At 39.7% G+C, this 288,358-nt stretch overlaps 2 protein-coding genes and 1 pseudogene across 4 annotated transcripts; all 3 read right to left on the bottom strand.

The window, feature by feature from the left end:
- Window positions 1-41,071: 41,071 nt before the first annotated feature.
- mdfic (MyoD family inhibitor domain containing) lies at window positions 41,072-73,682 on the bottom strand. The gene is made up of 6 exons (XM_020920034.2): window positions 73,398-73,682; window positions 72,949-73,109; window positions 70,000-70,104; window positions 49,835-50,035; window positions 48,952-49,134; window positions 41,072-44,263 (listed from the first exon to the last, which is right to left on the bottom strand). Exons 2-6 carry the CDS (start codon window positions 73,040-73,042, stop codon window positions 44,013-44,015), a joined length of 834 nt encoding a protein of 277 aa, XP_020775693.1. The 5' UTR covers window positions 73,043-73,109; window positions 73,398-73,682; the 3' UTR covers window positions 41,072-44,012.
- A 46,805-nt stretch (window positions 73,683-120,487) lies between these two features.
- Window positions 120,488-236,103, bottom strand: foxp2 (forkhead box P2). 3 transcript variants are annotated; one of them, XM_020920025.2, is made up of 19 exons: window positions 235,983-236,103; window positions 225,828-225,892; window positions 224,787-224,857; window positions 190,335-190,521; window positions 166,841-166,930; window positions 154,512-154,649; window positions 152,806-152,895; window positions 150,525-150,705; window positions 148,650-148,926; window positions 146,545-146,649; window positions 139,718-139,805; window positions 138,015-138,098; window positions 133,879-134,089; window positions 132,660-132,763; window positions 132,402-132,503; window positions 129,273-129,394; window positions 128,696-128,765; window positions 126,240-126,538; window positions 120,488-121,646 (listed from the first exon to the last, which is right to left on the bottom strand). In XM_020920025.2, the coding sequence occupies exons 4-19, from the start codon at window positions 190,509-190,511 to the stop codon at window positions 121,490-121,492; spliced, it is 2,295 nt and encodes a 764-aa protein (XP_020775684.1). In that variant the 5' UTR covers window positions 190,512-190,521; window positions 224,787-224,857; window positions 225,828-225,892; window positions 235,983-236,103; the 3' UTR covers window positions 120,488-121,489. The 3 variants fall into 3 exon arrangements, with proteins under 3 accessions (XP_020775684.1, XP_055009372.1, XP_055009371.1); XM_055153397.1 differs by having other exon boundaries at window positions 132,660-132,736; XM_055153396.1 differs by lacking the exon at window positions 190,335-190,521.
- Window positions 236,104-258,133: 22,030 nt separating this feature from the next.
- LOC110155852 (Bardet-Biedl syndrome 5 protein homolog) lies at window positions 258,134-263,065 on the bottom strand (annotated as a pseudogene).
- Window positions 263,066-288,358: the final 25,293 nt, after the last annotated feature.

The raw sequence follows: 288,358 nt of genomic DNA, 5'->3' as shown, positions 1-288,358 counted from the left end.
ATTAAAGATTGAAAGAGATTTCAAATTCATTGTGCTTTGTCCTTTACTCATGACACTTTTTTTCCTAACATTTTTATTATTTTTACGTTTTTATTGTTAAACTAACAATAAGAAATAATAATTGAGTTATCTTCTACCAACCGTGTAAACTGATTGCAAAAGATAAAAACATTGCATTTTACAGTATGCTTTTCCAATACTAGTTTTAGTATTTACTTATTTTAAAATTATCTTTGTTTTATGAATTAAAAAACTAAATATCAAAAGCTGTAGATGTCTGAAGCAATTTGTTTTTGTATGAAAGTATTAATCCTCTAAGTTATGATTTACTTTTGACCTTGTAGCAGACAGAGGCTCTGCTGACTCTCCCCACACCCCTCCCCGCGTCTGATTAGAACCTGAAAATCTGATCTTCTGTATCCAGCTGTAACAAAGTGTGCTGAAAAGTTGGACGCTGAGTGATCGGCTAAAATCAGTGGAATCTGAGCTCCTTGTATCTCCACTTAATCTCCTCTTGTTAGAAGCACCCGTGGGACCCTTGGGTGACATTTTGGGGAGGTAAAAATCTTACTATGATGGTCTAGCAGCATCCTTTCATGCTCTGTCCAACACAGTTCATATGGACATGCTTGACTTAAAACCACCTTGTTAACAAAACGAAAAGAAAAAAAAGTTAGCTAAAAAAAAAAAAAGAAACTACGAGCATGTAATTTTTCAAACACTTTCTTTACCATAATAGATGTCACTTTCCTCTGATGTAAGCTCAAGTAGTGGGAGAAGCAGCTGTACGTGGGGTTTGACTCCTTTTTGCATTTTTTGAACACATCATTCAGCAGCAGGATCTGTGTTGTTCCACATCAAACGCCTGAAACATTCTTAGGCGTCACCTGCAGAGCCCCGCGCCGAAGGGATGAAGCGAAATATCTTCAAATCACTTGTCCAAGGCATTTCCCCCCATTAAGGCAGCCTCCACGCGGGCTTGAAGGCGGTACAGGGGCCTCTTCAGATAAGCTTTCCCCAACTCTCCTTGTGTCTCAGCCCGGAGATCACAGGCACGCCGAACCTTCTATCACAAAACTCCCTGACGATGGCATCCCATTAAAAACAAACCAGAACAAGCTAGGTCTTGGCGCGGTTAAATTGTTAGATTGCTGTTGTAAAAGAAAAAGGACCTAATGTGAAGCCATTATAGTGCACAGACGCATTTGTAGCAGAAGTGCTGATGCCACAAAAGGAGCTAGTGTCAGCGAATAGGCTACTGTTCCACATTGTTCATTTCAAACAAAGCTGAATATGTTTAACAGTTTTAAACTTCATTTTCATTCTGTGCGTTTCTTTTTCACATTAACAAAAAGAGCAAATTATAGTTTATCATATTCCCATTTAGGGTCACAGCAATAACATTTTAGGCATATTGATGAGCATAAAGTTTGGTGCAGTTTTAAGACAAATACCTTCACATACACAACCTACTTACCCAAGTTCAGCAGTAGCACAAAAAGTATTTAAAGTACTGAAGTTTGAGATCCCCTGTTTACAGAATCATGCACATTTTTTTTTTTTTAACTTAACAACAGAACTACAATTTGTATTGATGTAAATAAATAAATATATTACAGGACATCCTCCAACATGCATAGGCTTAGGTGTGATTGAATTAATGATAAATAATGTTATGCTCTTACTACATTTACAGTCTGAGTTAGATTTGTTGCATTTGTTTACATGCAGTGAAGACTTTTATACTAATAGGTACATGTGAATAAAATATTATATGTATGTATTTAACTATAATTTAAATTTTAATATTTTTTAAGTAAATGAACAAATCCAGCTGAATGTATGTTGATTCCTTTAACTTATATTTTAGGCAAGTTACAGATAAGTAAAATACACACTTTTATTTTCATCCAAACACAGAAATCAGTGGAATTGTAGACCAGTTGTGTGTGTATGCAGGACTCCCAAACAGAGCGTATATGGTACAGTGCATCTTGTGTGTGTTTGTGTGTATGTGTGTATGTGTGTATGTGTGAGAGTTGTAATCTCAGCAGCAGATCATGTTTTCCAGTCCTCAGATGAGGCAAAGCAGCTTTGGCAGCAGGCCGTTTCATCTCTGGCACTGGGGCCCAAAACAAAGAGAAAATGATTGATTGGATGATGAATTATTTAGAGGTGGAGGGCTGAGGAACCAACCAGCCTTAGTGGGGAGAACGAGCCCGTGAGTGGTTGAGAGACTAGTGCAGCCGGGGAGAGAGGGACTTTTCAGCGCTCTGTCTCTGCGTAGAAGATGGGAATCCGAGTAAAAACTTGGCCCTAATTGTACTAATGCATGTCACCGCAAATTTGCCCAAATAAAATATTGATACGGACGGCGTGACAGGGCTGCGCAGTGCACAGGGCTGATTGGAGCCGAGAGGTGTTTGCTCAGGGATCTATAGGACGTTTGAACCTACAAGTAACACTACACCGGAGCAGCACAGACAGGGGCACCTGCCATCTGCTGCTCTGCTCTGCGCTCCTGTCTCTGCAGCCTGCAAATACAGAAACACAGGTAAACTGTTTATCTGTAAATAACTAAAATGCCATTATGAAGACAGTGTATAAAGCTTGCAAAAATGTCTGTGAGTTTATAGGTTATGCTTAATGTGACCACAGGGGGCGCTGCTGTGATATGTGAGAGACAGCGGTAGAGAACAGGAGACAGGGAGGGAGAGGAGAGGAAGGGAAGGAGGCGGGAGGAGGATGCAATGAGGCAAGGCTACAGGGATGAACGCAAAGCCACTCGCTGCCTCCACTTTTTCAATATCCCCTCCTCATGAAATTTCATTTGGATTGTAAATGTTCCGTAATTTACCATCATAAATGTGTAATGGGCCCCTGAATCCAATGACATTGTGCTGGCTAATCAACTCATTTGAAAATGAATATAGATCTATTAAAGAGAACTGAGCATTTCCCTTTTGTTAGCACTGGCATGCTGTCAAACACGGGGACTGTTCCTAAAAGAGGCTTTGGGACCCTCTTGGGGAGACGTAATCTAATCAGATGTTTTGATCTTTAATGGAGATGATGAGCTAGATTAGAGCCTGCTCCAAACTCTCATTTGTTTTGTCATTACAAAATCTGACAAGTAACCGACTTAAGAGAAAGAGGCTCATTTAAAACCCCATCCACATAATAAGAGCTCTGATACAGTTAATGACACTTCATTTCAGATGGGAAAATACAGAGAAATTAAAATTTTAAACACTTTCGGGCTGAAGCGGAGGAGCTCCTCAAAATCCCAGCAAACACACAGCGCAGTCACAGCAGGATTACAACTGCTTATCTTCGAAAGACAGAGCTGCAGGCGCTACCTAAACACAAGCAACTTTTATACAACTGCACACTGACAGTGAGAATACTGAAAGGAGATATGAAAAAAATATATATTATTCCGAAAGTTTGTGGTGGTCTCTGGATACAAACCACATTGTTCCCTGCAAACACAGTGACTGAATTATAAAGTTTTACAAATGTGTACTTTACTGGCAATTATGAAGTTTGTGGCTTAGATGGTAGAACCTCATTTGATGGTGTGGAAGAAAATGGTGCACCACATCTATGTTTATCTGCCAATCTAGCCATGGGTTTCAGAATGACGACAAATTAGGACCACTGCCATATTAAATAACAACTAAAAATGAAATATTATATCTTTTAAATGGTGATACATCTTCAAAATGTTGCCTACAAACAGGAAGCTGAAACCTGTGCATAGTTGCTATAGTACACATCCCTCAATATTATAAGTTTGTGATTGAAAAACTCTCATTAGAGAAACTAGATATTCAAGAAACACAATTGACTGAGACTGTAAAACAATGGCTTTATTCAATGATTTACCAAAAAAAAAACAATATAATATGCTGTTTATGTACTCTAACTTACACATCGAGGCTTAGCTCTACACTGCAAAACTACAATCTAGCCGAGGTACGACTACTTGAAATAAGAAAGATTTATCATGATTTGGCTGGATTCAACTTGAAGTAAGATTATCTTAGCCAGGCTGGCTCCATGTAGTGCCTCAGCTCAGTTTCATTACTCTCCAGTAACTAGGTCAGGAATCAGAATACACTAGACCAGGGGTGGGCAAACTTTTTGACTTGAGGGCCACAAAGGGTTCTAAAATTTGATGGAAGGGCCGAACCAAGAGCAGATGGATGGAGTTTTTTGGCAATCCACCTCATAAGAGAAAAAATAACATGGGATATGTAGAAACTATGTCCCATGTTATTAAAATATCCCATAATTGAAAATCATTACAAAGCTCAACAACAAAATATATGTCTTTCAAGTCCCACGGTATTTATTATTTATTGAAATGAGTTTGAAAAACACTGAAAATTATTATTATTATTATTGTTCTTGAAGGTCGGCGGGCCGGATTAAGAAGATTAAAGGGCCGCATATGGCCCCCGGGCCGTAGTTTGCCCACCCCTGCCCTAGACGGTTTGCAACAACCCCGGAAGTTGTAGACCGCACACCGGCCAATCAGCGAAGAGCTGTGAGGATATGACGTCAAACTCAAGCCCTGGGTCCCTTTTGTGGTAGAGCACAACAGTAAACAAAGTCCAGATGGATGTAGACGAAGCCATACATGTTGGCAACTATTCGTGAGATCGAGGATTTAAAGCCGGAACAAAGAGAATGTTTAGTGAATTTTATCAAGGGGAAAGACGTTATTGTCCTTCTTCCTACAGGATTTGGTGTGCATTACATACATCACGACCAAATAGCAGTGACTGGTTAAATTTAAAAAAAGTACCTGCCTACCATCGAGTGAACAAATCCTAATGCTGCGAGGTCAGATGGTTTCCACGAAGTGAAACTACCTGATGAATCAGGCTAAGATTGGAACAAGACTTGGTGTGTCTTAACATATGAAAATACATCTTGCTACACTTAAGAAGCACTATATCCTACACTTATTAACACTTAAAATAAGAAACAAAATCTAATACACACACTTATTCCATTGGTAGATCATTTTACTTGTCGAGTTGAATCTACTTAAATAACGTAAAATTTTCTATTTTAACTTTCCCAGACAATGATTTTTGCAGTGCAGTAGTTAAAGCAAACACAGGAATAAAAGATTTTCTACTACTAATAATCAATCATTTTATTCTATTTCATTTCTAGTATTTCGTAACAAATCTAAGTGTTTGCCCAGTCCCACCAGTAACCTTGTCATTGACGCACGGCCTCCATCTTTATGAGAGTTCCTTGCCAACTTTCTATCTCCACGTCCTCTCCCTCCCTCCACGCTTCCTCTCTTTTCCCATTGCCCTTTCCTACTCGAGATGCAGCAATCAAGCAAAACGCCGCCATTTGTGGTTTCTGATGACAGCGGGGGGTATATTGTGCACGGGCCTGATCTCTCGGTTAGCCTCTATGTGTGTCTTTAGGCTAGTGCCCTGTTCTAAGGTCATTGTAATTAAGTCTTGGCTCACAGTGGTCAGCCTTGCCTCTGAGCTCCAAATGTCTTTCTCTGACATCCCCACAACTCCTTCCCAAAACCATTCGCTTCCAAGATCCGCCAGAAAGACTCATCCAGCTCTCAATATTAGGCCCCGTGTGTGAATATTGATTTATCTGTGCACAGCAATGGGTTTTGAATGAGTTAGATTCCTCCAACTTCCTGACTGATTACTTTGTGGAAATAGAATATTAGACTGTCAGAGATGGCAGCAGATAGACGGCGCAGTGCTCGACCTAACACTTAAGATGGCTAATCTGGGGCCCTAAACTTGCGCTGACTTCAATTACAAGGCTCCATAGTAAGGAATGGAAGATTGATGAACTATTTAAAGTGCATTTGGATATCTTTTAGTCCCTTCCGTATCTTCTTTCCTTTGGGCCTTTACATTTTGGAGTTGGCACTGCCTCTCAATGTGAAGTAATTGGCATATTTTGTTGGAATAAGTTTTAAACTGAGGTATCTTTCTATTTATCTGGGGTTTAGACCACCACAGATAGCACACTGCCTTATATTAATCATATTTTACTTCATTTTCAATTTGTTCTATAATGTCTTGTCTGCAAAACGCCCAGTGACCAATCCTGTGTTAAGCTACTACTTGAGCTGAAAAACATTTGACTGGACTGAATCAATGAAAATGTTGGTGCCAATCTGTGCCAATGGCCCTCTGACCCATGCCATACTCACTGAACTTCACAGTACAGAAGTTTGCATAATTTTGAGGAGACCCAGACAGTTTTAATATAAATAATATATGATGATGGTTATATTACAATTATAATATCTGAAGAACAAATAAATAAAATAACTGAGCATTCAGAGTCATACAAACAAGTCTTCGACAATGACTCAGTGGCAGTGTGAATTGGCTAAAACCAAAGTAGAACAATTTCCTCATCAGAAACATACCTGGAGTTGTGTTTTGTTTCATTCACACATGTTTAACACACACATTCTGCATATTTAGGCGAACTCTGTTCCTTGTGATTTCATGTTGTAATACAGAAAGTGGTCCACTGTGTTTTTAGACTCCATACACCACTGGAATAATTTAGATGATTTCAGCCCTGGATTTGCCAGTCTCTGCTGAACAAAAGGCAAAAGGTAGCTGTTAACTTAGGCCCCATCCACACGAGTACTTATTCAAATCGTTTTTGTTGCGGATGCCGTATTCGTCCACACTAATCCAATGGAAAACCATGAAGTAATTCACCGCCAATATGCTAAGAGGCTAGAATATATGTCCATTCATATATCAATATACATATGCATATGACATCATATACAGTATATGCATATGACCTGCAGACTTATACTCTCGGAAAAGTTTAATATGAACCATCTCTAACGCGACAGGAGCACTGAACAGACTCACCATCAGCAGAACACCCCTCTGTCACAAAAAGAACACTCATATTCCACTGAATCGTGTCCTTTAGTCCGACAGAAGCTGAACTGCATCAGCAGCACAATAGCGAGCTGTTTTTGTGCACTTCTGTAAAATGTAAACAAATATGTGCAAAGCTATGTGGATAGAGAAGGCTTGCAAACACAGAAACGACATGTCTGTACTCAAATCAATTTTCGATACGGTCATACGGTGATATGATGATTCGTTTCAGTGTAAACATAGCCTTAAAAACTATAGATTATGACATCACAAGGTGGAACAGAGCATTCTGAGCTTTTAGATCTAGACAGACTAATAATAAATTCACACAACTCTCGGTATGTTTTGGAGGAGGTAACAAATTTATAACATGACTTACAGCTCACAAGAGTCAATTTTTCTGTAAAACAGGACCTTGAAATACCCACCCTATCAATTCAGCCAACATCAGTCTGGTATCTGATGATTATTTCAGTAAACATCTTAAGGAAAAGTTGATCTGCTCACAAGTGTCTCTCCCACTAGGTACCATGGTCCACATGTTTGGACTTTGCCACCAAGTGTTCACTCTCTTTTTCCACCGTCTTTCACTTCTTGTTGCTTTGACAAATAAACATACTCCGTTTTCTTTGCCCTACCCGCCAACCTGCGCACTGAACCCAAATATTTCCTTTTAAATCTCCAACTTTTCACCCAGCTGAGTGAAGTGCCTTAGCCTGTGTGTCAGCCTGACGGTGGCATGTCTCTGCTCTTTTGTTGTGCTGCTGAAAATGCTCATTATGAGAGTTCAAATTCAGCAGTTTTTGGTCATTTGAAGCTTGTGGCACAGTGTGATTGCAAGTATACTTTTTAAACAAGTGAAAATATTTTTGCAGAATATTGTGGCATGAATCTCCATCATATCCAAATACATCCACTCCAAACAGTCAACATTTTAACAAAATATTTTTTAAGTAGTAGTAGTGGTGGACCAATCTATACCACAATATCATGAAATCGATACTGACTGTGGTGTCATAAAACTATTGATTCTCAAAGAAAATATTCCTTTTTTTCCTCAATATTTTGGTTTAGATATTGAGTTATCTGCAAATAATTTTAAATATTAGACAAGTGGAGTGGGGTGGACTGGAGCTGAAGACAATACAAAAAGTTCAAAATCTTTACAGTACAAGAGTTTCAATGAATTTAAATACTAAACCCAATTGGATCAATATCCCAACACAAAGAATACATAGAATTATTTGGTGCCTAATCAAAACTAGAAAAAAAAAATGTTGGTGTAGTCCATCACTTCCAATTATTATAAAAAAAAAAAAAAAACTCTACACACAATAGATTGAAACATGCATTTTTCCACGATTTTTCTGTTCATGCTACAAAAAGCACAGTGTTTCATTACATTCAAATTGAATTATAATTAAACAAACCGCAGCCTATTGTGGTTCATAGTATCAAACAGGTTTTAACATTTGAATCTTGATCTTTGTGACTCCCCTTACATAACATGGAGGTTTGGAACAGTTCCCCCTTCTCCCTCAAACCTCCCTCTCTCATCTGACACAGGCTGCATTCTAACCACTGTGGTGTACTGTGGCGTATCTTTGAACAACCAAACAACTCCACTGAAGAGCCAGTAGTCCTTTAAGCACTTTATCCTCTGAGCTTCATTGGGCAATAGACAGAAGAACAGAAAAACAAGACAAAAATGGTAATGAACTCTCTGACATTCAACATTCGGTTACCAGAAAAGATGTATAAAATATTTTAGGATGCTAGACGTAACTTTACAACAACACAAGAATTTGAATGTTCCCTTTGGAGACACTGGGGACTCTGCATCTCTTGTTTAGAACGTATTAACCGCCAATGACATCGCCGGTTCTCTTTGTATCGCTGGAGTTTTCTTGTTGTCAGGGAAAGTGTCCTAAGGCAATAACATCAGAACTCCTCCTCCTCCTCCTCCTCTACCTCCTACATCTCCTCTTCTCGCCAAGATATGCCACAGACTCATTTTCCATCAGCAAAGCATGAAATCAAGAGCGAATACTGCACAACAAGCATTCATAAGAGAGGACACTTTCACACTTCGCCTACGATTAAATACAAACACCAACACAAGCAGAGAGGCTACGAGTTCAGGGGAAGGAAGGATTCAAGTGGTCCCCGAGCAGGCCAATCAAACATTTAGATTCTCAAGAGCAACAAAGTGCTTCCTACGAAAGTCTTGACTGGTTTGTTGTTGATACAAAGTGGAGTTTGATTTCTCGTCGTGCATTCGTTTAGCCAAATCTGATTATATTAAATTCTCTTTAGTGGTTGGGGGGTGGAATCGCATTGCCAACCTGAGGGTTAGTGGGTTTGACCGCTTTATCAAAGATGTTTATGTTGAAAGCGGATTCGAAGATTCGAACTGCAAATCTTTGGCTATGTATGCCTTGAGTGAATGGTCGTCTGAATGTATAGAATCGGCTCACAATATAAAACATGCACAATAGCTTAATCCTCCATCTTGGTACTCCTAACCAAGAAGACTGTGCTTGTTGCCCCAATGGCATTGAAGTTTGAGTCAAATGCCGAGGACAAATCTCCCTTCTGAAACAGTACCTTAACCGTGACTGACTGTTCTCAAAGATGCTGAGGTTGGCATGAAAAACTATTAACATTTTTCAGCAAGAGGCAATTTGTATCAATTAGCAATTGGCATTGGTTAGGTTAGGGCAGTCCTTCTCAAATCTTCTCAAATAGTGAGGTGCGATGCTGGGGGGAGATGTTTTTTTTTTTTTTTTTTTTTTTTGCCGTGATAGAATAAAATGTAATTGCACATCCACTACAGTAGTTGGCAGTGACGCTCTCATTGTCAGAGTGTGCACAGGGAGTATTAGCGTCATAGTGTCGGTCTTTTTGCACCAGGCATACGCACACACAGCATAGTGCAGTGAACGAACTGTATGTACAGCGTATATAGCGCTTGGCTTCACTGTGACTACAGTAGGAAGCGAGAAATGACCACTGTGTTTACTATGTCTAAAAATGTTGGCAGTGGACAGCATGAAGTCAAATAAATTACACTGATAAGCTGCTTGAGTTTTTTCAGTGAAAACGTGCTGAATATTGCAACAATCATCCCGCTTTGTGAACGCTTCTTCAGTAAACCAGCGAGCACTGTTAGCATCATATAAGGTGGCACACTAAATAGCAGAGGAGCTGATACTACCTACAGCATTAGACATGGTTTCTGTCACTCTGGATGACGCAAGTGCCCCGAACTATAACATGGACATCACCTTTAAAAACGAGGAGGACACAGGAGCAGACCACTTCATGACGCAGGTGAGCACAGCACGAAATACAGACAGTCACATACTGCGTGTGTCCCGGGAGTCGCTTTGGAGACGCGACTAAACTGTTTGCTCTCGTATGTAGGCTACTGAAAGCGAGGGTGCGATTTGTCCACACTTGGCGGTGGTTCTGTTGAGTGAGGGGTGGGGGTGTGTGAAATGTTTTCTTCTTCCTGGGGGGGAGGGGGGTGACAGAAAAAAATTGAGAAGCACTGGTTTAACGTGTGGTTCCTTTCAGGGACAGTCCTCTTCACTTTCCAGGCTTGAGATGGACTCATGGGCTGTTTTCACTCTTCACACATACCTACTGGGATTAAACTGGGACTAAACCTGGAACTAAACCCAGACTACTACTATACTACAATATTAGGATGAAAACATGACTAAACTAGGACCAAATAAAGTCTGAATACAGCTACAGATAAAGAACAAGACTGAACTTAACCTTGCCTTGGCTTTGATCCCTTGTGGTTGTTGCAGTAACCTTTAGTTGCATTAGTTTATCATACTAACATTTGGCTCTTTTGAACTTCTGAACTACTTTCACTGAGACTAATTTCCGTAATTAATTGCACTAAAATAATCCTTGATGTTTTCCGTGTTTTGAGAGGAAACTTTAAACAGATGCGATCATGTTCCAGGACAAGGAAAAATAATAAGGCCAACCATTGAACTAAGAGTAAACTATGAGCAGCCAGCAGCCTCAGCTCAACTCGGCTCTGTAGCCCAGTTTCCCCACAACTGAAAAATAAGGCGGTTAGTTTTTAGGACACTGACAAACACTACAGAGAGGCGGAAAGCTCTTCTCTGCAGCACACAAACACAGAAGAGAAAGATCGCACACAACTGACTGACAACGATGCCCTGCAATATAGATGACAAGAACAAAGGCTCCCATAACAAACTCCAGTCATATTGAGACCATTTCCTTTTCAATAATGAATCGCCATCAGCATCGGGCGTCAATACAGCAGCAGCCTCTCGCTCTGTGTGTGTATGTGTGTGTGTGGCAGAATACAAAAACAGATCCATGCTCAACGAGAACAAAACTTCTATATTTAATCTGCACTGAGAACAAGCAGGCATGGAAAGTCAAAAACAAAACGCTAGGATGGAACGGCAAGGTTTTCTGTGGCATGCAAATCACATCCCCACCACACAGCAGCGCACAGCTTATCCCCACATCTAAGTGATTGACAGGATTTTTAAAATGTGTAGATTATAAATATTTATAATTGACTTAATATTGACTATATTCTCTATGTTTGGTTAGACTTATAGAGGGAGAGAGTAGAAGAGAAAAAAAAGGGTTTAATTTTTGCACAATACTAGATTCGGGTTCATCTCAGCTTCCCACAAATAACTCTCCCCACTACCCATAATGCATCTGTGTGATTTTTCAGTCAGTGTTTTTCACTCGCAAAAATAATGAATAGTGCTTTTTGGGGGGGTTTGGCAAGTTGATCCAGTGACTTTTTGGAGCTAGGTCGGTACGGTCAGAGAGAAGTCACAGCTCAGTTACACAAGGTGGCAGTTGGAACATGGACCGGATCTGCCCAAGTTTCCTCCATAAATGTACCACAAGTGAGGCCAATCATGGTCTGGACCCAGGCCCAGTCTGAGGAAGCAGCTTTACAGTGGTGCTGCAGGGCGAGCCATGTCCATTCATTCATTCAACTTATGTAATGAATAGTCTGGGCTGGGCGATGTGACAAAAAATACATCAAATTTGACTCCTGAAATTGATGCAAAAAGACAACAATTTTCTATCATTAAAATTACAATAAAATGTCTTTCAATACTTCATGAACACAAACAATACAAATTTAATAATTGTCATCAGCACAGAAAAAACAACTAATCACGTGGTTTTCTTGACAAAGGAATGGCTGTGGACCTCTTGATAAAGAAAGACCCCAAAAATATGAATGACAAAACAACTAAATCAATTAAAAATGTTGATTGCACAGACCAATAGTGGTCTGTGTTTTTGGAATAGGCCATTGGTTGGTTATCCTGTCAGTGTCTTTGAATGAACTTACTACTTGTAAGTGCAACTAAAAGCATTTGGAACATTCTCCATATTTGGATTTGACCAGATAAAACCAAGACATGAAAAGCAGAAGTTTCCAGTGTGGTTAGTAGTGCTTTTGATCATTCCTCCAGCCACAACACAAAAATGATTAGAAATGGAAAAGAATCCAGTAATAGTCGGCCTAACTCATAATTTCTAGCTCTCATAAACACATGTATATAAATAAACTATACACACACATAATATGTCTGTGTACAGTTACATAAATATCAATTTTTCTTTTATAAAGATGGACTGGCGTGGGTAGTGTGGTGTTTTAGTTTTAGTTTTAGTTTTTCCTCGAATGAAGCAAAAAAGAGGGAGCCACTGTCTGTGTGAATGTTCATGTATGTTAGCTTACATACAGTGAACACATTGCTAGTATTCACATGCAAGCATTTTTGGGGTGGTGCAGTTTTGGAACAGGTTTTTCAGACTGACCAGTAAAGTAGGGTGGACAAACAATGTGTTTTCATCCCTAATGCAATCTTTAAAGATAATGTGAAATACTGCTTTAAACTTGCAAACATTGAAAAAAAAAAAAAAAAAAAAAAGCAAAAAGCTTGCATACATGTGGCTGCTAACAGGGCAAAAGTTGATATAATTTTCAGATCTACATCAGAGTTGAGAATACGAACTGCATGTTGTATCACTTCAGGTAAAAGTTGTGAAGGCATCATGACTTGGTGTAGTTGCAGAAGACTCAATGGGCCATGAGGAGACCAGCATCTGACCGAGGAGGTGCAGCGTGGACTTGAGCTCTATGAAATTGAAATGGCTTTAGCCTTTGATTGAATTGCACAATGTGGGTCCAGTCTTATAGGCCGGTCTTCTCCGCCTGTGTCTCTGCCCATGTACCACATCAAACAGGCCATCTGCAGTCAAAAGGCCAGACAACTCACAGCCCTGCTCTCACCAGACACTGCCCTCTGCCTCATCCATTTTACCCTTTGATTTCATCACTCGAAAGTCCCACTGAAAACTTTTATTTGGCAGTGGATAAGTTGGCACCACTTTATCATAACTACACCTTAATTAGATTATGGTATTAAAGAGCGTGTACCCAATTTTTCTGTACGCATTTGAGCAAAATTTCTATGGCCCCTTTTCAATAATGAATCGGCATCAGCAATGGGCACTACATCGAATTCTAGAAACTGAAAACCACCAAGATATTGAGGTAAAAAAAAAAATCATCGTTGTGTTCTGTGTGCAGTTAACTTTAAAGTCAGGAAGTGTGTGTTAGCATGCTAGCTGTTTCCATGACTGCAAAACTCTGCTCTGGCCTCAGAAAGTTGTGAAGAGCACCTAAAAACTTAAATAAACTTAAATAATTAGGATGCTCAGAATGTATAAAGTAAACAAAAAGAATAATGACCTAATGGACCTTTGTGAAAACTCAGGTACAATGTAATACTTACTAGGCCTGAATCCTTCTTAATAAACTATTTGCTAATTATGAAATACGTCTTTGTCTGCGCTCTATTAAGACTATAAAGCGTAGTTAGTATTACTAATAAGTTCCAGCGCTCCAAAAACTAAGATGATGAAAGTACAGAGGATTAAAAGTGCGCCACTAAACAAGGCTTCATTTTTCTGTCGCAATAATGCAAAAAAGTGCCACCAATCCCGTGGAGTATTAGGATTTAAAGTGAGCATGAAACACCGAGCCTTCAAGCAGATTAAATTTCAAATCAAGCCGGCCATGTAAATGATGTGGTGACAGGGGGCCTGGTACAATTAGCATGCCAGGCTAGTGTTAAAGCAATTAGGCTAAACAGACGGCCAGAGCACAGGGCTAAGCGTAGCAGCAGAGGAAGGCTGTGTATTTCCATATTGTTCTTGAGGACATCGATGTGTGTCTGTGTTGACTCTGTGTCTGTGCATGTACAGTTTGTTTGAGCTCCTCCCGCTCTCTACTTGTTTGTGGATTTCTCCCTGGGAATCAAAGGTTAATGGGAAATAGAGTTTGTTTACAGATAGCCAATTCAGCCTTTTTCGGGGAGAGCGAATGGGGGAATTCTGAACAAATGGATCCTGCTACAAAAAAGATAGCAGAAGTGGTCTCAGGTTGCACGGGGAAACCGCAAAAACATTTAGCGGTAAACAAGCCTAGAGCGCAACGCACTTTAAGTCTCTCAGGTGAAGCCATCAGCAGCAGTTCGTACACCCGTGGTACAAGGACCACCTGGAGACCACCAATCACACTCAGGATCACAGAATTACCCATGACATGCCAGGCACAAGTGGCATTTAGAGCTGACGCCTCCCTGTGGGACCGGAGCTGTACGCAGTTAGGTTTTATTCAAACAGTGACAAAAAGCAGCTCACGTGTGGTTATGTACAGCTGGGGCTTATGGGATGGAAAACAAGGCAGCCATAGTCGTAAACACAAGGGGAACACTTTAATTGCTTGCTACTGCGTAAATCAGGGTTTTCCCAAAGTTTCTGTCTCGTAAATGTTTCTTGCGATGAGAATAAACAACTGAATCTTTACGGTGTACAATATGTCAGAAAATAAAATGTGTTATGTAATATCGTTGTTTGGTGAAGGATACAGGTCTATTACAGATACATATTTAGCTCTTAGGCAGTTTCTATTTCTTCTTTTAAAGGTACATTGTGTGACTTTTCTAGTGGACGGTCTGCTGCCTATCTGTCTCCATAGATGAAAGCAGGTGGCGTGTTTACAAGTCAGATCTGTGGAGAAGCGAGACTACAAGGTAAAAATGCATGTTTCGTCACTACAGTTTGGAGCATTGAAGGGACAGTCTGGAATTTTGGACATAGGACCTCATTTCTTAGTTAGTCAGAGTGTTGGAGACACTTTTTTAAACATTCCATCCAGTCCTTGTATTTGCAGAGGTCGCTGGTGCTAGGCTACTGCATGTAAATGGCTATAGTTAGTCTGCCACTAAAAACAGTCTTACCCACTCCACAAAACACCCAAAGCAAATCTATTATTACGCCAGACTATTGATGTAAATATAAGTATTGATAGAATAATTTTAGAAGTAAAACCAACCTTGCATTTGAAGGTTTTATATCTGAGTGAGTTGTACTTCCTGATAGAAAGCTTGACAGCGGTGGACAGATATCACCTTCCACCAATCTTACTGGCAAAGTAAAATTCCCACAGCATGTGACGATTCATGCAATGCAAGGTTAGTTTATTTCAAACATTATTCCATCAACACAGACATTTACATCGACAGTCTGACGTAATAATAGATTTGCTTCGGGTGCTTTGTGGAGTGGGTAAGACAGGCTAACTGTGGCCATTAAAATGCACTGGCCTAGCACCAGCGACCTCTGCAAATACAAGGACTGAATGGAATATTTTTAAAAGTGTCTCCACATCTCCAACCATGTCCAAAATTCCTGACTGTCCCTTTAAAACACCAGCAATTGAATAAATGCTAGCTTGTAATGCCATATTGTGGAATATTCCAGAAAAGGCAGCACTATGGAAGCATAAAAGTTGTAGACCCCTGCACCAGAACTGACACATAGTGCACCTTTAATAGACTGTAGATACAGATTATTTGCATATGCAGATTAAATTAAGACTGTGTGGAAAAAAGATAAATTGATTAATGGTTCGCCGATGTATCAGATAATTAAATAAAATATAGTCTTCAAATCTATACATCTTCCAAGCTCAAACTCTAATAGATAATAGATAAGACATTCTGGTTTGAACTGCGTGGGGAAAGGAAAGCTGTGTTTATGATAAACTGTGACCACGATGTCACACTGTCGGCCCGTTTACTGTGACAGGGACATTGTTTGCGATGTGGTTTAAATAAATATGTGTTTTGTTGTTGCATTTGTGTGTGACCTGATAACACAGAGGCACAGTTGCTAGGATACAGCTTATTAACAAAGGTGTCCGCTAATTACAAGATAACATGAGGTAAATAAGTCACGCCACAGTCAGTGTCATTTAAAAGATGTGTGTTTGTCATATTATTTACCAAGAGAACATTTTGTCTTCAACTTTGGTGGAGGAAAAAGAACGAAATAGTGGTGGCCAAACATAAAGCATATCCAATACTCAATATCGTGTGGGGTTTTCCTTGTCTGCAGAAGTCAAAATCTATTCATGTTTTTTCCAATTTTCTTTTGTGGCCGCGCTTTTGAGGATTTTTACCATTCAAAAGAAATATATTATTTTGAATATATTGTTTTGAATCGTTAGTTGCCATGGCATCAGTCACAACTCATCACTGTGAAGCCTATGAATAAGAAGTCGTCCAAGTAAATAACAAAGAGTTACTGTATGTAAGGCCTGATATTGCAGCTCATCAACATTTCCTGGGTGTGTGACGCTAACTGTAGGCATGTTCTGTCTGAGGTTTGTTAGACGTTAATCTGAGTCTTATTTTAACACAATCTGACCCGAAAGACCTGATTTAGCTGGAACTACAACAGATGAGCTGATTTGTGTTGTTAAATAATTCTCTCACACATAAAATTACAGGTCGCAAGTCACACCGTCACAGTCGTCTAGGACCTGATCCAGATTTATACCCCCTCACGAGCTCTGAGGTCCAAGGGCCAGTTCCAGCTTGTGGTGCCTGAAACGAGACTTTAAACCAGGAGGGACAGGACCTTCTCTGGTGACCCCAAACCCTCGAACACTCTGCCCCTCCACGTCCAAACAGCCCCCACAGTGGAGTGTTTTAAGTCTTGTCTTAAGACCCACTTTTATGCTCTGGCTTTTAACACCACGTGAGTTGTGTGGTCCTCTGTGTCTTTTATTTATTCATTTTATTTTATTTATCTATCATTGTTATCTATTTTATTTTTTAGCACTCCTTTTATGCTTTTATTTTATTATTTTTGTTCATTGATTTTGTTATTATTCTATTTATTGATTCTAGTATCTCTTTCTTCATGGTTGGAACATAATTCTGCTGATTTTGGAAACGGTCTTGTTTATAAAATGTGCTATACAAATAAAGTTGGTTTGGATTGGATTGTCTCTTTCTCATTCTTGTTGAATATCAAACACCTAAACAGAACCATGAACACTTGTACTGACCACAAGGTCCTGAAAATGTGCTGTTTAAATCCATACTTATTTGTCGCTATTTGCTAGAGTGTGCATTGTCTCTCCATAGTAACTGGTGAATATTTCTCCAATGCAAATACATGTAGAACACCCCCACCGCAATGTTACTGCAAAGTACCAATATGGGAGACAATATATAATATAACAGAAATAAACTGGAATAAAATACAATTAATTGCTTGTGTATTTGGCCACTACCCACAGTTCATTGCACCTACCAATCTCTTTCCCATAACACTGGGACCACATGATTAATATGCTGCACACCACGGCTGCTCGACGAATAACCCTAAAGGAGACATTTTCTTTTAAATTCCCTAATACAAGTCCATTAAGTCAAATTTTATTTAATGGAAATTCCAGGGGTTGTAGGCGACTAATTAGTTCATCATATGTAGTACAATCTATCAGAGAGTGGAGCACCATATGCTCACACTGGCCTGTGGGGCTGGGGAGAATTATTTCACGACGTCCAAGCAAAGCAGGTGAACAAATTACAGACAAAAGAAAAAAATCATGACTGTTTTCATTAGAGGGAAAAATAAAGTTTTACTGGAAGAAAACATATTTAAAACATTTGTCAATTTGGGAGTATTTGGGGTCAATATATTTTTAATGGGCCTGTAGAACGCTATTTTCTGATCTATGTTATAATGTTGTTTCCTCATCAAAAACATACTAGGAGTTGTGTTTTGTTTCATTCACACGTTTTAACACACAAACCCTGCATATTTAGGCTGAGTTCTTCTCTCAAACTGAAAACACTCTGTTCCACCTTGTGATTTCATGTCCATAGATTTTCTTTAGAATCATTTGGATGATTTCAGCCCTGGAATTGCCTATTTCTATTCCTGAACAAAAGTTAAAAGGTAGCTGTTCACATGAAAACTACCGCTTTATAACATCACAAGGTGGAACAGAACATTTTAAGCTTTGGACATGAAGACACACTAATAATAAAGGGTTACTCAAAAGTGTGAATGAAATGAAACACAACTTTAGGTCTGTTTTTGAGGAGGTAACAACATCCCTCCATGGCTAAAAGCTCACAAGAGTCAAATTTGCATAATGCACGACCTTTAAAGGTGCACTACGCAACTTTTCTGGTAGCTGTTTTGACTGCTAATTGTCTCCATGGAAATTGTAGCAAAGGAGAAATTAAATTCAGCTGGACAAAGGTTATTTGGTCGAATACGTTTCGCAACTCACCCAAGCTGCTTCTTCGGTTCTGATCAGAATGCTGGTGGACACTTCCTTCTGTCTGCAGGGAGGAGCTAACTACAATGAAACTACTCTCAAACTAACACACCTACTTGTTTACAGTTTCTTTTCTCCTACTGAAATGCACTGAGTGTGGGATCATAATAGCATAACCATTCAGGGCCATAATTTCTGGACCTGAACTGGCTGTCTCTATTGTTCTTTTGTTTGTTTTGATTTAGGTTCGAGGATGGAGTTATAAATAGGAGACTGGAGATTATTGTTAACTTGGAATGTCGCACAGCAAGTTTTATCTATCCATTGAACAATATGCACTCTTATATAAGTGCAGCAAGTGACAAGATGTGGCCAAGAGTGGTATCCTGGTTACACAAAGCCTCGAGACAAAACAATGGTTAATGATTTCCATAAGGCCTGAGATGTTCTTCCAGATGGCAGTAGTCGGGAAGTGTCAACCCTATAACCACATTAGCCTTGTTCTCACTAAGCACTAAAGACACGCCAATATGTTAACTTGTTTACTAGAAGCATATATTAGACTATGCTGTGATCAATAACAATAAACCAAACATGAAATTAAGAGTGAAAAACAAGTGTGTGACATGTGTACAGTCAAATATTTGTTACTCTTGCAATTAAATGTGTTTTCAAGCAAGGAGTTTAAAAAGATTATCCAATTATAAAATGGTAAGTAAGAATTGTAAAGTGTCATAGAGCATCTTAAAATAGAACAGAATCAATTAAAACTATAGTAAATAAACCATAACATTACAATGACATCTATTCATTTCCTGAAGACTTATCCTAACCTTAACCATAATTGTACACTTGCATAACTTTATCCAAAACTCTAACTTAAAGGTCTCTTATTAATCAAAATTGACTCTTGTGAGCTTTAAGTTATGTTAGAATGTTGTTATTTAATCAAAAACATATCTGGAGTTGTGTTTTGTTTCATTCACATATGTTTGAGTAATCATGCATTACTGGGCTGTCTACATCTGTAAATCTCAAAATGCTCTGTTGCACGTTGTGATGCCATGGAGCTGTCTTTGAAGCCTTTTTTCAATACTGCCCTACAAAGGCAAAAGACCTTAACTCGCCAGAGTGTGAAACTGAGAAAAATGACTTCAAAGTTTCTGTTTTATCCAGACAAAACTATAATAGGTAGGGCTCTCAAAATTTGACAACCAGTTGCTATAATGAAGAAATATTTGTATGTGAAAATTATTGAGCTTATAGAATTTAGAATTGACCCTTGACCTTTATTTGTCAGTTCCTGTACTCTTTCTGTGCCTTTGTATCATGAGCCAAAAATAAGGAGTCGTGCAAAGGCAAAAGGCAGGAACAGACATGATCATTATTTGCTTGATTTTCACAAGATTTCCATCCATTATAAGAACACCTCACCAAGGTCTAGTCATCACGGTGTTTGCTTGAAATGATATAGAAGACCATCCGGCCCCGGATAAGTGGAAGAAAATGGATGGATGGATATAGAAGACCTGTGGATTTCCTGTTTAGAGCTGATCAGGATCATGCAGCAACACTTACACAGTGAAACAATTTGACAGACAAGTTACTTTGCAGTATAGTGTGAAGAATCCCTCAGTCGTCCAGGTAGAATCCATGAGGAGAAATATTCAGTTTGTCGACTGGACAAAAGTTAGTTTGGTTGAAGATGTTTTGCAGCTCATCCAAGCTGCTTCTTCAGTTCTGATGTTAGAATGCTGGTGGACACTTCCTTATATCTGCAAGGAGGAGCAAACTAACTGAAACTAACACACCTACTTGTTTATAGTTTATGTTAGTTCGTTAGGCCTATTGACCTGTGCAGGGTGTGGGGTCTAATTAGCGTAACAATTAATGCAAACTGCAAAACGTCTTCAACCAAACTAACTTTTGTCCAGTCAACAAACTGAATTTTTCTCCTCTTTGCAGTATAGTATGTACAGTATGAATAAATACACCAAATACTTTCACATTAAAGATAATTTAAGTGTAATTGAATACAAAGGTATATTTATTTAATGTGTTAAGTCTCTGTGCTAAAGCCACAACAAAAAGAAGTAGGCGAGAGGTTGAATTTTAAAAGACTAAATCACAAAAAACAAAACAAACAAAAAAACATACACTGTTTCTGCCTTTTGTTTTTGCACAACTCCTTATTTTTGGCACATGATACAAAGGCAGAGTACAGGAACTGACAAATAAGGATCAAAGGTCAATTTTGAGCTCAATATTTTTCGTGATATTTATTCCCATGATGAAGGAGGTCTCAAAATGATATGAACTCATTTTTGAACAAACATGATATTACTGCGTTCTGTCTTTGTTGGGCAGAATAGCTCAGTAGACATTGACAATTCCAGGTCTTAAATTATCCAAATGATTCCAGTGAAAGACAGTGGAGTACTTTGTGTATTATCGCAGGACATCTCAAGGTGGAACAGAATGTTTTCCATTTGATATATTTGTGACAAAAAGAGAAGAATAAACATTACAACAGATCAGAAAATAGTGTAATATAGACCCATTTAGTCTCCTCAATGTGATGAATACATGTCAAATTAGACTTAGAAAAACTTTATTGATCCACAATGGAAATTATTTGGACATATAGTGCATATCATCTTGTGCACAGGATGAAATCTATAGCTTTCAGATTATTACTAACAAAAATCAGTATTAACTTTTGCTTTGGTCTACTTCATCAAAGTCTTATGCATTAAATTATATTCCTATAGCAAAATGTCCTCTAGACTATTTACAATCACAATGCTTTTAACATTAACATTTTGACCCAAATACAGAACAAAGAACAGTTAATTTCACCCAAACACGAACAAAAAAACTTCAAGGCAACATTTAGCTAAACTTGCAACGACTTTGAGACTTTGTTAGAATCAGTCAAAAGATCCGTGTAGAGTCAAAGAGGGTTAGACAGTGCGTGTTTGCTTTCACCTGTCAGCTGCAGACATTCCCTAATTTCCTGACTATCATGAACAAGGCTGTGGCTCCGAAACAAAGGCCCCGCTAACAAAGCTTCCCATGGAGGATTGACTACGGACTCCACTGCTATTTACATACAGATGCACTGGAAGGAATTTGCATAATGTTTTTTTGTAGCTGGGTGCTCAGGGGAACGGCATTGTAACATATTGGTGCCTAATGAACTCTGAAAAAAATTGATTTTCCACAGAGTAAATTAAGAAATGCATTATAGCTGTTAAAGCAATCTTGGGGGAAATGGAAGCCTTCCTTTGCTAAACTATGCTTGATAAGTCATAAATTACATGTTACACTTATTTGCTTTAATTCATGCTAATTTTGCCCAATTAATGTATGACTGTTGTTCAGAAGCTACCCACTGGAGATTTCATTATTTATCAGGAATTCTGCTGTGCGTGTTGCGGTACAATATGGTATACACACATTCAATGGTTGGTGTTATATTACATTAGTGTGTTCCTGTATGGTTTTTGGATTGGAGTGGGTCTAGTACAGTTAAATCCCCGGTCTATGGGGACTTTTTAAAACTGCCTTGATTGTCTGACGCCTTCCAGTCTTTTACATTAAAGAGAAACTATGAAACTTTGCAATTTTTTTCACCAGTTGATCAAGTTTCTCTTTTTCTGACAATTTGGTTTCACTCTTGTGTAACTCCTTGCTTGAGGTGGCATTGTCAGATTATATATTATGCAAAATTGACTCTTATAAGCTTTAAGTTATGTTGAAATGAGCAATCCTGGTTTATTACTCTGTCTGCATTCCCAGGATTCAAAATGTTCTGTTCGACCTTGTTATCTCATGTAGTGGCAGTTTTCAAGTTAATAATTATAGCTTTTACCTTTTTTTCAGCAGAGATTGGTAATTCCAGAATTGAAATCATTCAAAGCACAGTAGCGCATTTCCTGTATTACCACATGGTGTCACAATTGGTGGAACACATTTGGGCCCCATCCACACTAGTAAGTATTCGAGTTTTTTTAATTGGGGATGCAGTGTTTGTCCGCACTAATATGATGGAAAACAGGTCCAGAGACGCAACGATCTGGTGCTCCCAGCTCCCATGAATTCATCTGAGTATAGATCTGATCCAGCACTGTGTGGACGCCTGAAAAATATGGTGATATGCGCCGCGAAGTAATTCACCGCCAAAATGCTAAGAGGCTAGAATATATGTTCATTGATGTATACGGTCTATGCGTTTGACCTGTAGATGTATATTCTCTGAAAAGTTTAACATGAACCATCTCCAACACAACAGAAGCACAGAACAGACTCACCATCAGCAGAACACCCCTCTGTCACAGAAAAAAACACATATATTCCACTGAGTCATTAGTCCGACAGAAGCTGAACCGCATCAGCGCACAATCGTGAGCTGTTTTTTGAGCACTCAGTTTATGGCAAATTAGCCATGTGGTTTTAAGTTTTGTTTCTGTATAATGTAAACACATATGTGCAAAGTGTAGATAGGGAAGACTTACGGACACAGAAACGACGTGTCTGGACGCAAATCGTTTCCGATATGGTGATATGGTGATAAGGTGATTTGTTTCAGTGACACGTAACCTTGTTTTGAGTTGAGAAAAGAGCTCAGCCTAAATATGCAGCTAAAACAAAGTGAAACAAAGTACAGCTCCAAGTATGCTTTGTTACATAAAAGAAACAGAAAAGGCCCTTTACAACAATAACAAGTCAGGTACTGTGCCTTTAAATCTCTCTCTCCCCCCCCCCCCCCCTCTCTCTCTCCCCCCCCCCCCCCCCACACACACACACACATACACAGTTGAAGTATCTGTGGCCTCCTTCCTTCCTCTCCCTCCCCGTACACTGTTAACTGTGAGGGTGACTCATTGTTTACAGGCCTCTCACTCTGCTCCTATCTCACAGAGCTGACTGCACTTTTCCATTGACTCACAGCTCCACATGAGGGACATGACTCCAGACCGGGGCCCTTCTACTGGGCACTGGCTTTGTCTTCACCGATATGTGGCTCTGTGGCTCTGGTCTACACTTACCAAACCTGGTCAATTCTGTATAGTTATAGAGGCCTGTTATTTCCAACTGACGTCAAGAATCAAAACAAAACCTGTTAAAGCATATGTTAAAGTCGTCCAGCTAACGTAATCCTCACCAAGTCTAGCTCAAGATCTGGAGATGGGTCCCTGGGCACAGCCACTTTCCCCTATACTTGAACGAACTGTCATTAAAGATGGGTCAAATGCAGAGTACACATTTTCCTACAGGTACAATAAAGGCTAAAACCTTAAAGTTGAATTATGTAACTTTTCAGCTCAGAGTCTATCACCTGTTTGGTTCTATGGATATGTCATTGCTCTGCTTGTAAATGTTTTTCAATTACAAGTGGTTTTATGGCTCAAAAATACCAAGAAAAACAGACATTCTGATTGAGTTGGGGTTGCCTCTCTGCAGATCTGACCTGTAACTTGGACTGGTTTGGTTTCCATGAAGATAGAAGATATGAAGAAAGGTTTAATGCCAGACAGTGAAATAATCCAGACAAAGCAATGACATCTCCATGGAGAAAAGCATTTGACCGACACTTCACTAAAAAAGTAGCCAGGCTGGCGCTTACTAATGCCTCCACTCAATTTAATTTCTCTCCAGTGACTAGGTCAGGAATCAGAATACACTAGATGGTTTGCAAGAACCCCAGAAGTTGAAGACTGCGCACCGGCCAATCAGCAAAGAGTTGTGAAGCCGGCAATTACTTGGACACCGCTGAGCCTTCGGGTGCATTACATATGTCACAACCAAATAGCAGTGGTTAATTAAAAAAAGGACCTACCGAACGAATCCTAATGCGAGGTCAGATGGTTCCCAGAAAAGTTACACAACCGACGCAACCAAAATCCCCCCTCTGAAACCTCAGTACCCATTGTTGTTTGTTGTTAAACCATAGGTGCAATGTGTACACAGTCTGTAACATACACCCTTCTGTCCTCTGGAGGGAACAGCAGCATCTTGTAAAACCCCTGCTAGTACAAACTTTATGCGAGGACAGTTTTTTCCACATAACTTTCTCCCATGCAATAGTTTCTGAATATATTTTATAGACCATATGCATATTCTAAAACATACAGACTCCAGATTGTGGCCATGAGCGACGCTATATTCTAACTACTTTATATAGAAAGGTTGAGTGTCTTGTCCAAACAAACGGCAGTGAGATGGGATTGAACCGCCAACCTTTCAATTAACGGGAAACGTCTTTGCCACTGAGCCACCACAACTGCTATGGACACTTTATCATATTGTTATATTATACAACTACTTATACTTGCAGTACTTCTGTAGACAGAATAGTTTAACACGTAGAATGTTAAATATAAAGGTTAGGCTTAAACATGTTAATTAAATAGAGTGCTACCTTTGGGCAAGTATAAAATCAGCTTTATTTAAACTCATGTATATCAGCTTTGACTATACAGCTATCTAATCAACACAACAGTTGTATAGTGAAGAAACAGTGAGTCAAATCTGAATATGAATTATCCAGCATTATTGCCACTTTGTTTCCTTGAAGAAGTCCCCGTCTCCCTGCTCTCACATCTGACGCACCCTTTAAGTATCTGCACTCATCACTCCAATATTAAAAAGCTTAACTGCCAATGGTTTTCAAGTAAATTAGAGAAAACAAAATCTCTCCGATTAGTCAATTAAGTGGCACATTAGCCCGGGACTTAATTAAAAGATAGCAGGGCATACAGTCTTTAAGGATATAGCGAGGCGGTAGAAGTGTTTAACCAGCAGATTGAACAAATGGCACTTATTAAAAACTTGACTGGGAGTCACTTGACACCTGGCATATCCCTGCACCTTCAGCTACATAAACACTGTGTCAGCTCCCTGGGTTCCTGCTATGCAAATCTCAGGGCTGAGCCAAAGAGAGACAGCACATGCACTCCTCTGTAAAGCGGCTTAGTGCCCAAAGCGTTGGGAAACATAGCATCTCCTATCTCTTACCAGCGCAACAACATCACTCCACTCAAGGCATTATCAATGTTTTTCAGGCAAAAGAGAAATTAAAGTCTTCTAAAGAAAGTTGCGGCAAGGACTTTATATGCTGTGTTTTTACTGTTGAGGGCAAAGGTTGTGGGTGAAAATAGATTAATTGTCCCAGCTACAGGCTATGTATATACTGTAAATGGGCATAGCTACTGCCACGTTCCAAACAGGAAGTGTTCATGGTGGCGCTTCTGGCTCCATCAACTCCAACTCCAATTGACTTTACATTGGAAAAACTGTCACCTCTCTCACTGTGACTGCTGCAGTCAGCCTTGTCATTTTGGTCTTAAAATGTTTGTATTAACCCGCTCTACATGATCCTGGTGGTTTTATTTCGCTATTTTGTATGTAAAAAAATTCCTATGGATCTGGCTCCAAATTCGCCCCTAAAACTGCTGGCATCGTGAGCTTCATTTAACTGGAGCCGAATGTTATGGGTGACGTCACGCTCTCTTAGTCCACCTTTTAAATAATCTGTGGTCCCAACAAGAAGAAATAGATATGGAAGATGATTTAGAAAAAATTAAATCTGATCTAGAGGAATGTTGTTTAGAACAAAGAGGATTTGTTCTACAACCATTTGTCTGGTGTGCTGAATTTAAAAGAGGAAATATGCAAACTTCATTTTGAGCTTACAACTATGGGTTGACAAAATAAGCATATTCAGTGTTGTATTTTGATTGATTCATGCATGTTTGAATAATCCTGTATTGTCCAACATTTGAGGTCCAACCTTTTGAAGTATGAAGAAATTGTCAGTTTTCCACTTGCAAATATTCCAAAAAGTTTAGACTCCTGTGCTTCAGGCTCCTGTGGCTCAGAGAATAGACTTTAAGGCAGGTGTTTGTGTACAAGTCTCTCTGTGGCCGAGCACCAAAGTACATCTCTGACATGTTAGTGCCATATGAACCATCTTGCACTCTGAGAACCTCAGGGACCAGTCTCCTGCTGGTGCCCAGAGTCAGGACTAAACATGGGGAGTCAGCATTTCAGATTCATGCAACTAAAACCTGCAGCAGTTTTCCTGAACATGTGAGTCAGGGCCCTACTTTAACAATGTTTAAATCCAAGCTCAAAATTGTTCTGTTTAGCTGTACATATGACTGAAATGCTCTTCTACTCTTTTACTGTTAATTTTACAATGGTTATGTATGTTTTGATTTATTTGTATTGTGAAATTAAGTCAGTGGTCCCATGAAATCAAAGAGCAGCCAGTTGAGGACAAAAACAAAAATGATGTATACATTTCAAATGAATAGCATCACAAAAACTCCACCCCTCTATCTCCTCACCAGTCCTACTTTTCAATGGCACAGGTATCATTTCCATCCAACATTATTCAAGCAAAGACTTAACTTACAAAAGAAAGTTAACGATAACTTCCAGAGTTGGTTTGACTTGCAAGAAAACGTGTTATTTTTGCACACACTTGTATTTGCACAGCGCTGTATGTGTGTGCAAGCATAATGTCAACCAGTCCTTGAACGGCATCCTTAATTAAACCCTTTGTTCTTCCAAATTGACAAAAAAGCCCAGGCAAGTGAGCAAAAAGGCAGTTATTGTGTCAGAGCGTCAGAGTGAAGAACGTGGTACACTAAAAACATCACAGTTCACCGCTCCTGTTGGCATCCCAGCGTCACTCTCTATCCGGAACAATGCCACAGCCGACAGTTCGCACCCAAGAATTATCACGCTAAACTGAATTATTTCTGCCACGTGCTAATTTATTAACAACCTGTGCATGCTCTAATGTATCCGCCATTTGCATATACATTTTTAACCTGCAGCTCGATCGTCTTGCATATTCTTTCGGGGGGCTGGGAATATTTCAAACCACCTTTTGTTGCGGCGTGTTTGAATTTTGAAGAATGGGGTTGAAAAAAAAGAGGAGGAATACGCATAAATCTCACACGTCCGCAGGGCACGTATTCTTTAAGGGCAGATCGTGCACTTCATCACCTTGTAACATATGAGATGTGGCGCGATGTGCAGCCTCCTCCTCCTCTTCCTCACTTGTTCTGTGCCGTGCGCCGAGCTCAAAGAGGCGCCTCACTTCAAATACTGCAGTGCTGGCTTGTTTAGAAGGCACCAGAGCATATACATTCACTATTAATAAGGGCCACTGAGTTATTCATTAGTGTTGCATGTGGCTTAAACAATAATGGTAATATTATTTTGACAAGAGAACGCTCAGAAAGTAGATAGTGTTCTCCTAGAGCTTCTCCTCTGATATGAAAATCTTGAGAGATGATTTTCACCTTGCTGTTGCATTGCTTTTTACCACTGATCGCCTATGAGCTACTGGAGTAAGGTTTAAAGCAGGGGTCACCAAACTTTTTTCTCTGGGGCCCACATTATCGCTCCTGACTGTGATGGGGGGCCAGGGTAAGGTAGGCCCTATAACAGAATTGTATGACCCTGACAATGCAGATTATATTCTTTGAAAACCGCCACACTTTCTTTACATATCAGACAAACTGCACAGGCCTTACACTGAACAAAAGAGTAATCGGTCATTCACTGTTCTTTGAAAATTCTGCACTCTCTTTCAACTTTTCGTACTTTAACACTCGCCATTTTGGTGTACTTAATGCAGGCGCAGAGTACTGTCACTGTTTGATCTTGAGCATGTCAGGTAACGAAAATTCAACGGCAAATGTAAATACATCATAGAATTATTTAATTATAGATATAAATACTTCATGTAAATATCATTTTTTTAATTGAAAAAATCAACAAAACACAAGATGCAGATGTGTTATTATTTTCCAAAAAGTATTTTAAAAAAATTAGGCCATGACAACTTTAGAAGATTGCCTCAAAGGGCCAGTTCAAGTGGTGGGGGCAGAGGGGCCGGTCAGAGGGGTGTGGCAGGCCAAAGTCGATCCGCAGGCCTTAGTTTGGTGACGCCTGTTTTAAAGTGTGAGGTGAAATTTGTTGGACACTGGACTAAGATGGTTGTCAAACTCTCCAAATTGCTGTTGGGTTACATTTTACTATTGATGGTGTGTGAGCTTCTGAAGCAAAGTTTAAAGTGTGAGGTGAAATATGTTGGACACTGGGCTGAGATGATTGTCAACTTCTCTGCTGGCTTCTTCTAGTGGTGATCTTTTCAGAAATGAGGTAGTATTCTCCTATAGTTTCTCTTTTTATATGCAAATCTTGAGAGATGATTTTCACATTGCTGTTGGGTTACCTTCTAGTTTTGCCTGATAGTCTGTGAGTTTTTTTGTGCAAGGTTAAGCTGTGTGGAGAAATTTGTTTTACACTGGGGTGAGAATAGTTGTCAAATTCTCTGCTGGCTTCTTCTAGTGGTGATCTTTTCAGAAATTCTGTAGAGTTCGCCTATAGTTTCTCTTCTTATATGGAAATCTTGAGAGACGATTTTCACATTGCTGTTGGGTTACTTTTTACCACTGATGGTGTGTGAGCTTCTGGAGCAAGGTTTAAAGAGTGACGTGAAATTTGTTGGACACCGGGCTGAGATGGTTGTCAAACTCTCATGCTTGTTTTATTTATTTATTTGTTCATTTTCTGTCCAGTGCTGTTTTACTTAATCCATGTGTGTAGTGAATATAAAAGCACACAATGTTCCCTCTATGTAAATACTTCACATTCACATGTTTTGTTTGTTGTCATTTTTTTGAAGTGGGGTCTAGATAAAATCTGATAAATCTGATAAAATAAACCAGCAGATTTATAGAATATGATTTGAGAAGCATAGGCAACAAGAGAGAAACTACAAACAAATAAGAAACAAAGAAAAAAATAAAAATACTACGGGTGATGATGTGATGTGATTCAGTGTTACTCAAACTGTGCAAGATTTTGTGCCGTTTGAGTATTTAGAGGGAAGTCTATTCAACTGTGTCCTCCTTTGAGTGAATAATTATTTGGAACTACTCATGGTTTAGTCCAAATTGATTCCATATACAGTCCTGTTTGGATCTGTAGGGACTTGGAAACCTAAATATTATCTTATCTTGCTCTTGATGTAAATACTTAAAAACAAATAAGTTGGGAAAAATATGCACTTCCAGTCAAAAGTTTGGACACACCCTCTAATGCTGTGATTAAAAAAAAAAAAAAAATGCTTTCTTCTTTCTACATTTTAGTTACTTAAGCCATCACACATCGAAAATATGCAGCAAAATAACTCAAATACAGATATACATTTTTAAATTTTATATTTAAATCCTCAAAATAGCCACCCTTTGCTTTGCCAACAGCGTAGCACACCCTTGGCGTTCTCTCAATGAACTCCCTGATGACATCTCCTGAAATGGTTTTCAGTTCACAGCTCTGCAGGGTCAAGAATTGACAAAAGTGCAAACCAAGGTTCAATCTAAAAAAAATTTTGAGTTATTTATTTTTTGTTTAGTTTAGTTTATAGTTTATTTTTTGTTTCTTGCTTTCCATATGTGTTTTGATGTATTCAGTGAGCTTCTACAATGTAAATAATATATGAAATAAACAAAGAAAAATGTATTTAAAAGTACGTCCAAAGTTTTGACTGGTAGCGTAAATTTTTCTGATAACATTTTTTAGAAGTCTCACTGTGCACATATTAACAAGAGATCTCTGAAATAACAAGCACTGCAAACAGTTTTAAATGAACAAAAATTTTCCACTGAACACATCCTCAAAAATCTCCTCTCGCATCACAAAATAAACCAATAACATCGCTTGTATGTGCTAATCACATGTGTGAAGCAGCGCCGCCATCACACTGTCAACCCTGGCTTACTCACATGTTAATTTACACTTTACAAACTTCCGTCTTCTTCCTGATCAGGATGCAAGCAGATGTTGCCGATGCACACCTGTTAACTTTCTCCACTTATCTAATTCCCAACGGCGTATGTGAACAAAACAATATCATGATGCTCTAATCTGCGCTGCTTTGTCTGCGTGCAAGCATGCAAACAGCCATTCAAAAAGACGTGTTTATCAGTAGCGCATGAAATAATTACGGCAACCTGACATGGAAATAAACACTTTGTAATAGACTTAGAAGTGGAGCTATGTTGCCGTGAGACAGGACTCGGAGTGAAAACAGCTTTGGTAAGCAGACCTAACAAGCAGTTATATCAATGATTGTTTATGGGTAAAGGAAAAAGACAAACTGCGGCTTTTTTCTTGAGTTGAAAAGGAAAAAAAGAAAGGTTTGTGGTTCGTTGTTTGATCTCGTGTTGTTGTGGACTGGTGTGTTTGTGTGTGTACGACGCAGGCTGTCACTCATGTTAACTCAACGTGAAGAAGCAGAGCCAAGCGGAAAGTTAAGTCTCTGAGATTTGCCACTGAGGCCGGGGTTATTAAGACCTTGTGTGCTGCTTGGACTTTTTGGGGGGCAAATGGATCAACATTTTGACTGTGGTTTAGCTGGAAGGAATAAGAAACACACACTGCAGTCAAATGTAGATACAGTAGCAGAGAATATATCAAGGAATGACAATGGTTATGCTGTAAAATGTTTGTCGCCACACACTGCTCATTTTACAAGTAGTCTGTTTCTTTGTTTTTCCTTTCTCGTCACTGAATGTTTTGCAATTTTCCCAGGTTCTGTTACCAGTTCATTTTGCATGTTCTGCCTCTGAGGAGTCCCTTGGATTCCTCTACGAACCCAAAACATTCAGGATCCTCCAAGTAGGTTATCCTGACCTTGATCTAGACATTCAATCTGAAAATAAAACCAAAAATAAGGAAACAAAAAAACATTTTTTTTTTTCCATTATTTGTCTCCAAAACCAAAATGAAAAAACGGATAGTGATTTGTTTTTTTGGGTTTTTTCGATTTTGTGTTGTGAATAATGGGGGGGAAAAAAAAAAAAACTGATAATGATCGTTTCCCGTTTCCGTGACTTAAACTGTGATGCCGGACTTTTGCGCCGTATATGGACTGAACCAGGACTAAAACAGGACTGAATGAGGAGTGTTGAGATGGGCTTGCGTAGACTGTCGGGTGATCAGAAATGAGATCAGGAACAGACCAGGACCAGACCGGGACTGAGACTGGGACCAGACCAGAACTGAGACCAGGGCCAGACCAGGACTGAGACGGGTCTGAGACCGGGACTGAGACAGGGGCAAAACTGGGACCAGACCAGGAACTGAGACCGGGACCAGACCAGAACTGAGAACCGGTTTAGAACTGGTTTAGTCCTGTTTTATTCCTGGTTCAATCCTGGTTCAGTCCGTATGCAGCTCAAAAGTCCGGCATCACAGTTTAAGTCATGGAAACGGGAAACAGTCATTATCCGTTTTTCCATTATTTATTCAAACACAAAATGTAAAACTGAAAAAACAAATCATTATTTTATTTATTTATTGTCATTTTGATTTTGGACACAAATAATAAAGAAAATTGTTGTTTTTTCGTTTTCTTATTTTTGGTTTTATTTTGAAAAAACAAATGAATGATACACGCATTAATCTAGAAAGGTACACTTAACCTTGCCCCCAGTGTCTATTCATACACTAGTGTATGGACGTGTGTGTGAATGGGTGAGTGGTTGCTTGATATAAAGCACTTTGAGTGGAAAAGCTTGAAGGTGGAAAAGTGATATATAAAAGTGTCACCATTTACCATGACCATTTATAGAGATAAAAAAAGTCTATAAACATACTTCAACAAACAAACATGTATTGTAAAGGGTCATTGTCTTCATGTCTTTTTTTAAATGTTAAAAGTATCAACTGACTTTTCGTTAGACAGAAGAGTTTGTTTCGTCATATGATGGTGCTGCTAACATGTATTTTCCCAGACAGTTGGGGAACATGTGCAGACGTAGCGGCCTCTCGCTATCCCAGTCGTTGTCTACGCTCGGGATAGAGAGAAACATAATTTTTATTCCTTTGTATGTCTAGTATATGCGAAGAAATTGACATTAACGCTAACTCTGAACATTATGTATCCTAGTGTGTGACAAGGTGTGTGCTCCCTCGTCTCTATTCATTCTCCTTGGACCTTGTTTGCAGATCTCGATGAGGCCAAATGATGCAAAAGTTCTTACAATCAAGCAACTCATTTCTTACCGTGCTCAACATAAACACTAATACCAGCAACAGCGTGCCTCCCAAACACGCTGTCAGTCAAAGCCCATATCTAAACGACCGGAGGGCAAAAGAGACCTTGTTCATTTAACCAACCTTAAGAACAAATAATCAAAAGTCCTGTTCTGGAGGCTCCAACGCTCCCATCAGCCTATGACATGCAACAATGGTGACATCTCATTTATAACTCTACAAGCAAATAAACAGGCATCCCTGGCCTCACGTCTGCCTTAATCTGCCTCTCCCATGCTCCGCTGCCTCCAGTACACTATACAGCGAAACAGAGAAAAGTTGAAAGCGCATAAGTTAGATCTGATGTCTTATTTACTTGTCTGGGGTGATGTTTCTGACAAGGAGAGCATAAAAAAACAACAACATGCACTGGTGTAGAGGATTATTCACTAACATGCACATTTTAGGGATTCGCCACATCTGAGCTGGGGGGATCTGAGCGACACAGCGGGAGTTTTGGGCCCAGCAACAACAAAAAAAACAAAAAAAAAATGAACGATTTGAAAACAACTGTCTTTTCTTTCATTCACATCAGGTACAGTCACATTCTCCCAGGCACACGTCGTCAACAGCATCTTCTCTGGGAAACTTTGAACCCTGCCTTCTGCCCCTTTACGGAGGGGGAAGTGAGCTAAAGAGCTAAGTGTATCTTGCCATCGCTGTGGTGACGCCTCAAGGTAACAATGAGATTAGAGACAGTCAGAGGCCCGTGTACCACAGCAAAGCTTTAGCAAAAGGGGGTCTTTAAATATTTAAGGTGTGAGCACGATCACACGTTGTTACCCAAAGACGAAACCAGAACAAAGAATACAAATCTTTCACTTGGAAATAATTTACATTTTATTGCGCAGTGTTGAAATTTTGGGGACTTTTTTTTTTACATTTTCTGAGAGGCCAATCGCAATTTTACCATCTTCTCTGCATCTTGTCACACTTAATGCAATTTTCATGGACTGCGACATCGGGCAGCTCATCAATTATTTGTGAAATAATAAGTAAACAAATAAAATGCAGAATAAGGAGTCATGCATCCACAGCCGCTTGTCAAAGTCAATTATGCTCCACAGGTAATGACCCTATTTGCATTGTAAACCAGGCCGTGTGTGCGAGGGCTAATGGGGCCACTAGCTCTGCAGATTAATTGGAAGTGACATGGGCTGAACTCCAGCACTGCTCCTCCGTAAGATCAGCTCATCTAATTTTAATGTGGACTCGTGAGTCTAAACAAGGAGGTCATGTCTCCTCAAACTTTGACACAAGTGGAGAGCTGGAGTGTTGGATAAAGAGCACTGCGTTCAAGAGGGAACAGGCACTTGAGGTTAACTTTTTAACTTTGTGATTCTTTGTTCTGTATGTTCTCTTCAATAAAATAGATGCTTCAAACCAGAGTTTCAGAGTTGGCAAATCCTCCAGCTGGTAGTCCTGGAAAAGATACAGAGTTAAAGGTGCAACTTTTCAGGTAGAGCATCTGCCACCTAATGGTCTCCAATGGTCTCCTTTGCCTGGAATCTTCCATAGTGTGCCACATCTTAAGCCAAGTGAATTGCAGCTATTTTTATTGCTCAAAAATACGTTGAAAACATGCATTCTCATTGTCAGCAAAGTCGCCTCTCCCCTCATGTGACCTGTAATGTGGCCTTCTTTGTGGCCTTTGTGATCTCAGAAGCTCAGCAAGGCCGGGCCTGGTTAGTACTTGAATGGAGACCACTTGGAAAATCAGGTGCCACAGTGGGGCGCTGCTTACAAAAACTGTCATTGTGTCCTTAGGCAAGACACTTCACCCACATTGCCTAGTATGAAAGTGGTTTCAATAGTAGCTTAACACCACATGGGTATGGAGTTAATGAATAATGCTCTGTAAAGCGTCTTTGTGACATTTGTCTGTTAAAAGCGCTATATAAATAAAACTTACTACTAAATAAACTTACTTCTAGCGTCACCTGCTTGCCTATTTGGAAATTTATATATTTAAACATCTCCATGGAAACAAGCAGTTGGCAGACCCTCCACAAGGAAAGTTACACAATGCACCTTTAAGTGGATTTGGAGAATGGGTTAACGCCAGACAACTTTTCCTGACAGACCAATACTAAAGATTGTTCTAGAGATGTACCAATAACAGAAACAGACTCAGATCTGTTTTTTTTATTTTTGTATTTTTAAATTGTTTTCCACATGGTCCAACCGGTCTCCTGTTTGGGCCTATAAATTGATGTAATCAGATAATTTACTGGCTGCTTTTGGCAACAATGACTCAGACTCATACAAAGTTGTTCTGTGATTACTTGAATAATAAATAACAGTTCCATGACATATTTGTATAATTGTTGTTATAGTGTAATTGCATTTTAATGAAATACATTTTGCTTTCCGCTCTATTGATTGATATTACTTATCACCACATATTTAGAACCAAATTATCAATATTGGAAGTGATGAAAAAGTTGAATTGTTCATTGCTTGTTATGATTCACTATTTTGGACACACTTTGCTTTTTAATTAGCAGAATAATAATGTCTGTTTATACTAATATTGAACATATAATACATTTAATTCAAAAAGTATTTCCCCTCCATAAAACGTATTCAGGGTGTAACGTTTTTTCCTAAAATGGTCTTAAAATGATTGAATTATTAAGACATTGCGCATCAGCTTGGCCATGCTACACTTGACACCCTTTCAAATATCCACGTGTTTTTCCATTAATAAACATATGCACAATAATTACAATATGATACAGAATTTCTATATTGATTTTACAGACATTTGGACATACTTTCATTTTATTTCTTTTTTCTTTTTAAATTTTTTTTAAACTTTTTTTCTAACTATTGTATTCTACATTGTGGTAACTTAACTATAGCCAGGCTGGTGCCACCTAGTGCTTCCGCTCAATTTCATTTCTCTCCAGCGACTAGGTCAGGAATCAAAACACAATAGATGGTTCGCAAAAACCCAAGAAGTGCAAGTTCAGGCACCAGTCAATCAGAGAAGAGTCATATGTTCAGTGTTGACAACAATTCCTGAGATTTAAAGCCGGAAAAAAGAGAATGTTTGGTGAATTTTATCAAGGGGAAAAACGTTATTGTCGTTCTCCCTACAGGATTTGGGAAAAGCTTAATATACCAGTTAGCCCCTTTAGCGATGCATTACATACGTCATGACCAAATAGCAGCAATTGGTTAAATGATAAAAAGTACCCGCCTATCATCAAGCGAATGAAATCTAAGGCTGCGAGGTCAGACGGTTTGTACGAAGTGAAACAAAGTAAAACCGGCTGATGAATCAGGCTAACTTAACCATGCTACACCTGAAAACTGAGAATGTCCAAGTAGTGGACCAAACAGAAAGGCAAAAACAAAAAAGAGATAATTTAACAAATGGTAGGTGAATCATGAACAAAAAAAAAAAAAAAAAAAATCCAGGCCAAACTGAGGTAAGGTAAATCAAACTGAACAGAACAAAACTAACCAGACAAAAGAACAGGGGGAGGACCAATTACACTAAATAATTAAACTACTAACTTAATCAAAGTAACAAGAAGGCAATTCATTGTAATACAGAAAATAATAAGTGATAATAAAATGACCTTAAAAAAACTAGACAAACAAACTTATTAAAACAAACTAAATAGTGCTCCCCCCTTGTTGATTCATTGATGGTCTCTCCCAAGGGTCCTCCATCCAGCACTCAAAAAAAAAAAAAAAAAAAAAAAAGTGTAAGTAAATAATTCAGACTTATATTAACTAAAATCTGTGCACCCAAATTAGAATATAAGTCTAAATAAAGGAATTAAATTATGTGTGATGTAATTAACTTAATGTAAATGAAATTAAATGAAATAATAGTGTCACTGTGGAGTGGTGGCAGAGGTATCCACCACAGTCCATGTGTTTTTCTATTATTAAACATATGCACAATAATTACAATATGTTATTTGACTTAAACATTAATTATGCAGACATCTGGACATAGTTTCTTTTATATTTCTGACTATTCTATTCTGAGACTTGTTGCGCTGGACCGGACTACATGGGCTACATTAAACCCCCGAGCAGAACCATGTTGACAATCCAATCTGGCACATGTCATAATGATGGCAATTACGTGTATGATTCATAACACTATTCTAAACATATGAAATGTATCAAAGTGAATCACCCCCATGCTAACAGCCTGCTAATGATGGCTATTACACACTGTATGGGTGGGTGCATGGGTGGAGTGGGGGGCTTGTTCTGCCTTATTTTCTGCTGTTGATCAAAAGCTGCATTGATGTTACATGTATGAAATAAACAGATGGTGAATAAAAGCGCGTTGCACATTACAGGCACCCCTCTTGTCCTGTTTAATTAGTCGTATTATGGCCACTAAATACACAACAAGCACAACTGTGAGCAGGAGGGGACAGAAGCACAGGCAATAATGTGGCCATCTGCTTTTTCATATAAACCATTTCATTTCTGCTTCAAAGACTGAAACTGTGCAGGAAGAAAGGGAGGAGAGAAAGAGAATACGACTATGTGGTAAGTAAACAAGGTAATTATATCTAATTACAATTAAAAAGCTGTGGCCTCAAACATGTATATTTACTGTTGAGGGTTCATCTGACGCACACTAATGAGAGAGATGTCAGTGATTTGCTTTTTCTAGTTTTATCAGACAAATAATGGATTAGAAGAAAATAGTAAGTTGAAAATTAGAAGAAAAAGCTAATTCAACTTTAATAGTAATTATGTTTAACTTTTTCTCCATATGATTCACTGTTTTGTTCTTTTTTTAATCTTTCCCATACTATTTGTTTATTACAATAATTATTACAATTTATTATTGTTTTAATACTTGTTCTGTAAAGCGTATTTGAGAGTCCTGAAAAGTGCTATATGACTACAATGTATTATTATTATATTATTCATTAAACATGGTTAGAAAAATTACGTTCATTAATTATCAGTATTATTGCAAACTAAATTAGTATTTAGTGTTCTGGTCTCACTTAACAGAAAAGTTGTAATGACCTGTTTCATGCAATCCTTTTTTTTTTTTTTTTTAAATCAAAATGATTCTAGTTTCTTAACTGATAGGAAAAGGTTAAACTGTTTTCTTTAACCTTTGTCAGTATTGATACCTCCTCAAATGAGCTCAGATATCTTCATTATTGTCTAAATCAGTGGTCATCAAACTAAGGCCCGCGGGCCACCTCCGACCCACCACGCCCTTTTAATCGCCCCCAGCCCCTCTGGCCCCCACCACTTGAACTGGCCCTATGAGGCCATCCTCAAAAGTTGTCATGGCCTATTTTTTTAAATGACTTTTTGGAAAATAATAACACGTCTGCATCTTTGTTAATTTTTTTTTTAGTTAAAAACATTATATTTATATGAAGTATTTATATTTAAATAATTATATGACATATTTACATTTGCTGCCAAATTTGCCATTAAATTTTCGTCACCTGACAAGTGTGAGATCAAACAGTCAATGCATGTGCAGAGTTCTGCATTTTTCAAAGAATATAATCTGTGTCATCACTATGAAACCCATCCACAAAGAGTATACCAGCTTGCGAGGGCAAACGAGAGAAGACAGGACTCGGCAGATGAAAAGCGGACTGGCTGCTCAACGGCATGTGTTCGGCCTACCTGCCCCCGGCCCCCCACCACACTCAGGAGCAATAATGTGGCCCCCAGAGAAAAAAGTTTGGTGATCCCTGGTCTAAATGTTTGCTGATGTAATGATGCGCTGCAGTCTGGGCCTGGATTCCCTCGAAAGAGAGATGAGTAATCTCAGTGGGACTTTCCTGCTTGAGTAACAGTTTTATAAAGAATTATATTACGTACTTTAAATTATTTTTATTTATTGCTGCATTACCAAGAAAGATTACTAGTACTTCATAAATTAGCAATTCTTTCTATCTTTACTGTCTTTGCCAATTACATCATAGCGCCATTTTAAAATTGAGAAGAGAATTGCTTACTACTGAAAACTTAAAAATGTCTTTTCTTTTACATCTATTCATGACACACACACATTACAAAACTTGATGGCAGTTCTTTCAACCTCTGCTTCTAACTCTAAAAAGTCTTTCTGCTCAGAAAAGCTGCAGTGACAAGTCTGACCAGTGGAGCCTCAACCCACTCTCATGTATTAAATATGGTAAAGACAAATGACCTTGAGATCACAGGAGCACCAAACAGAAACAATGAGTCCGCCCTAATAGAGACATTACAATCCGGCGCACAGTGACTGATCAGAGGGGGTCTGATTGGACGAGTGGAGAGGTGGGCGACATTGTGAAAAGGTCACTGCACACTCTACCTGAACATTTTAATATTCCCAACTCTCCTCCGCGCACATGTTGAAGGAATAAAGTGAAAAGTATAAGAAAAAAAAAAAAAAAGTTCCAACTCCTCAGTGATTACAGACTTTCGGGGACGGGTGATATTTTCCCAAACGCATTAGTGAAATAAGATGGTAATTTCCAGCGGCCAGGGTGTATCCAGGCAGAAAATGATAAAAGGAAGTAAAGATAGGTGCGGGAGGGGTGAGGGTGGTGTTGGGGGGGTGAGCGGTGATGGGTGGGGGGTGTACGGGGGTTAATTGAGGGGTTAACGGGGGGTGGTGTAGGCTGAAGGTCAGACTGCTGTTCCGAGCGGCAGGGGGTCCTTCGCAGCAGAGGTCTGGGCTGGTGTCTAGATAATGGTGCAGCCAGGTGAACAGCAGGGCATATAGACTGTAGACCATAGACCAGAGGGAGCAGAGGGGCCAGGACAGGGGAGGTGTGTTTTTCAGTGTATTTATATAACCAGGATGTGTACAGGGCAGCGGAGGTGAAGCAAAGGAAAGACGTGTACAGATATGCAAGAGATTGTGAGTGTGAGATTGTGAAGGTGTGGTTAGGGCATTTGTTCACTAACCAGACCTGAACTGCACTTGGATAGGGCTGGGCGATTTTTCCCTTATATCGACTGATCTCAATATTTGATTTTATCGTAATGTCATAAAATAACATTCAATATTGATTTCTTGAACAGAAACATTAAGGGGTAGCCAGGCTGGCGCCACCTAGTGCCTCCGCTCAATTTCATTTCTCTCTAGCGATTAGGTCATAAATCAGAATACACTTGACAGACTGCAAAAACCTCTGAAGTGCCAAGAGCCAAACATTCTGTGTTGTCAACGATTCCTGAGATCGAGGATTTAAAGATGTAACAAAGAGAATGTTTGGTGAATTTTATCAATGGGGAAGACATTGTTGCCCTTCTCCCTAAGGGATTTGGGAAAAGCTTAATATATAAGTTAGCCCCGTTAACGGCGCATTACACACGTCACAACCAAATAGCAGTGATTGGTTGAGTAAAAAAAAGTACCCACCTACCATCGAGCGAACAAATTCTAGTGATGAGAGGTCAGACGGTTTCTACGAACTGAAACCGGCTGATGAATCAGGCTACATTAGGAGTGGGACAAGACACAGTTTCCTCAAGACAAGACATGAGTTTTGGAATAATTTATAATAAAATTATTGTGCGATCCCATTTGCAGTTTTGTCCTAACATTTCCTAATTTAATATTTTTGTTGCAGTAGACCTTCTTTTGGGAACCATACCTCCACAAGAGTTGTCATTTTCCTAACTCTTTTTGTCTAACCCAGATGAATCTAAATCTAAATCTAAATCTAAATGGAAACAAATGCCACAAAAGCATTTTCCTCATGTGCGCATAATATCGTGGCAGTTTTATCTCATGAAATCTTGTCCCATTTCTATAAACAAGTCCTATTTGTTTACAGTTTGTGTGTTACCTAGGTGTAACACTGTGAAACTGTGTCTGAGTCATATTTTGCATAATCGTTGTGGCCCTTTTTTTTTTTTTTTTTTGCTATGGATCATACCTGGACCACAGAGGGATTACATACAGGCTTTTAATTTGATATTTAAAGAATTTACAGAGCTGCATTTCTTCCTCCAAGGTCTGAACTCTGCTGCCAACCACATGCTTTACTGACAGAGGATTAAAAAAAAAAAAAAAAAAAAAACTCGATTGATGATTGGAAATGACTGAATCGCGACTTCAGATAACACCGTCTTTATTGCACAGCCCTTCACTCAGACCTGCGCAGGCATAAAATGAGAATATTTATTTAATTGATGTACATTTACTTATAGTTTTCAACTTGAGCCAGAGAAGTATATACCAGGAATTTGGGGTCTTAGATGACTATTACAACCAATAATCAATCACTCTGACCTTGAAAATGCACTTCTAGCAACTTCTTGTCAGATATAAATTGTTTCATAAAATATACGTGAATATGTATATAAGAAAAAACACTTCTGTTCTTCAAAATTCATTTATTTGGATTTTTTATTGCATGTAATGTACACATTTTTTTACACTTTTTTTTTTTTTTTTTTAATCTAGAAAGAATGAGTCTCTGAATAACATTATAATAACCGGGTCACTGTAGAATTATTGTAGTATTATTGTTTTTTGGATAAAGTCTTCACATTATCTGTTTGAACCATTACAACCAGTGAAACAGCGGTTAACTAATCAGAAAATGAGTTTTGTTCAGAAAATGTTCAGCACATCATGATTGGAGCCTATTCCCTAACCTTATCTCCTAAACCTACAGTAAAAGTCTAATTCTTAGCCAAGAGTGTATATGACGTGTGACAGTAGATGTGTTAATAACGGGAGTTTAGACAATCAGCTAATGAGGCCAGTATTAAAAATAAACTTATGCACATAAAAAAAAAGAGGATCACAAGAACAGGAACTGACCCATGTGACTCTCTGATTCCTCTGAATTGACTCATGGTCAGATCCACTTATGAAGCAACTAACCATAATGTTTTGATTCCCAACACGCCATCAGTTACAGAGTGCAGTCCAGCAAGTCACAAGTATAGATACAAATGCATTAAGTACTCAATAATACTGCAAAACTGTTGTAAAAATATTTGTGTTGTTTTTTTTCCAGTTTGAGAACTGATTTATAGCAAGAGATGAATCCGTCATGTTTTGAGTGCAGTTTTGATTTAAAGATGCACTGTGTAACTTTTTGACTGAGGGTCCATCACCTACTTGTCTCTATGGAGATGTCATTGCTCTGCCTGGAATGTTCCACAGTATGACATTAAACAGTTCTACCTTACATTTATTAAATTACAGGTAGTTTAATAGCTCAAACATACCTATAAATACAGGCATTCTGACTGTGAGTGGGGATCCCTTTCCACAGATCTGACCTGTAACTTGGCCTGGTTTGGTCTTCATGAAGATAGAAATGCTTAATATTATACTGTGAAACATTCCAGACAAAGCAATATCATCATGGAGAAAAGCATCTGATGGGCTTTCCACCAGAAAAGTTACACAATGCACCTTTAAATATCATGGTTTGTAAGAGACTAGCCTGATACTTCCTAGTGTAAGTACACATATTGTACATTATCAACTCATTCCACCTCCTATTTTTTACTGCTAAAAACTGTGTAAAACAATCCTAAAATAAACAAATATTCCAAAATCCTATAAAAGACTGCAACGAAAGTATTCAAGAAAAAAGTGAGATCTTTCTACTTTGCCCTGATTGACATTTCACAAGTTTGTTCTACAGTGCTATAACAGATTGTGTAAGATAATCTCTATTCTATTGTATATGATTTCATCTAAGTATCACATACAGAGCTCAGAAACAAGTATTAGACCACCAGTCATAAAAAGTTTTTTGATCATAGTATTACGTTTAAACTAGGGGTGTAATGATATCCAAGTCTGACGATACGATATCATCATGGAAAGAACCTCAGGCTACGATATTTATTGCGATATCGTGGGTAAGCTCACGATATGGTGGGAAGGCTCACGATTAGGGATGTAACAAAATCCAAATCTCGATATTTTCACGATATACATCTCACAGTACGATATTTATTGTGATATTTTGCAGAGCTAACAAAACTATTAATAAAATCCAAGGAACTAAGACTCAAAAGTGTTTAGAACTGTTATTTCTTCATGTAGTCTGCACTGAAATGGAGCAAAGGATCATGGTCTATGCAGTCCCTTCTGTCTTTTTTTTAGCTATTGCTGCACCCTAACTCTTAATTTAAGCAAAGAGACTTGTAATTCGATATATTGTGAGGGTCAATATTTCAATTATTTGTTACACCCCTAGTTTAAACGTATTTTAATTTTGAGATTTTGTTTTTAAAATGTTAAGAGCAAGTTCCTGCTTTATGACAGGTGGTTTAAAAACTCCCCAAGCCCTATAAAACTACAGTGTTGTAAAGTCATCTTCAAGTGAAAGAAGATCCATTAAAGTGAAAAGGACGAGTAGGCTATGTTAAGTGTACATATCAGACCTACAAATATAAAACAAAAACTATTACAATATAGTTAGATTTCCTGTTAAACATAGCTATTTAAAAGTAATACTTTTTCACAAAATAAACTGAAAACATGCTTCTCTATTGTTTTCTCTCTCTTCTGTCTGCATAATCTTCAGTCTTACGCCCAAAGGCAGACCTCATCATATACTTTCGTCCTGAAGGTTTAAGAATAATGCACCACTACTTCAGAAAAAAAACACTAAACACATGGTAGGTGTTTGTTTTCCCATTGCCAGTACAGCATACTGATATCGGGTCACATACTGTACATCTCCCCAATGTATCATCATCAATATATTGTGTTTGTGTGTTTGGTTTTAGTAGCATTTAACTTAATGAGGCTTTGGGTGTGTAGGAGGTCAGTAGAGTTCAAATTATTATTAGGCCTGTCACTATAATGAATATACTGATTTATGGTTCACTGTTGAGACTCAGTATTTACAGCATGTATCTTTTCTTTGCACTTTTTTGTAGTGTGATTAGATCAGAGCTGTAGAATAAGTAACTTCAATAACTCATTACAAAAACTAACAAAGTATTAAAGTGATCCATTCTGCCATTCATGTACTACAACTCTAGCTTTTTATCATATTGTTCATTAAAAAGGAATACTGGGATCTGTATGAAGTCCTTTCCATATTAACATTTATCGCAACATTTTGTTCAAATATATGTCTTCAGTGTGTGTTATCATGACAAGCCAAGTTATTACGGGAAATGTGTAGTAGTTTTGTAGATTTCGAGTCCATCTGGTGTATTTGAGAAGCACAGAATCGTTAGTCCATCTTCAATTTTCCAGTCACTTTTGATTAAGCCTCTTCACTGTTTTATAAGTGACCAGAGTCCTCACTGTCCCATCTCTCTCCTCTCAGAGTCTATGTGGGGAAGCAGATTCCACAGCACTCCATGCAGATCTCCAGGCAGTCGGAGGACTCGCAGCAGGCGTCCATGATGCCACAGTCCATGTCACAGGGGCAGTTACAGTCGTCGCCCAGCTCGTCGCCATGGCAGCAGCAGCAGCACGCCTCTGAAGTGCACGTGCCACAGGAGGCCTGGGCCACCACCATGTTACACAGGGTCAGGAACTCACAGAAGAGACAGGCCAGGATGCAGTGCACGCAGCAGTCTGCACAGAGAGAAGCAAAAACATAACACTTTGAAGACTGAAAAATATTAATATTACAACTGATGTTCTTTTTTGTTGTTGTTTTACATTGACATACTATCCTATTTACTAGACCTTTTTTACTCTATTTTAAATGATCTGTAGAAACGATCCTATTTTTAAGTCATTCTAAAACCTATGGATAATTTAACAAATATAAATGCCTTTGTTGGTTTACTGCCCTTGTGGTCCACATGATCTTTTTTGTGTTATGACAGACAATTATTTGACATTATTTGATTTTTACATTTGCATAACAATCAGCTATTCAAATATAGTATACCTTTAACACAAATTACTTGGTACATCTTTAGATTTACTTAATTAATTACTGCCTAATAAATACCTGACCCCTAACACCTAAACTTAACCTTAATTAAGAAGTTACTTTTGTGTAATACTATTTGGATTACTCGTTTTGACTTCTACTCAGGGGATAATTTTAACAATATTAACAATACGGTGAGAGTTGGCTAAAATTTAGAACATTTTTGGCAGCTCAACTCTGAGCACATCACAATATAATTATGTACAAAAAGTGCAGTTGTGTTGAGTGAAGGCAGGGGGTTAAGAGAAATCAGAGAAATTCAAAGAACTGATTCTGGTCCTGTTGCAGTGATTAGCGCCATGTTAAATAATTGTGACATTATCATGCAAACTGCCTGCATGATCACACTAAAATGATTAGCACAGTCCAAGAGTGTCTCTGCCAAATACAGGCTTAATGCTTACCAGGCTCACACCACTCATTAACATCTGACCTCCCCACTCCTCATCTACGGGGCATGCCACTGAATTTTTATATGCTTTGTCAAAACAGTTTTACTAAAAGTGATTTTTTTTTCTTCAATAGAGCATCCACTAACCTCATAGTCGGTGGTTCAAACCCTGATATTTACAAAATATATTGCTGTAATGTTTTGGGGAAAGACACTTCACCCAACTGATAGTGTGAGTGCTTGAGGAGTGAATAGTTGAAATATTACCAAGAGTTTGCATTGAGAAATGTTCAACACACTGATGAGAACTGGAAGTTTTCATGATAGTTAAGATTCCAGTAGTATTAATTTCAACATTTGAAAACCATTTCATTTTGAGCTGTTTTGTTTACATGTTTTAGACAAGTAATAAATATATCAAAGCCATATCAGTTGATACTAAATTCCCCTTTCTCAGAGCCAACCCATCTCCCCGAACCTCCCCGAAGTTCCCTGCTCTGGTCTGTGCGTTAAAGACATGGTGTGGACGGATGCAGAAAAATAGCATTACAAACAGGGAGCATTTGCATAACTTTCATCAGCCCATCTGGAGCTGTCAGAGCACTGTTACTGATTGGGTTAGAGGGAAAGTGAAGGAGGCGAGCTGGAGAACGGCGCGTTAAAGCAGTGCAGAGGACCGCTGGATGCTCATGTTTGATTAATCAAAGTGGAGCACATTTTTTTCCTGCTTTTTCAATGCTCAGGGCTGCGGCGCTGACCAGAAGCACCCACTGCCTGTGATACAAACAAGATAGATAGGGAACATGAAACGAGCCAGTGTGTGCGTATCAGGGAGCTGCCTCAAGTTTGAATGCATCTTATTATCCTTATCGGAGGCCGTAACACTGCAGTGATGGGGTATGCATTACAATTAATCTAACTTTCTCAACATCTCGCTTGAACTCACAGGCAGATCACACTACAGCTGATTTAGGAGTTGTTTCAAGATGGCGAATAAGTTGTAAGAAAACTTCACTCTCTTTCTGCTATGTACCGCCATCTGAACGTCTACAAAATGCCAATGGGAATAATGAACAGTGCCCGGGCAGCTCTGAGCACAAAACCTCAAAGTTCAGAATAACAAAGTTTGAGGGCCCAGAGGGCATAGCCATGGCAGCATTCACAATGTTACAGTCGACTGCCAACACCATCTAAACACAGTACATAGGCATTAAACAGCGGCCGACCGGCTCTGCTATTCACTTGGATGTATAATTCAACACCAGTGATTACTGTGGATCTTAGAAAAGCCGCAGAGGAGGAGGGGAGTGGGGGGGCAGTACACTGTACACAAGAGAGCTGGACACAAGGCACATCTGCACAAAACAGAGGAAGATGGACAGACGGACAGAAGGAGAGACAGAGTGAATCCAAGCAGCAGACAGCACAGCGGCTGACACTGCTGCTGTTTAATGTCAGCGTCACTATGAAGTCCACGAGATCCAGGGCCAAAAACAGTCCGGCGCCTCGTAGGAAATAGTTTGAGACATCTGGAAAGCTAACATCAAAAAAAGAGAGCAGCATGACACAAAACAAGCTGGATGGGCCTCAGAGCAGCAAGCTGTGCAAAACAGTTCAACTCACAAAGAGCAGAGAAAGTGCAAGACAGCCAGACATCAACACACAGAGAGATTGATCAGGCAAAGCCTTGGTGGCCAAGGAAGTGGTCAGGGTGCATACAGAGCCTGGTCAGCGGACTGCAGTGAGGTCCACTACATGCACTGTCAGAGCGCCGCATAATCAGTGAGAGAGAGAAACTCCAGCCAGAACTCACTCAGTTCATTATTAGAGAAGGCTAATTGTGCACGTGTATTTGCTCTATAGTTTACACCACGGATAAATGTGATTACACACAATTAAAACAAAGCAGCCTGGTGTTATCACAGCCCGACTCTAGTGCCAGCATCCTGTGCCAAGAAACACAGAGATCTGCCCAATCCCCTGAGCTAACCCCTGCTAGCTTATGCCTTTTATTTCCAGTGTTCAGGGGCTGTTTAGGAGGCTAATTTCACAGGCAAACAGATTATGTTAATCCGTGTAAACATTCAAACACAACAGCTTGGCTGTTTTCCGGAGGGAAATAAACAGTTGAGAGTGAACATATTGATTTGGAGAGGTGCTGTCTGCAAATAGGAAGACAAAAGCCATAATGAGACAGACTTGTTTAGCAGTTGTTTTTGCACTCTCGCTCTTCTGTTCTTTATAAATTAAGATGTTCAAAACAACGTGTCTGGAATATTAGCGTAACCACTCTGTTTGCGTATTGCTCGACTTATGCATATTTCAAGTCGAACAAAGATTTATGTATAGCAATGCAGTACATCAACTTTTAAGAGCAAGCAAAAGCGAGTGCCTTCTTCTCTGAAACATCTCACAGAACCACCCCATCACAAAACACACATATGTAGAAAGAACAACAGATCACAGGCATCTCCTCAAACACAGATGCGGAGGCCGCGTTAATGATAGCCAGGGTGGTGCTGACGGGATGGAGGGGCCCACAGAGGTGTGAGGGCCACTCAGGGGCCCAACAGGACTTTTAATAGGCCCCCTGTGCTCTCTGAACTCGTTAGATGGTCACACCTATCTCCCCAATGCACAGAGCCCAGCCAACCACCTTCATTACTGGACTCACCTCGGCCTTGCACCTGACAAAGTGACGGCCTCCCTGCATTGCAAACGCTCCATTTGACTTGTTGTTAAGGCAAATAAAAGCCCCAGGAGCTGCCAGAGTTGTCATTGGTCTGACAGGAGTGATAAATATGAGAGGTCATGCTCCATCGTCATTAAAAGGTGAGAGAAGGTAGACCTGTATTATCAATATGCTACAAATTAAACACATATATATTGTATAAAGGGCTAACCTATGGCTCCTAAACTCCATTTGAATTTCAAAGCTTCATGGAAAGTGTCTGACTATAATAAGCCCTCTACGCAGATGTCAGTGGAGGTTAGTTTTGTGACTAACAGTCGAGTGGTGTGGAGGGGGCTGTGGTAGAGCAGTGGCAGAGTTTGGGTTTTATCTTCAATGAGTTTTTGTGTTTTAAATCAATTTGCAAACTTTTTTTTCTCCATTGTAAAATGTATTAGCATGCTGAGAACCAAACTTAATTATGTGTTGCATCATAAAATTCATTTATGAGGTTTATGCTTCAGCTGTGTTTAATTATTGTTATTTTAGTAGAATAGACTGGTTTTGTCTCATTTGTTACTGACTGTCTTTTCAGCACAAAATTTTATGGGCCACACTTTGGGCACTGGTTTAAAGCTACCATCTGTGAGTTTACTTGATTTTTTTCACTAGTTAGCAGATGTTAAACCTGTTCCTATTTCGCCTCACCTGTGGACTGTGGTCTTCTGTCAGGCCACTCCATTGAACATCAGTAACATAGATATCCTCTAGAGATGAAGTATAATGCTTTTGAGTTGTTTGTCTTTTAAATCCTCAATATTTTTTTAATTCATGTATTTATTTTTATTATATATAGATATTTTCATTTCATTCATTTTCATTTTTCATTCATTTTACTTTATGGTACTTCAGTTAAAAAAATAAATCAATTGAAATGTTATTGCTTTTTCGGGAATGTTTCATAGTATGGTACTGAACATTTCTGTCTTCTTGGAAACCAAACAAGACCAAGTTACAGATCTGTGGAGAGGTGACCCTGCTCCGTCAGAATGCCTGTTTTTCTTTATATTTTTTAGCTATAGACCATCTGTAATTGAATAAGTAATTTGTAAGCTGTTTATACTATGGAACATTCCACGCAGACATATCCATAGAAACAAGCAGGTGACGGACCCTCCACTAGAAACGTTACACAATGCACCTTTAAACACAGAACACAGAAACTCTGAAAAAGATAACACCATAGTGCCCTGGTGTACCTTCAGGCAGAGGAGGCTTGTGCGAGCTGCTTGAACTGGCTTTACTGCGGCGGCTGCTGTCACTGTTCACCGACAGACTGGACCGGAGCTTCTTGTGCATCTTGTGGGACACAGAGGCAGAGGAGGGGCGAGGCTGCTCCGTCATGGTGGATGAGTGAACCATCGCTGTACGACCTCCTGACCCTGGACATGGGACAATATGGACATTTTGTGTCATGATTATCAAGCCAAAATAATTGCATTAAACGATAACATCACAATAAGTTGCAATTCTTGACAAATAAAGAAATGCTTACCAATTTGGTAAAAGGTTTATAATTTAGACTATGTGAAATTCATAAATTTTATAAACATTTTTGTATAAATGCTACTTATTGCATCTACTGATCAAAAAAGCATTGGTTAAATTGATGTCTATGGTTACTTCTACATGTTTATGTCAATACTACAAGCATAAAGTAGAGACTGTGGTAACTATTTTTCTCATCTTATAATGGGAAACACTGAGAACTACACTTTTTATAGTATAAATAGTGGAAGTCATGCATATGTAGCCTTTTCTGCACAGTCTAGTGGTTTTGTGGCATATATATATATTGGTTGGTATTATCATGACTATCAAACATGTAAAGAAGGTTTCATCTGTGGTCTTCTGGACTTTTTTTTGCCATCAAATCGTCTTGAAACCATTTTGATCAAGATGTTTTGAGATGTCAAGACATCTTGATCACAAAAAAACAGTCCAGATGACCACAGATGAAACCTTCACTCTCTTCCTACATTGAATCACTCCTGGATGATTACAGCGCCTCATTGTATACAAAATGAGCAAATCAATATTATGAAACAGTGTTATTGTACATGTATAATATCTCATGCCTACCTGCCACTGTGCCATTTCGATTGATGTTGGCCCCACACGTGCACATGCGCCCACCCCCTGTCCCATTCTGTCCAGAGTGAATTCCATTGCCGTTACTCAGGGTGGTGGAGTCGACGCTGTTTTGGCGAAACTCTTTTTGGTCCTGGGTCTCATCTTTCTGAGCAGCTTCTGTCGACGGCTGGCGTTCAGATTGAGGCTGAGCTGCAAAAGAAACATGAATAATAAAATGATTTACTTTTTAGACTCAAATTCTAAACTTTGTCTGGAATCTCTATGCAACTCCACATATTAGTCAGTGCAGCTGTTATCTGTTCTTACAAAGTGAACCTGAAAACAAAATTCTCAGCATATCCGTTCTCGCAATCTCTCGTCATGAATATCGATTATTTGGCATTTCAATCGGGAACAACTAAAAGAAGAAAAAATATGACCGCCTTATGTGAACGAAACACAAAAGCCAGCCCCGTAGGCAGCCGTCACATTTGTGGAAGTACGACGCAGGTGAGTTAAGAACCAGGAAAGCGAGATTAATGCGGAGAATAGAGAAGAGGATCCTGTGATAGTGTGCATATACAAAACCCTGCTGTCTCCTAGCGTAATGATCTACTCCTGTGTTGAAGCTTCGGAGATGGCCTGAACTAGTCTTTTTGACAGCCACAGACACTGGGAGACAGCAGCGACCTGTCTGATAAGGAAGAAGTGAGTGAGGAAAGGAGGTGGCATTTCTCTGCACATTCAGCTCTACTGGGACTCCTCAGCATTACCTTCACTCCAGATCACAGCCCTGGATCCTGCACGCGCCGCCACAGCAAGAGCAACTTCACATTTGAATTATTCATTCTTTTTAAAGTCTGACTCTGTTAACTGTTCCCATTCGGCTTTCCATACTTTGGCGATATACGTTAAACAGATGGGAAGACTTGATAAATGAACCAAGGAGTTACAGAGGAATGTCAGGGTTTTACGAAGGCGATTTGTAAGAACAAAGAAAGGTGTGTTCACATCTAAAAGATACCTCAGCAATCACACTAGCCTTGGTTTGGAACTGGTGTGATCTTGGTTTAGTACAAATGTAGACTCAGTTTAATTCTGTTCTAGTTCCGGTTTACGTAGCCCTGGTCTAGTGCAGGTTTAGTTTAGGTACAGATGTATGTGCAAGTGTGAACACAGCCACTACGGGGCAACAATAGCTATTAGACTGAAATATCATGATATTGTATCGTCAAAGTTCTCACAACAATATTGTGGACCTTCACAATATATCAAATTACAAGTCTCTTTGCTTAAATTAAGAGTTAGATGCAGCAATAGCTAAAAAAAGACAGAGGGAACTACATGGACCATGATCCTTTGCTCCATTTCAGTGTAGACTACATGAAGAAATAACAGTTCTAAGCACTTTTAAGTCTTCGTTTTTTGGTTTAAGTCTCGTCAAGGCATTTTAAGAGGAAAAAGTAGCATATTAACAGTTTTATTAGCCTTCACAAAATATCGCAATAAATATACCGTGAGATGCATATTGTGAAAACATCGTACCAAGAGATTTGGATATTGTTACATCCCTAATCGGGAGCCTCCACATCATATCATCGTGAACTTTCCCATGATATTGCAATAAATATTGTACTCTGAGGTTCATACCGTGACAGTATTGTATCGTGACACTTGGATATCGTTACACCCCTAGTAGCTATGTTGGTAAAGTGTTTGCCCATTGATCCGAAGGTTGGCAGTTTGAATACCGCACTCAACATAAACATAATTGGTAGTTCAGATCTGCAGATTTTTGGTGTGATTCTGTTTGTATGCACTTTTGTGTGAATAGGTGAATAGGTTTCTTGATATAAAGTACTTTGAGTGCCTGCTTTGAAAGAAGCTGGAGAAAGTGCAGTACTAGGAGCAGCAAAGATAGAGGGTGAGAGAGTCCGACCACCCATGGAGGGTAAGAAACAGATATAGAGATATAGTATATAAACTTTCGATCTTTTCTCGCAAATTGAAATAGTCCTGAATTCCACCCCTATATCTAAACAGTATCTGGATCAAATTAAGCTATACTACACATATATATTTGTTATTGGCTTATTGTTATTAATTTTTCAATCCAAATAAAGAGACCTCAGTTTGTCTCAGTTTATCTAACACATGACCAAGGGGGCAGTTAGCTGAATGCCTCTCCTCACTCTTAAACACCATTTCACCCTGCATCCTGTCCTTTCTAAAAACCTACGAAACCAATATATTTTAAAAAGAGAAAAACATATCTTTTGTGTAGCAGCAATCTGGGTTTCCACCACCAAGAAAATTGGATTTGCTTAATTTTATTTTGTCCGATCAAGAACAAATTTAAAAAGCTAATATTGGACTGATGTAGGAACAGGCCTTTCTCAGCACATCACCCTGGGAGAGGCCAGACGTGGACCAGGATCTAAAACAAAGCAATTAAACAGGCAGCAGCCCTCACAACTCCTCATTCACTCTTCTGCATGCGGCTTCAATAAACAAATATAGACTTAAGGGATCAGAGCACCATGCCATTTGAATTAGACAACCAGCTACCTCCAGATCGAATTCATTATGCTGAGATTTAAAAGCAGACTGGATTAAGCTTTAAAAACAAAACCCTTGCCATGACAGTGTGCTGAGAGACTGACAAGGAGATCCATAAACTATAACATCCAGAATTTTCCTCTTCATAAACAGGGATGCACGATTTGGGAAAAATATCAAATTGTGTGTTTTTTTTTTGTTTTTGTTTTTCTGACAAGCACTGTGCTTCAATTTAAATGTCCATGAGAATTGACAAAAAGCCTGAAATAAGAATGGAAAAACTCATACTATGAATTTAGTTGGATTTCATGAAGTCCCATGACAAATGGCATTGCACAACATCGTTCTGTATGTGCTTATGAACTATGTCTACATAATTTGACTGCTATATATTGGAATATATTGGAAAATCATATTGTTTGCTCATTGTATTGCCCTAAAACATAAAAAAATACCTATATTATATAATCAAAGAAGGCCTAATATAGGTATCAAGTGACTCCAAATTGTATGAGAGAGATAGAAAACAGTATTAGTATAAAACTTAAAACTTTGGGGGGGGGAGTACTGTGTGGTCTGATAGAAATCTATGGGGAACACTGCATCACCTAACCTATTGTGATATATTTACTTTTCACCCTGTTTTATCCAGTTAAGAGCATTATACAACATCTGTGCCTTCCTTTTGGCACAGCCCTGACCACACACACACTCAAACTGTTAGAATAGTGCTCCAAAAGGCCAGAGTCTACTGAAAGGCATAATTACAGTGAAAGTGTAGTCTTCAATAGAACAGCATAAATAGTTATTAGGAAACCGCTACTTAGACAGAGGACAGAGGCCGTGACGCGGACGTGTGACAGGTCCCTGGATGGATGGGCCGAGCAGTTGCAGACTTATTTTTATCCTGATGAACGCGTTGACAAAGACGAATCATCACAATGGGGTAATATTCATAATCATTGATCATAATAATGGCGATACTGTCAGGGATGGCAATGACAGACGTGTAGAGCCACCAGCAGACAAATGAAGAAATAATGAGAAAAGCTGAATTAAGTCGCTCCTCATAAAACTCTCACTTTTACTGTATAATCAATTGACTGGAGTGTGCTAAATAGAAACTGCACAATGCCAGCTGTAATTTACAAGAACATGCATTGTGTACTACCTTTCTCAGCACCGTTTTAGTATTGCGTACTAGAAATATCAAGATGATTCAGATAATTGTGATTCATATTCAAGTCACAGTGTAAGAACTGAAAAATACTAATTATGAGGATTCAGTATGTACTCCCAAAAAGCAAATTTGGATTTCATAATTTTTGTCATACTGTATACTTTCCACTGTTTGAGTATCTAACTTCAACTGCTGGTTGAATCAACAATTTCATGAAGACCTACGAGGTGATTGGTGTGTGATTTTGGAAATGGTGACCTTTTTTTTTTTTTTTTTTACTTCTAAAGGGCCCGTATTACACTATTTTCTGATCTCTATTATAATGCTGTTTCCTCATCACAAACATACCTGAAGTTGTGTTTTGTTTTAGTCACACATATTTAACACACACACCCTGCATATTTAGACTGAGTTCTCTCAAACAGAAAGCACTCTGTTCCATCTTGGCATGTGCTAATACAGGAAGTGCTCCACTGTGTTTTTAACTCCATACACCTTCACTTGAATCATTTGGATAATTTCAGATTGCCAATCTCTACTGAACAAAAGGTTAAAAAAAAAAGCTTAAAACTATTACTTCATGAGATCACAACATGGAACAGAGCATTTTGAGTTTTAAAGATACTAATAATGATGCAGGGTTACTCAAACGTGTGAGTGAAACAAAAAACAACTCCAGGTATGTTTTTGAGGAGGTCACATTATAAAATGGTTTAACACTCACAGGTGTAAATTGTGATGTTATTTGGTCATGTTGTTAATAATTGTGAAAAATCATAAAAAATTGTGATGTTTCTTTCATAAAAATTGTTACACCAAATTTGGTATCATGTGACACCTCTATTGCAAACTAAAACAGTGCGTAAAAAGTGACAATGAAAAAGCATTTGATCAGAACAAGTTCCAATTAGTTTATTTTTAGTCCAAATCAGCTGCTGGTGTAGCCTGTGCCGTCCTGGGCCGCACTCACAGTAGAGCTGATAACTGAGCGGTGAGCCTGACAGGTCGCATTAAAAACATGTGTTTGCAGCAAGAGCCGGACACATACACATTTCAAATTGGACTTGTAAGCGCCCTATTTCCAGCCCATCAACAACTGTTGCCAGTGTACATTTGTAGTTGAATAAAACATGCTTTCTCTACACACGCTGTCACACATATCACAAGGGAAACTAGGGGCTGAGTGCTTCTTGACTGTCTAAGCAGCATCCCAATTTGGTCCCAGTGTCTCGTAGTGGCTGACAGCCTCAAATATCTGGGGAACATTTTTAAAAGGCCAGTGTTTGATGGATTCATGAAGAACACACAAATATAATTGCCATTTGTCACTGCGTGTTGAGCGTCTGCGCCACACAGGGACCGGGCGCGCTGGTATCCGGAGAGAGCACAGCTGTGAGGGGGAGCGCCCACTATGTAAAACTGCATATAAACACCTCCGTTTGTGTCAGGGAAATGGGTCCTACAGGAGGGAGAGGAAATTGCACCCAAAAGACGAGGGGAGAACTGGTGTAGATATATGTCAAACCTGGATGAAGCTCCCATAAGCTACACAGAGGTAATATGCATGCACGTCAACTGATTCCGAGCTGTATAAACAAGAATCTAAAATAGTCCCGAACATGAAAATATAACAGTGAGGTCAAACAGGGCAGTATGGAGATCCTCATTTGCACGGCGCTTCCTCTACAGTCTCAGGTATACTAGGCCGAGAGCCGACTCAACAAAACACAAGCTGCTTCTGAAGATGGACGCTTTTTAATATTAATGCCCCCGAGATGAGGCTAGAAAGGAGGAGAGAGCAGAGAGGAGAGAGCTGTTTGCCTACGCTTATTAGAATGCCCATCAGACAGAGGAGAACAGTTATTCAAATGTCACGTCATGTCGGCCAAATAAACACACATCTGCTCTTCATCTGCTAATACGCATTATTACACAAAGCAGGAGTTTGCTTCAGATATGGTGTGAATGTAACAGTGGGAGAGAGTTCATTTTACTCCAATGGAATAAATAGCTCCCCTTTCAGCATCACTACCATTATATTGTTTATCTTTATGTGGCGTGAATTAGAAAAACATGTATATTTTCTGCTTGACTGGCCGTGTACCTGGATGATTGAAATGCTAATTTGTAAATGTGCAATGACCTAGACGGGCCGCTCTTACCAGCCCCGCTACTACTACCCCCCCTACTACCACCACCCCCTCCCCTCTCCGCCAAAACAGCCCGGGGTGTCATCTCTCCTCCCAACAAACAGGAGCGGCCTCAGCCTTCAATCCAAAGGGATATATTTTCTCATTAGAAATTATACGTTTTGCCTGTCCATATTTATAGACGCAAAACCAGGGGAATTATGCTGCGGAGAGAGAGAGAGAGAGGGAGACGGAGCCGGGCGAGGAGAAGAGTACAATGAATGTTATTACAAAGGCTTCTGATTGAACATTTCCTTGGGCGTATCAAAGCCTCGTTTACCGTTTGACCTTCCAAACTCCAGCACAAGGACTTTTATTGTCTAATAGGATGCACCCGAATATACATACAGATTTTACACTGGTTTACAGCAACTACAAAAGCACAATTGGAGAGTGGTTTAAGATGTGAGAAAATGTGTTCTTCATAGGGCTGCAAATGTGTGATTGTTTTTAATCACACAAAAAGTGCTTTGTAAATAATGTTTAAGTGACTGATTGATTGAAATGTATTGTCTGGTTAATAGCATGCAAAAAATACTTCCTTATGATTAAGTTGTGATTTTTAATCAGATCAATATCTATCAATTTTTACATATCTTTACCACAGACTAGTCCAAAATACAAAGTTGCTTACTTGGGACAGGCCACATTCACTAACATTTCAGCTAAAGTGATAGATGTAATTTTGTAACTATTTAAACCAGGGATGTCAAACTATGGCCCGTGAGCCAAATCCAGTCCTCAGACCAATATTTACTGGTCCACAGGCTTCCTGCTGAATTGGCCCAAATGACTAAAAGTAGTGATGTAATACAACTTAACACAAACCTAAGTGAAATTCAACACCTCCACACTATACAGTATATGTTTCAATATGTGACCCTTGGTGAAAAAAGTTTGGACACCCCTGATTTAAATGGAGGGTATGTATAATTTATTTCAAATTTCATAAACATGACCTGCCTCTGTCCTAAAATGTATTTGCTCTCACTGATAGCAATTGTAATGTTGAATAACAAAAGCATCTGACATGTTAGCCGATGCATTCATCTGATATTTTAATTCTAAAAATGATCATCCAATCAGAAATCAGAAAGAGATGCCATTTACTGGGACTATGATCTGAATACTCACTACTGAAACTCTAAAATAGTTTATTTTCTATCTTGCACCCTCAGAGAACAACACAACCACTTGGCCTTTAGATCAGACCTTGTGACACTAGGGTGATGAAGACTACAAGCCATATTTTTCAACTAACACAAAACAGTTATGTTTGGCAGTTTTCTCAATAAATATCAAACTGCCCTGATCATCACGCTGCAATCCTGGGCCTGTCAGTCCTCACCGTCATTTGCATTCGTTCAAATCATAACGACATACATAAAGATGAAGACATGGCTATGACGATGATGATGATGGCAAAAGGAGGATGGCTAAATTAGCTCCAATATTGGATCCTCATCAGCCAAAGTGACAAGCTCTATGCATTTGCAGTGTGGGCGTGTTACAGAGCTGCGCAACACAGATCTACAAGCTGTCGCCGCCTGTCAAGTCTGATCATATTGTGGTCTGTCTCATTTAGGCAGGAAATATCAACTTTTAGTCCACTTTTCAAGCCTTCTCCAGCACACCTCCCTCATACCATAGCTTTAAGTTATGTATTTTTGAGCTATAAAACCAAATATAATTGAATAAATGTAAGGTAGATTTATTTAATGTCATACTGTGGGAAATTCCAGGCAGAGCAAGGTCATATCCAGAGAAAAAAGCTGGTGACGGGGCCCTAACCAAAAAGTTACATACTTCCAACTTTTCACTTAAAAGGTCTATGTTACACAATTTTATTTATTTTTTTTTTAATCTATGTTATAATGTTGTTTCCTCATCAAAAACATACCTGGAGTTGTGTTTCTTTCATTCACATATGTGTATTATCAAAAGAAATGTATGCATGTGAATACCAAATACGCAACAAGGGTTTCATGAAAATTTGTTTAAATACCTACTTCCTCCAGCTTCAAATCAGGCAACCCCAAGCTTTAATAATAATAAAATAAATTACCAACAATTTTCCTTCCATGTTTCGAGTTGGACGGGACTGTAAAGCTCCGCCTCACACGTTTTAATTCTCAGACAGTTGTCCATATTTGGGTTCTAAGTGATACTTGAAGACGCAGATTAATATTATTTTCCAGCCCCCTCCGCCTGCTCCGTAGCTCCCTCCTCCTGACGAACGGGGAGTTGGGCGTCAGGGATTTGGTCGTTTCAGAATTTGCTGCTGATTGAGTGGAAAGAACCCCCTCGGACCTTGTTCTGCTTAATTACATTTTGCGGTGGCGACAGCAACTTGAAAGAAAAGAGCCTGATTTGACGGCAAGAGGCTGGTGTAGTGTGTAGTGTACGCCAGCTTCAAGTGTATTGTGGACATATAGTAAATGAACTGGGAACGTACCATTTTTGTTTAATTTAACAGCCAGAATTATTTGGATGAATTATATTGACATAATATTTTTGTCAGTCTGCAATTTTAATAAAGCAGTAGTAGCTTGGATAAATTGAAGATAATATTAACCCCGAGTTAATGGAAATGCAGGCTGTTGCTGTGTCCTTGGGCAAACCACTTTACCCTTGCTGCCTTTATGAAATGAGTAAGTGAGACTGAGGGGTAAATCAGGGTCAGATCGTTTTTGGAGTTGGTGTTTGGAGAAGCTATTTATGTGATGAAAGCAAAATATGTGTTTATCTAAAGTGTTTATCAAACTGTAGGACAGGCGATGCTTAGAGATGCACTGATACACTTTTCAGTTTCAATACCAATGTCGGTACTTTGACTTTAAGTATCTCCTACAGACAGCTCCACTGGGTTTTTAAACTTCATACAACTTCATTAGAATCATTTGGATAATTTCAGCCCTTTCTACTGAAATAAAGGTAAAAGGTAGATGGTAAAACTACAAATTCATGAAATCACAAGATGGAACAGAGCATTTTTAGCCTGATTCATCAGCCGGTTTCACTTCGTGGAAACCGTCTAACCTCGCAGCATTAGAATTTGCTCGCTCAACAGTAGGCGGGTACTTTTTTCTTTAACCGATTGCTGCTGATTGGTAGTGACATATGTAATCTCATAGGAAGAAGGGCAATAATGTCTTTCCCCTTGATAAAATTCACCAAACATTCTCTTTGTTCCGGCTTTAAATCCTCAATCTCAAGAATCATTGCCAACACAGAATGTATGGCTTCGTCTACGTCCATCTCGACCACTTTGTTTACAGTTGTGCTGTACCACAAAAAGAACCCAGACAGGCTTAAGTTTGACGTCATGGCTTCACAGCTCTTCTCTGATTAGCCGGTGTACAGTCTACAACTTCCGTGGCTCTTGCAAACTGTCTAGTGTATTCTGATTCCTGACCTAGTCGCTAGAGAAAAATGAAATTGAGCATTTTGAGCTTTGGAGATGTAAACAGATTAATAATGCAGGATTACTCAAACATGTGTGAATGAAACCAAACACAACTCCATGTTTTTGAGGCGGTAACAACATTCTAACACCTTTTAAAGATTTGTTGGTCTAAATGCTAATATTTTCAGTAGTATTTTGGACTTTGTCTGACATGAATGACGAGATGTAGAGGACAGCCGCAGACTCAGCGCCGGAGCTGCTCTAGTCTCTGGTCACTGCTATGTGGAATTTAGCATGCTGCTAATTTGAGGCTTCTAATGCACCAGAACATACAACATCAGGCTGCACTCAAAGCAACATGACTCCTCTACGGCACCAAGACGATGGTTCAGTCTATTCATTGTATTCATCTCTTTTTCGGATGTTTTTTTTTTTTTATGTTTAGTTTTTAGTTTGATTATTATGCTTCCCAAGTGTGGAAATGCTGACATTGTCCATTGTCTAATTCAATCTAAATTAAAGATACACATTTTTGATCAAATTTTTTTATATAATAAAATTCTGCTACAAGCTTTGTGCAAGAGTCAATAATACTGCAAATGTAATAAATGTAATTTTTACACACTGGTGCTTACGACTGAACTTTGTGTAAAGAAGGGAAGTTCATTTATGTTGACAGAGAGGAGCTTGAACTTTGCACCAGTTTTCTTTCATATGGATAGGCCCAGTAATTGCAGAGATTAGGCCAGTCACAATCGAAAATGTTAAAGTTTGATATATTGCTGAAGAAAATATAAACAATAAACAATAATACTGGAACCATAAAGCAGATCCTCTCAAAAAACGATTCTAAATCTACAATATTGTTAAAAAAATATGAGAATGCAACACTTATGTAGTGTTATATGAGTTATACAAGTTCATAATAAACCATTTTACAGCTCAAATCTCATCGCAATACAGAAAAGCAAAAAAAATCTCTGACTAGTGCAAAGAAAAAGTACCACAATAAAAATGTACCTCCAAAAATAGTGTTCTGTCTGTCATGTATTGAAATATAAGTCAATATAATATTTATAAGAGATATTAACCATAAACCAAGTCAATAAACGTGCAATCTGACAGTGAAACAGCAAATTCTACCACAGAAACCTGACATGCCCTCCACCTTAGTTTTAAACTCTATGTATTCTTGGATGTCGCAACGTCACATTCATATAAAGGCTTCATTTATGACACAAATAATCTTTAATTGTGATCTTGTTTTGTTCCATTATCAAAAAGTCCTAACTGGTTTTGTCAAATTTTCACTTTCACTTCCTATCGTCTGTCTGTTCCTTTATTATATCCTTGAGGGACGAGTGAATGTATGATTGCTGGATCTTTGAAAATCGAGTACATCTTGTGAGGATTTAGTCCATACACAGTTAGCTACCACATTTTAGCTACCACTTTTTTTTTCTAGAAAGATCAATTACGACGTGACTCAGAGGAGGCCTGAGGGAGCTGCCAGCTTCTATACTCCCAAAAAGTGCTCCACCCTCTGCCAACTGACGACTCACAACAAAAACCAAAGCGAAGAGTGAAGTGAAGTGAACAGGAGAGAAGTAGAGAGTGATTGAGGGATGGAGAGAGAGAGAGAGAGAAGAAAAGGAGGGAGTAAGAGCGAGTGGGAGAAAGAGAGAGGGGCTGGAGATAGAAAAAGAGAGAGGAGAGTAATGAATGAGGAAGAAAGAGAGACGGAAAAAGCAAGCAAGAGAGAAAGAGATGGAAGGAGAGAGAATGAGAGGGAGAGGAAGAGACAGAGAGGACAGCAGGAGGAAGAGAGAGAACATAGAAAGGGGGAAGGAAAGAGAGAGAAGCATCAAGAAAGAGCGCGAGAAGGGAGAGAGAGGAGCAAACTAGGGTATTTTCAGTTTCAGTTACACGGATGACTCAAAAATTCCACCGGCTTCAAAATCTCCTCAAAGTACAAGTTGCACGGGAAACTCTCTTGTTTGAAATTCAGTGGCAGCGGCTGCACATGCGCCGAGCCAGAGCGGAGCAGGAGCTGTACACAGAGATGCACTGAGACGCAACAGACACACTCAAAAACAACCACACACTAAATATCCAAGCTGCAGAGTTCGAACAAGCGAGCTACTATAGTCCTGTGTTCAATAATGAGCATGTAGCTGAGTCATCGGTGTTCCTGCTTGGACAGTTTTAGATGGAGGTGAAGATGCCATGACCCAGTTCAGCAAACACAATATGTCCCTTGTCAAACTGTTTTAAAGGTGCATTGTGTATTGTGTAAGTTTTTTGGTAGAGGGTGTGTCAAATGCTTTTCACCATGGAGATGTTGTTGCTTTGTCTGGAATGTTTCACAGTATGGCGTTAAACCTTTTTATCTTCATGGAGACCAAACCAGACCAAGTATTTTTGGGCTATACTACCATGTAATTGAATAAATGTAAGGTAAAGCTGTTTAATGTCATACTGTAGAACATTGCAGAAATATCCATAGAAACAAGCAGGTGACGGACCCCCAACCAAAAAGTTTGTCCATTCTTTCTGCTTCCAAACTGGTACATTTCTGCATTTAATATCAAATTAACAAACTTTCATGTACATTATAAACAGGATAGTCTTAAATACTGTGACATTATTTTCTTAATAAGACCAAATTCCAGTCAAATGTTTCTGTTTACATTGAAAGGGACACTATGGTTTCATGTTTAGGGTTTTTAGGTTTAGAGATTTTTAGCAATACTCCATAAAACAGCATAAAACTGAAGGTTTACTTTTGAGGGTAATTTTTTTTATAGCAATGTTGAATACTAGTCCAACCTTATGGGTGAAGGCATTTCAGTAAATATATTAAAAATGGTTTCAAATAGACTCTTAAGGACAAACTGAACACCTGACACAGATAGATCTATGCAGTGGTTTTGAGTCTATGCTGTTTTTTTTCCATAAAACACCAAAGAAAATGCTGTATTTATGTTAATTAGCAGGTGTATACCGATTTCCATGTCTCACGATGCAATATCGTCATGGTATGAACCTCACTGTACGATCTATAACAATATCCAAATCTCTCAGTTACAATATTTTCACGAAAAACATCTCATGATATATTTATTGCAATATTTTGTGGAGGCTAACAAAACTGTTAATATGCTACTTTTTCTTCTTAAAATGTCTTGACAAGACTAATCCAAAGAACTAAGACATAAAAGTGCTTAGAACTGTTATTTCTTCTTGTAGTCTGCACTGAAATGAAGCAAAGGATCATGATCTATGTAGTTCCCTCTGTCTCTTTTTAGCTATTGCACCATAACTCTTAATTTAAGCAGAGATTTGTAATTCGATATATTGTGATGGTCCACGATATTGTTGTGAGAACTTTGACGATACAATATCATGATATTTTAGTTCCTGTTACATCCCTAATAATTAGTGTTTGTATTTGCATTACACTATCAGTGCCAACAGTTGAGTCAGTTGCTCCCATCCCTACTTGATAATCTCCATGCACACCAAACTCCACCAAAGAAGTTTTGACAACAAAACAAATACGTTTAAAACCATACTGTTGAACATTCCAGGTAAAACAATGACATTTTTCTGAAACTAGCATGATGGACCCCCCACCAGAAAACCAACACACTGCCTCCTTATTGAAGCTTGAAGTGAATTGCTGAACTAAACTCGACTTAGTGTGATTCATTTATCTGAGATTTGAAGCCTTGCTCTGAGTGGAAGCCAAAATCCAGCATCATTGCAGGTCAAGAGAGGAGGCAGACAGTCTATCAAACTCCCCCACACCAAGTTCCTTTATTTGGCCCGTATCAATCTGCGCATTAACCCTGTGCTAATGGGACAGCTGTGGGTCAGTGCCTCTCTCCTCCTTGTGCCAATCAGAGCCTTAAGCTGCAGATCAACCTCCGGGACTGGCCTGCTCGTCTGCCTCTCAATGGCTTCTTAAATGCAGAGACACCCCTATCGATTTTAGCTCTAGTCTGGGAGAGGAGGTGAGGAGAGAGGAGGGAGGGGGTGTTAGTGTACGATGCCTGTGTGTCTGGAGCTGGATGGTCTCCCTTGACTCTCCCCTGGCTCTCCCCGGTCACCCTCCACTGAGCAGGGCCTGTCAGACTGACCCCTCTCTGAGCCACTCAACCTGCAAACAGCGGAGGGGCAGCGGCCTGGAGCTCGCTGGGGCAACATCAACAGCGGCCGGGGTAATAGAAAAGGGTTTTAACCTTAATGTCGGAGCCAAAACCCGGCTAGAGGCCAAGTAATCCCCCCAGCGCAGTGCTCATTTCAACTGCATGTTTTTTCTCCGTTCGCTCGCTCCAAGTCAAAGTGAAAGACAGTGGCTCTATGGCAGGCTCTGGTGGCTTTGGAACTTGGGGGTTTCAAGTCAAGTTTACTTATTGGACCTTTTACTGCAAGTTTTGAATGGACGCAATTAGCAAATCGCAAAGGCTGCAGTTTTTGAAGTACCATAATTTCTTCCACAAACAACAAAATATCTGTACAAACATGTTCTGAAATGTGATTCTTGTATTACTCTGTCAATTCCTATTTCAGTCAGTTCTTTAGTTAATTCTTCTGGATGACTTTAAAATGTGAAATAAAATGAGCCCTACTTGCTGGAGTTTAATAATTTCATGAATTATCATGAATTATTTTTTTAAATAATTACCCATAATGCATGAAGTAGGTGACTGACGATTCTTTTGCGGAATCAAACAATCTGTTTGTTGTGATTAATCAATTAGTTGTTTGGATAGCGAAAGGCCTGTGAATATGAGGTTGTTGTTGTTTTTTTATTTTATTCCAGTGAAATGAAAATGGTGCTGCTTGACGACATCCTGATGAGAGTATATTTACAAATAGAACTTTTTCTTTTTTCACTTTATTCAACACTAAATCTACTTTCCTCTATCATTTTGGCGTAATTACTGCTCTCTTTGAGTTTTAAAACCTCCTCTTTCTGCACATGGCATCTCTGTGCATAGTTCTGATAAAAATTACTTGACTACTAACAGAACATGGTGATAATCGAAATAATCAATTGGTTTTTTTTTTATTGATGCAGAAGTTTGATTATTGTGAGGTAAAATACAAGCAAACATTATCAGGATTTCTGAGACAATTTTTGAGTTGATTTTTAGCCAGTAGCAAAAAAAGTTGAAATTGCTGAATTAGTATTGTATAGTACTGGTGTAAAATCAAACAATAAGGTGTTTCAGTAGTCTTGTATATTGGCATTTTTACTATGAAAATTTAATGAAAGTAGCTGATAATGCCTTAACTGTATTGATGAATTAACATTTTATTCTCATGTTATAATACTTATACTTTCTTACACACTACACATGAATGGAACTGTTCCCATTGTCGATATTTTACAGTGTAAGAGCCACTTCAAAAAACGGTCAAAAGACTTTCAATAGTTCAATTGTCTGAAGTAAAATACGCTACACTACAGCTCAGTCTGCAGCAATCTGTTTCCTGGTATCTGACATAGGCTCTTGAAAGCCCACAGTCTATGAAGTGAGGTATGCATATCTAATCATTGGACTCAAGTATTTTGAATATCTTCAAAAAAATTAACACTGAATAGGCCTGGGCACTTCGGGTAAAATATGCTAATTAACACACTTGAAATTTCCCATATGAAATCTATCTGCACCAAGACAATGAGAAAATAATTACAACAGAGGTAGAATTACAATGGCCATTTTAATCAACCCCTACACTAGCATTTCACCCTATTTATACCGTTTTTGATTCCATGACCCACTGGTAAGTAATCACTTGAAAATTATGGCTCAGTTTATAATAGGGCTACGCTTTAGACACATTATTTCTACAGAGACAAAGCTCCAAGGATTACAATAAAGATATGAATCTTGCATAACAACAATCGCCACACAGCTCCTATAGATGGAAAATATTCTCAAAATGTCTGGGGTTAAAAGGTTGTTCACAACTTGAAGAACTTTGAAATGCGTCTGAGGCAAACGGGGCAGTTCAGGAATAATAATTAATCACATTCAGCTCATCTTTTTTAACTTATACATACAGCCCAAGTCTATAAACTGTGCAAATGGTCGAGGATTTGAACCCACAACCTCCTCACTAAAAAGCAGGAGTACGGCTACCTTTCATGACTTATTTGACACTTTTCAAATGCCCATGATAACCCATTTTTTTGGGTTATCAATATATCCCAGCTTGCTTTATAAAATTCACTTCTATAGCTTACTGATAGTAGGCTGCTAAAGGCCAGTATATTGTCTCCACAGAAACATGTGCGTTCGTTGACCTTCTTGTCTCACCACTTTTCACAGCAGATAAAAAACAGAAACCTGCTCTTAAGAAGCTTGTAAGGTCATCTTTATCCAGCTCAGAAGCTCTAACCACTTTTTCCACAATCCAATGAATAATGTGACGATTAAAGTCCTCAAACCAGAGCTCTTTGATGCCAATTTATTTCAGAGCTCTGTTTTCAGCAGATATCAGCCCATGGTCTCCAGAGGAATCTGTGGATCTCCCACCAGACTCCTCCTCTTCTCCAGAGAGGAGTTTGCCCTCAGAAAGTGCCCGCTGAAAACAACCTTAAATCAAGGGCAGTCTTCAACTTCATTATAATCTGGACTCACATTTAACCTATCAAATTTTGTTGCATTTTATTTTAAGTACTACTAGGCTAAATATTTTTGATTTGATTTATGTTTAGATGAAGTTTATTGAGTTCTCTGCAATGGACCAACTCTAAATGACCCTGAGACTAGACTGCAGAGCCAACACCCTTGTCAAGACTGTGCTGTTTATCCTGCATGTTTGAGATTCAATGAAGGAAACATGTCCAAAGATGTTCACCAATAAAGGCCATCTTCCCCAAAGCTCTACTTCATATTATACACAGTTATTGCAATATATTACTCAAATTTAAAAAAAACAACAACATCAAAATAATAAAAAAGATACATTGGGTGTTTAGTGTTATTTTCATCAAACCTTAGCTAAAAACCTCAGACACTCAAAGTTGGATTTAAAATGGACAGATATCCATACAGTTTTTATGTGTTTACCTTTTTGTACGAAAATGCACATCCACTTGTCAAAACATGGTTATTGAAACATTATAAGGGATTTACTCTTGTTGCAAAAATATCTGTCTCCAGCACCAGACTTCAGCATTCCCCCAGGTTCAGAAGGAGCGCTGGGGGGCAGGACTGGGGCACGAGGATGATTTCATATTGATTTCCTGTTTGTGCGGTAAAGACGACTCTCAATTATAGCTGTCGGCGAGGGATGCTACGAGATGCCTTGAGAGAAAATATTTTGGATTGGTAGACGAAATATCAGGCTCTTCGCACAAATGCATTCTACAGACTTCAGGTCAGCTTTATTCACTCATTTACCACTTACATCTGGGACAAAGTATAGCTTCTATGGGCCTTAAGAATTATAAGTATGGATAATGTAATATTGTTCATTCATTAAATTTTTCAAGTTGTATTTTTTTACACAATCTTTTTTTTTAAATTATTATTATTTTATATGGATGTCAGTAATAAATGTTAAATTGTTTGTGATTATTTAAGCATGCGCAATGTAACTTTTCTGAAAGAGGGTCCCCTTTTCTCCATGAGAATTATATTGCTTTGTCTAGACTGTTCAAGAGTATGACTTTAAATGTATCAATTCCTACAGAGACAAGGAAGTGACACCAGCAGGCCAAGTTAAAGGTCAGGTCTGTGGAGATGCGACTCCGCTCACAGTAAGAATAGGGCTGGGTATCATTAAAAAGTTGCTGATACAATACATATCTCGATACAGTGCACTTTCAATTCGATACGATACATTTCAAAGCGATTTGACACAGTTCAGTAAAAAGTAAAGGCTAAATCATGGCTGTGATACTAAAAGTCTTTGTTAAACCACTTCTTGTGCAAAGTTCATATGAAACACAAACATTTTAATCATCAAAACAGTGAAAATGTCAAATGTGTTGAATAAACAAATTTTCTTCCTCTAAACAAGCAACAAAACTGTAGCTCTGTAACAAAATAATTCAGTAAAATATATCAAAAAATACTCTTGGCGATATATCTATACAGCAGCCCACGATATCAATACTGTATAAGCACATTAAATGATACGATATATCAATATTTTTCTATATTTTTACACACCCCTAGGTAAGAATGTGGTAAAAATGATAAGTTCAGTGCCAGATTATGGAACATTTTAGACAAAGCAATAACATCTCCATGGAGACAAGCAAGTGGCAGACTCCCACCGCCAAAAATGTAACACAGTGCACTTTGAGCCTAAATATTTGATGTACTTACTAAATACATGAAGAAGATATGTGGTAAAATAGAATTGTCAGGTTAACAATGAAAGTGAAAACCAGTTATCAAACGTTTGATCAAAATTAAGTTATATTTTGTTATCTCACGACATTTAATCTCACAGAAACAAACTCTACCCATTTTAGATTTGTTCAATATTTCATGAGCGTCTTTCTTTAGAATCCAAACTCCCTCCTCAGAAACCGCAGACTGACAGAAGAAGGCGTGGAAGTAAAGTGTGCCTAAACGGAGGAGTGTGACATCAATAACAACACAAAACTGTCGTCACGGGAACCCATTTTCTCACATGAAAGACAGACATGCCTCCAGTAGAAACACCTGCAGAGCTATGGGGACCTCCTCAAACATGCATGCAACATTTTAGCAACAGAATCATCGTTCTTAAGCTTAAGTAAACAAGCCATCGGCGAGACTTTAAACTCCAAACCAGAGGAGAGCCAGGAAAGAAAAGTACCTTGGAAAAGTTAACAACAGAGAAACAAACAAAAAGCAGTTCAAACACAATCCACATAAGGATGGAAGCAATCAGCTGTTCTACCACGCCAAACTCCAGTTAACCCTTCTGTGGAACAACGGACACATACAAAAACTATATCATGCTGTCAGTGAATAAACTGACACCAAAAAAGGACAAAAAAACTGCATGGACCTGGCACTAAAGTTTACATAGTTCATTTAGAGTTATAATACCAGTCAAAAGGTTTGGACACTCTTTTTTATTTATGTTTCTTCCTTTTTTCCATTATTTACACCAGAGATTCTCACTGAAAGCATCAACACTATGAACGGATACATACAGAACGTAGTACAAACAAAAATAAACTTAAAATAACTCCAAACTTGTTTTAGATTTCAGATTTTTATAAATAGCCCCTCATTGCTTTGAACCCTGGTTTACAGTTTTAGCATTTCTTGACCCTGACAAAGGTCAAGAAATGCCAAACCTGACTCACCAAGAAGTTAATTGAGAGAAGGCCAAGTGTTTACGACGCTGCAGACCAAGCAGGATTTGAACATGACATACAAAAATATTTAGTTGAGTTATTTAACTTGTTACATAAGTCCATATATCTAGCACCATATATGATCTTGTATTCTGTATGTATCAAATGTAGAAAGTATTAAGCGTAAAGAAAAATCAAATGAAATTGTGGTTAAACTTTTGAGTGGTAGTGTAACTTGCTTGTATATGAATGGTGTCAGCTTTGGAGAGGATACCATTTCTCCAAACTCTCAAAGATATAATTCTGATTGTAAGAAATATACTATACATGTTCTAGTCATATATGTATCACAATGAAATCCATATTTGCAATTTGAGTTGGTGCAATTATCAAATCCAAAGACTGGAACTATTTAGATAATAGAATGCTAGGGCTGGGTATCATTAAGAAGTTTCCGATACGATACATACCTTGATACACATGCCACGATATGATACACATCTCGATACAGTGAGCTTTCCATTCGATGCGATATATTTCAAATCGATTCAATACGCTTAAATAAAAAATAATTTCTAAATCATGGCTGTGATGCTAAAAGTCTTTGTTAAACCACTCCTTGTGCAAAGTTGATATAAAACGCCCATTTTAATCATCAAAACAGTGAAAATGTCAAATGTGTCACATAAATGAGTTTCCATCCTCTAAACAAGCAACAAAAGTGGAGCTGTAACAAAATAATTTAGTAAAACATACCAAAAAATACTCTCGATATAGCGATACAGCAGCCCACGATATCAATACTGTATCATCACATTAAATGATACAATATATTGATATTTCAATATTTTTGCACACCCCTATAGAATGCATTGAAGTAAACACATCTTGTACCTGTAGTTTTGACTTCTTCAAACATGCTCAAAAATACATGGCAAATCTAATCACAATAACTGTCTTTTTTTTTTTTTTTTTTCCCAAAAGCGTACAGCTCTAACCACATTCCCTTGCCACCATTGATCAACATGTAAAACGTGGCTAATGTCCTTTGCCTGAACATTTTGAGGGGAATTTTCACAACCATATCACTGGAGATTTCCCTTGCCGAACCATAACAGTCATACCAAAAGCCACCTTGCCTATAGCTATTAGCAACATAAAGTTATCATCAAATGTTTGGTAGAACAGGACTGAACAAGTTAAGCTCTAACTGCCTTACCAGAAATACTTAATGATATCTTGAAGCCTTTTTTAAACTGTAAGCAAACCCTGCCCTTTGCATGTTCGTATGTGACAACAAGCGCCCCACCAGCTGGAAAATGTTAAATGGTGGCTGAAATTAGAAGCTCCTAAATTTAAATTTCACCTTGCTTCACTCTCACTACACGTCTCAGCCATCTCTGTCCACAAGCCAACTACTGTAACCATTTTTACTACATTTTAACAGCTCATAATGGTTTGTTTATCATATAATAAGTCAGAGATATCGTTCTGTTATCTCCATGTTGTTAAACGTACTTCTAATAGGTTCGCAGTGATTGGTCCTCTCCTCCGTCACATGACCTTCAGTGGGTGGTATCCGCAACGACGGGCTTCTTCCAGTTGATTCTACGTCAGAGACATCTAGGGTCACATGGAACATTTAATAATTAGTATTGAGTCATTTCAAAATGTCAGTGATCATTCTGGGTCTTTTTAATGGAGAGATCTACAGCTAATCCTATGTCGCAAACATGTGGTTTGGACATTTTTTGTGTGATTTTGTGTTGTAAAAGGCTCTGATTAAAAGTATGCTTTAGGTTTGTGAAATGATAATATAATTATGAAAACCATATTTTTAATTGCCCAGCTCTGGTTCAGAGAGGTCGAGATTTGCCGACTTTTGGAAGCTGTAAGTCATGTTATAATGTTGTTACCTCATCAAAAACATACCTGGAGTTGTGCTTTGTTTCATTCACACCCTTTATTATTAGTCTGCCTACTTTTTCCAAAGCTCAAACTGTTCTGTCCCACCATGCCATGTGGTGGTAGTTTTCAAGTTAACAGCTGCCTTTTAGCTTCATTTCAGAAAAGAGAGGCAATTCCAAGGATGAAATCATCCAAATTATTCTAATGAAGGTGCATGGAGTTTAAAAACACAGTGGTGAACTTCCTGTATTTCCATATGACATCACAAGGTGGAACAGCATATTTTCTGTTTGAGAGAATAACTCAGCCTAAATATGCAGGGTGTGTGTGTTAAACATGTGTGAATGAAACAAAACACAACTCCAAGTATGTTTTTGATGAAGAAACAACACAGACCAGAAATGTGCATAATATGGCACCTTTAAAAGTAGGAGGACAACTCCAGTTTAGGATTAAATATTGTTGTTTTTGGAAGGTTTGATAAGACAATTTGTTTTCCTTTATCATTTTTAAGAAGTTTCTGAACTTCAACACAGTGCACAATATGAGGATCAGGCTGTTCAGGTAGGCCCTGCCAGAATCTGGATCTCATTTTCTCTCCTCCCGCTGCTCCCGGGTGTGCTCTACCTGCCAAGCTCTTTTTTACTGCCATAAAGGCTGCATTCATGTGCATTGGAAAAAGTTAGTGAGCAAAGCTGTAGCCTGATAGCTGTGCAAAACTGGAGAGACACAACCACTCATCTCTGTAAGCCATCCACCTCCAAAATAACACTTTTTTTTGTTATTGAACACTAGTACACTGTTCGGTAATGTTGTTGATCATTTCATGCCAAATTCTTGCACCCTGACTTAAACCAATCTCTTTGAAAAATATTTAGCTATGACTCAGAAACACTTAAATAGTACTCAAAGTTAATTATAAACAACTAATTTTCATCTTGTTGTAGTCAAGATTTAGTCACGCAATTCTTTTCTGTTTTAGTCTGGTTACAGTCTATGAAAATGTGATGCTAATTTAGTCGACAGCCTTAACAGTTTTATGTTAAAGAGGAGGTATTTTATTTTGATAAGGCATTAACTACAAACATGTAATATATTTAGATCGCCATGATACCTTGTATTGTTTTGAAATTGCTATATTTGCTGAAAACTCACGCCCCGAATCAGCGTGCATAATGAAGCTATTGCACATCGCACCAAATTTGTTGAGTTGTTGTGTACAGATTTGTGTCATGCTTTTGTATATTTATAGAGAATTGACGTGCGGGAGCATGGGTGACGTAGGCTTGTGGGTTGAGCATTGCACAGAATCTTACAGCTAAGACGCAGTAAGGAGGGTTCGAACAGGGCCTGGGAGAGAACGCAAAATGATTCAGATACACATGGATGATATATCTGTTTTTGAACAATGTTATAACATCGTAGAAAGCTCAAAAAATATGTTGCATAATATCTGCTCTTTAACTAAACTGCTTTGTGTTGCATCATGGGACATGTACAGAGCTGTTCCTTGGACAAATACATCAGTACTTATAGTGAACAAAAATATCTAAGTTTAGTTATAATTTATTTGTAATTTATTATTTGTATTTTAGTCATAGTTAACATCATTAGTCAAAAATTAGTCATCAAAAACATGACATCAATGAAAAATATGACAAAATCAACACTGGTAGTATGTCTCTACAGCCGCACGTATCTGTGTTTGACCTCGTACTACAACAGTGTTTGTAAGCAGTGATAGATGACCAGTGGAATGAATGGGCCTGGCCTCTGCCCTGGTTAGACATGGCACTTCTCTGCGCACTGGGCTGTGTGTTGACCTGCAGTGGCATTAGCGGCACTATTGTGTGATGCATCGCAGTATTTAGTGATCACACTTAGAAATAAATGGCTCTATTCTCAGAACATCCACAGTCCCCCGAGACAGAGGCAGGGACACTCTAACTCTCTAACTATGAGCGCTTTTGAAGGTCCAATGAAAATCCATTCGCAATCCACCAGCCGCACTGATTGCTTACTTTGTCCTACTTTGCTATTTTTTGACAGAGCCATAATGACGCTTGGTATAAATAGGATAGTTAACGGTCCGCTGCTTGTTTGAGAAAAAAAAATGAAAAGGGGGAGTGGAATATAAGCTTAGTCGACATGTGATAATCTTAGGGGCAACTAGAAAGTTAATTAAAAAAGTATAATTGGCTGTGGTTACTGTTAATAGTCACCGGGGCGTTTATCCAGACTGAAGAAGTGAGAAATAAAGCAAAAACATTAACAGCTCTCAACACTGGGGCACATTTACAAATACAGGCTATGTGTAAATATATCATTAGCCTATATTACAATGAAAGTCCAAAACTGCTATATTTTGTAATCATGCATTCTGCTAGAAACACTGTGTTTAACTGAAAGCATCCATTTGTGTTTGCTAAATATAAAAGTCGTAGCTTGTAATGGTGGTAAGACTTTTCAGTGACAACCTTAACCTTGACACAAACATGAGTGAACACTGTTTGCACAAGAGCCAAGCAAAGCACTTTTTTCAAGCTGGTCTAGACTCACCGTGTGCAGTGGACAGCAGAGGTTTTGTCTCCAGCTGTGGGCCCTGTCCCGGCCCATCTGGCCCATCCGGTGGACGCACGGTCTCCTTGGACATGGGACAGTCCTCTTTCAGGAACACGCGCGCACGAGTACCAGTTCCTCCTTGTCCTCACCCCTCGGCACTATGAAAAATCAACGTTTCAAGATGAGTTTAGACGCAGGAAAGACAAAGTAACACGACAGATCATTACTCAGGTTGAAAAGTGGTCTGCTCATTCACGCGCACAAAGTGACGTCGAACCGCAGTAAAACTTAGTGGAAATTTCCCTTCACTCGCTTTTACATAAACTTGTTGAAAGATTCCATATGTAGTCCAGATTTCGGTTCTCACACCCCCTTCCTTTATCAAAAACATCCTAAGTGCTGTATATAGTCTAATCGGACGCACTGTTTATGAAGCGTAAACTTACCTTTCAAACATGACAACTCCTTCGCTTCAAATCTGAATTATTTCCATCCTTCCTTCCTCCAACGCGCGCTCTAGACGTTTGGGAGAAAAACACAAAGTAGGTGAAAGAGTAGCTCGTCCCCAAAACTTTTCTAGAAGTTTAGTTGCCAGTGTGCCACAGTCCCACGTCTTGGTAACGCCGCTGACGCATTGAGAAATAACAACAATAATCGTCGCGACGCACTCGACGCGCAGTGGCAGTAGTTTGCAGAGGAAAGTTGTAGTTCTGAAACATTTTCATCATATCCGGATTCCTGCCGTAAGCTCCAGCCACTAGCACTGCTCCGCTCTCCCGCTGCCTCCCAAGAGCAGCACAGACTTCACACAGCCGTCTCAGACTCAAATATACAAACAAAAACAACAATGATATAATCTGATCAAACTGACGGGGTTAGTAGAAGTAAACGCATTAAGCGAAACGTTATTTAGTGAACTTTTGGTTTTGGTTGATATAAAAATGTATAAGTCTGTTTTATATCATGATATATTAATTTTATTTTACTGACATTAATAAAAGTGTATTATTATTATTATTATTATTATTATTATTATTATTATTATTATTATTAATTAATTAATAATAATGTATTATTTACCTGTATGCAAAGCAGGGTGTTTGATTAGTATTCAGTAGGGTAATTTTTTAGTTTGCTTGTTCTTCCCTTGTTTGCCACTCCTTCAGGTACTGTGCATTCCTTACTTCTTTCTAGGCCTGTGTAATTCCATTGCTCAACATTTGTGTAATGATGACAAACACAGTTTTCAAAATTGCAAACTGTATTGTCACTTGGGTCATATTTCTGCTTTGTTTCATTCGCACATGCTTAAAACACACACCTTGCATTTAGCGTGAGTTCTTCTTTCGAACAGAAGGCACTCTGTTCTACCTTGTGATGTCATGTGGTAACACAGGAAGTGCTCCACTGTGCTTCTAAATACCACTCACCTTCAAGAGAAACATTTGGATAATTTCAGCCAATCTCTTCTGTACTAAAGGTGAAAGGAGCTGAACTTGAAAACTACTACATGACATCACAAGGTGGAACAGAGCATTTTGAGCTTTGGAGATGTAGACAGACTAATAGAGATGTAACAATAACCAAACTATTGTGATATTGTATCGTCAAAGTTCTCACAGTAATATCATGGACCATCACAATATATCGAATTACAAGTACCTTTCTTAAATTAACAGTTATGGTGCAGCAATAGCTAAAAAAAGACAGAGGGAACTACATAGACCATGATCCTTTGCTCAATTTCAGTGCAGACTACATGAAGAAGTAACACTTTTAAGCACTGTTAAGTCTTAGTTCTTTGGATTAAGTCTTGTTCTGGCATTTTAAGAGGAAAAAGTAGCATATTAACAGTTTTGCCTCCACAAAATATCGCAATAAATATCGTACCGTGAGATGTATATCGTGAAAATAGAGATTTGGATATTGTTACATTCCTAATCGTGAGCCTCCCCACCATATCGTGAGCTTTCCCACGATATCGCAATAAATATCGTACCGTGAGGTTCATACCGTGACAATATCGTATCCAGAGACTTGAATATCGTTACACCTCTACAGACTAATAATAAAGGATTTCTCGAGCATGTGTGAATGAAACAAAACACAACTCCATGTATGTGTTTCATGAAGTAACAACTTTATAATAGCTCACAAAAGTCAATTTTACATAATACAGGACCTTTAAACTTAGTCTCTTACAGTACTGAACCAGCTTTGACTTGTGACTATTTGGATTTTAGGTATAACTGTATAATATTACTAAGAAACAGCAGTTATACTTTGGTTTAGAGCTATGCATATTTGAAACCTCCCAGTGCGCCCAGGGTCTGTATGTGGTATTGTTAGCGTCTTGCTGATTGCCATCATAGCCATTGAACTGTATTGGTAACAGTATAAGTGAGATTTGCACTGGGGCTAACATGAGACTGTGCAGGTGATTGATGTGAAATATGCCCTCCCTCATTGACTGGCTGAACTCCATTTTCTGCTCCTAATGCAGAAATCACTGTGGGTCCCCAGCATAATGATTTACGATGAATCTGTGTCAATGTTGAACTCTGCAAACCCCGCGTAATCCATCTTGCAGATATACCTAGCTACACCCCTCCTCACCCCTGCCTTAGCAATGGGAAGGTAAAGAATGCAGCCCTCCCTCACTCTTTCTCTCTCTCTTTCTCTCCGTCTCTTCTCTCTCTCTCTCTTTCTCCCCGTCTATAAGTGTTGAATCCATTACAAGGCTGATGTGTAATCACAGAGGACCCCAGTGCCCCTCAAACTGTAATTACCTGAATACAGATACTCCCTCACGCCAACCCCCAGAGCTGCTCGACGCCAAGAACTCCGTTAACCAGCATGCATTGCTTTAGTTTGACGATATGGGTGGCATTATGAGGATATATATTATATTTTATAGATGAGAAAAAACTTATGGAGCAAGATTGTATCTAAGAAGAATTTGACCTTGCAGTGCTGGTTAACCCTCAGATTGGATCATGCACAGAACAAATCCGAGAACATACTGCCAATACTGACCAGATTCAGAAAAGAGGGAGAAGTGGAAATACATAAAAGCAAACCATTAACATAATTTTTAGACCTAGATTAAGGTTAAGTAAGATGAGACAGCTTATCAAAGTACAGCTAAATAGTTTAACTGACAGTAAGTGAATAGTGTTTCCATTACAAACTGTTGGTTACAAACTGCAATAAATTCATTTTCGCTTCAAGTTCCATGGAAACATACAGTATAATTTCTGTGTGTGTCTTTGTGTGTGTCTTGCTCAAGTGCACCAATGTAGTATGTACTTGATATTCTGAAAAAAAAAAACAAAAAAAAACAGACTTTCAATTACAGTACACAGTTCTTAAGCACAACCATTTCACAAGCTTTATTTTGTTTGTACCTAATTGGTCACATTAGGAAAAAGGGGTTTATATCGTTTTCTGTGGTAACGCTGAAACCATAGCCAGGCCGGTGCCTCCGCTCAATTTCATTTCTCTCCAGCGACTAGGTCAGGAATCGGAATACACTAGACGGTTCGCAAAACCCCGGAAGTGTGAGTTCGGGCACCAGCCAGTCAGCGAAGAGCCATACATTTTGTGTTGGCAACGATTCCAGAGATTGATGATTTAAAACCGGAACAAATAGAAAGTTTGGTGAATTTTATCAAGGGGAAAGACATTATTGCCCTTCTTCCTACGGGATTTGGGAAAAGCTCAATGTACCAGTTAGCCCCGTTAGCAACGCATTTCATACATCTCGACCAAATAGCAGTGATTGGTTAAATGAAAAAAGTAATGCTTCGAGATCAGACGGTTTCTACGAAGTGAAACCGGGTGACGAATCAAGCTACCGAAACCAAACCATAAAGTAAAACCAAAAATATAAAAAATGTACAAAGTTGTTAAAAACAAATGAGTTGCAAAAAATAAATAACAGAATGCAACTCTTACACAGTTCGTTTATAACTCTAATGAAAATAAAAGTTTATAATTCAACCCTCTATTGGTCAAATCTCATTGTAGTACAGAAAAAATAAGCAAAATTTTCCCACTAGTAGAAAGAAAAAGTCCCTTTGATAAATATTGACCCTCAAAAATTGTGTCATGTGTTGAATGATAAGGCGATACAGTAATTATCAGGCCTAAGATCATATAAGTGTGTCAGACTAGTCAAACAAATATGCAAACACAAGAGCATGAAGGGTCTGGTGATAGTCTGAGGCATCTCCACAAGAGGAGAGCCAAACAGATGCACAGTTTGTTCTTTTTGAGCAGCACACGCAACATGACTCGACCATGAAATCAACCTCCTCTCTTTGTCTCTGTTACGCGGCGACACCACTACTGCTGACAAACATTATCCGCTGTGTGATCAAGTGCACCGTGTCAGACCCTCAACCCCCCCAAAACCTCCATCCCAAACCCCCCCTCCCCTCCCTCTGCACCACGAGTCAAAGCAGCGGGCTGTCACACGGTGTCAACTTCGGTGTCAACACTGTTACAGTCACATCTCACAAGACACAAGCAGGAAGCATCTCTCTGTTGACTTCATTTGTTTGTTTGGCAGCAGCTTCCTGATTGCCGGAGTGTGTAGTGAGGAGCAGAGAGAGACGGTCTCGCTCACTGGCTGTAGACGAGCCTAATCCTCCTCCGCTCGGATGGTGGGGCCTAAACAAACATGCATCTTTGTCTCTGCCACTGCGCTAATACCACACGCACGGCCCCAGACGCTCCCACTGCAAACCCCTTGCATTTGTTATAAGGCCTGGTCCAATGTCTAATCCTCTGATCTGTCTTTAAGAAGGGGAAGGGGCTCTGATATTGTGGATGCATTGGTAAGACGAGAGGGGGTTTGTTTATTTAAATGAGACTTATTACGCACAATCAAGCTTTATGTGATAATGCTTTTTCTTCATCATTAGCTTACTCAGAGTTGTATTGGCAATGCTTCCTGAATAGTTGATTACTGTAGTTTTGTATCGTCCCTGCACTTAAGGTGTACACTAGAGCACCCTGAAAATGTCTTTTTTCTACCTATTCCATAACCCCAAATGTATTTACTGCATTTGTAAATTACCATGGCAAATAAAATAAAAATAAAAAATAAAAAATGAGAGGAATACATTATCTTTTAAATTTGCGACTGTGGTCACATATATTGTATTTTTCGGGATATAAGTCGCACTTTTGTTCATGGTTTAGGTGGTCCTGTGACTTATACTCTGGTGTGACTTATATATTAAAATTTTCACACTGACAACTTCAAAAGGGTGCTCTAGGCTTGTGTGCCAGTATCTGCTACTCTTATTATTCTTGTACCACTGTCACTTCACTCTACTGTGCATGTCTCCTGCAGAAAGAGCCGCTGTCCTGTCTGTATCATGTCAGTCAATCGCACCAATACTTCTGTACCATAGAAAATTTTCAATTTAAACAAACTTATAAAGACAACTGAGAAGACAAAACACAAATGCCCCCAAAAAGAAAATCATATTTTCCAAATTACAAGCTGCAAGTAGTGAAATATGTAACTGAAAATGGTAATCAAGCAGCAGAAAGAAAGTTTGGAGTGAGAAACTTGTGACAACCAGGAGGGTGTGCCATGCAAGTCAGTGGATGGATCGACAAAGCCTGGACTTCAGTGACAACAGAAACCATCCTGTCGGGATTCAGAAAGGCTGGAATAACTCTAACTGGAACTGATGCTGAGTCTCACGACAGCTAAGCAGAAGTAACACAGAGGATGAAGAATGGAATGGATTTTGTGAGTGGCATTTGTGATTTTGGAGTGAGATTGAGAGTTTGGTAAAGTTGTTATTACTCTAACTTGTCTTTCAAGATGAAATGTCCTGGACTCTGAGATGATCAAATAAATTTCCCCCAAAAAGTGCAACTTACACTCCCGAATGGCTTATAGTCCAAAAAATACAGTAGATATAGGACCTTGCCAAGATATTGCTTGTGAATACTGGAGCTGCTGTAGATTTCCAACTTTCACAGCTTGAATGTCGATAAACAGCCATTAGTTGAGAATTAGGCCAGCTAAGTGACAAAAGTTTGCATTCACCTCTAATGCGTTTAGCAGTGAAAAGGCAATATCAATGTAAGTAAGTTGGTTTTACAGTCACTGGCAGGGCATCTGTTATTGCCTTAATATTGCTGATTTACTTTGTTTCTTTTATCACTGGATTTTCATTTACTAGCATTTTAAGCTGTTATTTTATTTTATTTTTTCCCCAAACCAGTATTTTGACAAACGGGAGCTGTATTTCTTTTAATGTGCTATATAAATAAACCTAGTAAGTTAGACAAAAACTACATACAAGTCAAGCCAAAGCATCTCTGCATTTTATTAACTGAGGCATAATTCCTAGAGCCAAAATAAGTTTTATGTGTTCCTCCACCTGTGTCAATTACCACAAAACCTCTCATTTCACCACAGACTTGCACAAATTGTGGTGTTCAGTTACAATGTAAAACTTTTTCCAGGATTTTTCTTAAAAGGAAACATGACTGTGGGGAAGAACAAAATACCTGTAATTATATCTAATGAGCTTTTCAGTCTCTGCGGTGTAACAGAAATGCTAAATCTGACCCACACTGGCCTTCTGCTGGAGTTGAATGGCCGATGGTGAGATGTGGCGCGGCTTTGAACAGCGAGGAGCAGCACCTGTACACCATCAAATCTTCAAACGTTTTACAAGTTAATAAGTAAGGCTTTTTGAAGGTAACCGTGACAACAGCTGAACCCTGACGCCCTTGCATGATTAATAGCATTATGGCAAAGTAAGAGAGACTTTTTTCTTGAATTGTTTGAGCCAGTCTGATCAAAACATTTAAAGCTTTTATTGGTCCAACTGTCAAAAGAGACTGACTTTTTGGTACGGTGATAAAAAGTCAAAAAAGCAGATGGGTGATTAGATTTTTCGGATGGCTTTGTGATTTATATGAAAGAGTCTCTTCCAAGTTATTAGAACAAACAAATAGTGATATAGCAATACACTTTTTGATCAAATTCTTGAAAATAAGAATTCAGGTAAAAATAAAAAAGCAAACATATTCACGGAGAAGCATATTAATATCTATAATAATAAATAAAACCAAAGATACTTTTAAGATGAATTTAGAGACTCGCTTAAGAAAGGGCATCTGACAGAACTCGTGTACGCCAAAGCAGTATGCAAATGAATGTGCAATTCAAGTAGAACTAAAGGAGGGGACAACTACAGAGGATAATTTATTTTCTATATGGGACAACAAAGTACTTTACCTTGTCCCAAACCCGGACAAATGTTGCCTTGAGAGAAATACTAACCAAAGGACATCGCTTTACCAGATACTCTCCCTATATGTTCAATAATTTGTCCCTTTGACTTGAATGTTTTACACATAGATTGTATATAAATGAACATAGCTAACCCACTAAACGCCACGCACGTCCCAAATAGGATGTGTCCATGGAGGCATGGAGACGTAAATAAATATTCCACCCAGTCCTTGTATTTGCAGAGGTCGCTGGTGTTAGGCTAGTTCATGTCAATGGCCATAGTTATCCTGCCACTAAAAACTCCACAAAGCACCCAAAGCAAATCTATTATTACACCAGACTATTGATGTAAATGTCTGTGTTGATAGAATAATGTTTGAAATAAAACTAACCTTGCATCACATGAATCGTCGCATGTTGAGGGACTATTTTCTCAGCAGCAGCAGAATTTTACTTTGTCGTTAAAATAGGTGCTAGGTGATATCAGTCCGCCACTGTCAAGCTTTCTATCAGGAAGTACAACAGACTGCTGCTGCTCAGACATAATTCCTTCATATGCAAGGTTGGTTTTACTTCTAAAATTATTCTGTCAACACAGATATTTACATCGATATTCTTGTGTTATAATTTATTTGCTTTGGGTGCTTTGTGGAGTGGATAAAACTGGTTTTAGTGGCAGGCTAACTATGGCCATTGACATGCACTAGCCTAACACCAGTGACCTCTGCAAATACAAGGACTGAATGGAATATTTAAAAAAGTGTCTCCACACGTCTCCAACACTCTCGCTCAATAGGAAATTAGGTCCTATGTCCAAAATCTCTGTAACTGCTGTAGTGAGCCTTGTCATTTTGGTTTTAAAATGCCCATATTAAGCCGCTCTACATGATCCTCATGTTTTTATTTAGCTGTTTTGTACGTATAGAAATTCCTATTCCTGATATGGGTCTGGCTCCAAATTAGCCCCTATAACTGCGAGCATCATGAGCTTCATTTGAGTGGAGCTGAACACTCTCGATGACGTCACACTCCTTTATAGTCCAGTTCTTTATACAGTCTATGTGTAGTACTTGTGGTTGGAGGCTTCAGATGTATGTTTACTTCCATTTAAAGCCATATGCACTGAAACACAAGAAACACATTTATGACTACACTGTTCACGTCCAGGCACACTTTACAACTAGGTCACACCACATAGGACTCATCTCACTTACAAATTTATATTTATCAGAAAGAAATATTCACTTAAATTGTCATTTCTCACCCAAAACACAAGAGACACATTTATGAGCACGCTATTGACGTCCAGACACACTTTACAATTAGGACTTGCAAGTGGCTGTTTTGTGTATTGCAATGACCCTAAGTAAATCTGGCCCAAAATGAATGTGTTTCAAATGTCATAAATGAAAACTTAACACCCATAATTTTAAACTTTCTCAACAAATTCTCAGAACATACTTGCTACTGTGCATGCTTTATTGCTCTGCCTTAATAAAATCATATATCATACTCTACACAAATAAGTGGACACAGTGATGGCGTCTTATTATATAGATCAAACAGAGATTTATAAATAGAACTCAAGTAGGAAGCTGTTAGCAATGATATACCATACTGCACTGGCTAGACGCTTTGAGAATCCCGCATCATAATACAAACACATTATGCATTGTGACATTTATGAGTTAATACCTGCCACTTAACATTACACAAGCGCCACTCAGGCTTACAGGCATATTAGAGACTCTGTCGTATTGTGACAAGTGATATGATGCTGTAAGTTAGTGACAGCAGTGACGCTTGTATGTGCTGCTTATGTGATCTGAGCAGTTAGTGAGACGCTGTCAAGATCGCACAGAGAAAAGTCATTTGTTGTCATTTATGTTGCGGTAATTCTCCAGCAAAATCATCGGGCTTGAGTAAAAGTTTGCTGTCTATACTTTGTCCTTTGTTGCCTTTGTTGTGGAACATGGCAGGATAATCAAAAATGTCAGACAGTGTGGATTTGTGTGATCCTTTTCAGATTTGCATAAACCATGAGCTAAAGTGGCTAAAATCGCAGCGGGGAGCTTATTTGTTAAGGCGTGATGTTTCATACGCCGTGTGTCCTGCTTTAAGCCGTATCACATTGAATCGGGATGTATCTTTAAGTTCTGTTGGTAAACCGCCCTCAAATGTTTCCCAAAGGCACGAGCAGTCACCTACATAAGAATGCACCAAAACAAACCAAAATAGGTAATTTATTTATTTAACTACATTACTGATATAGTATGTGATAACATATTTCATTGCAAGCACTAGCAGTCTGTCCGCTTATTTGATTTTATACCATGGACAGTGAGAATTTTAATATTAACTGAGTGCCTTGAAGGTGGAAAAGCACTAAAATGTGAATATTTACCAGCACCATTTATGCTGTAAGCATCACCAGAGCAACGGGTAAACAAATTAACTACTGTTAGGAGGGACTAGCTTCAACTAAAATAGAAGTAACTAATGCTGTGAACCAGTGATGGGGACTTTCAAGTCGGGACTTGGGCTTGAGTCAGTCTTGAGTCACTATTTTTAGGACTTGAGACTTGACTTGATAAAATGGACTAAGACTTGGGACTCGACTTGGACTTGAGCCCAGTGACTTGAGAAAACTTGAGAAGCACTTTTAAATCTGAATTTGTTTTATTCTAACTGGAATGATTCACTCTAAGATCTTGTGAAGACATTTAAAAAGAAATTTGCATTTCTACAACTCTTTTATTTTATATCTTTGTTTTGATTAGTTTTAAGTAACATTTCAAAACATACAAAAACAGTATAAATCAAAAACAATGTAACAACAGTCTGGAGTTACAGGGTCTTATTTAAACATGTGTTTGGTAATGACACTTCATTGTAGTATGTTGTTTTGCTAGTGTCATTTATGAATGCATTCCACTTTTCCCATAGCTCATCATATTTATACCCTTTCAGTTTAAGATTATATGTTATTCTTTTCATTACTGAAATATCCTCCACAATCTTGATCCAGTCTTGTTGTGTGGGTGGATCTGACATTTCTACAACTCTTATATACTCTATAAATACTCACATGTAAAATATATTATGACTTTATAAGTACAATTTATCTTAAAAGTCTTAAATTGCAAAAAATCTAAGCTATATTTGTTTTAAAGACTTGAAATGACTTGAAGCTCAAAGCAGACGACTTGGACTTGACTAGGACGGTCCAGTGACTTGAGACTCGAGTTGGACTTGCCTGTATTTGACTTGGGACTAGACTCGGACTTGAGCTCAAAGACTTGAGACTTACTTGAGACTTGCAAAACGATGACTTGGTCCCACCTCTGCTGTCAACATCCATGGATAGCTAAAAGGTTATCAGATATATATATAAACATAATAATAACATTTAAAAAACTTTTTTTTTTTTCCTATTTGTATTGATTGTAGCCCAAATCATTTTTAAAGTCACCAGATTGCGCCTGTTCTCATGATAGTGTGCCAGCTTTGTCCTGACAGAAGAAGACCAGAGAGCACAGGTGAGTCTGAACAAAAGCCAGGGGAAGGGGGAACAGGTTTCTGCCATCTACTGCAAATAAACTTACAGATTGTAGCTTTTAAAAGTAATATTTGCAGTATACTTGTTTGCATGTAGGCCCACGATAACAACAAAATGAACTAAAAAGTGACTGAATGGAACAATATTTTCCTTTGTTCTCACTTTCTTTCAAAACACAAAAACATAAAAAATATTGGAGCGCTATCACTGGTTGTATTCTAGATTTACTATTTTTATTATCGTATTGACTGACTTGATTTAACCTCAAAAACAAGACCAAAATAATGAGTTTCTTTCTTCAATTTTCTGTTTTCATCACTCTTTTCTGACGCAAGACTTCAAAAAATAAAAACAAGCTGATGTAAACCTCACTTACTCCTCAAACTCCAGCCCCTTTCCACTCGTATGCGTTCCCCAGTCCACAAACACACCTATCCCTTGATTAATTGCATGCCCTGCCTAAGCTACCCAGATTAGGCCTGCACATAGGTTATAATTAAACAAGACAAATTCTGGAAGTGCATAAAAATCTCTCATTTCCACCACCCAAATCTGAGTTTTAATTTACCGCATGTGGAGACGAGCTGTGGTCACCTGCCGAGAGCCAATTCTCGGTGCATCGCCGGACCATCGTTAAAATCAAACCCCCAACGCCAATTTATGTGAACACCGCTCAAATATTTATCCAGTTGATGAGCTAGTCTGTGTGTTCCTGCCTGACAATAATTAAAGACAAACCAAAGCGAAAGGTGAGCAGCTGCTATGACACCAGCCCATAGTGCCCACTTGGTCCGTTTTGAATAAGATTATCCATGATGCACTATAGACCCTTTAAATTCGATGTTCAAAATTCTGGAAAGGAGGCAACTGGAGGCAAAATGAAACTAACATAGTGCATTTTTAGTGATTAACTGATTAACAAATCTAAATGCTAATGGTTTTATGACACAAATAACAAAATTTACTGCAATTTTGAATTTCGAAGGTACAAATATTAGTTAAGTTGCTTCTCATGCTTTTCTAACCTCAGAATTGTATTTGACCTTCACAAAAAGTATAATTTATGCTGAAATTTGTAATATATTTGTAGATGAAGTGTAAAGATTTGTATTTTTCCTGTGTCAAAAATGCTTAGTGTTTATCTCAACCCAATTGTGAATGTTTTTAAACTGGACTCTGATATCACTCACATGTATCCAAGAGATTTTTATTGGCCAAATTTCCTTTGTATTAATTTATAAAGTAGTATTTTATGGAGCTAAATTATTCCCTGATTATGGGGAAGATGGACTGGCGTGGTTAGTACTGTGTTTTAGTTTTTTAGTTTTTCCTCAAGTGATTCAGAAAAGAGCCACTGTCTGTGTGAATATTCATGTATGATAACATATTTTGTGATATTCTGAGATTAATCCTGGTTTCCTCATTAAAATCATAATTATGTCCCACTTCACTTTTACCTCCAGTTAGAATGTTTGTGTTTATATATTTTTCAAGGGTCTATAGTATTTGGTGAGCTCTTTACTTATGCAGGATAAGCAGAAAGGGGGTGTTTGGAAGGGTTGTTTCTTCCTGTTATTGCGTGTGCCAGTGCATGCTAAGTAAACAGTGAAAATGTCAGGGTGGCCTCCTATCCAAACTGTGTTAACCCGGCCCGCACATGCGTCAGGCTGGTAAACTGAAATAAATGAGTTTGCGTTGTTGATCTAAACCGCTCACCTCTGCAGCGCACACACTGCTCACACATTTCAAGTCTAATGGGCTCCATGCAAAAATGCCAAATGGAGAGTGCCAGGCTGCTCGCAGACTAGTAAGGCTCTATAAGGGGTTCATGGGGTCCAGTGACTGATAATCATATATAAATGTTTCCAATATGGTGTTAAGAAGGTCCCGGGGTTTGACTCCTGGACTGCGTGGGGTTTTCTAAGTGGAATCTGCATGTTTATCGTATGTGTTTGTGTGTGCATTTCGAATTCGCAATTCAAAAATCCTCTAGCTATAGTTCTGAACAAGCTCAAGATCTGGAGATGGGTCCCTCAGCGCTCCTTAGGGCTGAACGATTTTAAGAAAAAATTGAACTGCAATTTTTCTGGCAGATATTGCTATTTTGATTTCCGACATGATTTTTTTCAAATCAAGTTTCAGTGCACATGAACATTTGCACACATCACAGAAACTTACATCATACCAGAGTCCTGCACCCACGATTTGATGCTGTTTACTTTTTACAGAAATAAAGCTTAAACCACATGGCTAATTTGCCTAAACTATAAGCACTGAAAAAAAACATCTCACTTCTTGTGCTGCTGATGTGGTCACCTTCTGTTGGACTAAAGGGCATGACTCAGTAGAATATGAGAATATGTTCTTTCTGTGACAGAGGATGTGCTGATGATGGTGAGTCTGTTCTGTGCTTCTGTTGCATTGGGGATGGTTCATGTTAAACTTTACACAAACGTCAGGTTAAATCTTCTTAGTGTTGTAGTGGCGAATTACTTTGCAGCGCACAGACCTCAACACAGATCTATAAATCACGGTGACAAGGCGACGGTGGCAGTGTGCATTGTGTTGACTCAGAACTATACTTTGCCCTGAAAATTGGGTTTTAGGAGCACTACAAAAAACACGACTTTGACACTCCCAAAATCGTGTGGTCTGAGATCAAGATTTTCAGTCCTAAACGATAGATTGTGTAGCCCTAGTGCTCCTGATAGCTTTCCCCAGCAGCACTGAAAAATGGGTCAAATGAAGAGGACAAATGTAACCCATTGTGGATCAATAAAGAATGCCTGGACCTTAAAGGTTCATGAAGCTTTTCTGGTGTAGAGCCGCCTACCTGCTTGCTTGCATAGGTATTACTGCTTTGTCAGGAATGTTCCACAGTATGGCATTAATTCATTATTTTTATTGATGAAAAATACCTTGAAAAACATCAATTTTTACTGTGAGTGGGGTCTGCTCTCCACTGTGTCAGTAAGAATGTCTTATAAATGATAAATGAGATAGATAAATGTAAAGCTATCTTTGTAAGCAATGACATCTCCATGGAAACAGTGAGGTGGCGAACCCTCCACCAGAAAAGTTTCATAATGCACCTTTAATAATATTCTACCTTGAACAAACCTAACAGAAAATCAACATTTCATTTAACAACGTCTATCATTATATCTGTTTTTCACCCTATTCTATGATTTGTTGTGACAAGTAGCACCATACTTAAGAAAAAAAAGTAATTCAGTACCAATAAAACAGAAAAACAAAACAATTAATTCTGTCAACTTAATTCAGCATGATGTGTGAGGTTCCTTTCATAAATGTCATAGAGACGTACAGTAATAGACACAACATTATGACAGCCTGCCTGTTGTTGGCAGCCTTAATGTCATATGCTGTTACCACCTGCCAAGTATGCATCCACATTATAAAACAAACTGCACTGTGAGTACTTACACTTCTATCAAAACATTCACAGTGTTTTGAGCTGCAGTAGTAGTGTTGTACCGATGATAGATCAGCCTTAAAAGGTTCCACATTACACATTATTCCAGCTATGAAAAAATATTCTGAATACCATAGCACTGAAATAAAAATGTTTGTGCCTTGGAAAAACCTTTGAGCCATGAAATATGTTTATATAAAATGTCTGCTGAGGGCATCCGGACTGCATTTGTTGGAATACTGAATTATGCTGAGGGAGTTTGGACCTAAAAACAGGTAGAGGAGGCGTTATGAACAATAACATTTACAGAATAAGTCAGGTGAAGGTGTGTGAGTTTTACAAACATGGAGGAGTTACATGCATTACATATTTATGGGTAGGGATATCAAATAGTGTTACAGTTATTGTGGGGAATACTGAGAAGAAAATAGTCCTCAAATATGTGACAGTAGCTCAGTTGGTAGAGTGTTTGGGCACTGATGCGAAGGTTGGCAATTCAAAACTTGCTTTTGACATAAACATCATTGGTTGAGCAGTCAGATCCAATGACGCACAGGTTGGCGGTGCGGCAAGACACTTCACCCAGTTCGCCCCCAGTGTATGCATATAGCGGTGTATGAATGTGTGAGTGAATGGGTGAGGGGTTCCTTGATGTAAAGCTCTTTGAGTGTCTTGAAGATGGGAAAGTGCTATACAAAAATGTGACCATTCACCAATTACCATTTACCAATATGTGAGCATTTGTGAAAACTCAAGAAAAAAAGCACACAACAACAAAACAACCAAATTTTTTTTCAGAACTTGTGAACAATATGGCATAAGTCTAACTGAAAGGAAAAAAAAAACTGTTGGCTTATGCTGTAATTTTGTGTGAGAGAGACTTGTTTAACAGCACACATTAGTTCCATCTAAGCAGGTCATCGCTTAAACCAGGGGTCACCAAACTTTTTTTTCTCTGGGGGCCACATTATCGCTCCTGACTGTGATGGGGGGCTGGGGTCATGTCAGCAGTACAACAGACGACCCTGACGAACCAGATTATATTTCTCCACACTTTCTTTACATATCAGACAAACGCATGGTCCTTACACTGAACAAAAAAATAATCGGTTGTCCACTGTTCTTTGAAAACTCGCCAGTCTCTGTCAAGTTTTCGTGCTTCGACACATTTTGCGGTACTTAACTGCACTACTGCACTCTGCATGTAAGTTGATCTTGAGCTTGTCAGGTGATGAAAATTTAGCAGCAAATGTAAATACGTCATATAATTATTTAAATATAAATACTTCATATAAATATCATTTTTAATTGAAAAAAAAAAAAAAAAAAAAACAGAATACAAGATGCAGACGTGTTATTATTTGCCAAAAAGTCATAAAAAAATAAATAAATAAATAAATAAAAATAGGCCATGACAACTTTTGAGGATTGCTTCATAGGGCCAGTTCAAGTGGTGGGGGCAGAGGGGCTGGGGGACCCATAGAAAAGGCATGGAGTTTGATGACTTCTGGTTTAGACTGTGTTAAAACAAAGCTTAGATTAAAGTCTAACTTGAGTAACAATGTGTCCTACAGAGCAGAGCCTCCAGTTAGCATCACACCCCCAGAGAATACCGACGGCATCAGCCGCGAGGTTTCAATAAACAACACATAAATGCCACGTTTTCTGCTTCCTCGCGTAGTCTTCACACTGTGCCCGATCGGTCCCGACATGAGTAGCTTGTGAACAGGCCCCTGTGTTACGACCTCAGATTTGACCCGTTGTGAGGACTGTGTTTTCTCAGCCTGAGGTCCTGCGTGTGTCCAAAGAAGCGCTCGGCACCCTGGGATAGCTCTGAGATCAGCGCTGTTGTGAAAATCAATAAACCACTGGAGCCCTCTGGAGCCTCTTTCGTAGAGAAATCACCACTTGTTCAAGTCTATTTGTCTCCATCTCAATCTCACATTCGCTCTCTGTACCCTCTGGTTTTTCATAAACACAAGCTCATAAAAATCACATTAATCAAAGCAGGTCATGGTATATTCTGTTAGTAAATACATTCTCAATTGCTTTTTCAAGTTGAGAGTATTTTCAGTATATGGCACGGATAAATATGGCCTTATAAATGTCAGATCTAATCCAGTGCCTGGTTGCATTAGCAGGAGATTGCGAAGCGTGTGAGGAAACAAGTCAGGGCCAGAGAAAGGAGGGATTTTGTAAAGCTCCCATCAAAGTTGTCTAATTATGGTAATGAGGAGTTCTCCAAATGTCAGTGTCATTGGCGTGGATGGATTTGGAGATGAGACGACTGTAAGCGATAGAGAGACCAATCAGCTGGACCTCACTCGTAGTAGTAATAATAATAATAATTGTGTTAATTAATTAAAATGGGATGTACTGAAGAGGCAGTCTTAAATCACACGCGCATTTCAAGTGCTGGATTAATATCAAGAATCACTTTTTGGAAAGATAAATATTTGGTATAATTTGCATGGATGATGAACTTTAGGAGAAATGATTACAAGCGTAGACTGTATATACATGGATTTAACTAACCCACTAGACAAGGAAGTGTTTATGGGTGCGCTTCTGGCTCCATCGACTCTAGAGCCTGACTTTTTACATTTAAAAATTGTCACCCTTCTCTCTTTTAGTCTTAAAATATTTGTATTAAACCTTAGCTCTACATGATCCTGGTGTTTTTATTTCACCATTTTGTCAAATTTGGTCATGTGCGGCCATGTAATCTTTTTAATCCGGCCTGCCAAACTTGAATAATAATAATAATAATAATAATAATTTTCAGTGTTTTAAAAGTCATTTCAATACATTTTAAATACTATGGGATTTGTTGCAATGCCTTGTAATGATTTTCAATTATGGGACATTTCAATAACATGGGATATGTTTTCTACATATCCCATGCTATTTTTTTTATTTTTTTTTCTCTTGTGAGGTGATTACCAAAAAATTCCATTCATCTGCTCCTGGTTTGGCCCTTTTGTCAAATTTTAGAACCCTTTGTGGCCCACGAGTCAAAAAGTTTGCCCACATCTGGTCTATGGTTACAAGTTATTCTTACGCTTTTCAGTACTAATATCGGTATAATTATTTTTGTTCATGACATTTTTTTTAATTATTATTAACCCTTGTGCACCCCTTTAAAAATAGTTCTTTTGTCCTTCATGACAAAAATGTACACTGAAAAAAAATACCACAATATTTTTATGCAGCTGAATTTTTTGTCCAACTTTTTTATATCAATGTCTTCATTTACTTCTGCTCTAATCATACATACCAAATATGATATCATATTTTGAAATTTTAACCCTTTCAATGCCATTTTTGATAGCAAAATCTCAAATTTTTTGTGCATGTCTATATTTTTCAAATCATTTTAATTTATTTGTGTTGGGGTTATCCGAGGTTGGCGATGTCATAAAATAGCGCCAACACTGACTTTTACATTCTTTTAGTTTTTGCACAAACTCAAATAGTTACACTTGTGGTCCTTCGTGACAAAAATTGAAAAAGAATACCACACTATTTTTACGCAGGACCGATTTGTGGTTTTTATATCATTGTCTTCATTTATTTCTGCTCTAATCATACATACCAAATACAAACGTGTTTCTGTTGATATAACCTTGCAATGGAAGATACACAGTAAAAAAATAAAACAATTAAAAAATTCAAAGACACTAAAACTAAACATTTTGAAGGGTTTTCAACACCAAAGAATGCAAAATAAGTCAAAAAGTAAAAATATGCTGAGAAAGTTATGCCAGTAAAAAAAAAAATTTTAAATAGAAGTCAATGCAACAAAAAAGTACCTAAGGACCACGGGTGTGAGTATTTTGATTGTAGAACGTTTAATTAATGTGTTATTGAAATAAAACACAGAAATTAAAAATACATCACAAAATACATAAACTGGCCAATTTTGGTGCTATTTGGTGCAATACAGACAAAGTTATGCAAAAAAGAAAAGTTGAGAGGAGCGTTCATTCAAAGTGGTTATTTCCCCCATTAACCAAATTTTAAAATAGCATTCTTTAAAGTTACACATTAAACCACCACTGTTAGAATAGAACACACTGCTAAGAAGTGTGTTTTCCTGTTGTTAGCAACAGCATCAACATTTTATGTGGTGCCGAGCGGTTCTCATTGTGGTGGGGCTAATGACAGCTAATGGTTACTAAGCCTGGGAAAGGACCCATAAATCTAACAACTTCTTTTACCATCTTAAATTTCTTCAACTCTGGTCTCTTTTATGACTAAATTTATAATGGCAAATCCTCTAATAGATTGTGAAATGTAAATTGAAGTAGTTACAGTTTTTTTCAGTAGCTAATGAGGATCTAAATAAAAACAAACAAATAAATATTTCATACTAAAAGCTCGAAAACTAAACATTTCTGCACATAGTCTGGTAATTCATTTGGATGCTTGTCTGCGCACTGGGGGCTGGGCACTGAAGGAGACATGAAAAACAATCAAGCTGTTTATTGTGTTTGCCATAATTAGATCTTTAACAGCGGGAGTCTTCCTCTGATTCAATAATATGATACAGTAGCGTCTGGGCTCGGAGCCGCAGGTTAGCCACATAGGGAGGACGCATTCATCTAATCTAACACTTCATTGGAAACTCCAGGGGATAAACGTCTGCTAAGTGTTGCAATCTGTGACTATTCAATTACTGTTGTTGTTTGTTTCATGAAGAACAAATAGGATATGCTTCATAAGGGTTTTCCTCCAGCGGAAAATTACACTGTTTAAACTGTGCGATGCTGTGTACTCATTGTCATCCGTATAAACTATGGGCTTTTACTGATTTGTGTTACTGCTGTGAAGGAAAAAACATTACGTAATCTACTTTTCAAGCCTTAATGAGCTATGTAATGAGAAAATCACTTTATTCCTTATAGCAATAGGCAGTATTTGACACAGTATTTCAGTGTTTCAGACAGAAATTATATATTATATTTCAGCCATCACATTTAGAGCAACAGTGTAAAAAAACAAACAAAAAACATTATTAAAAACAAACTAAAGGCCAAGTTTATTGTGAAAATCAAAAGTACTCATTGCAAAAGATAACATTTAAAATTTTGATTAAGATTTTAAAGAGATACATGCCTAATAGCAACAACATTGTGTACCCTTATTTATCATTTCTAAAATCTAAAATAGATTTCTTTAAAGTCTTAAATTGTGCAAAATTGACTCACTGAGATTTAAATCATGTTAGAATGTTGTTATTGTATCAAAAACATACCTGGAGTTGTATTTTGTTTCATTCACACATATTTGAGTATTATTAGTCTCTACAACTCTAAAGCTCAAAATGCTCTGTTCCAACTTGTGATGTCATATAGTGATAGTTTTCAAGTTAACAGCTCCTTTTATCTTTAGTTCAGTAGAGATTGACAATTCCTGGCCTGAAATTATCCAAATGATTCTAATGAAGGTGTAAGGACTTTAAAAACACAGTGAAGCATCTTATGTATTACCACATGACATCACAAGGTGGAACTGTTTGAGAGAAGAACTCAGCCAGTTGTGTGTTAAACATGTGTAAATGAAACAAAACAAAACTCCAAGTAAGTTTGTGATGAGGAAACAACATTATAACATCAGATCAGAAAATAGTCGGGGTGTAACGATATTCAAGTCTTTACGATACGATACATAATTGCGATATCATGGGAAAGCTCACGATATGGTGGGGAGGCTCACAATTAGGGATGTAACAATATCCAAATCTCTCAATACAATATTTTCATGATATACATCTCACGGTACAATATTTATTGCGATAATTTGTGGAAGCAAACAAAATTATTAATATGCTACTTTTTCCTCTCAAAATACCTTGGTAAGACTTAATCCAAAGAACTAAGAGCTAAAAGTGCTTAGAACTGTTATTTCTTCATGTAGTCTACACTGAAATGGAGCAAAGGATCATGGTCTATGTAGTTCCCTCTGTCTATTCTTAGCTATTGTTGCACCAAAACTCTTAACTTAAGCAAATCGACTTGTAATTCGATATATTGTGATGGTCCACAATATTATTGGAAGAACTTTGATGATACGATATCACGATATTTCGGTTATTGTTACATCCCTAGAAAATAGCGTAATATGGGCCCTTTAATATTTTTTCATGATGATTTTTTTTATGATTTTTGACAAATAAATGAACTAACTAGGAAATGACTAATTCTACTATCTGGTCTGAGAGCACTGACGGTCCTTGGATGTTTGGAAATGGTTTCCTGCTGCTACAAATAATCAGTGTAAATTTTATAATGTTAGTATAATATCTCTGCCAACTCCATCTAATATGGCTTTTATTAGTACACCATAGCATTCCCATTACAACCGCATGTGACCCTCATAGGACACAAAAGCATATATTCTATTCCCCATACACAGTTGTGTGGAAAAGGAACATTACGGGTCATTTGCATCATTAGGAACACAGAGAGCCCCCTCCCGCTGTGGCTTTAACCTCTTATAAATATATTTAAATATATAAATATCATGAATAAATTAATCCTCAATGGCTTTACACTGTTCTGCTAATGGTGTCCTGTTCTCCTGCTGTGTCCCTCTCTCCCTTTCATGCTTTTAAGGTCAAATGAACATACACCTGGAAAGAACCGCACAAACAAAAATAGACTGAGCTCTCTCTCCTCCTTCATTCCTCCCAAACACACACCCTCTATAAAAAGTGCAGGTCTGACACGTAGCGCTGTCCCGTCTTGACTCCACAACGTGGCCCTCTGCCTGTTTTCATGGATCAGTGGAGAGAGCAATTACATCAGCTGTGGTCTGGTGGTCTGCAGATGAAGCGCTGTGCGGCTGTGGGCAAACACCTGGACACGGGGAGCAGAGAGAGGAGCAGAGGCAGGCGCAGCGGAGAGAGGAGGGTTTGGAGGGGTTGAAAGAGCAGGCAGGAGCAGAGAGAGGAGCAGAGACTAAGGCAGCGGAGGGAGGGAGAGTGGAGGAGCAGGAAAGCGCAGGCAGGAGCAGAGAGTGAAGCAGTGGAGGAGGAGAGTTTGGGGGAGAAGATAGGAGCAAAGAGAGGAGCAGAGATAGAGGCAATGGAGGGAGGAAGAGAGGAAAGTTTGGAGGGGTTAAAGGAGCAAGCAGGAGCAGAGAGAGGAGCAGAGACTAAGGCAGAGGAGGGAGGAAGGAAGGAGGAGTAGGCAGGAGCAGATATGAGCAGAAACAGAGGCGGTGGAGGAGGTTGGAGGGGTTACAGGAGCAGAGACAAAGGCAGTGAAAGGAGGAAGGATGGAGGAGAAGGGAGGAACAGACAGCAGTAATGACAGAGACAGTGGAGGAGGTTGAAGGGGTTACAGGAGCAGAGGTAGAGGCAGTGGAGAGAGGAGGGTTTGGAGGGGTTAAAGGAGTAGACAGAAGCAGAGAGGGGAGCAGAAACAAATGCAGTGGAGGGAGTGAGGATGGAGGAGCAGACAGGATCAGAGAGTGAAGTAGTGGAGGAGGAGAGTTTGGAGGAGAATATAGGAGCAAATAGAGGAGCACAGATAGAGGCAATGGAGGGAGGAAGGTTGGAGGAGCAGGCAGGAGCAGGGACAGGGGCAGTGTAGAAGGTTGAAGGAGTTATAGGAGCAGACAGGAGCACAGACTAAGAGTTGGAGGGGGGGTATACAGGAGAAGAGAAAGGAGCAGAGTCGGTGAAGAAGAGGAGGGATTAGAGGAGCAGACAGGAGAAGACAGGAGCACAAACAGATGTGCACCACCGGCTGCTGTAATGTGAAACAAACCTGAATTAGTATTATAACTGTTGAAAAGGCACAGGACAATATGGCAAATTAAAATGAAAAACTAAATTAAAATTACAACTGGACACTACAAAAAATATGGCAGTATTATTTATCTTTACTGTTTAGGGAGTCAAGAATCACTGTACAATTCAGTCTGTCTTTCTCTTTTCTAATAATTATTGTAGTACAGACTTTTTTGTTGCTGCTTACCTGTCTTAATTTGTTTGTGTGAGTTAAAGGTTAGTGATTGCATTCTTTGGGTTCTACCTTTTATCAGGAGTCAAGAGTCACTACCTCTCCATCTTTCTTAGCCTTAGACTTAGACAAACTTTATTGATCCACAAGGGAAATTATTTGGACACAGTAGCTCACGTATCACCAGTGTTGGGGAGTAACGGATTACATGTACCGGAGTTACGTAATCAGAGTACAAATTATGAGTAACTGTATTTGGTGACAGTTACTGTTTCAATGAGTGGTAATTGGATTACAGTTACTTTGTTGGAATAAATGTATTACTTGGTAGTATTTTCCTGTTTTCACATTTTGGGCTAAACCAGGACAAAAACCAGGTCAAAACCAGGTCTAAACCAGGACTGAACCAGGTCTAAACCAGGACTAAAACCAGGTCTAAACCAGGATTAAAACCAGGTCTAAACCAGTACTAAACCAGGATCTAAACCAGGTCTAAACCAGGACTAAACCAGGTCTAAACCAGGACTAAACCAGGTCTAAACCAGTACTAAACCAGGATTAAAACCAGGTCTAAACCAGGTCTAAACCAGGTCTAAACCAGGACTAAACCAGGTCTAAACCAGGTCTAAACCAGGTCTAAACCAGGACTAAACCAGGTCTAAACCAGGTCTAAACCAGGTCTAAACCAGGACTAAACCAGGACTAAAGCAGGTCTAAACCAGGTCTAAACCAGGTCTAAACCAGGTCTAAACCAGGACTAAAGCAGGACTAAAGCAGGTCTAAACCAGGTCTAAACCAGGTCTAAACCAGGTCTAAACCAGGTCTAAACCAGGTTTAAACCAGGACTGAACCAGGTCTAATCCAGGTCTAAAACAGGACTAAAACAGGACTAAAACAGGATTTAACAGGACTAAATCATGCTGTGTGGACCATGTCTCCTCCTCTTTTATCAATAATATTATCAATAATATTTTTAATATGGTTAAGTAAAGTCTGGGCTTTTTATTTTCTTTTAGCAGACAAAACTTCATATGTTACAATATCCTAGTCTTTGCTCTTCTACAGAAAATCAAGTAATTCAAAGTATTCAGATTACATTGCTCACTTTAAGTAATTTAATGGATTAAGTTAAACTACTACATTTTGGGGTATGTAATCTGTAATCTGTAGGGGAATACATTTTAAAAGTAACCTTCCCAACACTGCGTATCACAATATAATATAATCACAAAGAGCAAAAACATTCATGTTAAAATATTTTTCTTTGCCCAAACAGTAACTTTCCAGCTTTCTCCTCAGTTAAGTGTATATACAGAGCACCAAGCCCATACGTGAGAACCCACAAGGTGTGCGTGTGGATGTGGCTGTCAGCAGAGCCTTTAAACAGCCCCTCTATCAAAAGCAGTTAACATTACACTCCCTCACGACTGCAGTCAAAACTCCAGCTCAGCCAAAGTTTGGGGCCATCCGTGCAGCGCGTCTGTCTTTCCGCTTATTGACGGGGCCAGGGACATTTGCATTACAAAAGGAGGCTGTTTGAAAATATGCACAAAACATGTCATCTCTGATAGGGCTTCAAAAATGCTTCAAACATGCCCCAAAACACTGGCGCTGAATATAAAGAGGACAATAGGATGTTAAATAGATGCAACGCTGCCATTTCTTCTAATGTGTAGCTGTGGGATATTTAACTTTAAAAGAAAAGGAGCAGGAAGACAAGGGTGTGTAAGAAAGGCATGGAGAAAAATGACATGAGACAGAGAAATAGGGCAAAGGAAGGCTTAAGTGTACAAAATGTGTACTCTAAGTAAAAGTATGGAGTCTATAAGATAAAGAACCACAATTAAAAAATAAAACATTTAGGATATATTATATTAATGGGCTTGATTAAGTTTGTTAGAATGAAACATGCTTTAATATAACCATCATTTATTTGTCATAAAGCTGAATTAGTACAATAATAACAATATAAGTGAACTGAAAGAGTGTTGCGTGAGGATCACAGAGCTGAACTTTGACCTCTGGCTAACCTCGGTAACCTCAAACAGGCTCCAAACACATGTGTCCGCCATGTGTGTGCTCAGCCTGCCTTATACCAGCTGATTTATTCACAAATGGTACTTATGTTGTGATGCTACGGCTAAATGAGCTTAACCTTCTCCTCATGACTCACTGATTTGTTTATAAAAACTGTTCTTAACATTGAATATATATTCTTTTGGAACAGCGTAAAGAATTCTGCTGGAACATTTGATACAGATTTGAATACGATTTGTAAGTCTATCCTGTACTCTGTAACAGTATATGGCCTCAGATCCAGTGTTTATATGTGCATAATATTAAAGGCAGACACTGAACAGATGTGTAATAATAGAAAGCACTTGGGATGGATGTGACCACGGAGCTTGTACAGGCCTCATTCAGACAAGAGTATTACATAAAATGACAACATGCAGTATTTAGAGAAGGGAAATGGCCTGGCGCACCACCAAACAGAGCAAAGGTGCTCCACTTTTTTTTTTTTTTTCTTTTAAGTTTCTACATACACAATAGGAACTAGATCATCAAAAGTTATGATAAAGAATTTAATATTTAAATGTTGAGTTGCTACATTTATTGAGTTTATTTAACTCCATTGGACACATAAAAGGGAAGCGTCACTGAATTCTGGCACAGGAGGCAATTTTGGTTAAGTACCTTGCTCAAAAACAAAGAAACAGAAGAGTCTGAAGAAGCATTTGTGGAAGGCTACAGGAAGTAGCTGTAACATGTAAAGCAGGGAAAATAAACTCTCCTTTCTGACTAAAAGAATCGCTAATTCTAACTTTATAACTAAAGACAGAATGAACCTTTATCAAAGAAAGCAGCAGTATGCTCCTTTCTTTTTATAAACTCACACTAATAGAGAATGACCTTGCAAAATGTTTTTTTCTGAAAGACAGTGAAGAAGAATGATGATCTCTCTTGTCTTATGACAGTAGAACTATAAACTCTCAGAAAAACAGCTTCAAAACTCGGGGGGACCTGCCCTTTCAGGCTGTGGCCCCACGGTTATGGAATGTGCTGCCCCTTTCTCTCCCTCGTGTTAAGCAAAAGCTTTTGGTTGTCTCCTATGACCTATTTTACTTCTTGTTTATTTTGTGAATCTGCTCCCTGTAAAGCACTTGTTTTTTTGTTTTGTTTTTTCCTGTGAAAAGTGCTGTATAAATAAAGTTTACTTACTTACTACCTAAACTGGAGAAGCTTCAAGTAAAGCTGCTACTTCTCCACCTCCAGACTGTGCATGTCCAACCAGAAGACAAATATTTTGATGAACCATGTCTCTCAGTTAACCTATGGACAGCTTGGGATACACTTAACATACATTATCCATCTGTGTTGTGTGTGGATAATGGACTTGTCCTTTGGTTGAGGTCCTGTCTTAGACCCATATGTTTTTACACCTATTGCATCTCTGCATGTCCCTTAGCCCATGTCCTCTCTGTCTTTTGTTCTGTTTATCCCTTCCTCCTTTTCTCACACACCTCCCTCCCCTCCACTATCCCGCTCCTCCCCTCCTCAACTCCTCCGAGCCTGCAGTCGTGTCAAATCCAAATAACATCTTTAAAAATTCAGTCAACATTACCCCTACAAACAGCCGGGGCCCAGCTCTTGTTGTCTATTCATGTATTCTGGTGTACAATGTATCATGGCGGAGATGCGTTTGGAGCACGGGGAGCTCAACATGGTTATTCCATCAAAATGCGATGTATTCATTCATAGGCTATAGTAAATGCTGTTTGTTTGCAGATAACCCATGTGTTTACCAGCAGGACAGGCGGGGACAGGGAGGCGGACAGGCAAATGCAGAAATCTGTCTTATCTGAGGCTCTGTGGTCCAGCACCTGCAGCTCTGTCAAACCACTTGTGGCCCCAGATGCAACATGAGCCTATAGAAAAACATTGGCCTACACAGTTTGTTTTGAATTCATATTGCTGCAATGGCGTCCTGTCTCAATGTATATTTGTCTGAGCGCCTCTGTGACAAACACCATATGTTTGGACGAATAATGTCTTTCTATTCCCTCCTTGTTTTCAATCTCTGTGGTGTGTTTAATTTGCCTCATATTATTTTAGTGAACAAAAGTTTATAGTATGAATCAATACAAGTTTCATAGTTGCATTTTTAGTAGAGGTGATAATAATTGTAATAAAAATATTGTCTAGTAGTTAGTATGGGTGTAACGATATCCAAGTCTCACGATACGATATTTTCACAATGTATATCTGATGGTATGATATTTATTGCCATATTTTGTGGCGGCTAATATGCTACTTTTTCCTCTTACTATGTCCTGACAAGACTTCATCCAAAGAACTAAGACTTTAAAGTGCTTAGAACGGTTATTTCTTCTTGCAGTCTACACTGAAATGGAGCAAAGGATCATGGTCTATGTAGTTCCCTCTGTCATTTTATTTTTTTTTTTTTTAGCTATTGCTGCACCATAACTCTTAATTTAAGCAAAGAAACTTGTAATTCAATATACTGTGATGGTCCACGATATTATTCTGAGAACTTTGAAGATACGATATCACGATATTTCGGTTATTGTTACATCCCTAGTAGTTAGAACAAATTTTAAGTCACTTTACATTGCATTATTCATTCACCTCACTGTTCATTAACTCTGTGGTAGAAAGTTTTTATTTATTTATTTGGAGGATAAGTCCCTTGAGATGTCTCGCCATCTCCTTTTCACGAGGGTACTAATAGTTACAACAGCAAAAGACACATCAAAGTATAATTGATACTTTGTGTGTCATTAACTTTTCCTGGAGGTGTGAAGCTAACTGAAAGCATTACTCTGTTAGAAACTCTGTTGCTTCACACTTTAATTTGAGCCTTGTCCTAACACATTTTTTTTCAGGTAGTCACTGTCATCTTTTTTGTTGAAAATCAAACACCTAAACAAGACCAAGAACACTTGTATTGGTCTCAGGCCTCTGGAAATGTGCTGTTTAAATCCATTTTGCAACGTTTTCTTGAGTTTTCAGATGACTTTAAAACTTTTTTGCCTGTGTTTGCTAATCTGTGAATTGTGTCACCATGGAAACATTCTGCTAAAGAAGTGCATTATAGAACTCCCTAAGCAAAACACCACAGTCGCCCTGGGTTAGACTGACGGAAGCAAGGCCACCAATCTGCGCCATCGACCGACCCTTTCTGACCACCACCTACACTTACACCCCATTGATCTAGGCAATGTGGGTTAAGTGTCTTGCCTAAGGACACAATGAGCTACAAGAGCCACTTCTGCCTCACTGTGGCATCCGGTACTCCCAGCAGTCTCCCATTCAAGTGCTGTATTAACCAGCCCCGGCCTTGCTTAGCTTTGGAATCTGACGTTATCAGGGAGTGACAAGAAGCTGTGGCCAGTAGAGGAAGTCTGGCACCTGCTGGTCATCCTAACTTGCCTGTGGCCCCTGTGGTGGAACACGAGCCTCGAGAAAAGCCATTGGACCACATGGTTTGTTTATATTTCATTATATTCCCCCCACCATGACTGCACTGGCTCACTGTCCATCTCAATATATATTTGTGAGCGCACCCCTGTGACAAATACCATATGTGCTTGGCCTATGATTACCATCCTAACCCATATATCCTTGTCTCCTTCCCTTCTCCCTGGCCCCTACTCCCTCAATCACTCCGTCTTTCCTCTCACACTATTTACATCCTTGTTTAGTGTCACATTCTTGGGGTCAAGCTGAAGTGCCATTGCCTGGGGCTTGCTCCGAGGCTTGTGTACCAGTGTGTTTGCTGATGGCTTTCTCTGCCTATCACAGTCCACCACATTTTTTACTATGATGTCTGTGATGAAATACGCAGCTGTAGTTATATTTTATGCAAATAGAACTGGAATCATTCTGCTTCTAGTTTCCTCAGTGGAGACTTTCCAAAAAAAAATAAAAAATGTAATGTATATTAAAAGTTTGAAAGCTTGCTCGGGGTTGATCAGATGCATGGTAACTAATGACTGCAAGACCAATCATTTTATTTCAAATCTGTTTCTGAAATGTTACTAAAGCGTTTCCAGAATCTTGCATTTTAACCATACTTTTTGGCTTGAAACGGCCACATTATAGATAGTATTTACCATGTTAGTTAGCCGCTGTGATGCCTATGAACTCTTTCTTTTTTAATTTTTTGAAAAGTCTATGCAAGAAATTTATGGAAAATATACTTCCGGATCAGGACCAGGCTGTCACTGTTGAGCTCCATAACTTCCTTTTTTGCTTCCTCCTTCCTAACATGTCTACCCATCTAGCTCCGGATGCTAACTTGGAACTATCCCAAATTCTCATGGTGTCAGGATGCATTATGAACATCAAAACATTTGTGTTTACAGCATCGCAGTCGTGTCAATTAAATCTAATAAATTATTCAAAGATTTATCTTCCCCCAACATGCCTGGGGAATTTCTCATCAAGCTTCCTATTTGCTTTAAATTAGCACAGTCAAGTGTGCATTTGTGTAAAATCCCTGGTATCATTAAAGATTTATCAATTGGAAATGTGTTTGGGTTGATTTGACTGTTAATTGGCTAGGAGGCGTGATGAGACTCTGTACAGCAACAAGTGCCTCCCTCTGCAGCGTGGAGCCACAATCCACACATCACACATCAGCACATTCTGGTTGGAACAGCCATAATTTTAAATGATGATGATAAAACTAACTAGAAATCAATGACACAGAATCAAATATTACATTAATCATTTTCCAAACATTTGATAATGTGTAGCAGAGATTTGCAGATGACTGTATTTACTTTTTTAGAGCAGATGCATTCTAAGACTTCATCGTTTTGAGTAGTCAAAGTTCTTTTTTTTTGCAATACTTAAAGGTGCAACATGTAAGCTTTCTCCATGTGATGAAATTTCTTTGCCTAGGGTTATGTTTACATGATGACTGTCTGAACAGAAGACGCAAAAGTTTAGACAAGCGTTTTAGCAAGGAAATCTGCATGCATACGATGACGCAAAAGTGTGTGGAATTTGACTGGGTATGCTTGTACTTAAAGCAACAAGGGCATCTTTGGACATACAGAAGTTTTCAAGCGAAGGCATTTTCATCAGCTACTCCTTCCACAAAGTTGTTCCACCATCGACTGTAATTGCAGATCCTTCTCTGTTCACTTGTAGTATCTCTGCATAGTCTGTACATTTGTTGGGAACCTCCTGTACATTTATTAGAGCTGCCAAAACAGCTTGAAGGTTCAATGCATGGGAATGATCCAATGTGTTTGTTTCTGTGTACTGTATGTATGTGACGTAAACGTATAGGTGACGTAAGCAGATCTGACCAGAGTTTTTCAGATTTTTGAGTTTAAAGTCTAAAAACGCCGTCACCGTCTAAACGAAAGGCACTATTTTGTCGTTTTTACCTGCAAGCGTTCTCGTGTAAACAGGTCCTAGAATGTTCCACAGTATGGCACTATTACACTTAACTATCTTACATTTATTCAGTTACAGCTGTTTTTACTGGAAATATCTTGACAAACATGCAATTTTGCTGTTAGCAGGCTTGCCTTTCCACAGATCTTACATGTAAACTGGTCTAGATGATTGAAGTTTAATGCCGCACATACGTATTCCAGGCAAAGCAATCACATCATCATAAAAACAAACATGTAGAGAATCTTCCTTTATAAAAGTTACATAGTACACCTTTAAAAATACTTTTTTACAACATATACAATGAAAAGATTGCTGTATGTTCTGACGGTCACAGTGGAGGGAATGAGCTGGTGGTGCTTCTTCTCATCACCACCTTTTACCTCCACAAACGCGTAATATTTTATTATTAATTTGTCTACATTTCCAGTGTTCAAAATGCTCTGTATTTTTCAAGTTGACAGCTTTTGTCTTAGCCTTTGTTTAGAAGAGTTTTGAAATTCCTCAGCTAAAATTATGCAAATGATTCTAGTGAAGGTATATGGAGTACATCCTGTTTTACCACTTTTTTTTTTTTTTGCTTGAGAGAAAAACCCAGCCTTAACATGCAGGGTTTGTGCGTTAAACATGTGTGAATGAATTTAAAAAAATAATCCAGTTTTTGATGATGAAACAACATTATAAAATAGCGTATATATAAATAGGCGCTCGAATGCATGCCAGTGTGGACTTCGTCACGTAGTTTAAGTTTACTTCATGATGGGCCTCGAGTTAAAACACTGCAGTACAACCAGGTGTCAGCACTACAGAGAAAAATAAAGCCCCCTCCACTGCCTGCAAGTCACAGAAGTAATTGTCGCCATTTGTTTCGTCTTTCCTCTTCTCAATTTATCCCCAACAACCACACAATAACTTCAAACCATGCAGTACGTCTTCAGTGTACCACAGCCCAGAGCTAAGCTGACACTCACACATGCATTTATGTTTCCTGACAATATATCGCCCTCACATCAAAGCCAGCCTCACCTATCTCCACTCGGAATAAATGGTGCCATACACTTTATTAAGTCTCAATCAATAAACATGCAGTGGGTGCTGTGGTAATCAGGAAACTGCAGCAAATAGCTCAACAGTGTTTCAAAGCCACCGCTCCGAGGCAACACACAAACTCCAACAAGCATTTTATCACAGGGGCTGTTACTGGCATTAGTCAAAACCAGGAGATTAAATAGAATAAGGAATGAACCTGAGTGTAAGACCTGCAGGGATGAGAGGGAGCAGTCACCATGTTAACTACGTAGATCTAAACAAACTTTATTCAGAGGGAAATTGTGACATCAAAATATTAAAGGCGCAATGTTTACCAATAATGCTTTGCCAAGAAATGTTCCACAGTATGGCATTAAACTTGTCTATCTCAGTTTATTTTTATTTTTTTATTGCTCAAAACCTTAAAACTCAACATTAATTGCAAGTAGACTATGCACAGATTTTCCCTGCAAGCATCTGCTCTATTTACATGAAGCTAGATGAATTTAATGCAATACTGTGCTGTTTTGTTTAGTTTTTTTGTTTTTTTTAAGGACAACAGAATATAACATTTAACAAAATACATTAATCAACATAAAAACCAAACACAACAACACAAAGCAACACCCACAACAAATACACAACAACAACAAAAAAAGCCCTCGACCACACCCTGACCACACACACCAACACAAATTTGGTTAAATAAAACAAAAGTAATGTGTTAGTGCAACATAAACACACCACTAGGCCCCCTTCCATTGATATACTTTGGCCAATTTATAATTGAAATTCCTTTTCTCTCTCTTTCTTCATCTTCTTCTTCTTTTTTTTTTTTTTTCTGCTGTGGAACTTTCCTGTTACCAGTCCAGTGCACGTTTAATAACAAAGAGGGAACAGTAATATGATAAAATATGATTTAAAAAAAAAAAAAGTGGAAAAAACCTAGCTGGGCACCAACACAATGTGCACTAGCCCAATGAGGTTCATTTGGTCTTCCGATAATTTAATTTTAAGTGTTTGTTTTCATACATGACAGTTTCACCTGCTCACTAGTGCTCTTCCTCAGAGTGAGTCATGGATTAAAGAGGCAATCAAAATATGGAAACGTGCCCAAGGGACAATAAACCAGGATGAGGGAGCTTTTATACTCTCACACACCTGAGATACGGTCCTGAGGAAGTCGGACTGCAGATGGCGCTGTCATCTTACCTCCACCGGTAGGAAGACAGCACCAAAACCTTTAAATCACCTGACTGGGCACATCACAGCAACATCACATGACCACTCTGAGGAAGAGCGCTAGTGAGCAGTCAAAACTGTCAGGTATGAAAACAAACCCTTGAACTCTTGAAGTGTGCACTCTTGAACTGCCACTTACAAAAACACAGGCAAAGCATTAACATCTCCATGGAGACAAGCAGGTAGTGAACCCACCAGAAAAGTGACCTAGTGAACTTTTAATGTCAAAATAAACAAAAGCAAAGGAAAGAATTGAGGCGAGATATTTCTTTCTGCCAACAGAATACACAAGCATATACATCTGATGCTGTGAAGTGTTTAACATTGATTGAAATGGTCCTGCGGGCATGTGGCGAGTGCACGGTTTCATGAACTAGAAAAAGTCTCATTCTCTCGCCGTGAGGCTGGTTTTCAGAGATGTGTTTTACAATAAACTGTGTTGTGCAACTCAACAAAACATTTTGCCTGCAGACATAATGCAAAAATCTGGGAAAATGCTGACACGACAATACCAACACTGGAGAGACTTTTGTTTGTGGACCGCTTTCATGGAGTTTGTGGTGAAAATAAAAGCTTGGGAACTGTTTGTTGATCTCATGGTTTGTGCACAGGGAGAAACATCAGGTCAAACTGAAATCTGGACGGCAAAGCTTTTGTGACTTAGGGCAATGCATGTCTGTCAGCAACTTTTTAAAGAAAATAGATAGACTGTAGGCACTCAGCCACTTCACTCTCAGAACGCCATGGACATTCACCCTAAACTCACCGAGTATACAACATTTAAAACAGATGAGACTGAGAATTTTACAGACAATCTACAGTTCACGGCACAGCAGTCAGGAAGAAAGCACTCTGTCCTGTGATTACCAATTCTTCAGTACAGCATTGACTGCAGTATACAGTATTACTGGTCAGCTTCTGGTGGTAAAGGATGCATTTTCTCCTTACTCTGGGACCTCCCATTCATTGGAGGGGTATATGAGCACCTGGGCTGGCAACCATTTTGTGTGCTGTGGTCCAAAGCAAGAAAAATATCTGACAAAGTCTTTTTTTGCTGAAACTTTATTTAAAAATAGAAAAGCTTTTGGACATCAGCCATCTGAGTGTGCTATGCATTTTTTTTTTACTTTTTTACTTAGCATTTTCTCCTTATACCTACAGTGTTAAAATGTTTAGACCTCACTGAATACTTCACATGATTGAAGTGGGGCTGCTTGCTGCTGTATTTTTAATTATATCTTAGTTTTAATTTGATATTTTCAAGATTAGAAGAGTTACTATGTGTGTATATTTAAATTCTATATTTAAAATACAAAAGCAGTATTTAAATGTTTAGTTCACACTGCAGTAAACTGTCATTTTGAGCCATTTGGGAAAAGTAACATAAATTCTTGCTTGAAAAAAGTGAAATAACAAACCAATCCCTCGCTCTATACATTATTAAAATTAAAGTGATAATAGATAATATGTGAAATATTATAGATGCTAACAGGAGGTGAAAGGTCACGACAAAAGCAAATCCTCTTGACATTTCCTTCAGTACAGTTATGTCCTATAGACACTCCACCCCCCAGACGACCCCACCCAGGTGAGCGGCCATGATTGAAACCCGCTCCTCCTTCAGCTAATTAGTTTGTGTGCGCGTCCAGGGGCCCGGCTGATATTAAAAGGAGATCTGGAGCCAAGGGGAGCGAGGGATGCTGGGAGGAGAAAGAAAAAGAGAGAAAGAGAGATGAGTTTACAAGCCTCAGGACGGACGAGCGAGAAGATGCAGAAGAGGAAGAGAGAAAGAACGTGTTGAAAAAAAAATCTCATCCAAATAATTTCCAGCCCGTAGGCACTAAAATGCAAATGGCAGATCAAAGAGGTTTGGAATGGGAATGGTGAGATTGGGGAGAATATCATCAGGCCAGGGTTATATATGTATGTTGTGGATGTGAGAGAAACATGGTGGACGCAGGTAATGGGGCTGACCTGTACTTCAACACCGCCCCCCACTGCCACAGCAACCAGCCCCGGGATACTACAGGATTACTGCAATATACTGTATACTATATAGATGTAACGCCAGAGTATTAGATTGTCTCAGTGCAACAATGTGAGGGAGATGTCTGTATGTAGGGTGAAGGGGAGACCTGTACAGCTTCCATATGGGAAAAATACTAATATTAAACAAAAGGCTAAGTCCAAAGGTTATATTTATTTGCAGATGGGTTTTAAAGCAATATGTTAATGGAAAAATGCAAGTTACTCACTTTAAGGCAAACCTCTCACTTTTTCAAATGAGTCTCTCCTACATCCTGTATGTTCGTACCAAAATGCAGTTTATTTACAATAGAGATAGGGCTGACTGGGTCTCTCAGCATATAAGCACACACAACTGTACAATCTACACTGAAAGATATTTTAATATTTAATTTAATCAACCTGTATCAGTAGAGTTAGAAAGGACATTGTAATTTCAAAGGCAGTTTTCTCAAAACTTATTCCCCCCCACAGGGGCATAAGAACTAGCCAAACTGGTGCCACCGAGTGCCTCCGCTCCATTTCATTTCTCTCGCGACTAGGTCAGGAATCAGAATACACTAGACTCTTCACAAAAACCCTGGAAGTGCAAGTCCAGGCACCAGCCAATCAGTGAAGAGCCATATATTCTTTGTTGGCAACGAATCACGAGATCGAGGATTTAAAGAGAGAATTTTTGGTGAATTTTATTAAGACGTTATTGACCTTCTTCCTATGGGATTTGGGAAAAGCTTAATATACTAGTTAGCCTCGTTATATACATCACAACCAAATAGCAGCGACTGATTAAATTAAAAAAGTACCTGCCTACCGTCGAGCGAAAGGATCCTAATGCTGCAAGGTCAGACAGTTTCTACAAAGTGAAACCGGCTGAGGAATCAGGATACATAAGAACCCCTTAAATTAACACTTACATACAACAAACTTCCTATTCGTTCACTTAACAATCTATCTATTTTTGAGCTGGATGTATCAAAGTTTTAGCAATATATATATATATATATATATATATATATATATATATATATATATATATATATATATATATATATATATATATATATCATAAAAAAGTGCTCCTCACCTTCCACGGTGGTTGGTCTCTCTCACCCTCACCCAGCTCGGATCCTCTACCAGAGACCTGGCAGCTTGTGAGTTCTGCACAGTATCTTTGTTGTTCTAGTACCACACTTTTCTGGACTGAGATGTCTGTTGGTTTTCCTGGTATCATAGTCACTCTTCCAGTTTAGGGGTTACAGCTCTGAGTGCTACGATTACCACGGGCACCACTGATGCCTTCACCTTCCAGGTCTTCTCCAGCTCTTCCTTGAGCCTCTGGTATTTCTCTAGTTTCTCGTGTTCCTTTTTCCTTATATTGATATCACTTGTATTGCAATGTCCACCACCATATATATATAAAGATATCCAAATCTGTATTTTTTTTGTATCTAAAATATCAACAAAATGAAGCAAGAAATTTAAATCTGGCTCTTTTCAGATTTCTGTTTGGAAAGTTACAAAAAAATTTATTTTAGCTGATGAAAAACTGATGAAAAACTTGTGCTACTTTTTTTCTTCCACTTATGTAAATAAAATACAGAAGATGTTTCAAAATGATATCTCCAAATTTAAAACTTTTTCCTGTTTACCTACAGTGTCTTTTTAATTGTGGTTCTGAAAACACAAATTTCCTGCAAGACTGAATTTCTTATGTGGGATGTTCTGATAATACCAACATGTGGCCCTCGAATGGTGATTTTGTGATTTATCTCAGTAATATTGTGTGTTCATTGTGCAGTCATTGTGATCTACAACAGGTTAGAGTAAAGTAAGTTTAACATTTATGTTGGTAGAGAAGTCAAGAACTTACCGAAGTAAAATAATCAATAATGCTGTAAAAAGTTCATAAACACAAACTATATAACGCTGAAAAATGTCCTGTAGCTGGAAAGTAAATTCAAATAGACACTGAAATTTAGTGCAGTGGTGAATCCTGTGTAGAGATTTGCCTTTTCCCCCATACTGTGTTTACATTATTAGCATGGTACTGTTCAAACAGGAAGACACTTGACTTAATGGAAAGTTGAGTCATGAAGTGAAGAAGCCTGATATGTATCTAACTTGTGTAGTTTGTTTGAAATACTCAAGAGCTGTTTGATTCACTTCTACTGTACAAGACACCGGGAAAATGTCCCAAAATGCTCCACGCTGGGATCAAAGTGGAATATCAACATCCAGTCTAAATGTGAAAGATGATAACGGACAGGAAGTGGGTGGAGCCAGCATGAGATACACCAGAACACGGAAGTGATTAATGTTGTCCACCCATTAATTCATAATTGATAATTAATCAGATCTGTTCTCTATGTTTGTCACAGCTTCTGGTGCTGAGATGCATTTGATGAGTTTTGTGAACTGCTAAAATAAAAACAAACCAACCACTAACCTGTTATAAGAAGAAGAAGAATTCATATTTTGTTCAGTATATGCTACAAGTTTATTGGACTGTAAAAAGTTTTAAATTTGTTAAGCTTGATAGACCAGTTTGTGAAAAGACTTGATGCAAACATTTGTGATTGAAATAATAATTCCAGCGCTGGGTTTATAAAGGACACCGCAAATAAGACGATAAAGAAAGTAACAAGCAGCTAATATGGTTAAGATTAAGAATAACTGTACATAGGTGTCAGGAGTATATTAATGTAAAAATGCATAAGGTTTTATAAAGATTATTATACCTCTGCGTTGGCTCTTGTGTCTCTAGTGGTTCATATCTCTTTGACTTTCACTGTCACATGTATCTGCTCTTTCTGCTCACCTGTTCCTCTCTCATTGGCCCTCAGACTTTTGAAAGTAAATCCACTGCTCTGGTCGTCTCTTTCAACTGTGTCCATGTGTCCTCTACCTCTCCTCCGCTGCCCACTGCTGCCCTGAGTCACCTGCTCTGTTCTGTCATTACTCCTCCAAAGAATCTCTATGTATATTTAATGCCATTCTCCTCTTGTGTCTCTTATTCTTTTTAAATCTTGACGCAGGCCGACTGAAGGCGGGTGGGGTTGCTCTCCTTGCATGTCTGGCGGATATGCCACGGCCGTGCTAATAAATGACAGCTGATTTATGCGTCTGTATTCTTTTATTTATAAAAAAAATAGCAAGCGGGCTGATTTCTGATATTAATAATACAAGTGGATCCACTTTGATTAGGCTTCTGTGGAGAGCTGTGCATATTCAGCATTACAATTAAAGGCTGTGATGTGAAATAGGAATGACACGCTAATGAAGCGAGCTAGCGAGCCTGAACCACGACTGTCCAACAGCATTACGGCCCATCGCGGATGAGCAGTAATTATAGCAGGAACACTGAAATGTCGTTAAAAATCTTCAGTAAGTGATTTAACCCACTATTCCTTTCTAACGCTGGATACTCTTTCTTCTCCACCGGCCCCTGCCATGATCAGCTCAACAAGGTTTGCCTTTCCTAATTCTCTTCCTCATGACCAAACTTTTAACTGTACAAAAGTTCTACAAACATGAGAAAGGGCAGCAAATCCACATCGAGATTTTAACCTAAGATCCTCTTCACTGAAAAAAAAAAAGGTTGCTGGATTTGTGTAAAATAATATGGAAAGCGGTTGCACGCAGTAAAATTATGATTAGTCTTGGAAACTTATTTCAATCCCCTCTACACATATTTTTCTCAGAACATGAATGTCTCTTTTTAATAGTGATGAAATGTGATCAAATCATGCTGAATATGCATATTTATCTTGCATCATGAAGATTTGCCTTTTTTATGGTTTTATTTTTTATGTATAATTCAATTCTGTCTACACAATTATTTTAACATGCAACAAATGAGCTTTAAAGTAAGTTTTCCACAGTTCTGTATTGTCCTAAACATAATCACACACACACACAGAGCACAGGTACAGAGACACACTGTCTGGAGCTGAGAACTAAGTAGCTGAGTGAAGAAGTTCTGGTCTTTGCCTGTGGAAACAAGAATAACACATGATTACATTATGATGATCTACTCTGTGTTGTACATGTTTAAATATACTGTAGCTGAAGAACCTATTATTCTCTAATACAAGAATGGACCAGAACAGAATCACAGTGAACATTATTATATACAGAAACAATACTCTCTATGTGCTTTTCTTTCTCAGAACGCAGTAACAGGTAGGGTACAAAGTCCTCCTACTGCCACATCACTCTGTAAAAACACATGATAAATGTTCACTAGGAAGTATATTTTGAAAAACTATAATTCTGTTAAAATCATTTTAATTGGTTTACTTTGTTCGTCTGTGGTCTGTTTTGTTGCTTCTCAAACATCTTCCTTTTTTTGAAAGATACAGAGATTTTTATTTTGTTTTAGTCTTTTTATTTGAACTGTTAAAGTCACTTTCAGAATGGTGCAAAAAATGACTAACTAATATCAACTATAATATTTATGAACTTATCTACAGCTACAGCAGAGCTCTGGATATCACTGTTTGTTTGGAGATAACTCTGGAAGTAACACATTCAAGAAAAAAAACAACAACAAAAGATATGGCTGTAAAGATAGATATGACTTTAAACATTCAAAAGCTACTTAACTGTCAACATCTTTTTTTTTTTTAGATCATTGCTTTTAAAGTGAATCTGACAAAAGTGTGATTTGGATTTACTTTGGGTGATGCCTGCATGTTGTAACCTTGTGCAGCAAGATGAATGCTCACAATATTTGTTCGTTAAGTTAACAAACTCATGAGGATCTATATTTTCAGGCTCCTACTGTTGTGATTGGTCCTAGCCACCAGACAAAACCAATCACAGACCAACATCATTGTGGTTTGTGAAGTGAAGTGGCTAAATGTACCAAAACAAACATGGTGACATGGCTTTCTGTATATGTGAGTGGAAAATATGTCACTGGATCTTACACAACTTTGATTTCTCAGCTTGTTCATCTGTTGTGCTGCGTTTCCCAAACATTTTCAAATACTGAACGCATGTTAGATCTGTAAACTGTCCCAAATCAAAAAAATTGACCAAAGTCATCGCTTCTTAAGCCCAAAGAGGGAAGACAAAGGCGTCCAGTGGCATTGTCCTAATTTAATTGCAGAAGTGGGTGCCGGTGGTGCTGGCTGTAATTGAAACGATTCCATTAGAAATTCCATTATGAATTGGTGATTAAGGCCAGATGTGATTACCATGGATTAAAGATGGACATTTTCTCTCTTTCTGAGCCGTAACCTCTGCAGCCACCTGCCCAAAACATGTTCCAACACACAGCGTCGCCAGCTCCCCGTGAGTTCGTATGAGGGCAAGTATCAAAGCCAAGTACCATATTTCTAAGCAGTTGTTCTAAGAGGATTTAACCGTAATCTGATGATGTCTTTGATATGCCTATTTTCTCCGCCAAGTGATTTCCCCTCAGCCTGGAGCATTGTTTTTGTTGAGCAATGAAAACAACAAAATAGAGTGATCATGTGAAATACGCTCATCATGTTTATCGTGTGAAACAGGAAGACAGGAGACAAAGAACCAACTCAGCAGTTTTCCAGAAAATTCCCTGGTTTCACAAACTGGCAAACTGAGACCTCTTGCTTACATTATTGCAGAGATGATTGTCAGTTATAGGCATGAGGTGGAAAAAATGTTGAGCTGTGATGTGGGGATGTTTAGTGAATCGAGGTCACAGGTTTTGTAATGTGGAAAGAAAAGCTGGGAGGTGAATGCAGGTGTGTCCGGTCCAGAGACGGAAAAAGAGAGATCTGATCAACTTTGACATCAGTCTGAGCTAAAAGGTGTGAACGCCATAGGATACTGTTACAGGAATACATTTGCATTTCTATAATACAAGGAATAGTATTTATTATTAAATGCAACGTAAGTCCAGTTGGTTTAGTTTAACTTGTTGATAACGTAATAATAATAGAACTGTAATATTTCTGAAGTAGCTTTTTGGGGCATCACCTGGTTGTATGTTTATGGAGATGTTTTACTTTGCCTGGGATGTTCCGTAGTATGGCATTAAACTATTCTATCTCCATGGAGACAAGAAAGTAATGCCACCAGGCCACAGGTCAGATCTGTGGAGAAAAAACAAAACATGCACACTCAATAATCCAGTTTTTTCAAAGTAAATTTCAGTAATATATGTTTTATATGATGACGGTCTGAACAGAAGACGCAAAAGTGGCGTCGCGTCCTCTTCTCTCTAAATTATGTAATTAATGTCTCTCTCTCTTTTTTAATTTTAATCTTTAATTTTCTGATGATTGTTCATGTTTTGATATTGTTTTTACTGTTATTTAAAATATTTCTTGTTTTGTAAAGCACTTTGAATTACTTTGTGTACGAATTGTGCCATACAAATAAACTTGCCTTGCTTACGTGTTTTCGGGAGAAATCTGCATGCATACGGTGACGCAAAAGTGTGTGGAATTTGATTGGGTATGCATGCCAGGCGACTAGATGGTGACGCTAGATGGTGATGTATGTGACATAAACACGTATGCGACGTGAGCAGATCTGACCAGAGTTTCGCGTCTTGGGCAGTGCAGAGAGAAACGTTACGGCGAAGCTTATTCAACTTTTTCACTCTGGATTGTGGTTTCAGATTTTTGCATTTTTAAGCCCTAAAATGCCATCACTGTCTAAACGAAAAGCACTTCCGATAAAATATTTTGTCATTTTTACCGTTTTCGTCTAAATAGGGCCCATAGTGAAATGCTGTACTGTGGAACATTGTAAGCAAAGTGTCGTTTGGCAGGTGGTGTACCCCCCCCACCATGAAAGATAGATCGACAGTCAAACATCAATATAGAGTAAACTGTTGTGTTATAATTAGTGTGGTGTAAATTGAAAATCCAGCAATCAAACTGAATTCATTATAATTAAAATAAACATTCATTTGAAAGAAGCTAAGGTCCCAAAGGAATCTGTGGTGTTTCCTATGACCCATTTACAAACCGTCACTTGTGTATGCATGTTGTCATTTTACACAATTATTAGACTCCTCCACATTTTTTCCTTCTTTGCATGTTCTGTCACTGTAGCCATGGTCACCTATGCAAATAATGTCAGTGAAGGACACATGGGTATTGTCGATTAACCCAAACATGTCTCCGCCTTGACATCCTCCTGCGTGAGGAAGTGTCCCCTCTCATGTCCTGGGACGAGACTCTGAAAGAGGGGTGAGAGAAGAGCGCCAACCGTCATCTCCCTCGCCCACCACTGAACCCAACGCCATGCCTCCGAGCTACGCAATTATTTTTACTCTGCGTCCAATATCAACTTGAGAGCAATGCAAATTATTTAAGACGCGCTTTTCAGGCCTCGCAATTATAATAATGATGATCTCAATTAGCGTCGCCATTGCCCCGGACTATTTAGCAGGCAATTTGGCAGCCTGGGGGGGTGAGGGTCTTCTAAAGGGGCTGATACGCATGGTCAGGTTTGGGGGGAGAGGGGAGGGAGATGGAGACAGGACATAGAGAGAAGCGTGCAGCAGTAATCAATAAAGTCAGACTGGAAATATTTACCGGACTATCCCGCTACGAGATGGTTCATAAATTGGACTAATTGGTCAGTGCTTGGGTTTAAATGAGTGGAGTGACTTATTCGGATGAGCAGGATCTAGTCCATTTAGCTCGGCGAAACTGTCAAAAATGATATTATATGACTGTCTGCCTCTAAATGAGTGGAGTTGGAGTTCAAAGTTAACTTTTCTTTCAGGTCAGTAAAACAGTAAAGTAACTTTAATCAGCTTAGATAACTCTAATACATCATAGCATTACTAATAACACTTTTTATTCCATATATCTGGAATGGAAAACACATTACATTTGATAATCAGTGCATTTAACTTTTACTTGGGGGATGGGGCAGCAGTAGCTCGGTTGGTAGAGCGTTTGTCCACACTCGTCGGTTGGCGGTTCAAATCCCACTCTTGACAACAACCAACATTGCTTGACCGGTCAGATCCACTGACCCACAGGTTGGCTGGTGTGATTTCAGCTCCCACAGATGAATACTGTCGTTGTGTCATTGGGCAAGACACTTAACCCAACTTGCCCCTAGTGTCTGTGTGCACTGGTGTATGAATGTGTGTGTGAATGGGTGAGTGGTTCCTTGTTGTAAAGTTTATAATAAAGTTGAGTGCTTTGAAGGTGGAAAAGCGCTATAGAAAAATGTGACCATTTACCATGATTGGGTAGGGCATCTGACTTAGAGTATGTAAATTGAATATTGCATGCATTATTGGATGTACTTTTATATACCTGTTAAACATAGAGTAGGTATATATGTCCATTGCTTTGCTCTAACATCCTTTTTTCTCCTTTTATCTCGTTAACACTGTGTTCAGGGTGAGCAGTCTCAACATTCCATATTTGACTTCCAGGCCTTCATGTGTGGAGTTTGCTATAGGTTTCTTCCTGACACCCCCCGATCAACCCAAAACATGCACCATTTGGAAAACCTTCCTGCTAAAGTCCTGACAAAGCAGAGCTCAAGATCATAAACCATATGAGAGGACATAGCTAACACTCTAGCTGCCGTGTGCCAAATAGGAAGTGCTCCAGGAGGCTCTTCTGGCTCCTCCTGACCCTGGCTCCAATCGACTTACATTGAGACTTATATTTTTTTCGTTATGTTTTCAGTCAAAAAAATCCTATTCATAACATAGAGTTTGGCTCTAGATTCGCTCCTGTAACCGTGAGCATCGCGAGCCTCATTTGAGCATCGCTGAAAGCTATGGGTGACATCACACTCGCTTAGTCCACTTCTTTTTTACAGTCCATGTTCAAGATCTGGAGATGAGTCTCTGATCCTGTCAGATTGCCACAACGGCACTGAAGAATGGGTCAAAAGCAGAGGGCAAATTTTCCTACAAGGTCAATGACGAATACTTTAACTTTATTTTTAAACCAAAGAAACACTTCCTTAAAAAGAGTATATATGTTGACATTTAGTTATACACAATCTTTTTAAGAGGATGTCAAGAAGCCAATGTGCATAGTACACTGTGTGCCTGCCCTTTAGTTTACCAGAGGAATCACAGAGTTGAAAATGAACTCCTCTCCCACAGACTGCAGTGCCACTGTACATTAGAGAGCCTTCCCTCTCCTCATCATTCATGTGGAAAGCGCTCGCACCAGCAGCCCTCCTCGCCTCCTTCTTTTATTCATCGCACTGTAAATAACTCCACTTTATGAAAAGCAGCCACTGTGACTCACCGATACCTCTCTTAACCACAAGCCATTATTATTTCATGGCCTTTGAAAAGAAGGGGTCTACAGTACGCCAGCCGCTCGCGCACTCTCCCCTCTGATGTTGTGTACTACATAGCAGGGCCCATGTTGCTCTCCCCTCACTTGAATTCACAAACACTTCCAAGTGCATAAATAGCATAGAGGAGCAGAGGAGAAAGAGGGGCCTCGCAAGTGATGGCTAATGCTGTGGAACGCCATTGCAGACGAGATAACAGGCGTCTGCTATGGCTCAAGTGTCATTGGGGAGGAAGTGGAGAAGTCCTTTTATGAAAAATGCTGTTGTTTGGGGCCTCTCATGGGACATCATATGGTAAAAAGAACATGCATGAGCGTTACGACTAAATGACCAGCGTCGTCCCCGGGCACCGGCTTGGAACGTGTAGAAGGCTCCCAGCGTTCAGACGGGCTAATGGCCAACCTATTGGTCATGGTACAGTCAGTTTGAATGGCAATGAGGATGTCAGAGCTGTACTGTGTGCGGGGGGCTAGCTAACATGACCGACAAGGTGTGGTAGGCCTGCTGGAGTTGATTTAGCCGCACGGGCCTGTCATAACGTTTTACCAGTCAACATCCATCAATCCAGAGCTAAAAAGCCCTGTGTGTTTTTTTCCTCTTTTGAAGTGTCAAAAAGCAAAGTAAAGGCAAGAAGATGGATGGAAAGTGCAGTGTGTCTGATGAAATCTTTGTTTCTCTACATGATGCTGAACGTTAATAGTGGTAATAAGCCAGATGTGTTTTTGTGCTTTTACACAAGCATGACAACAGAATTAACAATGTGGTCGGTGTCAGAGCCACTTTAAGAAAGTCAAAGCTCCAGGGCAATGGGCAAAGAATGGGGGTTTAATACTGAATATTTTTAAAAGCAACAGAAAAGAAAAAGCACTGGAAACCAAAGACCTCTGCCAAGGCAATGGTACAATCCTGCAATAGTGAAAAATACACCATCCTGACACAGATAAATGAAGGACTTATCATTGGTAAAATTCAGTTAGATTCATTTTATTTGGGCAACAATATCTCATTTGGCAGAGGGTTCGTCCACTGATTTGAAGGTTGGCAGCTTGAATCCAGCTCAAACATATGAATGCTGTTGTTGTGTCCTTGGGCAAGACACTTAACCACCCTCCTCTGCAGTGTCTGCGTACACTGGTGTATAAATGTGTGTGTGAACGGGTGAGTGGTTCTTTGATGTGAAGTGCTTTGAGAATCTGCAAAAGCACTATATAAAAATCTGATTATTTATTTACCAGTATATATGTTTTGAAATTATATTATTCATTTATTCTATTTATTCTTCATTTTAATTACTGTGTGTCAAAATCATAAATCTGATAATCAATGCACACTACTTTTATTTTACATGCAGTAATAGCTACAGTTCCAAAGGGGTGACCAGTCTTGTCCTATTCGTCGAAACCCTTTTCTAGATGCCGTGTACTAGAAAAGAACACGTGTATTAAAATTTAATTGTGTCTATAGCCTCACAGCACTCGAGATTATTTCTTGTATCTTGAACACTTTTGCACTAGTCAGTTTTAGTAGTGTGTTTTTGGTTGAATATATGATTGTTAATGCCAGGGCTGCCTGCTTTACGACCTCTGTAAATGGTGTTTACATGTTTGGTGACTAAAAAACTCAGCGAACCTAAACTTGAGAATGAATTGTTTGTTTTTTGCCTTGGTAAATTGTAGTCCGCTCTACTCTACACCACATACTTGAACAGGATCCAGCCATTCAATCCTATCACATATTTTCTGCAAGAGATTAAGAGGAGGTGAAAGAATAGACTCTTTGATACAGGGAGGTAGACAGTTGCTTTTCAAATTTCCAAGTTTTGGTCCTTTATTTTATTCAGCAGTGAAATGCCATGGATACAGAAAATAATATCGCCTTTTACAATTCTCAACCATGACCTTCTAATGTCTGAGAACCTTATGGACACAGTACACAGTAATGAAGAGTATCAAAAGAATGTATCTCAAAACAAAAGGAAAATAAAAAACTGAAATAAAGTATTCACCAATTACATAAACATATTTCTGCTACAGTCCCAATTTACTGTATACATATGGGGGTCCGATTCCCAATAATTCGAGAAGGATAGCAGTAAAAAGGATACATGACTCAATTGCCAGACATAATGCTTGATAAAGTATGCACAGAGGTACAAGCAATAAATACACACATTAGGTTAAGCCAGCTACGCAAAGCAGATGCAGAAAAAGCAGGTTTGCTATTCTTAGCGAGCAATGAGAGAAAACAGTAAAAATTCATCAGAAAAGAAACACAGATTTTTTTTTCCTCTTAGAAAAAAGTCTGGTAAATTTTATGGGTCCACCAACATTTTTACATAAGTATGCACAGTTATCAAAATACAGACAAAATCCAGAAAAATCCACACAATCCTAAAGTCTAGTGGAGGAGCAGATCGCAGTTCTGGAGGTCTTTCTGGTATCATGTGCAAGCAACTATTTTAGACATTTTTTTTACTTAATTTATACAAAACCCATGCAAATCTACAGGTAATATGCATTCTGTGGCTGACAGGTTTCCATCCCTCCCATAACAGTTTATCTGAGGTACTCTGAAGCATTGTACGTACACATAGGCCATCGTCCCAAAATGTTTTTAAGTATGAAGCTCTATTATTATTTGAGTTCCCAGTCCACCAAATGATTTTTAGACATGCATTTTTAAAACACAATATTCCCTTACAAGTTACTCTATACATTATCGCTCTACAAATGCTCAACCCTAATACAATGCAGATCTTTCCACATCTTAACTCCGGGAATGTAAACTTGGTATTTTTTGCGAGCCACGTTCCTATATGAGACAAGTAGTATTATAAAGTGTAATATCGACAGTTTTTGAGTGGCGCTTTGAGAATAACATCGTGCAATCTGTGGTCATTGTTCTGAATTTGTTTGGTGCAGAGGTAGAAGCCAGTTTTTTTTTTTTTTTCTTTTTGGGAGAGTGGTACAAGAACCCTTTTTTGTATTTTTTTTATTTGTCAAAAGACGCAGCGTCCTTGGTTATTTGGTGTGGTAAGTTTATTATTAAGAACGTCGTCTTCAAGTGGTTCTGCGGACTCCAGCTAAGTACAGATGGGATAAGCTTTGTTCCTTTGTGACTGTTTAGTTCGTATGTAAATAAAGTGTTGTGCAATACTGTGCAAAAGTCTTAGACACTCACAAAGGCAGAAATTGAAATCTGAATCTTAAAAGTCTAAAGATAATCTGGTCATTGAAAATTAAAAGTCCACGTGGTCTTTAGGTGAGTGAAGTTAGTACCTTCTTTGGGCAAAATTGTGTATAGGATTCCTCAAAGCAACACCATAAAAAAATATAATATTAAAAATAAAATACTATACTATATAATACTAATACAGCAATCTTAAGTTAGCTGACAAAATTTGGGATAAATTACTAAAACTTCTGCACAGTACATGTGTTGAATTAGTGCATTGTAATACTGTTTTGTGTAGTGTCAGTTATTTTGGCTAAAACAACATCCGCACAGTGTTTTCCTTTTTGGTCAGAGCACCATTCACTTTGCTCATATGTGCATCTGTTGCTGTTACTATTTTAAGTTAGTGTGTGTGCGTGTGAATCTCTTTTGTTCTGTTGTGTTGTTGTATTTCCTTATCCCATCCAAGAGGAGGCAGAATTTTGTGTAACTTTGGTTTACTGAAAACAGAAATGACCCTTAAAGCAACAACATTTTTGTGGATGAGTGAATGAGTTCGCCAAGACAGACTGCCCTCTCTCTGGTCTCCTGTATTAAAAAGCAGGCCCTGTACATAAATAGTGGGTTTATTTTCTACCGTGAGTGAATGTAATGAGAATCAGATGAATTTAAAGCAAATATCACCTCAGAAATAGGCGACCTTTGACCTTAGAGATCCCCGTCTGCATGGCTATAATTAATTGCTTTGACACTGTAACCAAGCCATCATGACTTATTTGGCTTCACTAGATATTTTTTAGTTTGGTTAGTGGTGTTTTTAGGTTTTCTACAACGCGGTTCAGAACATAAAACGCCCCACTTTACATCACCAGAAAACAAATTTTAAAAAAGGAAATTAAAAAAATAAATAAAAAGTAAACACTGATGTGAATGTGTGATGCATAGAAAAAATAAAAATCTTACAACAACACAATGACTCTGCACTTCCATTGAATACACAAATGTTTTGTTTTGGTCATAATCCACTTTTTAGCTGCGCTCTACCAGTCTAATCAAAAGTCACATCACTTTTTAACCTACAATACATCTGGCAGAAAACCTCCCCTAGTCTCCCAAGTGGACAGTCAAATTACACATCAAAATGGTACCTCTCTCTTTGTCTTTGTATAGGGCTAAATGAAACGATCCCAGAGGTTTTGTCGAAGGTAGTTAGCGGAACAAAGCTTCTTCTTCTTTGTACTAGTTTAAAGTTACAGAAGACGGACCAAGTGGAGTTTGGTGGCTTCTGTGGATAAGCTATTGGCCATTGCTAGTGTTGGCTTTGGTTTCTAGCTGTTGCCTGTGACTGTTTGCAGGTAGACAAAGCTTTCGAACAAGGAGGTAAGAAGAACAGCGAGAAAAGGATGCAGAAATGCATTTGTTTTGTAAATGGTTTGTTAAACGTTATTTTTCCTTCAGCTTTTTGACTAAATCGATCATATGTTAAAGATAACCCTTTTTCACTTTTTGTCTCTTTTTTGGACATCTGCAAAAACAGTCTTGGTACCGCCGCTCTGTGTTTGGGGAATGGCATTTACAGTTGGTGGTGCTGAAATGTATCTGGAAATTATAATAAAAAGCTGAAAATAATAATAATACTGTTTTATAATAGCAACATACAGGCAGTGACACAAAATCTGAGACTACTCCTGTGCAAATGAGAACAGAGCAACAACTTGAATTGAACCAGCAATTGTCTCTAGACATTAACAACTACTGTGGGTTGGATTATTCACAAACATAAAACGTCTTCCTTTTTGGCAGTATATGAGGCCGCTAGCTTTCAGCTCAACATGTTTTGTTCATTTGCGTTTTTCCCGTTCATAAGTCCATCTTTATCCTGTGTGGCCACGCCATCTCTGTAACAGAGTCAGTTTGTCAGACATTTAATGCCTGTGTTTGGGCTGTCCAGAGGGCTGCCGGACAGTTCCTGGGGACAGTTCCTGGGGACAGTCTCCATCCGGATGCATGCTCAATAAATAGTCCGAGTGGTGCGAGTCACTGTGGTTGTGTGGAGTGGTTTTAGGAGGTCTGTGAGAAGTGTGGCCGGTGGAGGGACACACACACGGGCCCTAGTCACTCCAGGTCCTGCCCTCCTCCGATAAGTTCCCCTCCTCCAGGTCGCGCTCCTCCTCCAGCTCTGGACTGTGATTGGCTGTCGTCACCAGTGACATCGGACAGTCCTCATCGTCCATGTTGAGAGGCTCCTCCTTCACGTGAACCGGAGGCCTGTGGGCGAGCACAGTTACAGTTACACATTTTATTTGATTTATCCATTTTATGACTTCATTTAAATTCATTAAATACAGATGTTTCTTTTTGCACATTTCTGAATTGCATTACTGAAATCCCTTTGTATAAAGACTGGCCTAACATCCATTACATGCATTATCTTTCCCCAAATAACAAGCATGTTGTTTGGCAGACACTAATTCGACACGATGCCTCATGTCTACTGTAAGTAAGTGCATCAAAATTGCATGAAAAACAGGGCCCCTGTAAGGCCGATAAGCTGTGATGTTCCAGACATGTTTGGCATTTAAAAGTTTACTGATGACACCAGGTTGAAATACATGAAAAAGAAAAAAGGGAAAAAAACAGGCCACATGATAAATAATGGAGAATTTCTCATCCCTGATCCCCCTGGAGCAAAGGCAGAGGAGAGGCTTTTTTATCTAGTTAATAGAAAGCACAGCCACTCGTTAATATGCAGGGGCTGTGCGTGTCGCTCCTCAAGAGGAAAAACCGGCAGCTAGGTTCTGCCATTAATCAACTTCAGCTGCAGCAGTTGGCTCGGACACCATGATACATGTTTTTAACTCCAAATGGATGAATATCTTTAGCCACTGTCAATAAGCAGCGGGCAAGAGCTGGACCGCTGTTCTCCGGACGCCCTCGCCTTCACCACAACACAGGAGTGGGCGGAACAAGTGGTGTAGGGACCACTAACAAGAATAATAACACTGTCACATACAAACAAGGCACACTGTGATCCAGGGCCCGAGTCGCGAGAGGGGTTTGTGCCACGATGATAAATCTGACAAAACCTAATTATTTCTGACACATCGGATGCATCAGAAAATCCCCTCGGACTTTGAAGGAGAGAGGGGAGCGGGGCAGTGTGTTAGGACGCGCCTCGTAGCCGCTCTCCAGGGCTGTCTCCACCAGCGCGAAGGGAGGAGGAGGCCCTTTGAATTTGAAAAGAATTTAAAAAGGTACAGATGACTTTTATATTCACAGCCAAATAGTGTAAATTAATATTCTGATGTGGTGGGACGAACAGAGGAGGCAAATCTCAGGATGCACGAAGCGTTATGAAAATTTCTGTTTGTGAGAGCAGATTCACACTGGCATAAGGCAAAGGGGAAGCACCTCTGGGTTATACACCTGCTGACCTGGCACTATAGAAGGAACTATAAAAAAAAAATTGGTTCATATGATACTGCTTGAGTGATACCAATAATTGGAAAAAAAAATAAAATAATAATAAGATAAAAAAAAAAAAACATGATTTACCATACTTTTATGAGCTGTTGTTTTTGTACCATTTAGAAATCATTATCTCATTCTTACAACGCAAAATTACTTAAAAAAATGTAAAATATAAAAATTGAGAACATTTTATTTATTATTAATTGCTCATCTTTTTACTACTAATAAAAAAATATTAACAATAAAATATGATTTATTTCCTATGTGCATAAAAAAATAAAAACCTTGTGAGCTATCCAATTTGCGAATATGCTAATGTTTTTATTACTTAATTCAACTTGTAATGAATCAATAGATTGCACGGGAAAAATGCATATTAATATTTATTTGATTAAACAGTTTTAAAGAACTCTACTTAAATTAACAGAATGTTGATTCAAGTGGTTTTAGATGAAAAACATGGATCTTTCATTTAGTCAAATTGCAGTTATGCTCAGACATAGTTTTACGCAGTGGTCCAAATCAAAAAACATTGATAGTCCTCGACCAAACGCGTCACCCTGCTAAATCGTACTAGCGGCCTGTATGACAGATCAGGAAGCTGCAGTCTTGTTCGCTCCCGCTTGCTTTTAATATGCAGCTCATTAGGTGTTTGTGGGGCTTTGAAGAGAAATATGCAGCGCCACATTCGCCTGACACTTTATTAAAATATGTGGATGAGCCATTTAGTACTTAATAGCCAACTGCCATTATTGAGTCACTCAGGAGTAAACGCCGGACTTTGCGCCGTAATAAATATGATCTTTGTGTGTGTGTGGATGCAGCGGTCTCGCATCAGTCGAAGATTAGCACTAGCAATCATGCAGAGGTATGCCAGGGATGCAAATAAGGTCATTAGTCCGGCGGTGTAATGGTGGATGGTGGGCTGGGGGCATGTTAGAAAGGTGCGGCGGGTGAGGGAGCGGAGGGGGGGCGAGAAGGTGGGGTGGGGGGGCAGGAAGTCGAAGGCGAGGAGATCCATGGGCACAATCAAAGAAGATCTCACCAAGATTCATTCATTAACTCGGACCAAAGATGGAGGTCAAGACACAATTAGGCCTGACAGAGCTGGTCCTGCTTGTGAAAATATGGCGGCTTCAAGTAGATTTTTATGCGCTTTATGCTACAGCAGAGGCTAATAAGGCTTAAATGGATTTTTCAAAGCACTTAAATATTGAACATTTCATTTTCAACAGTTTACAACACCTGGCTGTAGAAACAATTATGTTATGGGCTGTGCTTTGTTATAATTTCATACATTCAATAAAAGTAGATGGCACGAATGATGACACATCTTTTACTTTTTTTATGTTTTCATGTTGATGGTAGCGCAAGACAATTTATTAAGTACTACAATACACAGTCTAAACATGGTCTTTTTGCCTGTTTTAGTTGAGTTTATTTGAAATAATCTGATGAAACTGCGATTTAAAATATGCAAATTGTGATGAAACATATCGACTCATCAGCACCCAATCTTAAATCTTATAATGGTGCTATCGAGTATGATTTTTCAAAGGTTTTAGAAGCAAACAAATGCATTTAAATTTTGTATTCCATATGATTTTAAGTCGATTTTCTCCCTTGTAAAAAGCTCAAGCGATAAAGTGCTGTTTAATTCACTTTCCCTGTATAAGAGAGCATTTGGGTTTGAAGTGTACCCCTAAGGCTGAACATGTAAACACGCTGCCAAGCATGGCCCGGGGCGATCTGGTTTGGGCGTGAGCAGATAGCATTAACCTTTGCACTGGGGGGGCAAACCCAAAGAGAACATAGTCTAATTGCTTGGATTTACTTGCTCATACCGACGAACCCCTCTCATGAGAAAGGCCTTCAAGGTGATGTGCTATTTAGTTTAGTGCTACAAGCCATTCCATTATTTAAAACCATCTCCGGTCATGGAAAACACATTTCTTCCATTTTGAGGTTGTCGTGGCTGTGTACAGGGAAGCGAGGGTGGGGTCGGGGAGAGGGAGGGCCGGTGTGACGGGTGCATCTAGCCTTACTCGACCAGTCATGTCAATGTGAAAGCTATCCGGACTAAACAAGGGGACTGAGCTCTCGCTAAAAGTTTAAAGGACTTCTGGGAATGGCAATGCTCGGATTCTGTCTGGAGCTGTGCAGATTTTGCTTCACTTAACTCCCCGTTTCAGCGGTAAACACGCCCTAATAGATAAATGTATAGAGATGTGATAAACATTACTTTGCTCTCATGCGGACACAGCGCTGCATTCTTTCTCCATTTCCAAGTACTTTGTGAACACGGCATTGTGATGGGCAGCAGATACGCGTTATAAATGTATAATTTCTAAGTGTTTGTCTCTTTAAATGGGCACTGTGCAAGCTTGGCCCCACCATCACTACGGTCTGGCCCAGATCTTGTTTTTTCCCTCACAGTGGCATTACCAAAGCGATGGCAAGCGAGCGGAAGAGATTTAAAAAGTAATTAATGCTACGGCTGCTAAATATTAATAGGAACACCCCTGCATAAAATATAGCAGCTAAAGCCCCGTAATGCATACAAGGGTGTAATTAAAGAAGAATGTGTGATCTGGACTATTTATAGAGCAGAGTTAAGCGCGATTCAAAACATCAGAATCACCTCTAGAGCAGTGGAAAGAGAGACAAGCTGTAAATTGAACCTTGCCCTCAGGTCCTTGCAAACCCCAGAAAATACAGCTACTGTGGGTTAAATATCAGGCAATTAAACTAACAAAGGGCACGAGGATGGTAAGTGGATTCAGAGCAGGGCGGAGGGGATTCGAAAGAAGGGCTCATAAAAATGTGAAGTGAGAGAAGGTACGACAGAGAGATCCAAGGTGGTGCAATGAGAGAATCAAGTGCAGTAGGTGTTTAAACTGTACTGAGTGTATAAAAAAATCTATACAGATACTAATTGATTATAAAACTAGTATTGTAACATATTAATTTGAAGTACAGATACTGACAAAAAATCACATACACTTGATAAAGTTGGATCTTTTCTGAGTTTTTAATGATCTTGATCAATCTCAGAACTGGTTTTAGATCATATGGTACTACATTGTGTTGAAGTGGTACATTATATAGTGTTTTTATTATTACTGTAGTATTAAAATTGCTAGTATCAGGCCTTTTTTATAGTATCAAAATTTTGGTTTGACTGTGACATTATTGTAAAAGCTGGAAGATGCTATAATGCCTGACTTTTGCTGTCTAATGGTCTGGTATGGTGAAAGCTGTGGTTGCTCTACATATTCTTTATAAATAAGTGTGATTATAAGGTTCATAATTTGTAAATAAATGAATTTTGAGATACGTGCATTAATACCGCTACACACTGACAACGCAATACAGTATGGGTGCACTCACATGTGTACAGGTGGGGAGTACCCGGGGCTGGAGTGTCCGTTTGTGTCCAGGTGGTCGAGGGTCCCGTTGAGCTCCTCGTGTGCAGACTGCAGCAGAGAGGGGGGGCTGCCTCTCAGAGTACCAGGCGGGCTCCCTCCTAACAGACCAGGAGGACTGCCCCCCAAGAGGCCAGGGGGGCTCCCGGCCAGCCCAGACGGATCTCCACCCAGCAGCCCGTGACAGCCCATGGGCCCGGCGGAGCCACTGTTCATCAGAGCAGGGTTACCGAGCAGAGGGAGGGAGGTCTCTGCCAGAGCCGCCTGCAACAAGACAGAGTGCAACTTTAGATTGTACAGCTTTAAATAAGGAAACACACAACTGCAGATTAAGTGATTTACATAGAAACTGTTGAGGTGGTAGTTGATCGAAACAAATCTCTCTAAAAAATGATGCAGACTCATATTCATGTACATTAAGGCTGCAACTAACGATTATTTTAGTAGTCGATTAGTCAGTACATTTTTTTATTAGTTTACAGTCAAACAATTATTTCTATTGTGTAGGGAGAGTTTTTTAATACATTATCAACCAAATACATGTTAAATTATGTTGACCGACGGCTTCAAAATAGATCAATATTTATATTTAAGTGTATTATTGATACATACAAAAAATCGGACATATTTTATTCTTTTTTGGCATTTTTATTCAATAATGCCACTGTCTTTGTATTTGTTTAGAGTCCAGATTATGATTACAATAAGCCAAATATGACTATGATTCATTCTTATTGTTGACCAGTCATGTTTAGTCCATTAATCATTGCAGCACTAAGTACAATTGTATAGTAAGTGCTACACAAGTGCTAGAGACTTTTTGTGTTAGTTGATCAAAACAACTCTCTCATAAACTCAAGGGATGATTCATGGCAGTCCTTCATATAATTAGTTTATTGTATTAGGTGTACAATAGACACATGAAATATATATTGAATGTCTATTGTAAACTACATCTATGTTGTAGAGACAGCAGACAGGTGCTTGTGACAGCTGTACAACTTTAGATTTGGAGAGAAATTAAGCATTGTGTCACAGAGGCGAGTGGGATTTCAACTGTGACTTTATGCAAAGAAAGATGACTGTTTGATTAAACTTAAACAAACATCGTCAGGGAGGAAGTGATGTCCGCAGCTAATAATGTAGGAGCAGACTAAACACAGAGATGCAGGTGTCAGGAAATGTTGAAGATTACTCAAATATTTAACAAAGTCATTATTAAAACACACTTGTCTCAGCACACATGATTTTATTCTGTTGCAAGCTATTTTCTCTCCTGAGACATTTTGCTGACAAGCGCCTCCCCCAGGTGCCATTCAGATACCCCTGTGTGTCGTGGCTATTAAAAAAGTCCCCCAAACTTTACCTCAAAATAATAAAAACTCCTGACACTTTCGCCTGCTGCGCATTAAAGTTATATACAGTGATTAAATTTTTAAAGTTTTTGCCATGAGCACCTCGTCGGTGTACACTATGAAGCCAAATCATTTATGACAGCTTAGATAAATATTAATGCACATGCCCTTGCATTTGCACATCCCGCTATCAATCTAGGAGTGTCTGCTGCAGCCGAGAGGAGGAGGAGAAGGAGGAGAAGAAGAGGGTGAACCGGTGTGGGATGGTTCCGGATTCGACCACATGGTGGCCTTGTGAGTCTCACAAGTGGAAGTGAGGCACACACAGGCAGATAAGGGAAAGGTATGAGGAGAGAGAGAGAAAGAAAAAGAGATAGAGAGAGAAAGAGACAGCGAGAGAGAGGGAGAGAGAAACAAAAAGAAAAAGAAAAAGAGAGAGAGAGTGGCAAACAAAAGGAATAAAGTCCAGTTTGCACATGAGGTAGGGCCATAGTAAACTAACGAAATTCAAAGTCAGCCCACAGTGAGTGGTTCTGGCACTGTACTTAAACCTATTCATTATCTCCATAAAAGTGCACTCAGAAGATCACAGGAGATAACACAATTACAAATATTTAAAGAGAAAACTACTGTAAAACAGAGTATTATCTGTTAAAAGGCAAATTAAATTCTTACTCACTCACAAATCTCAAGACAACTTACTATATCCTTTCTCTTTTCTGTTATTGTGAATATATATATGATATATGTATATATATATATATATATATATATATATATATATATATATATATATATTATATATATATATAAACAGAAAGAAAAAAAATGAAGAGATAAAAAAATACCCTCCCAAAATACTTAAACTTACCGTAAATACTTATACTTAAATATAACCTTTATAAACTTTTTTGGGGAGTTAATTAAGACACCATGGAAGAATTTTTCAATATTCCCACAATGTTGATCAACTAAACGACCAAAGGTTTACAACCTTAACTTGAAGAACAGTCACTGACGAGGTCTGTCAGTAACATACACACTGTACTATGTTATGAGTAAATACCTGTAAGCTGGCGTTTAATGCAGTTCCATAACCGAGACTGGAGGGCAGGTTCTTGACAAGTGAAGGGCTCCTAAACAACAAACAAGAAAGACAGGAAATGAGTTGGGAGTGCTCAAAGTGTACATTATTTTACAACAAGGACAAGCACATTTTTCCAATAATACAATCTGTACCGTGGATGCATTATGTCTGTATGTTGCATAATAAATAAGGAAATATATTTACAACAGTATAGCGAGTGCTTTACATACAAGTAGTGTTTTTTAAAAATGTTTTTTATTATTAAAAAATATGTCTAAGCTCTAAGGATTACAGACAGTATGGACTCAGAATTTATGTGTGCCCATATTCATTTACATTACTCATTAATGATGCATGTTAGTCCTACATATATTCTGTTTATTTTATGGTATGAAATGTACAAGAGACAGCTTAAATGTCTATTGTATGGCTATTATATTTCTATTGTATACTAAATCAGTGCAGTGGACAGAGCACAGTTTAGTTCTTGTGATGTTCTTTGATGGCAGCCCTCCTCCTCCTGCTGCAGTCTTCACACAGAGGGACACAGCCTTACCCTGTGATCTTCTGTGACCTGCGTTTCTGGTACTCCATCTCGTCCACAGTCCACACGGCGCCCTTCACGTTCTCCACTCGCACAAAGCACTTGTGCAGACTCAGGTTGTGGCGGACAGCGTTCTGCAGGCACAGATCACACAGGTCAGAGCAGGGGCTAAAATGAATCACTTTCACTCATTAACCAGCACAAAAAGGTCCCAGGAAATTGATTTTTTTCTTGCATTTTGAAGAATTTCTCAACATTCACGCATCATTGATTTAATTAGTAAAAATTGAGTGAGAGCGAATGCTCTTACAAGTCCTGCACACAGTACATATCAATCAGAGTAAGTAGGCTAAAAGGAGGTAATCAGCATAGCGAATGGCTTATGGTGGTGACAGAAGTGGTAATGCCGGCCTTGATAATGGTGATGTCAGTAACCCTTTATGCTCCACAAAAGCACTGCTCTTAATGGACATATCGCTGTAAAGATGACAGTAGAGCAGGAATAAAGACAGTCATCAGGAGCCTGTGAGTGTGTGTGTGTGTATGCGTGTATGGGTGTGTGTGTGCGTGCGCATGTGTGTGTGTGTGTGAGGGACAAGGGGCAGGTCCAGGATTAGCCTGATCTGGTCTATCTGACATCTGTCCAAATATGCTCCCTCACAGCAGCTGAGTACACGTCACAATTATATTTAACTAAAATGTATATAACAAACTGTCTATATCTGAATAAAAATCTTCTTCTTGTCTTCATATTTTAATATGCCTGCCTGTCCATAATTAAAACCTGCACCAAACCTCACAAATAATAAGCTCAGCTTTAATATAGCTGCTGTCCATATTTATCATCTGCATGGCTTTCTGTGTACTGCTCTTCCCTGAGAAAAAGGGATTCAGAATAAAAGAAAAAAACTCATAAGCAGATCTCGCATCTGACCTGAAAATCCCAGGATTTGATTGATCTTAATGCCCATGGCTCTGAATATGATAATTTTAATATTAATGAGCAAATGAGCAGTTTTATTATGCATGCTATATAGTTAGAAGTAATACGCTTCTGGAGAGAGAAAGAGGAGATGTGGGGCGGGGGTAGATCCCTCTTTTCAGCTGATGAGACCAAGCCTAGATATTAAACTACCTTTCATTTGGTTCTTTTTTCAGACAAATCCTCAGTGTTAATCAAATGACAGGCCCATTGCTGATCGTCGCACTAATGCTGACAAAGAATACTGTGGAGCCGCAAATGTAAATAGATCACCTTGGATATTGTGTGGGGAGGTGGACCTGTCTCAAGATATCTCTTTCTATTGTGGCAGGAGGAAAAACTTTTTTACCATTTTTATAAAACTCTAGAAAACCACAGCAAGTGTTCTGTGCAGTTGTGTTGTTTCTATAAATGTAACTCCTGCAGTAAACCTGGGTAGAAACATGTCCTGTCCAAATATACAGTGTACCTAACAAATTGGAAAAGGGCACTGCTCTTTTTTGCCTGCCCTCCTGAATTGGTGATCACACGCCCATGTGCTCATTTGCATCCCAAATCCAAATTAATTCACTTTGCTAAATCTAGTGCCGTGCCGTGGCTTGCATGCAGATGAGAGGGGCTGCAGTGTTCTCTCTCTTAACGCTCAACAAAGGCTAAAGGCGCTAACATTCGACGCACAGGGCCCATAGGATAAAACAGAGGGGACAGTGCAAAGACAGGGGCTTTCTTTATCAGCAAGCCTCCACACACCCGCTCCAATGCCTGACGCAGGGGGGCACATTTTTAACATCTTTGTGCGCTCGGACAGGATAATAAAGTTGTATGGACAGATTTACAAATGGGCTCTTTTGTGTAAGTAAATAAAGTATGTCTTTTTCATGACAGGCCAATTCTCACTTCCCTTCGTCTTTGGTTCCACGTGACCACCCCCTTAACCCCTGTCTTGCGTCTGTATGGGGTATTTGTACGCGCGGGCTGGATGCTACACCGTTCACGTGGCACAGAGCTGGTTAACATTCAAGCCGCCATCTTTCTTCCTAATTAACCAATGATATGCAAGGGAAGGTGGATCTGGGCAGCAGGAGGAGGGGTGATTCTCTTAACAAAAGGTGCTGATGATGGAGTGGCTGCTGTATAATTAGTGCGTCAGAGCCCTCTCCTCTCCACGCCAAGCCCCTGCTATTAATTGCACTAAATTAGAAAACGATATCTGAGGCTGAATAATTCTTTGGGCTGTCATTTCCAAACAGAAAAGGCGTAATGGTGGAAAAATAAATAACATGAAGAATGGGCTCTATTACGCCAAGAGGTTAAAGAAGGGGAGACGAGTGCTTGGAGCTTGTGACATGTTAATATCTGATTTCTAGTTTTGAGATAAAGGGGGTATGTATTCTGTGAAATAGGCACATTTGTGTTTGACTGCAATACATCTAGTTTTTTGGTCACCTGCACTTTAAGTAAAAAAATAAATTAAAATACAAATTGCACATCATATTATTTTAAAAACAAATACGTTCCATTATTTTTACATTTTTGATGCCTTCCTGATTTTCAAAGATTCTATATTCCGTGAAACTGACTCTTTAAGCCATGTTAGTATGTTGTTAACTCATCAAAACATACATGGATTTGTGTTTTGAGTAATCCTTTATTAGTCGTCTGTATACATCATAAGCTCCGAATGCTCTGTTCCACCTTGTGATGTCATGAAGAAGTAGTATTCATGTTAAAAGCTTTCACCTTTTATCTTATCTTATCTTAGATTTTGGCAATTCCAATGGGCTGAAATGATCCAAATGATTCTACTGAAGGTGTACGGAGTTTCATACACAGTGGAGCACTTCCTGAAACGCTGCATTACATCACAAGGTGGAACAGAGTGTTTTCCGTTTGGCAGAAGAACTCAAAATATGCAGAGTTTGTGTCAACGGAACAAAACAAAACTCCAGGTATGTTTTGGATGCGGAAACAACATTATAGCATAGATCAGAAAATTGTGTAATATGGCCCCTTTAAATATCATTTGTGGTTCCTAATTTGGCCAATGGATGACATCACATGCAAAGTGTAATCATCAGTAGATCATGCCTGCGGTCTGTAATGGTCCATGAGTGATAGGTCATGGCTGTGTGAGGTGAAAGGTGAAAGAGCAAAGTTACCTTCCAGGTGGCAGCATTGCGTCTGAAGTAAGCAAACGTGCGCGTGAACCAGCTGTAGATTTCATTTAGCGTTAACTGCATGTCGGCAGAGTCCATAATAGCCTGAAATGAGATGACATCAAATAATGGTTTACTAACGAGACTACATAACCAGCACACACACACAAATGGACCAAGCAGCGCACGAGAGAGCTGCCATGATTCATGCAGCAATTAATTTTAATCTAATCAGGCAAAGTTAATTTATTTCCCACTCACCTGTCTTATGAGGGTTGCATAAGTAAAAGGCGGTCTGACATCTGCGTTCTTATAAAACTCGTAGTTTGGGGCAATCTCTGGAAAAATAAATACTGTGTCACCACCTGAAATAATTGGTAAATTTTATTCCTCTAGGTATTGAAATTGCTCAAGGTTTCATCAAATTAAAAGGGGGAGGGGCAGAAGGAGAGAAACAAGAGGGGAGTGGGGGAGGGGTGAGAGAGGGGCACATCAAATCAACATTTTCCATGTCTAACAAAATGCATTTTTAATTAATCTCCCTCACGAGAGATCTTAAACACTAATACATCCATAAAATGAGATCCGTGTAGTTAGTTAGGCTGAACTTGAATAATTTATGTGTCTGCACACTAAACACTGCGAGTAAATATAAACATCAAAGACAGGCCGTTTAAAATGCAAAGCTCAATACACGGAATGTCTTAATGTAATAAATATTGTATTTTTAACTATTATTTGAACTTAATTAACATTCATGTAATATTTATGCATAGAGGAAGTTCATGTGTATTTACATATAGAGTGATTAAGCAGAGGCGTGCTTTTATAAACCCAATAGACATCTCTCACTGCGTTAGACCAACTCAAAGCTGGGTCTGTGACTGTTCATGTCAGCATGTTTCACTGATGCATGCGCCGCCATGTTTGTGTGTTTGAAATCAATTAAAGCCATTATCGGATGTGCAATATTTATAGTACAGTGCCCAGGGTGAAGGCAGCTCATTTGCAAATTCAACAAGTTTGTATAAGAAAATTTCACTGAATAATGAAAAATACAGAGTCAGCACATTTGAATTGCAGACTAATATTAAGGCACCAATAAGAATTTGTTAATGAGAGACTGAAGACTACTTTAAGGCAAATCTATAATGTCCACTGGGATTCACTGATCCAGCTTCTTCAGTTCCCATACTGACAACAATACTTTGGCTTTAGGTATCTGTCAACACCCAATATTAACTGATACTTGCATTTTATTTCATTCAAAACACAGTTAACTTTGCAAAATGTTTCCAGTACTGTTGTTTATCCAGCACGTAACTGCTGAATCCACTTATATAATGTAACTTTAATAAACTCTAATAAAAGACTAAAGTGAGAGATGTCAGAGTTCAAAGGTCAGTTGTCTATGTCCAAACAGACTGACCATCTGTTCATGTTTGTGTGTGCAGGTGCAGTGCTGAGTAGTTGGTCCTACCTGACGACAGAGGCATGGAGTATTTGTCTGCGTGACGTCTGCGCATAGCACCCATACTGGGCACGTTGGCCCCTCCCAGCACCGAGGGCACCTGTGGCATAGCGGCCATGGGCGTGATGGGTGCTGTGGGCGTGGTGGGTGTCTGAGGTAAGTTAGGGGGCGACGCTGAGGGCAGGTTCTTTGACATGGTGACACTAGACACCAAGTTTAGCTGCAGAGAGGAAGAGAGAAAGAGAGAGAGGGAGAAAGAGAAAGATAAGGAGGAGGAAGAGGAGAGAGAGAGTCAGAAGGAGAGAGAGGGAGAAAGAAAGATGGGGAGAGAAACAGTGAGGAAGGAGAGAAAAAGCGAGACAGAGAAAAAGAGTAAGAGAGAGAGAGAGACAGACAGTGGGAGAGAGGAGGAGGAAGAGTTATTTTGTGGTTCTCTGACAGAGCGAGAGTGTGTGCTCCGCTCTGCTCTAACACAGCTGTGTTTCCACTAACAAGGCTTGTGGAGAGGAGCCAGCCCATCGCCACTAATTACAACCACCAAATTGTATCATAAGAATTCTAATTAGAGCACGCTGTTCGAGATTATCCAACGATCAGCCGCCATGTTATCCTGGCCCCATCTCTCTTTATCTCTCTATTTATCACTCGCCCACAGCCACCCCCCTCCCTCCCCACTCCTCTCCACACAGTTCTAATCCTCCCACTCAAGCAGTAAGTCCAGAGAAGTCTTGTTTGCTGTAGATGTCAACTGGTCAGCGTGTACTAGTCAACCACAGTAAATAACTCCTGCCCTGCTCCTTTTGGGCTCCATCTGAAGTGACTCACTACTGGCTCACTTACTGGATCAAACACAAGGTTATTTTTCAAAGCAAACTACATATTTACTGGTGGGTATCAAATTTTGACTTGAATTTATGAAGTGTAAACCTCAATTTACAGAAGTGAAAACAAGTGCAATAATAGGAACAGAGGTGGATTTAAAGGTGCACTGTGTAACTTTAGGCCTATCGTATTGTTTGTCTTAATGTTCTGCCATATGATAGTAAACTTAACTATATAGCATGGATTCATTTATAGGTGTACATATTCTCCAAAATACCTTGAAAAGCATTGTTAGAGTAAGCAGGGTTGGCTTTCCACAGATCTGACCAGTAACTTGGCCTGGTGGCGACACATTCCATTCCAGACAAAGCAATAGAGCAGGTGGTTCACCCTCCTCCAGAAAAGTTCTACAGTGCACCTTTAACATTTTGTAATAAAATTCAAAACTCACCACATAAAATCCAAGAAAATGAAAGTTCTTATATTACGGAAAAACTGACTCTTGTGAGCTTTTAGCCATTTTAGAATGTTACCTCATCAAAAATATGCCTGGAGTTGTGTTTTGTTTCATTCACACATGTTTGAGTAATCCGTTATTATTAATCTGTCTACATCTTCAAAGCTCAAAATGCTCAGTTCCACCTTGTGATGTCATGATAGTTTTCAAGTTAAAAACTACATGTGTGAATAAAACAAAACACAACTCCAGGAATGTTTGAGCTGAGGGAACAACAAAATAACATAGATCAGAAAATAGTTTAATATAGGCCCTTTAAGTACAACCAAAAAAACTTTTCTAAAACCAGTTGTCTGGTGCCACAGTTTGACAAACACAGCTATCTGTTCTCCACTGTTGTGTCTTCATGTCATCAGTGTCTAAAGTGCCTGCTAATCGTCCTGTTTCTCCTCCACTTTTGCGTTCCTAGATGAGAGAATCTAACCGACTGAAAAAATCCTAACTGACCTTTTAGTCTGTGCACTAATTTACTTTCAAATGGTAATGACGTTGTTACATATTCAAACCAAATTGGCCTAATTGTGAAATGCATTCACTTGCAGGAGTTTGAATTAAACCCAAGATGAAAGAGTGCGAGCGAGGCAGTTTTGAGTGGTCATTTGTGGCGTATGTTGATAAATAGAATCAAATGTCAAGTTTGAGACATTCCAGGGCAGATGGTAATTAGCTGGCCACTTGGCGGTAATGAGCTGGTGCGGAAATAAATAGGGCTGACTGCATTTGGTATAAAGGGCTTTTGTTGGGTACAGAGGAGATGTATCTGTGCGGAAACTGGGCGTAGAGGCAAATTCTACCAAATTACCAACAGGTACCTTGGTTTTTAAAATTCATTTGTAAATATGCTAATAGAGGAAATGGAATACACAATATTTTAAAGGCCCATATTACGTTTTTTTCTGTTCTATGTTATGATTTTGAATGTGTGAATGAAATAAAACACATCTCCAGCAATGTTTTTGAGGAAGTAATGGCATTCCAACATGGCTTGAAGATAAAAATTTGATTTTGAATAATATAGAACCTTAAAAAAAATTTAATTTCTTTGCCCTTGAACCTGACTTTTGAATGTCTCTATTTGAACATATGCCACTATTATTTTGGGTCATAATCTAGCAGAACTCTTTATACCAGATGCCCTACCTTACTAAACTTTCACCAAGGCTAAGACTTTGGGGTTTGGGGAAAATCTGATTACGTCTACATTTGAAAAAAAAGTACAAAGTCATATGGTCTAATAGTTTGGGTCAAATTGAGACTTTGAAATGGCAAGTTATCTATCACATCTCTTTATTCCAGATGCCCTACATTACTATCTAAATATTTACCAAGGCTTAGGACTTGGAGTTTGGGGAAATTCTGATTTAACATGCCTAAAGTTGAAAAAAGTACAATGTTATACTGTCGAATTTGAGTCTGCTTTGTACATATAACCCAGGTTTGGTCAGTGGGGGAAACTGGTCTGTGGAGATGGTATTACTCTAAACTTGCCGCATTGCTGACTTTGACTCTCATCCATCCATAGCATGGCCAAAAGGTAGCATTTAATGAAGTGCGATTCGGGGAATAAATGGGGTCATATCGGAGACAGTGCAGCAGTGGTGTCTAGCATTAGCCTAGCACTGGAAAAAATAGGGCTTATTTCTTGTCCTGACAGTGTAATAAATGGAGACCTTTATATTTATCAAATGGCTGCTTCTATCTCTAGAAATGTGGCGACATGCGGGCGATTGAAATAGTCTTTTGTCTTTCGCCTTTTCACTTGTGCTGATGATACACTTGCAATCATTTGGTGCATTTTGCCTCCTCTTAAAAAACGGGGCCGCCTTAAAACTGAGGACTTTAACTGTGCGTTTAAGGATTCTGTCTGAATTGCCCCCACCATCAAATGCAATTAGCTGCTCTTTCATGTGTGCTTTATGTAATGCAATACTTCATTAGCATCATTCATTCATATTCAGCCTCGGATTATAGGCAGCAAATTCTTTATTGGACAAGATGGAACCAAGCTGCTGGAGTTTTGAAGATTAAAAAAAGGCTAGAGAGAAACGCAGTGAGAGAGATTGAATAATAAAAAGGGAGTTTGATTCCTGATGGAATTATGGGATAATTATGCTATCTGTGATTATCTATATTCCATGATGAGAGGTGATGAGGAAAATTATTCTATTGAAAGTAGACACTTACTAAGCACCAGCAACATGCTAAATGCAATTTGAACTCAAATATTTCAAAACATCAAAAATTGGAAGACTAATGTTTACAAAAATGAGTTGGTTGTTTGAAGTCATATCATTTAAAGTAAAATAGAAAGAATTGCTCCAGTGACATTATTTGTATTGCTTCAATGACCTCTTTGTATCTGGGATTTTTTTCTGGAGCAACCAATTTCAACCAGACTGCGGGTATTTATGTCAACATTGCACAGTCTTCGACACTTAGGTGTAATTTTCATGTGTTTGTTGTTAAAATGACATATCTTTTTCTCAATCATTGCACTTTTGAGTGCTGCTGCAGCCAGTGAGCCAAACAGCTATCAGCCGCCAACAGGTTGTTTTGGCCATTATATCTATCACACAGAAATAACCCCACGTTTGAGCCAAGGACTTACAGCTCTGCCATCTAATACACTTCTAAACTCTATTGTCCCCTAACAGCGCCAAATAACTGATAAGAAGCCCATGCAAGTTAGTATTACAAATCCCATTCTCCTTCCATCTCCTGTCACTGTCACTGCCTGCTTCAACTGTTCATTTTCAGTCGTTCTGTCTCACAGTCTGTTTATGGGGCCAGAGCAATATGCACTCACTGGTTTGGGAGAGGACTTGGGTTCTGAGGGCCGCATGTGCAAGTGGGCCATCATCGCCTGAAGACGCTCACGTTCCTTGGAAAGCTGATAAGAGAGAAGAAGAGAGAGTGCATTAGTGAGTATTAGAGTGAGAGGGTAAGGCAGAGCAGGAGAGACAGACAAAAATACAGATTATGAGATGGTAGGAGCTGAGATAGCACTGGGGAAGCTTCTGTAGAATGAACAAAAAAAGTTGGATGGAAGCCAAGTGAGAAACAGACATAGGCCAGTGCTCCTGGTGATGTAAGGAGAACATGAGAAGCCAGTGGGAGCTGGGGAGGGGGTGCCGACAGGTCAGGCAAAACAAATAGCATTTCATCTTTTTGTCAATAGCAGAATTTAGGTCAGCAGGGCCCTGACAGTAACAAGCTAGTTGAGCCATAAATTAGGCGGTCCTGAGTGCCTGCTCAAAGTCCTGTGGACACAGTTAGGGGGATGGAGCGCAGCCAGCAGCTGCTGAAAGGTGAAGGGGTCTTCCAAACAGGGTGCTGGGCAGCCCCGCCTCCCTGGTCCAGTTAGTGGCCCCAGCCATCGCCTATCATCAATCTAACTCAGAGGGACTGACAAGGAGTGGACCCTGAACGCCTCACCCCCCACACCCTTCATATACACGCTCATATACACTGTGTAGACCAGCACACACGCACACTCAGAGGTGTGCATGGACAGAGCTGGGCCTCATTACTATGACGGCTCTCATGGAAAAACAAGAGGGAAAGAAGGGAAAGAAGGGAGTGGGCAATGAACGAAAAGGGAAACAGACAGACAACACAAGTGCACCACAGTAATTGGTCACACTGTAAGAGCAGGCTTCAGTGGCTGCAATGTTTTCATGAGTAAGATCACAGAAAGAGGCACAGTAAACAACATGCTGCTCAGAGCTCCTGCTCTGCATTACACACAATATATGTACAAAATACAACTCTCATGGTTTAAAGAAAAGTCTGTAAAATACTTAATGGGCCTGTATAAATGAAAACCTCCTGCAGCTCCCAGTCAAATACCCAGGTTTAAAAAGAGCTCCAACAATGAGCCCTGGTCTTCTTTCACTGCTCACAATGAATCCTCCACCTGGCTCTCAGTTTGAGCCCACTTTAAACATACATATCTATTTGTTTCATAAGTCGGCGGGCGCATGTCGGCAGTGCTGAGTAATAATGTCGCTCAATCAGCGCTCTCATTATCTTGCCAGCATGACTTCTTAATAAGGTCACGCTCCACCTACTGAAAATAGTTCCCTCCTTTTGAGCTTTCTTCAGGTGCAAAGTGCAGTTAATTAACACAGCAGACCGAGAGAGATGCGCTCGCTATTAATTGGAAGGAAAAAGAGGGGGAAAAGAAAGCAGAAAATAAAGCACACATGCTTAATTCAATTAAAACAGCCATAATGGCTTTGGTTGTAAGGCTCAGGGATTCTTTTGTTTAGTGTCTTTGTTGGATTTAGCAGGTCCTGCTTGTCTGGAGGTATTAGTCAGACCACATGGTGGCCATTCTCCACTCATACAATACAAAATATAAAGTTTGACTGGGTGATTAGGCACTTAAATTAAACATGAGCTTTGGTGAAAATGACACAATATATATTCTTTATATAAAACTTTCATACAAAATGTGCAGCAATAATGAATATTATAATATTGAGAGAGAATGAAGGAAACACTCACTTGAATTTCCAGCTGCTGCACGACCTGCATCTGGACTCGACACTGAGCTGTGCTCCTGTCGTCGAGGGCGTGCTCATTGTTTAAGTGTCTAAAAGAGACAAAAACTCCATGTTAGGCACCAAATGCTAAAGTATAGTAGAAATAAAAGACTGTGATCAGAAGTGTGGAGGATGATAATTACAGTATCAAATCTACTATTGTTTTGTTTTCACAAGAAAAAAATCTGTAAAAAAAAAGACAATTATCTATAGGAACCGATAGGCACTATTGTCTCTGAGTGAAATAATGTAATTAGAAGTAACATGCCGGTGTGTGGTGCCATGTTTAACATGACAATAGCCCTGCGCCAGTTTAGATGGCTAACTTCAGTGCCCCCCTGAGCGTAGCTTTCCACAGAGAATAAAAGATGCTAGCCCTGCAGAACGGCTTTGTCTCCTTCGTTTACTGAAAACAATACACACAATTTAACACCGGCAACATCTGACACACAAAGCAGCTCTTCAACTGGAGGTGCATTATCCAGAGGCAGACATATTAAATGTATCTGGTGTGTTCGCCTCATTAGAAGGAAAAAGCCAGTCACACAGCCATAACAGTCAATGAGGGTTTTTGTCTTGATTGGATTTTGTCTGTAGGACACAAAAGAGCCTCACCATTAAGATAGACCTCTATTCCTCCAGCACACATACAGACAACACCAGCACACACACAACAGTGCAGTACACAGATATGGGGCAAAAAGGGGCTTCTAAAGTGTTGTGATGCTGGGTAATGAGCCTCTATCTAAATGATCATTGGTGACAAACTCACAAAGCAAGCTTTGAGGAGGCCTGCTTATGAAATGCCAGAGCTGCCACTTTATCTGCAGTAATTATAGGTTAGCTTGCAGACCCTTCAATGATCATTTACAGCACTGCCTCCAGTGCATTAGAGAGTACAAAATCCTCCTCTCGCCGCTTTTCACTTCAAACACACACACACTTGCTTACATTATTGTGAACTTGGAACACAGGCTTCAAAACACACTGTGCCACATAATACTCCTCATTCTTGTTTATCTGCCTTGTGCAAAACAAGACAACTGAGTGAGGAGGTTTCATGGCCTGCCAATCAAAACATGAATGCTGCCACTGCAAACACAATAGCCCTCAATTATAGAGCGCACATTTAAAACCGCTACATCTGCTTTCTGTTACCATTTCAGCTCTAATGCGCAGTTATTTTTCATTATAAATCAAGAATGAGGTAGCCTTAAAACGTGGAAAGTGGGTGGAGGGGGTGAAGGGTGGATGGGTGAGGGAGGGACAGACCGGTGGAGTCTCCAGCCCGCTGCCTAATTGCTGTTTCAGAATGCGCATGCAAAAAAGGGGCATTTCATTAATCATTTAATCACGTCCCTCGCAGGATGAGGGAACTAATGTTGCAAATACCCTTTTCATTTCACTGCCCATAATACTATCTTATGCACTTGATGTATGGCGGGTGTCATGAATTACAGCTGCTTCAAAAGCACAGAGCGAGCTGCGCGCTGTCCCTGAAGAAACCTCATTACAAAAATACAGGAGAAAATCTTTATTAAGTTTAGCCTCTTATCAGCAGCATGTTTTTTGTCTGTTTGCATGTGTGTATCTGTGTGCTCATTGTGAAAGCAGAGCTCTCTCCAGGCTCTTCTTTTCCTCCACACACACCTTCCACTGGCGGCCAGTTAGCAGGACGATTACAGGCAGATTACTACATGCATTTATAAAATATTCAAATGGCAGCGTGTCCTACTGTGCATTAATAATGCCACACAAAGACACAGGCAATGGGATGGACACAGCCAGAACAGAGAAACGCCCAGGCCTAATGTGCGCACTCTAGGTCTGAGAATGCAATTAAACTATAGGCCAGTTTTTAATTACTGCCAATTAGGTTTATGTGAATCAAAGGGGGGATATAAGGTGATTGTTTAATGACCGTGTTGCCAGTGGGGTTGCAACCATTTAAAGCTATTGGACCCTGCTGACTGCTGTTTATGTTTACAGTTTATGGCTCATTTCAGCAATATTGATTTCAGTGTTCGAGAGGGATTACCCATGTGAAGACTGCATGAGGGCCGACTGAGCCAGATCTGGGGGCGTGTTAACAGTAGAGAAATCAAAGTAAACAACACAAAACACACTTATACAAGTGTTTTTAAGCTAAGACATGGTTTAGATACAACCACTGTTTTTCAAATCCCTGATATGGGCTTCTTTGTTATTACATCCTCAAGTTTTAAAGAAAAGAGAACAAAAACATCTCATAGGCTTTTCCCCAAAGCTTTGCATATGAATATGTATATGCCATCAACATCCACTAAGGGCCTTATAATAAATCTACTCAAGCCAAGTGTGTACGAAGCATACAGCCTTGCTAATTGTCTGTGTGTATTATCAGGGGCTACGGCAATGGCCCCAGAAGAGGACAGCAACTTCCAGTCCCATACACAACAACAGGGGTAGCTTCAGGTCTGAATCCACACACATTCATTAGTCAAAGGTATACAAATGGACACCTATGCGACTGCACTCAGGCCGTGGCGCACAAACAAGCATAATGGTATGTACACAAGAATGCACACACACATACACACACACATACTCCCCCCATGGTGCTAGTGCATATATAATGGCCTTCGTTTTAAAGGTCTTGTCACAGTGCACAGACATGCGGAGGGGTAGAGGGGAGCGGAGCTATCCAGGGGCCAGGGCCTGTCTGCCTGCCTCTACGTGTGTGTGTGTGCGTACGATATATAGAGACGAAGACACTTGGCTGCTGCCTTGTGGGTTTAATTAGCAGTGGGTTACAGACACTAGCGTTCAGGTTAGCGGCGGAGCTTGCCATTTTAACATGGAGCCTGCCTTCCTGCCAGTAATAAGGAGAGTGGAGTGGTGACAGAAAGTGGAAGAGTTAAGTGAGTGTGTGTTTATGTGTGCGCTGAATCCACTGTTTCTCACTGAGGAGGAGGTCAGTGATTAAAGAGTGTGTGGGTAGAAGACAAGTGTGTGCTCAACGATGAACAGCTAACTCAACACAAGTAAAAAGGGCTGTCCATGGTTAGGCGCAATGAGGCCTTATTGCCACAGTGGACACCTTGCGTTATTTGACTTGCTTTGTTTTTGTTGATTTATGTAAAATGTTTCACAGTATGGCATTAGATGAATCGATCTACTTGGAAAAAAACAGGTGACACTACCGGGCCAAATAGCTTTTTGTGAAAAAACAAAACAAAAATCACCATACTGTGGAGCATTCAAGGCAAAGCAATAACATCTCTACTGAAACAAGCAGATGGAGGACCAAAGACAAGAAAAGTTACTCACTGCACCTTTAACTATTCAAAACAAGGTAATTAATTAGAGTTAATTTCAGTCATTTCAGTTTAGTTCACATTGTCCAACTGATCCAAAGACATATTCACAAGACACGATTGTTCTACGGTCTTTAATGCTGACAAAATAAAATGCATCTAAACACACTTGAGCTTGTGCTGTTTTGCTGCATCTAGAACAACCATAAAAAGATCATGCACATACATTAGCATCTTTTCATTCTCTAACACAAACAGACACACACACACAAGACATACACGCGCAAGAAACACTCCCGACAATATTATTTCATTTTGAACTTCAGAGAGTTAATTCAGGGAGCCAGCCACCTCGCGGCTACCTTTTCCAGGTGAGAACACTTAAAAGAGCACTGAAGAGCTATTAAATGCTGATCTTGACAAGTTTCTTCATGCAACAAAACAAAAGATGACTAAACGTGTCACCGGCGCCGCGCCAGTCTCCTACAGCGAGACGCCAGCGCCACTCGCCCCCTCCCTCCGACTCGTAACACACACCCAACTACCAACATCTAAACTGTCATCTGAATGTGACACCCTCTTTATGTAACCCCGTTTAAACTGTGTGTGTGTGTGTGTGTGCGTGTGTGTGTGCTGGCATCTCCGACAACATGAAAGCCCTCCCTCTGACACCGACAATCACTGCTCCAAGGCACGCCACCGAGCAGCCATCTTTGTTCTGATGACGGAGCCTGCCTTCTTTGTTGGAGCGTGTTTTTCATGTGCTGACTGGGTTACAGTATGGGAGCCAGCCTCTGACTTGCAGGGCTGCGTTGAAGAGGGGGCTCATTGTTCAGTTTTGTTGGAGCAAATGTTCTGCCAACCTGTGCTACCGGTGAGTCTTTTAAGTCTCAAATCGAGCTGTTTTCAACCGCTTGACTTCGGAGCTAGGCCTGTCACGGTAACACGCATTGAAGTGCGAAATACTGCCGAAGAAAATATAGACGATCAACGATAATACTGAAACTCAATTAAACTGTTGAAACAATAACCGTAATGCAGGATTAATTCTTTAAAGCTAACATCTGGAACTTTTTTTTTTTTTTTTTTTTTTTAAACCAGTAGATGGCAGATCCCAAACCCACACCTCCCCTCTCCTCCCGCTTTTCTTCTGTCGGACCAAAACTAGCACTGTCGGACAGCAGTAACGTTGTGGTGTTATGTCAGAATGCAACAGGGCTGGGTTAGCCAATCTAAATACAAATGGTAGCTTTAAACTCTTTTCCAAATGCTAAAAACATGAGCTTCAATAAATAAATGGTTAATTTGTACCTATAATGAGTCATAGAAGTTATTTATTCAACCCTCTACGACTCATATCTTATCGTAGCACAGAAAAATAGCGAAAAATGTCACACAAAAGAAAAAGGATCCATGATAAATATTGACCCCCAAAAACTGTTCCATCTATTATTCAATATATATATATAACTCGATATAGTATACTATTTGGAGCTGTGCGTTTTCTTTGGCAGTGTCTTACCAGCTTTCTCGATTCAGTGGTGTACAGCTATTGGTACAGTGCAGCTTTGCCCCTCACCTAAATAACCAGTTAAGCTACCTATACAGTGTATCCGCAGAGCACACAGGCTTACGCGGGTTTGTGTGCTAACAGAGTGAACAGTGCATGATGTCTTCTTTAAGTAACTGTAGCGGGGTGATAGGACATGATATCGCAAAAAACTGCTAATCCGATACAGCCTTGCCTCCTCACACATTTGCTCCTCCCAAGCTGCAAGGCAAACTCTCATACCTGAACTACCACACAAGCAGTGGACCGGACATCGCATTGTATGTAGGATTTTGGTTTGAGATTAAAGAGTGACTTAGAGAATCATCCCAGATTATTCCAATGAATGGGATGTACTGGAAAGTGTGTGGCGGATTTTACTCCTGGGATAAGCAAGGGCGAGTTTGAGAGCTGGCTGTGATAAAAGCGGTTGCAGCTATTGTAGTTCTTGGAGTCTTTGTTATGTGCTAATAAAGTGTAAAAACGCAGCTAATGTCCTGTCATTCTATGTTTATGGGAGCAATTTATTTAGCGGCTAATGCGGAATTAGCAAAACATGACCTAAATCCATACACTGTCTCCCTTGGGTGGACTAGTTTTCGAGTATCACTTTTTTCCCCTCTCAAGCTTATTAACGTCACCACTGTAGAGAAATGCATAATTTGGAAAATATGCCAGAACAATGTCCTGATTTCGAGAGTTTATATGAATTCACATGGACATTTACAGCCTGTGAAAAACACTCACCAGATCGTTATTTCACAGTTAATTACAAATCTAATTAGAATATTCAAATTAAAGCTTTCCCTTTCTTTTTCTTCTCTGTGTGAGTAGGGGGCCAGGGAAAGAGGGATAGTGAGAGGAGACAGAGATGGAGAGAGTGAGAGACAGAGAGGGAGGAGTGTGTGTGTGTGTGTGCGTGTGAGAGAGAGAGAGGGAGAAAGAGAGAAAAAGAGAGAAAGAATGGATATGGCAGCTAGACTCTGAGTGAGTGGCAACGTGATAACCTGTAATCGCCAATGCCGCAAACACCTTCTTCCTTTGATGTCCCCCCACGAACATCCAGGCAACAAAGCTGGCCAATTACAAATGAGCTAATTAACTAAATTGTTGATGGAGCATGAAGAGTTCATTCGCTCTGGCGCCTGCACCATGACAACAGTGAATGGGGGCTTTTGTTGAGGAGGTAAGAGTACGGCCGAGCAGGTTGCCATTGGCTTTTGACGTTGTTTTCTCACACAAACCTATCAAGGCCCTGAACAGAGGGAAACAGATTTGTTATGGAGTGGACTTGACTCCTCACAGCTTGTATTGAACTCTACAAACCGCTGTGTTGGGAGGTCAGTGTGACTTTTTATTGATGGTTTTCAGATTCTCAAATGCGATTGTGTCATACTCCCAGATGGAGTTTGCATTGAGATTACATTCCAGTTTGCTATGAAATTTGCCCAAAAGTAAATTCACAAATGTTTAACCTGATTTCTATTAGTGACTAGACCTAAGAACTTGCTGTATTGCAACAAAAATCTGTATTTGACCAATATTAGTTTTAGTTGTCCCTCATATGTATTAACTTATATAATACTATGATGCAAAGGCTGCAGAGCTAAGTAATTACATCTTCTGAGTTGTGAATGAAACTCATTTTCCTTCCTTGAACCTTGCATACCCTGATGTGATCTCTTTTTGTCTAAGAATTTACATTTTTTATATTTATTTGACTATTTCCCTCCCATGGGTTACCACATAATCTACACTCATTTGCATTTTCATTTGCCATAAATTGTACTCTGGACTCTATGAAAAAACATCTCCAAACATATCTGTACAAGAAAGTCTAGTCCAGTTCCTTGTGACTCCTTGCAAACCATTTGTCTTTGATTTTAACGTCTACCAATAAAATGCTGTTTTGTATTTCAGTGGAGAATAGAAAAATGCACTTACTTCAAAAACTGTCCAAAGTCCTCACAGATGCTTTCACAGCCGGGCCATTTACACACACCATGACCATAAAGAGGGTGGGTTCCTCCATTTTCTTCATGTAGTGAACTAGAAACATAGTAAAAACATAGACATATAACAGTTAATAGGGGAATTTATATGAAATACATATATGGTGAGGGTTCCTGGAGAGATTAAGGCAGCCTAAGTCTAGTTAAAATCAATAAAATCAGGTCAAAACCCTTGTGGTGGATGGCTCTGTAGTTCAATAGTATGGGTTACTAAAAGGTTAAGAAGAGCAGTTCAGTAAAATGCGTAAGGAATCTGTCTTAAGCCCTAACTGCCTTTGCGCCTTGTAAAACCATTATGGGGAGGAGGGGTGGAGTCTTTCAAGTAAACATTAAAAACCCAGACAGCCATATAATTTTCATCAGGAGATTAATACTGTGTGTAACTTATGTTCTTTGAGGACGGGGGGGAGAGATGGAGGGGGGACTTTTTCAAATGGCACCCAAATAAGTTACGACCCTGCCTAGACAGCACATCCTATTAAAGATGACAGTTTAACCTTTAGGCTTGGCACGAGAGCGCTGGTGTCTACGTTCTAAAATGTGAATGAAACTGGGTAGTGTATGCTGCTTGTATGTACAGGCATTTTGTTGTGTATGATCTGTAAATACTGTGGCGGAGCTCAGAGTGTGTTTTTTTCAAAGGGGCTTTCCCGCATCGATCGGTGGCGTGGTTAGTAAGCACCGCTCCTGACAATACTTCTTGTTCGATCATTATAAGACACCACACAACCCCCGGGACACAAGCAGATAAAAACAGTTTCTTATCCCCTCTCCTACCTCTCTTTATCCATCTCTCTCTCCCTCTCTCTCAAGATATCTTTTTCAAGCCTCCTTTTCGACATAGTGGAGAGATAGCATCTACTTTAAACCAATTACACAGCACTTCCACCTTCATGGCAGGTCTTTACCGAGCGTCTACGCAGACACACGCGTCGCTACCCCAAAGTCCTTATTATAATATCGCCCAGAAAAAGCCTTTGAATAATGCATGGCTCCGATAGGCAAGATGTAACAGTCGGTGTTTGGGTGCTGGCTGCATTTATCACAAGCGTAAACATCCCGGAAACGCCACTCAAGGCATCACATATTCTGTTTACATGACAAGCAAGCAAGGAAGGTAATTTACAAAGGATGAAAAGAAGAGAGGAGGCACTAAATACTTAATGTACATGGGGTTACCTTGTCTTGCTTGTTGCGCGCCTACTGTTTGATATCTGTGTACAAGCTGAGTGTGTTCCTAAACTCCCTGGGGAACTTGTTTTTGAATATTACTAAGATACTAATAAACTACTGAACAAATAAACAAAACATTCTACTTTCCCTGAAGTAAAAGCATCTCAGTTTTAACGAGGACAAACACTCGGGATGGAAAAGTCGATCCTCAGATGTTGCCTTTTCTAAATAACATTGCAAAAACAACAAGATAAGTTTGTGTTGTGCGAGCATGTAAAAAGTACAAATATACTTTTATCTCTTCTCTGGGAGCTGGAACAGTGGTAGGGCTGCACAAATTTGAGAAGAAAAATGAAATTGCCATTTTTCTTACAAATATAGCAATTCTAGAAACAGTAGATTCTGTTCAGAGTGCACATTGCAAACAACACCAGGAGCATAAACATTTGAGAAAAGTCTGAAATGAACTGATACTAATACCAGATTTTTTGTAGAGCTTTAAACTACAGGTACAACAAGATTTTTCTTTAAAATGACTTGATTTTATTCTTTGCAAAGGACATTCCATTGTCTAAATAATTGCAGCCTTTACAATTTAATAATTGAGCCACCTGGAATTGTGATTTTGATCTGATATTTTCTGCAGCCTTAGACAGTACTGTATATTTGAGTTCCTTTACTAGTAGTGGTCTAAGCTACAGGTTCAACAAGATTTTCCAATTGAAATATAGTATTTTTTGTGTTTTTGCTGAGGGCATTCTATCTAAATAACTGTAGCCTTTTGTGAGTTGATAATTGGCTCAACTCAAATTGCAAGTTTAGTTCAGTTCAGATGCACTGTTCAGTGTATATGAGCCCCTTTACCTCTCTCGCTCCCTGTCTCGCTCTCGCTCCCTCTCTCGTCTGTGGTTGAGCACGGGTGACTGTCCGTTGGCGAGGGCGTGGTGGGTGATGGGAGGTGAGGCTTTGGCTGGATTGGAGGAGGTAGTTGTATTGGTGTTGTTGGTGGAGAGGTCCAGCCCGCCCGCTGCCCCTGGACCAGTGCTGTTACTGTGTTTGATGCCGTTGTCCTCCAGGCCGTGTCCCCCTCCTCCGGTCACGTCTTTCCACAACTGCTGCAGCTCTGCGGGACTGAGGCCTCCTAGAGGGACAGAAGGAGAGGGAGGTACAAAATGTTAAGGTGATTTGTTTTGTCTGTTGAACTGTGTGAAGTGTTTTTGAGTGTCAAGGAAAGTGCTTTACGTGTGTTAGTTTAGTGGTCGAATAGTGCTATAGTTTCTATAAGGAATTAAGGTATTTCTATTAAGGTACTTTTTTTCAATTAGTCTACTAGTCAAAGGATTATTTCTGTTGCACTTTTCATTTAAATGTTTCACATGATAAAGTTTGAAATATAACAACCGAAGGCTGTCGAAGATTAAATTGTCTTTACAAAATTATATTATTGTTGGACATCAGAAAATGTTTATGCTGTTTTTAAAGTTTGGTTTATTAATGCAGCTGTCTTTGGTACAAAACTTTTTTTTAGCATGTGTTTTAGAACCAGAATAGTTCAGTTAATGATGTAATGTAATGTTAATGATTGTAATGTAATGTTAATGATAATTAACATTACATTACAATGATTATATTAGTCAACTGGTCACTGCAGCCCTAAGGTTTACATTAGTAATAGTAGTAGTAGTAGAAGTCATAGTAGTAGTAGTGGTAATAGTAGTAGTAGTAGCTGTACTAATTCTTCAGGGAGAGCGAGACACTATAAAATTAAGTTTATAAATCCATTATTGCATTCTGGGTGCATCTCTGAAATATCCATTATTATATTATATTATATTATATTATATTATATTATATTATATTATATTATATTATATTATTCTACTTTCATTTGTGAAAAAAACAAAAAACAAAACAAAACAAAACAAAAAAAACACTTCCTTTGATTTAGAGTTTTATCTTTTTCATCTATTTTAGTCATAAACTACAAATAGGAACTAATTTTCCCTGAAAATAGTGCCTCCTTTTCACCCAATGTCTTTATGTAATGTGTTTATTATCTCTTGTTCTCACTGAAGGCAGTAAACAACAACAACCCAGAGAAAGGAGGAGAGGGAGGACAGAGAGGGGAGGGGTAGCTGGGGAGCGAGGGAATAGATATAGAAACAACAAACACTGAGTTGAGAGAGAGAGATAGAGTTAGACAAAGATGAAGCCTAATCATAAAAAGAGAAAGGAATAAAGCAAAAACAGATCATGTGGAGAGTTAGGGACAAAGTGGGAGGCTCTGGAGCATACCAATGAGAGGTGCAGACAGACAGAAAGACGTACGCACAGATAAGGCAGGGGCCACAGGTGAATACTGATGATAGAAACAAAGACAGGCAAAGAAGAAGACCACAAACATGCGTCCAGATGCAAGATGGAAATCTGACATCAACAACAGAAGGAAAGACTTATACAAAACACACAGAGCATGTGGCCAGTGGAAATTCAAAATACTAAATAAATATATGACTGACTGGAAGGTGACCAGCTATAATTTTAGTCAGCAACTAAACAAGGACAGATAATCCTTTGTGTATTACAGAAACTTTGAAAAAACCCACAAGCATAGATGACAACATTGTATTTGTAACATTAAAACAGCATTGTACCTCCACTTCCAAGTCTTAGACACAGTCTGAGCATGCAAGTAAAAATAGTACATGTGACCAGTAGTGCCAGCGCTGTGGGCCTTACCTGGAGGGGGCAGGGCCTGCCCAGGCAGCGCGGCCTGGCCGGGGGCGGGCCCTGGCAGGGACAGCAGGCCCTGGCGCTGCATGTTGAGCAGGTGCTGCTGCTGCTGGAGCTGTTGCATCTGCAGGAGCTGCTGCTGGAAGACGAGCTGCTGGGCGGCCAGCTGCTGCTGCTGCTGCTGCTGCTACAGAGAGAAGAAGGAGAGGGGAGGGAGAGGGGAGAAAGAGGGGAGGGAGGGAAATTACACGAATTAACAACTGAGTGGCGAGAGGAGGGAGAACATAGGGACAGTCTGCAGCGTCTGAACTCACTCAGCTTTGACCTCAGCTACCTCTGCTCTGCCCTCCTCCTCTGTCTGCTCTGAGCTCTCAGTCCTGTTTTGGGCTGTACTACTCCACTGTTGCCTCTTCTCTGTTTGTGTGTCACATACACACACTGATATACCCAGCCGTCAGTACGTGCCTTGTGATTGTGTATGATACTAAGCCGCTAGTATAATCCCCGTCCCACCACCCCTCCACACCCTCCATGATAGTTAATTGTCTCGCCTTCGCTGATGGTCTGTTACAGCTTATGTGGCCAGAGGGAGCTGGTAGGATGAGAGATTTACAGTGTCACATGAATGTAAACGCATAGACACAGGGACTAAGACACACACATGTACACACTGCCCACTCTCCCCTCCCTCTCTTCTCTCCTCTCCTCTCAGTGTGCTGTTTATCACTGGGCCAGACAGGCTATTGCATAAGCCCTGTGCAAAACAACAACAACAACAAAATGAAAAACATCAAACCTAACCACTGTGGCATAACAAGTGAAAGTGTGTTTCAGAAAGAGAACAGTCTTGGCTCAGGGCTATTTTAAGCATTATATTTAGCAATAGTACTCACTACTTGTGCTTAATGTTAGGAGTGGAGTTTTCTCTTTCTCTGTCTTAGCTACAGCCCGGCGTATGTGCATTGTAATGTATATGTGCATGCAGCGTGTCAAGCTGGGCGCGTTTATATCATAGGAGGATCTTGGAAGTGAAGGAGGGGGTAAAACTTGATGCACTCACTGGAAAACAGTCTGCATAATGTAGTGATGAGACTCCCCTCCACCCAGCCTCAAGAGAAATAAGGCGGCAATTTCTATTCCATATTTGATGGCGGGGGCCCTGAAAAACTCTATTCACAAATCCAAACAGAAACAAAGCCGCCGGGAGGTCAGTGGCGGCGTTCTGTAGGGCCAGCATAATGGGCTGCTTGAGGAGAGGTGCGACAGACAGCGATAGACAGGAGCTGTTTTTTTGGATCAATTTAAAGTGCCAGAGCTTGTGCATTATTTCCTGGATACAGCCCCGGACTCAGCTCTCCGGGTTCGAGCGAGGTGTGATGCTCCAACACGGCTATGCAAATATAGCTTGGGCTGTCAGGCTTGTCTCCTCTCCTCTGATAGCCAAAGACATCGGGACGGAGCAGTGTCTGTCGAGCGGGCTGCCTGTCAATGTGATTTATGTGGTCTAAGTTGAGCAGGAGCGCCCTGTTTGGGTGTGTTTGTCCGCCCACAGAAACACTTCATTAGGGGCCTTTGTCAGTGGGCTTTCTCTTAATAAGTCACTGGATGTGCATATGGTTTACATAAAAGAGTAGATAGCTGTGTTGTCTGAGCTACAGCTAAGTCTTTGTGTGAGATAAACAGAATATGCAGCGAAATGCAAAACTTTCCACATTTGAGATATGGAATTTCAAGTGTTATAATATTACATATAATATTTCTGTCCCAATTACTTTGAAATAAAGGTGCATGTTTTTACAGCTGACAAAATAGAACTGAGCAACTTTTTATGATTCATTTTAAACTCTCAATGGGATTTCTGACACTGACTGTCTGACTGTCAATGTGCATAACACAATCTTAACACTTTCAAAACATGTACTTAGGAGGACTTTTCCAAAAAAATTAATCAAAACAAATCAAATCAAATGGTTGAGGTTGGAAATTTAACCCACAATGGCAAGATGGTACAATATACAACCTCTTAAACCACTATACCATTGGCAAGCACAAGTTTGTAGTTTGTAATGTCTCTAATACATGGCTTTGATGATTTGTGTGCAGTGGGCAAAGAAAGTAGATACTATTATACTGAGTCAGTAATCTAATTATTCATAAGAGTTGGTCAATATGTAACTATTTGTAACTATAACTAATAAATTTTCCTCCTTTAAAACGTCCAATCAATGGAAACTCTAAACTACATTTCACAACATATAAACAAATATAAGGTGGCTAACTTTATTACCTCTTTAGCCTGTTTCCCGGGGTGCTGCTGCTGGAGGAGCTGCAGATGGAGCTGCTCCTGCTGTTTCTTATAGAACTCTTGCAGGTGTTGCTGTGAAAACAAACAGATTCACACATGAGAGCACCACAGGCACAAACGCACCGTCAGCGCAACAATGTGTAAACAAACTGTTGTGAATTGGTCTAAACAGCGAATGGTGTGAACATAATGCAGCAATTATTTTCAAGTGTGTCACAAATGTGCTTGAAGCTATGTTCTTATTTTTCAAAGCTGCAAAACGAGCTAGTATGTCAACTTCATTTTTTAATCCTCATTGCAACATGAATACAACACAGTTTCCACAATTCAAAATTGTCATACTAAGTTTCAATACCAGAAAAAAAGGCTTGATGGTTGATACATTTTGATACCGAGCTACCGTAATAACTTTTTGGGGACTGTAATTTTCAACACACAATAATAGAACTTTATACTCAATCAAGACATTTATGAAACTATTCTAACTGGGTCCTGTTTAGCTGATTTCTTTTCAGTATTTATACTTAGCAGTATCTTGTTTCAATACCACTTTAAACATTGATTATCATCCAGGTATCAATACTTTTAACAATACTAAAACAATTACAAGTTAGTGCGGTCGTCAAGTTGAGAGCCTGGTATCTCTTAATGTCTTAATGAAGAAGAATCCAATTGACTGACGTTCTTAATTAAACAATTCTCTTTGCCTTAATCAAATCTATGAATGAGATATGCATTTCAACTCTTGACACGAGACCGCTCCAACTATGTGTGTGTGTATGTGCATGTGTGCGTGTGTGTGTGTATGTGTGTGTGTTCTGGAGCCGATTCCAAATATTACATCATCCATCACCTATCATTCAGTGTGGTGTTCAGCCCAGTTGTGCCCTACTCTACAGTCCCTGATGGATGCTTGTCAGGGAATTGATCCTGCGACACGCTAGAAACAGTTAATTAGAGGTGACATGAACAAGTGCGTCAATTTTCATATTGCTCTCTGTAAACGTGTCAAGGACGCAGGGCTGTGGTGAGCTGGCAAGAGACGGGTGGCCACTATATGTCCAAGTCTTTAGTTCTATGTAAGCATGGACCATAGACTGTATCAGGAAGTAGACTAACGGAGCGTGACGTCACCCATAGCGAGTACACCTGTTATATTGATATTAGAGTCCAATATGCAAAGGTGATAATGGATGGATAATTGCTGTATTGTGATTCAGCATTTTTATGTTTAAAACCAATTGGTCAGTCTCCATCATGAGTGACATGCAGATTTACACAGTGAAGTATGAATTCTCAAAAGAATCATAGCTTCAACAGACTTTAAGACAAGACAAAGCTACTAAATGTACAGCAATGCAAAACAAAATTGTGACCAAGGCTCTAAGGAAATCATAATATTTAAAATGTAAGTTTATGCCCTCTCAAAATGTATATGGAGAAATGTAGTGTTATTTTTTTCCTCCCCATGGTATATACAAATTTCAATGCAGATGATTTAAATACTTAAGTGTGCCAAGAATTGTAACTTTAGGGTAAGCAGGCTGTCACATTGACAATACTGAACATCTGCAGTCTACCACATACAGATGGTTAGAAGTGTATAGTGTGTATACTGTCTGCTCCACTCTACGGGCCCTCTGTGCATGTATACATGTGTGTATACTTGTGTGTATATGTGTTTGTACCTGTTGTAACATCACAGCCTGCTGTTGCTGGAGCAGGGCCTGGAGCTGCTGAGGGGAGAGCACCTGCTGTTGGAGGATCTGCTGCATCTGCTGTGGGGTAATCACCTGGGGACTCATCATGGCCACCGACACTGGCACCTGTACAGAGGGAAAGCACAACACAACATGGGTCAGTGAACCAGTGAACAGGTCAGGTTTACGGACATAACATCTCAGAATACCTATAGTTTTAAATGGAACGTAGAAATGACTTTGCAACCTAACAGTCAAAATGCAGATGTGCTGATCTGGTTTATCATTAATATCTCTCTAAATCTGAGGCTTGCCAGATAAAACAAAAACTGATATCAAGATCAACTTTATTTCAATAGCTTACAAATGTGATGTGAAGACATTATTAAATCAAACAAAGGTATGAATGTTGTCAGCTGAAAGAACTTTAAGCATCAGATAAATATGGAATATGTATGGACCAACTCCCTGACAAATAAACAAAACAAAATCCTGTTCGAGTTCAAGACCTGAAGATGAGTCACTGATTAATAAAGTACAGGTTAGCTCTTTCACACTGAATCTACTATTGGGTTATAGTATAAGCCTCTTCTCTCCATCTGAAATTAGTATATTGAATATCAACGAATGCAAGCCATTAGCTGTAAAGGAAATATAAAAGAAGGGGTTAAGAAAGGAGAAAGTTATAAAATGGAGCATAAGAGGTATATGTCAAGCCCAGTGGCATGGTCCTATTGGGAATGTAATAATTGGTGAGTGGCATAGGGGAGAGCGGGCCTCCTATGGCCGTGACGCTTGGCAGCCTGGAGGAGATGCTGAAGGACAGATGGGTGCTGTGCCTTTGTGTTCCTCGCCTTATTTTCCTGCCCGTGTCCCGCTGGGAACAGTACGGGATTTAAATAGACGTAGACCTTAATTAGCAGGACCCTTGAACTCCCCCACTTCGGCGCGCCTATCAGTGCCACAACGGCGAAACAGCGTGAAAATGCAAAAGTCTAAAGTTGATTAAAAGTACGCTGATGAAGTGGACAAGTGGCAGGCACAATCAGTGTGGTGGGGTCGGTCATGGCTGGGAGGCTGGGGTATAACCATTCATTACCTGCAAACTAGGGCAAAACATGAAGAGAAATGCGCTATATGTTTATACTAGTCTCGTCACGATAATACATTTTGAAGTGCAATATACTGCCTAGTAAATATAGACGATAAATGATTATACTGAAGCCAAACCATGAAGCAGAATTATCCCCCAGATAAGAATTCTAAATGTACAATTGTTAAACATATAATGAGCTGCAATAAATAAATAACTGACCGCAATAGGGATGTAACAACAACCAAAATATTGTGATATTGTATCGTCAAAGGCCGCACAATCATATCGTGGGCCATCACAACATATCAAATTACAAGTTTCTTTGCTTAAATTCATTGTTGTGGTGCAGCAATAGTTAAAAACAGAGGCAACCAAATAAACCATGATCCTTTGCTGTGTTTCAGACCAATCTACATGATGAAATAACTTATTAAGCACTTTTAAATCTTAATAATTTGGAAAGTAACATATTTACAGTTTTGGTAGCCCCCACAAAATATTACAGGTAATATCGTACCCTATCGTTTACAGCCAGATCTTATCATTCAATATATGATGGATGTAACAATATTTTTGGTAGGTCAGTATTTATTGTGTACAGTTTCTTTGCCCTTATGGGAAATTTGTGGTTATTTTTTGGCTATATGATGCGATTTGAGCCATAGAAGGTGGAGTTAATAACTTCTATGACTCATTACAAATGCAAACTAAGTGTTTCTTTATTGCTGCTCATGATTTTTTAACAATATTGTACATTTAAAATAGTTTTTGTGGTTTAAATCTGCTTTTGGGCTTTTGCGTCAGTGGCATAAATTAGTTTCAATATTTTGATTTCTTCCGCAATATATCGTGCTTCAAAATGTGTTATCATGACAGGCCTAGCTTACACAATATAGACTCATTGATTAAACACAATTCTGTGCTTTTAAAATACACATCTGATTAGCATGAAGATATGTATCACCTGTTTGGACTAAATCCACATAAGCAATTATTATTCACCTTCATAAAGAAAAGCAAATGAACTCAAATACAGCTAGCACACATTGATGTAATATATTTCTAAATTTAGCGTAGCGCACAGTAGTGGTCACACCACTCTCCAAAGATAATTAAAATATCAACCTGTAGTAGCACCTTCAGTGACGCTAATTGTGCTGGTGTTTGCCGTGGAGCTAGCATGACAGTAGCTAGCCTTTATGGTGTGTCAAGGGGCCAATAAGACATCCCTGTCCTCATCGCCGGCTAATCAAGCTGCCTTGATTACCTTCCATGCATGTCTGTCCGCCTCCTCCCTCCTTCCTTTGCGCTCTCTGTCAGGCCTTGACACGTCCTTGTTTAGCTCTCCTCTCCTCGACGCCTACCCCCCCACCCCAGGTTCTCCCCCCTCTTTGATTAGCCGAGACATTTGCATGGTCACTACACATTTTTCATTTTAGAAGTCATTATGCATTAGTGGCTCCTGATCGCCCGCCTTGACTAATCCTGATGAACTGAAAATCACAGCTGAAGGTCAACTTCCAGCCGGCCCCGCTGCACATTCATATTCATATTCAAACAAATCCTGCCTCCATTGTTCATTAGGGTCTTAGAGAGAAGGGACTCCATCGAAGGTAGAGGAGAAGGAGGAGGAGGAGGATGTTGTGGTACATCTCTTTTCTTCTCCGGACCCTCAATGCAAAGAGTGCAAAAGAAAATGCATTCACAATAAGCCAGGAGCCGAACAAAAGCCGTCAAAAGTTGCAAATTAAACAGTCTGTGTGTAATTATGCAAATGCGGTGCTTACACCTTCAATGTTATTAACCCTTAAAGGTACATTTGCAAGGTAAGTAATTACCCCTGCAGTCACTCCTGGTTTTGTGTGGGACGCTGTGACAATGGGCCGAACGCAGAGGAGAAACAACATGAGATGCACTCATTAAGGGTATTAATTGGATGCGGCCTTAGAGATATTTGGGTTTATGCAGAGATGCAAACCAGACGTATGCTAGCATTAACACAAACGCTTATGAATACATTTAGTGGCATTAAACATACATTTCACATGCAACTTCAAACGCCTCCTTTGTTAAATGGTGAAACTAAATGAAATACCTGTGAATGAATAATGCAAGATGCCAACCACATATGAAAAATAACAAAAGGAGCATAAAAAAACAAAAGGGTAAACAAAACCGCTAAGTTGCTTTCACTCCTGTATTAACATGTAGAGGTAATGGCGAGTAATCATCTTCATTTCGCTGGATTTCCAAACAAAAAGAGGTTGAGGGAAGGAGTGGGAGAAGGCAGGATGAAGAAAGAGGAGTGCAAAAAGCCACTGGCCCACGTCCATTGTGAAGTGCAGCACAATGCTAATTCCAGCGTTTAACTGAATGCTTTTTCTGCTTGACGTATCAGAGGCTCCGAGATGAAAGCAGATAAGTAATTGCTCTCCTGGTTCTTATTCTTCACTGACAACCCATAAATTTAATTTTACACACACGTTCATTTACATTTTCGAGTATATGACATGATAATTGCAGGAATATAACACCTCCTTTCTGCGGGATAGTGCAGGAGAACTTGATTGACGTGAGCGCTGAATTGAAAGGAACAGGAGGCTGAATTGCTTCTTCTAGAAATGATTTTGCCATGAAGGGGTGAAATTAATGAGCATTTACAAGATGATGGCAATGGCGTAAACAGGCACACACCGAGGATAGTGGTGCAGGAGAAGCCATGATATCCAATAGAGCTCTTGTTTGTTCCTAATCCAAATTAATTTATTGCTAATATGGCTGGACTGGAAATCATTTATTAGAAAATTTGAAATTAGCTTCTGGTGGTGTGAAAGCCGAAGACTTTAATAATGCAATGGGGATTCTCCTGCTCTGAATACAGCAAATCCTTTTCTACACATACCTGTTCATGTGCTTTTTTAAAGTTGAATTGCGTAACTTTTCTGATGGAGAGTCCGTTGAATGCTTTTCTCCATGGAGGTGTTACAGCTTTGTCTGGAATATTTCACTGTATGGTATTAAGCCTTTCTATCTTTATGGAGACCAAACCAGACCAAGTTACAGGTCAGATCTCTGGAGAGGCGACCCCACTTAGTCACAATGTCTGTATTTATAGGTACTTATATCCAGCTGACGGACCAAAAAGGTTACACAGTGCATCTTTAAGGTCACTGGAGAACATTACTTTCCATTATTAGTAAACTACAGCTGTGATCTGGTTGTATCCCTGTTATTATATATACAAGAATTGATGGACAGTGCGTTGGTGAACTTTGCCTTGTGGTTTGCCCCTGAAGTTGGAGAGCAAAACAAAGGACCTTTAAATTGGCTCCTGATGTGAAAACATTGCTGAGGCCCACACCAGAACAAGCAGATCATTACAGCACTCATGTGACACCCGCAGCCTGTAATCAGCCTCTCCAATGCCTCGCCAAAGGTCAAGTTTTTTACTCAAACGCTCAGGTAGTATCTCCTCCAGGCAAATCTGTCACACAGGCCCTAGTTAGGTTTAATTCTACTGGGCATTCTGGCATAAATACAAAAATATAAACTTAGAGCAGTTTACGGTCTCCAACAGACATCTACGTCTTCCACTTAGGAAGACACAAGAATACACTGACCATGTGTGTCAATTTCTCAGTCCAACTCATTGCATGTTAACCTATATTTCACATCCATACACATGTTTTTTTTTTGTTATTATCTGAGATTATTAATATATATATTTTTTTCTTTTTTTCTTCTGGATCAATAAAATTCTGTTGGAGTTAAAGGGTGTGCTCACTCGCAAACACACTAAACTGGACTTAACTAGGACTAAACCTGGACTAAACCAAGGGAGCGTGCACACTTCTTGTGTCCTCGATTGGGTTCGGTTTAATGCTGATGGTAGACCTGGTTTGGTTCTATTATAGTCCTGGTTTAGTTCTGGTCTAGTCCAAGGTTAGTCCCAATTTTAATGTGGTTTTTGTGAATGCACCCAAAGTCCTTCAGTAACATGGAACAGTGGGCTTGTCCCAATAGTAATTTACATAACAAACAATGCCAAAGGGGAATGCAGGTCTTCATTAACGTGTAGTACGAAAAAAATTATAATAATAATAATTTGTGGATAATAGTTTTAAAATAATTACAACAAAAAGTTAGTATAGGTTTTCATATAGATGCACTAACCGTAATTGTGTTGTATTGACATTACTATTTAAATACTAGCACTGAAGAATCAATCAACGTCTTTCAGGAATCTATAGGCATTAGGCATAAAGTAAAATGAATGACACTCAAGTTGCTGTAAATTTTTAATAATCTTGGCCTCAATAACGCCAGTGGCCTCCTGATGCTTTCTCAATCACTAAACTGTCCCAAGGGTGAAGTGACCAAACTCACCCCCCTCGCGGCTACAGTCCTCCCGACCTCTGCAGCCTCTTTACATTTGACTCTGTTCATTTACTAACCAATTACTGCCAAATGCTGCGAGGCTATTATTGATGCAAGCCCCCCCAACACCACCGGACAATGTTCATATATGTAAAATCACCAGAACATATGTTAAGCCACACTCCCACAAGTGAAGGCGTGTACTCATCTTAGGCAGATCAATACCAGAGATTGTCAAGACTGAAGCTAAGTAGATTACTGGATGTTTTCCTAAATCAATTTTCATAGCAGTGCATGGGGAAGTGTAATTTATCATAACATAAAGAGCCATTGTGTACAAGGCAGTAATGAAAAACTTAAAGACATCGAGATGGGCTTGGTGCAATTTTTATATAGCTTCATCTTAACATGTAGATGGCACTGATGAAGACTTTTGTAGTAGTATTGTTTATCATCATAATAACTGTTACCTGTATCATACCTATTGTAAGTGTTTCTCAAAATGTGGTAGGCCAATAAAAGAAGACTTTTTTTTTGCATAAATAGGGGTGTAACAATATCCAAGTCTCACAATACGATATCGTCACGGTATGAACCTCACGGTACGATATTTATTGCGATATTGTGGGAAAGGAATGTAACGATATCCAAATCCGTTAGTACAATATTTTCACAATATACATCTTACGGTATTTTGTGGAGGTTAACAACACTGTTAATATGCTACTTTTTCCTCTTAAAATGCCTTGACAAGACTTAATCCAAATAAGTAGACTTAAAAGTGCTTAGAACAGTTATTTCTTCATGTAATTTGCACCAAAACAGAGCAAAGGATCATGGTTGATGTAGTTCCCTCTGTTTTTTTAGCTACTGCTGCACCATAACAATGAATTTAAGCAAAGAAACTTGTGATTTGATATATTGTGATGGCCCACGATATTATTGAGGGACTTTTGACAATATGATATCACAGTATTTTGGTTATTATTACATCCCTATTCATAAACAAATAAAATAAGTTAGGGGTGGGAGGTATGGAAAAAAATAAATAAATAAGACCATATTATCTCAATCCAACAGAAATGTGTTAAAACATCTCTTAAAGGTAGTAGTTCAGGTTTAAGTATCAGACAAATGTGTATTAACTTTAAAATGACTGAAAGTGCATAAATATTTCTTAGTTTCCAATGTACTTTTTTTCCATTTTAATTTTTAATAATCTCTTTTTGTATAATTTGTTTCTCACAATAATAAAGATGATATTAAAATGTTGGAAATCTTCACAACAACAATCATCATATTAGTGATATTTTGGGTTGAATCCTGGTGTTTTTTGTTTTATTAGTGATATTTTCAGGCCTTAGATAGTGAAACAAAGTTAAGGTATGTCCAAAATAATAATGATGTAGTCTGATTTGGTTTACTTAGTCCTAATAGTGTCTCATTTGTTAATTGATTGATTATTGATATAGAACTGAAATATACTCTAAGCAACATGCACATTTTTTATCCTACTTTGCACATTTCAATAGTGAACTGGTGCAGTAGTGCTAATAGTGAAGATAAGAGACGATGCAGTAGCAGACAGAAAGTGCCCAAGTTGTAGAAGTGTGTGTTGAGGTGGGGGCTTGAGGTGGGGGTAGTTCACGTTCCTCTGATGTTGCAGGTAATATGGCCTCCACTGGATCAGCCTCTTCATCAGTGACACACAGTAAATTACAAGTGCTTCAAGCAGCTCAGTGAATTATAGTTCATCACTTGGAAAGGCTTTCCCCTTCACCACCGGGGCCCAGCCGTATCAGATCTGCCGGTTAGGATCCAATTAACACCCTGGCCAGAATCATCTGATTGCATGTGTAAGGGCTGGTATAACTCGTTTATTGCAGCCATGTATCTTCTGTCACAAGGTAAATTTGTTGCTGCTACATCAAAGGTCTGTGCTAGTTTTTTCTTCATATCCCTCCCTCCTTCTCACTTCCTCTTGATCCCCCAAACTCAGCTACCTCGCCTTGGGGATGCATTTCAACTTCTTTTGCATCACAATGATGAACCTGCACTGTCCTCGCAATTTAGCAATCTTCTCCTGTAGGTGTTGTAAATGCAAGTGAAAAAAAAAAGAGGAGGCAAGATTGGAAGCAAAAAAAATAAATAGAATGAAAATCTTGTTTTCTGGTTACAAAAGCAGTAACCGAGGGTGTTTGACTTAAATGCGCTGACTTTCTTTTTTCTTTTGGTCTCATAGAATCAACACAGGTTTTCTCATGAATAACATAATATTTTTCCCCTTCGTTGTGATTTTTATTTTCTATTTTCAGATGAAACCAGAGGGGATGCAGTGTAAAAATGTGCTCCTAAATGTAAATGTGAAAACGCTTGGTTTAGCTGTATGCTTAAACATAAGCTCACCTACACTGGGAGATGAGCGTAACAGCCCTTTTCAGCCTTGCTCCAAAAGAAAGACAGTACATAGATGAGTGCCACAGAAGAGATGATCTTGGCTCTAAAAATGTGCTGGATCTGACCTTTAAAACTGAGACGATTCAAGAGATGGACCAGTTTCAACAAAGTCTTTACAAAAATGATAAAAATGACCAAAATTCCAACTACAAGATTGGAGCAATACAGCAGAGTAGTTGCTATTTTTACAAGAGGTCATCCCTATACTGGCTTTACTCCACAGCATAAAGACTTGACAATAAATATGAGAACATAAAGTTGCTTGTCATATGTTTTTAAGTATGGTTTTGCACTTAATCAAATTTTTGTCTAGATTCTAGTCTAGTCATTTCTAATAGTCAGTGATATGCTTGAGAGGTCTAAAGTCAATCCTCAGTGTGGTTTGGAGCAGAGTTCAGACTTTGGAGGAAGAAATTTGACCATGTGTTGTGTCAAATAGCAATGATTCAAAGTCTGTATAGTCTGAGCTCAGGAAATTAATATTGAAAGCATTTTAATAAAACATTTTTATGTATCAATATGAGGAAAAAAAAGCCCTAAGTGTCCAAAAAATGCTGCTAACTGGTTCCTGTATCCCACTTAGACCCATAGGTGAACAGTATATTAGATGAATGAACAAAATTAACACCTTTCCTCTCCATTCATTCTTTTTTATTCTTACTAAACCTGGACAGATGAGAGCGTGGCTAGTTAACGGTCACAGCTTGACAGTGTGAAGGGGGAAGTGGTAGGAGTTGCTACACTTGCATTCAGGTTGGGGAGGGATAAGACTTAGCTACACAGGGGCGGCTCTGGGTGTGACATCACATTGTCAGGACCCTCGTGTGACATGCTCACAAGCTGGGGTCAGAGGTCACGGGCCGTTTTGTGTGTGTGCAGTGACACACAATAAGAGCCGTAGGGTAAGACACCAGGAGGCAGGAAGTGGGGTCCTTAAATCTAACATTAATCAATCAGCCTTAAGTAGATATAGACCAACATCTAAAGCATTCCACCAATGTTATTTAGGTAACTAGGGCTGCAACGATTAATAGGAATTCTCATTATTTGTCATCTATTAAAATAATTGCAATTGAAATTTGTATTTTATTTTAATCAGAACTGTTATCTAGACTATGCAGATTCTAAAGCACACACCAAAAACCTTTTATGACAAAGACAAGGGCACTATTAGATCAAAATGCCAGAAAGAAGAAACAATTTTGGATTTTCACCATAAATACAATTTTAAATATTATCTTCAGTCACCACATTTCAACATTTATTTGGTTAAAAATGTATTTAATTATCTCAATATATAACCGTTATTTGACTAATTCACTATTCATCAATCAAAAAAATAATCGCTGACTAGTCAACTACTCAGACAATGATGTTAATTGCAGCTCTAAATGTCACCATATGAGTTAAAAAGCATTTGTTTTGACATTGAAACAAAATAGTTTGGTCAGAAATAAAAATGGAGAATACTTTTTGGAAAAAGAAATAATGATGACATGTGGATATGTGGATGCTGGCTAGGCACAACCTCTGCACTGAAAGTCTGCCTTCAAATTTATATTAAGCAATGCAAGGTACGTCAAATATAAAACTTAGCGACTTTAGGATACCTGATGTTTGTGCATGGACATATATAGAATAGGCCACTGTGAGGTTGCATTATGTATGTATGTGTGTGCACAAATGAAACAACTGTCACATTCAAAGGCCTCTGTAATCCTGTCTGCTTCTCGTTGTCCGCGTTTCTTTATTTGTATTCCAAATGTCAGTGTATAAATGCCTTTCAGAGGGGGATATTGCCACAGAGAAGAGGTAGACAAGGGGAGAGAGAGCAGCTCACCGAGGCTGTTGTGTGCCTTGGGAGAGCCGTGTATGCAGAATGGCACAGGCTCAGGGATTTACAGGGAGAAATAGGTGTTTATTGAGTGCTCCCGTGGGCTTACTGTGTAATAATAGACCTGTCACATTACGCAAATGTGGAGAAGCAGCCTGTGTGTGTTTGTGTGTTTGTGCCTCTGTTTTTTAGCATGCCTGCCTCCGCATCATCAACTCCTGAGTAGCAGCGATGAGAGAGCGGATGGAATTAGTCAGCCGAGAGCCTTTAGCTGCTAATACGCGTAATTAAAACTGCAAGCTGAGGCACTTAGATTCTTGTGTACTAAATAATTTACATGCCACGATCTATGGATCATTTCCCCGCTCTTAAATACCGAAGATGGGGAACAAGAGGAAAAAAGACTGGCAGAGGATTTATCAGTATCTGTGCCATAAGCGGGATGTCATGGTAATATTAATCCTTTCTACTGTGCTAATCGTACAAGGGGATCAATCCGCTTGATTCAGCTTGTGGAAAACATGTAACTAGATTGCTATTGACTCATCAAGCCTTAGAGCTAATAAAATACTGGAGTACGGCAACCACTGTGGCCCGATAATCTCAGTAAATAAAGCAGATTTACATGGTAAACTCCCCACGGACATGATAAAAACTCTGGTCTGAGGTGCAAAACCATAATAATAAGAATGGCTACTGTTGATAAAATGCTGAGCGGATTAAAAGTCCCACCGTAACTGTCCTGATCATGTAGCACCCGTGTTTGTGGTGATATTCCCTGTAAGTAGGGCTGGGCACTCTGGTGATGAAAACCAAATTGAGATCCCCGACAATCTGCTACTTTGATCATATCGGCATATTGTGAGTCACGATTTCTCTACTTAATGGAGCTGTCTGCCCAAACACAGATGCATTTTAACTTGCTCCTCCTGTAGGTCTGACTGAGTGACAGCTGGTTTTAACCAATCACAGTCAAGTGGGATTTTTTAGCAGAATCAAATGCCTTCATTCACCTTTCAAAAGTAAAGGAAAAGTACTTGAATTGTGATTAAATCTAAATCATGATCTGGTGCCATGAAGATTTCAAATGGAATATTTTGCCATATCACCCACCCTGTGTATAAGGACTTTTTAGGGACAAAGAGGGGACGTGTTAATAAAGGCCGGATCAACAGATGGATTAGCAGGAGACGAGGACACCCTCAGCAGCCCTTCCATTCATATTGATTCATATGAGGCAAGGAAGGGGTAAGCAAATGTAAATATCCAATATTTACCATGGGCTGCTGTTATTAGAGGCAGGGGCTTGGACATGAGATGACAGCCACACTGTTCTCTTTCAATATTGTTCTTCCTGCCATGTGTGTATTGCACTTGGAAAGCTATGCAGCCATTTGTAGATCAGGACCAGCTGTTTGTATCTGTTCACTAAACACAAGATGCACAGTGAACCTAAACCTAAAGCTGCACACATATATTTATACACAACAACTTCAAGAGCTACAAAAATAATAAATAAAACTATTTCATAAAATGTTTACTTGCCACAGTGGTGTACAAATACGATAACAATGCTTATGATGAAATATTTAAAGGCACGGAGTTCTTCGCTACCGTAATTAGGTACACAGGGGTGCGACTTCAATTGGAGGTGTTGCCATTGTTAGACTCTGTGAAAATATCAACGGGTGAGGTTAATGCCAATTTCCCTGTCATTAATGGAATGCACAGAGCCCCTAATGAGCTAAAGCATTGCTCCTTGATAATACTTATTAGCCAAAAGGAGGCCACAAACTCACACACTTCCATTTCAAACAGCTAAAAATAAACTGCGTACAAAAAGCAGTAATAAAAAAAAACAAAAAAAACACAGGGCATACGATGAGGTGCTTTATATAATCAGTGGTAAAAGTGTTGTTGACTAAAATGTGTGATTTGACAGTGTGGCGCGAAGCTTAACACCATAAAGGCAAGGGAATGCAGGTGCCGTATGTGCACTGTGATAATACATATGTGTGATCGCTGTGTGCCTGTGTACAAGTGTGACCTTTTCCAAATCACTGACAACAGAAATAGACAGCTTTACGAATCAATAAGGTAAATTAGCGTTGCAGAGTGGATGACAGGCAGTTAAAATTAGCTGTCTGTGTGAGCTACTACTCAGCCTGACATGTCTTTCATATAATAACTCTCCTTGTCAACAATGTTATAGATGCACAGATTAAAGATGTCCTCTCATTTGTCAGTCTATCATATGGATTTTAGATCTGCTTGGGAGAGTAATTGTCCATTTCCAAAGATAAGTGAGCATCAAGTGACAGGAGGGGAAATAATACCAGAAATGATGGTGGCCTTTAATAAAACTTGTGTTTTCTTTGTGCCTATGTGACGCTTAGCTTCCCAGGGACCGGCTCGTGCGGCTTTTGGATTCCAATGACAGGTCCGAGGATTGCACTGGCAAATCAAACACACTTGTGGAGCAGAGGAAATGTTCTTTTCGGAGAGGCATGTATTATGGATGGACTTAAGAGATTAGACGGGGAGCTGCTTTACCTGCAGTGGACGCTGCTTGTCCTGGCTCTTTGGAGATTTCAGGCCACTGCCTGGCTGCTGCAAGAGTAATTGCCTCGCTGCTTGTAGGGCCTGCGAAGAAAAGAACACAAGACAAAAGACGGTAAGAAAAAGAGAGAAAGGGAAGATGGGAAGGTGTAAAAGAGGCAGTAAAAATAAACTATTACAATTCTCAAAGACGACAGCGAAGATAATTCAAATTCCTATGGACAATACACTCCTCTGTGTGTAAAACTCAGTCAAAATTCCCCAGTTATTTGCTCAAACAGATTCTGACACGGTTAACAGTATGCTGAAGATATGTTTTAGTAACAATTCACAGTCCTGTGATCAAGCATAAATACAGTTTGTCTAGAGCGCCCTGAAGAAGAGCGTGGAGGAGGGAGGGTGACTGAAAAAGGAGGCATCAGCATCACTAGAATTGACCTGTCTAGTGTGTGCTCAACTGAAATACCCACTTCTCCCTGCAAATTACTGCCACATTTGCATATTCATAATATCAATTTGAAGTAGAGGCAGCACCATGTGAAGTGTCCCTGGGAGCTGTAATTAAAGTTGACAAAATCAACATCAGATTACATTTAGAGTGAATTAACCAGCAGCACCGCTTTTACACTATGCATTAAGAGTGCTTATGAGCAGTGGTGACGAGCGATAGATACAGAGAAGGATGGTAATAAATAAGTATAAAAGATTCAAGACCGATCAAATAAATGCAATAATGTAGAAAAATCTGATTCATCAACTGTTAATGTCCTTTCACACATTTTGGACTTCAAAATAAAACATTAAGGGTGCATTTGCCTGGAATCTTCCACAGTATGGCAAATAAACTCCATGGTAACAAGCACATGGCCAAGTTATAGATCAGAACTGTGGAGAGGCAAGCCCACTCAGAGTAAGAATGTATTCTTTTCTAAGCCAGTATAGTTTAGTACCATAGTCCGGAACATTCAAGGCAAAGCAATAATATGACTGCACAAACGGGAGGGTAATGGACACTCCACCACAAAAGTTACGCAGTGCACCATTAAAAGTAGCATTCTCTTAGCTAGGACTGTATACCCCTCCCTCCTAAATCTGTTTGTGACAAGCGAGTTGCTGTCTCTTCACAGGTAACAGTGGCAGCTGGGTGAGCTGCCTTCTCCAAGTCTTCAAGCGCAGACGGATGAAAGGGCCTGGCAGAAAGAACATTGTGCACAGCTGCTGCTACTACCTCTGCCTCGCGCCTTCTCTGGGCCCACGAGCATCAAGTGGAAGCCAAACACAACACAACAGACAACAACTTCACACAGAGGAAAGAAAAAAAGCAAGGGGCGTCGAGAAGGAGAGGCAGGAGATGTTAAAAAATAGTGAGGAGGAGAGTGACACTTCTTCAGGAATCAGGGCTCATTTTATTTTCCTGTGCTTGCCAGTATCCATGACAACAGCTGCCTGACAGGGCGTGCATATGGCGCCGCTCTGCCAGCTGGTGGGAACAATGTTTGAACTAGTACATTGAGATCCTGAGCAAACAAGAAGAGAAGACAGGAGGAGAGAGAGAAAATGAGGAAGACGAAGAGAAAAAAAAAAGTTGCCACGTCTTAACCCCTTGGGATGCACAGCCGCCCTCCTGATCAATTATGAAAAAGCCAGTGCTCGGGGAGGTGGTGCTGGAGGTTGGGGGGCTCTGTCTGTCTGGCTGCTGCTTGAGAGGAGACAGGCTTTCTGAACTCACGTAAACAAACACATTACACTGCCACTGAGTCCTAACGCCATTGATCCGTCTGCTCGGGACAGGAGCCCAGTCGCCACCCGCTCATGTGCGTGTGTGATGTGTGTGTACAAAGTGTGTGTGTGTGTGTGAGTGAGGAGAGAGGTGAACTGGTACACACATGCACAATGGTAAACCAAGAACTGATTTTGTATAAGGAAGAAATGCAAAGTAAGCATGGGTTAGTGGGCTAGTGATATCTTCATAACTTTCCCTCATTCAAAACATATAATATATTTAGGGGTTATTGGTGATATCAGTAAGTTTCAATATTGACCAATGATCAGTACTGATTGATATTTTTTCTGCCACACTCTGTATGTATCCATTCCAGTTAATCTTCAATGCATCAGATTTGTCAGAATAATGTAAAAAGGGCTGTATGTTGTACGCAATCATGCAACAAATGATTTTAGATTTTAGAAACACATTCATTTCATTACGTACCAAGTTAATTTGCGAGCTGCACTCAGCCCCAATAGCAAAGCAAATATCGAATATTCAAGCTAAAAAAATCCATATTACACCATCCCAAAATATTTTTGTTTTGAATATTTAATTGTTATGGCAACTGTGCTATTTTTTATCACTCTGAAATCCATGTGTCGCAAAATGGTTATAAATGTATTATACTTACAAAAGGGTTGTAATGTTATGATCAAAACATTAATTTGACCTGAGCAATAAGCAGGTTTAGGCAAGCACAATCCACTTTCATCATCAGTAATTATGTCTTTACGCTGTTTTTAAGTCAAGACTCAATTTTAATCTAACAGTTACATCATCTCCTCATGAGTTCACAAAGGCCACGAGGTGAGACATGACTCTGCAAGTGCAAATGCAGCTGTATTCCCATGCACCTCAAAGCACCTATAGAACTAAACTTTTGCCCCACTGAGCCACTCTCAATGAAAAAACAAAGGTTGTCTTCGTCTCTGGGGAACTGCTTTAAATGGGAGGAGAAAAAAATGCAACTTAACACTTCCTGCCTCAATACAAAAGACTAAACAAATTCCTTGAATGCAGCCAATCACTTTGCTAATTAAAACACAGGGGCTAATTAATCTCACCATGATTGGTGAATCAAAGTAATTATAGGGCTTATTGAGTCCTGCACACAGTAGTTAGAGGGAAGACTGCTTGATGAGTGCCGCCCTAGGTAGCTGTCAGGAGGAAATGTTTATCCATGTGTGAATCAATAATGACGCGCTATGCTGAACCCAAAGTCAAGAGAGGCACTCCATTTATTACATGCGGTCAAAAGAGTTTTAAAAGCACTTCCAATATCCACAGCAGGTAAATACACAGGGAGGAGCAGCTCTGAGAGGTGACGAAGAGCAGAAACACAAGCCAAGCAGACCCAGCTTATTAGCCGCCAAGTCTGCAGAGGCTGCATATTCCCGACATAACACAGACCTTATCAACACCGGCCAAACTTTTCAGAGAGCTTTGTCATGCCTGAAACTGTCACCTCCACTGTAGAAGTGGGGTTAGCTGTGTTTGTGAAAGAGAAAAGAAAAGTTCTGTCCCCTCTTTTTCACTGTTCAGAGTATTCAGCCATTACAGCAAAAAGCTCCAATTTGTGCCACCCACTTTCCACTCCACGTGGATGGCAAGCAGAAGCCCATCTCCAAGCACAAAAAGCTCCAAATGCCAAGAAAAGTCATCAAAAGTTTGTTGAAGAGCTGGTGAAGCGGACAAAAACACAGAGGCGAGTGGCGCACCATCTATTTAACCTGGGTTGCTATGCACAAAAAAATGACATCCTCAGTCTATTAATGCACACATTGTATAAACAGCACAATGTGACACATTCTTCAGAATGAGTCGACAGAGAGAGAGGAGAGAGAGCAAGGCCCCTCTATATAAATAACAAGGCACTCAGAGGCATATTTGATGTTGATATCCATCACTGAGGTTGGAAAAGAGGAAAAAAATAAGAGAGGGAAAATAACACACAAAGCAGGCGAGTGCGCGACACAGGGATCCTTATGAAAATAAGATTCAGCCCAAATGGATGTGGTGTAATTGGTTTCAGATAGTGAGGTCAGGAGAAAGGCGATACAGGCAACTATTATGCGAAACGGACGGAGAAACAAGAATGTTTACACAGGCATTCCTCTGCTACATTAATAGGCATGCAGAGATCACTGGAGAGGCAGACGAGACTGACATAGAGGAAGGAGAGAAAAACCACCAGCCAGCCATTCAACTCCCCCAGTGCTCTGTTTAGACTCAATACAGAGCAGGGTAATAAGGAACACCCGTCACAATGCACCTTTGGAAAGAGCATGCAAAGATCTTAAACAAGCATGAAATACATTAGTGCGTCCGGCAACAGAGGCGCCGACCATTACAAATCCACAGATTGCTTATTGTGTGCAGAGGGGGAGGCAGAGACGGGCTGGTTGGGGAAATAAGCCATCGACTAAGAATGTCACTCTTTCAAATCCACCTGGAGACCGCGATCTGCCGCCATGACATTGGAATTGGATACATCAGACGTGCTGTAACATTGTGTTTGGACAGTGCAGATCAGCGCCTGGCCCAGGTCATGTTGGGAGTTGGTGTTTATTAGGCGACACGATGATGACACAGGTGTGAAATAAGCTACAGGTGCATTGTGGGAGACTCGAGTTGTGGTACTTGCATCAAAAGCTAGTCAATAGGAAAATATATTGCATCAGTGGTGGGCTTAACAGCTGGAGTGTGTGTGTAACCTTGTGTATATTTATTAGTAAATGGCTGCAGCTCAACCCCAGGCTGTTGGCCAGAACAACTCCAGTCAAGCTGACAGATTTGACAACTAGCACACACTTTTGTATTGTGTTGAAGCAAGGCAACAGCAGGCTTATCTTTCTAGTGACTGGAGGAAGGAAACCATAAGGAAAAAAAGTGACAATTTATCAATCTGGGAGTCACATTCCAGGGAAAACAAGCCACAAACAGTTTAAGCTGAACAAACAAACATGGCTGATTGGAGTGAGGGCCCCTGGCAAGGAAGATATGCTCTGGCAGTACACGCCAAAATATTTACACCCCATCTCGTGTTATAAGGGGATTCTGGGTGGATGGATAAAGATTCGGAGGGGGCGGATGGAGAGGATCGACAAATGGGAAGAGAGGGGGGACAAGTTACAAGATATACAGGATGCAATGTGCTGAATAAAAGTGAGGAAAGAAATATGATGCAACAAGTTTTACAGCAGAGTATAACACAGCAAGTACAACACAAATGCCAAAGAGGATAACCTAAAACTGACATTTGTAGAGTCTCTGTGCATTGGTGTTTAAAACTCAGTAAAGTTATAGACTGCTATGTATATGGAGCAACCCCATATTACCTCCTATTGCTCCTATTATTTTAAAAGTCCTATATTACGCAAAATTAACTCTTGTGAGTTTGTGTTAGACTATTGATACCTCCTCAAAAACATACTTGAAGTTGTGTTTTGGTTCATTCACACATGTCTGAGTAACCTTTTATTATTAGTCAGTCTATATCTCTGAAGCTCAAAATGCTTTGTTCCACCTTGTGATGTCATGAAGCTGTAGTTTTTAAGTTAACAGCTGCTTTTTAGTCTAGTTCATACGGGATTGTCATTTCCAGGTATGATATTATCCACATGATTCTAGTTCTCAAGTTGAGGTGAGTTTAATGACACAGTGGAGCACTTTCTGTATTACCAAATGACATCACAAGGTGGAACAGAGTGTTTTCTGTTTAAGAGAAGAACTATAAATATGCAGGATTAGTGTGTTAAACATGTGTGAATAAAACAAAATACAACTCCAGGTATGTTTTTGAAAAAGAGATTAGAGAGTTATGTTAACAAAATTGTAGTTCCTGTCTGTATTAAAAATAGGCTTATATTAAAATTATGTGATCAGTTTATACATCACATATTATAGCTGTTTTTATACAAAGTTAGTTATTGTGGTTGAGTGTTATTGATCAATGGATACTAGGGATGTAACAATAACCGAAATATCGCAATATCGTCTCGTCAAAAGCCTCACAATAATATCCTGGACTGTCACAATATATCGAATTACAAGTTTTTTGCTTAAATGCATGGGTTTATAGTAGCAACAGCTTTTAAACATAGGGAACTACATATCCCATGATTCATTTCTGTGCAAACAACATGAAGTAGTATGTTTTTTACTTGAATTCTTGGGATTATGATGGAAATAATTCACACCAAAATCTTGTCATGGTATTTTAAAAGCAAAAAAGTGTCCTATCTACAATTACATCAGCCACTCCAAAATATTGCAATAAATATCATACCGTGAGATACATATCATGAAAATATCGTACAGACAGATTTGGATATTGTTACATCCCTAATGGATACCTTTAAAACTGTTTTAAAACTGTGGCTAGACTGATGGTTTAAATATTTAATCAGCTCCTTGGTGTTGAATTTGCTTTGAGTTTCCCTATAGCCTCTAAAAAGTCCAACCCAAGCACAAAGTTCACCTGGATGTATCTGCACTTAGCTATAAAAAACAAAGTTACTGCAATTCCCTGCGTCGATTTTATCCTCTAACATGGTGGCAAACCCGAAATGTACACAAACTGTTTCCAAGCCGGGCCAGAGGAAAGAGGTGATGTGAGAAAATGAAAGAACAATACCAAGAATTTGGAAAGTATGCAGGGGTAATGAGCATTTTAAATATATGACTCAATAAATCAACAGCGGTGGTGCACGGGGCGGGGGGAGGAGAGGGGCGGTGGGTCCGTGGAGAATCTGCCTGGGCCTCTGGATGAAGGTAAAACCATCCACGCGAACAATGGAGCTCTGTGTCCCGCTCAAAACCCCGTCCAATATTTTCTGCTACTTTTGCTGGCTTCTCATCCAAAAGAAAAATATGTGAGGGTTTTTTGTGTGTTATGCTACTTTTAAGCGAGTAGAAAACTGTTTATATTGATCTCCTGGTCTCCCCCAATCCTTCACCTCTGCACACATAGCTCATATCACATTATTCATTTCATCTCCGTGCTGCCTCCATCTCCCACGTCTCCCAGCCTTTGTTTATTGATTCTCTAGATTAAGAATTCCTGGGGCGGAGGATTGTAACACACAAGCCTTGAATTATTTTGGGGTGTGCTTATTTGCCTTTCCCTTGCATCTATTTGGCCTGTGTCTGTAGACAATTATGCCTACCCAGCGCAAGACTCAGGTGCTAATAATGAAGGACAAATAGAATCATATGTGTAAACTTCCCCCACTGATGAAAATTTATATTAACTTTCTGCCACAGTAAACAGAGGTGCATAGCGACACCATCCCTGGAGGATCCACAAGATGAATTTTCTTACCCCAGGAAGAGAGTGTGAATATGGGGGAGAAGTGAAGAGGTTATGGGGGTGGTCCGGGGGTATCTATTGTTTAACCTGACTCATTTTTAAGAGACAAAATATGCTCTTTTTTTGCCCATCACAAATAAAGCAAGTGGTTTTAAGGGAGAGAAGCGCGAGTAATATGTGTGTTGAAATGTTGGGAGACCATGCCAGCAATAACACTCCAGCTGTCAGTCACCGAGTATGCTAACATTCACTAACTTCCCACCTCCCACTGTTATCGCGATGGAATTTTTTTGAGCAAATACAATCATATATTTGTTCTAGCGGGAGAGGGAAAAAAAGTGTTTCGGCTACTTTTACCATGAACTTTGGTACAAAACCCCAAACTGAAGTGCTTTCTTTAACTGGCCTTCTTCCTAATGAGATGCACTGACCACACGTAAATCAGACTGTCAAGGCTATGCTGGTTTGTTTAAAGGTGTTTAACCCAAAGTTGTCAGCAATGAAACCGATGTGTGTGGGTTTAAATGAACTTGTATACAGGTCAAGACTCTTGCTTAAACTCTTCACTTACTACATAGAAAGTAGTGGAAGTTGGTTTTCCATTGTTGGCATTACATATTCTAAAGTTTCTAGGGCAAGGAAGAGGAATGAAATCGCCTCGCTCAATTTCATTTCTCTCCAGCGATTAGGTCAGGAATCGGAATATACTAGAATACACTAGGTTTGCACAAACACCGGAAGTGGAAGTTTGGGCACCAGCCAATGAGGGAAGAGCCAAACATTCTGTGTTGGCAACGATTCCCGAGATGGAGGATTTAAAGCCGGAACAAAGAGAATGCTTTGGTGAATTTTATCAAGGGGAAACACGTTATTGCCCTTCTTCCTATGGGATTTGGGAAAAGCTTAATATACCTGACATATGTAATGCCCCGTTACATATGTCATGACCAAATAGCAGCGATTAGTTACATAAAAAAGTACCCGCCTACACAAATTCTAATGCTGTGAGGTCAGATGTTTTCCATGAAGTGAAACCGGCTGATGAATCGGGTCAATTGTGTTCCACAGTATGACATTCAACTTTTCCACCTCAATGACAAATTACTGATCAGTTCTATGGAGAGGAGAGAATCACTGTAAGAATGTATGTTTTAAGATACATTTTTATCATTTATTTACAAAAAATCCAGACAGTTATACGTGTGAAACTCATGTGTTATTAACCTTTTTGCCATAACATTATTCAACAACACTGCAAAGTTCATTTGAGATTAGGCAGTCAGTCATCCATATGTGTAGCTAATAATAGCCAGGGGTTGAGTGTTATTTGGCAAACTGTCACTTAAAAATGTTGTTATTTTAAATGCCATGAGATCAGCCCTTTGATATTTTTACATTTCAATGATGCGTCCTCATAGACAAGTTTACACACGACTATAAAATATGTATAAATGGCAGCTGTGTTTGCGTGACCCGCTGTTTGTGTCCATTTTATTCTACTGGTTTTGTCCTCATGAATTTCTCCAACTGTACATAAATGACACACGAGTAGCCAAAAAAAAAATAATAAAATCATATTGAGATTTTTGCCATTTCAATTGTATCACCATTTGTGTACACTAAAGCTATCTGCATCTTCTCAGAATCCACTTTTCACTGTGATTGGTTAAATCCACTTGTCACATGACAGAGCCTGGGCCAATAGGAGAAGTGGAAGTGTTATAGCAGAGACCTGTATTAAACAAAGAAGCACTAAATTATAATATCACCAAATTAGCATATTGTCAGAGGAATCATATAACATTTTTAACATCATATCACCTAATTTATACACACAAGTTTCCTCTTCTCTCCCTGTGGTTGGAGTCTTTAGTGTGCCCTGCTCAGTATTAGTGTGTTTAGATAAGAAGACAGCAGGCCCATTCAGCATAGCTCTTTATCTACTACCGCTCTTATAGGGAAGTCCTTTCCAGCCAGACAAGTGAAGGCTACTGCACTATACTATCACAAAGAGGCACCGGGGGAGGAAAAGAGAAAAGTAGAGGCGTACAGAGGGAGAAGAGAGGAAGGTATTTGTGGAGGTGGAGAGGGCGCCGAGAGGGGTCAAGTGGTCTCTTTGAAAAAGCCAGATTCAACATAGGACAGCTCAACTCCGCACTCACAACCATTCAGCTGCTGTAAACACGAAAATACAAAACACAACCAGCCATAACCAGTGACTGTGTTGAATAATAACGACAGTATAAAACGCAAAATGATGAAATGTATGTGCGGTCCAAATTAACCATAAAAATTAAACGTATACCTAAATAACCAGATTTTTTAAAAGGTGCAAAAAGTAACTTTTTTGTTTGTCTTCATGGAGATTTTATTTCTTGGAATGGTCCACAGTAGGGCATTAAACATAGCTCCCTTGCATTCAATTACAGGTGTTTTATAGCATAAAAAATACCTTAAAAACATGAATTCTTACCATGTGCAGACTTCTCTCTAGATCTGACCATTAACCTGCCTCCATTGTAATTCCCAAGTTTATTTCTATACTGTGGAATAATCAAGGGATAGCAATAACATCTCCATGGACCCTCCACCAGAAAAATTACACAGTGCACCTTTATAAGCATACTTACTATACTATACGTCTGTAATTGTCTGTGTCATCAGTCAGTCGTCCAGGTACGAGCTACACCAAAAGAAGAATTTAACTCTGTCAAATAGCCAAAAGTTTTAGGGTGAAACTTTAAAAATACTTTTATCCAGTTGACAGAATTGAATTTGTTCTTCTCTCATCATAACTAAGACTTAGTTTGGGTTTCAGTCAATAATGGGCTTTCAACAATTTGACATCGCTGTGTTTTGTTCTGTGTAAAGTCAGTACGGTAATTATGACAACAGATGGTTTCTCGAATTTTGTATTTACATAGTATCACTAAATATGTATAAACACATCACTGTCAAATAACAATAATAATATAAGTAAAGTTAAAGTGAAACGTAATTCTACGTTTTTGCTCTTATCTTGACAATAATAAATAAAAGATGATAAGACTTTGCAAAGCTCGAGTACACACATTCTTTTGGTTTTTATAGACAATTTGTTCTCGAGGTGATTATAATGCGGCTTCTTTTCACAGTTCTGGGCAGGAGGAGGTCACACAGCTGGATGAATAGCTGATATGTAACGTTGCATCGAGGCCAGTCATTTTTCATCCAAGACGGAGCTGAGCCAAGGGGAAAAACTCTTAAGTGCAGACAGGCTGCTTTGAAATGCTCTGAAAGGATTCCACCTCTCGTAAATGACAAAGTAATTTATAAAAACGCAAAAGACACATGAAATTATTACTTTTTTTCCCACTTGGGGAACAGAGTGGATCCAAATGAAGCTGTTTGTTATGGAGCTTGGTCGGTCGTTGTTGACAAGGTCTTATTAGGGGTCTCCCAGTCCAAAGCATGGCTTCAGGCAACGAGCTATCTGTCTCATAGCGGGGAAGAAAGTGGGGGAAGAGCTGGTTTAGAGCGTCATGCCAACATAAATATATGGTGCTGAAAGAGATAAAACTCCTCACACAAACACACTGAATTCAACAATGCAAAACATAATTTCTGCTCTGTATTGTGAATGGGAAAACTGCATTTATATATAGTTAAGCGCTATCAAACAACAGGGTGTGTGCTAAACAGGTACGCGCAAAACAATGATTAAGAAAAACAAGTCATGATTACAGAAACCTAAAAGTATTCAATGGATTTACGAAAGTCAAGTATTTATTTGTATAGGCAGGTATTTGGGACTGTTTCTAGTCAATAGATAAAGTGTCTGGCTGTCTAGACTGGCACAGCTCAAATTGAATTGCGCTGCCTGGTTGCATACAGGGGTCAAAGAAAGTGCATCTTAGACCACATACAACACACCTACTGGCTATGTGTCTACTATCTTTGTTTTAAATTGTATTAGAACTTTTCTGGCCAGGGCTTTATTAAAATGGAGGTGAAGAGTGGAGGAGACATTCAGCTCACTGTCAGACGCAAGAATAACACCTAGTGACGTAACTGTTACACGACAAAAACAATGGATTTTAAAAGTTTCAACCTTTAACATTTTCATTTTTTGTCTTTTCCACATCAGTTTGCCCTTTTTGCATAACTTTCCTTGTGAAAAAAAAACTGCACAGATGTGAACAATCAGAAAGAAATCAGATAACTCACATCAGATGTAACTGTTTACATGATTTCAATAAACTGATAACTCCAGAAATCAGATAATGATCAGATTTTTGGTGTGCATATAAACAGCCAATGATGTATTTAAGATTATTGTAAACCGTTTTGTGACTAATTCATCCATTTCGTAGGACTCTAACGGCTGTGTGAGCAGGTGGTGGAAGGTAACAAAGTAAAAGGAGTAAAGTACTGTACTGAAACATACATTTTAGGTATTTGAACTTTAATTCAGTACATTTTACAGTGGATACTTTTTACTTTTACTTCACTGCATTTGAGAACACACATCTGTACTTTCTATTCCAAAACTTTTTTTTTTTTTAGTATTTTTTATTGTAGTTTGAGACTGTGGGGGTTATTTTAACACATTCATAGCTTGAGCAAACAAAAATATACAAATACAAACAGTTAAGAAAAAAATATTTATTACATTTTTTGTACTGAACAAAATGCAGCACAAATATTTATTAAAATACCTACATTTGAAGCTTAGTTAGATCCGAATACTTAAAATTTTTCTCTATAAGAACATTTTAAACAGATTTTTTTTGTGTGATATTTTTACTTGAGTATTTTTTGGTCAAGTATCTGTATTTTTACTTAAGTAACAAAATTGAGTACCTCTTCCACCAATGTGTGTGAGTCTTGAAAACAACATCCCAGTCTCCCCGTGTACCTCGCCGATAAATAGCCACTACACGTTCCGGTAGAGGGACCGTGCATCACGCTCATTGCTTATGTAACATACGTCTTCCCGTCTCCGTCCTCCTCTATCTTCCCTGTTTCCTGCATTGTACGGCGGTGATTTTCTTGTGAATATTTCAATTACGCCGGCGTGTGTTTGACCTTTAAGTGAGCTGCAGAAGATATAGTTATCTAGCTTCCACTCTGACACCCAGCGTCTATCAATCACCCACACCCCCCATACCCCTCGGCCCCTCCCTCCCTCACCACAAGAGCTGCTTGACTGCGCCGCTATGCTCTGATGTTTTTCCGCGTGTGAGTGACAAGAAAACAGACACAAAACACAACAAAGTCAGACTTGTAAAGCGCTGGAGATAAGAAAGTGACGAATGTATAAATATATAAGACATATGCCCAAACACTGCGTCAGATATTAAGCCCCTTTTTCATTTTTTTTTCTTTAATCTGCAGCGATCCGACGGAGCTACACTTCCATAAACAAAGCCGTTTCCAGCAGCATCCTATATCACGCTTCCGAGAACAAGCAGGCGCGAGCAAAGTCATACTTCTTTAGTTTCATTTTTGTTCCCCACCCTTTTCCAGAGGGCTAATCTACATCTTTCATTGAATCAAGAATGGAAATTCACGAGAAATGCTTCTTTTTCAATTTCATGCTGAAGTAGCTCAAGTTAGTGGATGTAATTTCTCCTAACAAGAAAATTTATCACTCTGTCGCACACTTAGTCCAGCTGTGTAGGAAAGAGGGGCCTTCTTATTTCTATTTCTTCAATGCGCTTTGATAAATGTGCCAAAAGCATCACCCCCTTCACAGCATTCAATACAGTAACGGCAGAACAATTACAGTAGCTATTAAAAAATAAAAACTCTGCTTGATATTGTATGAAAGATAAATTACATATCATTCATGAATACAGCATTACATTTTAAAGCGGAACCAAGCCAACAGATGGATGGGGCAATTTCAAAGTGACCTAAACTTATGGAATTATAACGTAGACACAAGCAGGCTGGTATCTGATAGATTATCTCAAGATTCGATATGATACACAATGGTTCACAATTCGATTTTATCACAATATGGCGATAAATGTGAAAATCGATATATTACACATGGTATATCAGTGTTTTTTAAGAACCAAATTCATTTAAGCAACAGTATTTCTTAGTTAAACCAATGCTTGTGCAAAATGAATATGAAATACATTTAAATTTTCATCAAGTGTATTGTATAAACAAGTTTCCTTTCATTAAATAAGCAGTAAAACTATAGCGCGGTCACAAAAGAATAGCTAAAACATACCAATACTGTATCACCAAATTTAGAATCACGATATGTCACTATTTGGATATTTTGCACACCCCTAGTATCTGATTAGCTCTGTAGTTCAGAGAGGGATTTGCTCTTCTCACGTTTGAATCTCAAGCCAACAAAGACATGTTTTCTCTCAAAAGATGTAGAAATTCTAACAGCACAAACACTGTCACGCGTTTGAAGTTTTTGTTCAAATTACGATTATCAGGTTCACGCTGAATTGGATGATGAAGTCCAAACAGGTGAGAGGGAATGCACGCAAGAATAGTATCGCTGAAACAATACCACGCATGGCCAAACCCTCCGCCTAATGTATATTTATCATGTAAACTTCTGATAAATGCATATGCAGGAACAATCAAATCTGGGGCTTTTTCATTGGAAGATTTTTGCACTATGGATTCAAGCGTGAAAGCAATATCAGCTTAGTGTCTAGTCAAGCTTGAAGTGCGCGCCTGGCTCACAAAGCATGTTCTGCATATGCTTATGGCCATCGCCTTTATCGGGTTGGAACGAGCAGATTTTCGGTGCTAGCGCAGTTTGTGTCAGTTAAGACGCGCCAGTGTGGGTAAATAAGCGGTGGTTAGGTTCTGATGAAGAATGGCAAGGCTGCGTTGGGGAGAAACACAGCTCTCTCTGTCTATATGCTCTGTGACTTCTATCATTAGCTTGGCATGTGTAAATCTCCATCTGTGTATGTGCTCAAAATAAATGTCCAGTTTACACTTCCCAAAGAAACTAAACTAAACGCAGATTCTGTCTAGAATGTTTGCTCCGATTAAAAATAGAGTCAATATTAGGGATAAAGTTGTCCCTGATAAAGATGTCAGCTTATTTTATGGGCAAAGTTGAGTGGAAAAAGTGGGAAGACAATCCAGAGATGTACACATTGTATTTTGGAAGTAATTTTTAGTGGATAAAACATGTAGTTTTACTTCTAATTGGCAATTTTTTCATGTAATCATACTTTTACTTGAAAATATTTATAGTGACTTAATACACATTCATATGCAGTATTTTTGGCTTCGAAATTAGAACATTTTAAGTATGACAAGAGTTACCAAAAAGATCTAGCAACAATTTAACATTACAATTATCCTAGATCTCTACTAAAATATTAAATCAGATATAATGTTCAGTTACCTAAGCACTACAGTAGTTCATGAGTATTACAGTAACAATTTCCAAATCCAGTGTCTCTACCTCAAAAGCCTGTACAAGTAGCCAAAGCCAGCCTAAGTGACACATCATTTAGTTTGTTTGGAGCCTTCCATTCCCCACGGCCTAAGCTTATTTACTGCATTTTATATGAAAAGCTGTGAAGAGCGCTGAGCTGAGGGCCTGGCTCACTCTCCTACATATGTATACAGTTGCATGAAGAGCATCTCCCCTTGCAACATGCTACTACAAACAACTTGAAAGCAGGACTGAACCATTTAGAAATTCAAAAATGGGTCAGGGATGAAGGTAATCGGAGCAGCGGAGTGTGTTAACAAGAGCAACTAGAAAAGTCTGACACCAGGTTGCACAAAAAGATGCTACCATTTCTTGCTAGTCATCTCCCTAACCCGATTTGAAGTCATTTTCATATTAGTTGGATGAGGGGAGGGGGGGTGATACACAACAAACCATCGGGCATGCGTTTCAGACTCTGATTTGTTACTATTCATGGCGAAAGCAGAGAGGAACTGTAATACTAGACATGCTTGTTAAATTCACAACACTCCAAAGCTGCCTTCTAGCAAATCCTGTCTTTTGGTTGTCAGCTTAAGACACCCCAGCATCTGCATATGTAGAATTTTTAAGCTCTGTTAAATGGATAGCAGAGTCGTGGCCTATCAAATGACTTTAAGCCACTTGGGGCTTTTGGGGGGGATGGGAAGTATTTGGTGAAAAAGCAAAGCAGCAATGCGTTACCTTGTATGCATCAGAAAGCAAGCCACAGAACCTCACGTTCACTATGGGTTTTTTGTTAACGCCATATTAGAAGAAAACAGAGCTATTTGCATGTACGTATGTATTTAGCATAGTGTTGACAGTAGCTCCCCGCCCTTCATATTAACAGCTGGCACTCAGTTTAAGCTGCCGACAAGGGAGTGGCAACAAACAATGACAGAATGCCTGTTTTCGATTGTGCGACCACAAAAGATGATACACCATCCACTACAAAGGCGGTTTGCAAATAAATTATTGTGGCGTGTATTGAGCCGAGGCAATTGTTGGGTCCCTCAGTGTCAGTGTGCAGTGTGGGATAGAGACAGCGTGTAGGCTTGTCTTTATGTGTGTGTGTGTGTCTGTGTGTGAGTGTGTGCGAGTGGACTTATAGATCCAGTGCCATTTATTTCCCCGAGCTAGAGTCAGGGCAGTTAGGGAGGCGTAAAAGGAAATGAGTTGTGAAGTGGTCATTGATCCTGGGCTGCACCGGCTGCAGGCTGGAGACGCAGGGACCCCCGGCCTCAGCTCCATGGACTGCTCAATGGCTGCCTCTTATTTACACTGATGCTTAACCCCAGCTCAGTTCATTTATCACTGGCCTAATGCGCAGCGCAGAGAGGACAAAACTGACAAGCAAAGGCATAATCCAGTCTGAATTATGTGATTATGACTATTAATTATAACATATTTATTTGGTCTCATGAAATGTTATTTAATAAACAGATAAATCCATTTGGAAGTTGTATATTTGAAAATAATTATGTGGTAGGTGATAAAACCAACCTTGAAACTACATAAAGAAATGATCACTTTTGTTCATTTGAGTCAGATTTGTCTTGAATGTTAAAACACGTAATAAAAACTATATAGAAGTATAGCTGGTATATTTGTCGCTGTCATTCTTCCTTGTCCAGAGCTTCTTGAGAACAATCTTAAGTGTTTATTTCCAGCAGTCCAGTTCACAGTGTCTATCTCTGTGCTCCTCTCTGTCCCTTTCTCCTCGTCTCTCTTTCAAGCCTTGCAGCGTGACATTTCGCCGCGCTCTCGGGGGACTCCTGCATGAAATGGAGTTACTGGGAGAGCGCCACTGTAAATTCCAGAAGGCCACATGTAATGTGTCTTAAACATGGATGGACAGGCCAGGTTTCAAGGTGCCGAAGAATGAGAAAAAGAGGTGCGTGGACTTAGATAATAGAATAATACTGTGTTTTGTCTGGGGAAAGCTGAGCAAACAGGAGCCATGCTGTCATTCATGGCCTATATCTTTAGTGTTATCGCCAAAGGAAACTGCAGCCTATATGTCACAGGCCTGTATGTACTATCCTGTAGGGAACGTCTGCCAATAGCCACCCTTGAAATAAAAAGGATGGCTTTCATTGTAAATAAGCCAGCCACAAGCATAGCCGGAGTGCGTCTGTCTTTTTTATTGAAGGGGGAAATTATTTCACAAAGACATATAGTCCACAGCGCATCCCTAATGCTCCTCCTGCCTTTACAAGAGCTGCTTATCTTTGGCCAGATGATGACGGCTAACAAAAGACTCCTTTATGAAATCGCTCATATTTCAGGCGCGCTCTTTCTCCTGTCCTGAGAGGTGATGGATGCGTCACACCACGACCAGTGTCTTATTTACACAGTTGAGTGGGGCAATCTCAGGCCTGAAAGATAAACCTAATGAGCTTCTTTGTGCGAGGGTGCAAATGAGGGACACCGTGCCCCCTCCCTCCTTCTCTTCTCCATCCAAAGGGACAGTCTGGGTGATTAGGCCTTTAAATTATGCTCAAGGGCAAAGCACAGATTTGCATCTTAGGTGTGTGTGTATGTGTGTGCGTGTGTGCGTGTGTGTGCCCTCGAATACAGTACAGTGGAGGAGCAGGAGAGACAGGTGAAGGACAGCACACAGAGACACAGGGAGATGCTTGAGGCTTGTTTGTGAGAGGTGATGGGAGGTGAGCGCCGTGTGTCAGCTTTTTAGAGAGCGAGCATTTATTGACACTAAACAATAAACTTGACTTGTTATAAGTGAGAGGTCTGAGCGCACACACACACACAAACACAGACATACACACATGCACACACACACACACACACAGGACTGGCCCTCCTTGTGTGTGGGGTAACTTCTCTCTCTAATGACTTTCATTTTAGGGAGAATTTCATTTGCCCCTAAACCCTAAATATTACCCATCACTGGCTGTCACGTTCCCCATCCCTTCCATTTCCTCCAGCTAAACAGCTCGGAAGGCAGGTTAATTGCTGTCACTCTCAAGTTGGACCACTGCCTAGCTCTCATGTAGCGACAGGGGTAGCCTGGAAGTAAGATGGCACCTTGGCGCACTTATTGTAATTTATGTCAAAATGCAGCAGTCATTTAAATAGGGTTGGAGAGTTTGCATTTTGCTGCATCATGTGCCTCAGGAAAACAGAGCTGAATCGCATAGCTAAACAGTTTACCAACACATAAACTTCTGCTGGAATCTGCAAATCTCTGCAAAATAACAAAGTTCACATCCGCACAAACAAAGTAAACATATCTGAATAAGCATAAACAATCATAATTAAAGAATAGGAGTTGCTATGCATTCATATTCACTTTTTAGTATTTTAATTAATTTTTTTTTTGTATCAAGAGATTCACTGTAATTTTTCCTTTCTTCAAATTGGATATTGAAATAAATTGCTGTGATTCTAAGCATTCACTGATCTTTAATTTGAATGACGTCATCTTGTACCAAATCTTGAGCCAAACGGACTGCTTCTTTTTTCCATTTTTACATCACATTGTTACTACTGAAGGTAAACTCAGGGTTTTATTTAGCATTAAAGAGTGCTTCATTTTGATAGGCTCCATTTTGAGCACTTTTCACCATATATATTGATATATTATTGTGTTTTGAATTCATAATTGAAATGGAAACAGTGCTAATTTTTCACCACAAGTCTGAAACCCATGGACAGTCACACCATTGCTGCTCTTCTCTTCACCTGACCACAGTAGATACATCTTGGGGCCAGCCTTATCAATGAACTACAGCCAGAGCTGATCCCATTTAGAGAGGCCGGTGGTCTCGAGTATTGGCTCATCAATCGCACTGATAACCCTGGAAGGATTAAGTCTTTGGAGCACTGTAATCAACTAACGGGCTCATTATAGGACATTATGGTATAGATTCACCAATCAATGCACGCCCCACATACATACATACACCACTGTATTGCATTATGGGCAATGACAAACTGCCTGCTAACACAAGTATATGATTTTTTTTCCTTAGCAAGCTTTTACTATGATGATTTTTTGCATAATGACTCAGCCTGATGATCTGCTTTGATACATATCTGCGGCTGGTAAATTGCAATCAGATTCACTGGGTATCTAATCTCTGATCTCAAATCAAATTAGGTCTATTTAGACAACCTTGGGAACGGGGCGATGAAACCCTGGAAAAATTAAGGGGCTGGAAATTTAATTGTGACATTATTCAGATAGCCGGATAACGAAGTGTGTGGCTTTTATAATGTGCATGCAGCAGCACAAAATATGAACTCAAAATTACTCTGGAAACTGCAGAGTATAGCGATTTCATCCATAAGTAAGATTTTGTAGCTGTAGAAAGTAGGTTGGTTAAAAATATCGGCACAACTATTTTAGTTATGGCGATACCAGCAAAACAAATAAGCAACCCAATAGAGGAAATATAATACCATGTATTACATTATTTTTACAATAAGTTGTACTTGTATAATCAAAATGGTTGTATTTCTACTTTTTCAACTTAGCCCTGGTATAGATGTGGTATGGTCAAGGATTATGGTCCAATATGAATCTTCGATATACAGTATTTGTCTTGCTGCTCTGACCAATAAATGGTAACTGCACTGAGAAAAAAAATATACAAGTGCCAAATATCAGCAAAATATTCCAGATCAGACCGATACCGATATATGAATTCTCTGATATCACTGGAACCCATATAATGGCCAATTACACCATGTTCAGTGAGAATCCTAAAGTGAACTGCAGTGCATTATTTTTGTACACAGGTAGTTCCGGCAACAGCTTATCACTGTTCTATATCTCTACGCTGAGTGCATCACCACAGCAACGAGTAAACAAATACTACCACTGTAAGGAGGGACTAGCTTCAACTAAAACATAAATAACTTATGTTTTGAACATCCATGGAGAGCCAAAAGGTTGTCAGATTTAAAAGTGAACTGTTTTCAGTTGGTGGGACCATGCCATAAGCGGATTAATCCTGACTCAACCGTTGTTTATAACCTTAATCGGTACATGCATTTACATTACATCGCAAGTAAAAACATATCGCTATGGATACTTTCAGCAGAGATTTAGCATATCACATGGTCTTCTAATATCATGCAGCCCTAGTGAAAAGTCAAGTTTAAATATTTGACTAAGTATAATTTGTTCATGGTGAGGGTCCTATGCGCCTTTGGCCCTGATGAGGCGCAGAGACCTTAAGACGGTGCTTTTCTAATTATAGCTGCAGGTAGTATTTTGGAGCTGCTAGGTAATGGCTGAACCCACAGGGACAGTGGAGAATTCATCAGTGCTTATTCTTAATCATCCCCCCAGCAGCGTGATGAGAGACCGGGGCCTCTATGCCCACCGGACCACTCAATGTCATTCCAAATATGGGCGGAAAATTACACCCAACAGCCTTCTTTCAGAATGGACTCAAAGTAGATGTGGACTCGAATTTAATATCTGCTCTTATGTAGAAGTAGGACTAGGCTCCTAAATGTCTACTACATGCATGTTTTTGTGACGTAATGGTAAGTTAAATAGGTGTTTAATGTCAATTCACAAAGATTAACCTAAATACAATTCTTATCAAAGGTTCTCAGACTTGTTTTGGTTTTGTTTTGTGTTTTTTTGAGTCACTGCGGTTGTCAAAAGTATCAACAAGTACATAATAAGCAATACAGAAACTAATAATGAAACTAGTTTGGAACTCATTTGAAGCACTGATATTGAAAAAAAAAAAAAGTTTACATGATTTAACCCTTCTCTGAACAATTTTAGAATAATCTTTACGTTATTACATAGTATAAGACCACATGGTAACACAGAAAGTACTAGCATTCTGTGTTTAAAAATATCATTGTGGCACATAAATAAGTATCAAGCCGAGTGCTTCAAATTAGGTCACAAATTCATTCTGTGATCTGTTAACACTATTGTCTACTATTACTATCAGAGCTGTTTTGGCTGTTTTACCAATAAACCCATGATTTATCACACATGCCAAATTAAAACACCATTTCGGTCTTGCTCCTCACTTGTCTCACTTGCCCTTATGTAGAGATCCAGTGTGAACGCTACAGGAAGTGTGTGTGAAGTTAACAGCATTGGGCCCCTGTTTTAAAAAGCCTCCAGAGACCTGTTAACTGGACTGCTTATTTCAATGCGTCTGTCTATGGACCTACGCAGACGGCTGGGGTTGGGATCTTTACTAGACACACTGTCATACTCAAAACGCCCCCTTACCGTAAGCAGCTGCAGCAGAGTCCACCACCGCGGGCTCATAGTAGCGTGTCTATCTCCCAGATTTAACTAGACACTTGTGCTGACAATGCTATTCTCCTGCCATAACACCAGTCTACATATTTAAATTCATTACAACTACACAAAGTTAGAACATATGCACAGCGGTTGTTCAATAATGTAATAAGGACAAATGTGGTATTATTTTGTTCCATTACTTTATTATTAATTCAACCCAAATGTACGTTATAAAATCTGCCTGCTAGAGGGAGTGCAGTTTTGTATAGATATTTCAAATACTATATTATGATTCATACATTTTGTTTGTCTAATATTAAAGTTATTAGGGCTAAACTGGTAAAATATGAAATTGCTGATTTATGTTTTATTGATAGGGTTCTGTTCAAAGTTCACATTTTAAAAGTGTCCAAAAGAATTGACAAAAAATCTGAATATGAACTGACAAACTAATACAGGAATACATTTCAGAATATGTTTGTACAGATCTAAACTACAGGGTTAATAGTTTTTATGGAAAATAAGGCAGGATATTTTGTTTATTGTGGAGGAAATTATAGTACTTCAAAAAACCCATTCAAACTGCGTTTTCATTCCAATTGCGATTCATCTTGCAGTCCTATTTTCTACGCTACAAAACTTTCAACCTACCACCTCATCTATTTCAGTTGTAACTTTCCGCCTACGCTGTACAGATAGGAGCCAGCCCACCACCTGAGGACCTGGGCGTTGACCCCAATCAGGTCTCTGTGTGTGTAAAAGAATGGCAGAGAGGTGATAAATGGAGAAGGCCACAGCGGGTGCATGCAGTACCAGTCACCAGCAGGACCACTCACTGGGCAGGGGCCGGGCCAGGAGGATGGGTGTAAGGGTGGGGGGTACACACAAGGGAGAGCTGGTGGGGGTTGGTAAGAAGTAAGAAATAGCAAGTACATGTTATATTGTTGTGTTATATTTCTGTTTCAACTGGGTATGTTTGAGAAAGTCTATGTGATTTTTTTTAACACATAATGCCAACATCAACAACTTGTGCATGATTAATTATTACACATGGATATAGGTAAGGTATGCAGTCATTTATTTTGATTATCAGCATATTACAAAGGTCAAATGGCATTTGGTTTGACCCTGAGTTTGAGATAGTTAAGCCAGCTAAGTCTTGTTCAAATTAGTAAAAATCAAGAGTTAAAAAGCTGTTATTTTCTCATAAATATTACTTTTGAAGTTTTAGCTGGCTCTTTCACTTATAATGGGTGCTGTACATTTTTGGCCACATTTTCTGCTTGAGATAAGAATGCCCCTTTCTCTCTTTACTCAAACGCAATGCAACAACTACTGCCCCGGCCCCAAACTGACCGGAGGGCTTCAGCTGCCACCACGGACTTGTTCTATATGAAAACTCTCCATCCAGAGCAAAAGAGAGGATCACGACACATCCTAACAGAGCCAAGGCTGTAACCCCAAAGCAGAGCCCTCTAACCCGGTCCCCCACTGCTCTTTTGGCAAACTGTCAAAACCATCATTCACCGTGAAAAGACACGAGAGACACTTGACTCCTTTAGTCCAGCGGCGCCTGACTTTCACCACTCCTGCCCCCCAGACCAGCTCAAACAATGCACCCTCCTCCAGAGCATTCACCCCCCCCCCACAGAATCCAACTGAGAGCGACACCACTGCAATATTAGACACGGGACAAAAGACAAATAAGCGTTTTGAAATGTAGATTAATTAAAGATTCATTTAATATGCTATGATCTTAAAATTTTATAAAATTTCACATTGTAAACAACTCAAAGAGAATTTACTTTTAAGAGAACAATCCTCCCAAGAAACACAAAATTGTAGTGTGTAAGTGTAAAAACTACTACTTATAAATAATGTAATTACTTTTGTTGCACATTTTTTGTCAGATAACCTCTCAAATTGACCAAAATTAGTATAACACTGCAATATTAACTGTACAAGAGTCACTACTGTGCATATGTTACACTTTTATTTTATTTTCACAATTACAGATGAGATTGACAATTTAAATTATTTCCATAAAAATCCCAAATTCATCTTAATATGAGTGATTTTTCAATAGAAATTCAAAATGTATTAAAAAAATAATAATATTGTGGTCAAATTTTGCTCTGGTTTGTTTTGCACTGTGACTCCACTACATCGAGTTAGGAGGCCCTCTGCTGGTTACACTACAGCTATGACACACATGCACGAACATACACAGTTCTTTACAGCTGACTTTTTTTTTACTTTCTCCTTTCTCTGTACACACATCCGCTCTCCGCAAACTGTCACATGGCCTATACTATTCACGACAAACAAGCTCCTTTGAAACACGCACAAAAGCATCAAACAGCAGCAAATCCTGTGACAACCCCAACAAAAACAGCACTTCCCTGAGTCAACAGCTACGAGCAAAACACCGTGACAGCACAACAAACTCCGCTGACGATTATGTAAACAAGTCTCTCTTCCACGCTTGACAAAAACACAAATTCCTCTGCCTCTCTTTCTTTCTTTCTTTCTTTCTGCCTTTTCTTTCGCGTGTGCCTGCAGTGCATCCCAAGCGCTGAGTGTGAACCGGAGAAACACAGCGGGAGTGAGAGAGAGAGAGAGAGAAAAGCGAAAGGAGGGAGAGAGAGAGGAGAGAGAGTGAGAGAGGGAGACGGAGCGGAGGACGGGAGAGGCACAACTTACCTGCTGTTGTTGCAGATGCAGGAGCTCAACTGTGCTTACTTCGCTGCTCGTGTCACAGCCGCTTGATCTGGCGTCTCTACTGCCAGCCTCTAATTGGTTGCTGCATAGGCTGCTCAGTCCATTTTGACTCATTGAACTGTTGCTTATTGTCTCTGTGGCCGACTCCTGCATCATCATGATTTAAAACCTAGAAGTGATTAAGAGGCACCAGTTAGGGCTCTTTTCTTGTTACAATTTCCACACGTTTTTTTTTTTTTTTTTTTTTCTTTTTTTCCTCAATCCTGTTTTTGTATGCTTCTTCTATTATCAAGCCCTCGGCCGGTCACCCCCCCCTTTCTGCAAATTAAAGCATTTAAAGTAGTGGGAGGGGGAAGAGAGAAAAAAGGGGGGATGCAGGAGGAGCAATTATGCATTCATTGTGTAAATGAAGCAATACAAAGAGATGCACGTCCGCCCGGGTGCTGTTTGAAAAGGGGGAAACCTTATGTTCCTTCAAGCACCACAATGCACTTTCAATGAAAACTTACACCGAATTTGACCATTTTAAAACATATCTACAATTAATATCGTTTATATCCAGACGGACCGTGGTGAAAGGGCACTAGTGAATATCGGTCAAAACTGTGTCACAAATTTAGCGCGTCATATGTGACTGAAGTTGCCTAATGACGCAAAGCTAATCATGTAAAATTAAAATTTGGAGGAAGGAGGAGGAGGAGAGGGGAGAGTAAGGGGGGAGGAGCGGATCACATGGTACGGGGCAGGCAGCGCTGATGAAGACTATAATGGGTTTGTCATCTTTGCTCCAGTGAAATAAAATGTGCCTCGCAGGCTTCCATAGAGGACGGACGCTCATATGTCAAATTATTACCTTGATCCTTTTCTGCCTTAATCAAACCACACAGATTCATTTATTTTGGGGCAGCATAAAATTATTAATAATTACTAGGCTTAATGGGATAGCCTAATGCAGTGCTGAAAACTTGAGCAATTGATTCAAACCTCAATAATGTAAATAAATGCAGGCTATCATGCAAATTCACTGAGAATGCATTAATGTACAAAGATATGAAAAGAGAGGGAAAGTCGGAAGAAAAAATAAAATTCTAATACCGCTAATGATTGTGTTAAAACAGCATAAATTATGCATATTACCCCCTCTCTCTCTCTTCAGTGCTAAATGTTTTATCATTTTTGCCTACATTTACCTATACACCCCATCACCACTTACAAAAAAGCTTAATTTTCAAACAATTCTAATACTCAAGCAACAAATTTGGCAGCTAAACTATTTTTTCATTACTAAAGTGAGGTGAATGTGAGAAAGTGTTTATATGGACAGGCAGCAGAGGAAGCACGTGTGTCTTTGGTAAACAGCAATTTAATAGAAGTGTGTGTTTGTGAGTGTGGAGATTTGTGTTTGACGAGGGCCAGGCGCGGGACAAGCCTAAAGGATGTCCACAGCACGAATAAACAGGATCCAGGCAGCCCGAGCAAACAAGGCCTGCTTTTTACACAGAGCAGGGCGACAGCTGCCCCGGACAACACTAAATAGGAGGGATAGAGGCCAGGACGGAGCGCGCTTGTGAACACACCGGCCAATGTTTAACACCGCTACGCTGATGGGGAGAAGAAGGAGGGAGGGGGAAACACTGAGGAGTTGGGAAAAGGGGGATATGACAGAGGAGAGGAGGTAGAGGGAGAGACGGAGCGAGGGAGGGGCGGAGGTGGTGGTTTTGGTGGGGAGGACTGGCACAATGTGACACCCAATCCGATGATGAATCTCAGCATAAGAAACTCAAGGCTGCGGCCCGAGATCAGCCGGCTAATAAGTATTCAAATTAGGCATAAATTTTACATGCTCGATGTTTAAAATATTCAGAGAAAGACTGTCTGATTGCCTTTACTGCCATTTTATGAACATTCTAATGGAGCCGGGATCTTTCTTTATTTGGACCCGCGACGGATGTTCGGAAAACTTGAAGCTATACGAGGCGAGGAAATGGGAATTTTCTTTTTTTTATATTATTAATATCTAAAAGCAATACCAACCTCTAGCAATATGAAATGAAACAGCTACTTTGATATTAACAAACTACTGAATTTGGTCCCATATAATTACACACACAATGAGACAAAGAGACAAATACATAATGCAAAATATTATAATGACAAACAACGCTCTCTCACCCAATCTAAAATCCACACGACATGTCCAAGTGCAGCGCGATAACAATGCAGATATATGCTAAGTGTATTCGCAGAGATCAGATGGTGTCTTAACCTTAATGACAGCGGTGAGATAAATTAATTAGCCATCTAAAGTCGGCATTCAAATCTGCCAATTAGAATGTCAATTAGAAACAGAGGCGGGCGCCGTTGACGAGGGCCTCCTGAGCTGCTCGGGCTGTGGGTGATGGGACTGTCACTCCACACAATAGCAGGGTGACACACACTTGGCACCTAGGGGGACACAAAGCTACCACCGGTCCCACCCTAGGGTAACCAGTGCTGACCCCGGATCGGCCCGCCCATAAACCAACTGGGTCGGAAGGAGTGCGCCACCTCGGGCTACGTTCGGCAGCTTTAATGCAGCGTGAGCTCTCTGCCAGTCTGCCCGCGCGTGTGCCTGACATCACATAAATTGCCGGTGTCCTGCGTTTCAACACACCCGCTATTTGATGCCATTTCCCCAAGCCATAATCTTCCAATGAGAGAGAGAACTTAGACCACTTATTATCACGATCGGAAACACAGAGGAAGGCTGTGATTGCCGGGTAATACGCTGGTAATTCTGCAGATGTATAGCTTTGGGAAGGCTGATGATAGTGATACTAAGTGTTTAGGTGGTAGAGCGATCGCGAGAGACGAGATAACTCCATGCTTTCTACATTTACTATAGGCTGATAGTTCTGACAGTTCTATTTAGGTTGGAGCTCAAAGAAAAGAAAGGTATTTCTAGATAAAGCAAAGATATTCACACATTGTATTTGCAAAGCTTTAAACCAACTCCAGCTTTTGTCTCATTCCTTGTGCAACCATAGCATTGCTTGCTATTCCTCTTCTGCTTGAGCAAATATTTACTCTTGAATCTTGCACTTCGCAAATCTGCCTGTGCCATCAGGTACAGAATCAGAGGAGGAGTCCTGACGACGCATTTGGCCTGGAGATTGTGAGAATATATTTTCTTTTTTGGCAAAGTGACAAAACAAAGGTGTAAGGAGTATGATTGAACCCGCACACACCGAACACAGCAGCCACACTCACACACCTATCATTAAAGGGGGAAGTAGCAGCCCTCCATCTTTGTTTGCGAGCTCTAAAAGCCCCTAATGTAGCCTCATTACCTGGCCTGTCTCCCATTCGATCATGTGCGGTAAACACACACTATGACACGGCCCATCCATCTAAAGGGAATAGTGCGCTGTCTCCGCTGCGGTCTGAGCAGTACCAGCGCTGGGTTGTTATCATACAAGCAGTGTGACAGAGGCCGGGGCTGGGGCTATCCATTCTCACATGTGCAGCCCCTACACTGGATCTATCAACAACAGGGACACTCACAGTAATTATATGCATGAGTTGTTTAAAATATTCTCATTAGAACAACAAAAAGACAGAGAAGTCCTCTGAAATGCTCTGATCCTCACATTCATTCATTATCACTTCACATTTCAGGTGGCTGGCTAGAATTTCTCCTGGTTTGCAAGATCAAAATAATAAAATAATAATAATAGAAATTACATTTCACAGTCTGCTGCCTCCTCACAGCTCCCTGATCAAGTCATGATATGGTTACTATTTAAAATAATCACACATTCTGTGCTTGAGTGAAATTAATTCATCATTGCCATAAGTTACTCTGCATACGAAATAAAGAAGTAACTAGAGAAGGGCAGGGGCGCACATATTCCATACTTCAGATTGCTTAATAAATCAAAATGCCACAAAGGCGCTGACTTAAAAATGGTGCTTAAAAACCAGTGCATTTAAAATTAAAAATCTCATCTATGAGCAAATATAAGAAGGTGAAAGTTTAAATAACTTCTTAAATATTTCCTGCATTTTTATAAAGGGACGTTAATAATTTTTGTCGTATTTGTGTATGTTTTAGGTTTGTATTGTTTTTGGTTGTAGAGGGGACACTGGTGAAGATATAAAAAGACCTCATGGAAAGCCACATTTGACAAGGCCCAGTCTCGGATTAAGTAGGCTACTGCTGCTGTGCCTGAGAATTAAAAGCTTCCTTTTTGGCACTAAAGGGCCACCATAAAAGAGCATTAATGACTACTTCTCCTAAACCTGTGTATGGTAATGGTTTCTGCTCTGCGATAGAGGAATTTCAAAAGTGCTTTTCGGTGAATAAAGATTGCTTTGGAAAAAAAATGGGGTCTGAAGAAATCATATTTACAAAATCAGGAGAGGGGCCAAATGAAAGGAGATGAATGAATAATGGACTTTTGCGTTTTTGGGGATTAACATTATTCAAAGAAACAGAATCAAATGCGGTTATCTCCTGTCCAATGAGCCCTACACTGACAAAACCCCGTCATATTTCAATTCTTCATTTGAGCCGACAATAAAATGTAGTTCTGTGATAGGGCACATTCAAGTCGAGAGTGTTCAGAACTTAATTCTCTTCTATTTACAATAAGGAGATGAGACAGAATAAGATAAAAGACAGACTATTTGCCTGGCTGTGTGAGTGTCCCCGAATGCAGCGAAAACTGTGCGTCACCGTCTGTGTTTATGAAGAAAAGCTGAAAAAAAGACGACAAAGAAACGCAGAGAACGAGTGGAAAGAGCATGTTCAATTGTACGGTCTGCACAATGTCTCCTTAGAATCGAATGCATGAAGCACTTGTGAGCACTGTGCATGATACAGCCCTAATACAATTTATATGAACAAACGAAACAATGGTCCAAGTGGTTCTGAACATGTTATCAAATCATAGGCCTGGATCACATTGAAATCATTATACTTGACTGTTAAGTTAAATTTGGGACGTTTGGAATATGTGAGACAATGCAATATAAGAAAGTACATTGGTGAAAAAAAATTAAAAAAATAAAATGTGTTTAAATGAGTGGCCTACATGGAGTTATTTTTATTATATTGTCATTATTTGTTATTAAAGATTTTACTATAACTTGTCGACTCATCAGCTCCACTTTACATGTTGTGCAGTTGATCGTCATCTTATAGAAGCACTGATAAAAATGGAATACTATGCATAATATAAATAGAAAGGACAATCATATGAGTTACCAAAAAGTAAAAAAATGTCTTGCAGTTTAATTATTCTTATCATGAATATACACCATCGGATTGTCTAAAATAAATCTTCCTTTTAAATACACGAGCTGGCGCTGATTCTGCACAAAATTTTTCAAAAAGCGGAGAGGAAGTACCACGTTTGGGCTCGTCCCATATCATTTACATACCCACGAGGTATTTGATTCAGACAACCCCGGCGTATCCTCTGCTGCTGCTGCTGCTGCTGCTGCTGCTTGTGCTGGTGGTGTGGGTGAGGTAGACAGTGACGAAAGCCGATCAGTCTGCTCTCATTTGCATATTTGCCAATTCCATTAATTAACTCTGCCCACCTAATCAGGGCTAATTGACCTATAAAGAGGGGAGGCTTCATTGTCTAACCCAATCATCTTCACACCACGAGGAGAGGAGGTGCACCAGCGCAGGGTTTTTCCGACCTCAATGTATTTATAGTTATAGAAGTGAGGAGATTTTTTTCTTTTCTTATTTTATTTTAACGAGACCAAGCGCTTTCTTTGACACACGCGGTTAAGGCTTCGGAGAATACTGGATTCTTTTTATTTTTCCGGAAAAGAGAGAAAGAGAGAGAGACGGAAAAGGATGAATTTGAGTATGGGATGTCCGATGTGCGCGCGGTAGATCCAGCGGACAGGACAGGAGGACAGGGGCACGCAGACTGCAGATACAGAGACATAGCTCATAGTGACGTTTCTAGTTATTTCTAGTTGATTAGGGCCATTATGTCTCCAGCTCTGATTTATGTTGTCATTGGCCCTCAGCAGTCCTGCATCGATAGATCTTAATGAATTGGTAAATAAGGGTGAAGATTACAGTTGACAACGCCGCAACATTCCTCATTCATACCAGACAAGATTTATGTAACCAATTAGGTGCAAAACAGGGGGACTGGTCAGGGGGAAAAATCATCTTCTGCTACCAGAAAATTACCAAAGTCAAAGCCACGTCAAGAGAGATTTTAATACAGGAATTGTCACACTTCCGAAGCAGAAAAGTGTTAAATAAAAATGCGTCAAAGCCCGGATAACTTCTATAAAAAAATAATTTGTAAAACATATTTGACAATTCACGCCACGTCGAAATTATGTCCAAATCAAGATGACGGAATCAACAGATTAAAAATTAAGCCCTCGCCAACAAAGCAGCACTTTGATATGTAAATAATAAATTCAAGAAGCCACTCTGCTTATTTCAGGCTTCCCAGACACAGTGTTTCTAAATGAGACAGCAGCACCAGCGTGTAGGTGTGTGTGCGCAAAGGGCCATATAAAATCAATTGTTCTCATGATGTCTCGCACACCACGCAAGCCACAGTCATTTGCATTTTTAAAAAGCCACCCCATTCTACGATTTAATCACCCTTTCCAGACGCCGAAAAGTGGACAAACAAAAGGGCGCGTGCAGTTTGAAATATTCAGATAAAAGTGCTGATCATCAGTAGCCCGCGACAGACCACGAGGACCCATAGGGCACCAGTGAACAGAGGTGGAAAATTAAAGCGAGTGATACGCGAGCCGCCTGCTTTCAGCCCCTCTCCCTTCAAGCACATGCAAATGAGGCCGAGCTGCTTAACTGCATCATTTATGTGGATAATAGCGGCATCATCATTACGGGAACTCAAATTAAATTACATCACAATTAGCATAACAAAGTGATTGGTTAAACTTTCAAAACAAATAACGCGGCTCGGCTAATGAACAGTGTTAATTGGCCAGTGTGCATTCTAAATAAAACGTGTAAGTAAACATCTGCTTTAGTCCGAAAAATAAAAAAAATAAAACAAATTCTAGATATGCAATAGATGAAAAAGAAGAAAAAAATAAAAAGCTGGAAAAGACACAAAACTGACAATTGCCAGGGGGATTTGTAAGCTGAAATATAAAATGTGTAGCATTTAATTTTATTGCGCTAAAGAACCTATTATATGCCAGGCTCTGGAGAACAATGTAAATTATCTGCCTTCAAAATGGAGTTTGGCCAATTCTCCCTGTGAACTAATCACATAGCTCATTATGCATTAGGGTATTAAATTATGAAGAGGAGTCCCTTTCGCATTCCTGCACAAAGCCCTATGAAATGTTAATAATATGCTCACAATAGCCCAATACCATGCCTTGCTCTGCCTCATCAATATTTAAGTAAACAAATTATCCCATTCGCCTTTGATAAAGATAATTACTCCTTCACCGATTATCAGTCTGGTGACCCCTTTCCCTCTTCAAACTCAGCATCTGCTCACAAGAGTTGGAGACATTCCCCCACAAAACAAATAAGTCAAACTTCAAGTACAAGCTCAGCCCTGTTAAAACACACATGTGCAGCTGATTAGAAAATATTTGATTGTAATTTCCAAACGAAGGCTTCTGCTCGCTCTGTACCTGCGCAGTGTCAAAATCCGGTCCCCTAATTTTAATAATCAATCATTACCGCCAGAGCACGGTGACCGACTAATGCTGAAATAAAGTGACGTAAAACACTGGTGGGGTGACACCGACGAGGACTGGAGCGCCCACGTGCACGCGCCTCTCGTGCACACACGCACACAGGCACGCACGCACACACGCACACACACATAGGAGCGTGCACGGACCAAGCCATTCATCAGCACTAATTAAGCAGCAGATTAACAGAGCCGGCAGACCTGGGCAGCACGGTTACACAGTGAGACAACCAGCAAGCAAAGACAGCCCAGCCATCAAACACAACAATCCAAAAAGCACAAATTTGACAACACAGAAGATGACGGACAAATGGATGGACACACAAGTTGATGGTGGACTTTTTTTTTCTTTTTCGTTTTTTTTTTTTTTTTTTTTTTACCTGGAAGTTTGGAGCACCAGGGAGCAGAGGGAGCAGAGCCTGTGTCACAGCCTCCGAGGGGGATCTAGCAGCAGCCGGCCCCTAACGCCGACTGGTTAGAGCGGTGCCGCGTGGAGAAGGCAACACTATCTATGTCATCACTTCTGCCCTGTTTATGGAGGATGGCATCATAAACAAGCCAGCCCCCCCATCCTGTCCCGCGATCCCCCTCCGCTACCTCCACCCTCGCCCCACCTCTCTCCTCTCCCCTTTCTCCCCTCTCTCACCACCACCACCACCACCACCACTGTGCCATTCATGCATACTTAAATCACCGTCGCCCCATTAAAAAAAAAAAAAAAAAAAAAGAAAAAAAAAAATCCTAGACGCCTCTCCTGACAATTATTCTATCATTTCCAGTTGTCACCAGGGCAATTACTAACCGGGCCCCCCTGTGTTTTGCGGGTCGGACAAGCTGGGCCCGGCTAAACCAGATCCAGTTTAGGAGGAAAGGAGGAGAAGAAGAAGAAGAAGAAGAAGAAGTGGAGTTTGGAGCGAGTGTGTGAATGGAGAAGGCTGGAGTAACAGAATGGAAATTTATGACAGAAACGCTAGGCAGCTTCCCTGTCTTTACCCTGGTAATAATTACACCATCATTCCTGCCGCTTTGAGCTGATGAAATATTTCACAATTAATGGAAGACACTAATCATTTCTCTCCGTGTTTTACGAGAACAAAAAAGATAATTGATGCTTTCGATTTCCTTTGATTTATATTGGGAGAATTAACTTACAGTATTTCTAGTTTTAAAGGTTTTAATAAAAATGTGCGTAGCGAGTGTGCGTGCGGTAGTGTGTGGGTGGGTCTTGTGTGTCACTGCTGGATTGTGCGTCTGTGAGGGGACTTCCTTCACACGGGGAACGCGCAGTCTCCTCTCAGGTCGCTCTCCGGCTCTCCCTCCGCACCGAGCAGCCTGCCAAGCGCTGCACACCCGCGAGTCCCCAATCACTTTTCTCTTCTTTCGCACACACACGCACACACACACACGAGGGGAGCATATACGCAGGCAACCACCGCTCTGGAGTCCTTTTGTCAACCGGCACGGCGGAGTGGAGAGGAAGGGAGAGAAGGATGCCGCGATCGCTACACACAGAAGGTAGGTACGTGTGCTGTGCTTCGGGGCTTTTGGCTTGCGTTGATTTGAAGCGTGCGGTGTAGCGGTGGAGTGAATGGGATTAGCGCAGAAGCCGTTTTAATAACAATTAGCTGTAATGCTATCCTTAAACTACAACAAGTAAAGTTTGAAAGAAAGACCTACCTTTAAAACAATGAGAGAGACATCCACTCTCTCCAGTTAGAAGCATTTGCAGAAGTAGTCTGAAAACCCACGAGGCAAGTTCAAAAACAAAACAAAAAAAAAAAAGGTAAAAAGGGGGTAAATGCCACTCGTAGAAAAGTGGAAAAAAAGCAAGAAAAAAAAGACACGCTAGCTGCTGCTTACTGTCAAATACATCACCGGAGAAGTATTTAGAACAGTATTTACAGTAGTGCAGTAAGTAGGAGAGCAACCTCTGCCTGGTCACGTCTATGAGACAGTTGCCGTTTCACTCCCGCTACCTAATTAAAACAAGTCAGGCAGCCCCGCCGGATTGTTTTGACGCCCGAGGACCAATAGTACACAAAAAAACCAGTGGCTTGATCGGACGGGTAGGGGGGCTGGTCGCGGGGAGAGGGGAGGAGGGGGTGGAGGGTGGTGAGAGTTGGCAAAAGAATAGTGGTGCTGCATGTGGTGTGTGTGTGGGGAGAGGGGAGGGGGGTGTGTGTGTATGTGTGTGTGAGTGTGTGTGTGTATGGGGGGGCTCAGAAGAGGCGTTTTGTGGAGGAATCCGAAAGGGGAGAGGGAAGTCCACAAAGGTTCAAAAACTAGGGAGACCTACAAACGGAATGTACTTCATCGACTAATCTCTGAGTGGGATCATGCAGCAGTCATTAATGTATGTTTTTATTTAAGAAATACTACATGCAAAGTAAAAAAATGTTACCAAGTTATATATATATATATATATATATATATATATATATATATATATATATATATATATATATATATATATATTAACTTGGTAACATAAATCTTTGGAGTGCCAGGTGTGTTTTTGCCCTACTTAGAAGCATTCATGTTTAGGCAGGTTTAAGTATAGCTTTCACATGACATTTTCAAAATCCTGGTAATGACTTTTTTTTTAAACGGTTTTACATCACAAGTAAAAAAATACAATATAATTATTTTTGAACAACAAATATGTCTTTGAATTAACAATCTTTGAATACCCTATTGTCTTTTTTCACTCACTCTTTCTCTCTCTCCCCTCTCCTTGCTCCCTCTCCCTCGCATGCCACAGATGTTTTTCTTAGTCGCTCCAGCAGACAGGAATCTACTGGCGAGAAGAAAGCCCCATCTTCCCCAGGAGAGAGCAGTACAAAGCCCCTGGTCTGTTCACGGCAGATGCAGAGAGCCAGCCCCATCTGCCACCAGCCCACCGCACCACATGGACCTCGGAGACTCCCTATAAGAGGCGACGCTTCTCCTCACATCTGCTTACAAACGTTTATGCAATGTACATACAACTCAAACCGCTAAAGTTGCTAAAAATTATTGCCACACACGCGACTCCGATCCTCTCCGCGCTCGCAAAGGATTAGAGGAACTTTACTATTTTAAAAAGAAGGCCATTCAGGGCAACTGTGATAGATTTATTTGGAAGAAAAGACGCAGCCCTATAACACAAGGGTAAAGACCACTTGAACTCGCGGCTCAGAGCAGTTCGCTGGCATGATTTAACACCCACTGAACAGCACATTATCTCCCTGGCTTCACCGCAGCATATTTCTACTGTATGATATCATTATTAAGTCAGCAATGTAAGCCAAAAGAAGTAGCATTTTCATTAGTGCCAGTGTTTGAACACTGAGGCCATGAGGGTAAACACTAAACAACTGTGACAGAGAAAGTGGAGTGAGAAATGACAGGATGACAGGATGAGAAAGAGAGAAAAAAGAAAAGACAGTGCCCGAGCGGCTAGCATTAAACAACTGCTGTTAATTGCTGTAAGCGTCCACATTATGCCAGTAATTTCACCCATTCCTCTCTCAACGCTGACGGCTGCGGGCTAGAAAGCTCCTTCACCCCCTTTAATAAACTAGGCAGAGCGCCTCACTGGAAAAGACAAACAAGGGGCCCCTAGCCTTAGAAACACAGCTCTTCACTGGGGAGAATGCTATGCTTATTTCTACACATCTGTGACAATCCTATGCCTCCTCCCTTTAGATATTTATTCCCCGCGTCTCTTCTCGCCGCCAAGGTCAACGGAGACAAATAGGCCCACCAGCGCCTTGATGTGGTGGCAGCCCGAACAGTGAGAGTGGAGGGAGAAGGGGGGGTCGGGGGGGGAGGAGGGGGCCAGCAGCAGACATGTGTAGCGACGGTGGGCACAGTCAGCGGGGAGGGGGGGTGGCAGCAGCTGGTTACAGGGCCCGGGTGAAGGCTGAGGCAGGGGAGGAGCGGGGGAGAGAGAAGGGGGCGAGAGGGGGGCCCTCGGAGGGGGCGGGAGGGGGCACGGGGGGGGTGTGGTGCCTTGACAGCAGCGGTGACGGATGTTGGTTTGCCTGTCTGTGCGCGACCATCACTTCCTTACGTTGTACACGCAATTAAATTCAAACCACCACGGACCATAACGCCTTGAGGGCATTAGCAAAGTCAAGAAAGTGGGGTTACTTCTTGTTTCTCGCACTGGATACGCTGATGAGAAGTATGACCAGTGCAGAGTCCTTTATGACAAATGCCCACCTATTTAGAAATTATTTTGCCTTTTAATAACACATTTCTTGCTATTAGAAAGCTAAAAAGAATACAGGGTTACTTTTTGTCACTGTCTGGTACATTGAGAACTACAAAAAATGTTTTCACTTTTTCATCAGTTTTATGTATGACTTTCTGATCAAACTCAATATAAAAAGACAATTATTTTTTTTTATAATATTATTGTTATTATTATCAGCAATTAGTTGAAGATAAGTAAATGATAGAACTATGATTTCATTTAGGGTAACTGCACCTGCACCAAAGTATTAAGGACCATTGGGACTGGTGCCCACAAGAATAAAAAGGTAGATTTGGTTTTTGGTTGGAGCCCAAGTGCCAAAAGCATCAATGTTGACTTTCATTTAGGCTATCCATTTGACATCCCCCCTCCCCGGTCCATTTCCACATGTAAGAGCCAGTCAGACTAAATGAAGTGATTTTAACATCTGCTAAAATATGCTCAACGGCTCCTAACAACTACCACATAGTGATAACCAGCGCTTTAAAGAGCAAAGCACCACACACATGTAACACACACACACATCAGCACCATTCATTAGTTGTCACGCAAATGTTCCACAAGCACAATTCACCAAGCACTTAGTCCTGCCTACTGAAAAAAGCCAAATAAGGTGTAATGAGTGGGTAGGTTCTTTCAGTCCAGGTTCAGTGTTGATCACATGATATGTTGCTTATGGCCAAAGAGCACAGCCCATTACGGACCGGTGATTATATAAGTGGTTGGAAGGCGGCACCATTTTAATATACTGTACTTAAGCACCCAGGTATCCATGGCAACTTGCCTTGCACCGTGCATTCAGAAAAATCCCTCATGAACTGCCTATTAAGTGGCTGATGATGACAATGCCCAGATTTATTAGCATTTATTTTATGAGAAGGAAATGCACAAAGCAAGGACTGTGATTGAGGCCACTTGAATAAAGACGAAATGGTTCTATACATTAGGAGCTGTAAACAAGTACACAGCTCAGAGATTGTCATTATATTTGATGAGGATAAATAGTAGCACTGGTGTGAAGTGGGGCCTGCCTTTCCTCTGGGAGTCTCCACATGTGACTTCCATTTGCGACTTTGGCCCAGTGCCCAACAGGACATCCCTGAGAGAGTGTTTGCTCCACTCAATATCAACAGCCCAGTAAGCAGCCTGAGGAGGGGCACGCAGGACCGGCCGGCCTCAGGTTCCTATTGAAAATAAACTCTGCTGTATATTCATTGCTCCCACAAATATCCAGACGCACGAGCAGCCACGTATAGCACTCAGCAGCGTTCCGCCAGAGCCTCTCCAAAGCTTAATGATACCTGCACCTCCTCCAGCTGCCTCTGCAGACAGCAGGAGTGGGAATTAAAGTATACATTACAGCAGAAAAATAAAAAGAGATCGAAACGACAGAAGTCAGACAGTTCAAGCTGACCAGCCTCTTCAAGCAGAGTACAGCAGACAAGCGACAGACACTCAGGTTAAATTGGCTCTCCTGCGCCTCCTCTCATCTCCACTATCACCACACCTCATGCTCTACCCCCTTCCGAAAACAAAACGAAAAACATTTTCTTCAAAAGTGCATTTGAATTAAATGTGTCGCTGATATCAAAGACTCAGCCAAGGCGTGTAAATTTAAACAGTGTGGCTCACAGCAGTTACCTGTTCCACAGCAGATAGGAATTAGATGAAAGGGTAGACCATGTAGTAAAAAGTGTCTTTAGTCGTAGATTTTATCTTGTTATAATAACATCCATTGTTCAAATGAAACCTCTTCTACAATACAAAATAGAAGCCAGTGATTTATTGTTTATGTTAACCATCTTGGCTACTGGGATGTCAAGATGTTTATAAAAAATGATCCACGTGTCATTTTATGCCTTCAGACATTTGTGTTAAGGAGGAATCCGAGAGCCGTTTATGACAGTGATGTGTAGCGTCTGAGGATCCCACGGCTGAACCTCTGCCAAACACATTATCATTCCCAGAACCGCAGCTACACACTCACATGGAAGCAAGACAAGCTCCAGTGGCAGTCAAAAGAGCACAACACCTGTAGATGCTATTGGCTGCTGTTTAGGGACGCTCCATAGAGGCAATGCAAGGCGCAATAAAATAAAGCCTAAATATGGGGAGATTAAAACAATGAAACATGATAAAGTTAGAGAAAGATGTCCGGAATATAAAAGCAAAGGATCCAGAGAGTGAACTTTTGAGTTTGCCTTCCGACTTACTGCTGACACAAGGGCTATACAGTCATGACTAAAACACCATTCAACGAGACACCAATTACACCTAAAAGGCCCTGATCAAATTAATTCAGGAAAAATGGCATTCCAGCAAAGAATAATAAACTCATTACATGGAACTTTCAAACTCGTCTTTTCTCCACACCACGGCTAATTCAAACCTAATTTTTTACTAGCCACTAATTTGAGGGCCAAGGGCGGGGGATAGGAATTACATCTGGAGGTAATTCATTGTGTGGAAGTGAGCCCAGAGGAGGTAGCGATATGGCCACCCCCAGCCCCTAAAATGAAGAGAAAATAGAAAGACAGAGACGACCTGGAGAAGGAACTATTTAGGAGAGTGGGACTTCCGGAGCAGAGGAATGACACTTCACAAAAATGTTTTCATTCTGCTGTCACCAGACACGGGCTGGAGAGGATATGGGCCGAGAGACAGACAGACACAGTGATAAATAAAAAAGAGATATTCAGGAACTGTGGGATTTTTTACATATGCAGCAGGCTCTTCCACAGCTGTGGAGCTGCTGGCCTCTGTAAACAGGAGAGCGTGAGTCGGACGGAGCAGCCAGGGCTGTGGACTTTATGAGGACTAGGCACTCTTCAGTGACCACCTCCATCTGGACACATCTGAGTAGGCTGCCTCATAAATGGCACTTTCTACCCATGATCTGAGTTTCAAAGCTCTTGGTATACCGCTGTATCAATTTCACAGCACCAATGCACACTTAACAGGTATTTAAAAAGGAGGTGTTTGGAAAAGGGGAAAAGAGGAATACATTTGGGGAATGGCTCAGAATATTCTGAGAGTATGAATGGTCCGAGATGGAGGTGAGAAGTTTAGCTCCAAACGACGCTGCAGCGTAAAATTGCTACGGGGGGACATTGACGTGTGACAGAAAAAGTTACCTCTGTCCTTTGGACACGAGAGCCCCCACTCTCCAAGCCGCTGCCACCCCTCCACCACTAAATGTGTTTTCCAAATGAAAATAAACGCAGTCTAGCCGGTCTGAGGCAGACATACGCAGGAATATGAGATCAAATAAAGGCTTCTGTGGAGGCTGAAAAGAGAAATGAAATGGCTTGTGAGGGGAGATGTAGCGAGTAATAAAATTACTCCTTTATATCTGCCTAAACAGTGCATGTTCCCCAGGAGAGGGTGAGGGCTTCACTTTGGTCAAAGACAAGTATGCAAGTGGCAATTTTTCCTGCAGGGAAGATTCCTTGATACACTTCTTGAGACTTGGCGCTCTGCAATTTTCTTGAAACCGAGAAACTATTTCAGCAACAAGTTAAGCGTAACTTTGGAAGTTTTACTTTGATGATGTGGAGGTACACGCTGTCATTGAAAAGTATGTTCCATTAAAGTGGAACAGCAGTGATTCAGAGGGCTTTTTGCTTTTCAATGACTTCAAACTAGGCATTTTAGACTAACATATACAGTTGACTTGGACTGACCATGATGTACCACAAACACAGTCAATCATCTTTGGGATGGAAATATCACTACTTTGAAATTGGTTTGCTATTGCCGTTATAAAAGCACAACTCCATTTGGCATTGGGGCAATTCGTAACAAAAGTATGAATATAACTACTTAAAATCATCCAATTGATTTGTATTCTTAAAAGGCTCGTCACAATAATATTCAGATGGACTTTTATGCTACGGCAGAAGGGCTATAGTACGGAAAATTTGCAATTGGAGAGAATACATTATAATTCATTATACAGTAGTTATTAAACCTTCAGTAAAAAAGCTTTAGTACAAAGATTGAGCCACTTATCAGGCCTACTCACTACCTTTAAAAGCTGTCCATGTTCAGTGCTCTGAGTGGCAAAAACGCAATCGCTGATGACTTCGAAAATAGGACTAGATGTTCAATTTATCCAAACAGAAATGGCTGGTAGAGATTTTAGAGAATCAAGCTATGTAACTGTTTATTCAGAAACCACAAGAGAATGGAACTGCAATTTGTGGAATTAAAAATAAATTTAGAGCAATTATTCTAAGTCGCCAATAGCATATTTTGAATCTGACGTGTCGCTTTATTCACCCTGTTGTGAACTGCACCTGCATCTTCAATTTCATTTGATTCTTTGCATAGTCTTTGCAAGTCAACATTTCTAAAATTGTATTCTTCTTACTTACTGAATTCAATTAACAGTTTAGTTGCACTTGTTGACAACATCTGTGAGATAAAAATGAAAATAATTTGCAACTTTATTTGAATTGACGGCATGTGCTTCTGCTCTTTACAAATATATACAAGTGATTAAAGAACTCATAACACGCTGCCCAAATATAGTGAAGTGAATCAGTGGCGGTAAACACTTGTCATATCAGCTCAAATGACTCTTAATTCTCACAGAAAACATCCAATTATAGTTTAGACAGTTTTCCACACTTTGCAAACTTGTGAAAAAATAATCACTTTTTTTGGACTGGCTTCTGGCCCCTCTCTTCCTTCACATGGATAGGAGGGGGATGTTTGTGACAGTTCAAAAGTGCTTGTCGACTCCTGAGAGACATCTCCCTGCACACTGAACTTCCCTAAACAAACAGCCGCCTGCACTTCAAATACATAGCAGGACTATTAGGTAATCTTTTTCTTTGTTCACTTGGCCTCAGCCTAGTGACTAACCTCAATCTCCCTCTGTTCCACCTTCTGCCTTCAAACTGACAACACAATCCTGAATGCTGCCAGCGCTAAAGGAGTGCACCATGATGAATGGCTAGGAATTATCTGCTAATATAAACATGCTATCATGTGTGTTTGGACAACGTGTATTTGTTGTGCTATGATGACAAGAGCCATATGGATTTAAGAAGAGAGAAGGAAAGTGCAGAGTGAGGAGGCAGTACAAGGGCTCTCTGTTTTTGGACGGGACAAATCTGAGGTTTCCTCTTGGATATCTAATATCCTGCGAGGTACCAAACAGTCTTACAGTAGTCTAGTGTCTGGGATTTTCCTTGCAGGAGTTTGCTGCATACGTCTGAATTGTTGCATGCTTCTAAGTCACTATATGGCTTGCGTGAGTCTCTCCCAACAAAGCCTGGGAAATCAATCAATCTGCAAAGTAATACCTCTAATGCCAGATGTGGCATTCAGGAAAAAAGACTTAAAAGGCTTGTTTGCTCAGTATTAGAGACCCCATGGATCAAAATAGTTTGAAATCATGTTAAGCCAAAGTATTTACTGCAAATGAATCAAACCGTCAAAATGCTACTTGTGTTATTTGAGAATAGCTCTTGTTATCTTAGGTGGCTTCTCTAAGGCAAGCATGTCAACTCTGTTAAGACTGTAAACTATATCTTCTGTTTACTTTCCAACTTTCCGAGAAGAATGGATGACAAACGTTTTCAGCAGGTGACTCTGTTTTCTGGCTCTTTTATAAGTCTCAGTAGTTAGCATATTGACACATCCACGCAGACTGTAATTATAAATGCATGGCTTGCTATAGGGAGCTGAACTTTTCACACCTTTCAAAGCCACAAAATTGGATGGTTTTGTGGTTGTGCAGCTGCCGCTCCGCGCTAATGCAAGGCGGTGTCATATGAAAAATATTCCTCTCCCCAAACCACAGGGCTGGTCATTAATGAAACACAGGCCGCGCAGTGAGGTCATACAGAGTCTAGATTTCAGCAGCCACACTTAAAAACCGCTCAGAGAGAATAGAGCAACATGAACACAAATCAGATTCCGAGCTCCAAGGACGGGGAAAATAAATAAATAGAGAAAGGGACTGGCCCCTCTCACTTTTTCCCCCCGCGCTCTGCAAACAACGTCAACTGCAGCTCAGAAACAGCTCACAATGAGAGCAGACTAAACAATCCGATTCAGGCCAAGGAAAACGCTAAGCAACCCGGCACACAGGATGTCTCACCCTAATTGCCAACTATCAAATCTCACAATGGAATCTATCCATTTGGCAATATCTTCACAGCAAACTTGGCAACATACATCTGCTTTTAAAAGTGTCAACGCAAGATGGGAGGATGGAAAAAATCTGCAACAAAGTCTATTGTTGGAGATTTTTTTGGACAGTTCTTGGATTAGTCCGTGTTTATTGGGAATGCTGGAAAAAATACTGGACAGAGGTGCAAGGGGTCTTGTAAACTAGGGATTGAAATCTTCAGCATTAAGATAAACAGAATAAATAGGTCTCAGAAGGCGTGTAAAGTCAAGCCTTCGCCAGAGTCAGCAGCACGCAGCCACTGACCCGCTGTGTACAGGAGGAGGGCATATGAGCGTAACTAGAACTTTGGGATCGCTCAGAGAACTTACCATGTGGGACCTGCGTCTAAACAGGAAACTAATGGGACAGTCTCCACCTTGCGCCATGTGGCATTGTAGTATTTTCCAGTGGGTCAAACCCACGCGCACCGAGACCCTGCGACTTCAAACAGCCAAAATAGCGGCGCATTCATGAAACAGAACAGAACTACTGGGAATTAAAAGAGGCAGGGAGAAGGAGAAACACACACACACAAAAGGTAGCAGGCCCCAACAGCAGATGGTAAAATTAACATTTCAACAGTTGCTTCCTTTCATGTAGGTCTCGGCAGAACTTTTTTTTTTCCCCTTCTTTTTAGGGGCTTGGGTCTTGGTAAGATACAGTGGTGGAGGCATCTGGAAAAGGGGAAAAAGAATATTGGCTTATTGCTCCTGATGGTCCACCTCTATGAAAAATTAAGTAGGGCTGTTTCGCAGGTTTCCCCCTCTCTGGAGTGCCCTAAGATGTGTTATGGAAACATCATCTTGGTAATTTATACGCCAAAGAACACCTGGTGATGAAAGAAAATAAACTATTTCACTCGTTTTTTATTTAAAACGCACCACTTTCACATGGAGGCCCCGTTCTTTGATGTTCTCTTTCCACCACGTTAATGTCCATCCATTTTGGCTGATTTTGCACGAAGTTGGCACCTATTGTAGTGTTAAGTTGTTCACAAAGTGTCTGTCAGATTCCATTTTGAAGTCCTGATATTCACTTCAAAGGTGCAGTGGAGATGTTATCAAGGAGACACATGAGTGAAGCATCTGTAATAAAGACCCAAACAATGGACGTCCTCTCTTATTTCTAGCACTGTCCAATGGCGCGTCTCAGTAGTACCCATTAATTTGGACACAGTTCTGGCTAAATTACATGTGTTCCACCTCTGTGACATTTTAAATGCAATTAAAAGCTGGTTATGGACGTGCGCGCGGACTTCCCTGTGATGAAGGGAAATCACCGACGTGATTAACATGCAAACGAGCTCACGCTGGCAGACTAGATTGGGGTTTGAAAACCTCAATTACTTTTGTGTGATTATCTATTTACCAGTACACAGATTTCCATTTCTCATCTCCAGCCGAGCTCCCCGCACGCAGGCCTCAATTATGCACGGCACACCTTTATTTATGATGCGCGCAATGCTGAAATACAAGCCTGGGTTATTTTTCACTATGATGTATTGCGTCTTTACAGGCTGCTTATGAGGCTAGACAGCGCCAACGCTTTCTAATGCGAGGCCATTTTCTATCTGAGCACTTAATATGAGCTTGACCCTCACTACCCCACACTATCCCACACACCCCCAATTCATCCATCCAACCTTTTTAACAACGCCCTATCCAGCCCTGCCAAGAGTAACTGTTAGGTATTTTATTTTTATCTTAATCTACTTTACACAACATTACGCATGTGTAAAAACACGACATTGTACTATGAACCTTTACTATGGAATTTTGACAACATGTTTTGCTGACTGGTGCAAAAAAAAAAAAAGTTTTAGGTATTCTTTTTGTAAAATAAATTCTAGATGCAGTATGTAAGTTTTCTGGTGGAGGATACGTGTGTCACCTGCTTGTCTCCATAAAGATTTAATTGCGCTGAGATACCTGGCCATGTCACTGTAAGAGGATTTTTTTTTCTTTTCTTTCTTTTCAAAACCATCAACGTAACAGTGTTTTTTGGTTCCTTTAGACACATCTCATCTACATGACCAGGTTAAATATGGTAACAGTCACTACATTACGATGGTTGTAAGGTGTGAACGTGCAGTGTGCAGAGGGCACCGTGAAGGGGGTGGGGGGCATCAGATGAAGATTCCCAGATCCCTTATATCAAGTGGCAGTGCAACCAAGGTGTGAACTGTAATAATGTGCACAGACACCCCAGGCTGTATAGTATGTATCACTGTGTTGATGCAATTATTAAAGCAACACCTGGCAGCACAGGAGGAATGCAAGGAATGCACTTTAATTAATTGAAATGGCTGGAGACTGGGAGAATTTTCAGCTTAAAAACATACATATTGTGGCAAGTTTAAGTACTTTTCATACCAAGAAGTTTAAAAAATACAAAAACACACAAAAAATTAATGAACTTCTTTACAGTGCCAAAAGTCTGCTTGCTTTTTAAGTCTTTTGAAAGTTGCATGATTTATGGAAAAAAAAGTTGAATATGATTTTATTGTTTGTCAGTATTCCCTCTCGTTTCTCTAGTGCCCAGGGACAGGAAAAGAAGAGACACGCAGATCAGTGGCACCGCCGTTTTTTTTTTTTTTTTTTTTTTACATTGTGCCCGGCATACATAAAACATGCCCTGTTGCTTCAGCTGGAGCAAAAAGGAAAATAGTGCCACCAAGTGAAATTTCCGAGGATTCCTCAAATGCCTCAGTGCACGGATCCATCACCTCATCAAACCTGGCCAGTGAAAAAACTCAGATTTTTCATCAAAATCAAAGTGTGCAGACATTTTCAACTCATAACTTCCCAATAAGAAATAATTTTGTACTGTAGTTGGTGGATATTAGTCACCAGAACACCTCCCGCTGTTAGATGATAAGACAAGAAATGAACATGGCGCTTTGCTCGCTACATTTTCCAAATCCTGCTCAAAGGTACAGCAAGAACAAAGGCTATCATTATTACTATTTGAACTCGGTTGCCAGGGCTCGGTTGTGTTGGAGTAGTAGAGTAAAGGGAAAAAAACATGGTGCAGGGAGTGAAAGTATGACGGCTTGAATTATGAGTGAGGGAGAATAAAAGAGGCCGAGAGACTGAGAGCTTAGATAATAGTAGATAATGGACAATTAACTCGGGCTAGTAGTGCGGGCTGCAGCCAATAACAGCTCGTGGTGCGGCAAGTCCCCGATCACCACTCAGCCATATTCACATTGGGAATACAGGCGATATCAAGCTGCAGGCTAGCGGGCCTCCGAGGTGTACATGCCGCATTAGCAATCTCCACAATGCCTTCAAACAATGCTTGATACCAACAAAGTGTCCCGAAGTGCATACGCAAGCACTGTGCCCATGGGAAGAGTGTGGTGCCATAACCTTGTCCATTGTTTCACGTCCTTTCACCATCAAAATAAACCCAGGAGCCGTGAATCCATTAAAAAATGCCATAGTGCAATAGCCGGATATATGCACAGAAATTAGCATAATTAAACCTATATAAAAGCTAATTGCAAAAATAAATGAGCGGATGTCACCATAGCGCATCACAGAAACAATGCATGTGTTCATATCAGGGGCCTAAGAAGTGTTTTTACTGCCCACCCCGCCCCCCACCCCCTTCAAGCTTCATCTAAATCTATTGATCTGTGAAACATGGGGACCCAGGGGAGGCAATTCACTTAATATCATACATCTAATGATGAGATGAATAACGATTATACCATTTGGTAATTAAACGTCTTACAAACCATTTAACTGACTGTGCGTCAGGAGGGGTCAGCGGAGGTCGCTGTGATGTTTTTCATTTCTCACTCGGTGCTGAAGCAGGAGACACACGGGAGGTAGGTTCAGGCTCTGATGGTTGAAAACAGCGCATGACACAACGCTAAAAACACACTAATGACTGCGAGCAGCTATGGCACTAATCCCTAATGCTGTCAGGACTTTGAACGCAAAACAGTTTAGAGAGGGGCTAAAAGAGCAGGGAAAAATAAGGTGATCCAAACATGTACGCTTTACCACGAATAAATCTTATTACCCTGCTTATGTGTTATGTGTCCTCCCACCTGGGTGGATAAGTACATGCAAATAAGCCTTATTTATTGGTAACACTTGACAGGGAGGATGTGAAATGAGACGGGGTTTATGTACACGCTAAAGGATGTACATAAGGTGTGGTAAACATATGTTCTGTCAACATCCCTAACCCTAATCCCTCATTATTCATGTCACTCTGATACTGATACATGCAAGCTCAAGACTTGTTTGAATATAACACGGTAGAGGCCAGTGGTGGAACGTAACAAAGCAAAAGTAGTAAAGTACTGTACTTAAGTGAATATTTTAGGTATCTAAAGTGAACACATACTTTTACTTCACTACATTTGATCGCAAGTATGTGCACATTCTGCTCCACTACATTTTTGAACTGGATTAAAAAAAGAAAAGCCTGATGGGTATATTTTAACACATTGGTAATTTGAGCAAACAAAAATATACAAATAAAAATAGCTACGAAAAAAAAAAAATCTATCGATGTCATTGTCTGTTGAACAAAATCCAGCACAAATCTGTATCAAAAACCCCACACATGAAGGTATAGGTACTTTTTTTTTCATGTGATACTTTTACTTGAGTGTTTTTTGGCTCTAATATCTATACTTTTACTTAATTAACAAAATTGACTACTTCTTCCACCACTGGTAGAAGCAGGAAAGTCAAGTGAAAAGTTTGAGCTGGCTATTTAAACGCATAACAGAGCCCACTTCTTATCCTCATGTACAGTAGAGCTAACAACGCTTTCATAGTGGGCAAGCATTTAGCGAAGAAAATGTGTCATGTTCATAGCTCCTTATTGAATGATAGCTAGTAAACATTGTCATCCCAAAGAAGAGACAGGATTAGCGCCTGCTTTACTCAATGAGAGGAACAGGGGAGCGCCGAACAATGGCCAAATGGAGGACAGTATCACATGGGTCCAGTGTCTGTGTGATGAATATGTGCGAGATTATAAGCCATTCCATCATTTCCATAATGTAAAACTCCCCTTCTTTCTTCTCCTCCAAGCTGCCGACTATTCACTAAATAAATGAGAAAACTATCATCGCCGTGGAAATATGTGACAAAAGCAGAAGGAAGGGGAGAGTGCGTTTTGAATGACCCTGTGCCGTTGACAATACAGGCCGCTGTCCAGAGACATTCGGAGGCAGCCAAGTGAGTAAGACCTGCCTCAGTATTTATCACTGGACACAATGTAAATGTATTACCATGTCACCTATACCACTTTGCGGCGCAGAATGGAGCCACAGTGAATACAGCAGGGTTTGATATAATACGAGCTGAAAATATGAACGTCCACCACTGTAAAGGCCGAAACCTGAAGAAGGTTCATTCAATAGACACCGCTTTGAAGCCACAGAGTTAGCACATGCATATTTAACTAATGTGTTAGAGAGTGTTCTTTCGGCTTGTACTGTGCAGAATTAATGCCCACTGGCTTATAAGTAGGCCTGTCTTTATTTTAGGCTTAGTATTTATCAATTTCTTTGCAAATGTGGGGAGATTTTTGTTATCTTAGTTTTTAATACAGTAGGATTTGAGCTGTAGAGGGTTGTTACTTTTAAAACTAATTATGAGGGGTGTAACGATATCCAAGTCTCACGATATCGTCACGGTATGAACCTGATGGTGCGATATTTATTTTGTGGAGGCTAACAAAACTGTTAATATGCTACTTTTTCCTCTTTAAATGCCCTGACAAGACTTAATCCCCAAGAACTAAGACTTAAAAGTGCTTAGAACTGTTATTTCTTCATGTAGTCTACACTGAAATGGAGCAAAGGATCATGGTCTTTGTAGTTCCCTCTTTCCTTTTTGTAGCTATTGCTGCACCGTAACTCTTAATTTAAGCAAAGAGACTTGTAACTCGATATATTGTGATGGTCCACGATATTATTGTGAGAACTTTGACGATACAATATCACTATATTTCGGTTATTGTTACATCCCTACTAATTATTATTCACTTTATTTTGCTATTTGATGACTGCAGCAAACAACAAAATTTCTTATCTTGATAGGCCTACTTATAAGAAAAGTTAAGAATTTTAAAATAATGGAAGCTCATAGTGGACCTTTGCCACCATGTTGATTGACCTACTATGGCAAGAAGGAATATAAAGGAAATGAATAGTCAAAAAGTCTTATCTAGATTTAAGGATTCTTAAAATATGTGACTTATTTTGCAGCCATTTATCAAAACAAGTAATACAAGCAGCATGCACAATTTCAAAAAGTGATTCTCGAAAAGTTTCTGAAATGCTAGATCACCGCATCTTCCAGGTAAAATCGAAGAATGATGACATTGGCATAGACACAGCCCTGGAGTGCATGCACCATATAGCACTGTATATACGATCTACTTATTGCAAGCACCCACTTGCCTAGAGGTCTTTGAATGCTGCTGTTACATTTCTAGAGGGCTCCTCAAAAAACATTAAACTTGTGAAATTCTTGGGCCATATACAATATCTGCAGACTTCACTCGCTTCTCACCTCAACATCACTGACACTATTTCAACCAATCACCTTTCTTCAGCGCATCTGTTTGTGAGCCTGCTACTCATCTTCCACATAACTGCAGTCTATTCCAGAGATGTCTCCCAAGCTAACCTAGTTTATTTACTTTATCTACAATATAATGCTTCAGTGAGCATTAGCAACTTTGCGACGCAAGTTTCAATCAGTTATCTGGCCTCGGCCCTGTGCGTGATTGTGCGCGTGTTCAACCAGGTGAGGAGCAGAGATGAGCACCGCCCGCCATGGAGACAGCTGACAAAGAGGTCCCAAAATAATACAAAATAAAAATGGACAAGGGAAAAAAAAGAGGAGGGAAGAAAGAAAGGGAAGACAGCCAGAGAAAATAAACTACAGGACAGAAAGGAAGAAGTATAAGAAATAAATAAAAAAGAGGAGAGTAAGTTAGGAGCAGGTTTGTCACAATAACGCATTTAAGTGTGATATATTGCATATTTAAGAAAATATGGATATACAAACATATAAGAGTGAAACTGCACAAAAACTCTAACTATCCACCAAAAACACTCTTAAAGGTGCACTATGTAACTTTTTGGTTGGGGGTCTGTCGCCTGCTTGTTTCTATGGATATGTCATTGCTCTGCCTGAAATACTCCACAGTATGACATTATAAAGCTCTAGCTTACATTTACTTAATTACAGGTGGTTTTATAAAATAAAAATAAATAAAAAAAATAAATAAATAAAAAAGGCGTTAGCTCTCCACATATCTGACCTGTAGCTTGGTCTGGTTTGGTCTCCATGACGATAGAAAGGTTTAATGCCATACTGTGAAACAATCCAAAAAAGTAATAACATCTCCATGGAGAAAAGCATTTGACAGACCCTCCACAAAAAAACTTCCACAAAGCACCTTTAATGTTATAAAATCTTAGCCAGGCTGGCGCCACTTAGTGCCTCCTCTCAATTTCATGTCTCTCCAGTGACTAGGTCAGGAATCAGAATACATTAGACGGTTTGCAAGAACCCCAGAAGTTGTAGACCGTGCACCGGCCAATCAGCAAAGAGCTGTGAAGCCATGACGTCAAACTCAAGCACCTGATTGGTTCCCTTTTGTGGTACAGGACAACAGCAAACAAAGCGGTCGGGATGGATGTAGATGAAACCATACATTCTGCATTGGCAATGATTCCCGAGATCGAGGATTTAAAGTCAGAACAAAAAGAATGTTTGGTGAATTTTATCAAGGGTAAAGACGCTATTGCCCTTCCTACAGGATTTGGCACATTATATACGTCATGACCAAACTGCAGTGATTGGTTAAATAAAAAAAGTACCCGCCTACCATCAAGTGAACAAATCCTAATGCTGCGAGATGGTTTCCATGAAGTGAAACCGGCTGATGAATCAGGCTAGTAAAATACTTGAGCTACAATAAATAAATATAGCAGAACTGAACACTGAAGAAGTTAGTTTGTATCTATAATAAGACAAAAAAAGTCATTTATTCAACGTTCTACAGTTCAAATCAAGCACAGAAAAAATACAAAAGTTCCCCACTACATAGAAATATATTGAGTCTCTAAGAATGGTTGTTCAATGATGTATCGGTTATTGAGTAATAAGTGAATAAAGTAATTATAACGACAAGCCTAGTAAAGAGAGGAGTAGATAGTAGTAGTAGATTGATCGAAAGAGACAGTAGCAAAGTGAAAGAGGAGAGTAAAATTCAGGAAGGCAAGGGTCCTCTCACTGGGTTAAAATGGTGCAGGTCTTGTCTAATAAACACAGGTGAGCAGCTCAACAGCCCGGGACCACCGCGTTTGACTGACAGCTCTGAGCTCCTGCTGACCGCCGGCTTTATGTTACACGACAACTCAACTGACAAAGAGGGGGTCTGCTTGCACAACACACACACAAAACACACATACACACACATGCACAGAGAGAGGCAGTGGACACAACTACTTAAAGCAGCATCCACGCATCATGAACACAACGTTGCAAACACGAAAATATCTCACACGTAGTATCTGGACAATCCCTGGCATTTCCCTTCACAGGTGAACAGGGGCACGGTAACACCCCAGTGCCCCGGTTATGGGGTAGAGAAAGCGAGAGGAGTCGGGGGGTGGCGAATGTATGCGTAGCGCCGACTGAATCTTTTCCACATGACGGGCCGCGGGCTGTTTTTGTCAACTGCACTCTTGAGCAGCGAGGAGTCAGGTAGTGTGACCACATGATTGCCCAAGAGGGTCCCAGCGTGGTGTGAGTGGGAGACGGTAGGGTGAAGGGAGAGAAAGAACGAAAGGGGGGGGTAGAGGAAAGAGAGGGAGAGAGAAAGGGAGGAAGGAGGGTTTTGGGGGGGCCGGGGACAGGAGCGATACAGCACGCATGATGAGGTGTAATCACAGACCCCATTCACAGTGCAGTGGAGTTTGTCAACATACACACATTCGCATTCCACTGTCTGTCAACTCTCTGACCCAAATCGAGGCTGCTGCTGCTGCTGCTGCTGCTGTGTTTCTCCATGCACACTCACATAAACACACACACAGCAGTGGAAGCTTTCTGGACACTTCCCAACCAGGCAGGTAGCAGAGGCTGTCTAGTCAAGCTGTTCACTTTTATTTGTTTAGTCTTAAAGCTGGAGTAAACAACTTGTTTATGTAAATGACCAAACTGATGCAAATTTTAGGAAATCCAGAAATAAGACAGCTGGTTGGTATCGAAACATTGGCTTCAAAAAGCTAAGTAAGTCCAGTTGTTTTAGCTTAGCTGATAAGTAAATGACTAAAGTTTGCTTTTCCCCCCAAAGAGTATATTGTAAAACCAGAATTTTGTGTCAAAATGAGACCGCTACACACACAGCGAATAATAAAGTATTTTTAGTTCTGGTCAACACAGAAGTAATTACCAAAAGCAGCATTCTGATTGGCTGTGCTTGGTTGATCGGCTTCAGTTTCACTTCACCACCTGTGAAAAAGCGATTCTGAAAGCTCAAAAATGAATGCATGTGGATAAAGAACATGTTTATGAGAGATAGGTACACGAGAGATCAAATACTTCCTCCTTTTGTGGTTTGAAAATCAGGTTCCCCAGCTTTAATTGGTCAATGGTGTATTAGTTTACCAGCATTTTTAGTCAACTATAATAGATGGAGTAGATTGTGGGAGCTAGGGTTAGGGTTTCACATATAAACACAGTTTCCTTCTGTGCTGTTGTACATATAGTAGTAATAGTAAGATCATAAAATACTGAAACGTTTTGAGAGCTTTTGCCAGATTCATATTGTCGCATTTAATCAACCAATCAATGAGACAAAAACATGTCCATAGTCAACTACACATTTCTTTAGTGGACTACAGCCCTACTGTCTACTGTCTGGGCCTGTGGTTTGTGGTGAGGAAGGCGGATTCCAAAGCTCTTGTAAGATGCCGCTGTTGCTGGTATCTCTTTTCAAGGCGCGATCAAATGAGCATCATGAACAAAAGACTTGGCTTGTTGCCCCTGGAGTAAAAGCTTTTGTCAGTGGCTGTGACCAAGTGGCAGGATTTGAAGCTCATCCGCCATGGAAAATGTCGGATGTGGAGTCAATAATAAAGTACTGTATGGATAACAGGTCCCTGAATGATATCACTGTAGAATTGTGTTCAGATTATGGGTGGGTAATATTGACAAATCTTTGCATCTCGATAACAGTATTCAGACAACATTTTAAAGGGCCCAGATTGCACTATTTTTTGATCTATGTTATAATATTTCTTCATCATAAACATACCTGGAGTTGTGTTTTGTTTCATTCACACATGTTTAACACACAAACCCTGCATATTTAGGCTAATTCTTCTCTCAAACTGAAAACAATCTGTTCAACTGTGTGATGTCATGTGGTAATACAGAAAGTCCTCCACTGTGTTTTGAAACTTTATACACTTTCACTAGAATCGTTTGGATAATTTCAGACCTGAAATTGCCAGTCTTTACTTAACTAAAGGCAAAATGTGATGGAAAGGAGCATTTTGATCTGGAGATGTAGATAGACTAATAATAAAGGCTTACTTAAACATGTGTGAATGAAATAAAACACAACTTTTAGATGAGGTACAAGCATTATAACATGGACTGAAGCTCACAAGAGTAAATTTTACATAATAAAACCTTAAATTTTACGTAATAAAACCTTCAATCAGTGTATCAGGAGTGCATTAAACTGTCTGGGTTCAAGTAATTATCTACAGTAGACAATACACTCGATTAGGGTGTAGGCGTATCATTAAGAAGTTGGCAATACCTCGATACATAGGCCACGATACGATACATTTGATTCAATACAGTTTGATACAATATATTTCAAACTGATTCGATACGGTTCAGAATTAATATGAAAAACACCCATTTTACTCAAAACAGTTAAAATGTCAACACAAATAGATCTTATACAAAATAATTTCGTAAAATATACCTAAAAATACTCTTGGTGATATATTGATACAGCAGCCCACGATATCGATACCATATCATCAAATGAAACGATACGATATATTGATATTTCATTATTTTTGCACACCCCTATACTCGATATTCTTTTTTTTTTTTTTTTATATATCTCAATACAACAGTTGTGGTATTATCCATTATCCACTTTTAATCGCCCATCCTAGTCCCTCTATTGTCCAGTTTTTCATACATATTGATGTAATGTTATTTTTTTTCCTCATTTAAATTAGGAAATAATTTTTCATAATCAGATCTGATAATTAAGAATGTATATTGTCTGTGTACATTTTCATTTCAGTTCAGACCTTGACGCATACCTAAGTCACACGGTCATAACTGTAAAAAAGAAATAAAGACAGCTAGTTAGACTCCACACATGTTAAGTATGTGTGATTGATACATGCATTGAATTAAACCAGCAAAAGATCTTTGACTAAAAGATTTGTCAAAATAAAATACCGTAGTCATACTGTCATAAAAAGCTATAGTGTAAAAAGACAGACCATGTAATTTAATCAAATGTAGACGAATGGTGAAAGAAAAACAACTCAAGACAAAGTATGTAGTGACTAAAGACCGCTGCAACATCTAAGTATCCCCAATCAGCGCAGGTCAAAATAACTCAGCTTTCCTTCGCGATGACAATACTCCTATAAAATACTCCACTGTGAAGGGATAACGTAAACTGGCCTGGGTGCAGGGGCTGAAAAATTAGCCTGCGTGACAGTTTGGTGATAACACACAAGTTCAATCTGTCAAGACAATCAGCATTTAGACCTTGGGCGAAGAATGCTCGGCTGTGTGAGACCGATTCATTGGACACATTGGATCACCTGCGCAAAGGAGCCACTCGTAATTCTTCCCACCTGAAAAACGGGGTTCAAGCCGGTGTCAGGGCGCTCCGGTGTCATGCCCGCCGAGGCTTGGGTTTCACAATAATCTCAGATACTTGGAGGGATGCCATGGAGTCCAGCTACAGTGACTAGATTTCTGTAATTAAACCTCACACAAAGAATAACAACCAAAAGTCTTTCAAAAATGCAACTACAGTCTGTTTACTTTCTTTCCTACATGTTCTTAAAGGTGTACTGTGCAACTTTTCTGATGGACGGCTACCTGCTTATCGCCATGGAGATGTTATGTTGCTATGCCTGGAATGTTCCATGGTATGACATTAAACATATCCATCTAGCCTTTATTCAAAAATACTCAAAAATACAATCATTCCTTCAGTGAACAGGGGCGACTGTAAATCTGAACTGTAATGTAACGTAGTGCTGTAACCTGCTTGTCTCACTTCGCTAAGAATGTTACATAGTGCATCTTTAAGCAGATGTTCTATGCAATGCAATATAGTAAAACAGAAATTTGCATCAAAAGCTGTACTATGTCACATTTCCAAGGAGATCTAATTGCTTTGCCTGGGATGTCCCTCAGTATTAAACTATAAATAAAATATGTCTTACATGCTTGTACTTCATTACAGATGTTTATACTGTTTAAAATAGACACTGAAAAGCATCTTACTGTGTCAAGATTGCCTCTCCACTGATATGACTTGTAAATTGTCTCTAATAAATGTATATATTTAATCAGTTTTGAAGTGTTTAAAGCAAATTCTATAGCCATAGCCTAAGTATAAACCAAACAGTGGTGATCAAATAGTTTTACACCTCAATTTGCATTTCTAAAATAAACTTTTCCACTAAGCTACGTACATCTGGCTATTTCTAGAAATTAACAAGTTTCCTGTTGTATTTGCAATTAGCCATTTCCATACCAAGTCATCTCAAATTTGTGGACTACAGAACTTTTGAAGGGGCCCCAAAGTATGCCGAGGCCATAACCTTTTTTTCCATTCCCAAATCACAACACCTTCTCCCGGGTCTATGCGCACAATCAAAACATTTTTCAGCTGATTCGACAACTTTAAACAGACAAGGAGCTACTATAGAGAAAGAAAAACACAGGCAACCATATAGATCAATACGAGTGGACAGGACTGCAATGTTCTCCTTAAAGAATAATGGCAAAACTCCTGGAAAAGCATCTCGCTATTCTCACAGCAGATGGACACAAACATCTGCCCTCTTGTTTTTCTTTTCTTGTAACTTAAAGGTGCACTGCGTAACTTTTTTGGTCCTCGGCACAATGCCACCTGCTTGTCTCCATGATGTCATTATGATTTTAAGTGATAATGTTCCACTGAATGGCATTAAACAGGCAGGTGGCGCTACTAGGCCAAGTTACAGGTCAGATCCATGGAGAGGCGACCCTGTTCACAATAAAAATGCATGTTTTTCAATGTGTTTTGTACAATAATGTAATAATAAAATTAAATTTCCATGAAGAGAAGCAGCTGGTGTGCTATTTACCATTAATGTTACACAGTGCACCTTTAAGTCTGTTTTTTTGTTTGTTTTTTTTTTTATTGTAAACCAAATAAAAAAGTTAAAAAGTGCTAAAATAAATACACTAACGCTCACTCCCAATGTATATCTTTTAATGATGGATCTATGCCATTTGACTGGGCTTGGGACTGGTCCAAAAATAGTTGTGAATGGATTGTGTTGTTTTTATGAAAGCCTAACCCTAACCCTAATGAATATATGTATCAATTAATCTAATCAATTTATATATTCATGGTCATACAATCTGAAGAGATTATAAAAGAATAGAAAAGTGATTTAGTTTGTGGTGAAATAGTCAGTTTCAGGGCAGTGCAGTAGATAATTAAAAGCAGCTGATTGACTGCGGCGACCCTTGAAAGGAAACGTCTGAAAGGAAAACTAAAAGAAGATATACTGTAAATTCCACAAGAATATCTCAAAACAAAAATGCATTAGTGTCAGCGTTAAAATGGCCCGGCCACATATCCAGCTGGTTTTATTTTTACTTTCTCATAAATAAGGCGCTTGGTTGAAACATGAGGAGTACACATGGAGGTGTGAAAAATATTGTGAAAAAAAGTTACATTCCAGAGTCTATTAAAAACAAGTGAGTTCTTAATCCTCAACCAGGCTGGGCATCATTGTTCCCTTTACGACTGCCCCAATTTGCTCACAGCACGATACTATCAAACCCCAAACCAAAGCTTATTAAATTCAAATTTGAAAACTCTAGAAACTTTAAAAACTACTTTCGACACCTCTCTCTCCCCATGTGTGAAGACAAAACAGTGGTCCAGCAGATCTCGGAGTGGGACTGGGTGCCAAAGGAAGGAAGCAGAGGAAGCAAGGAAAGTGAACCTTTGATGAGTAAGACTTTTTTGTTAAGCAAGAGGGCTTAACTTTAAAATATTCTGGGTGGCGGAGAATAGGATTGACCAATGGGGCTGATCTTCGCCACACACTGGGGCACTGGGGTTAATGGTGGATAAAGATTAGGGAGAAAAAAAAAAAAAAAAAAGAAAAAAGTGGGGTTGCCTTGCCTGATCTCAATCCAGCCCCCTCACCCTTTACCCCACAGTGCTCACCCACCTTCCACGCCAATCCCAAATGGAACACACAATGGACTCCTGCCAATGAGGGGAATGATCCAAGTCGCTTTGATTTCTGCCTATAGCCCTCTCGACAGCTCCAAGTGCCCAGGCTAAAGACCCGTGGAGGTTTCTGCCCACGACACTTACTGACTCCATTGGGGAATTGGAAAGGGGGGAAAGACATGCGCTCTGTGATCTATGACAAGAAATCAATTGCAAAGTGAAAATGTGAGAGCGGCGCTGTTCAGTCCAAGAGCCCTTTAAAGGAGTCAAAGATATACTTAATTGCTGTAGGTTTTGATATATGTGTCAACGCAAAGGAAGTAGAAGGAAGCGTGCGGTGTTGGGGCAATTACGCTCCCCTGCAAATGATTAGAAGGATTTTTTAGGCCAGCAGATAAGCATTGGGAGACCATCTTTGAAGATTTAAGGCTCTACCTGGCAAATGAAGAAGTAATATGACTCTCTATTAGGTGGAGAGAGATAGAAGCAGCTTTTGGTCCCAGAATTGGCAAAAGTAGAGGGGAGGTTGCCCAACTAGAACTTTTCACTTAATTGAGACAAATTCTATCATGTTACAGCTATATAATAAAGTCAGAAGCATACAAATGTGGTGAAAAAAATTTGTCAAAATTTCCAAATACTCACCCTTGATATGAAGCAACATTTTTTACAGTTGAAATAATATTCAAAACAATATCATTAGGTCAACTGTTTTTTGTTTTTCTTTTATTTCTCAGAACGTTTTGGTAATAAATTGTGAAATTTTACAAAAACTGGTTGTCTCTGGATTTATTTGCAGGGATATGATGATATCCAAGTCTCTCAGTATGATATCGTCACGGTATGAACCTCACAGTACGATATTGATTGCAATATTATTTTGTGGAGGCTAACAAAACTGTGAAAATGCTACTTTTTCCTCTTAAAAAGCCTTAACAAGACTTAATCCAAAGAACTAAGACTTAAAAGTGCTTAGGACAGTTATTTTTTCATGTAGTCTACACTGAAATGACGCAAAGGATCATGGTCTATGTAGTTCCCTCTGTCTTTTGTTAGCTATTGTAGCACCATAACTCTTTATTTAAGCAAAGAGACTTTTTCGTAATTCGATATATTATGATGGTCCACGATATTATTGTGAGAACTTTGATGATACGATATCACAATATTTTGGTTATTTGGTTATTGTTACATCCCTACTTATTTGAGAAAGAAAATTTTACAAAATCCAGTTGACCCAATCATAGTGTTTAGAGTAAAAAAAACTTGCATAGACTTAAAATGACACCGTGTTCATAGATTTATGAGTATACAGAGCTAATCATTGTTTATATAGTACGTGATGTGAGTATAATTGGTGACACAAGATTCTTCTGAGTCATTGTTGAACAGCTTGGAGACAGAAACTTTCTTTTGATGACGTTTTGTCATTAGCAGGAGATATATGTCCTGATTTAAACTTTGCGTTTGGATATCCCCTTGTAATTGCATGTTGTTTAGGCTTATGTAGATGCCCATCCATGTGCTCCTATTTTATTTTTGTCTAGTTTTGGGACAGGTAAAAAGATTAGGATTCAGTTCACACTTCCTGGTTTGTAGGTTTTTGTTAAGTCCTGCTCTAGTCCTGTTTTAGTCCTGTTCTAGGCCAGCTTTAGTCCCAATTTGGAAGTGTGAACACAGCCAAAATTAATCGAGACCCTCCTTGTGCCTGGACTACAATGACTACAGAAACTACACTACACTAGTCACAACACAAAGCATGCTGGGAGATACCAATTACTTACTGAGTTGTAGTCTTCTTTACAGCGCTTGTCTTCTGCTTGTCCTCACGGGCGCAGAGAGGGCATATTTCACCCTAAACAGAGGCAAAAAACATGACACTTCCAACATCAACTTGAGACGTATGCAAATGACAAGACAGAAGTTATGCTCGGCTACAGCAGTTAATTAAGAAACAACTGAATAAATCGCCGAATCTATAGCCGCTGTGGAGATTTGTCAGCAATAATATATATCATAACTTTTAAGCTCGGCTAGATTGAAAATCCCTGGTGTGTGAAGACCAAACACAGCCACGGAGAGGTTGCCCAGTGGAGGGGGAATTCTATCAAGGTGGACAAGATGAAGATTTGTTACATTTGAAGAGAATGGCGCTCTCTTGACCTCCGCGAGCCACTGTATCAGCTGCACAGTTGAGCTAACAATATTATAACGCCGGTCACAAAACGGAGGAACAAAATAATACCTCTTTATTAAACGCTTTTATTGTTTTGATATTGAGAATTTAGTGTGGTCACAAAACGACAATTTCAAACCACATTTCGAAAAGGCTCCATACTCAGTTCGGGGTGGGAAATACTGAAAAAAATTATAGTATTCAGCAATGTTATGTCAAATCAACAGAAATGTGTAAAAACATGTCTTTGAAAGTATTTTTTGAGGTTTAAGTTTTAAACAAATGTGAAATGTAAAATATTTAATCACCCACAGAAGTGCAAAGTTTTCATGTACCATTATTTTTGAACTATACGCAATACAATGTTTGATACCATAAGGCAATAACTCTTTCTTTGGACAACATAATCGAATTTCAACTCAGAATAATAGTCGTTAATTCATATTATAATGTGGTTTTATACTAACACTGATATAGACTCACATCAAAATACTATGTCCTGTTTATGTGATTGTTTTTACTTGTTCAGCTACCAAGTTTTGATACTAGTTTGAGTATTGATTTTCAACACAACAAGAATTATTTCACATTATTCTGTTTATTTAGTGTTTGACAAATGGCTGTTACGTTGCAAGGATGAAATGCTTACCTCGGGGAAGAGAAGGTGGTGCAGATATCCAACGCTGAGTAGAAGGGTCACTGTCTGACAGGCCTCTGTGAAAAACAAGTGTACAAGCAGTTTACATATTTGAAGACTCCAAAGTTTTAAAAGTTCATTTTGTTCTAGTGCAGACAAGTGTGGGCTAGCTACGTCTGTCTTACATAACTGTTTTTCTGTACAAATAGGTGAAAGCAATAAAGTTTAGAACAACAAAGTGCACCTGGATTTCACAGTGAAGCCGGAGAGTTGTGTGTGTTTTTAGTGTGTCGCCGTATACCTCCACACATGCACGCACATACACACACACACACATTTAGCCCTCACTCTCTCAAGTTAAAAGGTGCAATGCCTGGAAGGCTCGAGCTCTCAACTGCACGTAAATCACAGCGTTAACCTGACACCATTGATTTCTCATGTACGCCTTTTCAACCGCCTGCATCAAAGTACACAAGCAGTGGCATCCATATAATTTAGAGGCCATTAGTATTGATGATTTTTGAGAGTTAGTCACAAACCTCACTGTAAAACAAGAGCTGCTGCAGATTACTACGGACATTCTACCCCACACTTTCCCTTCACGACATTAGGAAATAATTAGCGAGGGCAGGTTTGTGTTGAGGGGGCACGAGGGGCACTAACTGGCCTGGATGTTGTTTCCTGAGATTTTTTTTTCTTTCTTTTATTCTCCCAGAATTCCAATGACCCCTACAGGCAACCAGCGCCTGCAAATGCTGAGGAATGTGCTCTCTGAACTGTACAAAAAGCCCTCCGCTCAAAGTGCACCGCTGAAAACAAAACATGCCAACTGCTATAATTTTTCACTGTTGTGAGTTTCTGGAAAATGTTGCACAGATTACGATGCTACATTTACTTAGAACAAGGTGAAAGAAGTGGCAATGGGTGCAGGAACACATGTTAAAAAATAGCACTGATGAGCAAATTCAATAGTTTAAAGGTGCATTGTGTAACTTCTGTGGTGGAGAGTCCATCAAATGCTTGTCTCCATGGAAATGTTAGTACTTTGTCTGGATTGTTTCACAGTATGGTATTAAACAATTCTATCTTCATGGAGACGAAACCAGGCCAAGTTACAAGTCAGATCTGTTGAGAGGCAACCCAACACTGCTGTAATTAAATAAATGTAAAGTAGAACTGTTTAATGTCATAGTGTGGAACATTTCAGGCAGAGCAATGACAAAAAGTGACACAGTGCACCTTTAAAAACTCTAAAAATGTAACAAAATATAGGAGAAATGTCCAACAAAGCAGCAATAAAGACGAAGGATTTAGATTTTAAAACTGCATAAATTTACACATTTACTTTAAATTATTTTGAGCAAAGTTGACTTTGCTATCACAACACCTTTGGGCTGTGCAGATGCCATATTTTATTCACAGGAAAAGCATTAGGAAGGCTATTAGTCTGCATGACCTCCAATTCTAGGGATTTACAAATACCACCCATATCTCTACGCCAAATATAAAACCAATGGTAAATTCTATCGACTTATAAATATGGCAAACGTATTCAAGTATTCATGAAGGCCTAATAATGCTATAGGCTGATATTTACATAAAGCACTAGCACGCTAAGTCAAGATAAACTATTTAAGACCCGCACCACAAATACCTCCACACAGCAGAGAAAGGAGGGTCCAGTCATGAAAGAGGACATTATGCTAACAAGTCAGATTACTGTACACAATAACTTTATCTTAAAAGTAAATACCATCCGTGGCGTTGGGAGAAAAGGGGGGTGGCATTATGGAAAGTCACTGGCAATATTTCTGTGGGGACCAAGCGCTTCTTATCAGTGTTAGTCGAGCAATTCAGGCTGCCCCAAGAAAGATGAGTCTTCAAACTCATTCTATTCATGGTCAGACGTGTAATTACCCTCCGCTCACAGTCTAGACATAACCGCTTTCAGAGTATTTAAGACCCCCTATGCAACGTGTGGACGCCTGCTCCTACCACCAAGCCCTGCACGTTAAATCTGAGGCCTGATAAATTAACGAAGAATGCAATAAAATAGACACAATGAGGGGAACTTTATCCTCCCTGCTGCTAAATGAGATTTCTTTGAAATGCAGATCAGCGCTTCTAGATTAGTGAATTTTAGCTGCTGTCAACATCATAACAAAATACAAATGCGATTGTTCACTGGCGCCTTATCTCCTTGCTTCCATCTGCTGGCTGGTTATTTACTCCCCCCTGATTTACTATGCAGATCTAAATAAGTCGCATCAAAAGGAGGGCTTACTGCACAATGCCTTCTTAAGCTTCTACATCAAGGTATTTGAAAAACCGGTAGTCACATGAAAAGGCTGCCCATCAAAGGCACATCTCTAATGAACTCTCCCGTATCAGAGGGGGCTAGTGGGGCCTGGCTTTAATGCCGTCTGCGCGCTGAGAGAGAGAGCGAGAGAGAGAGAGGGAGACACACACAACTACAAATCAGACCGAACCAAGCCAAAGCTGCAGAAAGGGGAGGAGGAAGACAGAGAGAGGGGAGAAAAGAACAGGAGAAAGGAGGAGGAAGGCTTGTGTTATCAGATTAGATTAGCGCACCGCACGGACTAGCCTTACGTCTCTCATACATCCATCCAAGTCTAAAGTGTCCACACATGAAGGCACTCTTAACAGACTACAATAGCACTAGATTAGAATTTAAACGTTACAATGGATTAGACCTGGAAGGCTCAGCAGCTACAGGTTTGGTCTGAACTAGAAAAGGCGAAATGTACAAACTTGTGTAAACTTGTCACCGTACTGTTACGACTATAAATAGCTCGGGAGAAAAATTAAATTTGAACGGTGTTTTGCATAGACCAAGATGGCAAATAGCTTTTCAGAACAAGCAGATTGGTGGTCTTTTCATTCTGCTCAGGTCTGCAAACAGCTTGGGTAATCTCAAACAGAGCTTTTGCATTACGCTTCTGCAATAACCTTTAATTTCATGGTGTATTTGTTACATTCAGCACATGGGCCGGATTACAACTGACAATCTCGGAGACTTGTACTGGGGAAAATAAACTGCGTGAACACATCATGATCTGTAAACCCTGTTCCACCATACCCCCCCCTCCCACACTCTACCCCCCCTACTGTGATCAGCGCTACCACCGTCCTCGCTTTGTACAGCAGCAGCAGAAACAGCAGCGCGTCTGGTTCGGAGGATACACCCCCACCAACAAGCACGCAGTTTACTTGTGAACAATTAGCCCCGGAGCACACGCGGGCCGGGCTCTGGCACATGTGGTTAAGAGGCGAGCGCTGCAGGAGTGAGCCAGATGATGAAGGGGTGAGAGGGGGTGAGGATGAAGGGGGGGGGGGGTGTATAGACGTGTGCCATCCACGCGAGTGCCAGCGTACAGCCACTGGGTATGTCTCTGTCAGTCTTCACAGTGCGGATGCCTTCGCTATAAGAGAAAATAGCATGCAATGTGATTATGATGGCTGTAATGAGGATGCGATCGGCAATTTATGTTTCGGTAAAGTTATTTCGTTTTTCAGGAGTTAGAAACGGTTTTGTTGCAAGCTAAACTAGAACTTGAACGAGAACGCAGAAGCTTTGACTTTTTGGAGTTGAATGTTCACATTAAAATTAAGCTTGTCACAAAAATTACTGTATCGGCTTAGATCATTTAAAATATGAAAGCTGGTACAATATATTTTTGGTCTCAGTATTTATTGTGGGTGGTTTTCCATTGCAAAATTTTGGAGATTTTTGTAATTTTTGTAGTGATGTGATAAGATTTGAGCTGTAGAAAGTTGACTAAGTCTCTTCTAAGGATAATTATTGCTTCATTTGGCTATTTATGTGTTGCAGCTCAGGTCTCTTAATGATACTGTATGTTTAAAATGTTTTATTGGGATTGTGTGACATAAATATTGCGTAATTATTTATTACAATATATTTCTATAGCAATATATCGTGCTTCAAAATCTGTTAATGTGACAGGCCTTATTAAAATAGTTATACTGCACTTGCTGACATAACTTTATATAAATTAACTTCTTCCTGGGACCACACCGATGTGAAGGCATCCGATACCAGTGGCTGAGTTCCGACAGAAGCCCAACTTCTCAGCCCTCCCTCACCCCGCCTCGAGCCACTCTACTGTGGAGCATGCCAAGTGGGCGCAGTGCCAGTCGCATTTGCAACCACAAGGGACCCTTGTCTTTTTGCCTTGCCTAATGAAATGACAAAACAACAGATTTGCATATGCAGAAACAGGTGTTGTAACAGGTTTGACTCCTCTTGACCCCCGCTGCGTTTAAGAGAGAACAAGCAGGAAAAAAATATACACTGAAAAAAGTTTATGACCAACAGCTGCCCGGAGGTATTTAGGCTCTGATGGGCACTCCAATCTGCACCATCTGCCCTGCTGCTTGCCAGAAGTGACAAACTAAATTAAAAACCACTCATCAAACAACATAAAAATAAAGCATTGTTTTGTTGCGTCCATATGTTGTGGCCGCTTCACCTCGGTCCCGGAGAGGATGGGAGCTGGAGGCCCGTGTAGCTGTGATCCAGGGAAAACCCGGAGAGGCACACAGTAGCCTGTAATTACCCTCCTACCGATCTGCTGTCTCCTGACCAGAGCCCTGCGTCATCCTCTGCTTCATCCAAGTCCATCCTCTCCACATCACAGCGGAGAAAGCCTCACTCTGATACTGTGGTCAAAACACGCCATTGTTTACAGTAGGATTAGGGTTCGCCTGCTGAGTGTTTAGATGAGGCAGGAAAAAAATTACAACAACACAGCTTGTTCTGAGATTGTATCTTTTTATGCAAATTCCCACTCCACATATTTAGATTTGGCGCTTTTCAAAGGTCTCTGAAACCTAAAATAACATGATTTTTGGAAATGTCAAACACTGCCAAACTTCATCTTGACCCCGAAGGTTTATGACTTCAAGTTCTGTCGATGTCCTCAAATTCTCCAAAGACACTGAAGAACACATTAAATGCCCAACAAATGCCCACTAAACAACCCAAAGCGATAAACCAACCCCCCACATTTTCCTCCTGTTTTTATTTAGACGAGTGAGACAGAAGGAGCAAACCTGAGACAGCCGTGACCCAGCGCCAGTGTTGTAAGTTGGTCTAGAGCAATGCCGGCAGAAGGCAGCACCATATGCCCTGAGCCTGGAGCTGGATGCTCTTTCTGCAGCCTAATGTGCCTGTCAAAAGGGGTTACTGTCACAAGCACCCACCCCCAACACCCCTTGTTTTCTCCTCCATCGCAACATGCTTCAGATAAACATTGCTGTAACACATAGTTCCAGTTTGAAAAAGAAATAAGTTAAGTATGCCAATGTTTCTTTCACTCTTGGCATCGCGTAGCTTACGACCTGGCAACTTCTCTGCTATACCTGTAAGTAGGGCTGCGCAATTAATCAGTTTCAAATCAAAATCAAGATTCAGTCTAATTGTCAATGATATTCTTGGGTCTTTTTAACGCAGAGGTCTAAAGCCAGTCTTCTCAGTAATAACATTGGCATTGGTTGGGGTTCAAGCTTTGGAGGAAGAAATGTGCTTATTTCTGGTGTTACGGGAAAAGTCTGTAGTGTTTATGTTTATGGAATTATTACTGAAATCAATTTTATAAAACTGAATCAAAAATGTGACTGATCAATATGAAAAAAGAAAAACACTGTGATACACTTTGCCCTACATGTGAACTATGATATAAAAATATATGCTACAACTCAGTACTTCATTAGTAGGGATCATTGTTGAATTGAGCTTAACAATTAATATGCATAGTATGAAAATAGACATAAGTTGTAATTGATAATGAACTAGAAATGGAAGAAATTGTCACATCTCTCATGAGCTGTTACCATCTGACATGTAGATGCACTCTGAACAGTCGTGACCTTGCCTTTAACCATAAGTGGCCCTAATGTTATAAACCCGAGCCATCAACCTATAAACAACATTTAACACTACGGTGGAGTAAGTGTCTAAATACAGCGTGAATAAAAGCGAGTACTTAGAACTAGAAAAATAAATGTGCAAGATAATGATTTGTGGTGGGTTGACGACAGCAGACACAAACTAAACAGACCCAAATGTCAGATAGAGTTACAGGACTTGCTTGGGGCCTTTCTGAAGGACCTTTTTGCAAGGTCATGGTCAACACACTCAAAATACTGCTGTTTCGAGTAAACACTGGTACAGTTTGTCTTGTGATATTATTTGTCTTACGCAGCAGTGGGCGATAAGGTAATGTATTTTGGTGATTCTTCCAATTTCGGATTATCCTGCATAATTTTCTCAAAACTTTCATATAGTACATTGTTGTAAATGTTTTTCGATTATGTTTATTATTGACCAAATGTGAATGAAAGGTCTTTTTTTTTGTCATTTTTAACCATATTAGGAAGTTTAGCAAACACTGCATGTCTATTTAGATTACCTATTTTGATTGTACTTAATATTCTCTTATTCAAAACCACTATTTTAATATTATCCTGACACTTTCCAGTTTTACATAGTGATACCAACTTCCTGCCACTAGATGTTTTCACGTCAGTTAATAAATAACCAGACATTTGCTGTAATATGACCAACAAAAACCTATAAAAACTCCAACAATCTCACTGTACAGGCCAGTGTGGAAAAATAAGTTACTGAGTGAGTGTGTGTTCAGATAGCCGTTAAGTCAGTCTTTTGTAGGCAGTCCACAATCTCTTTCTAATCCCTATCCCCTGACCCCACCCGCACTGCTTTCTCCGGCCAAAAAGTCACACTGCTTCACACTCACGCAGGTTCGAGTCCAGCTTAAGAAGTGACCCGGAGCGTAACTAAAAAAGTCTGAGCTGTCCCAAGACTCTTAGTAAGTGGGGCACACAAAACATCATTACTCTGATGTTGGATAATTACAGTGCAAAAGGGTGGCCTCTTAAGCATGTAATACACTCTTTTATCTCAAGAAGTCAATCTCTCGAAAGCTGACAGGCTCGTAGCATATGATCCCGGTAAACAAATACTTTCGCAAGTACCATTAAAGGCCAAAACTGTCAACACAAATTCCATTTTTACAAGTGGGAGGGGGAGGGAACCATAGACAGTGGGAGGGATGAAGAGAGGAAGAAAAAGGAGGACGGACTTGATCACTTCTGGTGGCTCTAACTTGCATGGAGGTTGTCATGGAAACATTTCTATGTAGTTAACAGGGATCAAACCTGAACATTTGCCATTTAATTGCGTTAAAGCTTGGCAACCGGGCAAAGTTAGCTTCATAAGAATACATAGCGCGTGCGGGCGAGTCTTATATGTGAAACATTTCAAAAAGTGAAGCTGATTCACCATTGCCTTGGTTTCTCCTTTGCCATTTTCTCCTCAAACGCAGCAACACCTCCAGGCTTGAGCGAGCAGTCCGTTTCATTACAGAGGTGTTGGGGGATGGGTCACGGTGCCATTCGAAAGCTAATCCAAAAGTGAGCAAGTGTTTCATTGCTTGAGAAGTAGTCGACATCTTCTATATTATCCATAGAAATGTATGTTTCATTTCTGTTCCACATTTTACTCCAACCACCATTGACAGGATTCTCAAACTTCTCACACCTGAAGGCATTACAACAGTGGGACTCAACAGGGACTAAACCAAGTGTAAACCAGTATCAAAACTACAACTACATTTAAAGAAGTTTTAATCTGAGTTAGGATGTAGCTGTCAACACTTGCACCCAGAGGAGGAATAAAATAGACCCTACATCTAGATTTGATAACTAGACATATTTTAATGTAGTTTTGACGCAATAAGTTTAAAGTTATATTCAAAACAATACATGCCTTAGTGATTTACATGTCAAACTGTGTCAACATAAACTTGTTGTAGACTAAACCAAGATCCAAACAAGGCAAAAGCATTAGAAGAGAATAAAACTTCTTGTCAGATGAAATTGTTTGTGTTAAGTTCTTGGGCTCTTCTTAAAGACAAAACTGAGGTGTATTTACCTTGTTGACATGTTTCGGCTGCTAGCTGCAAGACATCTTCAGACCTGACTTTAAAAATAACCCAAGAAGTTATATACAAAAAAGACAAAATTAATGTTTTTAGATTGAAATTCTTTGTATTGCTGCAATCCTTTTTTTTTTTTTTTTAGTTACTGTGTTAGCCAATACTGTAATATGACTAATTTTGCGATATAAAGAACAGCCCTACATTTTGTAACTGCAAATGAACCTACATCATGCTCACACACCCCAGTCTGAGACACTTTGCTTTGGGTGTTAAATAGATCTGCCCCATACATTAAGTACAGAAAGTTCTTGTATAGCAACTACCTCATCTTTGCAGGAAGCTCAACTATTTCCATATCTGAGATAAAATCATGCGTCAACCATTGCTCATTGAGCTGAAAGCTGAATCTTAATTTTGATAAATGATTGAAACATATGACAAGGTATACACATTAATCCTGTGGAGGACATTCATTTTCCAATTACCATAATGTAGAGCACGACCGCCCGATGATAAATGCAGCAATCAAAAAATGGATGCAGTGTGGGTAGACTCGGTGTAATAAGTGCCCTGCTCCCAACTGCATGGTCAGTGTTAAGGGAGACTATTTTGTATTATATTTCTACCATTGTTCGAGACAAAACTAGAGATCCCACTTGCCTAACAACCAAACACATAAACACGAGAGTGGGAACAGTTATAACACGCTATATACTCAGTGTTGAGGGAGACGATTTTATATTATATTTCTACCATTGTTTGCAAAAAAGCTAGAGAACCCACTTGCCTAAGAGTGGGAACAGTTCAAACATGCTGTATGGTCAGTTTTAAGGGAGACTATTTTGTATTATATTTCTACTATTGTTTGCGAAAAAACTAGAGCACCAACTTGCCTAACAACCAAACACATAAACAGGACAGCGGGAACAGTTATAACATGCTTTAAGAAATAATTACAGGGGCAGTGGAACAAAGGGGCGTCTTGTGCACTGTCGCTGACATATTTCACAGAGGGCAGTTATTGGCGCCTGGTCTTTGAAGAGTGAGAGGTGCTGAGTGAGGGGGGAACTGGCCCACACCTGCATAACCAAGGAGGGAACACCTGTGCACCCTGCGGCTCAAACAAGGAGACTCCAATACCCCCCCCCAATCCACACAGGACAGGCCCGCGGAGTCCACCACCTCCTTAGCCTTTCCTAACCACACCAAAAATGTCACATGTATTGATTTTTAGGACCAACCACACTGCTACCTTAAAAGAATATGTGCATGAGGACACACACAGGGAGAGTGAAAGGCGAAATCAAGCCAGTGCTTAGAAGATTTAAATTTGGCTTTGTTGCTATTAATATCAGATTTGTCATGTTGAAAAATGACATGCCACCAGCAACACTGTTTCTGGGCAGCGAAAAATGGATTTTAAAAATGGAAAGGAAGCATGCACGGTAAGGTGTTGACTGCTACACTTCTGGTTACTCTAGAATTAGTGCAATAAATCATTTTTATTTTGTACACTAGAAATGTAGTTGATCTTTTAACTAAGCAGGCAATAATCTAAATGTAATAATATATTTTTTAAAGTATTAGATACATAAGTTTTGTCAGGAGTGTTATAACCTATTTTATTACATGTTTACTTTCTATACGCGACAAAAATATATAGCTAATAAAAGAAATTGAAATTGTAAATTACGACTTTTCACATCTAAACAAAGTTCTATTTAAAGAAACGCAAATAATTTCTTGGCTACATTTTTTTACTACAAACATTTTTTTTTTAGAATAATGCATCGTTTTGCGAGTGGTTAAAAATGTAAAAGAATAAAAGACTCCGTTAGCTTTGCACAGCGAATGTAACTTGAAAGAGATAAAACAATGTGCACACGCGTAACAGACTCGGCTGCTGCCAAAGTCTGCGTAGAGCCAGAAGTCTTGACAGAGCAGCCGGGAGGTCCTGACCAAACAGCACACACGAGGTGAAACATTTACCCGCTGCAAGATCGCTCCATATTTGACCGAAAGGTAAACTACATTGTTGGGAGATTAGCCGTAAAACGCAGGGCAAAGTTGTGGCTACTTCTCAATAGGAGCGCACTGGACTGAAGGGGAAAGTCAAAGCGTGCGTAGGAGAGTAATAAGCACTTGTCCAGAAAAAAAAACTTACCACAACAAATGGCAGGTATATCTCCCTCTCGGAAAAGTCAAAAGGACACGCAGGTGAGAAGTCGCCGTCCCGTAGTCTGCTACACTTGCGGAGTTCTTCACACGTGACTGTCCAAGTTCACCATAACGCTGAGAAAACGAACAACAAGCTGCAGAGTAAATAAAAAGCTCAAATTCCTCCGCTGGGCACCGCTGTCTCTCCTGCTGTCTCCCGTCCACGCCGCTGTTATTACTAATGCAACAGAGGAGAAAGCCGTACACTGCGCTCTGTTTGAATGACGCGCAATGCGAGCAAGAAGAAGCGCCTCTTGTTTTTTTCGTTACGATTCAAACACACATCAAGCTGCAGCGCAGAAAGCAAGTCTATTTGGGACTAGAACCCCCCCGGGGAAGGCACTTGCTTGTGCGCGGAGGTGTTATTATTTTTGGGCGTACTGCGACCCCATGTGACGTCAAGCCACCTGCTTTGGTAAACAAGATGAACATTTTCAAAGTTTGTTTTTTGTTTTACAAAGACTTTGTGGTCTTGTACTTGTACCTGTTACGACTTTTTGTCCGCGGGTTCACAAAGTCGAAGGGGGTTTTAGTTTCTCTAATAGCCATATTAGGTTTTTGTGGAGTGATTCTGGAAAGCTTCTGACAACAGACCTTTTAACAAAATAAGCAGTTATGAGAAAAAGTCACGACAACAACTAACGCGTGTAGTGTTAAGATACGCACAGCCACACGGTTAAAAAGATACATAGCGGTGAGATCGATGTCTTTAGACGATTTCTCTTTCTTCAAATACAAATATGAATTCCGCAAACTGATGCGTAAACGCGCATTTAGGAAGACCTACACAAATGGTCAGCTACGCACAGAGGAGAAACCAGTAGCATATTATGGTGTTATTTTAAATCTTTGAAATAAAATACAACTGAGGTAAAAGCATGTAGAACAAAAGATAAGATTGCCTCCCTGCTTTTTGTGGTATACGATTAACATGAATAGTGCTCAATGCACGCGAGAACAGCCAAATGTAAATATGATATTGATAATCAAAATATGTTGTGAACTAGAGAAAAGAAATGCATTAAAACAGCCTATATTAAACCTGCCTTTATTCAACCTCGTAAAAATATCTTAACTTTTTGTTTATAGTTATTATTTCTTTTGTTTGGATTTATTTTTATTGTATTTGTGTATATTGTATATTCTACTGTTATTGAAATATAGACAACTGTCGAACTGTACACAATTTTCTCTACACTTCGTTGTTCTCCTAAACGTGTCAAAATATTATGATGTTTTAACACAAATCGAGAAGAACACAGTGACACAATTACACTTTGTTTATTATTAATAAATGAATGATAAAAAAGATGATACACTTGTCAATATGAAATAAAGATAGGCTCTCCATTAATCAAAACCTTTAACTAAATGTTAATAATTCTTCATAAATAACAGTTGCTGTTGATGTCGTGCCTAATTAACCTTTTATGAATTCGGAAAAAATATATATATTTCAGAATTTATGTGTAAATAAGATTTCTCATCTTTTTGAATTGTCCACAATATTACAGCACTGTCAGTTATATCATACAAATTCTAATAGTCAGTTTATATTCTTACTTATTATTCTATTTATTAAACAAAAATATTAGAATAATTAAAATTCGTGTATGATATACATTCTAATAATACATATCGTATCATTTTATGCACATAAACTACGTACTGGTGTTCAAAAAGGGCACACGTAAACCATTCAAATACTTTCTATTTTTCTACTATTAATACAATTTATTTCTGATTTCTAAAGCTGATAGAAAAATACATATTTTCTATAAAGAAGGGCGATTGTGTTTTTGGTGATAAAGGGAATGCAAAAGAGAATGCTAAAGATGTGAGACTTGTGATAATTTGCTGCCACCTGCTGGTCATGTTAAGCATTGCAACGCAGAGAGAATTTGCAGAGGTTTTATTTCACTCTGTTTGGTCAATTAATCCTTGTTTGTTTTTGTTTGTTTTTAACCATGCTCGTGAATACAGGTTAGAAAAATGTTTCAACCAGAAGTGGTTCTCATCACCAAACACCAAATTATGAAAAAGGTTTGTTAAAGGGAATTACACAGGATTAGAGAATAGTACAGTACAGTACAGAACATTCCAGTACATTATATGAAAATATCTAACTCAAAGCAAACTGATAACACTGCTGTTAAAAAACATACAATCTCATATATTTCCCTGTAATTTGAAATTAAATACATTTAAAAAATAAATAAACGTCTTTGTGTGTATTAGATCTGCTTAGAAACTTGAGAAAACTCAGATTGTGTAAGTGCCCTTTACTTTCGTTGATAAACGTAACTAGTAAACATTAAGTTATATAATAGCTGTCTAGTCTTAGTCATGTATATTGGCTCTATTATTAGGCCTGGCTTAGAGTCACAATGTTCAGCTGTAACCAAACTCCATCTGTCAAGTCACGTCCTCCGCGTGGTCTGCCTTCTACAGTGTCTCTACAGCTGGGACAGGTCCACTCCACTCTTCAAGCCAGACAGAGTGCACCAAAACCGGGCAGTGGCGTCTCCATAACCCCTGGGACATCATGGAGGCTCTGTGCATCCAACCTGGGGAAATCAACGGCTTGAACATGGAGGAAACTGAGCCAGCAAAAAGTTTACAAGGACAACAAAGTAACAGCTCCACAGATGACGATGATGAAGAACCCCAACCTCCTCCAATCATACGCAGAAAAGTGTCATTCGCAGATGCATTTGGGCTCAATTTGGTTTCGGTGAAGGAGTTTGAAAAAGTTGAAACTACAGATTCGGTAAGAAGTGTGCCATCTGATATGGAGGAGGTCATTTCCACTGAGGATTTCTACATGTTCTGTCTGTTTACTGTCCCACCAAACCCTGATGAACTGGAGAGGAAGGTCCAGGAGCAAATGGTTGAGCTGGAGAGCATCGAGCTTCTCCCCAAAACTACGACTCTGCGTGGCATTGTCCGAGTGCTAAACATTTGTTACAACAAGCTGGTATATGTTAGAATAAGTTTAGATAAATGGAAGAGCCACTTTGACTTACAGGCTGAGTATGTCCCTGGATCCAGCGATTGGAAAACTGATAGATTCACTTTCCAGTACACTCTCATACCTCCTTTTGACAAAGAGGGGACAAGAGTGGAGTTCTGCCTGCGCTATGAGACTTCAGAAGGGGTTTTCTGGGCCAATAACAACCAAATGAACTATGTGCTGTTTTTCCACCAGAGGGTAAAAGAAAATGGGCCCCAGATTCAAGATGATAACGGCAACAAGAGCAAGAAAAGCTGCCTCAAAGGGAACAGGTAAGCATGTGTTAAACAGATACAAAATATAAGTTGCAAGTTAAAGATGTAACTTTTCTGGTAGTGTCCACCTCCTTCTTGTATCCATGAGGAAGTTATAGCTATGTCAGATCTGTGGAGTTTTTCGAGCTATTTCTTTAGCACCTGTAATGAGAACAAGATAGATAATTTAATGCTATTAAGATTACAGACAAAAGCAAATCTACAAAGGCAAGTAGGAGCTATCTGGGGTGCCACACATGCACTTCATTTACATCCCTTTTAATGCTGTTACAGTTTTTACGACTGAAGAAAATCCATTGTCCATGTAAGGTCAGGTGCCTGTCCAGGTTTCCATGACGTTGGGCCCAGTGTGGACAGATCAGCTTACTTAATCCTCTCAGGCATGCATCAACAATGTCTTCTGTTGTGCTTTACTTTCACCCCTAGGAAGGAGAGTGCAGAGGAGGTGATCAAAGAGATGCTAAATGCGGCGACTTATGCTACAGGTCTGTACTGCATGCTATTCACATGTTTGGATTTGGGTCAGGGGCCAAAATCTGCAAGTCAGCATTCACCAAATACATTGTAAAGTGCTGAATCATATATTTCAGAGTGCACGAGCAAAACCGAAGTATTTGACCAAGCCCATAGAACAGGGATGAAGTCAGCGCTGCATCTTGAGGAAAACAAAAATACTGTGAGTTGTACAAACTAACAAGTTGATCTGGAAAGCATGCAAACTGTACTGTACATTGCAGGTTTAAACATGTCACAGCTGCACATGTATGCCTTGTACTTGGTGGGTTCCAAAAATATGCAAAGCCAGCTAACATGACTCTTAAGAACATGTTTAAATTACCTCACATGTAGTGCTATTCTTATGCAAGCAATAAATATGCATTGAGTTGAATTGTGTATTTTAAAAAAAACATATTATCATTAAGGGTTTTTAGTAAAAAATTACAACATATATAGATCCTTAATATACATTCCAGACCGTAATATTAATATAACAGGGTGTAATTATAGAACTGTATCCATTACTTCCTGTTTAAAAGTGTAGGCACATACCTCCTTGATTCAGAGTCTGACTTTATTTGAATAATCACAAGTAAATAAAGAAAAGTGGGGATAGGGGGTAGGTGAAAACAGGAATTTTCTCTGCACATGATGCAGGATAATGCAGAATTACTCAAACATGTATAAATCTATGAAAATACAACTTTGAGTAAGCTACTGATGAGTGAACACATGGTAAAAGGCTCATGAAAGCCCTTTTTACATAATATGTCCCATTTAGGATATTTGCTCAAATTTGATCCCTTTGTTGGCTTTTGGTTGCAAGCAGCTGACAAAACAACCGGTAGTGCTAGTACGATCACTATAGACTCAACTGTTCAAGCATAAACATTTGGTCTGACCTTTGACCTTTCTTGACAGGTGGAGAGCATAAAAAGCCGGCACAGAGCTGCACGTTCAGCACGTGCTTTGGACCACTGTCCCCAGAGGAGGCCGCACGTACCACCATCGGGCTATTCACATGACTTACCCCAGCGCCAAAAGGGCTCGCAGCCAATTTCATCTGCGCACTGTAACTCGAGCAGCCCTCTCCATCCCAGCAATAAAGCCCAAACTAACAGTGCACAGGTCCTCACATATCATCAGATTCCTTTGGCAACACTGGACTGGAGCTGTGACAAACCGCCGCAGAGTGGGAATGACGGTGCGGACAAGACGTGGACAGAAAAAGCTAAAATTACCTTGTCAAAACCGCAAGAGGAGAGTGTGAATGATACACCTGCAGTTACAAATAAATGGGAGACCTTTACTAATGGGACAGAAGAAACCAGCACCAAAGAATCTACTGTGTTTGATATGTGGCAGGCTTTTATCAACGGGTCTGACTTAGCAACCCAATCTGGTATCCCGGAGTCGCAATGCCTGCAGAAAGTGACACCAGTGCCTCTCTCAAATAAGGAAAATCCCACCGCACAATGTGGAGCAAGCAGGCAGGTGCATGTGGGCCCAGATACACCCAACTTAGAAGCAGCGAGCTCAAACGCATGTCACCCGCTGTCTGACACCACTGAAACATCATTGGCTGAGGTTGCCTTGAACAGTGAAGACCAGGAGGCGGTAGCAGCACTAGCATATGTCACGAGCCCCAGGGATGACAACACAGGCACACAAGATGCACCCCAAAGGTCAGAGACAAACTCCGTAACAGAAACTGCGCAGGAATTTAGACTCTCGAGGGCACCGCCTGTGTCCAAGGGCTCCGTTGACAGCCCGAGTGAGAGTCGCGAGCATGAGATCTGGGAGCGAGAAGGGGCAGGAATAATGGGAGGAATAGGTGGAGATGAGCCCTTCACAATGCACAGAGCTGACTTAGTAACAAGCTCAGGGGAGTCACAGACAACAGACATGACAGCAATGCCAGAGTCTGCGAATGCCAGCGCTGTTGATATCATCTCACAGGGAGCAGGGCTGCAGAGGGGTCCTTCTTTCAGCAGGGAAGGGAAGGTTACAGCTACTGCATACAATACACTGGATGACATGCTGGCATTTAAGGAGACAATGAGACAGGGGACAGCGGATGGGGAGAGCTTTGTCTTTTCCACGCTCAGACAAGGAGCGGAGGAAAGGCTGACAACAAACTGTGCAGGAAATAAAGATTCTAAAAAAGAAGAAATAGTTAGGCCACAGGAAATAGAAAAGTGTCAAGTCTCCCGGGGAGGTGGAGGAGGAGAGCAACAGCGTGATTTCAGCTGGGAATGTGATTCATTAGGACAACATGGGCAAAATGAGACAGTCGGATCACATTCGGATGGATTCTGCGCAATACAAAAATGTGAATATTGCTTGCAAGGTCTGTGCATGGATAAGGAATTTAATTTGGAAAAGCAAGATGTATTGTCAAATGAGAATGGAGTGGAGGACAAAAAGGAGGAGACTGCTGGCCATAAACCTAAGATTGACACAGAAAGTAACATTATGCAGGTGCAGAATGAGGTTGAATTGTCACATAAAAGCACAGATTCACACGATGTATTATCAAACCTTAATGAAAACATAGCAATATTCCCAGATATTAATATCAACCAGACAAAGTCACAGCCACCAGGTGAAAAAGTAAATGATAAAGATGAGATAGAGGAATCGAATCCAACTGGAATCGAGACAAATGTGACAGGTGATGGAGTATTAGAGACAGAAAAAGATTGTTGTGAAATTATACAGGGAAGACAGGAGCCCAGCGAAGAAATACCCCCATCAGTGGTGACAAAAGAGGAGCCATTTTCAACTACGGCGAGAACATTGGAGATCTCTCAAAGTGCTACATCGCCATCTCTTGCCAAAGATGAATACAACCCAGAGGTGGTAGAAATAAGTTGGACTCATTCACAGGATGTTATAACAGCTCGCAAAGAGGATGTAGGCAGCCGATTGAGCTCAGAAGAACTTGTACTTAAGGAAAAAGACACTCCAGATTCGCTCCAACCTGAAACATTAGACAGAATGGAGGAAGATATCAGTCAGGGAGACAAAGATGAAAAGCTGAGAATTGGAAAGCTGGAAATAGCAGGAAAGTGGGAGTGGATGGGTAATGCAGAGAACCCTCAGGGGGAGAGTAAAAATGCATCGACAAAATTGAAAGAACTTGAGTTGTCAGCAGAAGTTGAGAGCACTCCACGTGTTGAATATCAAAAAATGTCTGCGCGAACAGAAAACCCTATTAGTGACGATGGCGTCGGAACACTCGAGCAGGTGGGAGACGAGATGTTCCTGGAAAGGTTTGGACAAGAACTGGTTAGGGCGGTTTTGCAAGAGGTTTTTGATTGTCAATTCAATTTAAACGCCCCGAGCAACAAGGGTGAAGAAGGTAGGGATACAGATGACAGCCATTTTGTAAGGTCTCTAATAACTTTTGACGATAAGTGTGTAGAAACACTTTTGACAGATAGCAAGGAAGGTGGACCGCTGGAGAAGACAGAAGAGGAAATTGAACTCGCAACTAATACAAATACAAGTACTTTCATCAACAGTGATCTAAATTGTACTTCAGAGTCTCAAAGTATTGCATTGTCGACTGGTTCCAGCTATAGTTCTCAAGTGGAATCCATTGAAATAAAACATAGGTCAGTCATACTTGAAGAAATGGATGTCAAAGTAGAAGAGGGTGAAGAAGCCTACAGTGAGAGTTGTAATAACACACCTTTGAGACACCCAGAGGCCTCCGATAGGATATTAAATGAAGTTCCAATGTGGTGGAGTGTATTGAACGTGCTCTTTCACATCACTAGACTTGTAATATGTGTCTTGTTAGTCCTGGGATTCTTTCTAATATTTTTCTACTACGATTTCACAACCTTTTTTGTTCTCTACAGCTTTTCGATGTGCTGCTGGATTTATAAGTGGAGGAGTTATCAGTTCATTCAAAAGGAGAAAAACAAAGAAAACATGTAGCACTTTTAGCTGTTATAAAACAGTAGATATAATTTGTTTTGGGTGTGGTCATTTTCATGTTTTGAAACTGGATTGAACAGGAAATCCTATATAGGGCTTTGAATAAAAACACATTCAGAATAATACGGAGGATTTGTTGGAAACATTCATCAAAGTACCTGCCTTTCCCATTTATGGGCATTTGCTAAACGTTGTAAACGTTTTAAATTGTATGTTTTTATTCTTGTGTGTGTGTGTTGGGGGGTATTCATTGCATTGTGGTGACTGAAAGTCATATTATGGGGACCTTTGCTTTGTGGGGACCAAAAATCAGGTCCCCAAATTAATCATTAGATCAGCAATAGTTTATTGTTAAGATCTGGGGCACTTTAGGTTAAGGTTAGGATCAGGAAATAAATGCAAGTCAATGTAACATCCCATGGAAACGTGTGTGTGTGTGTGTTCATTTGTTTATTTAAAGTGGATAAAACAGACAACAGGTAGTAGTAGTTCAGTATTTTATTTTTTTTTTTTTTTAAGTTTTCAGAAACACAATATTTAATTAAAAATAAATAAATAAAATTTCAGATAAATTTCTTGTGTATTATATATATATATATATTGATTCTATAGACATCCTAGAGGACCTGGGAACTCCTCAGGATCTGCCTAGAAGAGCTGGAGAAAGTGTGCATGGAAAGGTAAGTCTGGGCATCCTTGTAAAGACCACTGCCTCCGTGACCGGGCAGACATAAAGCAAAAGAAAAGGTAGTTAACAGGAACTGTAAATACACTTACTCCGTCATTTTCAGTGTTTTCATAAAGGGCTTTTACATTTCTCTAGACTCAATAATAAAAAGTAATTCTGCTTATTAGACTTTGCTGTGCATAAAAAACCCACCGAATGTGAAGTTTACAGGCATACCACATATAGAGCACCAGCCTTATTAAAATGAAGTGCTTGTTCGTAAGTCTATTGGTGAAATAGACTAATACATGTAAAATCTCCAAAATGTCTCCAAGCCAAATGCATCAAACTTTCACTTTTTTCACTGTAAACTTTTTGTACTTCTAAATTTATGAATACACAAAATTTTATTTTATTTAAAAAGACAATTACCTCATTAAAGTCCAAAGTTATATCTTTACTATTAAATACATGCTTTGTCTGTTTCATACTGTATTGCATGTATACCTTTAACAGCTTTAACAGGAGACTTTCTGGGCTCTAGACTTGGTTTGGTCCTGGTACAGTCTTGGTTTAGCCTTGGCCTAGTTTCATGTGGTCTATGTGACCTTAAATGACTCCTCTCCATGACTGGGCACAGGGCCGTGAGTGACGGGACAGCTCAGAGGAGGTCACGAGTATCCTCTGCCTCTCCATGACCTTTCATAATGTGGACTTAGGCCCACACCAGCTCTGCATGTTTATCTGTCGGGGTGGAGGGGGTCTGGAGCTGGCACACACGAAGGAAACTTCACCGAGAACAGTCTGGAGAGGTACAGCCAGACCTGAAGAGATATGAGAACATGAGAAGAATGTATGTGAGAAACCAGATTTGTACTTGTAACCTTTAGCTTGACAGAGCTATAGTAAATAGTCTGGGAAACTGTAAAGATAAATTAATCAATCAGTAAATAAATACCACAAGTGCTACCAATGTGGAATATAAGAGGAACACAAAAACTGAATTAAAACAAAATATATATTAGTAGTTTATTTGTTACTAGTTTATTGTTAACTTTACTGATGTCATAAAAGAAGAGACGCTTTACACCAGATTTAGGTAAAGTTAGTTTTCCAGGTACTAATTGGATTGTTTTAGGCAGTTATTTACAAAGTGTTTACTGTAGAAGTCAGTGAAATAGATATAGCTTTACAGCACTAACTAAAGGAATAAGGTATGATATTTATGAAATCATATAACCACATAAGCTATACCCTACAGACAAGATATTAATGCCAGTGTTGCTGACAGCTCAGCAGATTCACTTTTAACTGAAAAATAATTATATGGCTGCTCACTCTCAGTCACTCTTACTTACATAAACTGAAGTGGAAAGTTACTGCTTGAATTATTAATTGCTTAAACAAATAGTGTTACTTTCCAAACTAGACACTTTACCTGGGTTCAAATGAGGTCCCTGGGGGGATGGCAGAGCAGACTGAGATAATTGTGTATCAGGCTCATATGTCCTTGTATCTTGTGATTCCCGTCTTCACTATAAGAGATCAGAGTTGGGTGCTATCCTTAACTACCTCTCCCATTTCAGAGGGGGCAAAGGGGTACTGGAATGAGGCTCCCTAAAGTGCAAACAACCACATGCAATAACTATATTAAAAGAACTTGGTATCCTTTGAAATCAGAACATGTTGTTGTTTTAATTGCAGATATTAAGTGGCAATTTACGACTGGGGATATGAATTTCAATCAAGAAATATTACAGGTATTTTCTACATGTCGTCCAAGGAAACAAATAGTAACACTTTCTAATAACTACACTTTTAATAGCCTAATAAAGAATGAGCAAAGACTTAGTTCAGACTTAGTAACATATTTGACTTTCCAAACTGCAGAACTGAGACCCTGCTTCTTCACAGAGAAGTTTCAACGTGGCAAGGAGCAGATTTTCATCTGTGTTTTTCATCACCCCCTGCAGGACGCCCTGTCTCTGGAGAGCAGCTTCAGCGACAGACTGATCCACCCTCACTGTGTGAACGAGAGCTTTCACAGGTCTTGGCTTCCTGCTGCAATCAGACTGTACCATGAACCATGCGAGCCCTGTGTATGTGTCATTCACCTGTAAGCATGTGCAATATCGTAACATAAGGTGAATCTGAGTATGACCCACCCAAGTCACTTAGCTGTTATTTATTTATTTATTTAATCTGTCCATATGCTGCGCTGTAGCTGTTCTGTCGTTACAGCATCTTATTGTACAAATGATATAATACACTGAAGTCACTTAACCTGTTATTTATTCTTGTCCATATGCTGCACTGTTCATAACCACAGTCAGAGACACTTATTGTGCAGTTTTGCAGCCGTATAGCTTTACTTTGATGATACATTGTTGTGGTAGTTTTTATCTATTGTACATTTTTATAGTATAATTCATCTTGATTTGATTTTGATTGCATGTTCCCATTTTCCTGCTGTTCTTTGTGCTGCAACAACACTATAATTTCCCCATTGTGAGGCGAATAAAGGTGTATCTTATCTAATCTACATGCTCTTTCTGAAACCTCCAACATTTGAATAATCAGAATTACATGGATGTGGATGGAGATAGGGCTAAGGTGAAATTTTCTGGCCCCTCAAACCTCAAAGGCAGGAACAGGGATCAAAATACAATACTGTTATAGCATGTTTATTGGTTTAAAGGGCTTTTTTTTTTTTTTTTTTTTTTTAGATAGGCTAATATGTTCCCATTAAGACTTATTATGGTGTATTATAAAATTCTTTAAAACAGATTTAGTAACAGTTTGTTGTATAATATCCTAGTCAGTTATTTGATGGATGTAATGTTGCAGGTTGTCCAGCAGAGGTCAATGTGGTACCGTTTATGTAGCTTTGATTCTCTTCTCCGCTGCCCAAACACAGCTTACGGGTTGATTCTGTTCAATAACATCAATTGTGTTTTTCACCTCGAACAAACATCCAGCGCCATCTGCATAATCCTTACTTCGAGATGTAATTTTGCCTGAGAAGCAATCCTGCAGAGAAAGCAACAAACATCTAACAACATTTTTTTTTTCCTTCTTCTTTTTTTCCTCCTTCTTACCCCTGTAGCTTTGTAGAGGGTGCATGAGGACACAGTGTAGTGAGTGAGTGGATGTGGAGCACAAAATGAGGGAGGGCTGCTTTGTTGAGGGGCCTGGGGGAGGCTTAGGCTCTGTGCTGACAGACCACAGACCTGACAAGACCGCAATGGCCTCCACTATATTCATCCCAACAACTGCAGCTGTGAGGAATTTATAACTCATATGGTGACTATGGTTTATATTTTAATAACATTATATCTAGCATAAAATATTGTCATTTTAAGGCAGTAAATTATATTCCAGAGCAGTGGTTCCCAAGCTTTGCCTCCCAGTACAACGCATCTGTTTACTAGTGCAGTGAAAATTATCACTGGAATACTTTCTCGTTTTAAAAATGATATTTAATCCAAAACCATCACACATATTCTTACAGATATATATTTACAATAAAGAGATGTTAATATGCATATTAAAGTACAACATATTTTAAATCTGAAATCCATCTTCCATGTACTCTTCGTTGGGAAACACTAAGCACACTTTAACACAAACATGATTGATCTGAACAAATCAGGACATTCTAGCTGACTTTTAAGATAGACCATAGACCAGAGACCGTATAGGAAGTTCACCAGGCGGCTCTTCAGGCTCCTTCTGGCTCCAATTGACTTACATTAGGATCTTGTCACCCCATATCTGTAACTGCTGCTGTGAGCCTCGTCATTTTGGTCTTAAATGACGAGGTTCACAGGCTCTACATGATCCTAATTTTTTTTTTATTTATTTATTTTTTTTCGCTATATTGTCCATCAAAAAAATCCTATTAATTTGCTACTATAACCGTTAGCATCGTGAGCCTCATTCGAGATGCGATAAACGCTATGGGTGACGTCACACTCGTTTAGTCCACTTCTTTTTTTCAGTCTATGGACAACACATATTTAAAGATGCACTGTGTGACTTTTCTGGTGGAGGGTCCATACCAGCTTGTCTCCAAGGAGATGTTATTACTATGCAAGGATTGCTCAACAGTGCAGGTATTTTTATTAATCAAAAATATCTTGAAAAACATGTATTCTTTCTGTAACTGGACTCTCCTCTCAACAGCCATGGAGTCACCTGCTTAATAGTCTGCATGGAAATAGATACATTTAATGACATAATGTGGTAGCCAGGCTGGTGCCACCTAGTGCCTCCGCTCAATTTCATTTCTCTCCAGCAACTAGGTCAGGAATTGGAATACACTAGATGGTTTGCAAAAAAACCCAGAAGTTTGGGCACCAGCCAATCAGTGAAGAGCAATACATTCTGTGTTGTCAACGATTCCTGAGATCGAGGATTTAAAGCCTGAATAAAGAGAATGTTTGGTGAATTTCATCAAGGGAAAAGTTGTTATTGTCCTTCTTCCTACGGGATTTGGGAAAAGCTTAATATACAAGTTAGCCCTGTTAGCGGTGCATTACCTACGTTAAATGATAAAAAGTACCTGTCGACCGTCAAGCGAACGAAATCTAAGGCTGCAAGATCAGATGGTTTGTACAAAGTAAAACCGGCTAATGAATCAAGGCTAATAATGTGTTTCATTCCAGGCAAAACAATAACAAGCAGGTGGCCAACCCTCCAATAGAAAAGTCAGTGCACCATGCAGTTCAAACTGGATAATTATACTGGAAAGCATCAAGTCTCTCTATGTAATAAAATACTGCACATAATGTTTGGCAAATGTTATAGCAATAATTTGAAATGTGTAGTGTATTGTTATTTTTCCCAACTTTCTCAAACCTCAATCCTTTGTTCAGTTCTTCTTGAACATACTCACACATCATCACGTAGACTTAGCCCCTTCACCTGTAGCAACACAATCTCTACTTACCCATGTGATGCCCTGACACCCAAACAGCTGGTGGACCCTGACATCCACTGGCTCTGACTTCTTATTGGCATGTGAGACATCTTCCTGCTTGGGGCACCATCACTTCCCATAGAGCTCTGAAAGCAGCTTATTGATTGTGAAAGAATTAATCTGGAAATCAAGATGTGATAGAACAGATGTCATGACATACTACCAGAGAATGTCACCTTCAAAAACAGTCTCATCCCCACAGCCATCAACACACTAACATGTCTGTGTAATCCCTTAGTCATCCATGTATGATCCATAGCTAAACAGAAACTCAATTCTGTCAACTGGACAAAGCTGGTGTGTCTGAAAAGCTTCAGAGGATTTTCAAACAGCATTGTTTCCCCGATTTATTTCAAATCTACAAACACTTTAAGACAAAAGGACAAATCCCCAAATCATGAACAAAACAATGTGGTCTACCCCATTCAGTGCAGTGGAGACTGCTTTGAGCATTATATTAGAGAAACAAAACAGCCACCCCTGACATGAGAGCAGTGCGGGACCACAGTCTGCTGTACATCTTCATCTCAAAGCCATGAACCACACCTTTGATGATAGTGTGGTACAGATCTTAGCCAAAGAATATACATGGAAAGGAGAGTTTGGGGAGACAATTTAGCTCCAATTTATAACTTTAAAATGAACTTTTCAAAACAAGGAAAACAAAAGTGATAGTATTGTCCATCCCGTGCTCAAGAGGGGTGAGAAGGTAAACCCTGAGAAAGAAATACAAGGGACAGATGATTTGTCTTGTGTAGACTGCAGGGTTTATTCTGCATTAATAATCATTTTCATGTTGTCACATAAACTTACTGTACAATATTTTCATTTTATTTTACTTGCAGGTGTTATTCATATTCAAAGTTTTACATTTATACATAACAAAAGCAAAACTTTACTATTATATTTCTGTACTAAAAATAGAACTTAGAACTCAAAATGGCAGTCAATCCGTGACAGCACTAATTACACTGGCACTGTACTTGCACATGAACTCTACAGAATAAATGTTCAGACATATTTGTGAATTGCTCACACGGTGTCTAATAATGAACTCAGCCTGTGCGAGCCTAGCCTATGTTAACTTTGCTTCCACTAATGTTCATATCCACACAGATACAGACCAAAGCTTCACCTCCACACCAGCACTGTTTGGATGTGACACAAATGACTTTTTCAAACCTGAGAAAGAAATAAAGGGGACAGAAGATTTGTCTTGCACATTATTGGACTGCAGAGTTTATTCTGCAGTGCTGCTCCTCAGAGTCCTAATTCCCTCCACCACACTACCCCCCTAGCGACACTCCAAGGTAAAGCTGTGCAATTAACTGAATTTTGATCATGATTTTGATTTATGTGTCAAACAATCTCTAAACTCATAATCGAGTTGAATTTAGAATGTACTCACACTAGGAGTTTAGAACTAAGCCCACGGATAGCACAGAAGCATGCAAGCAGGGATAGCCCCTAAAGCGTGGTACGTTTGTCCAGTGTGAGCGCAATCAAACCGTTTATTGTTCATTTCTAGTTTTAGTTCATTTGTTGTTCAGTCACCACACATTAACTATGGCAGCCCAAATTTTAAATGGCCTATAGATATATATGCTATTTTCTGATCTATGTTATAACATTGGTGATGACATGTATGTCGAGCTGTTCCTAGTTGCTGTAGACATTTCCTGTAACAGTGAATGACAAGCATGTGCAATGGAGTGTTTAAATTAACCTTTCAGTTGTGTTACAGTGTGTCAGTCCAGGAGGCTGTTGACGCTGACGCCGGTGTACACTGACTGCAAGTGCAGTGGGGTTCAGGACTCATGCGAGTCCTGCAAGAGTTAGTCATTAAAACCAATGTGCCTTGCTACATTGACCTCTGACCTCTGTACCCTGCACACTGACCTCTGAGGAGAGTGAGTGCGGATGCGATGTGGGTCTACGAAAAGAATCAGCAGGAAGTCTATTTTTGCTGGACACAGCAGTGGTCTGGTTCGGTTTTCAGGTTATTATCACATGAACCTGCATTGCTTTGGTCAAATACACACCGCAGTCATAGTAGTTGGTGTAACAGGCAATCTGCTAGTACCCCGCTGTAAGTGCATACCGCAGCACACTTGGAGTCACTGTAAATCCAGCATGATATTACAATCATAGCTCAAGGTATTGTGCTCCCACTTGAATAAAAGGCTTATAATGGAGTTAAACATATATACACAGAAAAAGCCTAGGGGATCTTGAAAACATAAATTGAATAGTCTGAAAGAAAGGTAAAGTTGTGTAAATGCATACAGTAGACCTAAAGTACCCCTGCTCTGTCTCACACAAGAGTACCTCCAAAGTTGCAATGGTGATTGAGTGAGTGTGCAGTCAGCTACATGCCAGTTTGAATATTTATATTTAAGGCTATTTAAGCATTTCTGATAGACCACTGCAGACTGGGAAGTTAATGGAAATGCTAGGACCCAATCTTCTTGACGTTGCCATGTTTGGCATGATTTTCATAAGGTCTACATTCATTTAAAGGTTGTATAGAGGATTTTCCAAGGAACGAGAAATCCAGCGACTGTTTGTCCTTTTTCAAATGTTGCGCATGCGTGAAACCACCCCCCCTCCCCTACAGCTCCCTACGTAGAAACGCCTTCTCCTTACGCCAGAAACAGGTTTGTTTACAGCCGGTGCGCTGCACATGACTTGTAAACAACTAACTACAGTGTTGGTTAGGCAAGGTGGAGAAGTGAGGAGCGGGGGGAGCGGGTGCGCGGACATTTCGTTCGCGGACGAGAAGTGAGGAGCAGGGAGAAGAGCGGAGCAGGGAGCAGGGAGAGAGAGAGGAGAGGGGAGCGGTGCGCGGAGATTCCGTGCCCGGAGAAGTGAGGAGCAGGGGGAAGAGCGGAACGGGCAGCGGGGAGAGGAGCAGGAAAGGGGTGCAGAGAAGGGTGCGCGGAGATTCAGTGCGAATGAACTAGCTACAACACGCAGCAGCAAGCGGACTCTTTCTTTGCCTTGAAAATTACGTTTTCAGACATAGGATATCGCTTTTGTGTCCTGAAAAACGTTTGACTAGCTCTTGGAAATAAAGTACGTTTTCATAATAAGCAGAAGTGACCTGTCCAGGAGTAATTTGTGGACCAGTGCGTCAGTCTTTAGACCCTGCGTCTGCTTCAGTTGCGCCATCGCTGGAATGAATCTACAAGAATCACCTTAGTTTGGCTTCGCTGCTTTTCCCCTTGTCTTCTTCTTTCAGCAATCTCAAAAACGGACTTTCTTTTGCGGCTAACTTCTCCTGGATTCTTGTCTGCCATTGCAACAAACTTTGTGCGAACTGCGAGGAAGATATAGGTCAAAAAAAGAACTGTTGCGTTGGTGGAGAAAACAGCATCTGTGCGTCTGTGGACTGCGTGACAGGCGTACGTAAACCACGTACCGGCGGCGCGCAGGCAGGTCAGTTACGCTAGAAACGTAGGGAGATTGATTGACAGCCTGTCAGCTAACAGATAACGAGGCAGTGTCGTTATCTATTGGCAAATGTTTAGCTGGCCCCATCACGTCCAGAGTTGATGAATTTTAATTCTCTTTTTTTTGGTCATCATAATTACAAGGCTACTGCATCTCTATAATGCTATCATTGACAATTTGAAACAAAAAAAAATCCTCCATACAACCTCGTTTTTAGGGTCAGATCAGCTCTGGTGGTATGAGGGAAGCCTAATATTTAACAAGGTGTTACTTAGTATAAAAGGTTTGAAATATACTAATATACTCCTATAATAGGAGTATTTATTAATCTATTGCCTTTTACTTTTGTTTTTCAAATTGTGATTTTGTTTGGACAGTTTTTTTTTCTCACTGCCATACTCACTGCACTTGAATGTTAAATGTTAATATCGATACTATATTAGATGGTAAATTACATAAATTAACAATATACTATAATGCAGTGTATTAGTAGCGTAACCATGGCAATTTAATACAGTATATCAGTGATGTAATTAAGAAAGCAGTTAACGAACCAAACTCAGCCAGCCGAGTCACACAATGTTCAAAAACTGGGCCGGTTATACTTCTGAAGACGAAGAAGACTTGTGCACCCAGGAATTCGACCTGGCAAATTGAAGGACCTGACATCCACCGAGCCAGAAAGGTTGGACCAGACCACAGCCGAAAAGGAGGTAAAAACATTTTCAACTGTGGAAGAGTTGGAGGGGGAGTAGCTGTTAACTTAAAAACTATTGCTTCATGACATCGCAAGGTGGTCCAGAGCATTTTGAGCTTTAAAAATGAAACAGACTAATGATAAATGGTTACTCAAATGTGTGAATCAAACAAAACACAACTCTGGGGATGTTTTTGAGGAGGTAACAACATTATAACATGACTGAAACGTTACAAGGATACATTTTATAACATATTTTGCTATTACCAGCTCTAGATCTAAGTAATTATATCTTTTTCTACTGGTCCCCAACATAAATTAACTGGCATAATGTTGTTTGCTCATTAAAACATACCTGGAGTTGTGTTTCGTTTCATTCACAGATTTTTTACATGCAAACATGCATATTTATTCTGTGTTCTTCTCTCAAACAGAAAACACACAGATGTAAGCAGACTAATAATAAAGGGTTACTCAAACGTGTGAATCAAACAAAACACCACTAAATTTGTATTAATTTATTTTTTGATAGATAACAACATTATAACATGTTTTAAAGCTCACAAGAGTCCATTTTGTGTAATTCAATTAAAAACTATCATCTGAATACATTTCAGAATAAAGTATCCTGAACAACCCCTGTGCAAAAAAATGTCATGACAACTTAAAACAAGAAATAAAATGAGTTTGAGTCTCTAATGCAGCTAAAATTGGTCTGTCTAGGACTTTATCTTATACGACAGTCAAAGAATAGCTATGAAGACATATTGTTGCGCTACTTTTGGTTATCACTACTTTTAAATATTATAAATTCCCTTTCATTGACACAGCACAACAAAACTTTTCACGGTTAATTGCTTTTATGCCTCTCATCCATAAATCTCTGGTCACAGGAACACAGTATATCTTGAGCTGTTATGACGCTCATTACGATGCTCCTACTTCCTTTGGTTTCATTTGCAGCATTACGAGAAGATGACAGAGTTGTTTGTCATCTTTAGTGCTGTCGGACGAGTTTGCTTCATCAGAGCGAGGGAGGTGAGAGAGGTAGGAGGAGGCAGAGGATGTGGGGGTGAGATTGGAGAGATGGTTCACGCACACAAATGGACTGGAGTCAGATTTAGTAAGGATGGATGACTGTACAGGTACCAAAGTGCACCATACTACAAGACATAATTTATGTAAAAGAGCAAGTCACTCTCAAATAATGCGGCCACTACAACCAAGTAAAAGATATAGGGTTTTTCAAGTGGCATTTCGAAAAGATAAAATGACATTGGAGACTTTGCAGCAATTGCAGATGCCATCGACATTCTCTGGAGGTGTAATGTTAACTAAAGAAGTATTGTCTGAACATAATCTGACCATAAAGAACTTGTTTAACTGGAATTACAAAAAGTGATGTGATTTGTGCTGTTAATAAAGTCTGTCTCAAATAACATTACAGTCAGAAGCCAGCTAATGTAAGCCATAGATAGACTTTTCAACCTGTTCTCACTCAATAAACGGAGGGAACACATTTGTCCCTCTTCTCCAAAGATTCCTGGTCTACCACTTTATTACTACAACTTGGTCCGCTACACTATCATTAGGCAAGTTTTTCAGCAAGTAACTCATCTTTTTACTGAAAATCAACACACTTACACACACCTAAGGACCATGAACACGTGTATGATTTTGGCTTGTATTTAGTGATAAGACTCTGAGGTCAGAGGGCCAGCTCCAGCTCATCGTGCCTAAAACGAGACTTAAAACCAGGGGGGACAGGGCCTTCTCTGTGGTCAGTCCCAAACTCTGGAACGCTCTGTCCCTCCATGTCTGAACAGCCCCCACAGTGGAGTGTTTTATGTCTCGTCTAAAAACCCATTTTTATACTATGGCTTTTAATACTACGTGAGTTGTGCGGTCCTCTGTGTCTTTTGTTTATTTATTTATTGTTTTTATGTATTGATTTTATTATTTTTGTTCATTGATTTTTATTATTATAATTTTATTTATTAACTGTATGAATTTCCTCATGGTTAGAACATAATTCTGCAGATTTTTTTTTTTTTTTTTAATTGCTATGTAATTAGATTGGACGATCATAATTTTAAATGCTGTTCATCTAGACCACATTATTGATCTAAAAGGCATTCATTAAGGAACAGACCCCTGCAAAGGTCATTCTGATTACACTAGGAAAACATCTTAAAACTAAAACCACAAACTGTATTTTTGCATTGTTTATTGTGTTCACATGTTGAAAGTGCCTTATATTTCAGGATAACTGTTTATATTCTACATATCTGCTTCTAATTTCCATTGTGTTGTAGATTATGTTGATGGATAACACTCCAGTCTGGCAATCTGGTTATTCTGACAATGGCAATAAATCTATTGAATTTTAGAAAAATAAACAGAAAATGCACTGTGAATACATTTCTGAGAACTGGACAAGAAAAAGTTAAAGAGATATTTTATGTTCCTTCCTCTCAGAGAAAAAAAAAAAAAAAAAAAATGAAGAAGCGAGTGCACTGCAGTTGATAACAAAAGAAACATCTGCTGTTGATAATAGGCTCCTGTATTTTCATGGCTGAAATGTTTCCTTGAGACAATTTTCTATTTCCTTGAGTGCTCAGGCTCTCTACTATACTCGCATCAATGAAATAAAAAAGTCATTAAAGTAAGCCGCAAATTGAAAAAGTCTTAGTCTCATAGAACAAAACCTAAAATTGTCATGTGTTGTTGGGAGCTTGTTATGTCCACCAGTGCCGTGGGCAATTTTCAAGTTGGTAATTAGCAGCTTTTAGGCTTACCGCAGAAAGCGCAGAAAGCAGGATTTCAAAACAACAGATAAAAGAGTAAGAAGGTAGTAATGGTCAAAGTCCTATTTTATTTATTTTTAAATTAATTACCTTTTGACTACTGGGTCCATATGAGTTTTTTTTTTTTTTTTTTTTTTTTTTTGAAGAATGGGTCATATGCTGAAAACAAATTTCTCTATGACGACAACAACATACCTTAACCTTAAATGCCTTCCGGTATCCGGTTTGCTTCCCATGTTATGATATATTTTATAGGCAGCTCTTGAGGTCAAAAGAAGTCTGCTGTCTATTTGTGATGGGACGTTTTGGCTCCTTTGTGAGACCCGAATGCTTTGGATCTGTTCACTTCAAAGAACCGTTCAAAAGACTCCGGGCTCTGTTACTGTTTAGTCATATGACAGAGGCCAATGTGAGAACTCATTTTAACTAACCAGAGAGAAAAATGACCAAGGCCAAGATTTGATGAAAATGGTTTAAACTGTGAGTGGGAGTGTGTTTACCCTTTGAAATGACAAAACATTGCACTACGATAATAATAATATCAATACTAACTGTTTTTATGATGCCAAATATGTGTTTTTGTGCACAAAGCGCTCTCTGATGTTGATACTTGTGGTGGTTCAGGGTTAATCAGTGAAAAATGCATTCAGATTAGAGATAAAAAGATTTGGTTGGTTAAAGGTGCATTGTGTAACTTCTCTAGGGTCTGTCAAATGCTTGGAGATGTTACTGCTTTGTCTGTAATGTTTCACAGTATGGCATTAAACATTTCTATCTTCACGGAGCCCAAACGAGACCTAGCTACAGGTCAGATGTGTGGAGAGGCAACAGCGCTCACAGTCAGAAGCATGTTTTCTAGGTATTTTTGAGCTTGAATGAAATAAATATAAGGTAAAGCTGTTAAATGTCATACTGTGGGACATTTGAGGCAGAGCAATGACATATCCATATCCAACCACAAAATTAGATCTAACCATTCAGGTCCATCCATACATGTTAAGGAACCACTCAAAGAGCCGACTCGTTCATGAAGATCACCTCACTTCTGTATTTCGTCTGCAAATTATAAAGTGTGCATGTTTATACAGCTTTACCGTGATGGCAAAACAAAACGCTCTAGTGGCTAGAGCGTTTTTTAGACCAGAGTTTCAAAACTAAAATCTGGGACACTCTCGGTTTGGGGTGGTTGTTAAATTGGCTAAATTAAATTGTGAGTAATAGTAAAAGTGCGTAATAAAAATAAATAAATTAAATTAAAAAGTTCTGCACTCAGCCCCTTCAATACTAACATGTGAGTCAGTATACACATTTTCTTTGTTTTGCTTTGGTCATTTTTAAGCAGCTTTTCTGTATTTTACCAAAACAAATTACAATTTATGCCTCTCTTTACTGTTGGCAGGGAACAAATTGGTCAAAAATAGGGACACCTGGGACATTTCTTATATAAAACTGGGACAAATCACTGGTTTTGGACAAATCTGCTGGGATCGGGGGCACAGGGCTCAAAACTGGGACTGTCCCTGCTAAATAGGGACGTCTGGTCACTCTACATATGGTAAAGTGAGGAATAACTTCAGACCACTGCAGACTGTTTAAAATGAACTAGTTCTGTATTTACTATATACATATATACATATATACAAAAATACAATAGGCCACAGGTGCCTGAAAATACATTTCTGACTAGAAAAACTACTACTATATACTCTTGAAATAATGTCTTACATTCTGGCAGAACACTCACTACAGATGTATAATTTTAGCCCATGACTTCCCACTGTCCCTGCAATGTAAATCCATCTCTCACCTTTTCAATGGTGAGGCCCAGATCCTCTGAAAACATAGGCTCACGGTCCTGTTGCTTCATGCTTTCTGTCAAGTAAGCAGTGAAAGCATCAGTCTGTTCATCAGGCTCAATCTCCAAATAGTCAAGACACTGTTCCACTGTCAGCTTCTCCAACAGTGGTGGCTTTTCTTCCATTTTGTAGTCAATTCTAAATATGGGGTTTGCAGAAAAAAAAAAAAAATATATATATATATATATACATTTTGAAGCTTCTCAACTGGATCTTTTTTAAAAACCCAGCACATAGCCTCCACTGTGTCTTGATCTCTCAATTACCAGGGCAAAACCAAACTTTGAATCTCTTATTCTGATTGACCAAATCTGAAGACAGAAGATGCTGATGTTAAAACTTTCATTCATGTTTCCATGCCAGACAAACACTGGTGATAAAAAACAAAAAAAAAAAAAAAACAAAAAAAACATCCCAGGGCAGATTCCATGATATTCTGGCCTCACTGTGGAAGCGGATACAGCTATGCAGATAAATGCTGCAACAACTGACATGTGTATTGTCCACTTTAATGATGTTGCCTTCAATTATCAACAGAGTGAAAGTAAAACAGAAAGGAAATAAACTGTATTTAGACTATGTAGTAATGCAATTTCACACAAGTGGTAGCTTAAATCCCCCTCCTTGAACCGTCACCTTATCGTGGTGGAGGGGTTTGAGTGCCCGAATGATCCCGAGAGCTATGTTGTCGGGGGCTTCATGCCCCTGGTAGGGTCACCCAAGGCAAACAGGTCCGGGGGGACGGGTCAGACGAAGAACGGTTCAGAAGCCCTACATGATGAGTTACACACAGAGGCCAGTTACGTCGCCCGGATTGGCGTCACCGGGGCCTCACCCTGGAGCCAGGCCTGGGGTGGGTGCTCGTCAGCGAGCGCCTGGTGGCCGGGCCTTCCCCCACGGGGCCCGGCCGGGCTTAGTCCGAAGGAGCGACGTGGGGCCGTCCTCACGTGGGCCCACCACCCGCGGGAGGAGCCATATGGGGCCGGTGCAGAGAGATCTGGGCGGCAGTCGACGGCGGGGGCCTCGACGACCGGATCTCCGGACATGGAGACTAGCTCTGGGGACATGGAATGTCACCTCGCTGGGGGGGAAGGAGCCTGAGCTGGTGCGGGAGGTTGAGCGTTACCGACTAGATATAGTCGGCCTCACCTCCACGCACAGTTTGGGCTCTGGAACCCAACTCCTTGAGAGGGGCTGGACTCTCCATTTCTCTGGCGTTGGCCGCGGGGAGCGGCGGCGGGCTGGTGTGGGCCTGCTCATTGCCCCACAGCTCAGCCACTGTGTGTTGGAGTTCACCCCGGTGAACGAGAGGGTCGCGTCCCTGCGCCTTCGGGTCGGGGACAGGTCTCTCACTGTGGTGTCGGCCTACGGGCCGAACAGCAGTGCAGAGTACCCGGCCTTCTTGGAGTCCTTGGGAGGGGTACTAGACAGTGCACCGACCGGGGACTCCGTTGTTCTCCTGGGGGACTTCAACGCCCACGTGGGCAACGACAGTGACACATGGAGAGGGGTGATTGGGAGGAACGGCCTCCCTGATCTGAACCCGAGTGGTGTTCTGTTATTGGACTTCTGTGCTAGTCACGGTTTGTCCATAACAAACACCATGTTCGAGCACAAGGGTGTCCATAAGTGCACGTGGCACCAGGACACCCTAGGCCGGAGGTCGATGATCGACTTTGTAGTCGTGTCATCTGATCTCCGGCCGCGTGCCTTGGACACTCGGGTGAAGAGAGGGGCTGAGCTGTCAACCGATCACCACCTGGTGGTGAGTTGGGTTCGCTGGCGGAGGAGGAAGCCGGAAAGACCTGGCAGGCCCAAGCAAGGGTCTGTTGGGAACGTCTGGCGGAGCCCTCTGTCAGAGGGACCTTCAACTCGCACCTCCGGGAGGACTTGGATGAGATCCGTCCTGAGTACCTTAAGTCTCTGGATGTTGTGGGGCTGTCTTGGCTGACACGCCTCTTCAACATCGCGTGGCGGTCGGGGACAGTACCTCTGGACTGGCAAACCGGGGTGGTGGTCCCTCTGTATAAGAAGGGGGACTGGAGGGTGTGCTCCAACTATAGGGGGATCACACTCCTCAGCCTTCCCGGTAAGGTCTATGCCAGGGTACTGGAGAGGAGAATCCGGCCGATAGTCGAACCTCGGATCCAGGAAGAGCAGTGTGGTTTTCGTCCTGGCCGTGGAACACTGGACCAGCTCTACACTCTCCATCGGGTGCTCGAGGGTTCATGGGAGTTTGCCCAACCAGTCCACATGTGCTTTGTGGACTTGGACAAGGCATTCGACCGTGTCCCTCGTGGTGTCCTGTGGGGGGTGCTCTGGGAGTATGGGGTTCGGGGCCCTTTGCTAAGGGCTGTCCGGTCCCTGTATGACCGGAGCAGGAGCTGTGTTCGCATTGCCGGCAGTAAGTCAGACCTGTTCCCGGTGCATGTTGGACTCCGCCAGGGCTGCCCTTTGTCACCGGTTCTGTTCATTGTGTTTATGGACAGAATTTCTAGGCGCAGTCAGGGGTCGGAGGGGGTCCGGTTTGGGGACCACAGGATTTCATCTCTGCTGTTTGCAGATGATGTTGTCCTGTTGGCTTCATCGAACCAGGACCTGCAATGTGCACTGGGGCGGTTTGCAGCCGAGTGTGAAGCGGCTGGGATGAAGATCAGCTCTTCTAAGTCTGAGGCCATGGTTCTCGACTGGAAAAAGGTGGCTTGCCCTCTCCGGGTGGGTGGGGAGTCTTTGCCTCAAGTGGAGGAATTCAAGTATCTCGGGGTCTTGTTCACGAGTGAGGGAAGGACGGAACGTGAGATTGACAGGCGGATCGGTGCAGCTTCGGCAGTGATGCGGTCGCTGTATCGGACCGTTGTGGTGAAGAGGGAGCTGAGCCGAAAGGCGAAGCTCTTGATTTACCGGTCAGTCTTCGTTCCTACTCTCACCTATGGTCATGAGCTCTGGGTAGTGACCGAAAGGACGAGATCGCAGATACAAGCGCTTGAAATGGGTTTCCTCCGCAGGGTGGCTGGGCGCTCCCTTAGAGATAGGGTGAGGAGCTCAGTCATACGGGAGGAGCTCGGAGTAGAGCCGCTGCTCCTCCACGTCGAGAGGAGCCAGTTGAGGTGGCTCGGGCATCTGTTCCAGATGCCTCCTGGGCGCCTCCCTCGGGAGGTGTTCCGGGCATGTCCCACCGAGAGGAGGCCTCGGGGAAGACCCAGGACACGCTGGAGGGACTATGTCTCTCGGCTGGCCTGGGAACGCCTCGGGGTCCCCCCGGAGGAGCTGGAGGACGTGTCTGGGGTGGAGGAAATCTGGGAGTCCCTGCTTAGGCTGCTGCCCCCCCGACCCGGCCCCGGATAAGCGGACAAAAATGGATGGATGGATGGTAGCTTAAATCTAGATAACTTTTGCCAAATCTAAATCTAACAAAGGTATTCTTTTTAAGTACACATATGCACAAATAATTGAAAATATGGTCTCTAAGACTCTCATTTAACATAAAAAAGTTACAAGCAATGCTTTCTGTTAAACAACAAAGAAAGATGAACGTAGATTACGTTAGACAACTCGCTGTGTCAGCCATTTTACAAAGTGTGCTACAGTTCTAACTCCACAGTGCAAGACAATTTAAGTAATTTATCTTCTATGTACATCTCAGTTTCACATTGACTCATAAAAGCTATATTTACACCGTGATCCCTTGGCATACCATTAGCATACAATTATCTAAATTGTGGCATATTGCTGTCTAACTGGTGCCTACTGGCCTTCATAATGTCACCACTTGCTTTATAAACCTCTTTTGGAAACATACTCAAGGGGCTTGAACAGTCATAGATGATACTATTTTCACTTTTGAAATCATACCATGTTGAATTTTCAAGTCCCCCCCGGCTTGTATTATTGATGGTAAATAAACTTCTCCTGCTTAAGACATCCAGTTAGTCTCCAACCTTTACTTCCACCCTTTCTTGGACAAACTGAAAACTTCTACAACAGTTTTGGCGTCACGAACAGGATATCTGTCAAGCTTGAATATGGTAAGGCATAATCTCCCTCCCTTTTTTTCCAAAAAGAAGAAAAATCAGCTCTTACCAGATCAGCTGTGTGTAGATTAACTGGTAGTGATACCAAAACTGTTGTAGAAGTTTTCAGCTTGTCCAAGAAAAGGTGGAAGTAAAAGACTGGAGACTAACTGGATGTCTTAAGCAGGAGTTTATTTACCATCAGTAAAATAGGCCCGAGGGGCTTGAACAGTCAACGATCACACTATGTTCTCTTTTGAAATCATAATATGTTGACTTTTCAAGTCCCCTCGGGCTTGTATTATTGATGGTAAAGAAACTTCTCCTGCTTAAGACATCCAGTTGGTCTCCAGCCTTTTTCTTCCACCTTTTCTTGGACAACCTGAAAACTTGTACAACATACAGCAATTAACAGTGAACATTAGCATTACACAAACACAGTGTCTCTGCTGGTGGAGTGGAAAACTGCACCAGCACACCATACATTATTGGTTTTGTCATACACTTGCTCACGAGGCAGGAGTTTTAACTGCTTATTCTGAATAAGAGCAGCTCGCAATTTCAAGTCTCTGTACATTTTAGATGTCTCATACTCTCTGTGCACTGCAGTGACACAAGTGAAGAGATGTGGACTTTCTGATACCACATTTGTAAATATTAACTCAAATTTTGTGTTTCAGTTTGACCTCTTAATTCAGAATTATACTGTCGGTGTTGTAATGTTTATGATGGAGTCGTAACCCACAGATAAAATGACTTTTGGTAGTGCCACAGAATGCCAGATAATTTTCAGGTTTGTCACTAACAATCGTCCTCGTTCCCCATTGTTCCTTTTGGTGTCTTCTATTGAGTCCAGACAATCTATCATCACCTCCCCCATTTGCCTTGTTCCCTGTCGACTGTTGCTATCTTTGGGGTTTTATATCACCTTTTCACAGTACTTTTTTTTTTCAGTTTTTCATCGTTAACTGTAGTTGACTCATTTGTATATCAAGCTAATTTCTGTTTAGCTGTTACTTCTTCCGCTCACACAGGAGGTCACCAAAATAAAAGTGTAACCTTATTATTAAATACCATTGTCTGTATGTTAAGTATACAAGACTTAACTTGACCTTTACACACATCTTTAACCTAATTTGCAGAAAGTGAAGGAACAACAGCCTGCAGGTGCACATAAGACTGATTTAACCTTGGGTCTCAAAATGGACAACAGCCCAGACAAGCAGATGGACTCCTGCTCTCAGTAAATCTGTGTGTAAGCCTTGCGGATCATTGGTCTGACATAAATGGCAGAGAAACATCTGATATTATCAACATCTCTTCTGTCTTATTGTTTCACTTTTCTAGTTGTTCAAATGCATTTCTATACAAGTAAAGCATTTTCTTAAAAAAATACATTGGTAACACTTTTTAATAGCTAACCCAAATTAGTGTTAATAAAGCATTAAGAAAGACTTAATTCATAATGAAAAAAAATAAATAAGAATGATTCAGACCAGAGTCCTGCATGAGTCAGTTTTTGGAGACCCGCACCTGCACACTACAGCTCCACACCCACCCGTTATCCTGTGATTATATCAAAGTTAAATACTCACAGATTCATTCATATTCCACCTGTTACCTGCCCCTGCCCGTGATAAATTGGGGTCAGCCCCTTAGTCCAACATGCCAATAGTCTAAGACTAAACCAGGACTAAACCAGGACTGAACCTACGCCGTTTCATTAGCGGATTATAAATATATATACGCACACCACACCACCGAGCCGATCTCTAGGACTGAACCAGGACTATACCAGGACTGAACCAGGACTTAACCAGGTCTAAACCAGGTCTAAAACACGACTAAACATTATTATTATTGGGCCACGGCCCAGTGACATCATCATACGGCGCTGTTTGTGCTATCGAAGTCCAGCACATGAAATATATAAAAAGTGAGGCAGATATGTGTCCTTTTATGGTACATGCTCCTCTGTGAGTTTATGGATATAATAACAGCACGGAGCAGTGAAGACAGCTGGAGACGAGAGGCTACAAAACATCTGTCGCTGTCCACAGTCTTTATTGAAGGTAAACACAAATTTGCTGTGTGTTTTGGAGTGGAGTTTATTCACAGTTTTCCTCGTATGAGGAACATCAGCGTACATGAGCAAACATGCTGTGTTTTGGCCCACCTCCTCCAACAGGGCCAAAGTCCCATCTGTGCTGTGCCTGGGCAAGGTTTGATCGCGCTCACACTGGACAACGCTTTAGGGGGTACCACACTTTAGGGGGTATCCGTGCTTGGGCACGGTTCTTGGGTCCTAGTGTAAGTGCATCCATAATGTTTGATATATTTTAGAATGTTGTACTGACTGCTTTATATGATATATTTTTGAACATTTAATGCTTTGATGTTATGCTCTCAAACTTTGTGGAGCTTTTCACACGGTTTTAATGTTTGATACATTTTAGAACGTTGTTTTGGCTGCTTTGTTATTTAATGCATTTTAACATGTTTAACAAGTTGCATTATGTCTGTGGACAGTGCTCTCCTTATTTTGGGCTGCAAGAAGCACTCGCACATGTGCGTCTGTTTCCTTTTCCTTGTTCGCATGCCGAAATAGTTGCTCTCAAATGCGAGTAAAATGTGCTCACTGTAGAGCCCTGGGTGGAACAGAACATTTTGACCTTTTGAGGTGTAGACAGACTAATAATAAAAGGGTTACTCAAGGGTTTAGTTATTATTGAAACTTGCAGCAGCTGATGTCATCTGCATGCCCTGGGGAGCAGATTCTAACTGCAGGCCCTGCTCTGTCTGATGAACTGACTTATCTGGAAGTAGCCTACGCCAGGTGAGCTGATTTGTGCTGTTAAACAAGTCACAAGTCTAACTAGCATTAGCCAACAGTTTCTCAGTTACTCACACTCACCATTTTCATTGAAAATCAATCACCTAGAGGACCATGAACACTTGTGTTGATCAAGCTTTTTAGTTTTCAGACACTCTTAAAACTTTTTCAACAGTGTTTGCTAATGTGCACATTGTGTCACCGTGGTGACTCCTAAACATTCCACCATTAGAGATACATGTAGAACACCCCCAGCATGATGATACGTCAAACTATCAATAAAGCGCTTCCAGTACATAGAAAAGCACAGTTTCTATATGAAGATATTTCATTTTAGAAATCCACCCCACCATGTTGATGCGTGCAGAGGATTAGGATTTGACGTTGAGAGTTTTGGACAGAAAGAACAGATTTCCGTGATTCATTCAGCGAGTGTGGAGCCAAAGTAAAGTGTGTCATGTGCCCCTTTACCAGCGAATGTGTGCGGGCCCCCTCCCTCTCGCGTGTGGTTATATGACAATACGGAACATGTGGGAGTCGATAATACTAGCATGTGAAATGTTGCAAAATGTGTAGGATTTGTGTGTCTGGAGATGCATAAGGATCTGTTTGTGTTGAGTATTATCGTGCTCTGTGTGGGCAGTGTGGATTACACAGTGCACCGTATTGAGAAACAGCATATTGTTGGCTGCCAGTCTGCACAAATGGATTTCATCTGCGAGCCTTTTCTCTTTCTGCCGGCCTCCCTGTTTGAGGAAAAGGTCATACCCAGAGCACGGCCTGTCTTACTCTGCTCATATTGCTTTAATCTTTCCCTTATTTCAACTTTTCTCTCAAGTTGCCTTTTTATTTCTGCCTTCATCCTCTCCCAGACAACAAAAGCCCGGATTAGATAAAACGGTGCACTGCTTCAAGAAATTTGTTTATGATTGTTGTAAATGTTTTCTCCATAGTTCAAAAAATATGTGTCATATTGTGTGGGCTTCAGATAAAGAACAATGGCAATGGTTTTGGAGATTTTGTTACTGAATAAAGTCTCACAAAACAGTTTTTCTTCTGTTTTTGAGACAACATAGTAACATTGAAGTAACTACACTATTTTGTGTTGAAAATGACACCATATTGTCTATAGTGTTGTCTATCATTGGATTATCAAAATTGGTACTGATTCTTTTGAAATCTGAGTATCTTGACAAGACTATTCCAAAGCAAACTACCGTTCTTTCTATTTACCCACGACTGCCACATTCAGAGTCATGCGTTTTAGTCCAATGATTCGCTCTTCATCTATTTCCCCTTTCTAAATAACGTATTTTTAATTATTCATACAGTATCCAGAGACCACTGCCATATCTTTAAACGCACAAATAGCTTTAGACATCTCTGAAACTCTTCAAACTTTTTACACCAAATGTGCAGAGGAAATACTTTGGGGGAATGGCCCATCACATCACCGAAAACAACAAAACAGAGTGAGAGTGAAGCTTAGAAGAGTTGTGTCTCCAGAGTTTACCTGGTTCCCCTCTGGATGCTGCCTGTGATGTCCAGGCTGCAAGAAACAGAAGAGGGACACTGTTGTCCTGAGGGTTGTTGTTCTCCTCAAACTGCCCGGATCATAAACATGCATAAAAAAGTGGACTAAGTGAGTGTGACATCACCCAGCACTACTCAAAGCATTCAGCACCACTCGAATAAAGCTTGTGATGCTGCAAGTGAATTTGGAGCCAGGCTCTGTATTATAAATAGGACTTTTTTGACAAACAAAACAGTCAAAAAAACAAAAACAGGATCATGTAGAGCAGGTTAATATGAACATTTTAAGACCAAAATTACAAGGCTCACTGCAGTAGTTACAGAGAGAGGGGCCACAGTAGAGATTGATTCATCAACCAGTGGAAACCATCAGGCCTCACAACATTAGAATTTATTTGTTCGATGGTAGGACTTTTATATTTATTTAACCAATCGCTGCTATTTGGTCGTGACGTATGTAATGCGCCGTTAACAGGACTAGCTAGTATATTAAGCTTTTAATAAATCCCGTAGGAAGCAGGGCAATAATGGCTCTCCCCTTGAAAAATTCACCAAACATTCCGGTTTTAAATCCTCGATCTTGGGAATCACTGCCAACACAGAATGTATGGCTCTTCGCTGATTGACTGGTGCCTGGACTCGCACTTCCGGGGTTTTGCAAAACGTCTAATGTATTCCGATTCCTGACCTAGTTGCAGGAGAGAAATGAAATTGAGCAGAGGCACTAGGTGGCGCCAGCCTGGCTAACACAATATTCCAATGTAAGTCAATGGAAGCCAGGTTCAGTAGGAGCTGGAAGAGCCCACATCTGAACACTCATCTATTTGGAACACGGCGGCTAGCGTGTTAGTTATGTCCATTTATATATACAGTCTATGGCCTGGACACACGATCTGTTGAACCTACCTGACCTGATGAGCTACAATGACCTTTGACTGTGACTTAAAGCTAGTAGCTTAAAGGTAGTCCAGAAGTCTGAAGATGGTTCCCCTGACAGGCTGCCCCATTTGCACTAAAGGATCAGTCAAATGCAGAGGAGAGATTTCCCCTTGAGGACAATAAAGTGGAACTTAGCCATCAAGTGACTGGGGCATCTGAACCTGAATTTCCTTCAGATACAATATCTATTGCACAAGAACTCCAGTGTAGCTTTAATATTTGGGGCATTACACATTCACTCCTTAAAAAGACGCATTAAACATAACCATAGTTGCCTCTGGTCAAGTAAACACGAACGCCAATGTATGTTTATGGCATCTCCAACCAATAAACACAATCTGTGTGAAATTTCTTTGCAACCCAGAGAACAACTGTATTCAACAAATGCAGTAACATGCTTGGCAATTCATTGTTTGGTTATTGATTATGCTTAACACCTTCAAATGAAATTCTCTTCTCGCTGTTATCTTTTCTGTTAATCTTTCTTCTCCCTAACCTACCTTAAACCCAATAGTGTAATCTATCTAAGCTGCCACACCAGGTTACACACACACACACTAAGTCCTGCCTCACATGAATGCACAGGAACACCGCCGTTAACAACACAGCATTGATTACATTGGAGACCAGTGATGGGGAGAAGGATTAAGAGGCCGAGGATAAAGGATTGTGACACAGGTGTAGGGCAAGCATAATTTATGGTAAGTACAGGAAACAATAGATACTTGTTATACTACTACTGTGACACCACACCGGGGGTGTTCCCCTTGTATGTCTACAGTGGAAAGGTCAGCAGTTGCCATGGTGACACAATGCACACATTAGCAACTAAAAAAGGTTGGCTGAAAACTACACTACTACAAAATACTAAATGGATTTACACACATTTTTGTGAGCTTGTGATCAATATGTGCATTCATAATCATGTTTAGGTGTTTGATTTTCACCAAAAAATTGGAGAGTGAATAGATGAAAAAATGTTGTTCAGTTAGTCAGAACTCACCTGTTGTAGTTCAAACTAAGTTATTTATGGACTGTCTTAAAACAAAGCTCAAAGTGAGAATCTAAGGCTACGTTTATATGATGACAGTCTGAACAGAAGACACAAAAGTGACGTTGCGTCTTTACTTTTTCTTCCATGTTTAGACAACTGTTTTCGGGAGGAAATCTGTGTGCATGCGGTGACGCAAAAGTGTGTGGAATTCGATTGTTTATGCATGCCAGGCGATGGTGCCGCTACGTGGTGATGTATGTGATGAAAACACGTACGCGACATGAGCAGATCTGATCAGAGTTTTGAATCTTGGGCAGTGTAGACGGAAACACTACAGCGGAGCATATTCAATTTTTCCACTCTGGAGGGTGGTTTTATATTTTTGCATTTTTAAGCCCCAAAAACTAGCCATGCTGGCGCCACCTAGTGCCTCCACTCAATTTCATTTCTCTCTAGCAACTAGGTAAGGAATCAGAATACACTAGACTGTTCACAAAAACCCCGAAGTGCGAGTTCGGGCACCAGTCAATCAGCGAAGAGCCATACATTCTGTGTTGGCAACGACTTCCAAGATCGAGGATTTAAAGCCAGAGCAAAGAGAATGTTTGGTAAATTTTATAAAGGGGAAAGATGTTATTGCCCTTCTTCCTACAGGATTTGGGAAAAGCTTAATATACCAGTTAGCCCCGTTTGCGGTGCATTACATACGTCACGTCACGACTAAATAGCAGCGATTGGTTAAATTTAAAAAAGTACCCGCCTAGTGAACAAATTCTAATACTGCGAGGTCAGCTGGTTTCTACAAAGTGAAATCGACTGATGAATCAGGCTACCCAAAAACGCCATCACTGTCTAAATGAAAGGCACTTCCAAAAAAATATTTTGTCATTTTTACCCACAAGTGTTCTCGTGTAAACAGGCCCTAACATGAATAACAGACCTTCAGACAGAGTAGTGCCTCCAGTTAGCATCACACTCACAGAGAATGCAGGTAGGTTGTGTTCATATTTGAGAATCTGATGATGACAGTCTCTGGTTAATACCCATGAATACCAGTAAGTTGCACACACATAGAGAGAAAACGGTGATGCTCGGAGTCACGGCCTAGCTCCGCCTCGCCCAGCACTCCCCGTTTGTTTTACCATGTGTGCCTTCCATATTTACATGTCCTGTGTGGTACCTGGCGCCTGATTGGTGGGGTGTGGTCCTGTCATTGTTGGGCGGGTTCCGATGTTTGTCGTGCCTGGTTGGAGGGTTGACGTCCCGCTCCTCCAAACCCCTTCCTACACATCCCATCACCTTGTCCAATAAAAGTGCTGTGCGCCTGTTCCTCCGGGCGGCTGGATGTCAGTTTCAGTTCGCCACCGTCGTTGATAGACGTGTGTTTGTCACATCACTTTTGCTACTGAGAATTTTGAGACTCTAAGGGTCGCTATTGACCTATCGTTTGTTTGTATTTGCCAGTTTGGCTCGGTCCTTGGGCATTTGTATTGTCTTTGAGTTATTTAACCCATTAGAGGTATTGTTTAGTTGTATTTAGAAATTTTGATTTATTGTATGTAAAACTGTTTTTTTTTGTTTTTTTTTTTTTTGTTATTATACTTACTTAATTTACTTTATAAAAGTCACTTACCTTACATCACATCTTGTTTGTGTTACTTTCCTTAGTCCCTAGCACTGGTTCGTAACAGCCCGTTGCATTGGGAGCTCACAAAGGTAACGCTATGCTGACCTGAAGAGGATCCTCCTTCACACACACTCTGTTACAAAATATAAAAACTGTAAACACACACATCTCAAGATTCTCCCCCTGTCCTTTCTGGAATCTTACATTTCAGATTTATTTTCCTTTTTGACTCTTACACCAGAAATGAACATCCTTACATGTGCATACTGACAATACCACCATAGGTTTCTGACCTGTCCTCCAGCTCACTTTTAAACTATGGGCATTCTGTCACGTGAACACAATCCGCTGGCGAATAAGTGTTAAGAAAAGGAAAGAAATATACAGAGAGCAGAGCCAGGTTGAGACATGAGAACCACAATAGTGCATAGTGAGATAAGACATGACGGATCTGGTTGCACGGGGATATGTTTATCACCAGTGTGTATGAGGTGACTCTGGTTGAAATCGATTTTTACGGCCCCTCTACTGTAAATTACCAACCCACTGTCTTCATGTTTGTAAAATGTGTTTGTGCAAAAGCAGGCCTGGGTCACATGACAGAGCACATGTTAGCTATTGAGTATAATGGATGTCACACAGGCAGTGTGAAATTACAGGATGCGTAAACAAGCACTGCTACAGTATTTTTACATTTCTTAAAAGGACACTAGATTTTACGCTATTTTCTGATCTACGTTTTAATGTTGTTTCCTCATCAAACATACCTGCAGTTGTGTTTTGTTTCATTCACACATTTTAACACAAAAACTCGGCATATTTTGGCTGTGTTCTTTTCTTTTCTCAAACGGAAAACCCTCTTGTTCCGTTTTGAGATGTCATTAAACTCCATACACCTTCAGGAGAATTATTTGGACAATTTCAGCTCACAAGAGTCAGTTTTGTGTAATATAAGATTTTTAACAATAGATAAGCCAAAACTACACTACACTGACTCTCTCGTGTCACAGAGCAGTAGTATTATGTGTATAGATTTGTATTGCTTATGATACAGGCACAATGTTGAGTAATAAAAAGAAGCCCATAGCAACATCTACTTTGAAATCATGAGTTATCTAATTCTGCTGTGACTCATGAGGCTACTTTTAGACATCACGATTCGCACCCATTGTACAACTTTTAAAAAGTCTACAGCCAAACTACTACATATCCAAATTAAAGGCACTGTATGTTATTTTTACAGTTTTAAAATGGGGAAAACATGTCTAAATTCATCGCTTTGCTAACACATTTCTAACATATTAATTCATTCATTGCAACTTAACAGTAACAGCACCAACACTTCTGGGTTTGTCACTGGTAAACATGTTTTACAATTAGATGCAGATAACACATAGTGGTCTGATTTGGACCATAATAGCTTTTACAATATACTTTGCAACAACAACTTTAAAGGTCCTATAATACACAAATTTGACTGTTTAAGATTTTACCCATGTTCTAATGTTTACGTCATCAGAAACATACCTGAATAAGTGTTTTGTTTCATTCACACAAACACAAACATATTTTTATTCAAAGATCAAGTCTTTAATATTTCTGCCACAAGAAAACACATCATGAATGCAAAATGTCAGATAGCATGTACTCTAAAAACAGTTTTTTAATGTTTATCAGGAAATATTCAGTATTTGGTTTGAGTGTAATTTTCGGAACATTTAGGGCAGCTTAAATTTCAGGACTGTCCTGAATTTTTCTGTTTTGTCTGGTCACTCTAGAACGTTTAGAGTGTTTTCTGTCTGAGAGAATAACTTAAGCCTAAATATACAGGATTTGTGTAAATGAATTAAAACACAACTCCAGGTATGTTTGTGATGGAAACTACATTATAACAAGGATCAGAAAATAGCGCAAAACGGGCCCTTTAACAATAATTTTACCTCTTTAACAAGACTCACAGACAGACACAACAATATGGATTATTATTATAAGCACATTCACTAACTATGTCCCACACAAAGATATAACATGTATCTCCCCATTAAGATTTTATGTTTTTTGTTTATTTTTTTTTTTAAGTTAGACACACCTGTTGTGTTTTCCATATGTACTAGAGCATGGAAACCCGACTGAAGTTCGACAGGACCTCTCAACCAGTTTGTATTTTGTGTCTCTGTGTCTGTTAGAGGCCACACAAACAATATCCTGTGCCATTAGTAGGCCTATGAAAAAATCGTGATTTTAAATGTGTCGGGTTTGGTTGGGTTCAGACACAGATATTTTAATGCCTATTGGGCTCGGGTTGGATTTGATCACTGCTCTGTTGGACGTGGGGCTCGGCTTGGACAGAAAAATTGGGCCTGATCCACACTTTAATATGTGCACCAGTAAATAAATTGCTGAACTCTACACTGCTTCTGACTGATCAATTATAATAAAGGTACAGCTACCCTAAACTATAACTGCTCACGGATTAAAAATATTATGGATTTTAATTGTATTGATATGTTCCATGTTTAAACAACTATTCTAGTGTTATAATTTGGTATAAGTGAAAAATGGCCACTATCTTTATTGACGATTATCACAGTTATACAAGATATGCCACAAACATTCATTGTTTACCCTGTTTATGGTCCCATCCCAATCCTAAACACAACTTTTCTGTCAAACTTTTCACTTAAAAATGTTGCTTCCTATAGACAGCTCTATATGCACCATTGTTATCTCTTTTCTTGTTCTTCTGGCTGTCTGTCAAATGAAACCATTTGAACTCTGCTCCCCCCTCTTCCTCTTTCTCCCTCTTTTTCCTCTCTCCCTTTCTCTTACCCTCTCTTATGGACCATGTCAAGTCCCAGTCTGAGTTTCGGTTCCTGTGGGTCTGATTAACGCTCTCAACGGGACTCCCGGTGGGGGATCTGTGACATGGCACATACTCCATGTACTACTCAGGTGATGTTTTATACTATCTACACAATGCCACTACATACAGCAAACAAAAATATGAGTACACGTGCCTCCAGAGCTGACTACACAATCGATGCATGCTAACTGTAGGCACTGCTCTGTCTGAAGCTCTTTTACTCAAGTTAGACTTAAATCTGAGCCTTGTTTTAACACAGTTTGACCATAAAGAACTAAGATGGAACTACAACAGGTGAGCTGATCTGCGCTGTTAAAGGGACAGTTCGGAAATTTTGGATATAGGACCTCATTTAATAGTTAGCCAGCATGTTGGACACGTGTGGAAACACTTTTTAAATATTCCCTCCAGTCCTTGTATTTGCAGAGGTCGCTGGTACTAGGCTAGTGTATGTCAATGGCTATAGTTATCCTGCCACTAAAAACAGTCTTACCCACTCCACAAAACACCTGAAGCAAATAAATTATTACTCCAGACTATCAATGTGAATGTCTGTGTTGATAGAATAATGTTTGAAATAAAACTTGCATCGCATGAATCGTTACATGTTGAGGGACTACTTTCACATAAATCATTCCGCCGCTGCCAAGCTTTCTATCAGGAAGTACAACTCGCTGCTGCTGCTGCTCAGAGAGAAATCCTTCAAATGCAACGCTGGTTTAACTCCTGAAATTATTTTATCAACACAGACATTCACATCGATAGTCTGACGTAATAATAAATTTGCTTTGGGTGCTTTGTGGAGTGTTTTTAGTTTTTAGTGGCAAGATAACGATGGCCATTGACATGCGTTAATCTGCAAATACAATGGATGGAATATTTAAAAAGTGTCTCTACTAGGGGTGTGCAAAAATATCAGAATATCGATATATCGTATCGTTTAATGTGATGATACAGTATCGATATCGTGGGCTACTGTATCGATATATCAGCAAGAGTATTTTTACGTGTGTTTTACTAAATTATTTTATTACAGTGCTATACTTTTGTGGCTTGTGGAGTGAAAGGAAACAAATTTCTGCAAGACATTTGACATTTTAACTGTTTTGATGATTAAAATGTTTGTGTTTCTTATGAACTTTGCACAAGACGTGGTTTAACAAAGACTTTAGTATCACAGCCATGACATAGACTTTATTTTTTATTGAACCGTATCGAATCGATTTGAAATATATCATATCAAATTGAAAGTGCACTGTATCAAGATATGTATCATATCGTGGCCTGTGTATCGAGATATGTATCGTATCGGCAACTTCTTAATCATACCCAGCCCTAGTCTCTACACATCTCCAACTCTCTGTCTCACTAGGAAATGAGGTCCTATGTCCAAAATTTCGAACTGTCCCTTTAAACAAGTCCCTCTCAAATAACATTACAGTTTTTCAGTTAGTCACTGTCACCTTTTATGATGAAAATCACCAAAACAAGACCTTGGATTGATCACAGGCTCTTGAAAATGAAAGGCATTGTTGTTTTATCCTTTATTTATTTATTTTTTTCCCCCCTCAGCTTTCAGACTGTCTTAAAACTGTTTTTGGCTGTGTTTGCTAACATGTGCTTGTTTCACAACATTAACTATACAGAAGCATTCCACCATAGAAATACAAGTAGAACATCCCCACCATGAAGTCACCGCAAAGTATCAATTGGAGAGGGCATTTCATAATACCACTGCTTTGTATGTGTGTGAGAGAGTGATTTTTACATCAGCTGTGGTTTCAGTAATAGGCCAGTAGCTCATAAATGTTCTATGGGGCCTATACTGTTTTTCTCTGTCTTACCAGTCATTTACCAGGAAGCAATTTCTCTGCAGCTTGTTATGTTGATCAGTGGCCAGACTGAGCTGGAGTGGCTGCTTTGTCTGAATTTATTGAATACAAATTTTCTTAGATTGAAAGATGTAGGAAAAATTTATTAAGAACATTGTAGCCAAACAATGCCAATCAAGATGATGAGACCAGAAGAAAACACAGCGGGCGAAAGAGCATTTTCTTTAGTAAATCTTTCATAATAGACTATAGCAGTCACTTAGTTTAATCGATAGAGTGGGAATAGGTCCAGTGGTTAGTGCTCTTGTTTTGTACAGTGTTAAAAAACAAGCTGAGCAATCACTGAAAGATAAATGTTGATGATAAATAATATTGATTTTAGGGTAAACTACTTAAAGGTGCTGATTTAAACTATTTAAAGGTGCTACCTGATTTATCTTAAAAACATGAAAGACAGAACTAGTTTTAAAGTTATTCTTAAGGCAAGAGCAAATCTTTACTAGCATGCCAACAGCGCACCAGCATTGCCTCCTGGTTCACAGACAATAAAAACACTCAGATGCAGACTAGAGTCCTGCACTGTATTGTACACTCCACAGGAACCGACACAAAACAGTGCGGCGTGGGACACATTTTAAAAGTGGGAGGATGGGATGATAAACTGCAGTCCCACAAACTAAATATGAGTCTCAAGTAAAATATACAAATGATTAATGTATGCCTATCATACATCATTTGTGCTGGATATTTTATTTGGCATTAATAAAAACATTTTAAGCAGCCTAAACTTGCGGACATGGTTTAATCTCGTGCACATTTTAGACAATTCCTTTGCTTCTCCGTGTTTGTTGGAGCTTAAGAAAGTTAACATCCCCATCTTGCGGGATTTGCAGGTGGAAGTGGGACAAAATATCGCAGATGCGGGCGGGAGTGGGAATAAAAATTACAATTCTTTGCGAGTGGGGGCGGGAGCGGTATTGAAAATTCTGTCCCGTACAGACCTCTAATGCAGACAGCACACTTTATTCTTGTTTTGACATGAAGAGCTGCAAGTGTATATTAAAGGGTCCATATTTAGTTATTTTCTTATCTATGTAATAATGCTGTTTCCTCATCAAAAACATACTCACAGTTGTGTTGTACTTGTTTAACACACAAACCAAATTTAGGGCCTGTTTCATTTAGACAGTGATGGCGTTTTGGGTCTTAAAACTGCAAAACACACCCAATAGAGTGGAAAAGTTGAATACACTTCGCTGTAGCATTTACGTCTACACTGCCCACGACTCAAAACTCTGGTCAGATCTGCTCACGCCGCGTACTCGTTTACGTCACATACATCACCACGTAGCGTCACCACCAAGCTACCTGGCATGCATACCCAATCAAATTCCACACACTTTTGCGTCACCGTATGCACGCAAATTTCCTCCCAAAAATGCTCATCTAAACGTGGAAGAAAAAGTGAAGACATGGCGCCACTTTTGCGTCTTCTGTTCAGACCATCATCATATAAATGTAGCCTTAGACTCTCACTCTGCTCCACCTTGTGACGTTATGTGGATGATTTGAGCCTTGGAATTGCTTGAAAATTACCACTCTATGACATCACAAGCTGAAACAGAGCATTATGAGGTTTGGAGATATAGACAGACTAATAATAAAAGGTTACTCAAATGTGTGAATGAAACAAAACACAGCTCTAAGTATGTTTTTGATGAGGTAACAGCATTCTAACATGGCTTAAAGCTCGCAAGAGTCTATTTTGTGGAATATTGTTGTATTATTTGTTGTACACAAGATAATAACTGAGGTCATTGTTATTTTATGTGCTTTTTCAAGGCTCTCCATCACAATTGACTTTCTGAGAGGACTTCTTTGTAACAATATGAGTGAGAGACAGTCTTGCTCCGGTCCAGCAACTCTGAGACAAGTGCAAAGAAAGAAGACGAAATAAACTGTAAAATTCTCTACAGTAAAATGGAGTGGGAGAAATCGGATTTACCGTGGCACGAGTGTTTATATTTGACTGTATTTTTGGAAAGTGAAAAATAGAGTGTGGATACAGCCTGGGTCCAGTTCACCTCATTGCTTTTTACACCAATTGATTTGAGTTTGAGTGACAGGTGAAGGGGAAGCAGCACCTCAGCCTGCTCCTGTCAGCTTATGTGAATTACTGCCTCTCCACTCCCCTCCAATCCCCTCTCTCTCTTTCTCTCTCTTTCTGACATCCTCCACTTCTTTCCTTTTTTCTGTCTTCTACTGCAAATTTATCTTTCTCACAAACAGACACAAGCAGCACTAGCATTCTAACATTTTTCAAAATCTTCACTGGAACTTTGTTTGTCAGCGCATCAGGTGATAGGGCAGATGGAGAGAAAGCTTATAAAAAAGACAGATGAGGCAATATTACTCCCATAAGTGAATAAGAGCATACTTCCCTTTCTATTGTATATAGAAACCTTAAAAACCTTTAAAAGTGAGATCTATGGCTTGAGGTTGGGGAACTAGATTTTTTCCGTCTTCAAACCATGAAAGAGGGAGGCTGGTGGTTACTTTTTCTTGATAATCCCAATTACAACAATCTGACAATATTTTAGTAATCTATCCAAAACATAGTAAAAACAAGGATATACGTTTAGTTTTTTGTTGTTGTTGTTTTTTTTGTTTGTTTGTATGTAACTTTTTTGCCCAAAACAGACTAAAATAAAAGCATGTTTGTTCATAAAGAATGTTTTTATTGCACTGAATTTGGCTTCGTCAAGCTTGTTTGTTTCCATGGGAATGTGTTTCCTTTAACATTCCACAGTATATTTTAAGGTGTATTTATCTTTGTGGTGAATGTTTGGAAGTATTAGTAGTAGTAGTAGTAAGTAAAGTTTTTAAATGTGTTAACTTTTTATATTCTTGGAATCATGCATGACTTTCCACCAACGTGAAGTTACATACTCTCACTTTAAGTTTAAGTTGGGATGAAAGTCTCACAGTATCTTGGCGCTGTTATCCTGGTATAGACAGAATTGTAATGGCGAACTAACCAAACAAAAACAGCAGAGCAAAGCTTTTGTGGAAGACATCACAGAACCAAGCAATGGGAACATCAAGAAAAAGTAGAGAAATCCCAGGGCCTCAGAGAGGAGCTGGAGAAGGTCTGGAAGGTGAAGGCATCAGTGGTGTCCGTGGTCATCGGTGCACTCAGGACAGTGACCCCCAAACTGGAGGAGGCTGCAGCAGATCCCAGGAGAAATGTCAGACATCTCAGTCTGTGCACCAGGAACAGAAAAGATACTGAAGATCAGAAGGTATTATATGATTTAATATGAAATACCTGCTCACATCATAAAGCCTGTCAGAGGTAACATGTACACCTTGTTGTTGGCGAGCAGACCAGGAGGGGGGCGGAGAGAGAGAATGTGAAAAGGCGCTTACAGTGGGGCTGATGTGTTGCCATGGCGACTGTCTATGCATTGACTGGGTAGGAAAAAAGAGCTCTTAACCATAGGTTTCACACTCTTCCTCTGGCTCTTTCACCAAGCTGTGGACCACCTTTGTTATTGAGGTAGCTGTTGTGGTGCTGTTTCCATAGTGTGTGGTTTTGGTGTGATGGAATGATGAGTACATTTATGACAACAGTGGGAAAAATAAATAAAAGAAATAAAGCTAAAATCTGTATATCAGCTAACTTTCTGGACAAGGGAATAGTGAAGGTTGTGTGCTTAAAAAAATGACAGCATTTAAATGTAACAATTAAATAACAAAAGTAAAAGTAAGTAACAAAAAAATAATAATTGAAAATAAGTTGTATTTTAAATGAATGCTAAGTAGCACAATAAAATCTAAAATATAGAATGCTTTTTAGAATGCCCAGTGCAACAGCATTCATTTAGCTGATTAACAATTTGTGGCGCTACACCATGATAAATATTTATTTTATACTAAAAAGAGCATGCTTAACAGTGGATAAGATCATGGTAACTAAATAAACCTTATATTATATGACATGGCATGAACCGATTGAAAAACATTTGGCTGTTAATTGATAAAAGCATACACTAAAAACAGCTGGTCCACTTCCATTGGACGGCTACACAACCATGGGGTGTACGCATGTTCCTGACAGGAGGAGATAAGGATAAAAGTGAAAGGTCTTGTATGATACATGATTCCAATTATCCTTTGATCAAATGAGTCTTTGATGCAAAATAAAGAAGCGCTGGAGATTAACGGGCTCAAGAACTCAGATGATCCATGTGGTGCTGCAGGTTTCTCAAGATGATCAGAGAAAGAGATAGATTTTCTTAAGTAATATGTTCATTTAAAGGTGCAATATATAAATGTAGACAATACCTAGAAAAAGTGCATTCTTATGTGAGTGAGCTTCCCTGATCTAACCTTGTAACTTAGCCATAGAATTATGTTTGAAATAAAACTAAACTTGCATCACATGAATCGTCGCATGTTGAGGGACTATTTTCTCACCAGCAGCGGAATTTTACTTTGTAAGATAGGTGCTAGGTGATATTGGTCCGCCGCTGCCAAGCATTCTATCAGGACGTACAACTCGCTGCTGCTGCTCAGACATAAATCCTTCAAATGCAAGGTTGGTTTTACTTTTAAAATTATTTCATCAACACAGACATTGACATCGACAGTCTGGCGTTATAATTGTTTTGCTTCGGGTGCTCTGTGGAGTGGGAAAAGACTGTTTTTAGTGGCAGGCTAACTATGGCCATTGACATGCACTAGCCTAGCACCAGTGACCTCTGCAAATACAAGGACTGGATGGAATATTTTAAAAAGTGTCTCCACACGTTTCCAACACTCCGGCTCACTAGGAAATGTGGTCCTATGTCCAAAATTTCAGACTGTCCATTTAATTGTACCTTTAAGACCAGTTTTGGGCATCTTGCTTGTTCTGGTTTAGTTTCAAGTTTAATCCCAGTTTTAAAGGTTTTAATGATGAGTGTTTGGAGGTGTGTAATCAGTCTAAGAACAAACTGTACTTCTAAATAATTTTATTCAGTTATTTGAGTCACTTAAGCAATGACAAGGACAGTGTCACCTGGAGATGTTATTGCTTTTTTTTTTTTTTTTTTTTTTTTTTAATAACTGTATAATTGTAAAAGACATTATTACTTCTTCTAACTTGGCCTGGTCTTCATGGAGATATAGAAATGAAATCCATTCCAAGCATAACATCACAATGGACACCGCCAGAAGTCTAGTCTAGTCTTTGAGTCTTTTGCTTTTTACTCTTAAGATGTCACCTCAACATATTTTCCTTGGATGCCAGAATTGCAGATCATTATGCTCTTGAGTCTGTCTGTCGAAAATATCAAAAGCTAAATTTGTCAGTGACTCAGGGATTTGAGTCATTTTTTCTGTGCAATTCCCCAGTTTTATTTTCTTAAGAGCTGCGACCAGACCACCTGTTACATCTTGAGCTGTATTATAATGTCAGACACTGTTGACCACTCAGCCCTCCTCGGTAAAGCTCGGGGACATGATTTCACTGTGAATATATGACGCGTAAACAGACGTACATTTGACAGCGCTCCATAATTAACACTGTGACTGGAACACTGCTAAATGAGGCCTTCTCCATGGTAACTGAACAGTCTGATGTAATCCACCTATTTCCATGACAACTGTGCAAGTCTCCGCCGTCACCTCTTTAAATGTCAAAGATAAATGACGGTTTAATCATCTGTAATTGTATTATTGTTTTATAATAGTCTCATGGGCAGGTTTGCATGTCCTGAAATACTTATAATGTTGAAGGAGTAATGCATGTTTTTGTTTGTTGTATAAAGTAATTAAAAGCTGATAACGACAGTAAATACTATTTTTGTTGTCTAGTTTTGATGTTTAAATGTATAATTGTTGTCATATTAGCTAACTGTGAGAGCTTTGTTTTCTCTGTGAATGCAACTAACAATTAATGTGAAGACTCCATGAAAGTTTTGAGTATTTTTCATCCCAATTATAAAATGGCCTTAAGGTTAAGGCATTTTGATTTGATACAGCTCTTTTTTTTTTTTTTTTTTTTTTTTTTTTGTGATAGAAACCTCTTCTTTGTTTCTTTCAAATAGTAATTATCACTTGAACGTTGGCGAGACGAGTTTGTAGTGTCTTTGGGCAAGACACATCACTCTCCTTACCTCCAGTGTCTCCATTTATAATTGACAGTGTTTGTGAGAGCGCTTACTAGAAACTAGTTCAAAATCTTGTGTTTAAAGATTAGACATTACTTTTATTAAAGGTCCTATAGTATACAAAAATAACTTGTGAGCACTTATATTAGGCTGTTGTCTAATCAATGTAATATACCTCATCAAAAACACACCTAGAGTTGTGGTTTGTTTCATGCACATATGTTTGAGTAACTCTGTTTTAATCCATGTGTCATTCGTTCATTTGTTTTTCAAAATAAAACCAAAAATAAGAAAACGGAAAAAAATAGTTTTCTTCATTATTTGGCTCCAAACCCAAAATGAAAAAAACGGATAATGATTCATTTCTTCAGTTTTACATTTTGTGTTTAAATGAATAATAGAAAAAACAAATAACGGCTGTTTCACGTTTCTGTGACTTAAATTGCAATACCAGACTTTTGTGCTGCATACGGACTGATCCCAGGACTGAACCTGGACTAAAACAGGACTAAAACAGGACTAAACCAGGTCTAAACCAGGACTAAACCAGGGCTAAACCGGTCTCAGTCCCGCTCCGGCCTTGTCTGATCCCAGTCTCAGTCCTGATCTTGTTCCGGTCTGGTCCCAGTCTGGTCCCGGTCTCAGTCCTAGTCTGGTCCCTCTTTCAGTCCTCTCAGCGACCTCTGCAAACACAAGGACTGAATGGACTAAAACAGGACTAAAACAGGGCTAAACAAGGTCTAAACCAGGACTAAACTGGTCTCAGTCCTGGTCTCAGTCCCGGTCTGGTCCCGGTCTCAGTCTTCTCATCGACCACTGCAAACACAAGAACTAGATGGAATATTTTTAAAAGTGTCTCCACGTGTCTCCAACACTCTGGCTAACTAGGAAATAAGGCCCTATGTCCAAAATTCCAGACTGTCCCTTTAAATGATTATTGATTAGTCAGCGTACACGCAAGACTAACATTCATAATCATTACATTATATAGGTTCAAATAAGTCCACGCCACCTCATGTGAACAGCACCGTCACTGTAAACAAGGACCTAAAGGATGCACAAACACTGAGTGAACATTATTACATTATTACAGCCCCGCCGTACAGACGAGTGAGATGGTCCAAGAAACTACCGCGTACATTCATACCCATTTCTACGACAAAATCTGTCCCACTTCGCCTGCTCTTGGTTTGGCCTCATTTGTGAAAATCTGTCGAGGGGGGAGGGGGATTCCATTTGAACAAGCTCCCCCCGCACTGCTCATGGGAGACGCTTGAGTCAGAGAGAGCAGAAAAGAGGAAGAGATAGAGAGAGAAAGACAGAAGAGATGGAGAGAGAGAGAGGAGATAGAGACAAGGAGAGAGAGAAGGTGAGAGAAGGAGAGATAGAAAGAGAAAGGAGATAGAAGGAGAGAGAGATAGGAGAGAATGAGAAAGACAGAATGAAAGAGAGAGGAGAGGCAGAGAGAAAAGAAAGAAAAGGCGATAGGTGGAGAGAGAGGAGGCGATGAGTCTGTTCCATGCACCAGACAATGCAACGAGCATTTTGGACACGACCAATCGCAGCTCACGCACGACACGACGCAGAGAGGGTTTCCACGGATACCCCCAGTCTTCCTCGCCATCTCTCCATCCCACCTTCCAGTTCCTACACCACCTTTCTTTGAGCCTACACACGTTCACTCATCCACCATCCTCCGCTCCTCTCTCCTTCTCTCTCTCCCTCTGCCTTTGGGATAAATGTCAGATGGGTAATAAACACAGCAGCAGAAGCATGAGTGCGTGAGTGCGTGCCTCCTCCAAATGACCACCAGAGTAGCTCCATTTGTCAGGACTCACCCACTCGCTCGCTGCACGACTAAAACTAGACCATGAACAAACAGGCTCGTATAGACGACATGGGATAAAGTAATCTCTGGAAATACAATCAATTTGAGTTTTTTCTAGAGCTGCCTCGTGTTTGTAATTGTGTAAAATGATCTATTCACTGTCTGACCAGTTTATTTTTGCACCAGTATCAAGGTTGTCGTAGGTTCCTGGGTTCAGTAAATCATTATAGCCACAGGTGATAAGAGCTGTGTGATGACAAAGAGTAATGGTTATTTTATAAAAATCAAAAGGCACAATTTAGAAAAACCACAATGGCACCATGTGAAATGACAGTGCTGAGTGATATCGGGGATGTTTCCCTATCAGTACTTGATATATATGAAGCAAACTTTTTTGTTTTTTTGTTTGTTTTTTACAAAATGGTAAAGTAAATTTGTGAAATTACAGTCTTGTATTTTAGAATATGGATGTCAGTAAATCAGTGATTGGCAATAACATCAAAACAAATAGAATATCGGTATAGGCCATAGACTGTAAATATAAAAGGTTTTGGATAAAAATTATATTGTGCATGCATAGTATGTAATTTATTTTGCTATGTAAATATTTGTAAAGTTCTGTGATCAATTAAGCAACCACATAATTTTTAAGTAATTAAGTTTTTCTTCTTCACACTCCTTTTCGAGAAATGTGCTTTTCTGTTGTTTAAAATGTATATGTAGTATATATGATTATTGTTTCTCTCTTGGCACAAACTCAAAATAAAACGACTCAATCAATCAATCAGACATAGCTAACCTGCTGGCTGCCATGCTCCAAATAGGAAGTGAGCACGGGTGCACTTCCTGCTCCATAGACTCTTGACTCCAATTCACTTTCTATTGAACAAAACAAAAAAATAAACAAAAAATATCCCCTTTCTCCATGATTGCTGCTGTCAGGCTTGTCTGTTTTGGTCTTAAAATGTTTGTATTAACCTGCCCTGCATGATCCTGGTATTTTTATTTCACTATTTTGCTTGTAAATTCAAAATATGTATATTAATAACAGCTTAATCAGGCACCTTCTTTCCCTGTTGGGTTAGCAGCAGGGAAAAGGCATTACCTTTAACTTCCTTGCTCCAGATTGGCTCCGGATTGATACTCACGGCCAGAATTCCTAATATGAAACATCTAATATTGAGCTTCATATGACTGGAACCTGGAATACTGTGGGTGACATCCAACTCCCCTAGTTCACGTCTTTATACAGTCTGTGGTACAATCCATATTTAGTCATACGTAGCTCCCTTAAATGTGTTGATAGTTTGTCATAGCACGATAAAAACATTACCATCTATTCTACAGGGGTACAAATCTTAATTCTGGTTATCCATGTTTAAGTTGGCCATGTGTCGTCTCATTAGCATAATGGGTCCCAGGGATATGAGCCAGCTATCTACAGCCATAACATATCAATTGAGTGTGAAATAGTCTCGGTGCATCTCTTAAGTATGTCGTGTGCATGCCCTGTGCGTAGCTGAACATTTGACAGCACAGCGCTCTCTGCATACACAATATTTTCTATAGTTTATTATGCCTTTTCAAAGTAATATGTGAAAATTGTTTGCTTAGAGTGTTGCAGTTTGATATGCAAAGCTCATGGAGTTGAATCTCAGTTTTGTTGGGTTAATGGCATATTTTACAAACATTTATAACTGCATAGAGCATTTTTTGGTACAGTACTTAAACAGTGCCTGGTTTTCAATAACTCTACTGAACAATACCTTTTCAGTTTTTATTCCTGTACTCATTATGTTCACAAAATATCAAGAGTCATGAGGTTAGTTAAACATAATTCACTGGGAAAATCATTTGTTTGGAAATTTATTTGTGGTGACAGCCTGCTACCCCACATCAAAACAGCTAAAATATTTCTTTCAATATATTTTTTGGCTTCTTGCCTTTGAATAGTAGCCAGGCAGGTGCCACCTAGTACCTCTGCTCAATTTAATTTCTCTCCAGCCACTAGGTCAGGAATTGGAATACACTAGATGGTTTGCAAGTACCCCGGAAGTGCAAGTCCAGACACCAGCCAATCAGCGAAGAGCCATACATTCTGTGTTGGCAACGATTCCCGAGATCAAGAATTTAAAGCCGGAACAAAGAGAACGGTGAATTTTATCAAGGGGGATTTGGGAAAAGCTTAATATAGCAGTTAGCCCTGTTAGTGGCACATACATCACAACCAAATAGCAGCAATTGGTTAAATGATAAAAAGTACGCGCCTACCATCAATCGAATGAATTCTAATGTTGCAAGGTCAGACAGTTTCCACGAAGTGAAACCGGCTCATGAATCAGGCTATTTCAATAGTACTTTTGCTCAAAATGTTCTTGCGTCAAAATAATTTCACAAAATAAATTTAAAAACACATTGCCTCTTAGTGGGAAGAATTATGGTTTTAAAGTGGCTATGACAGGTTAGATGAGTAATTTGACTAAAACACAGTTACGATCATTATATTTCCCCAATTTGGCAATTTTTAGATAAAATTTTTTTCTTCCTGGTTTGACATCATGACACCACACTAGGGAATTCCTAGTGTAAGTGTTACCAAAAGCAAAGCGCATATGATGTACACAGAAAGTCTTATCGGACACAACAATCGAAAACACCTCCATTTTGTTTGTTCCTTATGTGTAAATTGTGTTGAATGTTTGGATAGTGTGTTTCAGTGTGTTTTAGAACCCTCCACTTCCCATAATTTTCAATATATTTTTAAACTTTTCTTCGCAAATTGCTTCTTGATTGGTGTAAAACTATAATTTAGATTCACAATAGTTATAATCCCACCAAATTAAGTCAAATTTAGAGAATCAGAATCTGCCCTATGCACTTAAAGCTTCGTAACGGCATCACTACTATGAACAGATGTATGAACTTGCTCTCAAACTGGCTTGGCCCTGGGCACATCTCTCTCAGTTTGTACAGAAAGTGTTTATTCATTAGCTTCTCTCATTACTGATGGTGAATGCACAGACATGAAATATGCAAGCTGTGAAATGTCATGTATGGATTTGCATGACATTCAGAGGTACATGTATCCTTATGGCCCATTTAATTCATGCGTGAAAAGAAGTGGTGCATACTAGAAAATGTACACAGCATAAATATAAGATTTTGTTTTTGTTGTCGTGAAATGTGAGATTCTCTTGCGTTTGGATGTTTGATATGGGTGCAGGCAGGAGGTCTTTTGGGTTGCTGTGAGAAGTGCCACGCGCGGATCATTAATCAGACTTGACGGCGCAGTGGGTAGCGGGCTAGCCATGGGAGAGAGCTAATGCATGCAAATGTATACTCGTTTTGGGGGCAGGTTGAGCCAAGGACAGAACCTAGTTCTCAACGCAAAAGGAGGAACCAAGCAACGAGGAAGAACCAATCACTGCTCATAAACATAATTGGGCTGTGTTTTGTTTCATTCACATATCTTTGAGTAACTTTTTATTATTAGTCGTCATATCCAAAGCTCAAAATGCTCTGTTCCTTGCGATGTCATGAAGCTGTGGTTTTCATGTTAACAGATACCTTTTACTTTTTGTTCAGTAGAGATTGGCAGTTCCAGAGTTGAAATCATCCAGATTATTCTAGTGAAAGTGTACGGAGTTGATGACATGACATCACAACAAAAAGAGTGTTTTCAGCCTAAATATGCAGGACATGTGTGTTAAACATGCTTTGGATGAGGAAACAACATTATAACATAGATCAGAAAATAGCATAATATGGGCCTTTTACTATAGTCTGGTTCATCAGCCGGTTTCACTTCGTGGAAACCATCTGACCTTGCATTACGTCTTTTCCCTTGATAAAATTCACCAAACATTCTCTTTGTTCCGGCTTTAAATCCTCGATCTTGGGAATCGTTGGCAACACAGAATGTATGGCTTTGTCTACATCCATCTCAACCTCTTTGTTTACTGTTGTGCTGTACCACTAAAGGGACCAAGACAAGTGCTTGAGTTTGACGTCATGGCCTCACAGCTCTTCACTGATTGGCTGGTGCGCGGTCTACAATTTCCGAGGTTCTTGCAAATGTCTAGTGTATGCCGATTCCTGACCAAGTCGCTGGAGAGAAGTGAAATTGAGGCGCTAGGTGGCACCAGCCTAGTACCTTTACTATGCATGTCTTAACGAAATAAAACCAGCAACCAGGAAGAACAGTGGTGTAGTGGGAATTTTTAAGTGGGGGTATGTGATTTGTCCACTCTGCGCCAGTACTTTCTCCTGTGGTCACCTGACAGTCTACATGGGTTCATCTCCCGGCCCGTCCCAACACTCAGTCCTGGTTTAGTCCTGGTTTAGTCCGGGTTTAGTCCTCCTGGTTCAGTCCTGGGATCAATCCTGGTCCCTCATGTCACAGGTCACTCAGGACAGCACTGGAGATATCATGAGCCTATGCAGGTTGTTTTCACCATTGCCAATAGCTCCACTTTGACATTTAAGATGTAGGCTATTTTATATTTGTTATTTTTTTATATCTCATTTCGGGAAAAGTGGGTGGACGGCGTACCCCCGTGTACCATGCCCACTACACCCCTGAGGAAGAACCAATCACAGCTCACTTTGTCCTTTCATTCAAGTGGAGTTCAGGCGTGCTCAGGTGTGAATGTGTTTTAAATTACAGTGACAGCACCACTAAGGTAAGAGCGTAAAATGAGGTGGAAAAAGGTTGGAGAATAGACATTTGACTGGTCACATCTTCTATCAGGGGCTCCATTATCCCTAACACATGATATGAGGCTTGTCAAACAGGACGGCGCTTAACAAGGCAAATGTAGAATATGCGCCGATTCTGTGCCAACCAAGGGCACAGCTTAGCCCCAGCGCGGATCTTATTATTCCAGTCAGAGCTTGAGCCTCATTATAGTGGGGATTGTACCTTGGTGCAGATAACCCTACATGACTTTTGGAGATGAACCTTTTACAAAAGAAGCTTAAGAGTTGAATGGCTGATGATATCGACGCTGGTGGGCATCTGCGTCACCCAACCAAACAAAGGCATGTGAAATCCTGCTTAAGGCTTCACCTCTGGGCTTTTAGTGAGGCAAGCTCCAAGTTTAGGTGCTTTGCTGAGTGGAGTGCATTGTATTTGCATGACTTCAGATGATGATTTTCCTTATTTACTTGTGAAGGTTGTGCACAAAACGAGGCATAGGTCTATGTATTGCAGGGACTTCCAGCATTTTTCCACTCCTGAACTACCTTTACAAAAGGAAATGCCAGAGAGCTACTAATTTTAGTGTTTGCAAGAAATTAAGTATAAGAACCATGACAACCCTTAGATTGGGTACAGTTAGATGCATATAAAACAGAAACAATTATCCATTCATTACTGCACAAAGTTAGGCATTAAATATTTACAATGATAATAGGCATTTAATTCATCAAATGTTAGTTATTCAGGAATATACGTATAATTCAGAAATCCCTTGGTGAGCTTCTTGGAAGGGGCTGGAGAGCTACACAGCATCT

This window comes from Boleophthalmus pectinirostris, unplaced genomic scaffold, assembly GCF_026225935.1.
Source record: "Boleophthalmus pectinirostris isolate CB_2022bp ecotype Guang Dong unplaced genomic scaffold, ASM2622593v1 HiC_scaffold_18, whole genome shotgun sequence".
NCBI classification, from domain to species: domain Eukaryota; kingdom Metazoa; phylum Chordata; class Actinopteri; order Gobiiformes; family Gobiidae; genus Boleophthalmus; species Boleophthalmus pectinirostris.
Note: the sequence above shows the minus strand (reverse complement) of the source record. Positions and strands in the feature narration are given on the sequence as shown.

Bases quoted from the DNA above. Each gene is read 5' to 3' on its own strand.
- mdfic (XM_020920034.2), bottom strand. From the start codon at position 73,042: ATGTCCAAGGAGACCGTGCGTCCACCGGATGGGCCAGATGGGCCGGGA. The intron at 70,105-72,948 runs GTGAGTCTAGAC...ATGTGACCCTAG, and splicing joins TCTGCTGTCCACTGCACACG to ATGTCTCTGACGTAGAATCA. The intron at 49,135-49,834 runs GTAGGCATGAGA...TCCCATGTCCAG, and splicing joins TCGAAATGGCACAGTGGCAG to GGTCAGGAGGTCGTACAGCG.
- foxp2 (XM_020920025.2), bottom strand. From the start codon at position 190,511: ATGATGATGCAGGAGTCGGCCACAGAGACAATAAGCAACAGTTCAATG. The intron at 150,706-152,805 runs GTAATAAAGTTA...TTCTCTCTGTAG, and splicing joins CCGGGAAACAGGCTAAAGAG to CAGCAGCAGCAGCAGCAGCA. The intron at 126,539-128,695 runs GTATTTACTCAT...GTCTTGTTGCAG, and splicing joins CATTAAACGCCAGCTTACAG to GCGGCTCTGGCAGAGACCTC.